At 46.4% G+C, this 260,278-nt stretch overlaps 3 protein-coding genes across 5 annotated transcripts; all 3 read right to left on the minus strand.

Moving 5' to 3' along the window:
• Window positions 1-15,671: 15,671 nt before the first annotated feature.
• Window positions 15,672-71,420, minus strand: FBLN5 (fibulin 5). 2 transcript variants are annotated; one of them, XM_069736890.1, is made up of 11 exons: window positions 71,123-71,420; window positions 47,799-47,853; window positions 44,245-44,293; window positions 43,432-43,677; window positions 39,926-40,048; window positions 23,597-23,713; window positions 23,154-23,273; window positions 21,979-22,101; window positions 18,785-18,911; window positions 18,372-18,567; window positions 15,672-16,230 (listed from the first exon to the last, which is right to left on the minus strand). In XM_069736890.1, the coding sequence occupies exons 1-11, from the start codon at window positions 71,128-71,130 to the stop codon at window positions 16,069-16,071; spliced, it is 1,326 nt and encodes a 441-aa protein (XP_069592991.1). In that variant the 5' UTR covers window positions 71,131-71,420; the 3' UTR covers window positions 15,672-16,068. The 2 variants fall into 2 exon arrangements, with proteins under 2 accessions (XP_069592991.1, XP_069592984.1); XM_069736883.1 differs by having other exon boundaries at window positions 44,245-44,296; window positions 71,123-71,254.
• A 5,202-nt stretch (window positions 71,421-76,622) lies between these two features.
• TRIP11 (thyroid hormone receptor interactor 11) lies at window positions 76,623-169,768 on the minus strand. The gene is made up of 21 exons (XM_069736834.1): window positions 169,420-169,768; window positions 163,438-163,502; window positions 163,240-163,350; window positions 162,848-163,114; window positions 148,366-148,434; window positions 147,019-147,184; window positions 146,360-146,695; window positions 146,062-146,102; window positions 145,885-145,983; window positions 141,697-141,876; window positions 137,647-140,616; window positions 137,147-137,287; window positions 136,149-136,342; window positions 135,886-136,049; window positions 135,407-135,510; window positions 134,922-135,021; window positions 91,426-91,507; window positions 90,505-90,619; window positions 90,306-90,431; window positions 90,090-90,228; window positions 76,623-78,275 (listed from the first exon to the last, which is right to left on the minus strand). The coding sequence occupies exons 1-21, from the start codon at window positions 169,562-169,564 to the stop codon at window positions 78,064-78,066; spliced, it is 5,826 nt and encodes a 1,941-aa protein (XP_069592935.1). The 5' UTR covers window positions 169,565-169,768; the 3' UTR covers window positions 76,623-78,063.
• Window positions 169,769-179,303: 9,535 nt separating this feature from the next.
• ATXN3 (ataxin 3) lies at window positions 179,304-224,294 on the minus strand. 2 transcript variants are annotated; one of them, XM_069736913.1, is made up of 11 exons: window positions 224,235-224,294; window positions 218,587-218,751; window positions 218,154-218,195; window positions 214,418-214,503; window positions 214,266-214,332; window positions 195,451-195,538; window positions 190,256-190,385; window positions 189,610-189,779; window positions 182,108-182,228; window positions 181,931-182,007; window positions 179,304-180,300 (listed from the first exon to the last, which is right to left on the minus strand). In XM_069736913.1, the coding sequence occupies exons 1-11, from the start codon at window positions 224,256-224,258 to the stop codon at window positions 180,209-180,211; spliced, it is 1,062 nt and encodes a 353-aa protein (XP_069593014.1). In that variant the 5' UTR covers window positions 224,259-224,294; the 3' UTR covers window positions 179,304-180,208. The 2 variants fall into 2 exon arrangements, with proteins under 2 accessions (XP_069593014.1, XP_069593004.1); XM_069736903.1 differs by having other exon boundaries at window positions 218,154-218,198.
• Window positions 224,295-260,278: the final 35,984 nt, after the last annotated feature.

Consider the following 260,278-nt stretch of genomic DNA (forward strand, 5'->3'; position numbering starts at 1 on the left):
ATTTACAGGTCTATAATGTTTACTGGTGTTTTTTCTTCCAGTTTATAGGCCCCAGGACAGGCACAACTTATCGTGTTATTCTAGATAAATATGAGCAATGAAAGTGGATGCCATAATGTGGTTAGGGTCATTGTCTGGCTCCATAGGAGTTCTACTTAGTGTCACATTCACACACAGACCCATCTCCAGTTACACGACTGTTCGGTAATAATTGGGCTTCTCGTCAATGGCAGATACACACATTGAAAGGACACAAAAAGGAAATAATTTGTTCTATTCCTGTGAAATGCAGATTGTGTGGACCCATTGTGAGCAAAAGCATGCACTGTAAGGCCATGTTCACACTATGCGGTTTTTACTGCAGAAACGCGGCGATTTTGCCGCTGCGGGTCCGCAGCTGTTTTCCATGCAGGGTACAGTACAATGTTACCCTATGGAAAACAGAAACCGCAGTGCACATGATGCGGAAAAACCCGAAAAAAAACGCGCAGAATTGCTGCGGAAAAAAAGAAGGACCATGTCACTTCTTTGTGCAGAATCGCAGCGATTCTGCACCCATAGAAGTGCATTGATCCGCTTACTTCCCGCATGGGGCTGTGCCCACCATGCGGGAAGTAATGCGGATAATGTGCGGGTTATACCCGGGGTGGAGGAGAGGAGACTCTCCTCCAGGCCCCGGGAACCATATTTGTATTAAAAAAAAAGAATAAAAATAAAAAATCATGTATATTCACCCTCGGAAGTCTCAGCGCTGCACGCGGCCGTCCGGTCTCAGGTTTGCTATGCGACCAGGACCTTCGGTGACGTCGCGGTCACATGACCGTGACGTCACCGAAGGTCCTGGTCGCACAGCATCTTTAGAACTGGACCGCCGCCTGCAGCGCCCAGGAGATCGGGACGTCAGAGGGTGAGTATATCATCATGATTTTATTATTTTTAACATTACTATTGATGCTGCATATTGCTGCATATGCAGCATCAATAGTAGGGGTAAATCCCGCAGCGGAACCCGCAGGACAAACCGCGATAAATCTGCAGGGATAACCGCAGCGGGTTTGCCCTGCAGATTTATCAAATCCGCTGCGGGAGAACCCGCAGAATAAAAAGCAACGTGTGAATGTGGCCTAATAAGTGGAAACTAAACCCTTTGTTGAGTCGTTGCCTATGACGCAGGCACTGAGATCATAACTAGTTATGTAGCAGTTACTCCATTTTGTTTTTAATAACGCAGGGCAGCTATCTGATATTACTTGAATCATTCTTTTGACCTCAATTTCTACCAGTGCGGATCATCTACCTCTATGGTTTCCGGACTGGGGAAAGAACTGCATAACTTTGTATTTTATGGACTGTCACCTAGGGTTCTATATGCCCAGTACGAATTGTGGAATTATATTGGATTCACCAATTGTATTTACGGTATATTTAATCAGGTGGGCTTCTCCAGCAGTCATCCTATACTGATCATTCCATTACTTCTCTGGTGTTAATTATTACCATCTTTCACTACAATGGCTATAATCAGCGCAATTTTTTTTATATAAGTGCTTAAATATATATACCGTATATATGCTAGATAATTCTTTTTGGTCTCTACAATTTTTTGTGGTAATTGTTTAAATTCGCAGCAGCACTATTAGCTGTTTAAGCACCTTGCGCCACTCTTACACTCGTTTTTATAAGTTTAGGACCACTTTCCCCTTTCCATCAGTATCTGTGGAGACACATGAGCCGTACAAGTATTGGGTCGACTGGATAATCCTGGGGCAACTCCAATGACCTCAGCTTCAGTCTGGTGGTCTTATTGTGAAATCCCCATAGCTTGTGCTTCTTTCATGTGGTCACATCTTGTCCATTGTGCTGATGTGTTCTCTCTGTCATTCCTCTGGATACATAGTAACGGCCTGGTGATCCTGGATACAATGGAGCTGCATGTGAATGGAGGCTGAGCCCCCAGGAGCCGGCCCGCCGTTTGCAGATTACTATTATTAACTTTATTTGAACTGAAAACAGATTTTCTTTGGCTTTAAAAGGTTTCATTTTTTCTAATATTTGCCTTTAAAGGGGTCATAGATGTTTCCCAGGAAAAATATTGAGATTAGTGGGGGCAGATGTGATAACAGGACCCCGGGGGTTACCAGGAGATGACATCTATTGAGGGTGACTGGTATCTGATGATCAGGGTGGTCCACTGGCACTGGTTTAATAATACAGTATAATCCCAATTATTTTTCATCTTTTGGACTAGGAAACTCTTTATATTGGACAGTATGGGGGCAATCTATGTACATATATGCTGGACTATCAGCAGATTGGAATTGGATCTCTGACTAGATGAGCAGTTTCTGGACTATCAAGAGCTGAATTAATAGATTTTACCATATAGATTATTAATGGCTCCCAGATGTGTGTCATATAGAAGAGGGGGTATAATTGGGTTCACAGCAGCAACCACTGAATTACCGTGTAATACTGTATATGGACAAATTATAGTACAGGAGGAGGAGGTGAGCTGTGACATCATCTATTATGAATAGTGGATCCTGTGTTATCTACTGTATATAGAGGTGTTATCAGTCATTGTACAGGAGGGGGAGGAGGTGAGCTGTGACATCACCTATTGTGAATGGTGGATCCTGTGTTATCTACTGTATATAGAGTTGTTATCAGTCATTGTACAGGAGGAGGAGGTGAGCTGTGACATCTCCTATTGTGAACTGTGGATTATGTGTTCTCTCCTGTATATAGAGGTGTGTTATGAATAGGTAATTCAGAACCACAATGGACCTTGAAGTTCAGAGCACACAAGTGACCTGACAAAAACCACAAAACATAGGACGAGCTCTGAGACGTGGAAACTCTGCTGACCGCAATCCCTAAACCTATCAAACCACACTAGAGGTAGCCATGGATTGCGCCTAACGCTCCCTATGCAACTCGGCACAGCCTGAGAAACTAGCTAGTCCTGAAGATAGAAAAATAAGCCTACCTTGCCTCAGAGAAATTCCCCAAAGGAAAAGGCAGCCCCCCACATATAATGACTGTGAGTTAAGATGAAAATACAAACACAGAGATGAAATAGATTTAGCAAAGTGAGGCCCGACTTACTGAATAGACCGAGGATAGGAAAGATAGCTTTGCGGCCAACACAAAAACCTACAAACAACCACGCAGAGGGGCAAAAAGACCCTCCGCACCGACTAACGGTACGGAGGTGCTCCCTCTGCGTCTCAGAGCTTCCAGCAAGCAAGCAGAACCAAAAAAGCAAGCTGGACAGAAAATATAGCAACAAAAGGACAAAAGCAGAACTTAGCTTATGCTGAGCAGACAGGCCACAGGAACGATCCAGGAGGAAGCAAGACCAATACTAGAACATTGACTGGAGGCCAGGATCAAAGCACTAGGTGGAGTTAAATAGAGCAGCACCTAACGACTTAACCTCATCACCTGAGGAAGGAAACTCAGAAGCCGCAGTACCACTCGAGGGAGCCTGATCACAGAATTCACAACAGTACCCCCCCTTGAGGAGGGGTCACCGAACCCTCACCAGAGCCCCCAGGCCGACCAGGATGAGCCATATGAAAGGCACGAACAAGATCGGCAGCATGGACATCAGAGGCAAAGACCCAGGAATTATCTTCCTGACCATAACCCTTCCACTTGACCAGGTACTGGAGTTTCCATCTCGAAACACGAGAATCCAAAATCTTCTCCACTATATACTCCAACTCCCCCTCCACCAAAACCGGGGCAGGAGGATCAACAGATGGAACCACAGGCGCCACGTATCTCCGCAACAATGACCTATGGAATACGTTATGGATGGAAAAAGAATCTGGAAGGGTCAAACGAAAAGACACAGGATTAAGAACCTCAGAAATCCTATACGGGCCAATGAAACGAGGCTTAAACTTAGGAGAGGAAACCTTCATAGGAATATAACGAGATGACAACCAAACCAAATCCCCAACACGAAGTCGGGGACCCACACAGCGTCTGCGATTAGCGAAACGTTGAGCCTTCTCCTGGGACAAGGTCAAATTGTCCACTACATGAGTCCAAATCCGCTGCAACCTGTCCACCGCAGTATCCACACCAGGACAGTCCACAGACTCAACCTGCCCTGAAGAGAAACGAGGATGGAACCCAGAATTGCAGAAAAACGGTGAAACCAAGGTAGCCGAGCTGGCCCGATTATTAAAAGCGAACTCAGCCAACGGCAAAAAGGACACCCAATCATCCTGATCAGCAGAAACAAAACATCTCAGATATGTTTCCAAGGTCTGATTGGTTCGTTCAGTCTGGCCATTTGTCTGAGGATGGAAAGCCGAGGAAAAAGACAAATCAATGCCCATCCTAGCACAAAAGGCTCGCCAAAACCTCGAAACAAACTGGGAACCTCTGTCAGAAACGATGTTCTCTGGAATGCCATGTAAACGAACCAGATGCTGGAAGAACAATGGCACCAAATCAGAGGAGGAAGGTAATTTAGACAAGGGTACCAAATGGATCATCTTAGAGAAGCGATCACAAACTACCCAAATGACCGACATTTTTTGAGAGACGGGGAGATCCGAAATAAAATCCATAGAGATATGTGTCCAAGGCCTCTTCGGGATCGGCAAGGGCAAAAGCAACCCACTGGCACGAGAACAGCAGGGCTTAGCCCGAGCACAAATCCCACAGGACTGCACAAAAGGACGCACATCCTGCGACAGAGACGGCCACCAAAAGGATCTAGCCACCAAATGTCTGGTACCAAAGATTCCAGGATGACCAGCCAACACCGAACAATGAACCTCAGAGATAACTTTATTCGTCCACCTATCAGGGACAAACAGTTTCTCTGCTGGGCAACGATCAGGTTTATTAGCCTGAAATTTTTGCAGCACCCGCCGCAAATCAGGGGAGATGGCAGACACAATTACTCCCTCTTTGAGAATACCCGCCGGCTCAGGCAAACCCGGAGAGTCGGGCACAAAACTCCTAGACAGGGCATCCGCCTTAACATTTTTAGAGCCCGGAAGGTACGAAACCACAAAGTCAAAACGGGAGAAAAACAGCGACCAACGAGCCTGTCTAGGATTCAACCCTTTGGCAGACTCGAGATAAGTCAAGTTCTTGTGATCAGTCAAGACCACCACGCGATGCTTAGCTCCTTCAATCCAATGACGCCACTCCTCGAATGCCCACTTCATGGCCAGCAACTCTTGATTGCCAACATCATAATTTCGCTCAGCAGGCGAAAACTTCCTGGAAAAGAAGGCGCATGGCTTCATCACCGAGCAATCAGCACCTCTTTGCGACGAAACAGCCCCCGCTCCAATTTCAGAAGCATCAACCTCAACCTGGAACGGAAGCGAAACATCTGGTTGACACAACTGTTATGTTTGCTAATGACAGGTGTTATGAAGGCAATCCAGAAACACAGTGTGCTTAGCGATCAGAGCGCACACAGTGATCTGACAAATACCCAAAAATACAAGAACGAGCTCTGAGACGTGGAAACTCTGTAGACTGCACACCTGATCCTATCCTAAACACAACTAAAAGCGGCTGTGGATTGCGCCTAACAACTACCTAGGCAACTCGGCACAGCCTAAGAAACTAGCTAGCCTGAAGATAGAAAAATAGGCCTGACTTGCCCCAGAGAAATTCCCCAAAGGAAAAGGCAGCCCCCCACATATAATGACTGTGAGTAAGATGAAAAGACAAAACGTAGGGATGAAATAGATTCAGCAAAGTGGGGCCCGATATTCTAGGACAGAGCGAGGACAGTAAAGCGAACTTTGCAGTCTACAAAAAACCCTAAAGCAAAACCACGCAAAGGGGGCAAAAAAAACCCACAGTGCCGAACTAACGGCACGGCGGTACACCCTTTGCGTCTCAGAGCTTCCAGCAAAACAAAAGACAAGCTGGACAGAAAAAAAGCAACAAAAAAGCAAAAAGCACTTAGCTATACAGAGCAGCAGGTCACAGGAACAATCAGGAGAAGCTCAGATCCAACACTGAAACATTGACAAGGAGCAAGGATAGCAGCATCAGGCGGAGTTAAGTAATGAAGCAGTTAACGAGCTCACCAGAACACCTGAGGGAGGAAGCTCAGAAGCTGCAGTACCACTTGTGACCACAGGAGTGAATTCAGCCACAGAATTCACAACAGTACCCCCCCCCTTGAGGAGGGGTCACCGAACCCTCACCAGAGCCCCCAGGCCGACCAGGATGAGCCGCATGAAAGGCACGAACAAGATCGGAAGCATGAACATCAGAGGCAAAAACCCAGGAATTATCTTATTGAGCATAACCCTTCCATTTAACCAGATACTGGAGTTTCCGTCTAGAAACACGAGAATCCAAAATCTTCTCCACAATATACTCCAATTCCCCCTCCACCAAAACCGGGGCAGGAGGCTCAACAGATGGAACCATAGGTGCCACGTATCTCCGCAACAACGACCTATGGAATACATTATGTATGGAAAAGGAGTCTGGGAGGGTCAAACGAAAAGACACAGGATTGAGAACCTCAGAAATCCTATACGGACCAATAAAACGAGGTTTAAATTTAGGAGAGGAAACCTTCATAGGAATATGACGAGAAGATAACCAAACCAGATCCCCAACACGAAGTCGGGGACCCACACGGCGTCTGCGATTAGCGAAAAGTTGAGCTTTCTCCTGGGACAAGATCAAATTGTCCACTACCTGAGTCTAGATCTGCTGCAACCTATCCACCACAGAATCCACACCAGGACAGTCCGAAGACTCAACCTGTCCTGAAGAGAAACGAGGATGGAACCCAGAATTGCAAAAAAATGGAGAAACCAAGGTAGCCGAGCTGGCCCGATTATTAAGGGCGAACTCAGCCAACGGCAAAAAGGACACCCAATCATCCTGGTCTGCAGAAACAAAACATCTCAGATATGTTTCCAAGGTCTGATTGGTTCGTTCGGTCTGGCCATTAGTCTGAGGATGGAAAGCCGAGGAAAAGGATAGGTCAATGCCCATCCTACCACAAAAGGCTCGCCAAAACCTTGAAACAAACTGGGAACCTCTGTCAGAAACAATATTCTCAGGAATGCCATGCAACCGAACCACATGCTGAAAGAACAAAGGTACCAAATCAGAGGAGGAAGGCAATTTAGCCAAGGGCACCAGATGGACCATTTTAGAAAAGCGATCACAGACCACCCAAATGACTGACATCTTTTGAGAAACGGGAAGGTCAGAAATGAAATCCATCGAAATATGTGTCCAAGGCCTCTTTGGGACCGGCAAGGGCAAAAGCAACCCACTGGCACGAGAACAGCAGGGCTTAGCCCTAGCACAAATCCCACAGGACTGCACAAAAGTACGTACATCCCGTGACAGAGATGGCCACCAGAAGGATCTAGCCACTAACTCTCTGGTACCAAAGATTCCAGGATGACAAGCCAACACCGGACAATGAAGTTCAGAGATAAGTTTATTAGTCCACCTATCAGGGACGAACAGTTTCTCTGCTGGACAACGATCAGGTTTATTCGCCTGAAATTTTTGCAGCACCCGCCGCAAATCAGGGGAGATGGCAGACACAATGACTCCTTCCTTGAGGATACCCGCTGGCTCAGATAAACCCGGAGAGTCGGGCACAAAACTCCTAGACAGAGCATCCGCCTTCACATTTTTAGAGCCCGGAAGGTACGAAATCACAAGGTCGAAGCGGGCAAAAAATAACGACCAACGGGCCTGTCTAGGATTCAAGCGCTTGGCAGACTCGAGATAAGTCAAGTTCTTATGATCAGTCAATACCACCACGCGATGCTTAGCTCTTTCAAGCCAATGACGCCACTCCTCGAATGCCCACTTCATAGCCAGCAACTCTCGATTGCCCACATCATAATTACGCTCAGCGGGCGAAAACTTCCTGGAAAAGAAAGCACATGGTTTCATCACTGAGCAATCAGAACCTCTCTGTGACAAAACCGCCCCTGCTCCAATCTCAGAAGCATCAACCTCGACCTGGAACGGAAGAGAAACATCTGGCTGACACAACACAGGGGCAGAACAAAAACGACGCTTCAACTCCTGAAAAGCTTCCACAGCAGCAGAAGACCAATTAACCAAATCAGCACCCTTCTTGGTCAAATCGGTCAATGGTTTGGCAATGCTAGAAAAATTACAGATGAAGCGACAATAAAAATTAGCAAAGCCCAGGAACTTTTGCAGACTTTTCAGAGATGTCGGCTGAATCCAATCCTGGATGGCTTGGACCTTAACTGGATCCATCTCGATAGTAGAAGGGGTAAAGATGAACCCCAAAAATGAAACTTTCTGCACACCAAAGAGACACTTTGATCCCTTCACAAACAAAGAGTTAGCACGCAGGACCTGAAAAACCATTCTGACCTGCTTCACATGAGACTCCCAATCATCTGAGAAGATCAAAATGTCATCCAAGTAAACAATCAGGAATTTATCCAGATACTCACGGAAGATGTCATGCATAAAAGACTGAAACACAGATGGAGCATTGGCAAGTCCGAACGGCATCACTAGATACTCAAAATGACCCTCGGGCGTATTGAATGCAGTTTTCCATTCATCTCCTTGCCTGATTCTCACCAGATTATACGCACCACGAAGATCTATCTTAGTGAACCAACTAGCCCCCTTAATCCGAGCAAACAAGTCAGATAACAATGGCAAGGGATACTGAAATTTAACAGTGATCTTATTAAGAAGGCGGTAATCAATACACGGTCTCAGCGAACCATCCTTCTTGGCTACAAAGAACAACCCTGCTCCCAGTGGTGATGACGATGGGCGAATATGTCCCTTCTCCAGGGATTCCTTCACATAACTGCGCATAGCGGCGTGTTCGGGCACGGATAAATTAAATAATCGACCTTTAGGGAATTTACTACCAGGAATCAAATTGATAGCACAATCACAATCCCTATGCGGAGGTAGAGCATCGGACTTGGGCTCTTCAAATACATCCTGATAATCAGACAAGAACTCTGGGACCTCAGAAGGGGTGGATGACGAAATCGACAAAAATGGAACATCACCATGTACCCCCTGACAACCCCAGCTGGATACCGACATGGAATTCCAATCCAATACTGGATTATGGGTTTGTAGCCATGGCAACCCCAACACCACCACATCATGCAGATTATGCAACACCAGAAAGCGAATAACTTCCTGATGTGCAGGAGCCATGCACATGGTCAGCTGGGCCCAGTATTGAGGTTTATTCTTGGCCAAAGGTGTAGCATCAATTCCTCTCAATGGAATAGGACACCGCAAAGGCTCCAAGAAAAACCCACAACGTTTAGCATAATCCAAATCCATCAGATTCAGGGCAGCGCCCGAATCCACAAACGCCATGACAGAAAACGACGACAAAGAGCATATCAAGGTAATGGACAGAAAGAATTTGGACTGTACAGTACCAATGACGGCAGACCTAGCGGACCGCTTAGTGCGTTTAGGACAATCAGAAATAGCATGAGTGGAATCACCACAGTAGAAACACAGACCATTCAGACGTCTGTATTCCTGCCGTTCAACTCTAGTCATAGTCCTATCGCACTGCATAGGCTCAGGTTTAACCTCAGGCAGTACCGCCAAATGGTGCACAGATTTACGCTCGCGCAAGGGTCGACCGATCTGAATGGCCAAAGACAAAGACTCATTCAAACCAGCAGGCATAGGAAATCCCACCATGACATCCTTAAGAGCCTCAGAGAGACCCTTTCTGAACAAAGCTGCCAGCGCAGATTCATTCCACTGAGTGAGTACTGACCATTTCCTAAATTTCTGACAATATACTTCTATATCATCCTGACCCTGGCACAAAGCCAGCAAATTTTTCTCAGCCTGATCCACTGAATTAGGCTCATCGTACAGCAATCCGAGCGCCAGGAAAAACGCATCGACACTACTCAATGCAGGGTCTCCTGGCGCAAGAGAAAATGCCCAGTGTTGAGGGTCGCCGCGCAAAAAAGAAATAATAATCAAAACCTGTTGAATAGGATTACCAGAAGAATGAGGTTTCAAGGCCAGAAATAGCTTACAATTATTTTTGAAACTTAGAAACTTAGTTCTATCTCCAAAAAACAAATCAGGAATAGGAATTCTTGGTTCTAACATAGATTTCTGATCAATAGTATCTTGAATTTTTTGTACATTTATAACGAGATTATCCATTGAAGAGCACAGACCCTGAATATCCATGTCCACACCTGTGTCCAGAATCACCCAAATGTCTAGGGGAAAAAAAAAAAAGTGAACACAGAGCGGGAAAAAAAAAAAAAAAAAATGATGTCAGAACTTTTTCTTTCCCTCTATTGAGAATCATTAGTTTTGGCTCCTTGTACTGTTATGTTTGCTAATGACAGGTGTTATGAAGGCAATCCAGAAACACAGTGTGCTTAGCGATCAGGGCGCACACAGTGATCTGACAAATACCCAAAAATACAAGAACGAGCTCTGAGACGTGGAAACTCTGTAGACTGCACACCTGATCTTATCCTAAACACAACTAAAAGCGGCTGTGGATTGCGCCTAACAACTACCTAGGCAACTTGGCACAGCCTAAGAAACTAGCTAGCCTGAAGATAGAAAAATAGGCCTGACTTGCCCCAGAGAAATTCCCCAAAGGAAAAGGCAGCCCCCCACATATAATGACTGTGAGTAAGATGAAAAGACAAAACGTAGGGATGAAATAGATTCAGCAAAGTGGGGCCCGATATTCTAGGACAGAGCGAGGACAGTATAGCGAACTTTGCAGTCTACAAAAAACCCTAAAGCAAAACCACGCAAAGGGGGCAAAAAAAACCCACCGTGCCGAACTAACGGCACGGCGGTACACCCTTTGCGTCTCAGAGCTTCCAGCAAAACAAAAGACAAGCTGGACAGAAAAAAAGCAACAAAAAAGCAAAAAGCACTTAGCTATACAGAGCAGCAGGTCACAGGAACAATCAGGAGAAGCTCAGATCCAACACTGAAACATTGACAAGGAGCAAGGATAGCAGCATCAGGCGGAGTTAAGTAATGAAGCAGTTAACGAGCTCACCAGAACACCTGAGGGAGGAAGCTCAGAAGCTGCAGTACCACTCGTGACCACAGGAGTGAATTCAGCCACAGAATTCACAACACACAACACAGGGGCAGAAGAAAAACGACGCTTTAACTCTTGAAAAGCTTCCACAGCAGCAGAAGACCAATTGACCACATCAGCACCCTTCTTGGTCAAATCGGTCAATGGTTTAGCAATACTAGAAAAATTACAGATGAAGCGACGATAAAAATTAGCAAAGCCAAGGAACTTTTGCAGACTCTTCAGAGATGTCGGCTGAGTCCAATCATAAATGGCCTGGACCTTAACAGGGTCCATCTCGATGGTAGAAGGGGAAAAAATGAACCCCAAAAATGAAACCTTCTGAACACCAAAGAGACACTTTGATCCCTTCACAAACAAAGAATTAGCACGCAGGACCTGGAACACCATTCTGACCTGCTTCACATGAGACTCCCAATCATCCGAGAAGACCAAAATATCATCCAAGTATACAATCAGGAATTTATCCAGGTACTCTCGGAAGATGTCATGCATAAAGGACTGAAATACTGATGGAGCATTGGCAAGTCCGAATGGCATAACTAGGTACTCAAAATGGCCCTCGGGCGTATTAAATGCAGTTTTGCATTCATCGCCCCGTTTAATACGCACAAGATTATATGCACCACGAAGATCTATCTTGGTGAACCAACTAGCCCCCTTAATCCGAGCAAACAAATCATATAGCAGCGGCAAGGGGTACTGAAATTTGACCGTGATTTTATTTAGAAGGTGGTAATCAATACAAGGTCTCAGCGAACCATCCTTCTTGGCCGCAAAAAAGAACCCTGCTCCCAATGGCGACGACGACGGCCGAATATGACCCTTCTCCAAGGATTCTTTTACGTAACTCCGCATAGCGGCGTGCTCAGGTACAGATAAATTAAACAGTCGACCCTTAGGAAAGTTACTACCAGGAATCAACTCGATAGCACAATCACAATCCCTATGCGGAGGTAGGGCATTGGACTTGGGCTCATCGAATACATCCCGGTAATCAGACAAGAACTCTGGGACCTCAGAAGGGGTGGATGATGAGATAGACAGAAATGGAACATCACCATGTACCCCCTGACAACCCCAGCTGGACACAGACATTGATTTCCAATATAATACTGGGTTATGGACTTGTAGCCATGGCAACCCCAACACGACCACATCATGCAGATTTTGCAACACCAGAAAGCGAATATCCTCCTGGTGCGCAGGAGCCATGCACATGGTCAGCTGGGTCCAATACTGAGGCTTATTCTTGGCCAAAGGCATAGAATCAATTCCTCTCAATGGAATAAGACACTGCAAGGGCTCCAAGACAAACCCACAGCGCCTAGCAAACTCCAAGTCCATCAAATTCAGGGCAGCGCCTGAATCCACAAATGCCATGACAGAATAGGAAGACAAAGAGCAGATCAAAGTAACGGACAAAAGAAATTTCGACTGTACCGTACCAATGGTGGCAGACTTAGCGAACCGCTTAGTGCGCTTAGGACAATCGGAGATAGCATGAGTGGAATCACCACAGTAGAAACACAGCCCATTCTGACGTCTGTGTTCCTGCCTTTCAGCTCTGGTCAAAGTCCTATCGCACTGCATAGGCTCAGGTTTATGCTCAGATAATACCGCCAAATGGTGCACAGATTTACGCTCACGCAAGCGTCGACCGATCTGAATGGCCAAAGACATAGACTCATTCAGACCAGCAGGCATAGGAAATCCCACCATGACATCCTTAAGGGCTTCAGAGAGACCCTTTCTGAAGATTGCTGCCAAAGCACATTCATTCCATTGAGTGAGCACAGACCACTTTCTAAAATCTGACAATAAATCTCTATCTCATCCTGACCCAGAGCCAGCAAACTCTTCTCTGCCTGATCCACTGAATCAGGTTCATCGTACAGTAATCCGAGCGCCAGAAAAAACGCATCAATATTACATAATGCAGGATCTCCTGGCGCAAGGGAAAATGCCCAGTCTTGAGGGTCGCCACGTAATAAAGAAATAATAATCTTAACTTGTTGAACTGGGTCACCAGAGGAGCGAGGTTTCAACGCCAGAAACAGTTTGCAATTATTTTTGAAACTCAGAAATTTAGCTCTATCTCCAGAAAACAAATCAGGAATAGGAATTCTTGGTTCTAACATAGAATTCTGAGCCACAAAGTCTTGAATATTTTGTACTCTTGCAGTGAGAAGATCCACACATGAAGACAGACCTTTAATGTCCATCACCACACCTGTGTCCTGAACCACCCAAATGTCTAGGGGAAAAAAAAGGCAAAACACAGTGCAAAGAAAAAAAAATGGTCTCAGAACTTCTTTTTTCCCTCTATTGAGAAGCATAGTACTTTGGGCCTCCAGTACTGTTATGAATAGGTAATTCAGAACCACAATGGACCTTGAAGTTCAGAGCACACAAGTGACCTGACAAAAACCACAAAACATAGGACGAGCTCTGAGACGTGGAAACTCTGCTGACCGCAATCCCTAAACCTATCAAACCACACTAGAGGTAGCCGTGGATTGCGCCTAACGCTCCCTATGCAACTCGGCAAAGCCTGAGAAACTAGCTAGTCCTGAAGATAGAAAAATAAGCCTACCTTGCCTCAGAGAAATTCCCCAAAGGAAAAGGCAGCCCCCCACATATAATGACTGTGAGTTAAGATGAAAATACAAACACAGAGATGAAATAGATTTAGCAAAGTGAGGCCCGACTTACTGAATAGACCGAGGATAGGAAAGATAGCTTTGCGGTCAACACAAAAACCTACAAACAACCACGCAGAGGGGCAAAAAGACCCTCCGCACCGACTAACGGTACGAAGGTGCTCCCTCTGCGTCTCAGAGCTTCCAGCAAGCAAGCAGAACCAAAAAAGCAAGCTGGACAGAAAATATAGCAACAAAAGGACAAAAGCAGAACTTAGCTTATGCTGAGCAGACAGGCCACAGGAACGATCCAGGAGGAAGCAAGACCAATACTAGAACATTGACTGGAGGCCAGGATCAAAGCACTAGGTGGAGTTAAATAGAGCAGCACCTAACGACTTAACCTCATCACCTGAGGAAGGAAACTCAGAAGCCGCAGTACCACTCGTGACCACAGGAGGGAGCCTGATCACAGAATTCACAACAGAGGTGTTATCAGTCATTGTACAGGAGAAGGTGAGCTGTGACATCACCTATTGTGAATGGTGGACCCTGTGTTATCTACTGTATATGGAGGTGTTATCTACTGTATATAGAGGTGTTATGAGTCATTGTACAGGAGGAGGAGGGGAGCTGGGACATCACCTATTGTGAATGATGGATCCTGTGTTATCTACTGTATATAGAGGTGTTATCAGTCATTGTACAATAGGAGAAGGGGAGCTATGACATCACCTATTGTGGATGGTGGACCCTGTGTTATCTACTGTATATAGAGGAGTTATCAGTCATTGTACAGGAGGGGGAGGAGGTGAGCTGTGACATCACCTATTATGAATGGTGGATCCTGTGTTATCTACTGTATATAGAGGTGTTATCAGTCATTGTACAGGAGGAGAAGGTGAGCTGTGACATCACATATTGTGAATGGTGGATCCTGTGTTATCTACTGTATATAGAGGTGTTATCAGTCATTGTACAGGAGGAGAAGGTGAGCTGTGACATCACATATTGTGAATGGTGGATCCTGTGTTATCTACTGTATATAGAGGTGTTATCAGCCATTGTACAGGAGGAGGAGGTGAGCTGTGACATCACCTATTGTGAATGGTGGATCCTGTGTTATCTACTCTATATAGAGGTGTTATCAACCATTGTACAGGAGGACGTGAGCTGTGACATCACCTATTGTGAATGGTGGATCCTGTGTTATCTACTGTATGTAGAGGTGTTATCAGTCATTGTGCAGGAGGGGGAGGAGGTGAGCTGTGACATCGCCTATTGTGGATGGTGGATCCTCTGTTATCTACTGTATATAGAGGTGTTATCAGTCATTGTACAGGAGGAGGTGAGCTGTGACATCACCTATTGTGAATGGTGGATCCTGTGTTATCTACTGTATGTAGAGGTGTTATCAGTCATTGTACAGGAGGAGGAGGTGAGCTGTGACATCACCTATTGTGAAGGGTGAATCCTGTGTTATCTACTGTATCTAGAGGTGTTATTATTAAAGAAGTTTGTTGGGAAAAAAAATCAACCACATTATCAGAGCATGCTCTACTTTAATAAAACGAAATGCACTTGTCCCTAAAATTGCACAAAAAATTGTGCGGTCAAAACTTTACCGTGAAATTTATCGTTTGCAATGCACAATCTATAGTGAAATCCATGACAGCGATGGTTTCCTGCACCCCTCCCCCACTCCCTGTGTATATAAGTTTACGTCCATACCTGACACAGAGGTATCATTTGGGTTTGGTCATGTGCCAGGTTCGCCGGGACGGTGATTGAGTCTGTTAAATGCATACACCTCCCCCAACCTATTAAGGTGCCCAGTTACTTTTACAGCCCAGCGACATTCCTGCACTGGTCTACACAGTTTCCAGATCCCAGGCATCATGAATCGCTACTTACACGTCTGTATTTCCAAAACATTTATTTTAATTGAAATTCTCACAAAAAAAAGAGCAAAACACATTAAAACTCCATTTTTTTAATCCCAGTAAACAAAAACATTCAAAATGTATATTGCTTAAATAAATCCCCTATACTGATGCCGCAGGGCCTCCTAAATCATCACAGAACAGAGGTGGCGCTGTGGTAATGCAGCAAATAACCACAGTGGATCAGGAAGAACGATCGCTCCAGCTCTGCCATGATTTGATGACAAACTTGAGATTGTAAAAACAAAAGAAATCTGGACTATTTGGAAGCTTCCCTCCGGCATGAGCCAATCTATCGGTGTATGATTATCTTCTGATATAGGCCTGTGCATCAGGAAAGGGGGGAGATAATGTTACACAATGAAGTGCGGGCTCAGAAGGAGTGCGGAGACACAAATATCCTCAACCGGATGATAGAGCTGCCTCTGAAGTTAACCACAGTGTTCACAGATACCATCTCCAGGTCCAACGTCAGGTCTCGGGGCCCTTTAATTGGTCGCGTCATCACCAGAGTGGCGCTAATGGGTCCAGTTTGCTGATAAAATGAGAAATAAAAAGTAATTTTGAGTTGTGATGGTCTTAAATAAATAGAGAATGGTGGTGTCCAACCTGACACTCCTTAATATCATGCTGGGTGTTGTAGTTAAAGAGCATGGATGAATACTGCAAGGACCCGACGGCCACTGATTTTCTAGGTTGTTATAAGCTAATATGAGGCCTTTCATGTACATAGTAAAGTTCTCAGAAAGTGGAAAAATCCAATAATAAATGATGTGGACAAACGTGCCTATAAATATGAACCCAGCGCACGTCACAACCGTGTGTACACACAGTGCAGCAGTGGAAAACTCATCAAGAACACAAACAGCGCAAAATACACAGCGCACCGGGCCGGGTTACACTGCATGACAGATCTACTGTACGGAATGTGCAATGATGGGGGTTGTAGTATAGTAAAGAGTAAATTTGATTTGAATTATGGTTTTTATCCCCAGTGGCCTGGTTATGTTAGGGGTTATACTTCTCTAGGTATAATAGAAGTATAGGATTTTCATGCTAGGGGTGTATGGTGTATAATAAAACCTATACAATTTTATTTTACTCTACAGTTGTCGCCAGAAGTTTTGAGACTGAAAGGTTTTGGTTTTCACATTTTGCCTCTTCAGTGTTTTTGCACTTTTAGTCAGATGTTTCTATGGTTATAAATATATATAAAGTTTTTACACTTCTTGACAAATCCATGAACTTTCTGTGATTGCTCAGTATTCCCAGCAGCGCTGCCCCTTATTCCCCAGACTCCTTCCCCTTCGCCCAGCAGCTGGATAGATGCTTCTGGGCAGATCCTGACTGATGGCTGCCTGTTCTTGTGAAGGCAAAAGGGCCAACAAGTGCTAAGCATCTCTGGGAACTCCTTCAAGATTGTTGGAAGACCATTCCCGGTGACTACCTCTTGAAGCTCATCAAGAGAATGCCAAGAGTGTGCAACGCAGTCATCAAAGCAAAAGGTGGCTACTTTGAAGAGCCTAGAATATAAGACATATTTTCAGTTGTTTCACACTTTTTTTGTTAAGTATATAATTCCACATGTGTTAATTCATAGTTTTGATGCCTTCAGTGTGAATGTACAATTTTCATAGTCATGAAAATACAGAAAAATCTTTAAATGAGAAGGTGTGTCCAAACTTTTGGTCTGTACCGTAGATGCAGCTTTACGGGACCTTCCCAGTGGTCCAATCAGAGCTGCTACAGGACCAGAGCATGTGGCCTACGGCCTCCAATGAGAGGTCGTCCCACGGGCATGCTCAGTAGACAAAAAGCAGGACTTGCCGCTGACCAGCATCAAAGCTCGGAGTAATCACAATTTCAGGGTTTTTGCTTGTGGCTTTTTGAGGATGGGATTGAGATCTGGGGAATTTCTGGCTGTGGACACAAAATTTCTATGTTTTGTTCACGAGACACTTCGTTCTCAATTTTGCCTTGTGACCTGGTCTTCATCATGGGGTAGAAATCATCATACTAACATTTCCTGGATGATGGGAGATGTTGTTCTTGGAAGAGGTTTATATCCCATCCCTTATTCATGGCCATAATTTTGGCAAAATTGTGAATAGTCCCCTCTATGATGAGAAGCCCTTCATACATGAACGGTCTCAGGAGGCTTTACTGCTGACAGACACAGGACTCGTGGCAGCTTCACCTTTTCTTCTCCGGACAATCATTTTCTCTGATGAAGATCCTCAGACTGTTTGGGATGTCTGGAAGAATTTGTCTAGAGGACAAAAGGCGAGCGCTGCCATGGGTTCTGTGTCTGCCAGCACTAAAGCCTCCTCCTCCAATCTCACTGAGAACCTGTGGTCAATCAAAACCCCAGCACCTGTGATAACTCCGAGCCTTCGTGAGACAAGAGCGGACGGCCATCAGTCAGGATCTGCCCAGAAGCCAATATCGACTTGCCAGGTGAAGGGCAGAAGTCTGAAGAATAAGGGGCAACGCTGTGAATAATAAGACATCACAGAAACTTCATATATTTGTCAATAAAATGTAACAACTGATGGAATGATGATAATTGTCCTTCATTAACCATAGAAATATCCAACTAAAAGAGCAAAAAACTCTAAAGTAGCAAAATGAGAAATGTTGTTTTTTAGTGTTTCAATACTTGTATGTTCTTCTTACCCTCATGTAGAATTCTCTGCCCTCATTACCAGACTTTATCTGGAAGATGTAGTAGACCCCGGGATAACGGCTGGTCGCTTGCATCTGGAAGATGTCTGCAGGGACCCTGCTGTTGGACACAATGTCCATGTGCCTGTGGACGATGGTGAAGGGCTGGTCCCGGCAGGTTGGGTTCTCCACAGGACACATACACCGACTATAGGAGATACAAGATGTACAGTGATCACCCCAGTCCTGACATCAGTGCTATAGGGGTCTAAACTGCTGCAATCACTGGAATTGCATCCAGACCATAGATGGGCACTTTGAAATAAAAGGTCAAGTGTATCTAATATGCTTGTTATCAATATAGTAAGATGAGGGATTTTCAGCTTGGACCCAATTCCCCTCTCCCGTGTACCCTATATACGTACTTGTCATTGAGCTGGATATACGGCTCGTCACAGCGCACAGGATCCAAGCACTGAACACTTCCTGGGATATTGAAGCAGGTCTGCTGCGCGGTGCAGCTGTTATTCCTCGTGTCACACTCGTCTATGTCTGGAAGATGGGAATTATATGTAAATCACAGAGTAATGGTGCAGCGGTCTGAAAGCACAAGACCCCTACTCAACTGGGAGGAAGAGCTGGACCCCTCTTCTCAGGATACATCTTAACGGGACACATCATGAAAGTTTAGCTGCAGAAACGCAGTGTGTTGCAAAAGGGTGAAATTCACAAAAACATAATGCTGGTTGATTACCATTCTCCTCCATAACGCTGGTAATGTATTCTGCAAAATCTGCTGCATATTTAACTGGTATTGTTCCCCAATGGCCTAGAGGCCTTTCATTTTTGGCTTCAAATCATGGGATAAAGGAAGTGTTAAGTTTTAAAACTTAATTTTTTTGCTGCTCTTTTACATATAAAATTACTTGACTTAGTAAATAAATCTCGTACTTACTGTTCAAGATATTCAGCTCTATGCTCAACTGTGGGTCTCCATGGTTACAGACTACAGCGTGGACCAGAACTGTGCTGCTTACTACAGACCGGTCAATCTTCCCTTCATCTGAACACCTGGAACGCTCGGTCCACCCCCGTCTAATCTCTCAGATCACTCTCTTGTTGACCCCTTAAGACCCCTTCACATTAAGCGACGCTGCAGCTATACCGACAACGATCCGGATCGCTGCAGCGTCACTGTTTGGTCGCTGGAGAGCTGTCACACAGACCGCTCTCCAGCGACCAACGATGCCGGTAACCAGGGTAAACATCGGGTAACTAAGCGCAGGGCCGCGCTTAGTAACCCGATGTTTACCCTGGTTACCATCCTAAAAGTAAAAAAAACAAACAGTACATATTTACCTAACGCTGTCTGTCCCCGGCGCTCAGCTTCTCTGCACTCCTCCTGTACTGGCTGTGAGCACAGCAGCTGGAAAGCAGAGCGCTGACGTCACCGCTCTGCTTTCCGGCTGACCGACGCTCACAGCCAGTACAGGAGGAGTGCAGAGTACAGCGCCGGGGACAGACAGCGGTAGGTAAGTATGTACTGTTTGTTTTTTTTACTTTTAGGATGGTAACCAGGGTAAACATCGGGTTACTAAGCGCGGCCCTGCGCTTAGTTACCCGATGTTTACCCTGGTTACCAGTGAAGACATCGCTGGATCGGTGTCACACACGCCGATCCAGTGATGTCCACGGGAGATCCAGCGACCAAATAAAGTTCTGGACTTTGTTCAGCGACCAACGATGGCACAGCAGGGGCCTGATCGTTGGTCGCTGTCACACATAGCGATTTCCTTAACGATATTGTTGCAACGTCACCAAAAGCAACGATATCGTTAACGATATCGTTAAATCTGGTTTCCGCTCTTCACACTCTACTAAAACTGCCCTCACTTAAGTCTTTAATGATCTATTAACAGCAAAATCCAATGTTCACTGATCCCTGCTGATTCTCCTGGATCTCTGCCATATCTGAAATTGTGGATCACCAGCTCCTCCTCACTATGCTCTGCTCTATCGGCCTCAAGGACACAGCCCTCTCCTGGTTCTCCTCCTATCTCTGACACCTTCACAGTATCTTTTGCCAGCTCTTCTTCCTCTAATCTTCCCATTATTAATCTGGGTCCTCTCCTCCTCTTCTTATATACTTCCCCTATTAGACAAACCATCAGCAGATTTGATTTCCAGCATCATCTCTATACTGATGGCACCGAACTATACACCTCTTCACCTGACATCACCCTTACTTTAATACAAAATAACAGGGATTGTCTGTCCACTGTCTCTAAATCATGTCCTCCCTCTATCTGAAAATGAATCTCTCAAAAACTGAACTACTTGTGTTTCCTCCCTCTTACTAACCTACCTATGCCCGACTTTGCAATATCCTTGGGTGGTGTAACCATAACTCCTAAGCAGCACGCTCGCTATCTTGGGGTCATATTTTGACACAAAACGTTCCTTTATTCCCACATATCCAATCACTACTCACTCGTGTCACCTTCACCTTAAAAACATCTCCAGAATTCGATTTTTTCTCAAACTGTAAAAACTCTTACTGTTGCTCTTATCCATTCTCGTCTGAACTACTGCAACTCTCTTCTGATCGTTCTCCTCTTTACCAAACTCTCTCCTCTCCATTCCGTCGTGAATGCAGCAGCCAGGGTCGCATTTCTATCAGGCGGCTTCATCGACTCCTCTACAATGTGCCAGTCATTACACTGGTTACCCATTTGCTACCGAATACAATACAAACTCATCTTTTTCACCCACAAAGCTCTACACCGTTCTGCACCATCCTGTAGTTCCTCCCTCATCTCTGTCTATTGCGCTACACGTGGCCTCTGTTCTGCAACTGATCCAAGACTAACATCCTTCATAATCCGAACCTCGCACCTCCTTCTCTTGTGCTGCACCAGTTTTCTGGAATGCACTACCCCAAACGATCTCACTAATATCTAGCTCCCATGTTTTTAAGCGTGCTTCAAAAACACATCTGTTTATAGACAAGTCTATCACCTCATCTCACCAACCTAACTTAATATGAAACCCCTTATTTATTATAATAATGGCTGGACTGTACATAACAAGCACGTTCTACCTATTGTGTCCCCTTATTTCCTCATAGATTGTATCTTGCGAGCAGCAGGACCCTCACTCCTCCTGTACCTGTGGAAATGTGTTCCATTGTATTGTTTCTATTGTCTGTACATGTCCCCGATTAATTGTAAAGTGCTGTGGAATATGTTGGCGCTATATAAATACAAATCGTCTCTATGTTACGCATACAGACATACGCTCTTCTGAACGAGCTCTTACTTGGATTACAGACTTCTCAGGAATTGTTTGTAGTCTGTAACCGTGAGGACACATAACCGTGCTCTGAGACTTCTATGGGCTGCATTAACTTCACTGAAACCCCCTAAAAGCTTATGAGAACCCAGCACAGGAAAAGGGGACCGAGCAGTTAGCGTACATCCTCAATAATCCCCAATAGCTTAACAAGCAGCGCATTATTTGTAAGTGACATCAGCAACATAGTAGAATTATTTTTCACTCCCTTTCATGGTTCTCCTTAGAAGAGGTTTTATGCCAAGTGCCCCTGCACCCAGAAACCCACCCTGACACGTCCTGCTGTCATCCAGCAAGGTGTAACCAGACGGACAGCTGCAGTAGTACGAGCCAGGCTGGTTCACACATTCGTGCTGACACAGAAATTCTGACACGCTGCACTCGTCCATATCTGAAAGAGAAGAGAATAAACTTCCTTTATCTCTGGATACTCAACATGATTTATTAGTCCCAGGTACTGAAAAAAAAAGGGGTCACCCAGTGACTGGTCAGAAAAAGACGTTACATTAAAGGGGCTTTCCAGATAAGGCAAGAAACAATTCCTGTAGTCTGTCAGTAAACCAAAAAGTGATCCCCAAATGCTTTTATAGCTATAAAATAAAGCAGCATTCACCCTCCCCAGGTCCAGCACTGGCTCTCCGTCACTGCTTTAGTCTGTGTGTTCTGCCTCTGCAGACAAAAATCACAGACCAGAGCAGTGGCAGAGCTGTGGAGGGCGAGTGCCTGCTCTGTTCTTAATTTTACAGCCATAAAAGTATTTGGGGACCACTTTTGTTAAAGTTTAAAAAGCCCCTAAGGATACGGCTACAGAGCAACAAGTCTCGCATGACAATAATTCTGTGTAAAGTTGCTCTACTATTTTAAAGATGTAACTTTGCAGTAAAAAAATGGCCAAATCATAGAGAGGTTGTGTGGAAGTCATTGTCCCACGTGGCTTATATTGAAGTCTAGGGGGAGTGAGTTGCTTAGGGCCAGAGACAGAAAATCGAACATATTGGAAACATCAACACATGTGTCCCAGTAGATTGCAATGTCACATATAGATGGAATGTCACCTTGTAGCCCTGGACTTATGGGGTACAGACATCAGGTCGGGCAGGACGACAGCTAGTTTTGTATAAGGTCTGTAAATTTCAGCAGAACTTAATGGTAGACAAAGAGATTAAGGGGTAACACGTTATAGAAGCATCACAAGAAATATACCTCTCCTATGACTGCATGGGATTTGCAACAGCTGCAACTGACCCTATATGAAAAAGACGTTTTCTGCTGGAAGTGATGAAAAATAAAAACGCTTGCATCTTTTTCTCAATGAAACATGATTGCAAGTTTAGCATTGTGTTGCAAAAAGTTGTTTTCCTGTGGATTCTGCAGCTAGTTGTTGCCTGTACTGTGTGTGTGACATGACCTCCACCCTTGTAGAGGACTGAGTGCAGTATTTACCGCTGCAGTTTACGCCGTCATCTTCCAGCTCATAACCCGGCTCACAGCGACACAGGTAGGATCCATAGGTGTTCACACAGCTCTGAACACACGGGTTCTCTGTGGTGCATTCATCCACATCTGGAATCAGATATAAGGAGGTGAAATATACAGGGTGACACAGAAAGGGACAGAGGAGGGGGGAGCGGGACCCTCAGTCTGTAAGAAAGTTCATTCAGCCTCCACCACAATAGCAGCGACTCTACTCGGCCGATCAGAGCCCATATTGGGCTGAGAGACCACAGCTGTTCTGTGGAGTGCGGACCCTGCAAACAGCTCTCCATATCTCAGCTTCCCTGACACACATCACATGTAGTCCTCATCAAGACCCCAATCCTCCAGAGTAATCTCTGATATCATATGGGTCAGGGACGATGGTTGGCAGACCGCTACGCCACACATACCTTGGCAAGATCTGCTGTCAGAGTTCAGCACAAATCCAGGGTTACAGGTGCAAGAATATGATCCTGGCACATTGGCACAAAGCTGCTGGCAGTAGCCATAACGGCATTCATCTATGTCTATAAAAGAAGACAAGAAATATCCGGACTCAGCATTTCCAACGGATTGTAAGCTCTTGGGCTCAGTTTTCTGTATCAGTATTATACAACTAGTATTATATCTGACAGGGACGGACAGAGTTTCTTCATAGATTTATTAATTATTTTCTTGGAAAAAAAGTGAAATTCGAAAGTTGCACCATTTCTTTGCTTGCAGTTGGTGAAACTTTATACTTCTTAGCTGAAGGTTTGCTACACATTGTCTCCAGTGCAGACCATCATCAGTGAGCTGGACACATCAGCAGCACAAATGTTCTCCTGTCCTGTCTGTTACATTGTATCTGCACTGAAACAATGTATCAGTCTGGAGGAGCGGATATGTAGCTCACAGAAGGTTGTCTATACTGGATACGCTTTTACAAACATCAAATACAGGCAGGATTAGACCAGGAAAGGAATGTTCCCACTTACTAAAAAGCAAGCAGAGATCTTATAAATGAGGAGGAAATAAGACAAAAAAGGATCCAATTCATCATTTGCATTTTTTTTTGTCAATTTTGGCTTGTGATATTTGTTCCTATTTTTTTGTGACAAATTCTTTTAAGCGGTGCATGCAGGACAATTATTTATCTGCAAACAATTGGATTATATATAACAAAAATGCCGTCAATCGTAAACAGAGGTAAAAATTACAGATGAATTTGTTGAAAAAAAAAGTAACAATAGGGCAAATTAAAAGAAGAAATTTGCAACAACAACAAAAAAAAGCCTTAAAAATAGATAAAGGCACAAATTCAATAATGAATCTGGCCCAAAGTCTAATAGTAAAGGTACATTAAACACTGACCAACATACCAATATACAGATACCAATAGTCATCATGTGACCGTGAACCACTCCATTTTAGTATTTAAACCTTAAATTTGTAAATGGACACTAAGATTAGGTATTAGGACAGGCTCATTATGTTTTGGTTGTTTTGACATGTTATGTGCAGAGCCTCAGGTTATCTGGGCAGCCATGGGGGGCGGTTTGAGTTGGCGCAGTTGGTGGGTTACCATGTATTCCTTTTTGTTTTCTTTTTTTTTTTACTAGTTTGTAGATAATTTTGTCCCATAATGTTGCATAAATAGTTACAGATATCTGGGGAATACGCTTTATTTTGCAATTTTCCATTGTAACTGGGGCACCCATAGGAGTCACCAAGGGGGAAACAGCCCTCATTGGTGAGATCAGTCACTGGCTGCGCTATATAGAATACACAGAAGAGGTTAAAACGAATTTTATTTTCTTTCAGGACTGCAGGAACATTAAAACTGCAATGACAAAATGAAGCCGCAGGGTCTGCGCTGCCTGCAGTCATGGCAAGTGGTTGTTAGGGGAATAACTTATAGGGTCCGGGCTACTGTTAAAATGTAGAAGAAAAAAATGAAATAGTACACATGTATATATTTTTTTCTACCCAGTAGCATCATAATTTGTTAGCCAAAATCAGGAGTAGAAAGTATACAGATAGAATAGTGTGAATGAGATTTGACTGTAATAATAAATGGTGTAGTGCTCCATCTACTGGGGAAAGTAAGGAACAGCATAAAGAAATCCAAAGTATCTGGCAGCTCAGATAAGAGACAGATCTGCAGACTATAGAAATGTAAATGCAATAATACAGGATAAGTAATGTAATGTATGTACACAGTGACTGCACCAGCAGAATAGTGAGTGCAGCTCTGGAGTATAATACAGGAGGTAACTCAGGATCAGTAATGTAATTATGTACACAGGGACTGCACCAGCAGAATAGTGAATGCAGCTCTTGAGTATAATACAGGATGTAACTCAGGATCAGTAATGTAATGTATGTACACAGTGACTGCACCAGCAGAATAGTGAGTGCAGCTCTGGAGTATAATACAGGATGTAACTCAGGATCAGTAATGTAATGTATGTACACAGTGACTGCACCAGAAGAATAGCGAGTGCAGCTCTGGAGTATAATATAGGATATAACTCAGGATCAGTAATGTAATGTATGTACACAGTGACTGCACCAGCAGAATAGTGAGTGCAGCTCTGGGGTATAATACAGGATGTAACTCAGGATCAGTAATGTAATGTATGTACACAGTGACTGCACCAGCAGAATAGTGAGTTTTTTATGCGTTTTTGATGCGTTTTTTATGCGTTTTTTGAGCACAAATCTGCACAAAAAACGCATCAAAAACGCATCAAAAACGCATCAAAAACGCATCAAAAACGCACCTGCAGATTTCTATTATGGAGGGGTGCAGAAACGCTGCAGAACTGCACAAAAGAAGTGACAGGCACTTCTTTGAAATCTGCAGCGTTTCTGCGCAGATTTTTCTGCACCATGTGCACAGCTTTTTTTTTTTTCACATTGATTTACATTGTACTGTGATCACAGTGCAGTTCTGCAGCGTTTCTGCTGCAGAAAAATCTGCTGCAGTTCTGCACTAAATCTGCATCGTGTGCACATACCCTTAGTGTGAGAGAAGGTGCCTTACCCCTCCACCCCCCTCCTACTATACACACTGACCTATGCAAATTTTAATTCTTTTTCATTTATAAAAATAATTAAAAGTTATATTTTAATGGTCTTTAGTTAGCGATCAGTTGCCAATCGGCAAATTGTAATGGCTGATCTTTTTCACTCACAGAGCATTGTCTACACTGGATGGAATTGTATCCGCTTCTCAGCAAAAAGCATGACGGGCTTTCTACAGGATTACTGCCTCTGAATGGATAAAATAATTATCTTATTCATTTACAGCAAGCAGAGGTCATGGAGCTAGTGAAGGGTTGAAACAGTAAGCAGTCAAAATCACAGAACACTAACAATACGGAGATAAATCCACATATAAATAAAACTTGACTGGAAACCCCTTTAATGTTTTAGACTGCAGTTTATGGGATGTGACCGCTCCATTCTTTGTACCACGCTCTGCCATATGTTACAACTAGGTAAATAGGAGAACAATGATGATCTGTGCAGGAGTTTAGGACCAAAGTGCAGGTTCAGAGATGAATCTCGAACATTATATGAGGAAGTAATCTCTGGAGATGGAGATCCTGTATTATTACAGCTGTTCCTCTTATAATTGGCAGCGACATCTTCCCACAGTCTAAATGCAGAAGACACTATAAGGAGCGAGTGTTCAGTGCTTGCTTCACTCTGCAAGGGGCGACAGAGCAAAGAAAAAGTTCCACCCCCTGGAAAGAGCATATAAAATAATGGGGACAGGCAAAACACGTGCCGCCATATGACTCCAGGGCGCTCACTGTACTGTCCGGGGTAATATTGGTTAGTGCCACAAAGTAGCAGTTCTTTACACAGAAAATTTTGTGCCCCAAAATATTGTAGTTACTCACCGATAACGGTATTTCTCTGATCTCCTGACGGCACCACGGAGAGAGGGATCCGCCCTCAGGGACAGGAAACCCACAGGTTAAAAAGAAATCATCATATACATATATATGTATTTTATATGAAAGGGAGGGAATATACAGGTGCCGTCATGGGATCAGAGAAATACCGTTATCGGTGAGTAACTACGATATTCTCTTACCCCCATGACGGCACCACGGAGAGAATTTCATAGAATATATTTAGGGTGGGTGTTCTGTCTCCGCCATCTAATATTGTTACCCTGATTATTTGCTTGCATAATTGCAGTTTCCTCAGTATACAGTATTGATATATTCATGCCTTTATTCATCTGTGATGCTTTGGCTCCCTCTAGCGGCCAGAGTTATGTTGGCAGTTCAATCTTGTTTTTGTATTATCCATGTCTGATTCTCCTCCTCCTTTGCAATGCATTATGGTAGCTCAGCCTCCATTTCCCTCCATTTTTCCTTTCACTTTCTTCAGTTTGCCTTCAAGGAAAGACGCTTCACTTCATCCCCCTTGCGATTGCATTGCCGGTATGTCTTTATGCTTCCTATAGATATTCCTGCTCTATATTAGCTTAGTTTAACCAGTTGTACTCCCAGTTTAGTCACTAGCTTTCTAAATGTTATGCATAATGTATATCATGTGTATTATGTATCTGTTCTATGCCATGCACTGATTCTATGTATATCATTGTTCACAGTTTCACCGCATCAATATACCACTACGTTTAATAAAGCACAGACTCAAACACAGTCTCCTTATTGGACCCCGGTATAGCGGTTTAGCTGACTGTATAGCTACGTATGAGCCTGCCTCAGCTAGTGAGGACAGAACAGTGAAACGGCAGCCATCCAACTAGTGGGATTCAAGTCACCGGCTACTCAGAGACTAAATACAGCTACAGCAATCTCTGCACAGCCAAGCACTTTCCCAAGACACCATGTCTCACAAATCGCATAGGACAAGATCTGTTACTTCCGTCTCCTCAAAGACAACATCCATCAGCAGCGCTGTCGCCATTGCCCGCGCAAATGCTGAAGCTGCCAAAATACGAGCGAGCTTTGCTGACCAAGAGATGCAACTTAAATTAGAAAAAGCACGCATAGATGAAGAGAGAGCCGATCAAGAGAGAAGGTCACGCTTAGAGAGAGCCGATCGAAAGAGAAGGTCGCAGTTAGAGAAGGCACGTGTGGATGCCGCCTTAGAAAGCCTAGCAGCAAAAAGGGAAGCTGCCGCAGCCCTCGCCGAAGCAGAATCGCTAGAAGCCGCGCAAAATCCCAAGCTGCATAGCCAAAGCAGTACGTCGAGTCTGGAGTTTCCACTGCAAGACTCACCACAACGCACATCTCAGTATGTTAATGACCTTCCTGATCCAAACTATAACCCTGAACCAGTACCAAAACCAGAATACGACACCTCCAGCGAAGTGAGCGAGAGTCGTCACGAGGCTCAGGACAGAAACAAACTCGAAAATGTGAGGCAAAACAACTCTGCTAATGACTACCTTGCCCCTCATCAGGTAACCAACGTGGATCACCCTGCTGACGCACCGTACATCAGGCCGAAGCAATACGACACCGGCTGGCGCCACCATGAGGACACTAACAGGTACGAACGCACCTCACATCACTATCAGGGCGACCCATCACCAGTATACTCTGCTGACAACCGGTTCACGACAGAATTTGCCAAGTTCTTCACACGACGTGAACTGGTTGCCAAGGGACTCATGAAATTCACTGACCGAGCTGAAGGTTACAGAGCTTGGAAAGCTTCCTTCCAAAATGTCATTAGAGACTTGGGGCTACAACACAGGGAAGAGATAGACCTGTTAGTCAAATACCTGGGAGAAGAGTCAGTCAAACACGCAGTAAGGATCAGAGACATTAATATAAACCGCCCTGAGACTGGCCTCAAAGAGATCTGGAAAAGGCTGGATGAGTGTTACGGCTCAGCAGAGGTAATAGAAAGAGCCTTGTTCAAAAGAATCGATGACTTTCCTAAAATATCTAACAAAGGTCTCCAGAAACTTAGAGAGCTAAGCGACCTGCTGAAGGAAGTCCAAGTTGCCAAACACGAGGACGACCTACAGGGACTTGCATTTCTCGACACAGCCAGAGGTGTTAACCCTATAGTCCAGAAGTTGCCCTACAATCTACAGGAGAGGTGGCTCACACATGGTTCCACGTACAAATACAAACACAGCGTTCCATTCCCTCCCTTCTCCGTTTTTGTTGACTTCATACACCAACAAGCAAGAATTAGAAATGATCCCAGCTTTGACTTTGCAATACCATATGCCACACCGTCACCACCTGCAAATCCACGCAGAACATCTGTGGAAGTACACAAGACTTATGTTTCTTCTCCAGGTTCTAATTACAGGTCTGCTGGCTGCTCCCAATCAGAGACAAAGGTGCAGGACCCTGACAAGCAGTGCCCACTTCATCAGAAGCCTCATCCTCTCCTGAAATGCAGAGCCTTCAGAGGAAAATCTATGCCAGATCGCAGAAGCTTCCTGAAAGAAAACGGTATCTGCTACAAGTGCTGCTCGTCCACAGCTCATCTCGCCAAGGATTGCAAGGTCCGTGTAAAATGCACAGAATGTGGCACCACAGATCATAACACCGCTCTACACCCTGGCCCAGCTCCATGGAGTACACAAAACACGCCAGCTGACAGTGAGCATGGCGGGGAGGAAAGGAACACTGATACAGCTACGCCAGAGATCACTTCACAATGCACCGAGGTCTGCAAAGGGACAATAGACAGTAGGTCCTGTTCAAAAATATGCCTCGTCAAAGTATACCCGAAGGGCCATAGAGACCAAGCTGTAAGACTGTATGCTATCTTAGATGACCAAAGTAATCGATCCTTGGCTAGATCAACGTTCTTTGACCTATTCAACATCAAAGGGCCAAGCACTCCCTACTCCTTAAAGACGTGTGCAGGTACTGTGACAACAGCAGGCAGGAAAGCTACTGACTACCAGATCGAGTCTTTAGACGGACAATTCTGCCTACCACTACCTACGATCATCGAATGTAACCAGATCCCAGACAACAGATCTGAAATCCCTACGCCAGATGTAGCAATCCATCACGCTCACTTAAAACAAATAGCACACCTCATACCGGAACTCGACCATCAGGCCCACATAATTCTGCTGTTGGGGAGAGATATCCTACAGGTTCATAAAGTGAGACGTCATATCAACGGACTCCACAATGCTCCCTATGCCCAAAGGCTAGACCTAGGATGGGTCATAATTGGCAACGTATGCTTGGGACGCATGCACGCCCCATCTTCTGTGACAAGCATGCTGACAAATACATTGGAGAAAAGACGTCCATCTCTGTTTCAACCTTGTAACAATGAGTTCCATGTCAGGGAACTGCCACACAGCATCCAACTACCTGATCATTTAATAGACTTTACTCACGACAGCAGTATAGTGTCGGGAAGCTATGAGGATCAGTTAGGGGGCACAGTCTTCCAGAGAACTAAGCAGGACAACCAAGTGGCAATGTCGGTAGAGGACAAGTTGTTCTTAGAGGTAATGGACAAGGGACTCGTTAAAGATGAGACCAACAGCTGGGTCGCACCTCTTCCCTTCAAAACCCACAGACCACGTCTACCGAACAACAGAAATCAGGCATTACAACGTTTCTCCTCTCTCATTCGTAATCTGCAAAAGAAACCAGAGATGAAAGATCACTTTTTCTCCTTCATGTCAAAGATTTTTGAAAACCGTAACGCAGAACTAGCTCCCACTCTCAAAGACTCTGAAGAATGCTGGTTCCTACCCATGTTCGGAGTATACCACCCTAAGAAACCAGGCCAGATCAGAGTCGTGTTTGATTCCAGTGCTAAATTTAATGATGTCTCCCTGAATGACGTTCTGCTGACAGGACCAGACCTCAATAACAAACTACTGGGTGTACTTATGCGCTTCCGTAAGGATTCCATTGCCTTCATCGCTGACATCCAGCAAATGTTCCATTGTTTCCTTGTGAGAGAGAGAGACAGGAACTTCCTAAGATTCTTCTGGTACAGAGACAATGATCCTACTAAAGAAGTCACAGAGTATCGCATGAGAGTGCACATCTTTGGCAACAGTCCTTCATCTGCAGTCGCCATTTACGGACTCAAAAGGTCAGCTCAGGAAGGAGAAGCAGAATACGGAGCAGATGTCAGACAATTCATAGAAAAGGACTTTTATGTCGACGATTGTCTAAAAGCCATGCCTTCAAATGAGACTGCCATCAGTCTTCTCAGGAGAGCTCAGGACATGCTTGCCTGCTCGAACCTTAGGCTTCATAAAATAGCCTCAAACAGCCAAGAACTCATGGAAGCGTTCCCTTCTCAGGACCTATGTAATGGTCTCAGAGACCTGGACCTGGGGTCAGACCCCGCACCAATGCAACGCAGCCTCGGGCTTCTCTGGAATCTACAATCAGACACTTTCACCTTTCAGGTCAGCCAGGAAGAAAGGCCTTTCACACATAGAGGCGTCCTGTCTACCATCAACAGTCTGTACGACCCCTTGGGTTTCGCAGCTCCTGTTACTATACAAGGCAAGGCCCTACTAAGAGACTTAACTAGGGAAACATCTGACTGGGATGCACCTCTGCCACCTGATAAGAGGATCCAGTGGGAAGAGTGGAAGAACTCGTTAGCGGCACTCTCCAACTTGCATATGCCAAGACCATACACCCCTGTGCCATCTACTGAGATACAGAGCCAAAGACTGTACGTATTTGCAGATGCTTCTGTCAAAGCAATTGCCGCTGTTGCCTACCTCAAAACTGTAGACTCCAAATGTCAGTGCCACATTGGTTTCGTCATGGGAAAGGCCAAACTCGCACCACAGCCAGAGCACACTATACCCAGGTTAGAGCTTTGTGCCGCAGTCTTAGCCGTTGAGTTAGCGGAGTTCATCGCATCCGAAATGGATATTGACCTGACACAGGCCAAGTTCTACTCAGACAGCAAAGTAGTCCTGGGATATATCCACAACGAAACCAGGCGATTCTACGTTTATGTCAATAACAGAGTGCTATGAATCAGGAGATCAGTTCACCCACAGCAGTGGCATTACATACCCACAGACCAGAATCCCACAGATCATGCAACTAGAGCAGTTGACGCAAGTCGACTAGGAAGCACAACGTGGCTCTCTGGACCAAAACTATTGTACATTGAGGAATGTTTTCCAGACACCTTCGAACTTGTAGGAGAGGACTCAGATGCTGAAATCCGCCCTCAGGTGTCTACACTACATACAATGACCTCTGTTATCCAGCTTGGATCTTGCAGGTTCGACAGATTCTCAAGTTGGAAGTCACTTACTCGAGCCATTACCTGCCTGACTCATATAACTCGCTCATTCATGGCTACCAGAACTTGTGGCACAGAAAAATGTAAAGGTTGGCATCTTTGTAAAAATACCTACGTTACCTCCGACTTAGAGTTCTCTAGAAATCACATCATCCTCACTGTTCAAAGAGAAACCTACTTTGCAGAAATCCAATGTCTTACTAACAAAGCTCCAATACCAGCGAGCAGCGTATTGAGAAAACTCGACCCATTCATCGACAACAGCGGCCTGCTGAGGGTAGGAGGCCGACTCAAAGAAGCTGAGATGGAGTTTGTGGAGAAATTCCCTCTTATACTTACCCAGAAAACAGGACTGTCCAGTACCCCTCCAGGAGGATTCGACGCTAAGGACCTCTACAATGGAGACAGGTACAAAGTCTTGCAAATACTTTCTGGGACAGGTGGCGCAAGCAATATTTGTCTACCCTGCAGCCACGTACGAAGTGGCAATCTGCTAAACCTAATCTGAACATAGGTGACCTTGTTCTGGTGAAAGACTGTCAGATTCACCGGAACCAGTGGCCACTTGGTCTAGTTACCGCAACGTTCCCGAGCAAGGACGGCAACGTCCGCAAAGTTGAGCTAAGGATGACCAAAGGGAATGAACCTAAGACATTTTCCAGACCGGTATCTGAACTGGTCCTATTGTTGCCTTCGGAAGAAAGGAGTAGTGACATCCGTTGATGCCAGACGGGGAGTGTTCTGTCTCCGCCATCTAATATTGTTACCCTGATTATTTGCTTGCATAATTGCAGTTTCCTCAGTATACAGTATTGATATATTCATGCCTTTATTCATCTGTGATGCTTTGGCTCCCTCTAGCGGCCAGAGTTATGTTGGCAGTTCAATCTTGTTTTTGTATTATCCATGTCTGATTCTCCTCCTCCTTTGCAATGCATTATGGTAGCTCAGCCTCCATTTCCCTCCATTTTTCCTTTCACTTTCTTCAGTTTGCCTTCAAGGAAAGACGCTTCACTTCATCCCCCTTGCGATTGCATTGCCGGTATGTCTTTATGCTTCCTATAGATATTCCTGCTCTATATTAGCTTAGTTTAACCAGTTGTACTCCCAGTTTAGTCACTAGCTTTCTAAATGTTATGCATAATGTATATCATGTGTATTATGTATCTGTTCTATGCCATGCACTGATTCTATGTATATCATTGTTCACAGTTTCACCGCATCAATATACCACTACGTTTAATAAAGCACAGACTCAAACACAGTCTCCTTATTGGACCCCGGTATAGCGGTTTAGCTGACTGTATAGCTACGTATGAGCCTGCCTCAGCTAGTGAGGACAGAACAGTGGGATTACTGCCTCCAGAACCCTTCTACCGAAGGTTAAGTCTGAAGAGGAAGATAGGTCAAGTTGGTAGTGCTTGAAAAATGTAGAAGGTGAAGACCAAGTGGCTGCTCTACATATCTGGTCAATAGATGCTGCAGCTCGCTCTGCCCAAGAAGTTGCCACCGATCTGGTCGAGTGAGCCTTAATTGTGTCTGGAACCGCTTCCTCAGATGAGGTGTACGACAGGGTGATGGCATCCCTTACCCATCTTGCCAACGTGGCTTTTGATGCTTTCTGCCCCTTGTTTGGCTCCTGAAAACAGACAAACAGAGCCCTCCCTTTCCTACACTCCCTCGTGGCTGATATATAATGGGTCAAACACATTTTCACATCTAGAGTGTGCAGTGTCCTTTCTTTTTCATTTTTGGGATTTGGGCAAAAGGATGGTAAGGATATTTCTTGGTTTCTATTAAATTTTGACGCCACTTTAGGACGGTAGGCTGGATCGGTTCGGAGGACTACTCTGTCTTCTAATATCTGGGTTAAAGGTGGGAAGGCTGATAAAGCCTGTAAGTCACTGATCCTGCGGGCTGAGGTCAGTGCTACCAGCAGACAAGTTTTCAGGGAGATTATCTTTAGGGGTTACTTGCGATAAGGGTTCAAAAGGCGCCTTAGTTAGTGCTGAAAGCACCAGATTCAGATCCCAACGAGGAGAGGTGTGGTGTATGACGGGTCTAGATCTGGATGAAGCCTTAATGAACCTTTTTACCCAGTGATTCCCTGCCAGGTCGTGGTTTTAAAGGGCCCTTAATGCTGCAATTTGAACTTTTAGGGTACTAGTTGCCAAGCCTTTTTCTAGCCCTTTTTGGAGGAATTCCAGAATTTCCTGAATTGGGATCTCCTCTGATAAGCTGACACCTGAACTAGAGAGGAATTTTTTCCAGACTTTGCCATATGCTCTCGTAGTTACCGGCTTTCCACTGGCCAATAGTGTTGAAACTAGATTTGGAGAGAACCCCCTCTGTTAAAAGTTCCCTCTCAAATTCCATGCTGTCATGTGCAAATTTTTTATTTGTAGATGTTTATTGGTCCCTGGTACAGGAGATTTGGGATATCTGGGAGGACCCAAGGCTCTGATATGGACATTAGACGCAGCCAAGGGAACCATGTTCTTTTTGGCCAAAACGGGGTTATCATTATCACTCTTGCTCTGTCCTCCCTGATCCTTTTCAGAACTAGTGGAACTAGAGCTAATGGAGGAAAGGTGTAAGCCAGTTGGAAATTCCAGGGAATTAGAAAGGCGTTTAGGGTGACTGGATTCCCCCGTGGATTTATTGAGCAGAATGCCTGAGTTTTCCGGTTTTGACTTTTCGCGAACAGATCTATATCCGGGGTTCCCCAACGATCTACTATGAGATTGAATATCTCCTGGTTTAACTCCCATTCTCCCTGCTTTAGTTGTGTTCTGCTAAAAAAATCTGCCTTGTGATTTTCTGTCCCTTTTATGTGAAGGGCTGTCAGGGATAGCAGGTTGGCTTCTACTTGTGACAGAATAGATTTCATCACTTTCATCAGAGGTTGTGACCTTGTTCCCCCCTGATGATTCAAATACGCCACTACTACCCTGTTGTCCGTCAGGACTCTCACGTGATGGGAATGGAGGGAGGTTAGAAAGTGGTTGAGGGCATACTTTACAGCTAACAGCTCTTTCATATTTGAAGTGAGGAGTTTTTCTTCCCCTAATCATGGACCTTGAGCCACTTGACCTTTTAGGTGAGCCCCCCAACCCCATGGGCTTGCATCCGAGGTCAGGGTGATTGAAACTGGCCATACCCATGGTACTCCTTTTGTGAGATTGGCCGGGTCTGTCCACCAAACTAAAGAAGCTATTGTTTGTGAAGATATTTTTAATCGCTTCTCTAAATCTCCCCTTGAGCGGCATTCTGCTTCCAATATTTCCCACTGGAGATCTCTGGAATGACCCTGAGCCCATTGGACCGCCGGAATGCAGACTGTCATTGACCCTAGTATGGACAGTGCTTTCCTCAAAGTAACAACTGGGGAATGTCTTAAATTGTCCACTAGTTTTATCATGTTGGACACTTTCACTTCTGGAAGACGACATTCTTGTTTTATTGAATCTATTATTATCCCCAAGTATTGTTGTATTTGAGTTGGGATAATTCTGGATTTTTCCAGATTCAATAACCACCCCAGATTTGATAGGGCTGCCATCACTTTGTCTAGCTGCTGACTGCAATGGAGAGAAGATCTGCCCATCACTAGGAGGTCGTCCAGATAAGGGACAATCAATACATCTTGCTCCCTTATGTGGGCCATTAGTTTTGTAAATACCCTCGTGGCTACGGCAAGGCCCGAACGGAAGCGCTCTGTATTGATAATGTTTCAGCTCTCCATGCATCATTACTGCCACCCTGAGATATTTTTGAAAATCTGGATGGATCGGCACATGGTAGTATGCGTCTTTCAAGTCTATGACAGTCATGAAACAAGATGGATGAAGGGTTCTGACACATGACTTTATTGTTTCCATCTTGAAACTTTCGGTCACTAGGTATTTGTTCAACCTCTTCAGGTTTATTATTACTCTGAAAGTCCCGTCCGGCTTCGTCCGAAGAAAAAGGGGAGAGTAGAAAAGTAGAAACCTGTTGCTTCCTCTTGTTGGGGGACTTCCTGAAGGACATTCTTTGTTAGGAAGTTGTGGACTTCTTTCTGGATGCTCAGCTGTTTGGTCTCGGATTTCCTTTGTGGTGTTATAACGAATTGATGGTGTGGCCTTGTATGAAATTTCAGCTTCAGGCCCATCGCTATTATGGTCAAAGTCCAGTTGCTCCCTGATATTTTTTCCCAGGCTTGGAGAAAGTATGTCAGTGTCCCTCCTACCTGGGGCGCACCTTCATTGTGGCTGTTTTTTATTATCTGGCTTGTTGAACATGAAGCCTCCCCTTCTAAATTTTTTATCTTCCCATCCATCTTTTAGATTTTTTGAGGGGCGTCTTCGCATAAACTTCTTCCCTCGAAAGGGCCGCCTATAGGATTGGTTGGGAAATCCTGGAAAAGCTTTTTTCTTATCTGCGGCTTTCTCGAGAATATTATCCAGGGTAGGCCCAAACAAAAATTCCCCTTCACATGGTAAATGGAACAAAGTTTTGCCTTTGTTTGCAAGTCACCTGGCCAACTCTTTAGCCATAGTGCTCTCCTGGCCGCATTTGAGAATGAAGCTGATCTCGCTGTCAGCCTTACTAAGTCTATGGAAGCGTCAGCTAAATATCCCGCAGCTCCCCTCATGACTGATACGGAGTCCAATATAGACTCTCTTGCTGTTTTGTTTTTTAATTGTGTTTCCAAATGATCCAGCCAGACCATTAAAGCTCTGGCTGTGCATGTAGCGGCTATCCCGGGTTTTAACCTATCCGCCCTTTTATCCATAGGATCCTTGAGGGTTCCCATATCCTCAAAGGGTAAAGCAAATTTTTTGGAAGCCTTTGCAATAGCGACATCCAATTTTGGTGCTTTCCCCCATGAAGCACAAGCTGGGTCATCAAACGGATATTTCCAATTAGGGGTCAACAGGACTTTTTTATCTGGCCTCTTCCATTCCTTTTTTATTAGGGCCTGAATTTTTTCATTTAACGGAAACACCCTATGTTTCTTTTGTACTAGGCCACTAAACATAAGGTCTTCTGCGTTTTTTTTAGCGCGAGTGTCTGCCAGACCCATGGTTGTTCTAACCATTTTAACAAACACATCTGTTTCTTCAATTGGAAAACAGTTGCGGCCGCCTTCTGAGGATGCGGAGGATGATGACGATGAAGATACCGAGCTCTCTGAGCTATAATGTACACTATCTTCCTCGCTGGAGCTGTAACCTGGGGATTTATTTCTTCGTTTCCTCTTATGGCTTTTTACACCCTTTAGTGCTTCTTCAACTTGGGATTTAATTAGACCTTTTAGCTCAGACGCGAATCTTGGGGTCTCTTCATTTATGGTGTTCTCTATGCATAAGGCACAGAGCTTTTTTGCCCATGCAGTTGGTAGATCTGCCGAGCAGAGCAGGCACACTATGTTTTGATTTCGTCTGGCATTTCCTCCCCTAAGAAAACAATAAACCCCTATTTAGAAGATACCGGTTCTGGTCTTGGGGGTGCCTCCTCCATTTGAACCGTTGTTTTCCTCCTGGATCCACTAGAGCCTCTGCTGTGCTGGGATCCTGAGCTGCGGCGCTGTATAAGTTTGGTCCTGCTTTTGTTTTTTCTGCGGGTGACGGCGCTCCTGCGGGTCTTCTCCCAGCTGGGATTGCGGAGTATCCTCCACCGACTGCTCTTTTCCACTCATAGTGGCACGATTTGAGCAGCGGTGTTCAGTCCCTCCGCTGTTTTTATCTCCGGTGTGCGGCGCAAGGCAACATCCGGTCTACCCAGAGATACCCTGTGCCGCCCCGGAAGTGACCCCCTGCGCCTGCGCAGTAAGATGCGGACCTCGCGCGCGCATTACTGTTACCGGCTTCTAGGAGGGACGGAGGGGATCGCAGCAGCCTCTGCTTCACCATGCCAGTATTTCCCATCGGTGACCGCCGCCACCTTCCTCCTGAGCTCCAGACCGGCGGTGTAACCCCAGGTAGCTGCCGCTACCCATTACCGGTCTCGTAGAAGAACAGAGGAAGAGGCCGACTTGATCCTCTTCACTGCCTCCTCCCCGCACATGCCACACAGGACCCACCGGCCCCGGAATGTGCCTTCGGGGAGAATATACATCTATGACCGCGGCAGGGTCCCCCGCTGCCTGAATTCGGCCCGATGGTCCCCGGTATCCTGCGTTGAGGCAAGCAGTGGGTTCCCCGTCAGGGACAGGAGACCGAACTGAGGTGGAGGAGAGGTCCCGCCTTTTTAACCTGTGGGTTTCCTGTCCCTGAGGGCGGATCCCTCTCTCCGTGGTGCCGTCATGGGGGTAAGAGAAATACTGTACTTCAGTAATAAATCTGACACATCTTACCTCTCCTTTCATTTTCAAAGCTGTTATTAAAAAAAGGGTAAAAACTTTCAAAAACATAATTAATGATTATTAGGATTCTGCATTATGCTGCTGTCCCTCCATAGTGACCCATCACTTCTGCAGGGCATAGGCGTAGCACAGACCCTTGTTCCATCCTACCGCCCCCTACCTGGAGGGTCCAGATGTGACCCCCACAGCCCAGAATTCATCCCATTATCTTCAAAGAGACTAAAACAAAATTCTTTTTCATCTGAAGCCGAGAATAAACAAGCAGTAAATCGCATTTATGTGGTCTGTGAAGACTCTGAATCCAGATGAAAGTCGCGGTTACTGCTTAAAATCCAATTGGCCCTAAGTATCTTGAAGTAGAAGCAGCCGAGGAGGAGACACCTGCAAATCTTTACACACTCCATGAACCAGAAGTATCCATGGACGTTACACAGATTGTTAAATTTGTGTCCGCTGCCAGGTTTCCGCATATGGTCTGCTTAACATAACATTAGTTATACCCATTTCTCCCCTTAAAGGGGATTGAATTGGGAAAAAACAGCGCCACACCTGTCCTCAGGTTAAGTGTGGTATTGCAAACTCAGTTATTGCAATTTCATGAAACAGAATTTGAACAAAGATGTCACTGTCCACTCTCTATAGCTCCTCTGGAAAGGTTAAAAACAAGCTGATCGCCTATATACAGAGCTGATTGGAGCACATTGTTTGCAACAATCAGCAGACGGACAACAAGGCCGGCTAAAAAATGCCATCAAATAATGAAAATCACAAACACCGAATATACAGGGTTTTATTATTGAATGCACATACATTTTTACCAAAGTCATATTTGAGAAAACTGTTGCAACTTTTTAGTTTGTCGGTATATCACTGTTCTTAAAAGTAGATGGAGCTTTGTCAACACCCAGAGTTAATATAATTTGTGCTGAAATCCGGTGTTCTTCATAGCAGAAACCTACACCAACTAATAACTGGTGAAGATGTCTCATGCAGGCCAAAAAATGCTTCAAATTAATTGTCACATGTGCGTCGCGCCTTTTAACAAATCTGCTGTGTCTTACTCGAGTGGGATTAATTGGTTACGACTGTAATAAAATACTTTATTTCTAGGATTAAAGGAAAAAAATGAACTCACCCAGACATTGCCCCTCCAGTAGCCAGTATCCCTCCGTGCAGGAGCAGGTGTAGCCGCCCTCTGTGTTGATACACACCTGGGTGGGGTTACAGTGATGGGAGTCGCTCACACATTCATCAATATCTGCAAAGAGAAAATATCCACATGACACAGGATGAGGGGGTCTTTCTGCTCCACTAGGCGAGACTATGCTTCTCCCATATATTAGATTGGGCCGCTGCTATAGCAGTGCCTTCAGCTACTATCAGGAGTGGTGCTGCTCTGGGTACAAATCAGCCATGTCATGGACAATCCCTTTAATTAATCACAGATAAATTGATTACTTTCATTAGATTTCTAGCATCATTCACAGCCAGAGTTGCAGTTTATCCAGCCGCCACCGACAGGCATGTGATCTGCGGCCTGTCGCCACAGTCTTCTGAGCTCCCACAATGCCTTTGTGGAGGGCAGGCAAGTATGACCTGACAGCAGGACAGTTTAGCTGGACCCACGGTGCTCAGTCGTCTTGTTCTGATCTGTTACCCAGATGTTAAAACAGAATCAGTCAAAACAACTCATTACATGGCGTTTCCGGTAATTCGCCGCTTTCCTGCCAATCGATGTCGCAACAGCAAATTGCGATTCTTGTGCAACAAGCGAAAATCAGATCTCAAACTCCGGCGTTCAACACATTCTGAAAATATTCTGGCTGTCTGCAGTCCCATGCGAATCCCACAGAAAGGGAAGGGGCAGTTTCCAGGGAATAGATGTTTTCAAGGTGAAGTCATTTGCTTTCTTAATGACGCTAAAAGCGTCTTTCATAGTCTTAAGTGACTGGCGGCGACCGCCATAATACAATCCTATGTGTGAAAATATACAGACATCTGGGAATGGGCCAATGGCTGCATTACTCTTTCCCTTCTTTTTTCTAGCTTTCTTTTCTCACCTCATGGCCAGAAGAGGGCAGCAGGCAGAGTCACGTTCCTTTACAATGGCCCTGCGGCTTTATTATGGCAGCATAGTCCCTATAATAACATTTACTCACTGCAAACAAGTGTAGAAATAGAAGATCTCCCAATCTGACCACAAATAAACCAATGCCTCAGAGGGCTGCAGCATCCTCACTAGGGGAAATCAGCCAATAGATCAAATGCAGTGCACAACCCTCCCAGAAAAGCTCACAGGTAGCAGTTATACTATTCTAGCATTGCTCATCGCCTACTTTGTGCACCAACATTAAGATTTCATATAATAGAGGGTGTTCTAGATCTTGGCTGGTCATTTATAGCACATACAATACCGTCCATCACCTCTGCATCAATGCAGTAGCACTCCCTACTCAGCATCTAGGCAACTACTATCTTTCCACTGCAGGTATGTGAGGGGTGAAAGCTTTGGTGATTTGCAGATTGCACTGCCTATACACATACTAAAAATATATAAAGTTTGCTTTTGGTTCAGTCATAACTGCAGATATTTTTTTTTCTACACTGAAAGCACTGCTGCAGCCAAAACAAGCAGCCGTGTGTCAGTCTAAAGAGCGCTAAACTCTCCAAGAGCCGAGAGTAATTTGGGAAACTCTAGAGACACCTGGAGAGCGCCCAGCCCCAGAAAGTCATCGTCTGCCTTTTCTCCACTGGCCTGAGCCAGATCTGATAATACAGCGAATGAGGATTTGGGGATCTGTGGAAGAATCTGACAAAACCCTAAAACAGGGTCCAAGCCTAAAAATGTCAGGGAGATAAGACTACAAGGAAAACGTGTCACAGCATAGGAGGGGCTCACAAAGCCGGGGTAGCGATTGTCAGGCCCGAAGAAGTTTAACATAGCAGGGGTGAGGCTTACCAGGCAAGAAAAATGTTAATACAGCAGGGATGGGGTTACCAGGCAGGAAGAGGTTTAACACGGCAGGAATGGGGCTTATCAGGGGTTAAAACAGCAGGTGTGGGGCTTATAAGACAAAAAGAAGGTTTAACAGTAGGGGAAGGGCTTATCAGACAGGTTTAACACTGCTGGGTTAGGGTAATCAGACCAGAAGAGGTTTAACACAGTATTGGTGGGGCTATCAGACAGATCTAACACAGCAGTGATGGGGCTTATCAGACAGGTCTAACACCGCAGTGGTGGGGCTTATCAGACATGTCTAACACATCAGGGGTGGGGCTTATCAGACAGGTATAACAGCATGGGTGGGCTTATCAGACAGGTATAACAGCAGGGGTGGAGTTATCAGACTGAAAGAGGTTTAACACAGTAGTGGTGGGGCTTATCAGACAGGTTTAACACAGCAGTGGGGGGCTTATCAGACAGGTTTAACACAGCAGTGGTGGGGCTTATCAGACAGGTCTAACACATCAGGGGTGGGGCTTCTCAGACAGGTATAACAGCAGGGGGGCTTATCAGACAGGCATAACAGCAGGGGTGGGGTTATCAGACTGAAAGAGGTTTAACAGTAGTGGTGGGGCTTATCAGACAGGTTTAACACAGCAGTGGGGGGCTTATCAGACAGGTTTAACACAGCAGTGGTGGGGCTTATCAGACAGGTATAACAGCAGGGGGGAGCTTATCAGACAGGTATAACAGCAGGGGTGGGGTTATCAGACTGAAAGAGGTTTAACACAGTAGCGGTGGGGCTTATCAGACAGGTTTAACACAGCAGTGGTGGGGCTTATCAGACAGGTCTAACACATCAGGGGTGGGGCTTATCAGACAGGTATAACAGCAGGGGGGCTTATCAGACAGGCATAACAGCAGGGGTGTGGTTATCAGACTGAAAGAGGTTTAACACAGCAGTGGTGGGGCTTATCAGACAGGTTTAACCCAGCAGAGGGGGGGGGGCTTATCAGACAGGTTTAACACAGCAGTGGGGGGCTTATCAGGCAGATTTAACACAGTATCAGACAGGTTTAGCATAGTAGGGGTGTGGCTTATCAGACAGATTTAACACAGCAGAGGTGGGGCTATCAGACAGACTTAGCAGAGCAGGGGTGGGGCTTATCAGACAGGTTTAAAACAGTAGTGGTGGGGCTTATCAGACAGGTTTAACATAGTAGGGGTGTGGCTTATCAGACAGGTTTAACACAGGAGGGGTGGGGCTTATAAGACAGATTTAACACAGCAGAGGTGGGGCTATCAGACAGACTTAGCAGAGCAGGGGTGGGGCTTATCAGACAGGTTTAACACAGTAGGGGTGGGGTTATCATCAGACCGGAAGAGGTTTAACAGCAATGGCGGGTCTCATCACAGATAGAAAGAGTCTAACACACAACAGAGGTGGGACAAACAGGAAACAGTTTAGCACAGCAGGACGAAACATGTCCAGAAAAAAAAGGAATTTACCACAGCGAAGGCATGGCTTAGGATATAAAAGAGATAAGATATTTAATACATCAGGGGTGGGACTTAACACAGATGGGAAAAGAATAAAAGCAGGGGTTGGGGTTGTCACAGATACGCAGAGATTAAATTTTCCATCAGATGCTTCAGTATCACAAACACTGAACAGTCCCTTGTTATTGGTCACTTACCTACACACTGACTGTTCTCATCCATCTGGTACCCAAAGCGACAGATGATTGGTCTCAGTGGCGAGGGGAAGTTGGGCGCTGTAAGAGGAGGAGCCAGAGGAGAGGCCGCAGCAGGAAGATAGGGGTTTCGGAAGGGTGATCTGTATAAAGTGTTGGTCCTGGGGATACAGAGGTAGCCTCCATTTTGATTCACGCACACCATATCACCGCGGCAGGCGTCCGGGATGGTCCGACATTCATCTATGTCTAGAGACAGAACTGTAGTCATTGCAAAGACAGGATAAAAAGGCAGCTTCTTCGTATAGGGAGGTACACAGAGATGTGGCCCCTGCAAGGACCAGCAATTATTACTCTCCTCCAGCAGCTATTGGGAGGAGATCGAGAACAAAGCGGACAGACAGTAACTGCAGGATCTGATCGATCCGTAACTATGGAGACACATAGGTCTGCATAAGAGCTGTATACATAAAATGCTAGGATTATAATCAAGGCCTTTTTGGAAAGTGCTTTACTTTCTAGTTTATGTGCATTGGCACAGTGTAGCAATGTAGAGCTCTAGAAAAATGAAAAACATGTTCAGTGAGATACAATGAACGGTGAAGACATACGGTGTGTAAATGTTTTTGCATTCGATTCATGAAGCAGGAGGCATCGGATGAACTTCTTAGGTCAGAGAAATTGTTAAGAGTATAGAGGGATATCCAAAAAGTCTGCAAGCAAAATGATTTCTGGAGAAGAAAGGTCAGTATGTGGGTTGCTCATGTGATGCTGACTTCCTGGCTTGCAGCGGTTACCTGTCCCAGCACCACTTACCTAAGCACTCGCCGCTCACTCTGTCCACCTCAAATCCATTGGTGCACTGCTGCTGAGAGTAAAAAACAGAGACAGAGCAACATGAAAATTGACTAATTCCTCACTACCTCCCCCTGCTGGTGCAGAAGTATATGCACCACATCTCTCACAATGAAAATATATCTGACTAATGTTGACAAACAGGATATCCTGCATTCGCTCCACCAAAATGACAGTCTGCAGACACAGCTTTGGATGCAACTAGAGCATACAACACCATGTAACTGCAGACAGTACACTGTTATATACAGTGAGGGAAATAAGTATTTGATCCCTTGCTGATTTCGTAAGTTTGCCCACTGACAAAGACATGAACAATCTATAATTTTAAGGGTAGGTTAATTTTAACATTGAGAGATAGAATATCAACAATAAAATCCAGAAAATCACATTGTATAAATTATATAAATTTATTTGCATTTTGCAGTGAGAAATTAGTATTGAGTCCTGTGGCGAACAAGACTTCATACTTGGTGGCAAGCACAGCAGTCAGACGTTTTTTGTAGTTGATGATGAGGTTTGCGCACGTCAGGAGGAATTTTAGTTCACTCCTCTTTGCAGATCATCTCTAAATAATTAATATTTTGAGGCTGTTGCTTGGCAACCCAGAGCTTCAACTCCCTCCATAAGTTTTACATGGGATTAAGGCCTGGAGACTGGCTAGGCCACTCCATGACCTTAATGTGATTCTTTTTGGGCCACTCCTTTTATAGCCATGACCTATTTTTAATGTCCTGGTGGAAGTAAGGAGGTTGTCTCCCGTTGATGCAGTGAAGCAGTCTTGCGCCATTAGCAGAGAAACACCACCAAAACAATGTTTCCACCTCAATGCTTGACAGTGGGGACGGTGTTATTTGGGTCATAGGCAGCATTTCTCTTCCTCCAAACACGGCGAGTTGAGTTAATGCCAAAGAGCTCAATTTTTGTCTCATCTGACCACAGCACCTTCTCCCAATCACTCACAGAATCATCCAGGTGTTCATTGGTAAACTTCAGATAGGCCTGCACATGTGCCTTCTTGAGCAGGGGGATCATGCGGGCACTGTTGGATTTTAAATCTTTACGGCCTAATGTGTACCAACGGTTTTTTGGTGACTGTGGTACCAGCTGCCTTGACATCATTAACAAGATCCCCCGTGTAGTTTTAGGCTGATCTCTCACCTTCCTCATGATCAAGGATACCCCACAAGGAGAGATTTTGCATGGAGCCCCAGATCGATGTCAATTGACAGTCTTTTTGTATTTCTTCCATTTTCTTACTATTGCACCAACAGTTGTCTTCTACTCACCCAGTGTCTTACTTCTAGTATTGTAGCCCATTCCAGCTTTGTGCAGGTCTATGATCCTGTCCCTGACATCCTTAGAAAGCTCTTTGTTCTTGCCCATGATGTACAGGTTAGAGTCTGACTGATTACACCAAAAATCGTATATGAGCTAAGGCCACCGGTATCAGGGGCTTATCTACAGCATTTTGTAATGCTGTAGATAAGCCCCCGATGTAAACTGAAAGGTAAGAAAAACAGATTATATTATACTCACCCAGGGGCGGTCCCGCTGCGGTCCGGGTCCGATGGGCGTCGCAGTCCGGGTCCAGCGCCTCCTATCTTCATACGATGATGTCCTCTTCTTGTCTTCCTCTCTGACCTTTCCCGGTGCCTGTGCACTGCAGTACTTTGCTCTGCCCTCAACAGGGCAGATAAAGTACGCCTGCGCCGGAGCCACGGCAGGAAGACAAGAGGACGTCATCGTAAGAAGATAGGAGGCGCTGGACCCGGACCGTAGCGGGACCGCCCCTGGGTGAGTATAATATAATCTGTTTTTCTTACCTTTCAGGTTACATTGGGGGCTTATCTACAGCATTACAGAATGCTGTAGATAATAAGCCCCTGATGCCGGTAGCCTTAGCTCATATATGATTTTTGAGGTGACAGATTCCGTTTAATTGAGTGTGTGGACAGGAGTCTTTTATAAAGGTAACTATGTAAGACAGCCGTCTTTAATGCAATTGATTAGGAGCGTCTAGCTGGTCTGTAGGAGCCAGAACTCTAAATGGTTGGCAGGGGATCAAATACTTATTTCTCCCTGCAAAATGCAAATAAATTTATATAATTTATACAATGTGATTTTCTGGATTTTATGTTTGAAATTCTGTCTCTCAATGTTAAAATTAACCTACCCTTAAAATTATAGACTGTTCATGGCTTTGTCAGTGGGCAAACTTACAAAATCAGCAAGGGATCAAATACTTATTTCCCCCACTGTATGCGGATTCAGCCCAGACATTTTATCCTTCAGGTCACATTCGTCTCTCATCACCTAGCCGCACAATGTAACATTTTGTATTTTGATATAAACATTTTAGATTCTTCTAATTAGAAACCGTAGGAAACTATGTTTTGGTGACAAATTGTGCAGCGTTACGGTGTCAGATTGCCTTTAAGGGAACCTGGCGAGCAGCCGGCCAATGAGGTCCCACGCTGAGCCAGCTGCGCTCGTTGGCCGCAGAACACAGCGGTTTTGGGAATTGACATTGGATACACGTTTCTGGGATTATCTCAATACCAAAACCTGCATTTTCCAACTCTTAAAAAAAAAAAAGAAAAGAAAGAAGAGAGGAGTGGAGCTGGGCTGAAAACTACAGAGAAGCGCTGATCTGGAGCCCCAAGAGGCTGGAGAGGGAAAAGACATGCCACCATTACTACTGAATAGGAAAGGACAATGAACAGTGGCATGGAAAAAGACCTTTATACTGTATACCAAGTATGGGGAAGCTGAACCGTAGAGACCAGAGTCCGAGGACTGCTGTTAAGGCAAGAGGTCACATTGTATTCACTCCTGTAAAATACAGACTGTGGTGCTCTCTACTGTAAGAGTGGTCAGACTGTGGAGGTCTCCATTGTAAGAGCGGTCAGACTGTGGAGGTCTGTACTGTAAGAGCGGTCAGACTGTGGAGGTCTGTACTGTAAGAGCGGTCAGACTGTGGAGGTCTCTACTGTAAGAGCGGTCAGACTTTGGAGGTCTCTACCGTAAGAGCGGCTAGACTGTTGAGGTCTCCATTGTAAAAGCGGTCAGACTGTGGAGGTTTCTACTGTAAGAGCGGTCAGACTGTGGAGGTCTCCATTGTAAGAGCGGTCAGACTGTGGAGGTTTCTACTGTAAGAGCGGTCAGACTGTGGAGGTCTCTACTGTAAGAGCGGTCAGACTGTGGAGGTCTCTACTGTAAGAGCGGTCAGACTGTGGAGGTCTCTACTGTAAGAGCGGTAAGACTGTGGAGGTCTCTACTGTAAAAGAAAACAAATTGCGGACATCTACGCCGTAAAGTTAGTAACAATATAGAATATCTACCTTAACAGCAGTCACACACTAGAACTCTCTACCATAAGAGCGGTTACACAATGGATTCTCAACTGTAAGAGTGGTCACACTGAAGGAGATTCCTCAGCCAATAGGTACAGTTCTTTTTTTTATTTTCCACAGGAAGGGAAGTATTTACCATATGCTTTGAGTGTTGCTCACCTGTCCATACATTGTTTCTGGGAGGCAGAGGCCGAGTGTGATTAGGGCCAAAATCCTGAAACAGAAGCAAAGTGAGTTTATCTACAAAGTCCTCAGACAAGAGTGCAGCTCTGAAAATACAACTCCGCTTCCAGCAAAAGTATGTGCGCACGTTGCAGATTTGCTTGTGTAAAATTCTGTGCAGTTTCTGCCTCTCTTGGCAGAAAACGCAGTTGAAAATCCGCATGGTTTTTATGCGGATTTGATGTGTTTTTGTAAATCCATAGAGCTAAATAAAGATGTAATTTCCTTGTTCAACCTCTTCAGCCAGATGCCTTCATTAATATTAAATAGACACACACAGACACACCAGCCTATATAGGAGCAATAACATAATTAACCTACATATGTTGTAACAAAAAAGCAACTGTCAGAAATCTGCATGAAATGCAATCTGTTTATTTTTCAAAATTTTTTTTTTTTAAATTGCGTGGGCTCAAGCATAATTTTAATAACCAGTAGAGGGAAAGCCAATGGCTTAGGGCAGATATTAATATTCTGGGAAGGAGCAAATAGCCGTAAAGGTTCCCAGGCTATTAATATCAGCTCATAGCTGTTTGTGTAGCCTTTACTGGCTAGTTTACAGGGGAACCCCCCGAAAAAAATTGACATGGGGTTTCCCTAAAAATCGAACCAGCAGAGGCTAGGCAGACAGCTGCGGGCTGAAATTAATATCCTGGGAAGGGGCCATGGATATTGGCACCCCCAGGCTAGAAACATCAGCTCTCAGCTGTTCCAGAAATGGCGCATCTTATAGATGCCCCAATTTTGGCACTTAACCTCGCTCTTCCCAATTGCCCTGTAGCGATGGCAAGTGGGGTTCATATTTGTGGGGTTGATGTTTTCTTTGTATTGCCAGGTGATATCAAGCTCACAGGTTAGTAATATATAAGACATCTATCCATTACTAACCCCATAGTTACACAGTAATTAAAGACACGGCCAGAATAAAATCCTTTATTTGAAATAATCACATAGACTCCTTTATTGAATCTTAATTTACCATACTTACTGAATGCCTAACCCCCGATGCCCTCGTCTCCTGCAACAAAAATAAAATAATTCTTTTCCATACTTACTGAACGCCTAATCCCCGACGCCCTAGTCTCATGCAACAACAATAAAATAATAAACCAACATATAATACTCCCTGTCCCAGGGGCTGGCTGGCACTTTTCAGCCTTGGGGGCAATCACAAGGCAGTGGCCCTCGAGTTGCAGTCGCCCACCTTTGTCCTACTTATCGCTGGCTGCTGCATTAAAGCAACAGAGATAACAGGCTTTAAAAACAAGCCTGTACATAGATATATAAATAGAATGGAGCTTGCTGCATAGATATGGGAGCAGAACCAAGCTTACTGCCTACATAGATTCTGTAACAGAAGCAAGCTGACTACAGAGACAAAAGAAGGATGGATTGCTTACTAAATCGATAAGGAAGCAAAACTGACCTTACTAGAGAGATATAGGGGCGGAGGCGTGCGCCAAGAGTATCTCCCTTTATTGCGGTGGGTAAATTATCGTTATGTGCTCTCTTCATTGTACCATCCCTGTGGCGCTGTGCCTTTGTGTAATTGTGCAACGGCTACCATGAGTGATTTATGGCCGCAGCGCTCAGCATTCTTAATGAGCATGAAGTAATATCAGTGTGAGCCCTATATTGGGAGTGATTAATGTTTGGGTATACCGCCTTATCATCCCACTACCTTGTATATAACAATATGTTTGGTTGGTAATATCTGGGTTGGGATCAGATTGTTTGACCTCCTGTCACATGCCTCCTGCCATTGTCTTTGCAGCACTATTTGAGACTTTTTTCTGTGTATTGCTTCTTCATGCCTGATGTCATTTTAAATAATAAAGTTTTTGATGTTTTTCACTATTAGACCGAATATCATCTTTTTTCGGCTATATACATGTTATATGATGATAGGTCATGTTATGGTCCTATTTTTGCTATTTTTGGGTACTAATTATTTATCAGGATTTATGTACCATGCAGCTTAACACCATAAGTGGTTATTTATAGAGAGATATAGGAGCAGAACCGAGCTTACTACAGAGATATGGGAGCAGAACCGAACTTAATACAGAGACATGGGAGCAGAACAGAGCTTACTGCAGTGATATTGGAGAGGAACTGAGCTTACTACTACAGAGATAAGGGAGCCGAACCAAGCTGACTACAGAGATAAGGGAGCAGAACTTAAGGCCCCGTCACACATAGCGACGCTGTAGCGATACCGACAACGATCCGGATCGCTGCAGCGTCGCTGTTTGGTCGCTGGAGAGCTGTCACACAGACCGCTCTCCAGCGACCAACGATCCCGAGGTCCCCGGTAACCAGGGTAAACATCGGGTAACTAAGCGCAGGGCCGCGCTTAGTAACCCGATGTTTACCCTGGTTACCATCGTTAAAGTAAAAAAAAACAAACAGTACATACTTACCTACCGCTGTCTGTCCTCGGTGCTCTGCTTCTCTGGTCTGGCTGTGAGCACAGCGGCCGGAAAGCAGAGCGGTGACGTCACCGCTCTGCTTTCCGGCTGACCGGCGCTCACAGCCAGACCAGAGAAGCAAAGCGCCGAGGACAGACAGCGATAGGTAAGTATGTAGCGTTTGTTTTTTTTACTTTTAGGATGGTAACCAGGGTAAACATCGGGTTACTAACCGCGGCCCTGCGCTTAGTTACCCGATGTTTACCCTGGTTACCAGCGAAGACATCGCTGAATCAGCGTCACACACGCCGATTCAGCGATGTCCACGGGACCTCAACGATCAAAAAATGGCCCAGGCCATTCCGACACGACCAGCGATCTCACAGCAGGGGCCTGATCGCTGGTACGTGTCACACATAGCGAGATCGCTACTGAGATCGCTGTTGCGTCACAAAACTTGTGACTCAGCAGCGATCTCGCTAGCGATCTCGCTATGTGTGACGGGGCCTTTAAGCTTACTACAGAGATAAGGGAGCAGAACTGAGCTTACTACAGAGATAAGGGAGCCGAACCAAGCTTACTACAGAGATATGGGAGCAGAACAGAGCTAACTACAGAGAAATTGGAGCAGAACCAAGCTTACTACAGAGACATGGGAGCAGAACAGAGCTTACTACAGTGATATTGGAGAGGAACTGAGCTTACTACTACAGAGATAAGGGAGCAGAACCAAGCTTACTACAGAGATAATGGAGCAGAATGGAGTTTACTACAGAGATAAGGGAGCAGAACCAAGCTTACTACAGAGATAATGGAGCAGAATGGAGTTTACTACAGAGCTGTGGGAGAAAAACCGAGCTTACTACAGAGAGATGGGAGCAGAACCGAGCTAATACAGTGATATTGGAGAGGAACTGAGCTTACTACTACAGAGATAAGGGAGCAGAACCAAGCTTACTACAGAGATAATGGAGCAGAATGGAGTTTACTACAGAGCTGTGGGAGAAAAACCGAGCTTACTACAGAGACATGGGAGCAGAACAGAGCTTACTACAGTGATATTGGAGAGGAACTGAGCTTACTACTACAGAGATAAGGGAGCAGAACCAAGCTTACTACAGAGATAATGGAGCAGAATGGAGTTTACTACAGAGATAAGGGAGCAGAACCAAGCTTACTACAGAGATAATGGAGCAGAATGGAGTTTACTACAGAGCTGTGGGAGAAAAACCGAGCTTACTACAGAGAGATGGGAGCAGAACCGAGCTTATACAGAGATATGGAAGCAAAACCGAGCTTATTACAGGGATAAGGGAGCAGAGCCAAGCTTACTAAGTCTACAACATAGATACGGAACAGAACCAAGCTTACGGCATGCATATGGTACCAGAATTTAGATTACTACATCGATACAGTACCAGAACCAAGCTTACTGCTTAGATATTGTACCATAACTGAGCTTACTTACAAACATACATGTATCTCTAGAAACACTGACAAGTAAACACAGTACGGCAGGGACATTTCTAAGGTTCTAAAAGATCAGGGGTCCAAGCACCAAAGTGCATGTTTCCCCATCTAACGCCCTATAGCCATTTAAAAGAGCATCTATCTATATATATATCTACTATATAATTGTCTAAGGGTCACTTCCGTCTGTCCTTCTGTCACGGTTATTCATTCGCTGATTGGTCTCGCCAGCTGCCTGTCAAGGCTGCCGCGACCAATCAGCGACGGGCACAGTGCGGAAGAAAATGGCCGCTCCTTACTCCCCGCAGTCAGTGCCTGTCGCCCGCATACTCCCCTCCGGTCACCGCTAACACAGGGTTAATGCCGGCGGTAACGGACCGCGTTATGCCGCGGGTAACGCACTCCGTTACCGCCGCTATTAACCCTGTGTGTCCCCAACTTTTTACTATTGACGCTGCCTATGCGGCATCAATAGTAAAATATGTCATGTTAAAAAAAAATAAAAAAAAAATAAACCTGCAATACTCACCCTCCGTAGTCCGCTGAGCCGCTCCCACCTGCCACCATCTTCCGCTGCAGTTTCCGGTGGCAAAGATGGTATGGCAGAAGGACCTGCCATGACGTCACGGTCATGTGACCGCGATGTCATCACAGGCCCTGCGCGCCTATTTTTTCACCTGTGACAAACCTGGCTGGGCAATATACTACGTAGCTGGGCAATATACTACGTGGCTTTGTGCTGTATACTACTTCGCTGTGCAATATACTACGTCACTGGGCAATATACTACGTAACTGGGCAATATACTACGTGGCTGCGGAATATACTACGTGGCTGCGGAATATACTACGTGGCTGTGGAATATACTACGTGGCTGCGGAATATACTACGTGGCTGGGCAATATACTACGTTACTGGACAATATACTACATGGCTATGTGCTGTATACTACGTCGCTGTGCGATATACTACGTCACTGGGCAATATACTACGTAACTGGGCAATATACTACGTAACTGGGCAATATACTATAATGGCTGCGGAATATACTACGTGGCTGGGCAATATACTACGTGGCTCTGTGCTGTATACTACGTGACTGGGCAATATACTACGTGGCTGTGCAATATACTACATCACTGGGCAATATACTACGTGGCTGGGCAATAGACGACGTAGCTGGGCAATATACTACGTGGCTGTGCAATATACTATGTGGCTGGGCAATATACTACGTGGCTGGGCAATATACTACGTGGACATGAAAATTCTAGAATACCTGATGCGTTAGAATCGGGCCACCATCTAGTCTACTATATAATTGTCTAAGGGTCACTTCCGTCTGTCCTTCTTTCTTTCTGTCACGGTTATTCATTTGCTGATTGGTCTCGCCAGCTGCCTGTCATGGCTGTCGGGACCAATCAGCGACGGGCAAAGTCCGGAAAAAAATGGCCGCCCCCTACTCCCTGCAGTCAGTGCCTGTCGCCCGCATACTCCCCTCCGGTCACCGCTAACACAGGGTTAATGCCGGCGGTAACGGACCGCGTTATGCCGCGGGTAACACACCCCGTTACCACCGCTATTAACCCTGTGTGTCCCCATCATTTTACTATTGACGCTGCCTATGCGGCATCAATAGTAAAAAATGTAATGCTAAAAATAATTTAAAAAAAAAACCTGCTATACTCACCCTCTGTAGTCCGCTGAGCCGCTCCCGCCGGCCGCCATCTTCCGCTGCAGTTTCCGGTGGCGAAGATGGTATGGCAGAAGGACCTGCCATGACGTCACGGTCATGTGACCGCGAGGTCATCACAGGCCCTGCACGACAAGGACCTGCCATGACGTCACGGTCTTGTGACCGCGACGTCATCACAGACCCTGCGCGCCTGCGCTAGAAAGACCTGCCATGACGTCACGGTCATGTGAACGCGACGTCATCACAGGTCCTGCGCCCATACCAACGCTGGGACGGGAAGCTGCCGTGGACTACAAGGGGCCTTCGGAAAGGTGAGTATCTGTTTATTTTTTCACCTGTGACAAACCTGGCTGGGCAATATACTACGTAGCTGGGCAATATACTACGTGACTGGCCAATATACTACGTGGCTCTGTGCTGTATTCTACGTCACTCGGCAATATACTACGTCACTGGCCAATATACTACGTGGCTGGGCAATATACTACGTGGCTGGACAATATACTACGTGGCTGGGCAATATACTACGTGGCTGGGCAATATACTACGTGGCTGGGCAATATACTACGTGGCTGGGCAATATACTACGTGGCTGGGCAATATACTACGTGGCTGGGCCGTATACTACGTGACTGGGCAATATACTACGTGGCTGGGCAATATACTACGTGGGCTGTGCAATACACTACGTGGACATGCATATTCTAGAATACCAATGCGTTAGAATCGGGCCACCATCTAGTATATATATAATTGTCTAAGGGGTACTTCCGTCTGTCTGTCGGCAACTTCCGTCATGGAAATCCCGCGTCGATGATTGGTCTCGCCGGCTGCCTGTCATGGCTGCCGTGACCAATCAGCGACGGGCACAGTCCGATTAGTCCCTCCCTACTCCCCTGCAGTCAGTGCCTGGCGCCCGCATACTCCCCTCCACCAACTGCTCACACAGGGTTAATGCCAGCGGTAACGGGCCGCGGGTACCGCACTCCGTAACCGCTGCTATTAACCCTGTGTGACCAAGTATTTACTATTGATGCTGCCTATGCAGCATCAATAGTAAAAAGATCTAATGTTAAAAAAAAAAACGTTATTCACACCCTCCGACGTGGTGCTGTCAACGGCAGTGCAAGCGGCAGGTTCCGTTGCTAAGGATGCTATGCGAGAAGGACCTGCCATGACATCACGGTCATGTGACCGTGACGTCATCACAGGTCCTGCGCTCATACCAACCCTGGGACCGGAAGCTGCCATGTGCACCGCACACAGGCGCCAGGACTACAAGAGCCCTTCAGAAGGCGAGTATGTTTATTTTTTATTTTAAGTCTATTTTAACCTGTTACATACGTGGCTGGGCAATATACTACGTGGCTGGGCAATATACTACGTGGTTGGGCAATATACTACATGGGCTGTGCGATATACTACGTGGACATACATATTCTAGAATACCCGATGCGTTAGAATCGGGCCACCATCTAGTACATATATAATTACAGTAAACCACTGTTGCTAACCAAAAACATATAATGCAAAGACTAATATTATCAAAATTACTACTATAAAAGACCAAAACAATAAAACTACTCAATGTCCACCACCTTCAACACTACACAGAGAATACATAATATAATATGACCAGAGACCAATGACACCACCATACATCTACTACATAGTGACAAACAAATTTAGCTGTTACTAAAGAAAAAAAATAAAAATAAAATACTACTAAAATATTACCTTACTGTAACCGTATATTGGTAGATACCAGTCCCGCAGAGCATACACGATCACTTTTTCCCGTCACTTCCATCTCGCCCATACCTCCATTACCACTTCTCCAGCCACAACTCGTCTGCACAGATTACATCAAAAACACATTTGACTTCTCACATTTCTAGTGATGTCTCCATCTATACCCAACCTACAAAAACTCCCCACTCTGCATGCGACATAGAATACTGACCCCAATATTTTACCCTGCTGTGGAACCATGGGCTCATGTAGACCCCAGCGCTGAATAACTTGAAATATTTCTAAAACTGGTCAATCTCAGACATTGACCTTCTACCGTATATACTCGAGTATAAGCCGACCCCGCTAATTTTGCCTAGGGTGGAAATGCAGCATTTACCGGTGAATTTCAAAAATAATAATAGATCATTATTTCCCCATAGCTGTGCCATATAGTGCTCTGCACCGTTCATATTTCCCCATAGCTGTGCCCCATATAGTGCTCTGCACCGTTCATTTTGTCCCATAGCTGTGCCCCATATAGTGCTCTGCACCGTTCATACTGTCCCATAGCTGTGCCCCATACTGTGCTCGGCACCGTTCAGTATTGCCCCATATCTGTGCCCCATATACAATGCTGTGCCCCATATAGTGCTCTGCACCGTTCATTTTGTCCCATAGCTGTGCCCCATACTGTGCTCGGCACCGTTCAGTATTGCCCCATATCTGTGCCCCATATACAATGCTCTGCACCGTTCATTTTGTCCCATAGCTGTGCCCCATACTGTGCTCGGCACCGTTCATTATTGTCCCATATCTGTGCCCCATATATGCTCTGCACCGTTCATTTTGTCCCATAGCTGTGCCCCATACTGTGCTCGGCACCGTTCATTTTGTCCCATAGCTGTGCCCCATACTGTGCTTGGCACCGTTCATTTTGTCCCATAGCTGTGCCCCATACTGTGCTCTGCACCGTTCATTTTTGTCCCATAGCTGTGCCCCATATAGTGCTCTGCACCGTTCATTTTTGTCCCATAGCTGTGCCCCATATAGTGCTCTGCACCGTTCATTTTGTCCCATAGCTGTGCCCCATATAGTGCTCTGCACCGTTCATACTGTCCCATAGCTGTGCCCCATACTGTGCTCGGCACCGTTCAGTATTGCCCCATATACAATGCTGTGCCCCATATAGTGCTCTGCACCGTTCATTTTGTCCCATAGCTGTGCCCCATACTGTGCTCGGCACCGTTCAGTATTGCCCCATATCTGTGCCCCATATACAATGCTCTGCACCGTTCATTTTGTCCCATAGCTGTGCCCCATACTGTGCTCGGCACCGTTCATTTTGTCCCATAGCTCTGCCCCATATAGTGCTCTGCACCGTTCATTTTGTCCCATAGCTGTGCCCCATAGTGTGCTCGGCACTGTTCATTTTGTCCCATAGCTGTGCCCCATACTGTGCTCTGCACCGTTCATTTTTGTCCCATAGCTCTGCCCCATACAGTGCTCTGCACCGTTCATTTTGTCCCATAGATGCTCCACATAAATCTGTGCCGCCGCTGCTGCTGCAATAAAAAAAAAAAAAAAACACATACTCACCTCTCTTGCTTGCAGCTCCCAGCGTCCGGTCCCGGCGTCTCTGCACTGACTGATCAGGCAGAGGGCACCGCGCACACTATACGCGTCATCGCACCCTCTGACCTGCACAGTCAGTGCAGATAGACGCCGGGAAGATGGAGGCGCCGGGAAGATGGAGCGGCGCCCGGCAGCTGGAACGCGGACAGGTGAATATTACATACTTACCTAGTCCCAGCGATCCTGACGCTCACTCTGCCTGTCACAGCTGGTCTTCGGTGCCGCAGCCTCTTTATCAGCGGTCACCGTTACCGCTGATTAGAGAAATAAATACGCGGCTCCACCCCTATGGGAGGTGGAGCCGCCTATTCATTTTTCTAATGAGCGGTCCCACATGACCGCTGAAGAGGGGAAGAACTGCAGCACCGAAGACCGTGGGACGGCAGGGACAGCGCCAGGATCGCTGGGACTAGGTAAGTATGCCTCAGCGCCCTTACCCCCTCACCCGCCGACCCTGCCACCCACCTTGACTTGAGTATAAGCCGAGAGGGGCACTTTCAGCCCAAAAATTTGGGCTGAAAATCTCGGCTTATACTCGAGTATATACGGTATGTATTTTCAAGAAACATATTTTTGCTTATGTTGATGATATTTTGAATATGTTTTCAATTTTCTGTGTTTGGGACTCTCCTGACCCATTGGAACCTTTATTGTCTGAAATGTTTTTAATATTTTCTGTTTATTCACAGGTTTTGTAATATAATTGTAAATAAACAATGGCTAGTCACTTCCAAGTGACACCAGCAGTGTTACAGGACAGTGCAAACGGTGTTTGTCCTCGATCAAAGGACAAAAAGATGAGATTTGTTTGCAATGACTGCAAGAAGTTCATTTGTGAAGAACATGGCACTATGACATGCAGTGAATGCAAGGGCTAAATTTATTGCCGGAACGTTCGTTGTCATTATGTTTTTACTAAAATCCACACAGTTGCAGTTATTGTGCATTTTTTTAATTGAATTTGAATACTTTTAGTTATTAAGTAAAGCATTTTGGTATAAATGTCAGAATTTCAGTTTGTTTGATAACAAATCACTTCAAAGTTACGTTTGATTTCATAACTGTGTTCTGAAATGATGACAGAATAAAACTTGATTATTCTGAACAGCCAGCATGTTCATTTTAATGAAATATGATTATTTTGAGCCTGGGGTCATATAGACCCCATGGTACCAAAGCAGTGATTTTTTTTTTCATGGTTCCACAGCAGGGTTAAAAAACTGTCATTACGATGATTACCCCCTCCCCCCAAAAATAAAAGTGGCCCATAGAAAGTATTAACCCCTTTCTGACATTGGACGTACTATTCTGTCCATGTGGGGTGGGCCCTAATTCCCAAGGACGGAATAGTATGTCCAGCGCGATTGGCCGCGCTCCCTGGGGGGGGGGGGGAGCGCGGCCGAGTGTCAGCTGACTATCGCAGCTGACATCCGGCACTATGTGCCAGGAGCGGTCACGGCCCGCTCCCGGCACATTAACCCCCGGAACACCGCGATCAAACATGATCGCAGTGTGCCGGCGGTATAGGGAAGCATCGCGCAGGGAGGGGGCTCCCTGCAGTCTTCTCTGAGACGATCGGTACAGGGCGATGTGCTCACCTTGTACCGAGCGTCTCCTCCCTGCAGGCCACGGATCCAAAATGGCCGCGGGGCTACTTCGGGGTCCTGGCTGGAGTACTTCCGGGTCCAGAGCAGGCTCTGGTAACTAAGCAGCAAAGTGTCAGATCAGCAATCTGTCACTATACAATGATGTCCCCCCTGGGACAAAGTAAAAAAAAAAAATTTTTAGATGTGTAAAAAAAAATAAATTCCTAAATAAAGAAAAAAAAAAATATATTGTTCCCATAAATACATTTCTTTATCTAAATAAAAAAACAATAAAAGTACACATATTTAGTATCGCCGCGTCCGTAACGACCCGACCTATAAAACTGTCCCACTAGTTAACCCAGTCAGTGAACACCGTAAAAAAAAAAAAAGGCAAAAAAGCAAAGCTTTATTATCATACCGCCGAACAAAAAGTGGAATAACACGCGATCAAAAAGACGGATATAAATAACCATGGTACCGCTGAAAACGTCATCTTGTCCCGCAAAAAACGAGCCGCCATACAGCATCATCAGCAAAAAATGAAAAGTTACAGTCCTCAAAATAATGCGATGCAAAAATAATTATTTTTTCTATAAAATAGTTTTTATCGTATAAAAGCGCCAAAACATAAAAAAAATGACATAAATGAGGTATCGCTGTAATCGTACTGACCCAAAGAATAAAACTGCTTTATCCATTTTACCAAACGCGGAACGGTATAAACGCCCTCCCCCCCCCCCCCCCAAAAAAAAGAAAAAAGAAATTAATGAATAGCAGGTTTTTGGTCATTCTGCCTCACAAAAATCGGAATAAAAAGCGATCAAAAAATGTCACATGCCCGAAAATGTTACCAATAAAAACGTCAACTCGTCCTGTAAAAAACAAGACCTCACATGACTCTGTGGACCAAAATATGGAAAAATTATAGGTCTCAAAATGTGGTAACGCAAAAAATATTTTTTGCAATAAAAAGCATCTTTTAGTGTGTGACGGCTGCCAATCATAAAAATCCGCTAGAAAAGTAAATCAAACCCCCCTTCATCACCCCCTTAGTTAGGGAAACATAAAAAAAAAATAAAAAATGTATTTATTTCCATTTTTCCCATTAGGGTTAGGGTTGGAATTAGGGTTGGAGCTAGGGTTAGAGTTGAGGCTAAAGTTAGGGTTGGGGCTAAAGTTAGGGTTGGAGCTAAAGTTAGGGTTAGGGTTGGGGCTAAATTTAGGGTTGGGGCTAAAGTTAGGGTTACATTTACAGTTGGGATTAAGGTTAGGGGTGTGTCAGGGTTAGGGGTGTGGTTAGGGTTATTGTTGGGATTAGGGGTGTGTTGGGGTTAGGGTTTTAGTTAGAATTGTGGGTTTCCACTGTTTAGGCACATCAGGGCTCTCCAAACGCGACATGGCATCTGATCTCAATTCCAGCCAATTCTGCATTGAATAAGTAAAACAGTAGTCCTTCCCTTCCGAGCTCTCCTGTGCGCCCAAACAGGGGTTTACCCCAACATATGGGGTATCAGCGTACTCAGGACAAATTGGACAACAATTATTGGGGTCCAATTTCTCTTGTTACCCTTGGGAAAATAAAAATTTGGGGGTCTAAAAAAACATTTTTGTGGGAAAAACAATAATTTTTATTTTCACGACTCGGTTATAAACTGTAGTGAAACACTTAGGGGTTCAAAGATGTCAAAGCACAGCTAGATAAGTTCCTTAGGGGGTCTACTTTCCAAAATGGTGTCACTTCTGGGGGGTTTCTACTGTTTAGGTGCATCAGGGGCTTTGCAAATGCAACGTGACGCCTGCAGACCAATCCATCTAAGTCTGCATTCCAAATGGCACTCCTTCCCTTCCGAGCTCTGCCATGCGCACAAAGGGTGGTTCCCCCCCACATATGGGGTATCAGCGTACTCAGGACAAATTGGATAACTTTTGGGGTCGAATTTGTCCTGTTACCCTTGGGAAAATACAAAACTGGGGGCTAAAAAATAATTTTTGTGAAAATTCTTTTATTTTTTTTATTTTCACGGCTCTGCATTATAAACTGTAGTGAAACACTTGGGGGTTCAAAGCTGTCAAAACACAGCTACATAAGTTCCTTAGGGGGTCTACTTTCCAAAATGGTGTCACTTGTGAGGGGGTTTTAATGTTTAGGCACATCAGGGGCTCTCGAAACACAACATGGCGTCCCATCTCAATTCCAGTCAATTTTGCAATGAAAAGTCAAACGGCGCTCCTTCCCTTCCGAGCTCTGCCATGCGCCCAAACAGTGGCTTACCGCCACATGTGGGGTATCGGCGTACTCAGAGCAAATGGCAAAACAACTTTTGGGGTCCAATTTCTTCTCTTACCCTTGGGAAAATAAAACAAATTGGAGCTGAAGAAAATTTTTTGTGAAAAAAGTTAAATGTTAATTTTTTTTAAAACATTCCAAAAATTCCTGTAAAACACCTGAAGGGTTAATAAACTTCTTGAATGTGGTTTTGAGCATCTTGAGAGGTGCAGTTTTTAGAATGGTGTCACACTTGGTTATTTTCTATCATATAGACCCCTCAAAATGACTTCAAAATGTGATGTGGTCCCTAAAAATATTGGTGTTGTAAAAATGAGAAATTGCTGGTTAACTTTTAACCCTTATAACTCCCTAACAAAAAAAGGTTTTAGTTCCAAAATTGTGCTGATGTAAAGTAGACATGTGGGAAATGTTACTTATTAATTATTTTACATGACATATCTCTATGATTTAAGGGCATAAAAATTCAAAGTTGGAAAATTGCAACATTTTCAAAATTTTCGCCAAATGTATGTTTTTTTTATCACAAATAAACGCAAGTTATATCGAAGAAATTTTACCACTATCATGAAGTACAATATGTCACGAGAAAACAGTGTCAGAATCACCAGTATCCATGGCAGCACTTCAGAGTTATTACCTCATAAAGGGACAGTGGTCAGAATTGTAAAAATTGGCCCGGTCAAACGTGCAAACCACCCTTGGGGGTAAAGGGGTTATTATTATTATTATTTATTTATATAGCACCATTGATTCCATGGTGCTGTACATGAGAAGGGGTTACATACAAGTTACAAATATCACATACAGTAAACAAACTAACAATGACGGACTGATACAGAGGGGCGAGGACCCTGCCCTTGCGGGCTTACATTCTACAGGATTATGGGGAAGGAGACAGTAGGTTGAGGGTTGCAGGAGCTCCGGTGTTGGTGAGGCGGTAGCTCCGGTGTTGGTGAGGCGGTAGCTCCGGTGTTGGTGAGGCGGTAGCTTCGTTGGTGATGAGGCGGCAGCGGTGTCAGTGCAGGCTGTAGGCTTTCCTGAAGAGATGAGTTTTCAGGTTCCGTCTGAAGGATCCGACTGTGGTTGATAGTCAGACGTGTTGGGGCAGAGAGTTCCAGAGGATGGGGGATATTCGGGAGAAGTCTATAATACCTTATATATTATAATATTATTATAATTATTATAAGGGCCTGTATGCTCCTTTGAAGGATATAATATCCCATGTGCCCCCTTCCAGCAACAAATACCCTTGAGTGTTCATTTCAAGTTAATGTCCCCACCCAAAAAAAAAAAAATACTGGAACCTGAGTGCCCCTATCAAAACGATTAATGTCCCCATTTATAACAAATAATGTCCTGTGTGCCCACACAGCTCTGCCTATATAAAATGATGGTGTTATAGCCCCCAATACACAATATGGTGGTCCCCAAAGCCCTTTATTATACATTGAGGACATCATAGCTCCCCATATAGTAAAATGGCTACATAGACCCTATATACAATATGATGCCCCCACTGCCCCCTGTATATAGTATCATTGTCCCCACTGCCCCTATATATGGCCCCAGTTTTCACCACATATATGGTGTGATGGCCCTAGTTCTTAGATAGAGATATATATATATATATATATATATATATATATATATATATACACATACATACACATATACACACACACAGTACAGACCGAAAGTTTGGACACACCTCATTTAAAGATTTTTCTGTATTTTCATGACTATGAAAATTGTAAATTCACACTGAAGGCATCAAAACTATGAATTAACACATATGGAATTATATACTTAAAAAAGTGTGAAACAACTGAAAATATGTCTTATATTCTAGGTTCTTCAAAGTAGCCACCTTTTGCTTTGATGACTGCTTTGCACACTCTTGGCATTCTCTTGATGAGCTTCAAGAGGTAGTCACCGGAAATGTTTTTCACTTCACAGGTGTGCCCTGTCAGATTTAATAAGTGGGATTTCTTGCCTTATAAATGGGGTTGGGACCATCAGTTGTGTTGAGCAGAAGTCTGGTGGATACACAGCTGATAGTCCTACTGAATAGATTGTTAGAATTTGTATTATGGCAAGAGAAAAGCAGCTAAGTGAAGAAAAACGAGTGGCCATCATTACTTTAAGAAATGAAGGTCAGTCAGTGCGAAAAATTGGGAAAACTTTGAAAGTGTCCCCAAGTGCAGTTGCAAAAACCATCAAGCTCTACAAAGAAACTGGCTAACATGAGGATGGCTCCAGGAGAGGAAGACCAAGAGTCACCTCTACTTCTGAGGATAAGTTTATCCGAGTCACCAGCCTCAGAAATCGCAGGTTAACAGCAGCTCAGATTAGAGACCAGGTCAATGCCACACAGAGTTCTAGCAGCAGACACATCTCTACAAGTGTTAAGAGGAGACTTTGTGCAGCAGGCCTTCATGGTAAAATAGCTGCTAGGAAACCACTGCTAAGGACAGGCAACAAGCAGAAGAGACTTGTTTGTGCTAAAGAACACAAGGAATGAACAATAGAACAGTGGAAATCTGTGCTTAGGTCTGATGAGTCCAAATCTGAGATCTTTGGTTCCAACCACCGTGTCTTTGTGTGACGCAGAAAAGGTGAACGGATGGAATCTACATGCCTGGTTCCCACCGTGAAGCATGGAGGAGGAGGTGTGATGGTGTGGGGGTGCTTTGCTGGTGAAACTGTTGGGGATTTATTCAAAATTGAAGGCATACTAAACCAGCATGGTTACCACAGCATCTTGCAGCGGCATGCTATTCCATCCAGTTTGCGTTTAGTTGGACCATCATTTATTTTTCAACAGGACAATGACTCCAAACACGCCCCCAGGCTGTGTAAGGGCTACTTGACCAAGAAGGAGAGTGATGGGGTGCTACGCCAGATGTCCTGGCTTCCACAGTCACCAGACCTGAACCCAATTGAGATGGTTTGGGGTGAGCTCGACCGCAGAGTGAAGTCAAAAGGGCCAACAAGTGCTAAGTATCTCTGGGAACTCCTTCAAGATTGTTGGAAGACCATTTCCGGTGACTACCTCTTGAAGCTCATCAAGAGAATGCCAAGAGTGTGCAAAGCAGTCATCAAAGCAAAAGGTGGCTACTTTGAAGAACCTAGAATATAAGACATAACAAAAAAGTGTGAAACAACTGAAATTAAGTATATAATTCCACATGTGTTAATTCATAGTTTTGATGCCTTCAGTGTGAATGTACAATTTTCATAATCATGAAAATACAGAAAAATCTTTAAATGAGAAGGTGTGTCCAAACCTTTGGTCTGTACTGTGTATATATACCGTATACACTGTGTTCCAAACTATTATGCAAATTATATTTTTCTCGGATTTTCCTAAATGGTCAGTGCAAATGACAGTCAGTCTAATAAAAGTCATCACCCGTTAGATTATACATCGAATTTTATTGAAGAAACCTCCCAATGATAACAGTATAATCTCCAAAAAAAATAAAAACTCAAAATGCACTGTTCCAAATTATTAGGCACAGTAGAATTTCTATACATTTGATATGTTTTAAAGAACTGAAAATGCTCATTTGTGGAATTTGCAGCATTAGGAGGTCACATTCACTGAACAAAACAACTGTTTAACTCCAAAAACTCCTAACAGGCCAAGTTACATGTTAACATAGGACCCCTTCTTTGATATCACCTTTACAATTCTTGCATCCATTGAACTTGTGAGTTTTTGGAGCGTTTCTGCTTGTAGTTCTTCCCTCCCAGAGCTGCTGTTTTGATGTGAACTGCCTCCCACCCTCATAGATCTTTTGCTTGATGATACTCCAAAGGTTCTCTGTACGGTTGAGGTCAGGTGAAGATGGTGGCCACACCATGAGTTTATCTCATTTTATGCCCATAGCAGCCAAAGACTCAGAGGTTTCTTTGCAGCATGAGATGGGGCATTGTCAGCATGAAGATGATTTTGCACCTGAAGGCACGTTTCTGCTTTTTAGACCATGGAAGAAAGTTGTCAGTCAGAAACTCTAAATACTTTGCAGAGGTCATTTTCACACCTTCAGGAACCTTAAAGCGTCCTACCAGCTGTTTCCCCATGATTCTGGCCCAAAATGTGACACCTCCATCTCCTTGCTGGCGTCGCAGCCTTGTTGGGACATGGTGGCCATCCACCAACCATCCACTACTCCATCCATCTGGACCATCCAGGGTTGCTTGACACTCATCAGTAAACAAGACTATTTGGAAATTAGTGTTCATGTATGTCTGGGCCCACTTTAACCATTTCTGCTTGTGAACACTGTTTAAAGGGAACCTGTCACCTGAATTTGGCGGGAAAGGTTTGTGGTCATGTGGGCAGGGTTTTCGGGTGTTTGATTCACCCTTTCCTTACCCGCTGGCTGCATGCTGGCCGCAATATTGGGTTGAAGTTCATAATGTGTCCTCCGTAGTACACACGCAATTCCACGCAGAAGAAAAGCTGTGGATCCGCAACAAATCCGCAATGTGTGCACATAGTATGAGTAAAGTATGAACAAACAAATGCTGTTTCCATTTACTATAAGTACAATATAATATAGGATGTAACTCGGGATCACAAAAGTAATGTATGTAAACAGTGACTCCACCAGCAGAATAGTGAGCGCAGCTCTGGAGTATAATACAGGATGTAACTCAGGATCAGTACAGGGTTAGTAATGCTGCAAGAATATAACCACTATATAACCAATAATGTCCCCTATATACAAGAATATAACTAGTGTAATATGGTCCCATGTACAATATAGCTACTATAATACTGCCCTTATGTACAAGAATAGAACTACTATAATACTGCCCCATATGTACAACAATATAACTACCGTACTATAATACTGCTCCTATATACAAGAATATAACTACTATAATACTGCTCCCTACATACAAGAATATAACTACTATAATACTGCTCCAATATATACAAAAAAATGACTATTGTACTGCTCCGTTATACAAGAATATAACTACTATAATACTGCCTCCTATGTACAATATAAGAACTACTATAATACTCCCCCTATGTACAAGAATATAACTACTATAATACTCCCCCTATGTACAAGAATATAACTACTATAATACTGCTCCTATGTACAAGAATATAACTACTATAATACTGCCCCTATGTACAAGAATATAACTACTACAATACTGCTCCTATACAAAAAATTACTATTGTACTGCTCCGCTATACAAGAATATAACTACTATAATACTGCCTCTACGTACAAGAATATAACTACTATAATACTGCTCCCTTATATAAGAATATTACTACTATAATACTGCTCTTATGTACAAGAATATAGCTACTACAATACTGCTCCTATACAAAAAATGACTATTGTACTGCTCCGCTATACAAGAATATAATTACTATAATACTGTCACTACGTACAAGAATATAACTACTATAATACTGCTCCCTACGTACAAGAATATAACTACTATACTACTGCTCCTATATATACAAGAATATAACTACTATAATACTGCTCCCTTATACAAGAATATAACTACTATAATACTGCCCCCTATGTGCAAGAATATAACTACTATAATACTGCCCCTATGTACAATAAAGCTACTATAATACTGCCCCTATACACAAGAATATAACTACTATAATTCTGCTCTAATGTACAAAAATATAACTACTATAATACTGCCCCTATGTACAAGAATATAACTACTATAATACTGCCCCTATGTACAAGAATATAACTACTATAATACTGCCCCTATGTACAAGAATATAACTACTATAATACTGCCCCTATGTACAAGAATATAACTACTATAATACTGCTCCTATGTACAAGAATATAACTACTATAATACTGCTCCCCAAGTACAAGAATATAACTACTATAATACTGCCCCTATGTACAAGAATATAACTACTATAATACTGCTCCCCAAGTACAAGAATATAACTACTATAATACTGCCCCTATGTACAAGAATATAACTACTATAATACTGCCCCTATGTTCAAGAATATAACTACTACAATACTGCCCCTATGTACCAGAATAAAACTACTATAATACTGCCCCTATACACAAGAATATAACTACTATAATACTGCTCCTATATGCAAGAATATAACTACTATTTGGATTCAATGTTTTATTTATTAAGAATCGCAAAATGAATGACAACTTTACAATACAATTAGGATGAGAAAATAGTAAATCTAGGCATTATAATATTCTATGTGTCTTAGCAGGCTCCAAAGGTAATAGACACCAAATAAGTCACCCATAATATGGAGGAACATAATAGTCATTGGATCATTAATACAGTAGATGAGAGATTCTAAGTTATTCTTCTGATGAAACAAATAAGAACTAAGTAACTAAGTACCACTATAACTACTATAATACTGCTTCCTATTTACAAGAATTTAACTACTATAAGGATATGTTCCCAAGGTCAGGAACTGGCAGCGCTTTGGAAGCAGCACGTCTGCTCCGTCCAAAGCACTGGCGACTTTTGAACACAGGTGATTCTGCATGTGTTCATTGAACCGTGCGGAATCACCGCGTCCTATACATTGGACGCTCACTCTCCGCAAGATAAATTGACATGCTGCGGTCTGGAAAGATGCGCCGCATGTCCGTCTCCGTAGGGAAGCCGTAGGTGTCTGTGAATGCATAGTGGAGATGGGATTTCTTGAAATCCCATCCACTATGCTGTCATATCTGGCCGCTGCAGTTTTAAAGCTGTGGATGTACGCAGTGTCTAATCCACACCATTTACGGACCGTGGAAACATACCCTAATACTGCCCGTGATCCCCGTAAGGTACCTTCACACTGAACGATATCGCTAGCGATCCGTGACGTTGCAGCGTCCTGGCTAGCGATATTGTTCAGTTTGACAGGCAGCAGCGATCAGGATCCTGTTGTGATGTCGTCGGTCGCTGCAGAAAGTCCAGCACTTTATTTCGTCGCTGGACTCCCTGCAGACATCGCTGAATTGGCGTGTGTGACGCCGATTCAGCGATGTCTTCACTGGTAACCAGGGTAAATATCGGGTTACTAAGCGCAGGGCCGCGCTTAGTAACCCAATGTTTACCCTGGTTACCAGCGTAAAAGTAAAAAAAAAACCAAACACTTCATACTTACCTTCCGCTGTCTGTCCCCGGCGCTCTGCTTCTCTGCACTGGCTGTGAGTGCCGGCCAGACGGAAAGCACAGCGGTGCGGTGACGTCACCGCTCTGCTTTCCGGCCGCTGTGCTCACAGTCAGTGCAGGAAAGCACAGCGCCGGGGACAGACAGCGGAAGGTAAGTATGTAGTGTTTGTTTTTTTTACTTTTACGCTGGTAACCAGGGTAAACATCGGGTTACTAAGCGCGGCCCTGCGCTTAGTAACCCGATGTTTACCCTGGTTACCGGCATCGTTGGTCGCTGGAGAGCTGTCTGTGTGACAGCTCTCCACCGACCAAACAGCGACGCTGCAGCGATCGACATCGTTGTCGGTATCGCTGCAGCGTCGCTGAGTGTGAAGGTACCTTTAGCTCTTATACAAGTACAACAGGCAATGAATTGTAGTGACAATACAACTCAGAAGCCAAAACTCTTGTGAAATAGTTGTGTAAATGAATTCAATCAATTGTTATCTGTTATCAGCCATTTGAGGCTGGAGAGACAGGTGAATGCACCCTTTCTTCCTATCAGCTATTTCAGGCCAAGGGAGGTGCAGGTGTAGTCTATCTCTAGATGGCTTTGATTATTAGAGAGTTCAAGGACTTCATTGTACAATAGAGATTGTATTTTAAATAGTCTCCACTGTGAAAACTTCTTCTTTCAGTCAATGAATGTGGAAATCCTGGTTTATATCCAGAGATGGAAAACTCATGTCCATGTGATATGGGCTTATTACTGGAAGAGCTGAGAAACACTGACTTGCCAAGCAGCTTTGTCAGTTGGATGTATTATTCACTGACAGCAAGAAAACAACTGAAATAAAGTGTCTATTTATAAGATGAAGGACTTTTTCCATATTGCATTACACTGGATGGTCATTGATCCCTGCCGTACTGTTTGTGAAGGGCTCACCGTGGGAGTGGCATAAGGGTTGTGGGATGATGGAGATCATCTGCAGAATGTATAAAGTGCGACTTTCTGTGAGTGATGGAGACGTACAATGTGCTTTACAGATGTGAAAGGAGGCGGCACAGCGTGGTTGTCTGTGGTACTACAAGGCTCAGCATTTCCTTTCAGTTTGCCAGCGAAAGATGTTAAACAGTTTATGGTCATGCGGTGGCTTTTCAGAACAGCATTAATATAATTGGCCAGGTGCATTCTCTTAAAGGGAATGCTGTGAAATAATTTTCTCCTCAAATTAAAACCAAGTACCGTAAATTAATCACAGACAGACCTCAGAAATCAGAAGGACAAGTATAACATAATAATTAAAAGGTTACAGCCAACTATTACTTCATTATTTTGCACGGATTCTGAGTTAACTCCTGCATAATACTCCTGAGCTGCACTCACTATTCTGCTGGTGCAGTCACTGTGTACATACATTACATTACTGATCCTGAGTTACATCCTGTATTATACTCCAGAGCTCCACTCACTATTCTGCTGATGCAGTCGCTGTGTACATACATTACTGATCCTGAGTTACAATCTGTATTATACTCCAGAGCTGCACTCACAATTCTGCTGGTGCAGTCACTGTGTACATACATTACATTACTGATCCCGACTTACATCCTGTATTATACCCCAGAGCTGCAGTCACTATTCTGCTGATGCAGTCGCTGTGTACATATATTACTGATCCCGTACTGATCCTGAGTTACAATCTGTATTATACTCCAGAGCTGCACTCACTATTCTGCTGGTGCACTCACTGTGTGCATACATTACTGATCCTGAGTCACATCCCATATTATACCCCAGAGCTGCACTCACTATTCTGCTGGTGCAGTCGCTGTGTACATACATTACATTACTGATCCTGAGTTACATCTTGTATTATACTCCAGAGCTGCACTCACTATTCTGCTGATGCAGTCGCTGTGTACGTACATTACTGATCCTGAGTTACAATCTGTATTATACTCCAGAGCTGCACTCACAATTCTGCTGGTGCAGTCACTGTGCACATACATTACATTACTGATCCCGACTTACATCCTGTATTATACCCCAGAGCTGCAGTCACTATTCTGCTGATACAGTCGCTGTGTACATACGTTACATTACTGATCCTGAGTTACATCCCGTATTATACCCCAGAGCTGCACTCACTATTCTGCTGGTGCACTCACTGTGTGCATACATTACTGATCCTGTACTGATCCTGAGCTACATCCTGTATTATACCCCAGAGCAGCGCACACTATTCTGCTGGTGCAGACATTGTGTACATACAGTACATTATATTACTGATCCTGAGTTACATCCTGTATTATACTCCAGAGCTGCACTCACTATTCTGCTGGTGCAGTCACTGTGTACATACATTACATTACTGATCATTGGTTACATCCGGTATTATACTCCAGAGCTGCACTCACTATTCTGCTGGTGCAGTCACTGTATACATACATTACTGATCCTGAGTTACCTCCTGTATTATACGCCAGAGCTGCACTCACTATTCTGCTGGTGCAGTCACTGTGTACATACATTACATTACTGATCATGGGTTACATCCGGTATTATACTACAGAGCTGCACTCACTATTCTGCTGGTGCAGTCACTGTATACATATATTACATTACTGATCCTGAGTTACATCCTGTATTATACTCCTTAGCTGCACTCACTATTTTGCTGGTACAGTCATTGTGAATATACATTATTTAACTTGTATTATACTCCAGTCACATCCCAAGCTGCAATCACAATTTTGCAGGCTACCTGTGATTAGACAGCAGTGCATTGTGGGAGCTCTGTCTGACACGGTCAGCTTTGAATGTGAATGAAAATAAAGTAACTCCAAACATAGAAAAACTGTAAGTTACAGCATAATGTAATATACACACATTAGGTGACATATAGTAACATTGATTCCACAATGAAACGTTTACCATCAGCCAAATCAAATTAACTATGGGAAAAGTAAAAAAAAAAAAAAATAAGAAAATGTAAAAGTCCATAAAATCTAATTTTTGCTTATCTGCAGCATACATGGTGGTCATAGGTAAATTTTTTTTCAATGACCTCCAAATGATCGGGGTGCATGTTATTTTATTGGATGTGCAGCAGCAAAAGCAAAAATAAGAATTAAAAAAGCAATGACAACCTCATCAGTTTTGTCTTAGGGGATGATCTCTTAACCCTTCCATGCCTGGTCCAGATGACAGTCCCCAACACAGATCTACGCAGAGCTGTAATACCCCCCTCACCGCCTGCAGAGAAGAGAAGGGGAATCATGAGCTTTACCTGACCATGGCGAGGGATGGTGGGCTCTCGAGATCCCTGCAGGAATCAGTAGCTGTGGAGGTCTCGCTCTGGGTCTCAGTGTGGGAGCAGAGGGTGATGTCAGGAGGAGGGCGAGCTCCGCAGTGAGTGCTGGGGGTGCACCTGGTTCAGTTTAGCCCCGCACTGTAATTCTGTATTAGAGGAGGAATGTGAGAAATGAGCTCTTCATTTTCGGAGTATGCTAAACAATGCAAATAGGGGCCCCGTCTGAGCCAGATGGTTCCGATTAGTCCGTTCACCAACTGGCCAGACTCCTCACAACAATCTTGGGGTGACTGCCAAAGAAAAAAAAGGAAAGGAGGGGGGTAAGGTTATACCCATTAACCCTTTGTCCGCTGCCTTTCAGCGCTCTTGTTTTCCATTTTCCATGAAAAAAAGGAAGAAAAATAAATACTAAATCATATACATATTTTTAATATTACCTCCTGGCGTCCCCCCCCCCATCCCTGCTGCATCCAAAATCTTCCCCTTTCAATAATCGTCCTCCTTCTATGGATTTATTGCAATATATGGGAATTCTGTGGCTCGATAAGGAGCATTCAAAGGTTCAGCTCCTAATAATGGGGAGAACTATAGTGGGTGTTTTTAACACTGGGAGCCTCATTAAGAAGAAAGCAATGCTATTAAACACCTGCTACAGTTGTGGGGGCCCTGATGGACATTTTGTATTGGGTCCAAAAACAAAGTTACGCCAATTCCACCAATATCATAAGGGCCAATAGGGCGATGGCTTGATCCATATAAACTGGTTAGTCGCCCTTAGTTAGGATGGGCACAATTTATAGATTTAGTAATCATGGAAGATTAACATGTAATATATAGCCCCATAGAGGGGCATCATAGAGGGTCGTACAGCTCAGGCCCACCATGTAAGAGGCGGTAATGACAAGCAGCAGATCGTGGATCAGAGCGCTGGTCCTCTGGATCTTTTACCCTTCATGTCCGCTCTCGCCGCTCCTCTGCACGGCCATGAACCCGACCCTTGTGCTTCTTTCCTTTGAACAGCTTTAGTAGAAAATTGCAAAGACACTAATCTGCAAAAGGTCAAAAAACCAAGGACCACTGAATTCCGACAGGACAGTCATCTTCATAGGAATTGTCCTCATTACCAATGCTATAAGATTAGATACAAAAAAAAGGAAAAACTCATCTCCCAGCAGCACATCATCACTTCCAAAAATAACATTTTTTTTTCAATGTTACAATATTTTTTGTGATTTCGTGCAGTCATTGAATGGAAACATTCTGATACCATCCCTGAAAGCTCAAGCTGACCCAATACTGATTGTTTGGTACAGTCCAGACAATCCGCTGTGAGCTAAACCCATCAGCAGCACAATGCGCTCTCTCTTGTCCTGATCGTTTGTTACAATGTATCAGCGCAGGTAAAATCAGACTTAGATTTTTACGGATTTTAGATCACCCATAGCAAAACTTGTACAATCAACAGACAGCCCTGGCTGACCAGCCTGACAAAAGAACTGAGACGGGCTTCCAGGGTCGCTGAGCGGAGATGGAAGAGATCCCGCTCTGCCAAGCACTTCATTGCATACAAGCAGTCCCTTACCAGCTTCAAGTCCACGCTGACTGCCGCAAAACAAAACTTACTTCTCATCTCCGAATGCCCCTCTTAGCTGCCCAACCCTGTTCCTTCAAAACCAGCTTCTCCACCATCATGTCAGCTCTCCACCCTCCTTTCAAGATCACATCTCACCACTTGCACGCTTGACCTGCTCCTGTCCCACCTCATCCCTATCCTCGCTACAGTCTTCATCCCAACTCTAACACACACCTTCAACCTCTCAATTACAAATGATGCCTTCCCCTCATCCTTCAAGCATGCCTCGATCACACCCATCCTCAAAAAGCCATCCCTCGACCAATCATCTGTGTCTAGCTATCGCCCGATATCTCTTCTCGCTTATGCCTCAAAACTACTGGAACAGCACGTCCATCTTTAACTGTCCTCCCACCTCTCCTGCTCCCTCTTTGACCGGTTACAATCTGGCTTCCGAGCATCACTCAACTGAAACTGCCCTAACTAAAGTCAGCAATGACCTACTAACCGCCAAGAGCAAGCGACACTACTCTGTCCTCCTTCTCCTGGACCTGTCTTCTGCCTTCGTCACTGTCGACCATTCCTTCCTGTTACAGATTCTCTCATATCTTGACATCACAGACTTGGCCCTATCCTGGATCTCCTCATTGACAGACAGAACATTCAGTGTCTCCCTCTTCCACACCACCTCCTCACCTCGCCCCGTCTGTCAGTGTTCCCCAAGACTCAGTTCTAGGACCCAGACTCTTCTCCATCTACACCTTCGGCCTGGGACAGCTCATAGAATCCCACGGTTTGCAGTATCATCTCTACGCCGATGACACACAGATCTACCTATCCAGATCGAACCTAACCTCCTTACGGACCAAAAATCCCACAATGTCTGTCTGCTATTTCAGCCTTCTTTTCTGCTTGCTTTCTAAAACTGAACATGGACTAAACAGAATTCATCCACTTCCCCTGACGAAGCTGCTGGTTGCAGCGATACGCGTGGGCTCCCCACATCGCCTCGGTCCCTTGGCTATTGACCCCTGGACTTCATGCCCTGACGCCCATTTCACTGATTCATCTGGTAAATCAGGTGGCTCTATCATCCTGGTGGTCCTCTTTTTTTCTCTTTTCCCCTCTCTTTTTGCAATTGTTTTCAGCGTTCCTCCATTTCTTACACAACCAGGGAACTGCTCACTTTTCTACTTGCTAAGAGGGGTTTATACAATAGTTCTATATCAGGATTTATTGTGATCTTGCATTAAGTTCCTTTTTCTTCAGTCTCCCTGGGGACGCCCGGTGTGAGACTTCATATATATGCTGCACTTTGCCTTGACATTGTATTGATATGTCATAGTTATATGGGACTTCTGGCTATGTGTTTTGTCTTTTAAAGGGAACCTGTCACCCCGTTTTTTGAGATTGAGCTATAAATACTGTTAAATAGGGCCTGCACTGTGTGTTACTATAGTGTATGTAGTGTACCCTGATTCCCCATGTATGCTGAGAAATACATTACCAAAGTCGCCGTTTTCGCCTGTCAATCAGGCTGGTCTGGTCAGGTGGGCGTGTTCACAGCGCTCTTTTCTTCCCCAGCTTTCCGTTGGTGGCGTAGTGGTGTGCGCATGTCCAGAGTTCCGACTTCCCTGCGCCCACGTGAAGACACAGCGCGCGATCTGCGCTGTAATCCCTTGCATCGGTGGGGGCGGCCATCTTCCTGGGGCCGCGCGTGCGCAGATGGAGTGCTCTGCTGCACGGGGCTTCAGGAAAATGGCCGCGGGATGCCGCGCGTGCGCATTAGAGATCGCGGCGGCCATTTTCCCAAAGCCGAGATGCAAACTCGGCTTTGGGAAAATGGCCGCCGCGATCTCTTCTGCGCACGCGCGGCATCCCGCGGCCATTTTCCTGAAGCCCCGTGCAGCAGAGCACTCCATCTGCGCACGCGCGGCCCCAGGAAGATGGCCGCCCCCACCGATGCAAGGGATTACAGCGCAGATCGCGCGCTGTGTCTTCACGTGGGCGCAGGGAAGTCGGAACTCTGGACATGCGCACACCACTACGCCACCAACGGAAAGCTGGGGAAGAAAAGAGCGCTGTGAACACGCCCACCTGACCAGACCAGCCTGATTGACAGGCGAAAACGGCGACTTTGGTAATGTATTTCTCAGCATACATGGGGAATCAGGGTACACTACATACACTATAGTAACACACAGTGCAGGCCCTATTTAACAGTATTTATAGCTCAATCTCAAAAAACGGGGTGACAGGTTCCCTTTAATGGTTTTATTATGTCTACTAATAAATATTGCACATAATTTCAACATTGTCTTGTGATATTGGGTGTGCGCCTTGTATGCACGTATCTTTTTCTCCTCCTCAAAACAGAATTCATCATCTTTCCTCCATCTCACTATAACCCTCCACCAGACCTATCCATCAATGTCAATGGCTGCTCACTTTCCCCAGTCCCACACGTTTGTTGCCTCGGGGTGATCCTCGACCCTGCCCTCTCTTTCAAGCCACTTATCCAAGCCCTTGCCTCCTCCTGCCGGCTCAAACTCAAAAATATTTCCTGGATCAGTGCATTCCTTGACCATGAAAGCACAAAAACGCTAGTGCACGCCCTTATCTCCCGCCTCGACTACTGCAACCTCCTACTCTCTGGCCTCCACTCCAGCACTCTGGCACCACTCCAATTCATCCTACACTCTGCTGCCCGACTAATCTACCTGTCTCCCCGCTACTCCCCAGCCTCTCCTCTCTGCCAGGCCCTTCACTGGCTTCTTATTGTCGAGAGGCTCCAGTTCAAAACCCTAACTATGACATACAAAGCCATTCACAACCTGACTCCTCCATACATCTGAGACATGGTCTTCTGGTACTTACCCACAAGCAACCTTCGATCCTCTCTAGATCTCCTTCTCTACGCCCCACTTATCTCTTCTGCCCGCAACCGCATCCAAGACTTCTCCTGTGCTTCCCCCATACTCTGGAACTCTCTACTCCAACACATCAGGCTCTCGCCTACCAAGGAATCCTTCAAAAGGAACCTGAAGACCCACCTCTTCCGACAAAACTACAACCTGCAGTGATCCTCAGTCTAATAAACCACCTCACAACCAGATCTACCCTCTTCTAGTATGTCCTCACCCATTCCCTGTAGACTGTGAGCCCTCGCGGGCAGGGTCCTCTCTCCTTCTGTACTTGTGTGTGCCTTGTTTTGCCCATGTTTATTGTACTTGTCTATATTTGCCCATTTCACATGTAAAGCGCCATGAAATAAATGGCGCTAAAAAATTGAGTAATAAAAAAAAAATGTACATCTTAAAAATATATTAACTGGCTCAATTTTCATTTTGTGCTTAATTGTCCTCTTCTTCCAAGAGCCATAACTTGAGTTGTAACTTTGAATCAAACCATTAATTTTACCACATAATGTACTGAAAAATTTCAGGTTTGGTGAACAAAAACAAATTCAGTCAATTTTTTTGTTTTTACTGGGAATATTGTATGATTAGATTTTTTTTAGTGTTTACAGCTTTAGTTTTACTGGTACCACCTCAGGGTGTTTTCACTATTTCGATCCATTTTATTGCCTCTTTTTTGGGGTTGAGCAGTTACCCAAAAAAAAGCTATAAGTGTAGTGTTTTTTTTCCCCCCCAACACATGAGCTAATTGATTTTCTTTTAAACGATAGTACTTTTGTGGGTGAGGATTTACTGAACTTTTTATTTGGGAATAAGGGACGATTTGGCTATAACTCATTGCGGTTTTACATAGGGCTACACCTGTACCGACCATGGCAGAAGCTTGAAGATTTTCCTATGTGTATCCCCTCCCTCTGAACGCACCTCTATGTGATGTTTCTCCACTGCCTCGGGTTCAGGATCTTGTATAAAATACACAGGACACGAATGAAATCATTAATTTATTCTCCATACATAGTATTCACACGACTGCAGCAATTATACAATATATCTAGAACCATGTAACATTCTTAATATACAGGCGTAACAAAACGCAGCATGAAACCTTCTGATGTCTCAGTGAGGAGGGGACGGGGCGCAGGAATACGATGTAATCCCGGTGTACAATTATCACTGACGTAGAGGGGCTTATCTACCAAAATCATCCTTACAGGAATCTCATCACCCGCAACAGCAGATTGTGGGTGCCATGATGTAAAGTAGCTTTACCGTCCACTGAAGAGTATATAATGAAGCAAAAAAAAAACCCCAAAATTTCAATTCCTAATGTTTTTCCAAGTCCCTCCTCTGCTTGCTGTCAGTGAGTGGCAACATCAAAGTTTTACATACAGTGGCTGAAAACACAAGATAAAAGTTGCGCAAACCTAATCAAATCAAGTGAAAAAGATCTGATCTCAAACTCTGTACTATTAAAGAGCAATGAAGCAGAGACATAATAGGAGAATAGGAGGGAAAAGATAGCGTCCAGCAGGAGACTACGTTGCTGAAAATCATCATCGGCCGCGGATGTAGATGAACGCTTTATAGATGACGGACACGGCATGATGTCTACTGCAGCGCACAAGGGGTGGAACAAGACTTTTTGGCGTTCCCTGCGTGTCATACTCCGCCCCTTCACCTCTTGCCATAGATATACATGGAGGCAATGGAGGGCCCCTATAACCACCCAGAAGGTAAACATTCATAGGGCAACTTCTTGCATAGAGTTCCCCTTTAATACCATTTTATGCATTAAACCTGAATATTTAGTCATATCCATGAACTATTAAGTCTTACACTTTTTATTTCTTCTTCCTTTTGCAATTAAGTTTAAGCTTTCTCCACAAAAAAAAAAAAAAAGGGGGGGCATAAAAACTATATCGCCAAGAGAGCGTTTACTGCTGGCGAGCGGGGTAACAACACTGCAGGTACTTTGGCAGAATTTGGCGCTGAAAGTAAAATACAACCCATGTGACATGATGAGCCCACGGGTGCCATGTTTCAGCTGAGTGGAATCATCTCAGTGGAAGCATATTTTTTTTCTTTGCAATTGTATAACCACATTCCCTTACAGAAATCGTGACATATCGGGTCATTTTCTCACATGGACGCCTGTGCCCTGTCTCATTATGTTGTGGCTGGTTACTTACAACCAATTAACCATACTGAATTTACCATTACCCTGGAGTCAAGTGTGCAATAGTAAATCACATGACACCACCGGGCACTGAGCGCCAGACATGTCCAGGCTGCTGCGGGCCAAGTCTTCCTTAAATATAAAGTCTTGGTATTGTACAGTGAAGGCCTCTTTGGCTTTTCTTATATACAATAATGTTTTTTTTATATATAAAGTGCTACATGCTCTGGAGTCCCCGCTACAGACCAGTTTATTGCTTTAAGAGGTCCTTCAACACAGCCCCGGCACTGGCATCGGAGGAGATGGGCAGGGGCGTGAATGTCGGTAGCGCTTCTGATATCGGCTTCATGAGGAGGTGCCCCGACGAGCCGGATCCTAGCGAAGAGGTGGCGATAAGGGGAACTGCAGCAGAGCGGGGGGCCAAGAAAGGATTGGACTCCTGACTTCGATTCGTCCCAGATCCTACAGAAAAAAGTGAATAGAGGAAAGGGGTAAAAAATTAACATAAGCCCCAACTCCTGGAAAAAACTACATTGTTTAATCACAAGATGCCCAGACCTTTGTATCTCATGGCAGGTGCAGTCCTATGTACAGTAGTGTTCAAAAACATGAGTTAATCACAAAATCTTTATACTAGTTTTTACTTCCAGCATTGGGAACATTGCACACTGTTTTCTAAATCAAAACATGGAGAAATGTACCGTATATACTCGAGTATAAGCCGAGATTTTCAGCCCATTTTTTTTTGGCTGAAAGTCCCCCTCTCGGCTTATACTCGAGTCATATATCGGGAGGTCAGCGGGGGAGGGGGGGGGGCTGTGTAATTATACTTACCTGCTCCCGGCGCGGTCCCTGCTTCCCCGGCGCGGCAGATACTTCCTGTACTGAGTGGTCACATGGCACCGCTCATTACAGAAATGAATATGCGGCTCCACCTCCCATAGGGGTGGAGCCGCATATTCATTGCTGTAAAAGAGTGGTAACTGTGACCGCACAATTACAGGAAGAAGCCGCAGCGCCGGGGAAGCAGAGACAGCAGGGACCACGCCAGGAGCAGGTAAGGGCAGCGCAGCGCTGCGCGATATTTACCTGCTCCTCGCTCCGGTGCGGCTCCGTCTCTAGCGTCCTCTAGCAGTGACGCTCAGGTTAGAGGGCGTGGTGACGTAGTCAGTAAGCGCCCTCTGCTGAGTGTCAGTGCTGGAGACGGAGCCGCACGAGGAGCAGGTAAATATTGAAAGCATCGGCGTCCTGAACGAAGAGAGGGGAGTATGTGATTTTTTTTTATTGCAGCAGCATTATATATGGCAAAGCTTTATAAGGAGCATCCATGGGGCAATAATGAACGGTGCAGAGCATTATATATGGGGCACAGCTTTCTATGGAGCAATAATGAACGGTGCAGAGCATTCTATATAGCACAGCTTTCTATGGAGCATCTATGGGGCCATAATGAACGGTGCAGAGCATTATATATGGCACAGCTTTCTATGGAGCATCTATGGGGCCATAATGAACGGTGCAGAGCATTATATATGGGGCACAGCTTTCTATGGAGCAATAATGAACGGTGCAGAGCATTCTATATAGCACAGCTTTCTATGGAGCATCTATGGGGCCATAATGAACGGTGCAGAGCATTATATATGGCACAGCTTTCTATGGAGCATCTATGGGGCCATAATGAACGGTGCAGAGCATTATATATGGCACAGCTTTCTATAGAGCATCTATGGGGCCATAATGAACGGTGCAGAGCATTCTATATGGGGCACAGCTTTCTATGGAGCAATAATGAACGGTGCAGAGCATTATATATGGCACAGCTTTCTATGGAGCATCTATGGGGCCATAATGAACGGTGCAGAGCATTATATATGGCACAGCTTTCTATAGAGCATCTATGGGGCCATAATGAACGGTGCAGAGCATTCTATATGGGGCACAGCTTTCTATGGAGCAATAATGAACGGTGCAGAGCATTATATATGGCATAGCTTTCTATGGAGCATCTATGGGGCCATAATGAACGGTGCAGAGCATTATATATGGCACAGCTTTCTATGGAGCATCTATGGGTCCATAATGAACGGTGCAGAGCATTATATATGGCACAGCTTTCTATGGAGCATCTATGGGGCCATAATGAACGGTGCAGAGCATTATATATGGCACAGCTTTCTATGGAGCATCTATGGGGCCATAATGAACGGTGCAGAGCATTATATATGGCACAGCTTTCTATGGAGCATCTATGGGGCCATAATGAAAGGTGCAGAGCATTATATATGGCACAGCTTTCTATGGAGCATCTATGGGGCCATAATGAACGGTGCAGAGCATTATATATGGCACAGCTTTCTATGGAACATCTATGGGGCCATAATGAATGGTGCAGAGCATTATATATGGCACAGCTTTCTATAGAGCATCTATGGGGCCATAATGAACGGTGCAGAGCATTATATATGGCACAGCTTTCTATGGAACATCTATGGGGCCATAATGAACGGTGCAGAGCATTATATATGGCACAGCTTTCTATGGAACATCTATGGGGCCATAATGAACGGTGCAGAGCATTATATATGGCACAGCTTTCTATAGAGCATCTATGGGGCCATAATGAACGGTGCAGAGCATTCTATATGGGGCACAGCTTTCTATGGAGCAATAATGAACGGTGCAGAACATTCTATATAGCACAGCTTTCTATGGAGCATCTATGGGGCCATAATCAACGGTGCAGAGCATTATATATGGCATAGCTTTCTATGGAGCATCTATGGGGCCATAATGAACGGTGCAGAGCATTATATATGGCACAGCTTTCTATGGAGCATCTATGGGGCCATAATGAACGGTGCAGAGCATTATATATGGCACAGCTTTCTATGGAGCATCTATGGGGCCATAATGAACGGTGCAGAGCATTATATATGGCACAGCTTTCTATGGAGCATCTATGGGGCCATAATGAACGGTGCAGAGCATTATATATGGCACAGCTTTCTATGGAGCATCTATGGGGCCATAATGAACGGTGCAGAGCATTATATATGGCACAGCTTTCTATGGAGCATCTATGGGGCCATAATGAATGGTGCAGAGCATTATATATGGCACAGCTTTCTATGGAGCATCTATGGGGCCATAATGAACGGTGCAGAGCATTATATATGGCACAGCTTTCTATGGAGCATCTATGGGGCCATAATGAACGGTGCAGAGCATTATATATGGCACAGCTTTCTATGGAACATCTATGGGGCCATAATGAATGGTGCAGAGCATTATATATGGCACAGCTTTCTATAGAGCATCTATGGGGCCATAATGAACGGTGCAGAGCATTATATATGGCACAGCTTTCTATGGAACATCTATGGGGCCATAATGAACGGTGCAGAGCATTATATATGGCACAGCTTTCTATAGAGCATCTATGGGGCCATAATGAACGGTGCAGAGCATTCTATATGGGGCACAGCTTTCTATGGAGCAATAATGAACGGTGCAGAACATTCTATATAGCACAGCTTTCTATGGAGCATCTATGCGGCCATAATGAACGGTGCAGAGCATTATATATGGCACAGCTTTCTATGGAGCATCTATGGGGCCATAATGAATGGTGCAGAGCATTATATATGGCACAGCTTTCTATGGAGCATCTATGGGGCAATAATGAACGGTGCAGAGCATTATATATGGGGCACAGCTTTCTATGGAGCATCTATGGGGCCATAATGAACGGTGCAGGGCATTATATATGGCACAGCTTTCTATGGAGCATCTATGGGGCCATAATGAACGGTGCAGAGCATTATATAAGGGGCACAGCTTTCTATGGAGCATCTATGGGGCCATAATGAACGGTGCAGAGCATTAAATGTGGAACAGCTTTATATGGAGCATCTATGGGGCATCAATGAATGATATGGAGAATTATATGTGGCACAGCTTTATATGGAGCATCTTATGGGGCAATAATGAACGGTATGGAGCATCTATTTTTATTTTTGAAATTCACCGGTATCTGCTGCATTTCCTACCCTAGGCTTATACTCGAGTCAATAAGTTATCCCAGTTTTTTTGTGGCAAAATTAGGGGGGTCGGCTTATACTCGGATCGGCTTACACTCGAGTATATACGGTAGTTAAAAATTATCTACTTTACAGAAAACTAAAAATGAACATCGTGCTGTTCAAAAAAAAAAAATAGAAGTGTCTGCATTTGTCTTTACAAACTCACAATATATACTTTCTTTTGAGCGTATTTCTCATTCCTGTGAATCACTGACCTAATATTTAGTTGTTACCCAGTTTTTTTAGATCTGCTTCACATCTATGTTGCACAGAGTCACCAACTTCTGTTTCGTCACCTGTTATTCCAGCCCAGGACGCTTGGATGACATCCCACAATTTTTTGGCATTTGTTGGCTTTGCCTCAGAAACTGCATTTTTTCTGTCACCCCACAAGTGTCCTATCGGATTAAGGTCAGGGGATTGGGCTGGCCGCTTCATAACCCCAATTTTGTTGGACTGAAACCCAGATTTTGCTCATTTACTGCTGTGTTTAGGGTCATTGTCTTGATGAAAAACCCATTGCAAGGGCATATACTCCTCAGCATAAGGCAACATGACCTCTTCCAGTATTGTAATATAGGCAAACTGGTCCCTGGTGTGCGGTAAATAGGTCCGGCACCACAGTAAAAGAAACATGCCCATCTCACGATGCTGGCACCTCCATGCTTCAGTGTACAGTGGCTGAATGCAGAGTCTGGGGGTCATCTGATGAACTGTCTGCGGCTTTTGGACCCAAAAAGAACTATTTTACTTCCATCAGTCCATAAAATATTTCTCCATTTCTCTTTAGGCCAGTTGATGTGTTCTTTGGCAGATTGTATCCTCTACAGTACACGTCTTTTTTATAACAGTGGGACTTTGTGGGGACTTCTTACTAAGATTAGCGTCACACAGACGTCTAACTGTCCCAGTCCTCACAGGTAACATGAGACGGTCTGTGATCACCCTGGAGCCGATCATTGGCTGAGCCTTTGCCATTCTGGCTATTCTTCCATCCATTAGAATGGTCGTCTTCCATTTTCTTCCACGTCTCTCTGGTTTGGCTTTCCATTTTAAAGCATTGGAGATGACTTTAGCTGAACAACTGATCATTGTCTGCACTTCTTTACCCTCTCCAATCAACTTTTTACCCAAAGTGCGCTGCTCTTCTGTACAATGTCTGGAGTGACCCATATTTCTCAGGCTTTCAAGGAGAAATGCATGTACAACATGTCCAGGCTTCACCCTATGATAAGGGCCACCTGATTCACACCTGTATCTTCACAGAATGATTGACCGCACTAATTGATCTCACTGCTATTATTGTGAACACTTTCCCCTTCAATTCATTATTCGAATACACAGACTTAAGGTACCTTCACACTAAACGACGCTGCAGCGATCCAGACAACGATCCGGATTGCTGCAGTGTCGCTGTTTGGTCGCTGGAGAGCGGTCACACAGACAGCTCTCCAGTGACCAACGATGCCGGTAACCAGGGTAAACATCGGGTTACTAAGCGCAGGGCCGTGCTTAGTAACCCGATGTTTACCCTGGTTACCATCCTTAGGGTATGTGCACACGTCCGGATTTTTCGCGTTTTTTTTTGCGGATTTTCCCGATAACAACGCTATGAATCCGCATAAAAAACGCTCAAATTATGCATCCTATCATTTAGAATGCATTCCGCATTTTTTGTGCAGATGTATGCGTTTTTTTCCGCAAAAAAAACGCAATCCGCAAAAAGAATGGCCATGCTCATTCTTTTTGCGGATTTTCTGCGGATTTCATGCATTCAGGAAAAAAAAAAAACGCAAAAAATCCGCGCGAAAAACGCGCGGAAAAAAACGCGATTTTCTGGCATATTTCTCCGGATTTTGTCAGGAAAAAAACCTGACGTGTGCACATACCCTAAAAGTAAAAAAAACAAAAACGCTTCATACTTACCTTCCGCTGTCTGTCCCCGGCGCTGTGCTTCTCTGTACTGGCTGTGAGCACAGCGGCCGGAAAGCAGAGCGGTGACGTCACCGCTCTGCTTTCCGGCCGCTGTGCTCACAGTGAGTGCAGGAAAGCACAGCGCCGGGGACAGACAGCGGAAGGTATGTATGAAGCGTTTGTTTTTTTTACTTTTAGGATGGTAACCAGGGTAAACATCGGGTTACTAAGCGCGGCCCTGCGCTTAGTAACCCGATGTTTACCCTGGTTACCAGCGAACACATCGCTGGATCGGTGTCACACACGCCGATTCAGCGATGTCAGCGGGAGAGCCAGCGACCAAATAAAGTTCTGGCCTTCTAGCCCCGACCAACGACATCACAGCAGGATTCTGATCGCTGCTGCGTGTCAAACTGAACGATATCGCTAGCGATGACGCTGCAACGTCACGGATCGCTAGTGATATCGTTTAGTGTGAAGGTACCTTTAGAAACCTGCAGATCATAAATGTGGAGTCTGGTGGTTTTCTTAGAATCTACTGCACCAACTGGTAAATTGTGTAATATGTGGTAATCAAATTTATACCAAAAACTGATTAATCTGGTTAGTCATATTGGACAGCTAGTATTTTGAACAATAATGTAAATTAAATGGAATCACTGTATAATGGAAAGCTCCGAACAACATTTCAGCCTCTGTACATGAACAAAAACGTGGTAGAGCTCCTGCTCCTAGACCTAATGCAGACTGGATGCCCTCCACTCCCATAAATGACGGCTCTAAACTCCCTTACATGTATCCGAATTTAAAGCGCTATCCCCTAAAGATTCTCCCCAACATCACATATCTAGTATTTTCTCTCCAGAGAAGATCATATCCTACAACTCTGCAAGTAATTACCGGGGTGAAGGGCGCCTGCTTCATATCAAAAGTGTTCCCTTGACATTGGTTGGATCCATCAATAAAATCATATACGACAGCTGTAGATAATACCATGTCTACCTGTGATGATGAAAGATCAGGGCAACATCATGTCTGCACGGCTGCACCGTGCTGGGAGCGCTCTGGTATATGGCAGGATCATTATATACACTGTAGTGCAGTGGTGTTCACACCGTGCAGTAATGAGGCAGTGACTCAGGAAAGTTTAAAGCAAACGTATTTAATGTCCAAAAACTCACAAAATGAACCTCACATGGCATCCTCTGGATAGCAGCTAGGGCGTCAAAACAACCGTACACCAGACCGATTGCCGAGGGCAACTGCACCACAGTGCAGTGCATGCCGAGGGATGCCAGGCATTTGATGCTGTTGGCTCTGTGTTACCTCACACAAGCCGGCTGTTGCAGAGCCATCTGCTCTGCCGCTTGCAAAGAAACACTCACACACCCAAACCCCTTACTGCAAAGTTTTTAACTGGAATCTGTGGCCATGGGCAACTTGTAAGACCAGACTGGAGGGAGCGTAGTGCCCCACTACCATCCCGTAGTTTGCACCAAAAATGCTGGGTTTTCTAAAATCTTAGTATAATATACTACATAGTTTGCGCAAAAATACCTTGTAGAAGAAAATAAATTTATTATAAAATCCATGAACCACTACATTCAGCCAATCGGCTGGTCATATTAAAAGCCACATAAAATAAATGCGAAAAAAAGTCCCAAAAGTCATGTTGATTAGCTCCAAAAACATATGGAGTTAGAAAGGTTGATGCAGAGAGTCCCCCACACTGAATAGATTTGGAGCAGCTGTATATAATGCGTGATAACAGGATTTTTGGTTGCTTACCGTAAAATCTGTTTCTCGGAGCCTTCATTGGGGGACACAGGAACCACGGGTGTATGCTGCTGCCACTAGGAGGCTGACACTATGCAAATAAAAAAGTTAGCTCCTCCTCTGCAGTATATACCCTACCGACAGGAAGTAGGATATTCAGTTAGTGAGAATGCAGTAGGAGAAGCAACATGTAAAGATAGGAAACTCAAACTAACAATATAACACAACAAAACAGAGCTGTTCAACTTGGGAGGGTGCGGTGTCCCCCAATAAAGGCTCCGAGAAACAGATTTTACGGTAAGCAACCAAAAATCCTATTTTCTCTATCGCCTCATTGGGGGACAAAGGAACCATGGGACGTCCCAAAGCAGTCCCTGGGGTGGGAACAGCAGAAAAACTTCATTCAGGTCGGAGGACTCACCACTGCCGCTTGCAAGATCCTTCCGCCTAGGCTGGCAACTGCCGAAGCGTAGGTATGGAGCTTATAACATTTGGCAAATGAGTGAACGGAACACCAGGTTGCCGCCTAGCAAAGTTGTAGGGCGGATGCCCCATGATGTACCGCCCCGGAGGCACCCACTGCCCGGGGCAGAGTGAGTCTTAATCCCAGGAGGAGTCACTCTGTTCTTGACCCAGTAAGCCTCCAGAATGGCAGGTCTGATCCAGAGAACAATCGTAACCTTGGAGGTCGGTAGGCCTCTTCGCGTACCGTCTGGAATGACAAAAGGACGGACCGTCTTCCTAAAGAAGGTGGTCCTAGACAAATAGATCCTCACTGCCCTGACCAGGTCTAGCCTGTTCAGCGAACGCCCCAGAGAATAGGTCGGAGCAGGACAAAAGGTGGGAAGGACGATCTTATTCAAGTAAAAAGAGGACCCCACCCTGGGAAGAAAAGGCGACGAAGGCCGTAGAACTACCTTATCCTGGTGAAGAACCAAGAAATGGGGCGACAGAAGAGAGCCACCAACTCCGAGGCGCGCCTAATGGAGGTGATGGCCACCAGAAACTCCACCTTGCAGGACAGAACAAACAGTGAGGCCTCATGGGGAGGTTCAAGGGGAGAACCCCACTGAGCCTCCAGAACAAGATTGAGGTCCTAGGGATCCACGGGAGTCTGGTATGGGAGAGCCGCATGCGCCACTCCTTGAAGAAAAGTTCTGATCTACGACCGGGACGGATATAAATCTTTGTACCGTGATAGCCGTCCTATCCTCAACCCCCAATCTACTAAAATGCTTGTGCACGCCCTCATCATTTCCCGCCTTGACTACTGCAACATCCTTTTCTGTGGCCTCCCTGCTAACACCCTTGCACCTCTCCAGTCCATCCTTAACTCTGCTGCCCGACTAATCCATCTCTCTCCTCGCTACTCCTCCGCTTCCCCCCTCTGCAAATCTCTTCACTGGCTCCCATTCCCTCTGCGTATCCAGTTCAAATTGCTAATACTGACCTACAAAGCCATCCACAACCTGTCTCCTCCATATATCTCTGAACTAATCTCTCGATATCTTCCCTCACGTGACCTCCGGTCCTCCCAAGACCTCCTTCTCTCCTCCACACTTATTCGCGCCTCATCCAATCGCCTCCAAGACTTCTCCCGAATATCCCCCATCCTCTGGAACTCTCTGCCCCAACACGTCCGACTATCAACCACAGTCGGATCCTTCAGACGGAACCTGAAAACTCATCTCTTCAGGAAAGCCTACAGCCTGCACTGACACCGCTGCTGCCTCATCACCAACGAAGCTACCGCCTCACCAATACCGGAGCTACCGCCTCACCAACACCGGAGCTACTGCCTCACCAACACCGGAGCTACCGCCTCACCAACACCGGAGCTACCGCCTCACCAACACCGGAGCTCCTGCAACCCTCAACCTACTGTCTCCTTCCCCATAATCCTGTAGAATGTAAGCCCGCAAGGGCAGGGTCCTCGCCCCTCTGTATCAGACCGTCATTGTTAGTTTGTTTACTGTATGTGATATTTGTAACTTGTATGTAACCCCTTCTCATGTACAGCACCATGGAATCAATGGTGCTATATAAATAAATAATAATAATAATAATAATAATAGCCAGTAGCTAAGGACTTCTGAAAGGGACTTCAGAAAAACAATGGAAAGGGTTGCTATCTGACCCTTTAGAGAACTAAGGGCAAGGCCAGCATCAAGTCCCGCCTTGAGAAAACGGCCAAAATGGAAGGTTTCAACTGCAAAGCTGTAAAATTGAGCCACCAAGAACTCTGTGGCAGATCGGTCCTTGGTACAGAAGATCTGGCCTGTCTGGGGGCCTCCAGTGGGAGCCCGCGAGGAGATTGGTGATCTCAGTGAACCAGAACCTTCTGGGCCAATCTCCCTCCGCATTGATCTTCAACAGCCTGGGAAGAAAGGGAAGGGAGGAACAGATGGGGAAGTACAAATTGCGACCCAGGAATGGCCAAAGCATCGGTATCCACAACAAGAGGATCGCGGACCTGGAAACAAATGGTGGAACCTTCTTAAGCAGTCGGGACGCCAGGAGATCTGCGTCCGGAGTTCCCCATCAAAGGCAAATTTGAAGAAAGACCTCCTGAAGCAGGGACCAATCTCCTGCCGCAAGGCCCTCGTGGCAGAGAAAAACACTGCGGCCTAGTTGTCCACGCCGGGCATATGCACTGCGGATAGTGCCGAAACCGTCGCCTCTGCCCTGAGGAAGATCTTGGATACCTCCGCCATTGCCAAGAGACTGATTCCCTCCCTGGTGATTGACATATGCCACAGCCGAGGCATTGGACGTCTGGATTCTGACTGGCAGACCTCTGAGAAGCCTTTCCCAGTTACTCAGGGACAGAAGAATGGCTTCTATCTTAAGGGTGTCGATCAGCAGAGAGGACTCCTGCTCCGACCAACGCCCCCTTCACTGACGGATGGCGAGAAACCGTGCCCCAGCCAGGAAGGCTGGTGACCATGGTCACCACCTGCCATGGGAGGACCGGACCTGGGGAATGAGAGGGGATGACAGCCACCAGTTGAGAGGCTATTAGAAATCGGACAGAAAGCCGGATCGGAGGATCCAGAGACAGCGCAGACGTGTCCCACTGAGAAAGGATGGCCTGCTGAAGTGGTCTAAAGTGGAACTGCGCAAAAGGGAATGCTTCCGATGCTGTCACCATGCGTCACAGGACCTTCCTTGCTGAACGGAAGGAAGGCAGCCGAGGGCCATGCAGAGAGCGAACTCTGTAAGGAGAATTGCCCGCTTCTCCTCGAGAAGAAAAACCCCCGACTGACGGGTGTCGAACAGCATGCCTAAGAGGGCGAGACGCTGACTCGGTGTCACCGGCCGGGACCGCGCTCCTGAAAAGCATTTTTCTTTTCTCTGGCTGCCACTATGTTCAGAGAAGAATTCTACACCACGGACTCCAGCATCTTGATCTTAGAGGTAACACTAATATCAGGCATTATATACAGCTGCTCCAAATCTATTCAGCGTGGGGGACTCTATGCATCAATCGTTCTAACTCCATATGTTTTTGGAGCTAATCAACTTGACTGTTGGGACTTTTTGCGCATTTATTTTATGTGGCTTTTAATGTGACCAGCCAATTGGCTGAATTTAGTGGTTCATGGATTTATAATAAATTTGTCATTTTCTTCTACAAGGTATTTTTGCGCAAACTATGTGGTATACCAAGTTGTTTTTATTGACAATTTTGTGACGTTGTCTGTTTTGCAGCAAATACCTCTGGATAGTATTACCTTGCGCCAACCCATTCTATTTTTTTCTTAAATCTGCCTTGGGCAACTGGCTTGTCCAAGACCACACATAGGCTACTTTCACACTACTATTTTTTGACGTACGTCGCAATGCGTCGTTTTGGAATAAAAACGCATCCTGCAAAGTTCCCGCAGGATGCGTTTTTTCTCCATAGACTTTCATTAGCGACGCATTGCGATGTATCGCCACACGTCGCATGCGTCGTGTTTTGGCGCACCGTCGGCACAAAAAAACATTACATGTAACGGTTTTTTTGTGCATCGAGTCCACCACTTCCGACCGCACATGCGCGGCCGGAACTCCGGCCCCTCCTCCCCGGACCTTACAATGGGGCAGCAGATGCGTTGTAAAACTGCATCCGCTACCCCGTTGATCATTTTTTTCACAGTTTGCATCGGTACGTCGGGCCGACGAATGGCGACGGCCCCGTACCGACGCTAGTGTGAAAGTAGCCTTACTTTTATTCTGCATTGCAACCACAGCTATACCTGTGACAGAAATGCACTCCAGCGGCCTTAATACGCTTCTATGTGCATCCTGGGGGATACGTAATGTCCCTCGCATATAATACCAGTCACTGCCTCAGAACACACAGTACCTGGAGTGGACGTAGTGACTGCACTGTGCTGGGGGCGCTCTGGTATATGGCAGGATCACCATATATACACAGTACCTGGAGTGGACGTAGTGACTGCACTGTGCTGGGGGCGCTCTGGAAAATGGCAGGATCATTATATACACACAGTACCTGGAGCAGATGTAGTGGTGCTCTGACTCCTGCTAGCGGTTGCACCCAGTGGCACCATGTCTTGCATCGTCAGCTTTAGAGGGGGCAGCTTCGGTAGTGATTCTGTCTCCAGAAACTTGACAAACAGCTCAGAGAAGGACTGAAAAGACAAAAAGACAATATAAACATCAAAATTCCGGATAAAGAATTACAAAATGGATAAAGACCTGCACTTACACTATTAAATAGGGACTGATGGCTGGGTCTTTGTGGGGTGCTGGGGACACTTTTGGCGTGAGTGGTGCCTCCTCCAAGCCATCCTGTCACCCATCGGGTCACACCGCGACTCTCCTCCACCAAAAGCTGTGGGAAAATTGGACGGTTAGTGGTAGAAAAAGACATCTACAGAAGTTATCCTAAATCCACAGCCACTTACTTCATCCATCTCAGTCTTCTTCAGTCCGAGGATGCTCCCCATCAACCGCAAAACCTCTTGACGCTTATTTTTTGGGGTGTGGAAATGGCCAACAAATAGATTCCTCATTAGCACCCTGCGGGAAGAGACGACATCTGTACATATAGGATCTGCTGCAGGCGAGGGCGTCTGCCTATGTCATATTACAGCACATGCTCTGCTGGATCAGATCCCAGGGGTGGGGGGTTAACGAGACGGTTCATCATAGAAACCCGCACCCCATCTGGAGAACTGCGGTGGCCCTATTACAGGACAATTTACTATACGGATGACAAACCCAGCCACCAGAATTAGATACACTGGACCTGACCCTCCTGCATTAGATGCACTGTACCTGACTCCCTGGATTAGAATCAGAGCCTGACCCCCCAGAATTAGATAACATGAATGAGACCTCCGGAATAGATAAACGGGACCAAACTCTCACATTACATAAGCGGCCCTGTGTCTCTCCCACTTTTTCCTGCAGTTTACAATATCCCTGCGTTCCACATGTGGAAGTAATAGTGCAATTCTTGAGATCTGTCTATTATCTCTCTGACCTCAAAAATAAAGGCATGAAATCTACAGAAGAGAACGACAGGGACAAGAACCCAGCGGACGTGTGAATATGTGTTACCAGTACATTCACATAACTATCTGTTATTACATCATGTCTTATTCTCCAGTCACATACAAAGCCGCAGCAACATTTTGAATTGACGAAACAAGACTCCAACATCTCCAAGGATGGTGCAACTGAATGCACTGCAGGGTCAGACAAATTTGAAGGATGGCAGGACTGGCCATCATGACAATCGCAGGAGCCAAGTGTCCCCAGCACCCACTGCAGTCAAAAGTCCACAGCCGCCATGACAGGCGCTGTAGCCAGAACGCACTCACTTGTCCACTTTCCCCTCTGTGCTGTTCAGCAGGTTCATCAGTTTATTCTGTGCATCTTCCAGCATCTCCTGCTTCAGGTCACCTGGTGAAACACAAGTATTATACAGTTATAATGGCACAGTGCATGGGCGACTCCCCTCCCCCATCCCAGAGCAGCTTTTTATATTTGTTTTCACAAGATATTATGGCACAGATCCGAGAATATTTGTCTTTTCACAGGGAGAGGGGGCTACAGTGTTTTTCCTGATTTCTCTCAAGACTGGAAATGTTATTCCTCCGATTAGTAAACGACCTTAATTATTCCCCCGTGGATTCTCCACCCGAAGCGTCGGCAGCTCCATATACGGTATGTAGATATCGGCATCTGAACCTTTCAGCCCTAGCGGTATGACAGGGGAGCCAAAGCACACTATGCCCCTAGCACAAGGGATCATCAGCTGTCAGGTCTTGTTGGGAGTTGTAGTTTCAAAATACCTTGGAAGTTGCTGACCACTGAGGTTAACATACAAAATGAGGTGGTCACAGTGGGTGGCGCAGCATAAAGAGCCCCTATCCACCCCCCTGAAATTCTGTATTAGAGACTGGGTACAGCGTTTAAGAATCACCCTGCTCGATCATAGCAAATACTGTGCGGCTGTACTTCCTTGTCTGAACTAATCGCTGCAGTGAGGAAACTGAACAGTGTTACAACCTGGTCACGAATGTCGCACCCCAGGGATTTACCCCTCTCTGTCCTAGACCACCAGGGCTGCAAACATTCAAGGTGACGTCTTGTAAGACCAAGTGTTTTGCAAAACAATCAAAATGGGTAAAAAAGAATAAACAAAAAATGTACAGTACAGACCAAAAGTTTGGACACACCTTCTCATTTAAAGATTTTTCTGTATTTTCATGACTGTGAAAATTGTACATTCACACTGAAGGCATCAAAACTATGAATTAACACATGTGGAATTATATACTTAATAAAAAAGTGTGAAACAACTGAAATTATATCTTATATTCTAGGTTCTTCAAAGTAGCCACCTTTTGCTTTGATGACTGTTTTGCACACTATTGGCATTCTCTTGATGAGCTTCAAGAGGTAGTCACCGGGAATGGTTTTCACTTCACAGGTATGCCCTGTCAGGTTTAATAAGTGGGATTTCTTGCCTTACAAATGGTGTTGGAACCATCAGTTGTGTTGTGCATAAGTCTGGTGGATACACAGCTCATAGTCCTACTGAATAGACTTTTAGAATTTGTATTAGGGCAAGAAAAAAGCAGCTAAGTAAAGAAAAACGAGTGGCCATCATTACTTTAAGAAATGAGGGTCAGTCAGTCCGAAAAATTGGGAAAACTTTGAGAGTGTCCCCAAGTGCAGTGGCAAAAACCATCAAGCGTTACAAAGAAACTGGCTCACATGAGGACCGCCCCAGGAAAGGAAAACCAAGAGTCACCTTTGCTTCTGAGGATAAGTTTATTCAAGTCACCAGCCTCAGAAATTGCAGGTTAACAGCAGCTCAGATTAGAGACGAGGTCAATGCCACACAGAGTTCTAGCAGCAGACACATTTCTACAACAACGGTTAAGAGGAGACTTTATGCAGCAGGCCTTCGTGGTAAAATAGCTGCTAGGAAACCACTGCTAAGGACAGGCAACAAGCAGAAGACTTGTTTGGGCTAAAAAACACAAGGAATGGACATTAGACCTGTGGAAATTTGTGCTTTGATCTGCTGAGCCCAAATTGGAAATCTTTGGTTCCAACCACCGTGTCTTTGTGCGATGCAGAAAAGGTGAACGGATGGACTCTACATGCCTGGTTCCCACCGTGAAGCATGGAGGAGGAGGTGTGATGGTGTGGAGGTGCTTTGCTGGTAACACTGTTGGGAATTTATTCAAAATTGAAGGCATACTGAACCAGCATGGCTACCACAGCATCTTGCAGCAGCATACTATTCCATCCGGTTTGCGGTTAGTTGGACCATCATTTATTTTTCAACAGGACAATGACCCCAAACACACCTCCAGGCTGTGTAAGGGCTATCTGACCAAGGAGGAGAGTGATGGGGTGCTACATCAGATGACCTGGCCTCCACAGATGGTTTGGTGTGAGCTGGACCGCAGAGTGAAGGCAAAAGGGCCAACAAGTGCTAAGCATCTCTGGGAACTCCTTCAAGATTGTTGGAAGACCATTCACGGTGACTACCTCTTGAAGCTCATCAAGAGAATGCCAAGAGTGTGCAAAGCAGTCATCAAAGCAAAAGGTGGCTACTTTGAAGAATCTAGAATATAAGACATAATGTCAGTTGTTTCACACTTTTTTGTTAAGTATATAATTCCACATGTGTTAATTCATAGTTTTGATGCCTTCAGTGTGAATGTACAATTTTCATAGTAATGAAAATACAGAAAAATCTTTAAATGAGGTGTGTCCAAACTTTTGGTCTGTACTGTATATACTCCCCTCAGCATTTCCTAGCGACTGACCTGTACCAGGTAGCAGTACAAGCCCCGATTGGCGAGTATTGCTAATTTTACGTTAACAGATTTTGAGCATTTTGTAGATACAGCACCTTGCGAAAGTATTTGGCTCCCTGGATTTTTCAACCTTTTCCCACATATCATGCTTCAAACATAAAGATACCAAATGTAAGGTTTTGGTGAAGAATCAACAACAAGTGGAGCACAATAGTGAAGTTGAACGAAATTTATTGGCCATTTCAAATTTTTGGGGAAATTCAAAAACTGAAAAGTGGGGCGTGCATATTCTAGAATACCCGATGCGTTCGAATCGGGCCACCATCTAGTATATTTAAAATTGCCAAACAAACCCTGTGACAACATGTCTTACCATGGATGCTGACAGTAACTTCTTAACTTTCCTTGATCATCAAGGATGACCTTACTGGACCCTTATTCTGTCCCAAATCACCAGGGATACAGATAACTTTCTTCTGTGTCCTAAACCCCAAAGTTGTCACTAAGATCCCACACTAACCACCCTAGACCACCAGCAATAACCCCTTCGTTGTCCTAGAACCCAACAATGTTACTTAGAAATCCATTAAGTACCCTAAACCACCAGGAACCATGTCACTATGTCCTTCTGTGTCCTAGTCCCCAAGGATGTTATTACAATCCCACACCAGCTAACCTAGGCCACCAATGACCCTGGGAATAACCCCTTCCATGTCCTAGACTCAAGCAATGTTACTATAAACCAATTAAGTACCCTAGAACGCCAGGGACCCAGTCTAACGCCTTCTTTGTCCTAGACCACAATGATGTTACTGAGAACCCACTAATGGGCCCTAGATCACCAGGGACCTTGGCATGTGAACAGAAACACAGAAGGATCACGGATGATTGAGCAATTCAGGGATGGACTGAGATTGTCAACTCATATGGGGAAAAAAGGCATTCCTGTACTGCTGCGCCAGTCACTGGTCATCCATGCCCCCCTTTCAGTCTGTTCTTTATCCACTGGGATCAAGGTTGGGTGCCGGCATCAGATATAAGAGCGTTTGAGTTTTACACTCAAGAAATAATGATAAAATAAAAAAAAAAAAAAATATGTCTTGGCTAGGGCCGAGGTTCTGGGCTTGGGAATCTAGGCTTGGAAACAGCCAGCTAGGGAACGGTGAGGATCAATTTGTTAACCATTTAAGGCAATTTAGGAAAATGTGACTGGCAAAGCCGGGTCTCGGTGTGAACCCATCTGTCTGCCAGCACCTCGATAAAGAAATCCTTCATGAGATTTGGCTGCGGCTAAGAATGCAATTGGGAACAATTTCAATAAAAAAAAAATTATTTTTTTGCAGCGTCTATAGCAGGAAGTAACTCTTTCTCTGCCAAATCAGAATGAGAAGTCTGCAGGTTAGAAAAAGAATCCTCACGTGAGGTCTTGTAATGAATGGAACGATTCCAATAATCTGGCATGTCGGGACCGCCCGCCAGACTGAGCGTCATTCCACAACTTGTGAAGTTCGGGCAGATCTGTAAAGCAGCCCCATATACTTCATACCCACCATTGTCTGGTGCTGATCTGATGCCAGATAGTGCCCACGATAAGTGGAGACAAAGGTGAACCTGAACTTTATTCAGCAGGTTTTACCTTCGAGGGTTGTCCCAATGAATAATCTGCACTATCTGACAAGACCATGGGTGAAGGTGGCGCTGTATATACAATTTCTACAAGACGGGTGACATGGTGTCCTGATTTCTTTAGCTTATGGCACTATGCCGAGAAAAAAAGCCCCCCCACAGGTTGCCGGAATGGTGGAGGAGTTCATGGGGCTCAGTCACCTATTAGGAATGATCGAGGGGGCAGCAGAATAACAGTTAATATATAGGATTTTTTGTCCTGTGTGAACAGACACTCATTAATCTGCAGAATAAACATTATTTATATTATGGAACTTCCCGTCTAGCCAGGAATATGGGAAACGTCAACACTTAGAGGCGAAACCTCACAGAGAAAACAATTAGAGCCCGATCTAATCTAATCTCTCCAAAAAATGCCAGGAAAGGGGGAGTTAATATAATATGGAGAGCTGCCAGAGGGTGCAAGACACAAGACACCACCCAGAAGATGGGTGAGCCCCCAGAGCAAGTGCCGTCCGAAAGATGGCAGCGGCGGATACAGCAAAGTACAGAATAAAAGATCATCAGCCTGATAAGGTAATGACATGGATGCGGGAAAATATTCTCAGATTACGTGTTGAGAAAATGCTTATGTTATAACAGCAAGATATATCAATTATATGTAAAAGATATCCAGATTATACCAACTCTACACAGTGCCATGAAAAATAATTCATACTCCAATAAGTTTTCCACATTTTTAAACGTTCCACCCACAAATTTAATTGTACTTTATTGAGATTTTATGTGACACCGATACAGAGTAACAAGTATTTGTGAAGTGTAAATGAAATTATACGAGCTTTTCTAATTATTTTAAAACTATAAATCTGACAATTGTGAGGTGCATTTGTATTCAGCCCCTTGTAGTTTGATCCAACTAAATAAAATCCTGAGTGACTAATCACCCGCACAAGTGATTATAATTAGTACATTCTGTCCAACTGGATGTGATTTCTTCTCAGTATAACTACAGCTATTCTATGAAGGCCTCAGAGGTTTGTGTGAGAACATTAGGAGTCAAAAAGCATCATAAAAACCAAGGCACTCACAAGACAGGTCAAAGATAAAGTTGTGGAGAAAAGTAAAGCAGGGTTAGGTTCTAAAAAATAGCCCAAGCTCTGAACATCTCACGGAGCATTGTTTAATCCATCATCCAAAAATGGAAGGAGTATGGCATGACTGCAAACCTACAAAGACATGGCCGTCCACCTAACCTGAAATTCCAAGCAATGAGAGCACTATTAAGAGAAGCAGCTGAGAGGCCCATGGTCACTGGAGGAGCTGCAGAGATCCACAGCTTCGGAAGGAGAATCTGACCACAGCTCAACCATTAGTCATAGACTCTAAAAATCTGGTCTTTATGCAAGAGTGGCAAGAAGAAAGACATGTTTGAAATCCATAAGATGTCCTGTTTGAAAAAAAAGCTGTGTAGGGAACACCGCAAGCATGTGGGAAAAGGTCCTCTGGGTCAGATGAGACCAAAGTAGAACTTTTTGTGATAAATCGTTATCTGTGGTGGAAAATTAACACAGCCCATCACCCTGAAACACCATCCCCACTGTCATATATGGTGGTGGCAGCATCCTGCTGTGGGGAGGCTTTTCTTCAGCAGAGGCAGGGAAGCTGGTCAGTTGTAATGGGAAGATGGATGGAGCTAAATACAGGGCAATCCTAAAGGAAAACCTGTGAGAGGCTGGAAAAGACTTGAGACTGGGGCGAAGGTTCATCAGAACAACAACCTTAAACATCCTGCCAGAGGCACAATGGAGGGTTTACATCAGAGAATATTCATGTGTGTTAACAGCCGAGTCACAGTCCAGACCCAAATCCCAGAGAATCTGTGACAATATGTGAAAATTTCTGATCACAGACATCTCCATCCAATCTCACTGAGCGAGAGAGATAGTGCAAAGAGGAAGGGGCAAAATGTCACCTCTGAATGTGCAAAGCTGGGAGAGACAAACCCCAAAAGACTGCAGCAAAGAAAGCTGGGAAAGACAGACCACAAAAGACTACAGCAGAGAAGGGTGGGAGAGACTGACCCCAAAATACTGCCACAGAGAAAGCTGGGACAGACCCAAAAATACTGCCACAGAGAAAGCTGGGAGAGACTGACCCCAAAATACTGCAGCAAAAAAAGGTGGTCCTACAAAGTACTGCCTCAGGCGTCTGAATACACATGCACAGCACAATTGTCTTATTTATAAAATTTGGTATCCACGTCCGCACGTTGAGTATTTAGTTTTGTAAAAGTTGTTTGCATGTGTTTTTGTAAAGCAATGAAGGCTTTTTGAGCTAAATAAAGATATTAAAAACAGTTTAGTGATGTAATTTCTTGGTTCAATACCACCTTTTTCATTCCGATGCGGTAGTATCAGAGTAATGGGATTAGGTCTTGGCGTCAGCAGCTGTCATTGATACCAAGCCCTAGGCTTAGTAATGAAAAAATGTCAGCATAACACCCTCATTACAAAGTGGGTAAATAAATGCAAACACACAAACATTGTTTGAAGTTCGGTCGTTACTTTGGCTGCATGGGGTCCTAGGATCAAAATCCCACCATAGTTTATCAGACCTGCAGCACCCTTGGGCAACAGTCTTGGGTAAGTGCTCTGACCCTGAGGCCCCATTGGTTTTCCCTGCAAAGGATGTATGGGATTAATGTGTCATGGGGTATTCTGTAGTACAGCCTCATTTTCCTGGGGCTGGGATCTAGATTGCACTATAAGAGTGGGTTTCGTCACGGGCGCTGCCCATGGCGTCACTGGTCACAGAGATACAGTCTCTTCATGATCTTTCCTCTATCAGTCAGGGTCTTCGCCAGCCTGACTCGGATGATTCCTCCATCTCTAACGCAGCATGTTGGTTCAGTGGTTAGCACTACAGCCTTGCAGCGCTGGAATCAGATCACACCAAGGATCATGCAAACTCGTCGATAAAAGAGGGGCATTTCTAGCATCCATCGACAACAGGATGCTTTCCTCCATATTCCGATTTTCCCCTTTCTAGACATTCCTGTCCTTCGCCATTCCCGATTAGTAATTTCAGTTCACACTTCACTTTTGAAGGTCATGACGGCCATCACGTCCATCTCGCACCCTCGGGGCATCATCGTTCTGCCCTACTCAGACGACCTTCTCATCAGGGGTCCCTCCTTCCAGGACTGCGCGAAGTGCCTTCACATCACTGGCGATACTCTTCCTCACCCGAGCTCGCTGATAAACGTATACAGGTCTTCCCTCGTTCCAGCCCTGTGGATATCCTCCAAGGGTTAGTGATGCTCCCTCAAGACAAGGTCCGAGCCCTTCAACAAGGAGCCCGCACACTTAGCCACTCATCCTGTCATTCTATCCGGTTTGCCATGAGGGCACTGGGGAAAAATGATGGCAGCAATAGAAGCGGTCTCTTTTCGTTCAGAAGCATCTCCGCCCCCTGCAGCATGAACCCGTTCTCCCTCTATCGCCAGTGCCGTTTGCCACAGCGGGTCAGGCAACCTCTCAGGTGGTGGACATTGAGGTCTTCTCTCTTCCAGGGGAAATCCTTTCTCCCGGTTTAATGGCTAGTGATGACTACCGATGCCAGTCTCCTTGGCTGGAGAGTAGTCGTCACATCACGGCTCAGGGGCGCTGGTCAACTTGGAAGTCGAGCCTTCCGATTAATGTCTGGGAAATCCGAGCAATCAGGATAGCCCTGCAGCAGTTCCATTATCTCTTGGCGAGTCACCCCATCCGAATTCAATCGGATAAAGCCACGGTTGTCGCATGTAAAGGGGGTACCCGCAGCAGAGTGGCCATGCATGAGGTAGCCCATATTCCCTGATAGGCAGAGAGGAACCACTTGGTATTTTCAGCAGTCCGTATCCCAGGAGTAAAAAAACTGGGCGGCAGTATTTCCTAGGCGTCAAAGTCTCGCCTTGGGACAGTGGAAGGTCTTTCGACAGATATGTATTCGTTTAAGAACTCCGGACGTTTATCTGATGGCTTCAAGATTGAACGCCAAGGTACTCCACTTCTGAGCTCGGTCTCAGGATCCCTAGACCATCAAGGTGCATGCACGGGTCTCTCGGTGGTTTCAGTTTCGTCTTCCGTATGTTTTTTCCCCGCTATCTTTACTTCCGAGGTTCATCAGGAAGATCTAAGCGGAGGGGACTCCAGTAATCCTTGTCGCCCAGGTTTGGCCACGATGGGCGTGATATGCAGCTTTAGTGCAGATAGTCGCAGATGTGCCTTGGCGACTGCCGGATCATCCAGATTTGCTCTGCCAACGTCTGTTTTGTCATGAGAACTCGGGGGCCCCGTGTTTAACAGCTTGGCCATTGTAGCCTAGGAGCGATCTCAAGCTGGGTTCTCTCATCGGGGGTTTCCCACACCATGATTAGAATTGGAAGCCTGCATCAGCTAGCATCTATCAGCACACCTGATAACCTTTTTCACATGGTGCAGGCACCGCGGACGTCCTCATGTCTTCTCTGTTCCCTCCATTTTGGGAATTTCTCCAGACTGGTCTGGAATCAGGTTTCGCGCTCAGCTCTTTCTCTCTCTCTCAAAGGCCAGATCTCGGCCTTATCTGTTTTATTCCAGTGCAGGATTACTTCCATTCTGTAAGTGAGCATTTTCTTTCAGGGAGTCTCCCATGTGGTATTCCCTTATAGTATGCCGTTAGAGGCCTGGGACCTTATATTGGTCCCGGGTGCTCTTTAGCAGACGCCTTTCGAACCGTTGCTGGATTGCAGGATGTCTCTGAAAGTCGTTTTTTCTTGTCGCAGTGATGTCTATCAGACAAGTCTCGAAGCTAGCAACTCTGTCCGGTCGAGTTCCTTTCCCGATTTCCCCCAGGATAAGGTGGTCATCGAATCGTCTACGTTTTCTGTTTTCCAAGGTTGTCTTGTCTTTCCACCTTAACGAGGACTTTGTCCTTCTCTCTTTTTGTCCCTGGATGTAGTAAGGGCTCTCATAAGGTGCATCTCGAAGACGGCGCCCTTCAGTAAGTCGGACTCCTATTTGTGCTTCCTGAGGGTCTCAGGCAGGGTTTAGCCGCTTCAGGGCCACAATACCAATTGGATTCATTTGGCTTTTCAGAAGTCCTACTGCGTCACAGACAAGCCTTTCCCAGTGGGGATTAAAGGTACCGTCACACTAAGTGATGCTGCAGCGATACCGACAACGATCCGGATCGCTGCAGCGTCGCTGTTTGGTCGCTGGAGAGCTGTCACAGACAGCTCTCCAGCGACCAACTATGCCGGTAACCAGGGTAAACATAGGGTTACTAAGCGCAGGGCCGCGCTTAGTAACCCGATGTTTACCCTGGTTACCAGAGTAAAAGTAAAAAAAAACAAAAAAACACTACATACTTACCTTCCGCTGTCTGTCCCTCGGCGCTCTGCTTCTCTGCTCTGTGTAAGCACAGCGGCCGGAAAGCAGAGCCGTTCTGAAAATACTCACCCAGCTCCGTCGTTGGCTGTCGCTGCTTCCTGTTCTGGCCGCATCTTCTCCTGTATGCGGTCACGTGGGGCCGCTCATTTACAGTAATGAATATGCGGATCCACCTCCCATAGGATCAAAAGCGCCAAAACATAAAAAAATGATATAAATGAGGTGTCGCTGTAATCGTACTGACCAGAAGAATAAAACTGCTTTATCAATTTTACCAAACGCGGAACGGTATAAACGCCTCCCCCAAAAGAAATTCATGAATTACTGGTTTTTGGTAATTCTGCCTCACAAAAATCGGAATAAAAAGCGATCAAAAAACGTCACGTGACCGAAAACGTTACCAATAAAAACGTCAACTCGTCCCGCAAAAAACAAGACCTCACATGACTCTGTGGACTCAAATATGGAAAAATTATAGCTCTCAAAATGTGGTAACGCAAAAAATATTTTTTGCAATAAAAAGCGTCTTTCAGTGTGTGACGGCTGCCAATCATAAAAATCCGCTAAGAAAACCCGCTATAAAAGTAAATCAAACCCCCCTTCATCACCCCCTTAGGGAAAAATAAAAAAATTAAAAAAATGTATTTATTTCCATTTTCCCGCTAGGGCTAGGGTTAAGGCTACGGCTAGGGTTAAGGCTACGGCTAGGGTTAAGGCTACGGCTAGGGTTAAGGCTACGGCTAGGGTTAAGGCTACGGCTAGGGTTAAGGCTACGGCTAGGGTTAAGGCTACGGCTAGGGTTAAGGCTACGGCTAGGGTTAAGGCTACGGCTAGGGTTAAGGCTACGGCTAGGGTTAAGGCTACGGCTAGGGTTAAGGCTACGGCTAGGGTTAAGGCTACGGCTAGGGTTAAGGCTACGGCTAGGGTTAAGGCTACGGCTAGGGTTAAGGCTACGGCTAGGGTTAAGGCTACGGCTAGGGTTAAGGCTACGGCTAGGGTTAAGGCTACGGCTAGGGTTAAGGCTACGGCTAGGGTTAAGGCTACGGCTAGGGTTAAGGCTACGGCTAGGGTTAAGGCTACGGCTAGGGTTAAGGCTACGGCTAGGGTTAAGGCTACGGCTAGGGTTAAGGCTACGGCTAGGGTTAAGGCTACGGCTAGGGTTAAGGCTACGGCTAGGGTTAAGGCTACGGCTAGGGTTAAGGCTACAGTTAGGGTTAAGGCTACAGTTAGGGTTAAGGCTACAGTTAGGGTTAAGGCTACAGTTAGGGTTAAGGCTACAGTTAGGGTTAAGGCTACAGTTAGGGTTGGGGTTTGGATTACATTTGAGGTTGGGAATAGGGTTGGGATTAGGGTTAGGGGTGTGTCTGGGTTAGAGGTGTGGTTAGGGTTACCGTTGGAAGTAAGGTTAGGGGTGTGTTTGGATTAGGGTTTCAGTTATAATTGGGGGGTTTCCATTGTTTAGACACATCAGGGGCTCTCCAAACGCAACATGGCGTCCCATCTCAATTCCTGTGAATTTTGCATTGAAAAGTCAAACGGCGCTCCTTCCCTTAAGAGCTCTCCCATGCGCCCAAACAGTGGTTTACCCCCACATATGGGGTATCAGAGTACTCAGGACAAATTGTACAACAACGTTTTGGTTCCAATTTCTTCTCTTTGGGAAAATAAAAAATTGGGGGCAAAAAGATAATTTTTGTGAAAAAAAAATGATTTTTTATTTTTACGGTTCTGCATTATAAACTTCTGTGAAGCACTTGGTGGGTCAAAGTGCTCACCACACCTCTAGATAAGTTCCTTAGGGGGTCTACTTTCCAAAATGGTGTCACTTGTGGGGGGGGTTTCAATGTTTAGGCACATCAGTGGCTCTCCAAACGCAACATGGCGTCCCATCTCAATTCCAGTCAATTTTGCATTGAAAAGTCAAATGGCGCTCCTTCGCTTCCGAGCTCTGTCATGCGCCCAAACAGTGGTTTACCTCCACTTATGGGGTATCGGCGTACTCAGGACAAATTGTACAACAAGGTTTGGGGTCCATTTTCTCCTGTAACCCTTGGTAAAATAAAATAAATTGGAGCTGAAGTAAATTTTTTGTGAAAAAAAGTTAAATGTTCATTTTTATTTATATGCAAATTGCCTCTTCTGAGAAAAAGAGGACTTAAACTCTATAGCGCCACCTGTTGGAAGTAGCGATCCTACAAGTCACAATCAACTCTTTAACGAGTCATGCAATATGACTTAAGGTACCTTCACACATAACGATATTGTTAACGATATCGTTGCTATTTGTGACGTAGCAACGATATCGTTAATGAAATCGTTATGTGTGACAGCGACCAACGATCAGGCCCCTGCTGGGAGATCGTTGGTCGCTGAATAAAGTCCAGAACTTTATTTCGTCGCTGGACTCCTGCTGACATCGCTGGATCGGCGTGTGAGACACCGATCCAGCGATGTCTTCACTGGTAACCAGGGTAAACATCGGGTAACTAAGCGCAGGGCTGCGCTTAGTAACCCGATGTTTACCCTGGTTACCATGCTAAAAGTAAAAAAAAAAAAAAACACTAGATACTTACCTACAGCCGTCCGTCCTCAAGCGCTGTGCTCTGCACTCCTCCTGTACTGGCTGTGAGCCGGAAAGCAGAGCTTTCCGGCTCACAGCCAGTACAGGAGGAGTGCAGAGAAGCAGAGCACAGCGCTGGAGGACAGACGGCTGTAGGTAAGTATCTAGTGTTTTTTTTTTTTTTTACTTTTAGCATGGTAACCAGGGTAAACATCGGGTTACTAAGCGCGGCCCTGCGCTTAGTTACCCGATGTTTACCCTGGTTACCGGCATCGTTGGTCGCTGGAGAGCGGTCTGTGTGACAGCTCTCCAGCGACCAAACAGCGACGCTGCAGCGATCCGGATCGTTGTCGGTATCGCTGCAGCGTCGCTTAATGTGAAGGGGCCTTTAGGATAAAAGCCAAATTAGTATCTCAATTCGCAGACACGGTGTTTCGGGCTGTTGGCCCTCGTCAGTGCGAAGCATGAGAACTAATTTGGCTAGGTGAGAGGCTCTGGACTGGGGTCTAAATTTTTATTTAAACATTCCAAAAATTCCTGTGAAACACCTGAAGGGTTAATAAACTTCTTGAATGTGGTTTTGAGAACCTTGAGGGGTGCAGTTTTTAGAATGGTGTCACACTTGGGTATTTTCTATCATATAGACCCCTCAAAATGACTTCAAATGAGATGTGGTCCCTAAAATAAAATGGTGTTGTAAAAATGATAAATTGCTGGTCAACTTTTAACCCTTATAACTCCCTAACAAAAAAAAATTTGGGTTCCAAAATTGTGCTGATGTAAAGTAGACATGTGGGAAATGTTACTTATTAAGTATTTTGTGTGACATATCTCTGTGATTTAATTGCATAAAAATTCAAAGTTTTTCACAAATAAACGCAGGTAATATCAAAGAAATTTTACCACTATCATGAAGTACAATATGTCACGAGAAAACAATGTCAGAATCACCGGGATCCGTTGAAGCGTTCCAGAGTTATAACCTCATAAAGGGACAGTGGTCAGAATTGTAAAAATTGGCCCAGTCCATAACGTGCAAACCACCCTTGGGGGTAAAGGGGTTAAAATAAAGATCTATGTGCCCCCCGCCATCCCACATCGCGTTGCTGCGGGGGTCTCAGGGAAGCCCGCAGGGAGACCCCCTCCCTGCGCGATGCTTCCCTGCACCGCCGGCACATCGCAATCATGTTTGATCGTGGTGTGCCGGGGGTTAATGTGCTGGGGGCGGTCCGTGACCGCTCCTGGCACATAGTGCCGGATGTCAGCTGCGATAAGCAGCTGACACCCGGCCGCGATCGGCCGCTCTCCCCCCGTGAGCGCGGCCGATCGCCTATGACGTACTATTCCGTCCTTGGGAAGTAGGGCCCACCCCACATGGACGGAATAGTACGTCTAATAGCAGAAAGGGGTTAAACACTATTATTCATATCTTCTCTGCAGCAAACGCTGCTGCAGGAAAGATATGAATCGCGGCTTCAGCACCAGATGCTGGTACGTGTGGTACCCAGCACGGTGCGTGTGGTACCCAGTGGGCACACGGGCGGCACACGAGTGCCACACTGATGTGCCACAGAAACGTAGGGGCACACGGACACGGATAATTCCGGTACCGATTTTTTCCGGTACTGGAATTATCTGGACGTGTGAAACCGGCCTAAGAGAGTGTGAGTCCTGGAATGGTCAGAGTGTTGGATTGTCCTGGGATGGACTGGAGTACTGTAAGCACTTGGCAAGATCATGGACTGATAGCCTGTGTGTTGGAAGTGCCTGTGATTGGACTTCCTGGAAGCGCATGGAAAGGCTGCATCTACAGAGCCTGAGACGGTTTCTGTGTTGGGGAAGCTACAGTTCCTACTGTGGGTCTGGACTATCCGAGGTGCCCTGGTCACTAGGACGGTGATCCCAGTGAGGCAGTTTCCCTGTAAACCAGCACTGGCAGGAGTCAGTGTGTGGAGCCAGAGCTCCTGTAAGGTAACTCCAGGTAACAAGGGGTTACGGGCAGACACGGATCTGCCATTGGAATAGACTATCGGTGGTTAATGTGTTCCGTTGATATAAATGATGAACTGTTTGTGTTATGGCTTATGACGTTTAATAAACCGGACTAGACTGTTTTTGTGGAAAAATCGTGCCTGTATGCGTTATTCCTGTGCAAAGCGAGTGTCCCCCAAGACCCGAAGGAAGGGAAATGCTACAGTTTCCAAAGCATTTTTGGCCCATCTTCGAGCTGCAAAAACGCACCGAGTGCACATTGCCTTACACTTCACAAATACTTGTTACTTTGTGCCGATATTGCTTAAAAACACAATAAAATGCATTTAACCCTGCTGTTCTGTTGGTCAAAAATGACCAACTTTGAACTTCAATATTCTTTAAAATATTCAAGATGCGGCTCTGAAACCCGTGGCCGACCGACCCATCCTCATTTAAGTCAATCAACCACAAGTTTCAGAACCGCATCTTGAACACCCCAAAAAATACCAAAGTTCAAAATAGGTCTCCCCAGACCGAACAGAACAGCAGGGTTAAAGGGAACCTGTCACCCCCAAAATCGAAGGTGAGCTAAGCCCACCAGCATCATGGGCTTATTTACAGCATTCGGTAATGCTGTAGATAAGCCCCGGATGTATCCTGAATGATGACAAAAAGAGGTTAGATTATACTCACCCAGGGGCGGTCCGGGTACGATGGGCGTCGCGGTCCGGTCCTTCCCATCTTCTTACCATGACGTCCTCTTCTTGTCAATACGCTGCAGCTCTGGCGCCGGCGTACTTTGTCTGCCCTGTTGAGAACAGAGCAAAGTACTGCAGTGCGCAGGTGCCGGGAAAGGTCAGAGAGGCCCAGCGCCTGCGCACTGCAGTACTTTGCTCTACCCTCAACAGGGCAGACAAAGTACGCCTGCGCCGGAGCGTGAAGACAAGAAGAGGACGTCATCGAAAGAAGATGGGAGGCCCCGGACCGGACCGAAGCGGGACTGCCCCTGGGTGAGTATAATATAACCTCTTTTTCTCATCTTTCAGGATACATCGGGGGCTTATCTACAGCATTACAGAATGCTGTAGATAAGCCCCTGATGCCGGTGGGCTTAGTTCACCTTCGATTTTGGGGGTGACAGGTTCCCTTTAAGACTGAGGGAGTAACATGAAAAAAACGTGGGAAAGTTCACGGGTTATGGATAATTTTTCAAGGCACTGTATGCTAATTGTATACAGAATACACCCAGGCTATACCAGCAAGCACCATACCACTATATATGACACAAGTTGTGAATAATCTTTAGTCATAAATACTAATCTACTATATAATTGTCTAAGGGTCACTTCCGTCTTTCTGTCTGTCCTTCTGTCTGTCACGGATATTCATTGTTCGCGGCCTCTGGCTGTCATGGAATCCAAGTCGCTGATTGGTCTCGCCAGCTGCCTGTCATGGCTGCCGCGACCAATCAGCGACGGCCACAGTCCGATTAGTCCCTTCCTACTACCCTGCAGTCAGCGCCCGGCGCCCGCTCCATACTCCCCGCAGTCACCGCTCACACAGGGTTAATGCCAGCGGTAATAGACCGCGTTATGCCGCGGGTAACTCACTCCGTTACCGCCGCTATTAACCCTGTGTGACCAAGTTTTTACTATTGATGCGGCCTATGCAGCGTCAATAGTAAAATATCTGTTAAAAATAATTTAAAAAAAATAAAAAATCATTATATACTCACCTTCCGCCATCTTTCCCGCTCCTCACTACATTCCGGTAACTGCTCCATGCAAGCGGCAAGTTCCGGTGGCAACGATGGTATGGGAGATGGACCTGCCATGACGTCACGGTCATGTGACCGCGACGTCATCACAGGCCCTGCGCGCCTGCACAACAAGGAACTGCCATGACGTCACGGTCATGTGACCGCGGCGTCATCACAGGTCCTGCGCGAGAAGGACCTGCCATGACGTCACGGTCATGTGACCGCAATGTCATCACACCCTGGGACCGGAAGCTGCCGACAGAACTACAAGGGGCCCTCGGATCGGAAGGGGAGTATGTTTATTTTTTAACCTGTCACATACGTGGCTGGGCAATATACTACTTGGCTCTGTGCTGTATACTACGTCGCTGTGCAATATACTACGTGGCTCTGTGCTGTATACTACGTCACTGGGCAATATACTACGTGGCTGGGCAATATGCTCTGTGCTGTATACTACGTCGCTGGGCAATATACTACGTGGGCTGTGCTGTATACTACGTGGCTGGGCAATATACTACGTGGCTGGGCAATATACTATGTGGACATGAATATTCCAGAATACCCGATGCGTTAGAATCGGGCCACCATCTAATCTATAATATAACGCTGGGAGCGTCACTCTGTCCGAAGCCTCTATAGACTGCGCAAGCGCCGGCGCAGTCTGGGCCTCACAGAGCGACGCTCCCGGGAGATCGCGGTGTGCGTTCACACTGAACGCACACCGCGATCTCCACCGCAGAAGCAGGGACCGCCAGGAGGGTGAGTATCGGCCTATATTCACCTGTCCCCGTTCCATCGCTGAGCGGCGCCATCTTCCCGGTCTTCAGCCTGTGACCTTCAGTTCAGAGGGCGCGGTGACGCGCTTAATGCGCGCCGGCGCCGCCCTCTGACTGAACAGTCACAGCCAGGAGACCGGGAAGATGGCGGCGCTCAGCGATGGAACGCCGGACAGGTGAGTATAGTAAGTGCTGGGGGGCCTGAGCTGGCGGCGATACCGGCACCTGACCCCCACAGCGCGCCGGTGTCCCCGCCTGCTCAGGCCCCCCAGCACTCGGCGCCGAGCGGGTCAGAGGCAGTATGGGGACGCAGGATGCAGCAGCACATAAGGATGGGGACGCAGGATGGAGCAGCACATAAGGATGGGGACGCAGGATGGAGCAGCACATAAGGATGGGGACGCAGGATGGAGCAGCACATAAGGATGGGGACGCAGGATGGAGCAGCACATAAGGATGGGGACGCAGGATGGAGCAGCACATAAGGATGGGGACACAGGATGGAGCAGCACATAAGGATGGGGACGCAGGATGCAGCAGCACATAAGGATGGGGACGCAGGATGGAGCAGCACATAAGGATGGGGACGCAGGATGGAGCAGCACATAAGGATGGGGACGCAGGATGGAGCAGCACATAAGGATGGGGACGCAGGATGGAACAGCACATAAGGATGGGGACGCAGGATGCAGCAGCACATAAGGATGGGGACGCAGGATGGAGCAGCACATAAGGATGGGGACGCAGGATGGAGCAGCACATAAGGATGGGGACGCAGGATGCAGCAGCACATAAGGATGGGGACGCAGGATGCAGCAGCACATAAGGATGGGGACGCAGGATGGAGCAGCACATTAGGATGGGGACGCAGGATGGAGCAGCACATAAGGATGGGGACGCAGGATGCAGCAGCACATAAGGATGGGGACGCAGGATGGAGCAGCACATAAGGATGGGGACGCAGGATGGAGCAGCACATAAGGATGGGGACGCAGGATGGAGCAGCACATAAGGATGGGGACGCAGGATGGAGCAGCACATAAGGATGGGGACGCAGGATGGAGCAGCACATAAGGATGGGGACGCAGGATGGAGCAGCACATAAGGATGGGGACGCAGGATGCAGCAGCACATAAGGATGGGGACGCAGGATGGAGCAGCACATAAAAATGGGGACACAGGATGGAGCAGCACATAAGGATGGGGACGCAGGATGCAGCAGCACATAAGGATGGGGACGCAGGTTGGAGCAGCACATAAAAATGGGGACACAGGATGGAGCAGCACATAAGGATGGGGACACAGGATGGAGCAGCACATAAGGATGGGGACGCAGGATGCAGCAGCACATAAGGATGGGGACGCAGGATGGAGCAGCACATAAGGATGGGGACGCAGGATGCAGCAGCACATAAGGATGGGGACGCAGGATGGAGCAGCACATAAAAATGGGGACACAGGATGGAGCAGCACATAAGGATGGGGACGCAGGATGCAGCAGCACATAAGGATGGGGACGCAGGATGCAGCAGCACATAAGGATGGGGACGCAGGATGCAGCAGCACATAAGGATGGGGACGCAGGATGCAGCAGCACATAAGGATGGGGACGCAGGATGGAGCAGCACATAAGGATGGGGACGCAGGATGCAGCAGCACATAAGGATGGGGACGCAGGATGGAGCAGCACATAACAGTATGGGGACGCAGGATGGAGCAGGACATAAGGATGGGGACGCAGGATGGAGCAGCACATAAGGATGGGGACGCAGGATGGAGCAGCACATAAGGATGGGGACGCAGGATGGAGCAGCACATAACAGTATGGGGACGCAGGATGGAGCAGCACATAAGGATGGGGACGCAGGATGGAGCAGCACATAAGGATGGGGACGCAGGATGGAGCAGCACATTAAGGATGGGGACGCAGGATGCAGCAGCACATAAGGATGGGGACGCAGGATGGAGCAGCACATAAGGATGGGGACGCAGGATGCAGCAGCACATAAGGATGGGGACGCAGGATGCAGCAGCGCATGACAGGATGGGGACGCATGATGGAGCAGCGCATGACAGGATGGGGACGCAGGATGGAGCAGCACATGACAGGATGGGGACGCAGGATGGGAGCAGCGCATCACAGGATGGGAGCAGCGCATCACAGGATGGGGACGCAGGATGGGAGTAGCGCATGACAGGATGGGGACGCAGGATGGGAGCAGCGCATGACAGGAAAGGGAACGCAGGATGGAGCAGCGCATGACAGGATGGGGACGCAGGATGGAGCAGCACATGACAGGATGGGGACGCAGGATGGAGCAGCGCATGACAGGATGGGGACGCAGGATGGAGCAGCACATACCATGATGGAGACAATATACCAATATAAATGCTCGCCACCCGGGCGTAGAACGGGTTCAATAGCTAGTATATATATATATATGTGTATGTATGTATGTATGTATGTATGTATGTATGTATGTATGTATGTATGTATGTATATATATATATATATATATATATATATATATATTTTTTTTTTTTACACGCACAGTGTTTCATTGCAGCCATTTGGTTAATTCAAAAAATAATTATTTTTGGTACTCACTGTAAAATCTCTTTCTTGGAGTCTTCATTGAGGGGCACAGGTAACCATGGGTGTATGCTGCTATTGCTAGGAGGCTGACACTACGCAAAAAAATGAAAATAGCTCCTCCTCAGCAGTATACACCCACCAAGTACCTCAGATAGTGTAAAAGCAGTAGGAGAAGCTCAAAAAAACTAAACATATGTACCAACCCATCAACAAAAGGCCGTAGGCTCAAAGGCAGTACAACCAGATAGGAAGGGTGCTGTGTCCCCCAATGAAGGCTCCAAGAAAGATTTTACGGTTAGTACCAAAAATCCTTCTTTTTCACTTCATTGGGAGACACAGGTAACCATGGGACGTCCCAAAGCAGACCCTAGGGTCGGAAACAGAAAAAACGCAAAGAAAAGACTTAGGTCTGCCGGTGCATAACCGCCGCTGCAGCACCGTCCTTCCCAGGCCTGCATCAGACGAGGCATGAGTATGAACCCTGTAAAACCTCACAAAATAGAGTAATTATGACCAGGTCACAGCTGTACAAATCTGTAAAGCCGATGCCTGGTGACGAACTGCCCAGGAAGCTCCTCCCGCCCGGGTGGAGTAAGCCTTTAGCGTCGGAGGGGGCTGTTTGTCCTGAACATGTTTTGCCTCCAAAATTACTGAACGAAGTGGACTTGGAAGCTGGGAGCCCCTTACGACGACCTTCAGGAATGACAAATAGGGCATCCGAGCAGCGAAAGGAAGCAGTCCTTCAAAGCTGGATCTGACCAGATCCAGCTTGAGGGACTACTCTAGGGAATGAACCAAAGAGGGGCACAGAGAGGGAAGGACAATTTCTTCATTAATGTGAAAAGAAGAAACCACCTTAGGCCAGAAGGAAGGAGCGGGCAGGCACGGAGAATGGCAGGCCAGTGGCGCTAATTCATAAACTCTCCTGATGGACATCATGGCAACTAAAAATATAGGGATTTTTGGGTACTCACCATAAAATCCTTTTCTCCGAGCCAATCACTGGGGGACACAGACCATAATGCAAAGAAAGTTAGCTCCTCCTTTGCAGTATATAACCTCCTGCTGGCTCCCAGAGAACCAGTTCAGTGCAAAAGCAAGAGCTCAATAACAACATATAAGAGTATAACATGTCAATTTACAGAACAAGCACAAAGCTATTAACAGGGTGGGTGCTGTGTCCCCCAATGATTGGCTCGGAGAAAAGGATTTTACGGTGAGTACACAAAAATCCTTATTTTTCCTTCCCAAAGCAGTCCCTGGGTGGGGAAAACACAACAGATCAGGCCTTGCATAACCGCTACATAAAAGTGCTCTACCGCTGACTGCAGAGTCCACCTGCCCAGACTCACATCTGCGGAAGTCTGCATGTGAAAATTATAGTGCTTCAAAAACGCGTGCAGACTCGACGAAACCGCAACCTTGCAGGCGTGCTCTGCCGACGCCTGGTGCCCAATGGCCCAAGAAACCCCAATCGACCGAGTGGAGTGTGCCCTGATCCCCGCTGGGATAGCCTGACCTCTGACGCGGAAGAACTCCTGGATGGTGGAAAAAATCCACCTGGCAATCATAGCCAATAAAATCAACATATGTCCAATAATACCTAGGGCACTTCACCAGACTATGACCACATATCCCCCATCAATCAAAAGACAAAGAAGAGATCACATATAAGAAAATTCAATTTGCCGTCTAGGGGACACCAGAGTATTCCCCACACTCAAAGGAATAAATACAACAATTCCTCATATCCACCAATTAGTAGTATATCATGTTATTTCAGACTTAATACCTAATTATACATATAGTAGACCTTTAAAAATTGTAATTCTTCAAAATGAATCAGCAATAAATACAGGCAATTCCTAATAATAAATAGATATAAATAAATAATAAATAATAAATAGAATAAATGTAATAGATAAACCATTATTTCTTATTTTTAGGGACTCTATAGCGACAGGGTCTGTTCCGCAGGATTGGCGCATAGCAAATGTGGTGCCAATATTCAAAAAGGGCTCTAAAAGTGAACCTGGAAATTATAGGCCAGTAAGTCTAACCTCTATTGTTGGTAAAATATTTGAAGGGTTTCTGAGGGATGTTATTCTGGATTATCTCAATGAGAATAACTGTTTAACTCCATATCAGCATGGGTTTATGAGAAATCGCTCCTGTCAAACCAATCTAATCAGTTTTTATGAAGAGGTAAGCTATAGGCTGGACCACGGTGAGTCATTGGACGTGGTATATCTCGATTTTTCCAAAGCGTTTGATACCGTGCCGCACAAGAGGTTGGTACACAAAATGAGAATGCTTGGTCTGGGGGAAATTGTGTGTAAATGGGTTAGTAACTGGCTTAGTGATAGAAAGCAGAGGGTGGTTATAAATGGTATAGTCTCTAACTGGGTCGCTGTGACCAGTGGGGTACCGCAGGGGTCAGTATTGGAACCTGTTCTCTTCAACATATTCATTAATGATCTGGTAGAAGGTTTACACAGTAAAATATCGATATTTGCAGAAGATACAAAACTATGTAAAGCAGTTAATACAAGAGAAGATATTATTCTGCTACAGATGGATCTGGATAAGTTGGAAACTTGGGCTGAAAGGTGGCAGATGAGGTTTAACAATGATAAATGTAAGGTTATACACATGGGAAGAAGGAATCAATGTCACCATTACACACTGAATGGGAAACCACTGGGTAAATCTGACAGGGAGAAGGACTTGGGGATCCTAGTTAATGATAAACTTACCTGGAGCAGCCAGTGCCAGGCAGCAGCTGCCAAGGCAAACAGGATCATGGGGTGCATTAAAAGAGGTCTGGATACACATGATGAGAGCATTATACTGCCTCTGTACAAATCCCTAGTTAGACCGCACATGGAGTACTGTGTTCAGTTTTGGGCACCGGTGCTCAGGAAGGATATAATGGAACTAGAGAGAGTACAAAGGAGGGCAACAAAATTAATAAAGGGGATGGGAGAACTACAATACCCAGATAGATTAGCGAAATTAGGATTATTTAGTCTAGAAAAAAGACGACTGAGGGGCGATCTAATAACCATGTATAAGTATATAAGGGGACAATACAAATATCTCGCTGAGGATCTGTTTATACCAAGGAAGGTGACGGGCACAAGGGGGCATTCTTTGCGTCTGGAGGAGAGAAGGTTTTTCCACCAACATAGAAGAGGATTCTTTACTGTTAGGGCAGTGAGAATCTGGAATTGCTTGCCTGAGGAGGTGGTGATGGCGAACTCAGTCGAGGGGTTCAAGAGAGGCCTGGATGTCTTCCTGGAGCAGAACAATATTGTATCATACAATTAGGTTCTGTAGAAGGACGTAGATCTGGGGATTTATTATGATGGAATATAGGCTGAACTGGATGGACAAATGTCTTTTTTCGGCCTTACTAACTATGTTACTATGTTACTAATATCACAAAAGGATGGCATACGGGATTTTCTAAAGTTTAACACCCAATTAAACAAATATTTATAAAATTATTAACAAAAAAATATATATATTTTGCCTACTCCTAATGTGAAATCAGGCTCAATGTACCGCAAGAAGTTCCATTAATAACCCGTATGTCCAGGTATTGATTAGACAAACAAACAAAGACGTGGGAGACCTGTCTCCATGGATAATTACATAGTCCCCATCAAATGCATACGCCAATTGCTTTACCTCGCCTGAATGACGTGAACGCTGCGAAAAAGGCGACCTTCCATGACAGTAACATCATGAAGCGGATCAAAAGGAGTCTCCTGTAAGAACCCCAAGGACCGTTAAGGTCCCAAAGCTCTAGCGGTATGAGATAGGGAAGTATCACATGTGAAACTCCCTGTGTGAAAGTCCTTAGGTGCCGTTTTGTTACAGTAACACTGTTAAGGCCAAAATATGGACTTTCAGCGAGCAGAGCGCCCGGTCTGAATCCAGACTGTTTTGAAGAAAAACTAAAATGGGGAAGGCGTCAGAGATCCCTGCCCCAAGCAAAATGAGTACTGAGGTGGGCTTACAAGCACTAGTCGCTGATGTTGAGAGAGTCCCTAAGGCTAAGGAAGGGTAGAGCGCTTACCCAGAGAAACTGCCGGGTGGTAGAATGTGCAGCTGTATCCAGCAGGTCAGGATAAACCATCTCTTCCTGTTGCTGCTGTCTTTGGACGGTGTAGGGTTAGAGTGATGAACCCTCGATCCACCATCCCCTTAACAGGGAAGTGGAGAGGGACCGTCCGCCTCCTTGCATCATTCGCTAAACAGTGGTGATGCAGTGGGGCCTGCTCAGACGCCAGAAGGGGTGTCTGCACATCCCAGAGTTTTGGCTCTGGGGTGGACAGGACTGGTAGTCTGGCATTAGTCCTGGCTGTAGGAAAGGATACATGGAGGCGACACTCCGTGTGCTTGTCTGTTGATGGTGTGGGGAGATCGGTGCCCTTTAAGGGACCCGTCACCTCTAACAATCAGCCCAGGGATGGCATCCTATGTAGTGCATCGCTTATCCGGACACTCCCTATTCGGGTGACTGGCAAACGTTTTATGAAGAAAATTAGTCCTTTTGAAGGACAGTGCATAACTCGGAGCAGAATCGGAGTCCTCATCAACCTACAGAGTGTGGATGACGGCCTCAATAAGTGAATCTACCATTTCCAGAAAAAAACTGGCAAATGCAGATCTGGGAAATCCAGAGGCTTCTGTCCTGTGGAGGGTTTGTCTAGCCACTTTCTGTACCGTTGAATAATGTCCTGAAATTCAGGATGGTTGGTGAACATCTTATGCGGATGTTTAATCTTCTAGAACACTGCGTGATCCGGAACAGAGATTTGTCCACCTTCAGGGTTTGGTTGGCGGCTTTAATGAGATTATCTACCGTCACCTGATTCTCAGACGAGTCCTGATCAAGACAATCGTCAGACTCCCACTCCGAGGCCTAGTCGCTGCGAACCCCTGGTGAGTGGGACCGAGAAGCGGAGCTTACGGGTGCCGAGGTGCTGAAGGGCCCGGGAGACGTACTATGCGTATGTTTTCTAGCAGTCCTAGTATTTTGTGCTTGAGATCGGCCCCTGCAGGCCAATGGTGCCCATGTAGATAAGGAACCTTCCGAGACAGGCAGGCGGATGCCCCGACTTGTGGAAGGGTCCCAGAAGGGCTTAATCGCTTTAGTTAGTGAGGCCCAGGACTGCGGCAGTGACGAAGCTCACTCAGGGGGTCTAGGTGTGCTAGGTTCGGTAATGGCAGAGGGCTCCTGATCCTACGCAGAGTAGAATACTCTGTCCTCGGTATAGCGAGGACTGTGCATGTTACAAAAAATACTGTATGGGTTTTATTAGACAGAGTACCCCCGTATGTTCTGGCTCTGCTGAATGCACCCAATGAGAAGGGTAATGCTCAGAATATACTGCGGGGCCAATGGGAAAAACAATGCCCAGGATCGCAGCGCAGCTCTTACACCTGTCCTGTGCCCGGAGATAGAATTCTCCTGCTGCTGGAACCCAATCTGCAGAGAACGGCCAGAAGCTTGAGAATTGACATCGGGAACAGAGAAACGCGCTGAGGGAGTGGGCGGAGCTTGCGGCCTAGCACAGGCCGAAGCGGGGGAGAAAACTTTTGGACACCGGGAGCAGGAAGAGAGGGGGCAGAGCCGGCTGAGCGGGCGCGAGCAAGTGGACGGGACGTCCAGCTTACGGCCTAGTACAGGCCGAAGCCGGGGAGTAAATTTCCAGCGCCGGCTGGCGCATGTCCGCTGGTTAGCCACGGTGCACCAGGAGCCCTCCTGCCGAAGCCGACCCCTGCCACTCACCGATCGGATGTTCGGGGGGGCCTGCTGTGAGGAGCAGCAGAGCTCGACCGCTCTGTTGCAGGTCAGGTGCCATCGATTTGGACTGTAGAAAAACCCTACATCCACCATCCTCTTCGTAGGGAGGTAGAGAGGGACCGTCCGCCTCCTTGTACCATCTGCTTTAACAGTGGTAGTGCAGTGGGGGCTGATTGGACGCCACGAGGTGAGCCTCTGTACATCCAAGGTGTTAATCCCCTAGGATGGGACAGGCAGTGTCGGACTGGGGTGCCTAGGGCCCACCAGTGGAACTGACTCAAGGGGCCCACTCTACATTTCAATGCTCAGGCTAGGTACACCTTTGTTGTAGTATTGGTTAGGAGGCTCAGCAGTAAGTTTCATTTATATTCAATACAAAAACAGGTCCAACAAGCACATTTTGTCCTCTAAAAAGATGGACATTGTAACAGAAACAAAGACCTGAGTACTGTATTTAATTGGTTCTGTCCGTCGCCATTTTTGTCTGTTATGTGACAGATCCATTTCTTTAAGGCCACGTTCACACGTTCAGTGTTTTGTCAGTATTTTCATCAGCATTTGGCAGCCGAAACCAGCAGTGAGTGAAACACAGAAGTGGTGCCATGTTTCTATTAATACTTCTCCTCTGATTGATCCTTTCCCGATTTTGGCTTACAAATGCTGAGGTAAAATACTGAACGTGTGAACGTGGCCTTTGCTTAATTTTTTTACTACTATAAAAAAAAAAAACCTGCATACTGATGTGATCCTAGCTACACCTGTTCACTTTTAGGCCGTCAAGGTTCAGTATTTTTTTTTTTTAGTTTCCCAGAGACCAATCTTTTTTATTTTTAAGTTTACATAAGGGCTTGATTTTGACAATGCCGTCAACAGAGGATGCATATAATTTAAATGGGTTGTCCTATATAAGGCCGGTTTCACACGTCAGTGGCTCCGGTATGTGAGGTGACAGTTTCCTCACGTACCGGAGACACTGACTCACGTAGACACATTAAAATAAATGTGTCTCTGCACATGTCAGCGTGTTTTCACGGACCGTGTGTCCGTTTGAAAAACACGGAGACATGTCAGTGTTCGTGGGAGCGCACGTATCACACGGACCCATTAAAGTCAATGGGTCCGTGTAAACACGTACCGCACACGGATGCTGTCCGTGTGCCGACTGGGTACCACACGGACCGTGCAGGAGACAGCGCTAGAGTTAAGCGCTGTCCCCTGCTTTGGGTGCTGAATCCAGAATTCATTCCTTCTTCCCAGCAGCGTTCGCTGGAAAGAAGGAATGAAAAATCAGGGGGGATTTTTGTGTGTGTTTAAAATAAATATCCCGGTCAGCTCCCGCCTCCCTCCCCCTGTTCGCCCGCCTGCTGGCATTAAAATACTTACCCAGCTCCCTCGATGCTTCCTCTCAGCGTCGCAGCTTGTCCTGTATGAGCGGTCACATGGTGCCGCACATTACAGTGATGAATATGCGGCTCCACCAGCAAACGCTGCTGGGAAGAAGGAATGAATTCTGGATTCAGCACCCAAAGCAGGGGACAGCGCTTAACTCTAGCGCTGTCTCCTGCACGGTCCGTGTGGTACCCAGTCGGCACACGGCTGCCGCATGTGTGCCACACTGATGTGCCACGTGAGCACACGGACATGGATAACTCCGGTACCGATTTTTCCGGTACCGGAATTATCTGGACGTGTGAGACAGGCCTAAAAGATTACTACTCTGTAGGTTCAGGGGCACAAAACAAAAACTGAGCTCCTAGGGTGTGCGCAGTCTTTCAGAAGCCAGCCTGCCCACATTGTTTTTGGTATAGGAAGAGTTTTCAGGAACACAACAGAGATGTTTTTCCTGAAGCGTCTTTTAAGATTTTCTTTGTTTTTCTACAGATATATATATATATATATATATATATATATATATACATACATATACACACATACTGCGGGGGTTAATAGTGAGCTTGTTGCTGACTTCTTTCAACCATTTTACATCTTTGAAAACCTAAAGCGGTTAGGAGAAGCTGAAAATGAGTGAACTTATGTAAAAGTCACTTTTAGGCTGCCGTCACGCTAGCAGTATTTGGTCAGTATTTTACATCAGTATTTGTAGGCCAAAACCAGGAGTGGGTTATAAATACAGAAGTGCTGACGTGTTTCTATTATACTTTTCCTCTAATTGTTCCTCTCCTGGTTTTGGCTTACAAATACTGATGTAAAATACTGACCAAATACTGCTAGTGTGACGGCAGCCTCACATTGCAGATCACTTAGTTTTTTGTTGGTTTTTTTCAGCCGTTTTCCAAGCAAACTACTCCTGAAAAAGACAGAGACAAAATGTCTACCGTGCTGTAATCTATCACCGAACTCAGTGGATTGTGACGGCTACATCAGACACTGGGTTCAATGATTGTCTGCAGCGCTGCAGACAATTTCACTGGTGCAGCCAATCAACGAAGCTAAAGAAAGTAAGGGTATGTGCACACGCTGCGGATTTTGCTGCGGATCTGCAGCAGTTTTCCATGCATTGTACAGTACCATGTAAACCTATGGAAAACAAAATCCGCAGTGTCTATGCTGTGGAAAAAAACACGCAGAAATGCAACGGTTTATATTCAGCAGCATGTCAATTTTTTGTGCGGATTTCGCAGCGGTTTACACCTGCTCCTCAATAGGAATCCGCAGGTGTAAAATTGCAGGTGGAATCCATACAAAAAGCACAGAAAATCCGCTGTAATTCCGTGGTAAATCCGCAGTGCGGATAACCTGCGGATTTACCAAAATCAGTGTGGAAAAATCCGCACACCTTTCCACAGCGTGTACACATAGCCTAAATCTCAGGGTATGTGTACACGCTGCGGAATGGTGTGCGGATTTTTCCACATTGATTTTTAGTAAATCCGCAGGTAAACCGCACTGCGGATTTACCGCAGATTTTCTGCGTTTTTTGTGCAGATTTCACCTGCGGTTTTACACCTGCTGATTCCTATTGAGGAGCAGGTGTAAAACGCTGCGGAATCCGCACAAAGAATTGACATGCTGCGGAATATAAATTGCTGAGTTTCCGTGCAGTTTTTTCCACAGCATGTGCACTGCGGATTTTGTTTTCCATAGGTTTACATGGTACTGTAAACTTATGGAAAACTGCTGCGGATCCGCAGCAAAATCCGCAGCATATGCACATAGCCTCAGTTGTCTGTGGGTTGTTTTTTTTTTTATGCCTCGGAGCTTATGGAGGAGTAATTTTTGAAATGGGACAACCCTTTTTAATTATCTACTTTTATTAACTTCTTGGGGCATGAGAGGTGGCAATTTTTTTTCTGATTATATTTTTGCTATACATAACATTATAGATATATTATTCATTCTGCATATAAAAATGGCAGGTATTTTTTTTTTTTAAAAAGGTACATTTTTTTGTGGCGCTTTTAACTAAACCATGTATGCTTTTTAATGTCTGACTATCACTAGAAATGTCACAAGTATTCACATTCACTTATGCAAATAAATGCATTGCAGACATACACTGTTTTATAGTGTATATTTGAGATTTGTACACCTTAGGGTATGTTTCCATGGTCAGGAAATGCTGCGGGTTGGAGGCTGCGTACATCCAAATCATAGTTACAGCATAGTGGAGGGGATTTTATGAAATCTCATCTCTACTATGCATGCAGAGACGTCTCCGGCTTCCCTGCGTAAATGGACATGTGGCACGCCTTTCCAGACTGCAGCATGTCTATTTATCTTGCGGAGATGCGGTGATTCCACACGGTTCAATGAACACATGCGGAATCACCGTGCGTACAAAAGTGCTGCCAATACTGAGCGTGGAAACATACCCTTCTACACACAGAAGATGGATCTCTGGCAGCAAGCGCCATGAAGAAGATGGGACCCCCAGTCACTATCACAGAATAGCAGTGGAGGAAGGTATTGTGATATCATCAACTACAAGGCAGGGTAGATGGGGCAGGGAGAGCAAAGCTGTGTGGGGCAAACAGGAAAAAGCAGCTTTTGTTGGGATGGAGGACAGGATAAAGTCAGAATAGAGACATAAACAGGAAGCTCCAGTACTCACTTCAGGCCAGTGTTCCTCCTGAGCCTCCCCTCCCCCTCCTGACAGTGCCGACGACAGAGCTTGGCTGACAGCAGTGCCGCAGACAGAGGCTATCATTCACTTCCAGCAGCACTTTCTTCAGGAACAGTGATTGCATGCATGCTCCATCAGCCTGACCCAGTCCGTGCTGGTGGGCGGGGCTTAATGCTGTGAAGCTCCAGGAACAGCGTAGTGAGTGCAGATGGGGGAATGGCTGTGCTGAACCTCCCCCCTACATCCTAGCCAAAGACTCCAGAGAGGGAAGAGATCCTGCCCGCACACTCTTATACTGTAGCTGAGCCTCTGATTCCCACCCTACGTTATACATGGCAATACAGGGGCTCAGCTTTTCTCTCCTCTTCTGTTGAGCAGGGATGGGCGTGGCTTAAATTGTGCATTCAGCGATGCTGAGAAGCCAGACATTGTCAAGAGTCAGGGGCCCACTGGGGGATCCACCGATTTCCCGGTGGGCCAGTCCGAGCTTGGGGACAGGGCTAAATGTCCGGCAATAGGCCTGGCTGCGGAAGAGGATACGTGGAGGCGACACTCCATGTGCTCGTCCGTTGAAGGTGTGGAGAGATCGGTGCCCTTGAAGGGACCCGTCGCCCCTAAAAACAAGCTCAGGCGTGGCATCCCACATTGCAGGAGAGGATACGGAGAGGCGACACTCTCCGTGCTCGCCTGTTGATGGAGGAGACCATTCCCCTGATGCAAGACCCTGACAACTCAGAAAATCGGCTGGACAATTTTCCACTCCAGGAATGTGATGTGTACAGCTGATATGGCGGAAAAGTGACACACTGTCCATCGCAGAATCCATGCTAACTCTGACATCACCAGTTTGCTGCGAGTCCCTTCTTGTTGGTTAATGAAATCCACCGCAGTGGCGTTATCCGATTGAATAAAGACAGGGAGGCCTGCTAGGAGGGACTGCCAGCGGCAAAGGGCAAGAAAAAAATTGCCCTAATCTCCAGAAGATTGATGGGGAAAAGGGGCTTCTCCGACCTGCCGTGCGACTCTGCAACCGAAGAGACTGGCGTCGATGGTGATGACCTGCCACCGAAGAGGGAGGAAGGACTTCCTGCGCAGGACTGAGGCGGATAGCGCCCACCAGGTCAGGGATTGCCTCACCTTGAGAGCAGCAAAGTGGGCCGGACCAGGGAGACTGTCCTCTTGACTCATGTAGATGATTGGACCAGCTGAAGAAGAGGAGTAGGAAACCGGGCAAAGGACACAGCTTCTATGCAGCAATCATCTTCCCGGGGACTCTCATGCAAGACAGCAGGGAAACAGGAATTGGCCGCTTTAGAAGGCAGACTCCCTAGTAGAGAAAAAAAAAACTTTTCCTTTGGAAGGAAGACACGGGTTTGGGCCGTGTTGAACCGCATTCCCAGAAACACCAGGCATTGAGCTGGAGTCAGGGAGGACTTCTCTCTGTTGACAACCCAGCTGAGATAGGCCAGAGTGTCCAAGGAGATCTGAAGACACAGGTCGCAGTCTCAGCAGGATGGCCCCTAGATCAAAAGATCGTCCAAGTAAGGGATTATAAGAAAACCCCTTGGAGCGAAGGATGGACTTGACCGCTGCCATCACCCTCGTAAACACCCTGGGGACCGAGGCCAGGCTGAATGGAAGGGCCGTGAACTGGTAGTGACCCTCCTGGATCGCAAGCCGCCGGAATCTCTAATGTTGAACACAAACAAGAATGTGAAAATAAGCATCCTGAATGCCTACAGAACAAAGAAATGCTCCCGGTTCCATGGAGGCGAACACCGAATGTAGGGATTCCATCCTGAAATGGTGGATCCGAACGTGACGGTTCAATTTCCTGAGATCCAAGATCTGATAGAGCAAACCGTCCTTCGGGACTACCGAAAAAAAAAATTGGGAGTTTTGGCAGACGAGACAGAGGAAAAGTCTTCCTGAGGGAAGAAAAGACAATTTTGAAACTGGGCGTGACCATCTCTCTGACCCAGGCATCATCGACCACTGACAACCATGCGTCCCGGAAGAGAAGAAGCCGGCCTATCCATCCTGGAGAACATGTTGATGCGGGACCCAGAAGACTTGGAAGAACGACCGCTTGATCGCCACTGAGGTGTGGATCTGAGGAAGGGCTCTTCCTTTCCCTTTGGACAGAAGAACGGCCCTGCTGTGAGGAAAATGAAGCAACCTCTTCCAATTGAAAAGATGCTTAGGCCTGGACTAGGAAAGAAGTGCTTTTCCCGCCGATAGCATCCGAAATTATCTGATCCAGTTTGGACCCGAAAAACCTTGAGTGTTGAAAGGCAAGGTTAGAGACTTTTTTTGAGGGTGGATCAGTTTTACACGCTTCAGCCAGAGGATGCGGCGTATAGCAATGATGTTGTTGTTTACCCTGGAGAAACAACTGGCCACATCAAAGGGTGCAGTTGTCAAGGTGAAAATATATTTTCTTTATATACTTCTGTACTTTTATATACTTATGCTGCGAAACAATAAGTTTTTCTTCCCTTTGCTTGCTAATGCAAATGTAACTTTATTTAACATGGCTGCCAGTATTCACCTTTGCCCTAATTCTGATTCTGATAAAGAAGAAAGTTTCACATTCCAGAAGCCAAGTATCATTTCTCTTGAAATCGAAACTTAAAGCGACGTGGAGACAGGCGGATCCATCAGATGACGTCAGACCAACCAGAGGGACTGAATACTAGACATATTGCTTAAACCCCGCCTAACCCCGCCCTCTGCACACCTTCCCCCAATGGACCATATAATGTTGTGTATATGAAATAAACAGTTAGTTGCTGTGACGTTGCTACACCTTGTAGACACACGAGCATGCAATGAGATTGAACCAGCCTTTGTCTGAATCATTCTTATCCGGTACCAATGCTCACATAATTTGATTTGGAATGACTGGTGAAGGAAGGGTATTGTTGTGACGACCCCGACACAGTCAGAAGATATTTGCCGGCAAGGGCAATCTGGTATGCCAAATCTGCCATCTCATCAGGAGGAGATGCTGCTAGGATACACAGGTGAAGCATTTTTGCCCAGGCAGAAATGGACTTAGCTGCCCAGGTGTGGGCAAAAATGGGACAGAGAGGAGGGCTGGCCGCTTCAAAGGCTGACTTAATAAGGAGTAAACCTGCCTATCCATGGCGTCCTTAAGAGACACACCGTCCGGTATAGACAAGACTGTCTTGGAAGAATGGCGTGAGACCAGCAGATGCACATTAGGGGATTCTGTCCATTAACTAACAAGGTCCTGGCTGATAGGATAAAGAAGGTTTAGCTGCTTCCTTCCCGGGAAGCGCTTTTCAGGATGTTCCCAGTGTTTAGCAATAATTGCTTCAAATTCCCCGTGATTGGGGAAGGTTCGTGAAGGACGTTTTACCCGTTTGAAGGACACGGAGTGCTCCTGAGCAGGAGCCTCATCCTCTTGGTTAAGAGCTTGGGTAATTGCTGCGATAAGGCTATTGACCATATTTTGCATTTTGAGACCTGGTCTGTATCGGACTCAGACTGAGAATCCACATCCAACCAAAAAACCGCCTCCAATGAGGGGGCATGGGGAGAGGAGAGCAACCTAGATGTGCAGAGGGACCAGGGGAACTGGAAAGAGCCAGCTTCCATTTCTTTGTACCCGATTCGTCCCTGCGACGGTCGTGGTCAGGTGCATGCAAATAACCATGAGAGGCGTTCGGAGCACTGGTGGCGGTAGACAAATGTTGAAGATGCTCCAGGACATGGACCACGGACTGTGATACTTTAGTCAGGTCAGAGACCGACTATAACATCGCAATAGCCCACTCCGAGGAGAGGGGTGTGCTCTTATCACGGGCGTAAGGGGGCTCCTGTGGGGCAGATGTGGAGGAGGGCCTGCAGCATGGACAGAAGGGGGAAAGGCTGACATGAGGACCACATTATTTTACAAAGGGCACAGGAGTAAAGAACCACAGTAGTTTTAGAGGGGCAATGAAAAACCTCTGCAGGGTTGGGCATAAGTTGAGCCTGGCAATACTGCTAAGAAAAATTGAGAGTAGAGCCTACCCAATGCCAGCGACGCTCAGCAGATGACTGCGAGGTTAGCTGTGTCCCACTGCAGCCGTGCTATAGGCAAAATGCGGGTCCGACACCGAGGGCGCAGAAGATATCCAGGAGAAAAAAAAACAGTGTTTCAGACAGATTTTACATCTGCTGAGGCACAAGAATGCTGAAATATCGGCTCAGCAGCGCCCCTCTGATTGATGAATCGCCGGGGGGCCGTGGCCTTGCAGGAAGATGGAGCTCCATGATAGGAGCGAAAAAAGGCGCCGAGAAGACGCGGGCAAATTGGGAGGCAACGCCAGGTCAGAGCAGGAAATTCTCTGACCCAGCGAGATGTCCTATTGGGACAAAAAAAAATCCAAATGCACGGTGGTGAGTGGCAGGGGGAGGCGCAGCCAGATAGAGAGGGATGTGCCCACGGTCTGGGACCGGACTGTGGAAAATGGCCACGGCCATGCAGGGAATAATGTACTAAAGCCGCCCTGTCCCTGTTAAGGGACGGAAATGCTGAGTAGTCTCTGCCATGCGCAGCTGCGGGAACAGGGGGGTTAGATACATACCTGCGAAGTGGCTCCCCAGTTCCTCTTCACTGATGAGGATCGCATCAGGAGCCCACAGGTGGATGAGGGTCTCTGGAAACAGGGATCCTCCTTCCCGCACCGTCTCCAGACGTTGCAGAAGACGGCATCAACCCCTTACGAGAAGGGGGGAGGCCACTGCTGGTGACAACCGTCTTCCTCTCAGCCCTCTCCGAGGAGAGGGTGAGGAGGGAAATGGCAAGCAGTGGCCACCAGGAATCACCCTGAAACAACCCTAAGGCTATGTGCGCACGTTCAGGATTTCTTGCAGAAATTTCCTGAGCAAAACCGGACATTTTCTGCATGCGTTTTTTGAGTGTTTTTCTTGCGTTTTTACCGCTTTTTTTGGCGGATTTTTCCGGAGGTTCCCATTGCAACAATATTGTGGGAAATCCACAAAAGATCCGCAAAATTAATAAACATGCTGCGTTTTTTTTACCACGATGCGTTTTTTCCCCAGAAAAAAAACGCATTATTTGCACAAAAATTGCGGAATGCATTCTAAATGATGGGATGTATAATGCATGCGTTTTTTTCGCATTTTTATAGCGAAAAAACGAGAAAAATCTGCAACGCGTGCACACAGCCTAAAGGTGACAGGGGATAAAGTCCTGCCTCCAGGTCTGAGAGTGGGCAATGTGGGTGACACCACACTGCTCTCTCAGTCGTATAAGTACGGGGAAACAGGGTGAGAAACTACACCCCGTTTCCCTGAAGATAAAGAAACGGAAAAACAAAGGAAAAAGATCAATAAAAAACACAACAGGTGAACTGAAAAGGAAAACTGCAGATCTGGGGTCAGATCCAGGTCTACCTCCTACAGACACTAAGGCTACTTTCACACTAGCGTTTGACGTACGTCGCAATGCGTCATTTTGGAGTAAAAACGCATCCTGCAAAGTTGCCCACAGAATGCGTTTTTTCTCCATAGACTTTCATTAGCGACGCATTGCGACGTATCACCATACGTCGCATCCGTCGTGCGACGGATGCGTCGTGTTTTGGTGCACCGTCGGAACAAAAAAAGTTACATGTAACGTTTTTTTGTGCGTCGAGTCCGCCACTTATGACCGTGCATGGGTGGCCGGAACTCTGCCCCCTCCTCCCTGGACCTTTCAATGGGGCAGCGGATGCGTTGTAAAACTGCATCCGCTGCCCCTGTTGTTCATTTTTTTCGCAGTTTGCGTCGGGCTGACGCATGGCGACGGCCCCGTACTGACGCTAGTGTGAAAGTAGCCTAAGCTAAAACTGAGGTACTTGGTGCCTGTCAGTGGGTGTATACTGCAGAGGAGGAGCCATTTTCCTTTTTTTGCATAGTGTCAGCCTCCTAGTGACAGCAGCATACACCCCATGGTTACCTGTGTTCCCCAATGAAGCGATAAAGAAAGTTCTTTATTTTCTCATTAATGTACACTCTGCACCCCATTTTGACTAAAAAACACAAATGTAGAAATTTTTGCTAATTTATTAAAAAAAGAAAAACTGGAATATCAGATGGTCGTAAGTATTCAGACCCCTTGCTCAGTATTGAGTAGAAGCACCCTTTTGAGCTAGTACAGCCATGAGTCTTCTTGGGAATGATGCAACAAGTTTTTCATACCTGGACTTGGGGATCCTCGGCCATTCTTCCTTGCAGATCCTCTCCAGTTCTGTCTGGTTGGATGGTGGACAGCCATTTTCAGGTCTCTCCAGAGATGCTCAATTAGGTTTAGGTCAGGGCTCTGGGTGGGCCAGTCAAGAATGGTCGTAGAGTTGTTCCGAAGCCACTCCTTTGTTATTTTAGCTATGTGCTTAGGGTCATTGTCTTGTTGGAAGTTGAACCTTCGGCCAAGTCTGAGGTCCAGAGCAGTCTGGAAGAGGTTTTCATCCAGGATATCTCTGTACTTGGCCGCATTCATGTTTCCTTCAATGACAACCAGTCGTCCTGTCCTTGCAGCTGAAAACACCCCCATAGCATGATGCTGCCACCACGTTTCACTGTTGGGGTTGTATCGGGCAGGTGATGAGCAGTGCCTGGTTTTCTCCACACATACCACTTAGAATTATCACCAAAAAAGTCTATCGTCTTCTCATCAGACCAGAGAATCTTATCTCTCATAGTCTGGGAGTCCTTAATATGTTTTTTTCTTTTTAAAGCAAACTCTACGCGGGCTTTCATATGTCTTGCATTGAGGAGAGGCTTCAGTTTGGCTACTCTGCCATAATGGCCCGACTGTTGAAAGGCTGAAGTGATAGTTGACTTTGAGGAAATTTCTCCCATCTCCCTACTGCATCTCTAGAGCTCAGCCACAGTGATCTTGGGGTTCTTCTTTACCTCTCTCACCAAGGCTCTTCTCCCACGATTGCTCAGTTTGGCTGGACGGCCAGGTCTAGGAAGACTTCTGGTGGTTCTCAAACTTGTTCAATTTAAGGATTATGGAGGCCACTGTGCTCATAGGAACATTGAGTACTACAGAAATTCAGTTGTAACCTTGGCCAGATTCTGTGTCTGAGCTCCTTGGCCGGTTCCTTTGACCTCATGATTCTCATTTGGTCTGACATGCACTGTGAGCTGTGAGGTCTTATATAGACAGGTGTGTGCCTTTCCAAATCAAGTCCTATCAGTTTAATTAAACAAAGCTGGACTCCAATGAAAGAGTAGAACCATCTCACAACGAAATGGACAGCATGTGAATTAAATATGAGTGTCTGAGCAAATGGTCTGAATACTTATGTACGTTAATGAGAAAAAAAAATGAACTTTTTTGAATTTACCAAATGGCTGCAATGAAACAAAGAGAGAGAGAGTGTGAGAAAGAGTGTATAATCGGGGGGCGTGGCCTGAACGTCCATGTAAGCGGACGCGTGACAGAGCGCTCCCGCTGCTAACGCTGAGTTTATCCTGATAAGCCGCAGTTGAGCGGCGATTCAAAGCGCTTACCGGCTGCAGGAGAGTCCCGGGAGTGCGGCGGTGAATAGCGGCGGCCCCGAGATCGGCAAACATGACCAGGAGGAGACAAAGAGACGCCGGAGCCGGCGAGGCAGGGACCGGCCAAGATGGCGCCGACGCCAGGGAGAAGGCGGAGAAGGACAACGCGGCATGCCAGAAAAGAATGGCGGTGGCGGCAAAGCTCCAGCAGTTTGCTAGAGTGGAAGCCGCAGGGAACACAGGAAAAGCAGAGGAGGACGCCGGAGGGGACACAGACACAGAAGGAGAGGAGGAAAGCCCAGCAGAGGAGCAGGAGGTACAACAGGAGAGTGGGGATGGTGACATGGCGGTGGTAGCGGGGGGACCTGAAGATAAGGAGTCAGGAGCAGAGCCCACCCTTAGAGATGTCTTTGCACTGGTATCATCCTGCAAACAATCCCTGACCCAGCAGATACAGGAGGTTAAAGGGGATACAGCCCAGATAAATGCAGCCCTGCAGAAGATTGACAAACGTGTGGGGGCTGTGGAGGAAAGAGTGAGCACTGCAGAAGACCATATAGTGCAGCTGCAGAAAGCGGAGAGGAAGTTTGCTCAAACAATATCGGAGCTAGCTGCAAAAAATGAGGATCTGGAGAATAGGTCCAGAAGAAATAACATTCGTATAGTGGGTGTCCCTGAAAAAACTGAGGGGAGGAATCCCACGGAGTATATTGAAAGCTGGCTCCTTGAGACCTTTGGTGATGCAGCACTGACAAAAGTATTTGCGGTAGAGAGAGCCCACAGGGTCCCACCGAAACCACCTGTCCCTGGAGCAAGTCCCCGTACCGTGCTTGCCAAAATCCTAAACTACAGAGACAGAGACATTATCCTGAGGAAGGCTAGAGACATGACGGATCTGACAATTGGAGGTCAAAGAATTGCTATTTACCCTGACTATTCCGCCCTGGTACAGAAACAACGGATGATGTTCACGGGTATCAAGAGACGGCTGAGAGAACTGGGAGTGCAATACATAGTAACATAGTAACATAGTAACATAGTTAGTAAGGCCGAAAAAAGACATTTGTCCATCCAGTTCAGCCTATATTCCATCATAATAAATACCCAGATCTACGTCCTTCTACAGAACCTAATAATTGTATGATACAATATTGTTCTGCTCCAGGAAGACATCCAGGCCTCTCTTGAACCCCTCGACTGAGTTCGCCATCACCACCTCCTCAGGCAAGCAATTCCAGATTCTCACTGCCCTAACAGTAAAGAATCCTCTTCTATGTTGGTGGAAAAACCTTCTCTCCTCCAGACGCAAAGAATGCCCCCTTGTGCCCGTCACCTTCCTTGGTATAAACAGATCCTCAGCGAGATATTTGTATTGTCCCCTTATATACTTATACATGGTTATTAGATCGCCCCTCAGTCGTCTTTTTTCTAGACTAAATAATCCTAATTTCGCTAATCTATCTGGGTATTGTAGTTCTCCCATCCCCTTTATTAATTTTGTTGCCCTCCTTTGTACTCTCTCTAGTTCCATTATATCCTTCCTGAGCACCGGTGCCCAAAACTGGACACAGTACTCCATGTGCGGTCTAACTAGGGATTTGTACAGAGGCAGTATAATGCTCTCATCATGTGTATCCAGACCTCTTTTAATGCACCCCATGATCCTGTTTGCCTTGGCAGCTGCTGCCTGGCACTGGCTGCTCCAGGTAAGTTTATCATTAACTAGGATCCCCAAGTCCTTCTCCCTGTCAGATTTACCCAGTGGTTTCCCGTTCAGTGTGTAATGGTGATATTGATTCCCTCTTCCCATGTGTATAACCTTACATTTATCATTGTTAAACCTCATCTGCCACCTTTCAGCCCAAGTTTCCAACTTATCCAGATCCATCTGTAGCAGAATACTATCTTCTCTTGTATTAACTGCTTTACATAGTTTTGTATCATCTGCAAATATCGATATTTTACTGTGTAAACCTTCTACCAGATCATTAATGAATATGTTGAAGAGAACAGGTCCCAATACTGACCCCTGCGGTACCCCACTGGTCACAGCGACCCAGTTAGAGACTATACCATTTATAACCACCCTCTGCTTTCTATCACTAAGCCAGTTACTAACCCATTTACACACATTTTCCCCCAGACCCCAATACTCCATGATGTTTCCGGCACGACTGAGAGTGGTAGCGTTGGATAAGATTCATTTTTTCCAGACGCCGGAGGACGCTACCCAGTGGATAGATCTTAACGCTAAAAAACTTAAAGGGAAAGGAGATTGAAAATGTGAGGCGGGTTGGTCGGGAGATATCTTAAATCTTTCAAAAAGGGGGGAAAAAAAGAGATTGATTGACAGTACACTGGTAATTGAAATGTGAAGGTTGGAGGGTGGAGTTGGATATTACTCAGGGAAAGCACTGGGAGTGCTGATGCGGCGGAGAAGTACGAGGGAGGAAGGGTGTGCAGCGTACTAAAAGTTTATTTAGTTTCTTGCAGTTGTAATACAATACAGGTTCAATTATATTGTTCTTCTAAGAATTGCGCCGAATTCTGTTATAAACGGTAGCGGGAGGCGGAAGGAGAAGGTAACGTTAACAAGAGTGTTCGCAATGGGTGATGGTGCCCCACTCTTGATAAGAGGCAGAATGTATAGTATTGGGGGGTGTGGGGGAGGGGGGAGTGGGGTGAGGGTGGGAAGGGAAGTTAGACAGCTCAGAACCGGGAGTAACGACACAACTAAAGATGATGAGTCACATAATAGGGGACCGCTTTAAGATATTGAGCTGGAATGTGAGAGGCCTGGCGGATAAGTCTAGGAGAGCTGCGAGCTTGCAGTATGCGAAGGATCAACGGGCTTCTATGATATGCTTGCTAGAGACGCACTTGATACAGGAGAAAGTGGACGTACTGAATAGACGTTGGATACAGAAGGGGTATCATTCTACCTTTTCGACGTACTCAAGAGGTGTGTCAGTGTTGGTGCCGGTGGGAGTGCAATATGAAGAGGTGAAAGTATGCGTGGATGCTGAGGGTCAGTATGTGGTGATACAATGTATATTGTATGGAGTGAGATTGTGCGTTGCGGCAATGTATATTCCACCTCCATATTCAAGTAAGAAGATCAGGGAGGTATTGGAGAGGGTGGGACGATGGGAACCACTGCCAATCTTAATTATTGGGGATTTGAACAATATATGCGATGACTTTTGGGATAAAAATAAGAACACCCAGAATAGGTCGGAGGGGCACACTACAACATTTGGAACCTATGTGCGTGAATTAGGCATGATTGATCTATGGAGAGTCAGACATGTTGGGGAGAGAGGATACTCGTGCTATTCACCGGCTCATGCTACGCTATCCAGAATTGATATGGCACTGGGTAATCGCCTGTTGGACACAATGGTGGGGGAGGTGCGTTATCTGCCGAGGGCCCTTTCGGATCATAGTCCAATTGAGGTAGAGGTTAGGTTGTTGGGGACACGGACCGCAAGCGGGAGAGAATGGAAGATCCATCCTAACTGGTTACAGAGCATTGACTTGGACGGTATAGGGAAGGAGGTGACGGAATTCTTTGCGTTAAATGATGGGAGTACAGATGCTCTAACCGTTTGGGATGCAATGAAAGCGTACCTGAGAGGGTTACTATTTAGAGACATTAGTAGGTGTAAGAGGAAGACGAGGGAAGCGGAGAGAGTGGCGTTGGAGGAGCTGAAAGCCGCGGAGGACGAGATGGTTGTGCTGGGGACTTCCGAGGCAGAGAAAAGATTGAGAACAGCGCAAAATTGTATGGAAAAGATTCTGCTGGGGAAAGCTGAAAGGAAGCGGGAGTTTCAGAGGGTGGCTTATTTTCAGGAGGGAGAGACAGTTGGACACATGCTATCGGTGGTAGCCGCGGCTCAGCGTAGTACCTCGTATGTACACTCGTTGGTTTCGGATGGGGGGAGCAGGGTATCTGAAACACCGGATATTATAAAGGTCTTTGCGGACTTTTACGCGGACTTATATTCCTCCAAGGTCAATGAGTCAGCCGGAGAAACGGAGACTTTCCTTGAGAGTCTGGGTCTTCCGAAATTGAGTGAGGAGGATAGGGTGAGCCTCGATGCCCCTATCACCGAGGAGGAACTGAGTCGGGCGCTGAAGTCTATGGCCAATGGGAAGGCACCTGGGGTTGATGGGTTACCAGCCGAAATCTATAAAAGTTTGGAGGAAGTGCTGATTCCCAGATTAAAGTTAGTACTGGAGGAGGCTGGATGCCAAGGGTTTCTCCCAGCATCTATGAGGGAGGCTAATATAGTGGTTATTCCGAAGGAGGATAAGGATCTGGGGAAGCCTGAGTCATATCGGCCAATCTCTCTGTTAACCATCGATGTCAAGCTCTTGGCCAAGGTGTTAGCTACCCGTTTGTCCAGCGTCATTGCTAACCTTGTACATCCGGATCAATCTGGTTTTATGCCTGACAGATCTACAGCGGTTAATCTGCGGAGGCTGCATATGAACCTGCAGCTGAAGTCTGACAATTGTGGCCGAAGGGTTATTGCATCCTTGGATGCCCATAAGGCGTTTGACAGTGTGGAGTGGGGATATCTCTGGCGGGTGTTGAAATGTATGGGTATTGGCCCGCAATTTGTGGCGTGGACTCAACTGTTATACTCACTACCAACAGCTAGAATTAGAGTGAATGGGGAGCTTTCTCAGCCTATAAAGCTGGCCAGAGGTACGAGGCAGGGTTGCCCACTGTCGCCCCTTCTGTTTGCCTTAGCTGTGGAGCCACTGGCCGCCAAGATCCGGCAATCGGATGAGGTCCCTGGGTTCAGATATGGGAGTGTGGAGGAGAAGATTGCATTATATGCAGATGACATCTTACTGTTCCTGGCGGACCCGGATGAAGCCTTGAAGAGGGCTATCGAGATCGTTGGGAAATTTGGAGACTTATCGGGATTGAGGATAAACTGGGATAAATCGGTCCTCTTTGAGGTGGATGAGGTGGAGGAGAGTAGAAGTGAGCCATTGGGAGAGGGGCGGCTTAAGGTAGTATCCCTTTTCAAATACCTGGGAATATGGATCTCGATGCCAGTTACAGAGTTTTTATATAGGAATTTGACACCTCTCATGGGCGCTCTTAAAGCAAAAGTGGATGCGTGGAATAAATTACACTTATCGGTGGTAGGTAGGGTTAATCTCATTAAAATGGTTGTGATGCCCAAATTACTCTACGTCCTACATAATGCGCCAGTTTGGATTCCACGTGGGAAATTCCGGCAGATTAATGCTCTATTTAGAAGTCTGATATGGGGGAGGCGGTGCCCACGTATTCGCCTGGAGACGCTTCAGCGACCCAAGGAAGATGGAGGATTGGCTTTACCTAATCCTGAGTTATATTTTCTTGCAGCCCAGAGCCAACATTTGAAGGGCTGGGCGCGGGAGGCGTCTTCCAGTGCGGTACAGCACTTGATGGAGGGGATGACGGACCGACGACCGGTAGCGCAGTGTCTGGAGGATGGTTCCTTGGATGCATTGGGGAAATTATACCCAACTATGTTTTTGATATATAAATTATGGACCAGACTGCGACAGATTCGGGGGGTCACGGGGCTGACTAAATTTACACCGATATGGTTTAATAATAATTTGGTTGAGTTTGCGGCCCTTGGAGTGCTGGCGGAGTGGCAGGCCAAAGGAATCCACTTGGTGGCTCAGATAATTCAACAACAAGGATTAAAGTCCTTTTCGCAGCTGCAAGGGGAGTTTGGACTGAGACCGACTGGGGAATATCAATATGCTCAGATGAAACATGCTTTTAAAGCTCAGAACAAGGGTGGTGGTATTGAGATCCAGGAGGACATAGTTCTGGAATACGTGTGTGGGGAAGGGTCCACAAGGGGAATCATTACCACCCTTTATAAGGACCTTCTACATGCACATCTGCTAGACTTCCCTTTAAAAGCGAGAGCGAAATGGGAAAGAGATTTAGGCCCAATGGAGGATGAAACCTGGGAGTCGGTGTTGGAGTGGGTTCCACGAGTGTCACTGAGTGAGCCGTACAGACTATCGCAGCTGTACATCTTGCACAGAGTCTATAAATCACCGGAAGTGTTGCACAGAGCGGGGTTGCGTGCTGACTCCGAATGCCCGAGATGTGGGACTGAGAATGCAGGAATATACCACATGATGTGGACATGTCCAAGACTGGTTGCTTTCTGGTTGGTGGTAATGAGCCGTGTGGAAGGGGCGTATAAATGCAGAGTGCCGAGGGATCCGATAGTGTGTATACTGGGACATGTAGAGGAAATCAGAGTGGATAACACCTGGAAGATAGCAATAGCTAGGCTATTATATATGGCAAGGAAGGTAATAGCAAGGAACTGGATCAAAGAGGAACCGCCTACAAGGGGTGAATTCCTGAATTATGTTAAATATGGTCTCAATTTGGAAAAGGGGGTCTATAAAAGACGTGGGAAAATAGAAACATTTGACAAAATGTGGTCTCCGTGGCTCGAGCTGGGATGAGTAGTTATGGGAAATGGGAGGATGAGGGCCTCTGAAAGGAAGAGAGTGCTAGAGGAACAAGCGGACATAAGTGAGTCAAATGGCTCAAAGAACCATCAATACTGGTAACAAAAGTATAACTGGGTATGAGCTGTCAGGGGAGGGGGGGGTTGGGTTTTGTTGGGATTGTTGGGGGCTTGGAAAATGTTAAAATTTTGCAAAATACTGGAAAATGCATAAATTGTATTGTTCACATTTGCTTTCAATAAAAAACTATTTAAACAAAAAAAAAAAAAAAAAAAAAGAGTGTATAATCAGCGCAGTACCATTTTGTATTTCCATTGGCAGCGCCCCTTCCCTGCTTATCAGAAACAAAGCAAAGCAGTATTCAGAAATGGGTAACCTAATGCCCTCACCGTGCCTCCTCAGCTCCTCGATTTGCTCCTCTTTCAGGTCCAGTTGCTCTGTAAGTCGTGAGGCCGCCTCCAGGGCACAGTTTGCTTCATCTAAACTTTCCTAGAGCAAAGATTTTATTGATTCAATAAAGATGAAAATGACTGCAGTGTGGAGCAGCAATTGAACCATTGTACATCAGCTATTGTAGACATATGGATTTTTAACATGATCAAGATTATAAACCCTGTAGAATTTACATAATTTTTTGGGGTCCATAATATTAATGAGTTACTGTATTATACCCCAGAGCTGCACTCACTATTCTGCTGGTGCAGTGACTGTGTACATACATTACTGATCCTGAGTTATATCCTGTATTATACTCCAGAGCTGCACTCACTATTCTGCTGGTGCAGTCACTGTGTACATACATTACTGATCCTGAGTTACATCCTGTATTATAATCCAGAGCTGCACTCAATATTCTGCTGGTGCATCTTCTTACCTGAAGTGACAGCACTTTATCCTCCAGTTTCTCCACCTTCTGCCTGAACTCGGCACTCTGCTTCTTGTGCCTCTCTAACTCCGCTGTATACATTGCCTTCTCCTCTGAGAGATGCAAACAAAACTGCAGTTACAGGACACACCCCATGTATTACTTTATACTCTAGCTTCACATAAAAAGGGGTCTCTGCAATAAAAGCATGAACAAAGACTACAAATATTCTTAAAATTCCTGATTTCTCAAAACGTTCAAGATCACAGCTTGCTGTCAGGAAAGGGAGATGTTCACTGATCAGATTTAGAGGCTGAATATCTGTCTTGATGCAGACCTCATTCACTGACAGAAAGCAGAAATCTGGAAAATATTTAAGAAATTATTCCTCACATACAACACAAATCAAATTACAGAACTCTAAGCTTTGTTTGCTCATTAGTGGTAAGGCAGAAGGGAGATGGTTGGGTTTGTACAGATGGGCTTACCTTGCTGGAACTGCTCTAGCACCATCTGCAGGTTGCTGAGGGACACTGCGTATTGCTTGACCTGCTCCTGAGACATATTAAACTGCATTACAGCTTCATCTCTCTGCCTGGAGATGATGTTCAGCTGCTCCTGTAATGAGTCCACCTGCATAGAGGCTTGATGACTGCGGAATCAATATACATATATACGCAATCAGTAAAAGGTGGGACAGTACCAGGACACATACACAGGGGTAGGGGGTTATACAGAGGCTGGGTGTCACCTGGCAATCTCCACCGCGGAGGAGGATGACAGTAGTCTCTCCTCCAGAACAGCCAGCTTCTTCTTCAGCTCGGTTTCTCGGTCCTCTGCTGCCAGTGCCTCGCGGGTGTAAGAGTCCTCCAACTCCAACAGGTGACTGCGCAGACGCTCAAGTTCCTGGTTCAGACGCTGCTCCTTTTCCCGTAAATGTTGGACCTGGAAACAGAGTAGAAAATGATTTAAAAAAAAAAAAATTGGAGGATGTGAAAACGCAGTGCTGGTAGAAATTAAAGACACTTGTACTGCTGTGACTGATACAAGTGATATGGAAAGTTCTGCACATATAAATAACATTGCAATTTAATCCTAAACTATTTCCAAAATCTCTGTTTGCTGTATATTATTGTCTATATCCAATGAGAAAAAATCTTTTTTGACCCAATACTAAGCTCACAGCTGAGAGTTTGCTACAAATGGATTCAAGTCTGGAACATTTCTGCGAGTAAAATACATCACTGTGGAAACCTGACTGCTGTCCTGATAGTTTGTTACAATGTATCAGTGCAGTAACATGTATCACCCTGCAGTACAATTTGCTTATAATGGATTGTCTCCTCTTTTTGACCACTGCATAATCTACTGTCCACCTCCTTCTCTGGAGCCCTCTAGACAACTTTCCTATTTTCCAGATGTCTTTGTCCCCTCTTTCCTACCTCTCTAAACACCAGTCCCCTTAACTAGACCCTTTTAGACACCTGTCCTTTTCCAGACCCATTTAGACACCTATCCCATGCTCCAGACCCTTGTAGACCCCTCTGTACCCTCTTCCAGACTGATCTATACACACGTCATCTCTTCCAAACCCATCTTGTCACTTGTCTCCTCCAGACCGTTATAGATATCAATGTCGTTCCTTCAGACTCCTCCGCCCTTCCTTCTTCTCCCGACGACTGTATATAATGTGACTTTGGACAATTGCAGGGTTTGCAAGGTTTTCCACATCTTTCAGGGGTCACTAACCTCATTTTGCAGGGCGACACTCTCCATCTGCTTCTGCTTGAGTGCCAGCATCACCTGGTCCCTTTCGTGCTGGAACACAATGGCTTTCTCCTGCATGGATTTCACCTCGTTCAACAAATGGTTCAACTCTCCGGCCTTGCCCTGAAAAATAAGGAAAGAGTCATCAATGCAGCTCCAATGTTTTAACACGATACCTTGATGACAGCTTGTTCAAGTTTTTATGGAGCCATTTTCTTCAATGGCTAAAACGCAATCTATAAATGTTTTGGTCTTGGATCTCAGGGTCCAGCATGGTTTGGCTACAGACGAACACTGCCTAAAGGTTGCAGGCATATGCATCAGTCATGTTATTACAGGAGCACGTTTCAGGCATTTCTCAGAAGTGTTAATTCCTCTAGTCACATCCACTTCCTAACATCTCTCTACTTACAGAGACGAGGGCAAATCTGAATTTAGCTTTAGAAGTGAATAGAGAAGAAATGAAACTTTCTGCAACCAACCTGCTCCTTCTCCTTTAGAAGATTCTCGAGGGCTGAGGACTTTTCCCTCATGGCGTTGGTCTCGAATTCCTTCTCACGCAGCAGCATTGAGAATTGCATGTTGGTTTCATGCAGAGCTCGGAATTCACTTTCCTTCTCCTTCCCTTTGGCCATCACCTTCTCATTCTCCTCCTTTAACTTGCTGATGTCCAGTTCCAGGATCAGGGTCCTCTCTTTAAGGTTGGTGACCGCTTGTCTCAGGAGCTCGTTCTCATTCTCTTTGTTCCTCAGGTTTTCGGTGACTGAGTTTAACTTGTCTCCTTTGGTCTTTATCAATATGTCCTTTTCTTTCAGCGACTTCTGCAGGAGTTCACTCCTCTCCTTCACCTGCCTGAGCTCCAGAACAGTCTCTTCCTGGCTCCTGCGGCCTTCCTCGGAAGTTAGGGCCATGGAGTTGGACAAGCGCTGGTTATTTTCCTGCAGCGTCCTGATGGTCGAGTCTTTCTGTTGTATCTGGAATTTTAGCTGCTCATAATCCTGGAGAACCTTGGTCACTTGATCATCTTTCAAATCAGAAGAAGCGACCGACTGATGATCGATTTCGGGCATGGCAGCACATTGACTCGCCTGCAGTTGTCCAAGAATTAGCTCTTTCGTGTCATTCAGTTCTCCAATACTGTTTTGTACATTACTTATCTCTACGCCTAGACCCTTCAGCTTCTTCTCATTGTGCTCGTAGCTCTGGATCAGGCTGATGTAATCCACTTGTAGCCTTGAGTTGGAATCGCTATCTAGACGTATCTGACCCTGAAGTTTGTGCAGCTCCTCCTGCAGGTGAGCCGACTCGTGCTGCATGTTCTGCACGGTGGTCATCACCTGCTGCTTCCATTCGTCCATCTTCTTCACCTGTTGCTTCAGTTTGTCTCTTTCCTGCAGCAGCTCCTCGAACTGATTACTGTTGACACTTCCCATTTCATTGCCGCTCTCTGAGCTGGACGCCTGAAGGACGGTCAGCAAGGTCTGACATTTCTGGCTCAAGGCGTCGATCTCAATGTCTTTTTCTCGAATGATCCTTGACAGGTTTTGAATGGTCTCTCTGAACATGTCTTGTGTACTACCTTCTTGGCTGCGAGAGAGTCTCTGGTTTTCTTCTTGGAGTTTCAAGAGGGCTGACTCTTTGGCTGCCACAACATCCATCATTTTGTGGTATTCTGTCCGTAGTTGACTGTTCTCCCTCGTTTTCTCGCTCAGGACGGCCAAGACCTGCTCCCTCTCCATAGCATACGCTTGTAACTGCTGCTGTAGATACACTACATCTTGCATGTAATTGACAGCGGATACTCGGGCATGAAGGTTTTGTATCTCCAGGTCTTTCTGCTGGATAATCTGAGTGAGCTTCCCGACTTCGTCTTTGGACAGCTGGTCAATCTGCTTAGTCAAGGTGACGTTCTTTTCGTTCAAAATTTTAATTTCCATCTCTTTCTCTTTCATGCCTTTCACCAGCTGTTCGATCTCCACTTTGGACAGGTCATGTTTCTCCGTCCCGTTATCACTGTTATTAAGGTTCTGTGTCTTGGTATCGTGGAGGATGATCGAGGAATCTGTTTGGATAAGATGCTCATTCTGTAGCTGGGAGCTGATCAGTTCGTTCGTCTGCTGCAGACTGGAGATATCGCTGTCTTTCTCTGACAGGAGCTTCTCATAAGTGTCCACCATCTCCTTATGGTGCATCTTAATTTCATCCATTTCCTTAACCTTTTCCTGCAAAGATTTCTGGAACTGAACAGAGCTCCGATTCTGCTTCTCCACTGCTTTCCTCTGTAGAATCAGCTCTTCCTCGTAATTATTTTGCACTTTAGTTAGTTGCGTTATCTCGGCCTCTAGTTCAGTGATGATATCTAATGTCTTCGGTTCCACCACTGGCTGCAGGCGGCTCTGCTGATCCTTCAATCTCTCAATCTCCTCTTTAAGGTGGCTGTTGTCTTCTTTCATGGAGGCCAGCATCTTCTCCTTGTCCTCAATGATTTGTTTCAACACATCGCACTCTTTTGATGCTTTCCCACGCAGGTCCAGCTCATTCTGCATCTCCAAGTTCTTTTCTTTAAGCTCGTGTATGAAGGTCTCCTTCTCTTGGATCAGTTCGGTCAGCTGCTTCTGTCCTTCTAACGTACTCATCAGCATCTCCTTGGTTTCTTCACTGTCGGTTTCCATTCGCTCTAAGGACCTCTTGCTTTCTGCTATCTGGAAATCCTTCTCCTGATTGAGCTTAACCAGGCGCTCATGCTCACGGTGCAGGGCGGAGGTGTCCAATTTTTGTGCGTTGGATAGTTCACTGATGGTGCGTTCGTACTTTTGAGCCTGTTCAAGCAGTAGGTTCTCCAGCTTATTTGATTCCATCTCCAGTCGCCCTTTTTCCATCCGTAAAGCCTCGATCACCGTCTGTTTCTCCAAAGAATCTTTTCCACTTTGAGCACTGACATCCTGCAGCCGTTGTGTGGCCTGTTCTTGAGTTGACAGCAGCATCTCATTTTCCATCTTGAGGTCACAGATTTCTTTCTCTAGGTCGTCCTTCATCTGCTTCACTTCTGAAAGTTGGTTAAAAAGTTTTACAATCTCTGATTCTCTTTCTCCGTTATTCTGATTTTCACGTCTCGCTTCCGAGTTCTCTTTGGTCGTGGCCAATTCTTCTTTGACTTGGTTCAGAGTTGCTTCACGTTCCTTATTCTCCATGAGGAGGCCGTTATTGGTGGCTTCCAAAAGCGTCAGTCTCTCCATCATCTTAATAACCTGGGCCTCCAGCTGCTGTTTGCTCATCTGCAGGTCACTGTGGGTTTCTTTTTCAGACTCCAGCTCCTGTAATAAGTTGCTGTTCTCTGAGAGAGTTTTTAACATTTTCTCCTTTTCCCTTTTCAGCTTCTCTGTAAAATCATCAATTTGGGTCTCTGCCTCATTTTTCTGTTTCAATAACTGTTCCTTCATAAGCATCAGGTGCTGAAAGACAAGTTACGGAAAATGTTAAGAGACTAGGAAGCACAGAATTCAGTAAGCAATAAAGGGGAACTCCTCAAAACATTAACCCCTTGTGTTAGAAAATTACCAAAAACCCATTGGCCAAACCCATTTATAGCTGTCCATTGCAAACTACCCCTGACATGCTGCAGTATTTGCATGGTTTTCGTTCCATACAGAAAAAAAGTAGGTACAGAAATATCTTCAACATAACTGCAGAGTAAAAATATATCATACATACTTTTGTATAAGCATAGTTTTTCAGAACTTTTTTTAGTGCTGAAAATGCCCCCCTCGGCTTATACACGAGTCATTGTCCCAATTCACGGCGGAGGAGGGGAGCAGCGGTGCAGAGGGTCGCAGGAGGCATTAGCTGGTGGCTACAGCAAAAGCCTCTGCCCGCTGCTAAAGGTAAATGAATATTCACTGCTCTGGCAATGAATATTCCTTTCTCTTATAGTGCGCGCTCAGTTAGAGATGCAGCCCCCGACTGGCTCTCACGGGTGCCCGCTTATTAACAATGAATATTCACCTCTCTCCACTCCCATAGGTGTGGAGAGAGGTGAATATTCACTACCTTAATGAGCAGGGACATATGATTGCTCTGGTGCAGGTGCTGCTCGCACCAGAACGAGATGCTGGGAGGGTGCGCAGGGAAGGTAAGTAGGATGTTTTTGGGTTTCTTTTTTTGCTTTTCTCATGGGGGCCATAATGGATTGGAATAAGGAGCCACTCATACAAGGATGGGGATAAGGAACCATGCATAACAAGGAAGGGAATGACGAACCATGCATACGAGAATAGGGATTAGGGAACAATGCATACCCGGCTTATACTCGAGTCAGTAAGATTTCCCAGTTTTTTGAGGCAAAATTAGGTGCCTCGGCTTATACTCTGGTTGACTTATACACGAGTATACAGTATTCTTAGTTTATTTTTTCAAACTCTTCAGTGCAGCTCCTCTTTCCATACTTTGTGGGGAAATTGGTTGACTTTTAGGATGAAAAAATCTGAATTAAATCAGCTGCACTTTCACATGAAGCGCACAGAACAGCGGACTACCTGCATGGCTTCCTGATTCTGTGTGTCCAGCTCTTCAAGTTCTGCACTAAGTGTCTCTTTCTCTGAAATACTTTCCTGCAGCATTCGCTCCTTTTCTTCCAGATCTCTTTGCAGTTGCTCCAAGTCGGATTTGTTCGCCGTTGAGGCCAACACAAAATCCAATTCTGCCCTAAGTGTATCCTGAAAGGAAGAAAACCGGTATTAAAAGTAAATAAATGCAGAAGTTCTTCATCACATGTCTGAGATACTAAACGAAGTAAGAGAACGGAAAGCACAGATCAAAGCACAGCTCCCCACCTCAAGTGCATTAGTACAAGGGATCAGCGACATTCTCGGTGAGGTCACCGCTGATCTCTAGTGATGGATAGGAGGCATTCTCAGTGATGTCACCGCTGATCTCTAGTGATGGATAGGAGGATAGGAGGCATTCTCAGTGACGTCATCGCTGATCTCTAGTGATGGATAGGAGGCATTCTCAGTGATGTCACCGCTGATCTCTATTGATGGATAGGCAGCATTCTCAGTGATGTCACCGCTGATCTCTAGTGATGGATAGGCAGCATTCTCAGGGATGTCACCGCTGATCTCTAGTGATGGATAGGCGGCATTCTCAGTGATGTCACCGCTGATCTCTAGTGATGGATAGGCGGCATTCTCAGTGATGTCACCGCTGATCTCTAGTGATGGATAGGAGGCATTCTCAGTGATGTCACTGCTGATCTCTAGTGATGGATAGGAGGCTGTGGTGAAATGCGTATACCGTCATGGCCAAAAGTATTGACACCCCTGCAATTCTGTCAGATAATACTCATTTTCTTCCTAAAAATGATTGCAAACACATTATTTGGTATTATTATCTTCATTCAATTTGTCTTAAATGAAAAAACACAAAAGAGAGTGAAGCAAAAAGCAAAACATTGATAATTTCACACAAAACTCCAAAAATGGGCCAGACAAAAGTATTGGCACCCTCAGCCTAATACTTGGTTGCACAACCTTTAGCCAAAATAACTGCGACCAACCGCTTCCGGTAACCATCAATTAGTTTCTTGCAATGCTCTGCTGGAATTTTAGACCATTCTTCTTTGGCAAACTGCTCCAGGTCCCTGATATTTGAAGGGTGCCTTCTCCAAACTGCCATTTTTAGATCTCTCCACAGGTGTTCTATGGGATTCAGGTCTGGACTCATTGCTGGCCACCTTAGAAGTCTCCAGTGCTTTCTCTCAAACCATTTTCTAGTGCTTTTTGAAGTGTGTTTTGGGTCATTGTCCTGCTGGAAGACCCATGACCTCTGAGGAAGACCCAGCTTTCTCACACTGGGCCCTACATTATGCTGCAAAATTTGTTGGTAGTCTTCAGACTTCATAAAGCCATGCACACGGTCAAGCAGTCCAGTGCCAGAGGCAGCAAAGCAACCCCAAAACATCAGGGAACCTCCGCCATGTTGGACTGTAGGGACAGTGTTCTTTTCTTTAAATGCCTCTTTTTTTCTCCTGTAAACTATGTTAATGCCTTTGCCCAAAAAGCTCTACTTTTGTCCCATCTGACCAGAGGACATTCTTCCAAAACGTTTTAGGCTTTTTCAGGTAAGTTTTGGCAAACTCCAGCCTGGCTTTTTTATGTCTCGGGGTAAGAAGTGGGGTATTCCTGGGTCTCCTACAATACAGTCCTTTTTCATTCAGATGCCGACGGATAGTACGGGTTGACACTGTTGTACCCTCGGACTGCAGGGCAGCTTGAACTTGTTTGGATGTTAGTCGAGGTTCTTTATCCAACATCCGCACAATCTTGCGTTGAAATCTCTTGTCAATTTTTCTTTTCCGTCCACATCTAGGGAGGTTAGCCACAGTGCCATGGGATTTAAACTTCTTGATGACACTGCGCACGGTAGACACAGGAACATTCAGGTCTTTGGAGATGGGCTTGAGATTGCTCATGCTTCCTCACAATTTGGTTTCTCAAGTCCTCAGACAGTTCTTTGGTCTTCTTTCTTTTCTCCATGCTCAATGTGGTACACACAAGGCCACAGGACAGAGGTTGAGTCAACTTTAATCCATGTCAACTGGCTGCAAGTGTGATTTAGTTATTGCCAACACCTGTTAGGTGCCACAGGTAAGTTACAGGTGCTGATAATTACACAAATTAGAGAAGCAGCGCATGATTTTTTCGAACAGTGCCAATACTTTTGTCACCCCCATTTTTATGTTTTGTGTGGAATTATATCCAATTTGGCTTTAGGACAATTCTTTTGGGGTTTTTTTCATTTAAGACAAATTAAATGAAGATAATAATACCAAATAATTTGTGTTTGCAATCATTTTCAGGAAGAAAATGAGTATTATCTGACAGAATTTCAGGGGTGTAAATACTTTTGGCCATGACTGTATATATTATATCTATATGTGTGTAGTGACATCTGTCTAGGGTTACATGTGTGACTAGTGATAATGTAGCATCTGTCCTGAAGGCCAGTGGCACCCAGGTGTTAATATGTACTTCCTTGGGAAGAGTAAAGGTACCTTCACACTAAACGACGCTGCAGCGATCCAGACAACGATCCGGATCGCTGCAGCGTCGCTGTTTGGTCGCTGGAGAGCTGTCACACAGACAGCTCTCCAGCGACCAACGATGCCGGTAACCAGGGTAAACATCGGGTTACTAAGCGCAGGGCCGCGCTTAGTAACCCGATGTTTACCCTGGTTACCATCCTAAAAGTAAAAAAAAACCAACGCTTCATTCTTACCTTCCGCTGTCTGTCCTCGGCGCTCTGCTTCTCTGTACTGGCTGTGAGCACAGCGGCCGGAAAGCAGAGCGGTGACGTCACCGCTCTGCTTTCCGGCCGCTGTGCTCACAGTGAGTGCAGGAAAGCACAGCGCCGGAGGACAGACAGCGGAAGGTATGTATGAAGCGTTTGTTTTTTTTACTTTTAGGATGGTAACCAGGGTAAACATCGGGTTACTAAGCGCGGCCCTGCGCTTAGTAACCCGATGTTTACCCTGGTTACCAGTGAAGACATCGCTGAATCGGTGTCACACACGCCGATTCAGCGATGTCAGCGGGAGAGCCAGCGACCAAATAAAGTTCTGGCCTTCTAGCCCCGACCAACGACATCACAGCAGGATTCTGATCGCTGCTGCGTGTCAAACTGAACGATATCGCTAGCAAGGACGCTGCAACGTCACGGATCGCTAGCGATATCGTTTAGCGTGAAGGTACCTTAAGAATTCTGTCTCGAGATCTCACCAGGGGGTCTGGCTAAGGCCAAAGAACAAAAGGAACACTTGACACCTTTGAGGTCTTGGAGGGGAGATGCTAAATTGTGGCCTGAGGGAAGGTATCCCTGGGAACCATTTCACACGTGTCCCAGAGGAAAAGAATATATATTCATTGGTAGAGCGGCCGTGCCCAATCAAACAGACCGCAATTATGATATTAACCTGGGAGGCTGGTCTAGAAACCTGACCTCAGACCAAAGTTATAAATTTAGGCTGCAGAGAATTGTGTTCACATGATGAGGGCAGCCTGAAAAGCTGATGTGTTCCACAACTACATTCACCCCCCCTCAGGGAGCAGAAAGCAGACTACAAGTTAGATGATTTCTGTAAGTTTTCTCCTGTTTATTTGATACTGTTTTGCATAAGTTGTATGTCTTTTTATTATCATATTTTATACCTTTTTCTTATTGTAAGCATTGAACCTTTTTCTATTAAAGTATAAACCTTTAATAAGTTGAACCTTGAATGTTCTAAAGAATCCATAGCCTAGAGGTGTGTGAGCCTTATGAATGATAAACATATTTTTATTAGTTATTTCTGGGACTCATCGCCCGTGTATTCGATGAGTGGTGGCAGCGCGTATGAGCGGGTGTGTGGCCTGGGTCGGTGTGTGATTTATGCTCCCCTTACACCATAGGACAGAGGTTGAATGCTGGAGGGAGAGTGGGGAGATAGATTAACCCTTGCAGGCACAACCCAAAGTCACGTGTGAGAGCAGGCACGTGACGAATAAGTGACACCATGGATCAGCGATCCGTGACAAAGGCATTCTCAGAAAGGTCACCGCTGATCTCTAGCAATGTCACCTCTGACAACTAGTGATGGATAGGAGGCATTTCTGATGACAATGTTATTGCAGGCCCTTTTACCACATAATATCACAGCACTGACACACACAGCTATTTATAATCACCTTTTGTTTCACCAGCCGTTTCACCTCCTGCTCCAATACGAGTCTCTTATTTTCTAGCTCCATCACGTCTTTACTCTCTGGCACCAAGTCACCATCCATCTGTATAATTAAATCAGATTCTCAATATTGAAGCAGACTTCCCTCATAAAACATGCGGTGATCTGCACTTGCGATTACCTGATCAGACGGAGACATTCTGTTAATTTCTTTTTCAGCATCTGAAAACGGAAAAAAAATGATAAAATAAGTCACACTGTGGCAAAGTGCCTCTGCTATGCTTTACACTGCAACTCTGCATGTTCATGCTGAAATTAATATAAACAAGCAGAGGTGCGTTGTAAAGCACGGCAGAGGGACGCAACAGCAGAATAATCATCTAATAGATGCCCTAAACATGATGCAGAGTTACAGATTACTTTAACCCACACCTGGACAACCACTGTACAAGTTTTGTGCATATCTGGTGAGTACTTACCAAATAATGCCTCCTGTAAGCGCAGGACCTCCTGCTTCAAGTTAGTGACATCTCCTGAGCCGCCCACACCCCCAGATTTCTGCAGCTCTGTGTAGTCAGACATCAGCTTCTCATAGTCCATTGACAAGATGCTCCTCTCATTTACCACCAGCTCCTTCTCCATTTGCAGGACACTTCTCTCCTCCTCGGAGGATGATATCAGAGAATGTAGAGCACTCACTTCCTGCTCCAACTCCTGAATCTTCCGGGAGCATTCAGCGTTTGCAGCTTCTAGGGAGAGAATGGTTTTCTGCAGTTCGAATACTTTGGAGTTGTCAGAGGTTCCTTCTGCCGCCCCTAAAATATAAACATGATACAGAAAGGGGTGAACAGACACCAACAAATGTCTTTACATGGCTGCATCCATAGAGTGAGCAGGAGAGTCATAAATACAACGCATTTTGTAATATAAATCTTAACTGCATTTAGTCCAGCTTTCAGTGGAAAGAATGGAGGTTGTTGTTATAGCTTCTATGAAAAAATCTCAGGTATACAGACATAATATATACTCCAGTGATGGATGGGTAGGATAATATTGTATATTTGAATACCAAACAATCACAATTTAATTTTTGCTATTCGTCTGGTATTTAAGCCTTTATACGTGCGAGGCCACTGACCAGTGTTCAGCTGTTCCTCCAGCTCCTCGATCCGCTCCTCATATTCTCCCAACTCCTCTCGGTGCCGTCTTGTGATCTCCGCAAGTTTCTGACGATGAGCATCTTGTAGCGCGGAGAGCTCGTGCTGATGATCGTCGATCTCTTGGCTCATCTTCTCCTTAAGATCCTAGAACCAAGGGAAATAAAGTCATCGGCCAGAAAACATCACTGTCTGATCCAGGGCTCTGCTACAAGAGGTAGGAAATCAGCAGTAGCACAATAAAGGGCTGTGTCTGCATCTGTGCGGCCCCACACATCGCCTGAGGTCCCGCCTCACACAGGGGACTGACCCTGCAACAACGCCTGAGGTCCCACCTCCCACAGTGGCCTGACCCCGCAACATTGCCTGAGGTCCCACCTCCCACAGGGGCCTGACCCAGCACATCGCCTGAGGTCCAGCCTCCCACAGTGGCCTGAGGTCCCGTCTCCCACGGGGGCCGAGCCCGCACATTGCCTGAGGTCCCGCCTCCCACAGGGGTCAACTCCGCACATCGCTTGAGGTCCCGCCTCACACGGGGGCCGAGCCCGCACATCGCTTCGGATCCCATTTCCCACATTGCCTGAGGTTTGCCTCCCACTGGGGCCGACCCTACACATCGCCTACTGTTCCGCCTCCCATGGGGATTGACACCGGACATCGACTAAGGTCCCACCCCCACGAGAGGCAGACCCTGCACATCGCCTGAGATCCCGCCTCCCACGGGGGGGGGCGACCCCACACATCACCTGAGGTTCCAACTTCCCCGGGTCCGACCACACGTACTGCCTGAAGTTACACCTCCCAAGGGGGCCGATCCTGCACATCGCCCGAGATTCCACCTCACCCGGGACACCCTAGAACGGCTTTGGCTCTTCCTCCAGAGCCGCCCCAAAACAGCGCCCCGGCTTACTCTTCCGGGGCTGCCCTAGAACAGTTCCACCTCACCTGGGTCCGTCACTGCCCTAAAAACAGCTCTGCCTCCTCTTACGGAGTCATCCCCCATTACAGCGCAGCCACTTCCTACTCTGGGGCCGCCCCCACAGAGTGCCGCCACCTCCTCCTCCGGGGCTGAACTAGCACAGCTTAAACCCCCACAAAACGCCACAGCTTTCTACTCTGAAGCCACCCCAGCACAGCTCCACCTCACCTGGAGCTGACCACACACAGCGCAGCCGCTTCCTCCTCCGGGGCCGCTCTAGCACAGCACCATCTCACCCCGGGGTCACCCCCGTACAGCATTAAACAACATTAACAGGCAGTTCCTCAATACTTTGGACTTGTGCAAATACGGAAAAAAAAAAAAACAACAAGTATCCACCAATTCTGACCTTCACGGTATGTTGCAGCGTGCAGATCTCGCTGGTCTCGGTGTTCGGGGACCCTTGAAGTTTTGAAGACTGAAAAGATAAATCAAATCACCATCAATAAGTGTAAAGAGGCGACCTCGTCTATGATAACTACTGTCCTTGTAGGAATACTGAGGGAGTCCATGAAGAGAAAGAAGGTTACATCGCTAAGGCCTCTTTCACACGTCTGTCTTTCTTTTTCCGTCGCAATGCGTCGTTTTGTGAAAAAAACAGATCCAGCAAATGTTTCTGCTGGATCCGTCTTTTTTCTTGTAGACTTGTATTAGTGACGGATTGTGACGGATGGCCTTCCGTTTCATCCGTCGTGCACTGGATCCGTCGTAAAATTGCTGTCAGTCGGTCAGAGATAATGCACAGAGGAACATTTTTTCTGTACGTCAGAAAATCGCTCAGTGACTGTCAAAAGCAGGAATCCAGCGACGGATGCAGTCTTTTGAAAGTGAGCTGACGGGAAATGCGCCCTCTCTCTTTTTACTATTGATGCTGCTTATGCAGCATCAATAGTAAAAAGATATAATGTTAAAAAAAAACCAAAACGTGATATTACATAGTAACATAGTAACATAGTTAGTAAGGCCGAAAAAAGACATTTGTCCATCCAGTTCAGCCTATATTCCATCATAATAAGTACCCAGATCTACGTCCTTCTACAGAACCTAATAATTGTATGATACAATATTGTTCTGCTCCAGGAAGACATCCAGGCCTCTCTTGAACCCCTCGACTGAGTTCGCCATCACCACCTCCTCAGGCAAGCAATTTCAGATTCTCACTGCCCTAACAGTAAAGAATCCTCTTCTATGTTGGTGGAAAAACCTTCTCTCCTCCAGACGCAAAGAATGCCCCCTTGTGCCCGTCACCTTCCTTGGTATAAACAGATCCTCAGCGAGATATTTGTATTGTCCCCTTATATACTTATACATGGTTATTAGATCGCCCCTCAGTCGTCTTTTTTCTAGACTAAATAATCCTAATTTCGCTAATCTATCTGGGTATTGTAGTTCTCCCATCCCCTTTATTAATTTTGTTGCCCTCCTTTGTACTCTCTCTAGTTCCATTATATCCTTCCTGAGCACCGGTGCCCAAAACTGGACACAGTACTCCATGTGCGGTCTAACTAGGGATTTGTACAGAGGCAGTATAATGCTCTCATCATGTGTATCCAGACCTCTTTTAATGCACCCCATGATCCTGTTTGCCTTGGCAGCTGCTGCCTGGCACTGGCTGCTCCAGGTAAGTTTATCATTAACTAGGATCCCCAAGTCCTTCTCCCTGTCAGATTTACCCAGTGGTTTCCCGTTCAGTGTGTAATGGTGATATTGATTCCCTCTTCCCATGTGTATAACCTTACATTTATCATTGTTAAACCTCATCTGCCACCTTTCAGCCCAAGTTTCCAACTTATCCAGATCCATCTGTAGCAGAATACTATCTTCTCTTGTATTAACTGCTTTACATAGTTTTGTATCATCTGCAAATATCGATATTTTACTGTGTAAACCTTCTACCAGATCATTAATGAATATGTTGAAGAGAACAGGTCCCAATACTGACCCCTGCGGTACCCCACTGGTCACAGCGACCCAGTTAGAGACTATACCATTTATAACCACCCTCTGCTTTCTATCACTAAGCCAGTTACTAACCCATTTACACACATTTTCCCCCAGACCAAGCATTCTCATTTTGTGTACCAACCTCTTGTGCGGCACGGTATCAAACGCTTTGGAAAAATCGAGATATACCACATCCAATGACTCACCGTGGTCCAGTCTATAGCTTACCTCTTCATAAAAACTGATTAGATTGGTTTGACAGGAGCGATTTCTCATAAACCCATGCTGATATGGAGTTAAACAGTTATTCTCATTGAGATAATCCAGAATAACATCCCTCAGAAACCCTTCAAATATTTTACCAACAATAGAGGTTAGACTTACTGGCCTATAATTTCCAGGTTCACTTTTAGAGCCCTTTTTGAATATTGGCACCACATTTGCTATGCGCCAGTCCTGCGGAACAGACCCTGTCGCTATAGAGTCACTAAAAATAAGAAATAATGGTTTATCTATTACATTACTTAGTTCTCTTAGTACTCGTGGGTGTATGCCATCCGGACCCGGAGATTTATCTATTTTAATCTTATTTAGCCGGTTTCGCACCTCTTCTTGGGTTAGATTGGTGACCCTTAATATAGGGTTTTCATTGTTTCTTGGGATTTCACCTAGCATTTCATTTTCCACCGTGAATACCGTGGAGAAGAAGGTGTTTAATATGTTAGCTTTTTCCTCGTCATCTACAACCATTCTTTCCTCACTATTTTTTAAGGGGCCTACATTTTCAGTTTTTATTCTTTTACTATTGATATAGTTGAAGAACAGTTTGGGATTAGTTTTACTCTCCTTAGCAATGTGCTTCTCTGTTTCCTTTTTGGCAGCTTTAATTAGTTTTTTAGATAAAGTATTTTTCTCCCTATAGTTTTTTAGAGCTTCAATGGTGCCATCCTGCTTTAGTAGTGCAAATGCTTTCTTTTTACTGTTAATTGCCTGTCTTACTTCTTTGTTTAGCCACATTGGGTTTTTCCTATTTCTAGTCCTTTTATTCCCACAAGGTATAAACCGCTTACACTGCCTATTTAGGATGTTCTTAAACATTTCCCATTTATTATCTGTATTCTCATTTCTGAGGATATTGTCCCAGTCTACCAGATTAAGGGCATCTCTAAGCTGTTCAAACTTTGCCTTCCTAAAGTTCAATGTTTTTGTGACTCCCTGACAAGTCCCCCTAGTGAAAGACAGGTGAAACTGCACAATATTGTGGTCGCTATTTCCTAAATGCCCAACCACCTGCAGATTTGTTATTCTGTCAGGTCTATTAGATAGTATTAGGTCTAAAAGTGCTGCTCCTCTGGTTGGATTCTGCACCAATTGTGAAAGATAATTTTTCTTGGTTATTAGCAGAAACCTGTTGCCTTTATGGGTTTCACAGGTTTCTGTTTCCCAGTTAATATCCGGGTAGTTAAAGTCCCCCATAACCAGGACCTCATTATGGGTTGCAGCTTCATCTATCTGCTTTAGAAGTAGACTTTCCATGCTTTCTGTTATATTTGGGGGTTTGTAACAGACCCCAATGAGAATTTTGTTACCATTTTTCCCTCCATGAATTTCAACCCATATGGACTCGACATCCTCATTCCCTTCGCTAATATCCTCCCTTAAAGTGGACTTTAGACAAGACTTTACATAGAGACAAACCCCTCCTCCTCTCCGATTTTTACGATCCTTTCTAAACAGACTGTAACCCTGTAAGTTAACTGCCCAGTCATAGCTTTCATCTAACCATGTCTCGGTTATTCCCACTATGTCAAAGTTACCTGTAGATATTTCTGCTTCTAGTTCTTCCATCTTGTTTGTCAGGCTTCTGGCGTTTGCGAGCATGCAGTTTAGAGGATTTTGTTTTGTTCCAATCTCCTCACTGTGGATTGTTTTAGAAATGTTCTTACCTCCCTTCTGAGTATGTTTTCCTGGGTCGTCTTTGTTCGAGTCTAATGTTTTTCTTCCCGTCCCCTCTTCTTCTAGTTTAACGCCCTCCTGATGAGTGTAGCGAGTCTTCTGGCGAATGTGTGTTTCCCAGGTTTGTTGAGGTGTAGTCCGTCTCTGGCGAGGAGTCCATCATACCAGTAATTCACACCGTGGTCCAGGAATCCAAATCCTTGTTGTCTGCACCATCGTCTTAGCCAGTTGTTTGCATCAAGGATCCTGTTCCATCTCCTGGTGCCATGCCCGTCTACTGGAAGGATAGAAGAAAAAACTACCTGTGCATCCAGTTCCTTTACTTTCTTCCCCAACTCTTCAAAGTCCTTGCAGATTGTCGGTAGGTCCTTCCTTGCCGTGTCATTGGTGCCAACATGTATCAGAAGAAATGGGTGGACGTCCTTGGAGCTGAAGAGCTTTGGTATCCTATCGGTCACATCCTTGATCATCGCACCTGGAAGGCAGCATACTTCTCTTGCAGTTATGTCCGGTCTGCAGATGGCTGCTTCGGTGCCTCTCAGTAGTGAGTCTCCCACCACCACCACTCTTCGTTGCTTCTTGGCTGTACTTTTTGCTGTCACTTGTTGCTGTGTGCCCTTTTCTTTTTTGCTTGCTGGTATTGCTTCATTCTTAGGTGTGCCATCTTCATCCTCTACAAAGATTTGATATCGGTTCTTCAGTTGTGTGGTTGGTGATTTCTCCATGGTCTTCTTGCTTCTTTTGGTCACATGCTTCCACTCATCTGCTTTTGGAGGTTCTCTGACACTTTTTGCACCTTCTGTGACCAGTAGAGATGCTTCTGTTCTGGCGTCCCCGTAGCCTTCTTGATGCTGCTGGCAGCTCCCATTCCCAGTAATGCCTTGCGAAATGACCCGATGACGCAGCGATCTCGTGAGACCGCTACGTCATCACAGGTCATTGATCACAAGGAATTACTGGGAACGGGAGCTGCCGGCAGCATAGCGAGCATCGGGAAGGCTGCGGAGGACGCTGGAATGTAAGAATATCATGATTTTTTTTTATTATTATTTTTAACCTGGACTGTGTTATGCATACGTTTTCTCAGCGGAAAAAAGCGGCGAAGACGCATACACAACATGTGCACATAGTCTCGACGGATCCATAAAAAAAAACGGACCCAGGGCACCCGTTTTTTACAATCTGCACAGGATCCGTGTCAACATTTTGATGGATTGTGACTGATTGTAAAATAGGGATTTTTGTGTACTCACCGTAAAATCCTTTTCTCCGAACCATTCATTGGGGGACACAGACCGTGGGACACAGACCGTGGGTGTATGCTGCTGCCAATAGGAGGCCGACACTAAGTGATACAAAAAAAAAAGTTAGCTCCTCCCCTGCAGTATATACCCTCCTGCTGGCTCTCAGCTAACCAGTTCGGTGCAAAAGCAGTAGGAGATCAATAACAATAAGACTCGTCAGAGTGAGAATATCGCAGAGGAGAAGGGGACGACTTTCCCTGATAGTCAAGTCTGCCCGGATGAAAAAGGAGCCTACTGTAAGGCTCCTAGGAATAATAAGGTCCCAATGATCTAACGGTATGCGATAGGGAAGAACTACGTGTGAAAACTCCCTGTGAGAAAGTCCCTACTTGCAGTTGTGCTGCGATAAGGCGAGAAGATACTAGCTCCGCAAACAAAAAACGGACGTGGTCAGTGCGGATCTCTGAGGATCACTGGGGCCCCTTTCTGCTTCCGAAAGGCTTTCGGAAGCAGTGGAAGGGGAGTTATGGAAACTGGTACCACGGCAGAACCAGAGCATGGAGAGCGATGGCTCTTGGATCTCGAGGCCGAACCACGAACTCGAGTACATTGGCCTTCAGTCTGGATGTCATCCCACCTACAACTGGAGAGCTCCAGTAAGGACAGATCTGTCGGGTGAAGTTCCCACTGACTTGAGGCGGAACCCTGACGGCTGAATTTGTTTGCCGTTCAGAGTTCTACTTCTGGGATATATACTGCCGAGATCACCGAATAATAGACTTTGGCCCATCAGAGAAAGTGAGGTACCTCGGTCATGGCGCCTGATCGTGGGTACCTGCTAGATGACTGACGTAAGGCCGTGACATTATCCAATTGAATTCGGATAGGGTGACCCGCCAGAAGGCAGTGGACCTGATGTAAGACTACCGTTCGGATCTCCAGAACAATGATGGGGAGAAGAAGACTGGCATTGGTAGTTACTAATAACCATTGAACCGGGAGAAAGGCCCTGGATAAAGAAGGAGCTCAGAGACTATTGTCTGAAAGTCTATTTGACTTGCTGAAAACGAGCGGAGCGAAGGAAACCGTTTCCATTGTCGTCACCATTTTTGCTCAGAACTCTCTTAGCAAATCGAATGAAATGAGGGGTGAGTAATCAAGTCCTCAGAACTCTCCTTGCGCGAGCTCCCTGTTGAAGGGCCATGACCTTGTCTCGAGGAAGAATTACCATCCTTCTAGAAGTGTGCAGGATCATCCTCAAAAAGGATATCTGCTGGGCTGGAAATGAGGAGAACTTGTCTAAGTGTAGCTGCCAGCCCAGGAGAGAAGGTATCGCAAGAGATATAGACGACTCAGCGTAGTCCTGGAAGGGCGGCTAGACAGACCAAACAGGGCAGGACGAGCACGCCTCTAGAGTGCAAGAGAAACATGACATCCGCCATAACCCGAGCGAACACTCTGGGTGCGGAAGCAAGGCCAAAGGACAAGGTTGTGACATGAAAATGCTGTTGACGAATGGAAAGGCGAAGGAGTTTTTGCAGAGGGCAAGCAACCCGAATGTTGATGGATGCCGGAAACTGCACCTTTTTCTGTTGAAGTAATGGCTGAGCGGAGGAACTCCATCCAAAGAAGGAGGACCATGTCAAAGGTTGTTAGAAGTTTGAGGTCCAGGGTCGATCTTACTTTTCGTTCCCCTGTTTGGAACCAAGATCCCTTAGATCTAGACTGTGCTGGACAATCCTTATACAATCCTTTGTCAGTCTCCCGGTCAAATGATTTGATTGGCCAGTTGTTGCTGGTGTGAATCAAGGTAGTTAAGGTCTCCAGCCAGGAGACCATTGCTCTAGCAATCCATGCGGCAGCTAGGGAGGATAGAGCGCTGGACTCGAAGCCGCAAGACGGAACGAACCAGATTTGCTATCTGACAGTCCGTGGTATTTTTAATTGATGACCCATCAGGTAGGGATACTGGTAGGAATACCACAGGAGATTCTACCCGGTTAATCTGCCCCATGGCAGAATGTGCGGCTGCATCCAGCAGGTCATAGTCTCTTGCCATCTCCTCTTTTCACGGTGCAGAGATAAAAATTAGGCACCATCGATCCATCAACCTCTTAACAGGGAAGTGGAGAGGAATTGTCCGCCCTCTTGCATCATCCATTAAATAGTGGTGATGCAGAGGGGGGAGCTCGTACGCCAAAAAGGGTGCCTCTATATGTCCACAGAGTACAGGTCTCCAGATGGACAGGACAGGTTGTCTGGCGTTAGGCCTGGATGCAGAAGAGGAAACATGGAGACGACACTCCGTGTGCTCGTCTGTTGATGGTGTGGGGAGATCGGTGCCCTTTAAAGGACCCGTCGCCCTTAAAAAACAGGCCAGGCATGGCATCCCACGTAGAGGCTTCTGTCCAGTGAATCGCTTATCCGAGTTGAATGGCAAATGCTCTCGAGGGAGTTTAGTCTCTGAAGCTCTGGCAAGCTCAGGCAATATCCAATCCATATTCAGAGCCTTTTGTCATCAAATCATTGGTGAGGGAGCAGGAAACGAAAAACTTCCGTTTTCTAGACGCCTGCACGTTTCTAGAATACTTGCGGCCCCTGCTAGCCGACGGCTCCCATGTAGGATAGGGACCATGTATATTGGTCCTGCGAGCACTCCAAACACAGAGGGTACACAGAGGGATTCAATCTCTTGGTCAGAGAACCATGGATTGGTCAGTGAAGAAGTCCACTGAGGGGAACTAGAGGATAAAGCTGGGGTCGGCGGCGGAGGGCTCCTCGGACTGATCAAGCGCCTTTAAGACCAGGGAATACTGGTCATGCACCTTTAAGACCAGGAAATATTGGTCATACGCCTTTAAGACCAGGGAATACTGGTCATGCGCCTGTAAGAACAGAGAACACTGGTCATGCGCCTTTAAGACCGGGAAATACCGGCCATGCGCCTTTAAGACCGGGAAATACCGGCAATGCGCCTTTAAGATCGGGGAATACTGGTCATGCACCTTTAAGACCAGAGAATACTGGTCATGCACCTTTAAGACCAGAGAATACTGGTCATGCACCTTTAAGACCAGAGAATACTGGTCATGCACCTTTAAGACCAGAGAATACTGGTCATGCACCTTTAAGACCAGGGAATACTGGTCATGCGCCTTTAAGACCAGGGAATACTGGTCATGCGCCTTTAAGACCAGGGAATACTGGTCATATGCCTTTAAGACAGGGAATACTGGCCATATGCCTTTAAGACCAGACCAGGTACTTCCTTACCCGGGTACTGATGTAGAGTCGATGTGCCCCTTTAATGCAAAAATACTGTCACCCCAGTGTGAGCTGGCCGGGTGGACCAAGATGGCCACCGGGAGCTGCAGAGTTGATAAAATCTCGCAGAGAGCGAGAAGAGCCAATTTGGGGGGCGGAGCCACAGGCACGATGTTGAATAGGCCTAAGCCGGGGCCTAAATTTCTGTAGCCGGCGGAAGTCACCAGTGGGTCGTTCCAGGCAAGACTTCCAGGATGCGGCCTACAAATCGGCCGAAGCCGGGGACTAAATTTTTGCAGCCATCCAGAGCGTTACCTCAGAGAGGTGGGCCACAGGGAAGTGGCTGAGGCTGCCTGTCAGCATGTGAATATCCCTCTAAAGATGGATCCACTCACCATTGATGCGCGTCCTGGCATGGAGCCGCCGCGGATGTGGGTTTCAGCGCTGTTCTGTGTAGCGTGGACGGTGCAGGGATAAGCCTCAATCCATCATCCCTTTGTTAGGGAGGTGGAGAGGAACCGTTCGCCTCCTTGTGCCATCCGCTTTCACAGTGGTGGGACAGTGGGGGCTGCTCGGACGCCATAGAGAGGGGCCTCTGTACAGCCACGGAGTTCAGTCCGGGTGGACAGGGCCAGTTGTCCGGCATTAGGCCTGGCTCCAGGAGAGGATACATGGAGGCGACACTCCATGTGGTCGCCTGTTGCTGGTGTGGGGAGATCGGGACCATGAAGGAACAGTCGCCCCTGAAGTGAGCTCAGGCATGGCTTCCCACGTCGCAGGAGAGGGAACGGGGAGGTATACTCGCCGTGCTCGCCTGTTGATGGTTCGGGGGAGATCGGAACCTTGAAAGGAACCGTCGCCCCCTTCACTCCGTTAATTAAAAAATAAAAATTTACAGAAAAGTAAACAATAAAATAAAAACATTGGGGTCTGAAACAGACCCATGTGCCTCCTACAGACACTAAGCAAGAACTGGTTAGCTGAGAGCCAGCAGGAGGGTGTATACTGCAGGGGAGGAGCCGAGAGCCAGCAGGAGGGTGTATACTGCAGGGGAGGAGCTGAGAGCCAGCAGGAGGGTGTATACTGCAGGAGAGGAGCCGAGAGCCAGCAGGAGGGTGTATACTGCAGGGGAGGAGCCGAGAGCCAGCAGGAGGGTGTATACTGCAGGGGAGGAGCTGAGAGCCAGCAGGAGGGTGTAAACTGCAGGGGAGGAGCTGAGAGCCAGCAGGAGGGTGTATACTGCAGGGGAGGAGCTGAGAGCCAGCAGGAGGGTGTATACTGCAGGGGAGGAGCCGAGAGCCAGCAGGAGGGTGTATACTGCAGGGGAGGAGCCGAGAGCCAGCAGGAGGGTGTATACTGCAGGGGAGGAGCCGAGAGCCAGCAGGAGGGTGTATACTGCAGGGGAGGAGCCGAGAGCCAGCAGGAGGGTGTATACTGCAGGGGAGGAGCCGAGAGCCAGCAGGAGGGTGTATACTGCAGGGGAGGAGCCGAGAGCCAGCAGGAGGATGTATACTGCAGGGAGGAGCCGAGAGCCAGCAGGAGGGTGTATACTGCAGGGGAGGAGCCGAGAGCCAGCAGGAGGGTGTATACTGCAGGGGAGGAGCCGAGAGCCAGCAGGAGGGTGTATACTGCAGGGGAGGAGCCGAGAGCCAGCAGGAGGGTGTATACTGCAGGGGAGGAGCCGAGAGCCAGCAGGAGGGTGTATACTGCAGGGGAGGAGCTGAGAGCCAGCAGGAGGGTGTATACTGCAGGGGAGGAGCTGAGAGCCAGCAGGAGGGTGTATACTGCAGGGGAGGAGCTGAGAGCCAGCAGGAGGATGTATACTGCAGGGGAGGAGCTGAGAGCCAGCAGGAGGATGTATACTGCAGGGAGGAGCTGAGAGCCAGCAGGAGGGTGTATACTGCAGGGGAGGAGCCGAGAGCCAGCAGGAGGGTGTATACTGCAGGGGAGGAGCCGAGAGCCAGCAGGAGGGTGTATACTGCAGGGGGGGAGCCGAGAGCCAGCAGGAGGGTGTATACTGCAGGGGAGGAGCCGAGAGCCAGCAGGAGGGTGTATACTGCAGGGGAGGAGCCGAGAGCCAGCAGGAGGGTGTATACTGCAGGGGAGGAGCTGAGAGCCAGCAGGAGGGTGTATACTGCAGGGGAGGAGCTGAGAGCCAGCAGGAGGATGTATACTGCAGGGGAGGAGCTGAGAGCCAGCAGGAGGATGTATACTGCAGGGAGGAGCTGAGAGCCAGCAGGAGGGTGTATACTGCAGGGGAGGAGCCGAGAGCCAGCAGGAGGGTGTATACTGCAGGGGAGGAGCTGAGAGCCAGCAGGAGGGTGTATACTGCAGGGGAGGAGCTGAGAGCCAGCAGGAGGATGTATACTGCAGGGGAGGAGCTGAGAGCCAGCAGGAGGATGTATACTGCAGGGAGGAGCTGAGAGCCAGCAGGAGGGTGTATACTGCAGGGGAGGAGCTGAGAGCCAGCAGGAGGGTGTATACTGCAGGGGAGGAGCCGAGAGCCAGCAGGAGGGTGTATACTGCAGGGGGGGAGCCGAGAGCCAGCAGGAGGGTGTATACTGCAGGGGAGGAGCTGAGAGCCAGCAGGAGGGTGTATACTGCAGGGGAGGAGCTGAGAGCCAGCAGGAGGATGTATACTGCAGGGAGGAGCTGAGAGCCAGCAGGAGGGTGTATACTGCAGGGGAGGAGCCGAGAGCCAGCAGGAGGGTGTATACTGTAGGGGAGGAGCTGAGAGCCAGCAGGAGGGTGTATACTGCAGGGAGGAGCTGAGAGCCAGCAGGAGGGTGTATACTGCAGGGGAGGAGCCGAGAGCCAGCAGGAGGGTGTATACTGCAGGGGAGGAGCTGAGAGCCAGCAGGAGGGTGTATACTGCAGGGGAGGAGATCACTTTCTTTGTATTACTTAGTGTCAGCCTCCTATTGGCAGCAGCATACACCCACGGTCTGTGTCCCACGGTCTGTGTCCCCCAATGAGGCGAAGGAGAAAAACGGAAGTGTGAAAGAGGCCTAAGCTCAAATCATTTTCATTAATGTTCCTAATGATGAGCAAATTATTGAGTATGTGTGCCCGTAGGGATCAGCTGTAAACCACCTGGCAACAAGTACAAAAATCATCCTATAGAAAGGGGCATTGCCAGCTGCAATGAAAGGGTTGCCCTGGACTTCGTCAGTACTAGTGATGAGCAAGTGTACTCGTTGCTCGAGTTTTCCAGAGCACACTCGGGGGTTCTCCGAGTATTTATGACTGATCGGAGATTTAGTTTTCATCGTGGCAGCTAAATGATTTACAGCTACTAGCCTGTTTGATAACATGTGGGGATTCCCTAGCAACCAGGCAACCCCCACATGTACTCAGCCTGGGTAGTAGCTGTAAATCATTCAGCTGCCACGATGAAAACTACATTTCCGAGCAGTCATAAATACTCGGAGGTCACCCGAGCGTGCTCGGGAAAACCAGAGCAACGAGTACACTCGCTCATCACTAGTCATTACCTATTCTTAAGATAGATCAATAATATCAGATTGGTGGAGGTCCAAAGCCTGGCGCCTAGCACAGCGCCATACACTGTAGTGGCTATTCTCGGTACTGCAGCTCAGCTCTAATGAGTAGTGATGAGCGAGTATACTCGTTGCTCGGGTGGTCTCCGAGTATTTGTGACTGCTCGGAGATTTCGTTTTTGTTGACGCAACTGCATGATTTACAGCTGCTAGCAAGCCTGAGTACACGCCGGGGTTGCTTGGTTGTTAGGGAATCCCCACATGTAATCAAGCTGTCGAGTGGTCGCAAATCATGAAGCTGCGGCAAGGAAAACTAAATCTCCAAGCAGTCACAAATACTCGGAGACCACCCGAGCATGCTCAGGAAAACCCGAGCCACGAGTATACTCGCTCATCACTACTAATGAGGTGATCAGAACTGCAGTACCAAGATTGTCCACTACAAAGTGTATGGAGCTGTGCTGTTCCCTCTGTACAGCTGATCAGTGGGGTGATGGGTGTCAGATTCACACCTGATATCAATAACTTATTCTAATGATAGGATATCAATAACCATCTCTGTAACCCCTTCACGACCTCCGCCATACTATTACTGCGGAGGTCAGATCCCCTGCTTTGATGTGGGCTCCAGCGGTGAGCCCGCATCAAAGCCGGGACATGTCAGCTGTTTTGAACAGCTGACATGTGCCCACAATGACGGCGGGTGAAATCGCGATTCACCCGCCGCTATTAACTACTTAAATGCCGCTGTCAAATGCTGACAGTGGCATTTAACTACTGCTTCCGGCCATCGGGCCGGAAATGAGCGCAACGCCGACCCCGTCACATGATCGGGGGTCAGCGATGCGCCGGCATGACAACCTGAGGTCTCCTTGAGACCTCTATGGTTGTTGATGTCAGATTGCTATGAGCGCCACACTGTGGTCAGCGCTCATAGCAATGCAGTAAATCTACTACTACATAGGGGCGATCTGACGATCGCTCCTACGTAGCAGAGCCAATCCAATTATGCAAGCTTCTAGTCTCCCATGGAGGCTATTGAAGCATGGCAAAGGTAAAAAAAAAAAAATAAAGAAAAAGGTTTTAAAAAATATGAAAAAAATAAAAAAAAAAATATAAAAGTTTAAATCACCCCCCTTTCGCCCCATTCAAAATAATACAATTAAAAAAAAAAAAAAAATCAAACCTACACATATTTGGTATCGCCACGTTCAGAATCACCCGATCAATTAAAGGATTAACCTGACCGCTAAAAGGTGTAGTGAGAAAAAAAAAATCGGAACGCCAGAATTACGTTTCTTTGGTCGCCATGACATATCATTAAAATGTAATAACGGGCGATCAAAAGAACGTATCTGCACCAAAATGGTATCATTAAAAACGTCAGCTCGGCACGCAAAAAAATAGCCCTCACCTGACCCCAGATCAAAAAAATGGAGACACTACAGTATCGGAGAATTGCGCATTTTTTTTTTTTTTTAGCAAAGTTTGGAATTTTTGTAGCCACTTAGATAAAACATAACCTAGACATGTTAGGTGTCTATGAACTCTTAATGACATGGAGAATAATAATGGCTGGTCAGTTTTAGCATTTAGTGAACCTAGCAGAAAAGCCAAACAAAAAACAAGTGTAGGATTGCACTATTTTTGCAATTTCATCGCACTAGGATTCTTTTCCCGGTTTCTACTACACGACATGCTAAAACCAATGATGTCGCTCAAAATTACAACTTGGCCTGCAAAAAATAAGCCCTCACATGGCCAAATTGAAGGAAAAATAAAAAAAGTTATGGCTCTGGGAAAAAGGGGAGTGAAAAACCGAAAAAGGGCAAGGTCTTGAAGGGGATAATTTTTATAGGACAGCTCATGTGCACTACCCTACAATTGCACAGCAGCAAAAGAAGAGCAGAGCAGCGACTTGCAGTACTGACAGCAACACAAGATTCACAAGTGCTGAATACAACCAATAAACGCCCTGGATCGTCACTTTGACAGCATCACTGTGCTACGGCAATGCAAAAAAATAACTGAGGCAATGTTCACATGTTGCGGTTTTTACAGTGGATCCGTAGCGTTTTTGACGATGCAGATCTGCAGCAGTTTCCCCATGCGGTGTACAGTACCATGTAAACCTATGGAAAACCAAATCCGTAGTGCCCATGCTGGGAAAAAAACGAGCGGAAACACAGTTTTTTCTGCGGCATGTCAATTCTTTGTGCGGATTCCGCAACGGTTTACACCTGCTCCATAATAGGAATCCGCAGGTGTAAAACCGTATGTGAAATTTGAGAAAAAAAAACGCGGTAAATCCGCAGTGCGGTTAACCTGCGGATTTACCAAAATCAGTCCGGACTTTCCTCAACGTGTGCACATAGCCTAAGTCAGTAGAAAAAAAATCACCCTTTACAGTGACTTTCACACCAGAGCAAACTTTCAGCAAAATAAAAAAAGCCTAAAACTAGCTGGGACGAATCCTAAGGCTATGTTCACACTTTGCGGATTTTGCTGCGGATCCGCAGCGGATTTTGCTGCGGATCCGCAGCGGATTTGACCGCAGCGGATCCGCAGCAGTTTCCCATGAGTTTACATTACAATGTAAACCTATGGGAAACAAAAAACGCTGTGCACATGCTACAGAAAAATCCGCGCGGAAACGCTGCGGATTACATTCCGCAGCATGTCACTTCTTTTCTGCGGATTTTCACCTGCTCCAATAGAAAACTGCAGATGAAAATCCGCAGAAGAAACCGCAGTAAAAAACGCGATGGGTTTTCACTGCGGATTTAGGAATTCTGCTGCGGAAAAATCCGCAGTGGAATCTGCAAAGTGTGAACATTGCCTAACAGTGTGCAAATTACTTAATTAGCATTTGGCAAGTTGCACTGCTTGCCAATCCAGAAGACCACTATATGTCGGGGCTCACCTGTGCCATGTGCCTCCAGTGAGACACCTCTGCCTTCAGTCTGGACACCTCACTGGATAGCGTGTTGATTTCTTGCTGAGACCAAATAACATCCCCAAAGTCCATATCGTCTCCTTGAAAGCTGGAGAGCGGTGGCTGGATACTGGACATGAAGGCAGAAGAGTCGGCAGCTTGTAAAGAGATGCTAGACAGTTGCGCAGAGACTTGATATTTCTGCATCTCATCTTGGACAGAGTTGAGCTTGGCCTTGAGATGGCTGATCTCCACCTAAGTGCAAGTAACACTACCGTCACTGGCCGATGCCCGGCAGAGATAGCAGCTGCTCACACGGCAAGGTCACCATGTGAGACAACATCCAGTATAACATGAGACGTTTAGCACAAGCCCCGCACCTCTTTCTGCTGCAGCCGGTTCCTGTAGTCCACAGATTGCTGCTTTACTTGTAGTTCAGCCGACTCAAGCTTGTCCTCCAGTTCTGAACACAATTTTTTCAGCCTCTCATTCTAAAAATGAAGTAAAAGCAGACGTGGTGATAGACAGCTTTATCAAAACTAGACAATCATGAGAGATGAGACGCTGACAGTTCTTACCTCGGACCTCTGCAGAGCCTGGACACTCTCTATGTCCCGGGACATGTGCAGCTCCGCAACTTCCTCTATAACAAAGCACAATGACATTATTATATTTTCTATCATATTCCAAAACTGCACACACTATTCTGCTGGAGCAGTCACTGTGTACATACATTACATTACTGATCCTGAGTTACATCCTGTATTATACTCCAGAGCTGCACTGACTATTCTGATGGTGCAGTCACTGTGTACATACATTACATTACTGATCCTGAGTTACATCCTGTATTATACTCCAGAGCTGCACTCACTATTCTGATGGTGCAGTCACTGTGTACATACATTACATTACTGATCCTGAGTTACATCCTGTATTATACTCCAGAGCTGCACTCACTATTCTGCTGGTGCAGTCACTGTGTACATACATTACATTACTGATCCTGAGTTACATCCTGTATTATACTCCGGAGCTGCACTCACTATTCTGCTGGTGGAGTCACTGTGTACATACATTACTGATCCGGAGTTACATCCTGTATTATACTGCAGAGCTGCACTCACTATTCTGCTGGTGCAGTCACTGTGTACATACATTACTTAGTTTAACCCCTTAATGACCGCCAATACGTCTTTTAACTGACCTGAGATATAAGAGAATAGCCTCCCCATACAGATGACAATCCAGCATCTGTCGGCTGTACACTATAGCTGACAACTTGCTGTATCATCCACGATCAGTGTTTGCACCATCCAAATCTGTTTAACCCCTTAGATGCTGCTGTCAATAGTGACTACATCATTGTAAATGGTTAACAGAGTGTGGGGGCTTCTTCTTTATCCCAATTGGTGCCCTCAGATCATGATTTTGTTGTCCTGATGTTTGCGATGGCAATTCATGACCAAATAGCGGCCTTAGAGTCTGACGGCTATAGTAATCTGTTTAGAAGTTAGCAACATTTAGGTGGTAAAAATACACATTTTCATTTCTGTCATGTCACTTTGCATTAATTCCTGTAAAGCACCTGAAGGGTTAATAAACTACCTGACAGCAGTTTTCAATATGTCAGGGGGTGCTGTTTTTAAAATGGTATCACGTTTGGGGGTTTCCCAATATATGAGACCCCTAAAGTCACTTCAAACATGGATAAGTCCCTAAAAAAATAAATGTGGTAAATTTCTTTGAAAAAATGAAAAATTGCTGCTACATTTTTAAACCTCCTAAAATGCTAACAAAATAAAATAACATGTTACAAATGGTGCTGATGTAAAGCAGACATGTGGGAAATGTTATTTATTAATGGTTTGCTGTTGTATGACTATCTGGATTAAAGGGATAATCATTCAAATTTAGAAAATTGCTAATTTTTTAACATTTTTCTCAAATTTTTTATATTTTTTATAAATAAACACAAAAAATGTTGAACTAAATTTACCATTATCATAAAGTATAATGTGTCACGAAAAAACAATCTCAAAATCACTGGGATTTGTTGAAGCGTTGCAGAGTTATTACCACATAAAATGACACTGGTCAGATTTCAAAAATTTGGCTCGGTCACTAAGGGGTTAAACAAAAGAAAAGTCAGGACCAGTAGAAGCGCAATCCAAAGCGAAACGTGCGTTGTCCGTCATGTCTCTCTTTTGAAATTTCTGCATCTGCTGCCACACAATCATTTTTGCAGTATTGTTACTTGTACAACAATGAAAACTTTAAAGGGCTTCAGAAAGGAGGGTGAGTGCCGACTTTTCTTTTCCTTTATTTAAACTACAGGGGGTCTCTTTTTACTCTGTCTGTGCACCACCCTTTACTCGGAATTTAGAGGTAGCAATACTTTTTGACAAGAAAATCCTTTATACTGGTGAAAGAGCTTTCAATTGTGGTGCTTCAACTCTTTTTATTACCATTACTTACCCTGTTCTGATCCTGAGATACATCCTGTATTATACTCCAGAGCTGCACTCACTATTCTGCTGGTGCAGTCACTGTGTACATACATTACTGATCCTGAGTTACATCCTGTATTATACTCCAGAGCTGCACTCACTATTCTGCTGGTGCAGTCAGTGTGTACATACATTACATTACTGATCCTGAGTTACATCCTGTATTATACTCCAGAGCTGCACTCACTATTCTGCTGGTGCAGTCAGTGTGTACATACATTACATTACTGATCCTGAGTCACGCAGCTCCAGGATTGGTTTGTCACGGCGTCTGATCACCTTTCACTATGATACAATCCTTGGTGATAAATTTGGTTCTTTTCTGTTATGTCCCATTGTAGAGAATCATCTTAAGATAAATGGCTCCTGACTGATACATTGTAACACTATCGGGAGGGGGGAGGTTTGTGCTGCTGATATCTCCCAGTAAATTGCGTGGACTAAATACAGTTTTGTCAGCATCACAAACTTATTTGGTTAGTTCTGTTTTTTAGAGTCTGGGGTTAAAAATACAAAAATAAAATTAATTCTTCAATGATTCCATTTTCCATTCACTGACAGGGCAGGAAGCAGAGGTTTTGAAAATAATAATTCAAGTCCTAACCCTAAGTTGCAGGAATTTTTATCATGTGAAGTATCAGCTTAATACATTGGAACTGGCCCTTTAAGACTGACTTGTGCAGATTTCTGCTGTCATTCCCTGTACCTTGATGAGGATTCAGCTTTCCATTTTATGTCATTATTAGAGCAGGCTTAGAGTTACAATGTGCTCATTGTACTGGTCACTTGGCTTCTATCCTGGGAGGTGCAGGATTTAAATTAAATCACCTCTTTATTAAAATTCTTCCTCATGCAGCTATCCTGTGAGAGTTTCTGTAACTTGATATCTTATTTACTGCTTGCTTTTATCGAATATAAACACTCTCTTGTATACTGCTGAGTGCAGCTCTGGAGTACAGTATAATACAGAATGTAACTCCGCATCAGTACTGATCAGTAATGTAATGTATGTACACAGTGACTGCACCAGCAGAATTGTGAGTGCAGCTCTGGAGTATAATACAGAATGTAACTCCGCATCAGTACTGATCAGTAATGTAATGTATGTACACAGTGAGTGCACCAGCAGAATAGTGAGTGCAGCTGTGGAGGATAATACAGGATGTAACTCAGGGTCAGTAATGTAATGTATGTACACAGTGACTGCACCAGCAGAATAGTGAGTGCAGCTCTGGAGTATAATACAGGATGTAACTCAGGATCAGTAATACAGGTCCTTCTCAAAAAATTAGCATATAGTGTTAAATTTCATTATTTACCATAATGTAATGATTACAATTAAACTTTCATATATTATAGATTCATTATCCACCAACTGAAATTTGTCAGGTCTTTTATTGTTTTAATACTGATGATTTTGCCATACAACTCCTGATAACCGAAAAAACCTGTCTCAATAAATTAGCATATTTCACCCATCCAATCAAATAAAAGTGTTTTTTAATAACAAACAAAAAAACCATCAAATAATAATGTTCAGTTATGCACTCAATACTTGGTCGGGAATCCTTTGGCAGAAATGACTGCTTCAATGCGGCGTGGCATGGAGGCAATCAGCCTGTGACACTGCTGAGATGTTATGGAGGCCCAGGATGCTTCAATAGCGGCCTTAAGCTCAACCAGAGTGTTGGGTCTTGCGTCTCTCAACTTTCTCTTCACAATATCCCACAGATTCTCTATGGGGTTCACGTCAGGAGAGTTGGCAGGCCAATTGAGCACAGTAATACCATGGTCATTAAACCATTTACCAGTGGTTTTGGCACTGTGAGCAGGTGCCAGGTCGTGCTGAAAAAATGAAATCTTCATCACCATAAAGCATTGACCCTGCCCTTGATGAAACACAGTGGACCAACACCAGCAGCTGACATGGCACCCCACATCATCACTGACTGTGGGTACTTGACACTGGACTTCAGGCATTTTGGCATTTCCTTCTCCCCAGTCTTCCTCCAGACTCTGGCAACTTGATTTCCGAATGACATGCAAAATTTGCTTTCATCAGAAAAAAGTACTTGGGACCACTTAGCAACAGTCCAGTGCTGCTTCTCTGTAGCCCAGGTCAGGCGCTTCTGCCGCTGTTTATGGTTCAAAAGTGGCTTTACCTGGGGAATGCGGCACCTGTAGCCCATTTCCTGCACACGCCTGTGCACGGTGGCTCTGGATGTTTCCACACCAGACTCAGTCCACTGCTTCCTCAGGTTCCCCAAGGTCTGGAATCGGTCCTTCTCCACAATCTTCCTCAGGGTCCGGTCTCCTCTTCTCGTTGTACAGCGTTTTCTGCCACATTGTTTCCTTCCAACAGACTTACCATTGAGGTGCCTTGATACAGCACTCTGGGAACAGCCTATTTGTTGAGAAATTTCTTTCTGGGTCTTACCCTCTTGCTTGAGGGTGTCAATGATGGCCTTCTTGACATCTGTCAGGTCGCTAGTCTTACCCATGATGGGGGTTTTGAGTAATGAACCCGGCAGGGAGTTTATATAAGCCTCAGGTATCTTTTGCATGTGTTTAGAGTTAATTAGTTGATTCAGAAGATTAGGGTAATAGGTCGTTTAGAGAACCTTTTCTTGATATGCTAATTTATTGAGACAGGTTTTTTGGGTTATCAGGAGTTGTATGCCAAAATCATCAGTATTAAAACAATAAAAGACCTGACAAATTTCAGTTGGTGGATAATGAATCTATAATATATGAAAGTTTAATTGTAATCATTACATTATGGTAAATAATGAAATTTAACACTATATGCTAATTTTTTGAGAAGGACCTGTATATGCACACAGTGACTGCACCAGCAGAATAGTGAGTGCAGCTCTGGAGTATAATACAGGATGTAACTCAGGATCAGTAATGTAATGTATGTACACAGTGACTGCACCAGCAGAATAGTGAGTGCAGCTGTGGAGGATAATACAGGATGTAACTCAGGGTCAGTAATGTAATGTATGTACACAGTGACTGCACCAGCAGAATAGTGAGTGCAGCTCTGGAGTAGAATACAGGATGTTACTCAGGATCAGTAATGTAATGTATGTACACAGTGACTGCACCAGCAGAATAGTGAGTGCAGCTCTGGAGTATAATACAGGATGTAACTCCGGATCAGTAATGTAATGTATGTACACAGTGACTGCACCAGCAGAATAATGAGTGCAGCTCTGGAGTAGAATACAGGATGTAACTCAGGATCAGTAATGTAACGTATGTACACAGTGACTGTACCAGCAGAATAATGAGTGCAGCTCTGGAGTAGAATACAGGATGTAACTCAGGATCAGTAATGTAATGTATGTACACAGTGACTGCACCAGCAGAATAGTGAGTGCAGCTCTGGAGTATAATACAGGATATAACTCAGGATCAGTAATGTAATGTATGTACACAGTGACTGCACCAGCAGAATAATGAGTGCAGCTCTGGAGTAGAATACAGGATGTAACTCAGGATCAGTAATGTAACGTATGTACACAGTGACTGTACCAGCAGAATAATGAGTGCAGCTCTGGAGTAGAATACAGGATGTAACTCAGGATCAGTAATGTAATGTATGTACACAGTGACTGCACCAGCAGAATAGTGAGTGCAGCTCTGGAGTATAATACAGGATGTAACTCAGGATCAGTAATGTAATGTATGTACACAGTGACTGCACCAGCAGAATAATGAGTGCAGCTCTGGAGTAGAATACAGGATGTAACTCAGGATCAGTAATGTAATGTATGTACACAGTGAGTGCATCAGCAGAATAGTGAGTGCAGCTCTGGAGTATAATACAGGATATAACTCAGGATCAGTAATGTAATGTATGTACACAGTGACTGTACCAGGAAAAAAAGGCAATACAGCTGGGGGCTCTGGACTCTCTGGGGGCGCAGTCTCCCAGGTGACTCTTGCTGCTCTCTTTATAGGGGCGCAGTCTCCCGTGGCCCTCTCTGAGGATACAGTATCCCCCGGCTCTGGCCGCTCTCTCTAGAGTCACCACTCTCTTACCGGACTGCTGCTGCTCCTCCGCCCCCTCCAGTAACATGTCCTTGGTGAAGCTGGAGATCTGTCCACTCAGGGAGGACAGGCTGCCGCCCACCTGTCCCAGGGACTGGCCCAGGCCAGAGCCCAGACCCCCGAACCAGGAAGCCATGGCGGTAGGAGGAGAGTGGAGACCCTCGAAAATTCCCGGCACAAGCGGAACCTCACACCGGGCACAAAGTGTGTGGAGACCAGGCCGGGAGCTTAGCGTCACCGTCGCATGTCCCCACTACAGCTCCGGCCCGAGCTCCGCCAACACGACAGCACCCATGACACCCAGCTCTATGGTAAGGCCAGAGCGACGTGTCCACAGTGCGGGGCATGCCGGGATAGCCGAGGTCCTCCAACCGAAGGGGCGGGGCCTGCGGGAAAACGACAGGTGATGGGATGAGATTCAGCACAGTGTCACATTTTTGAATAAAAATTAGATACACGGCTCAGCAGTTAGTATCACACAGGATAGGATTAGATACACAGCTCAGCAGACAGTATCACACAGGATAGGATTAGATACACAGCTCAGCAGACAGTATCACACAGGATAGGATTAGATACACAGCTCAGCAGACAGTATCACACAGGATGGGATTAGATACACAGCTCAGCAGACAGTATCACACAGGATAGGATTAGATACACGGCTCAGCAGACAGTATCACACAGGATAGGATTAGATACACAGCTCAGCAGACAGTATCACACAGGATAGGATTAGATACACGGCTCAGCACACAGTATCACACAGGATAAGATTAGATACACGGCTCAGCAGACAGTATCACACAGGATAGGATTAGATACACAGCTCAGCAGACAGTATCACACAGGATGGGATTAGATACACGGCTCAGCAGACAGTATCACACAGGATAGGATTAGATACACGGCTCAGCAGACAGTATCACACAGGATAGGATTAGATACACAGCTCAGCAGACAGTATCACACAGGATAGGATTAGATACACGGCTCAGCACACAGTATCACACAGGATAAGATTAGATACACGGCTCAGCAGACAGTATCACACAGGATAGGATTAGATACACAGCTCAGCAGACAGTATCACACAGGATAGGATTAGTTACACGGCTCAGCAGAAAGTATCACACAGGATAGGATTAGATACACGGCTCAGCAGAAAGTATCACACAGGATAGGATTAGATACACGGCTCAGCAGACAGTATCACACAGGATAGGATTAGATACACGGCTCAGCAGACAGTATCACACAGGATAGGATTAGATACACAGCTCAGCAGACAGTATCACACAGGATAGGATTAGATACACGGCTCAGCAGACAGTATCACACAGGATAGGATTAGATACACGGCTCAGCAGACAGTATCACACAGGATAGGATTAGATACACGGCTCAGCAGACAGTATCACACAGGATAAGATTAGATACACGGCTCAGCAGACAGTATCACACAGGATAGGTTTAGATACACGGCTCAGCAGACAGTATCACACAGAATAGGATTAGATACACGGCTCAGCAGACAGTATCACACAGGATAGGATTAGATACACGGCTCAGCAGACAGTATCACACAGGATAGGATTAGATACACGGCTCAGCAGACAGTATCACAGGATAGGATTAGATACACGGCTCAGCAGACAGTATCACACAGGATAGGATTAGATACACGGCTCAGCAGACAGTATCACACAGGATAGGATTAGATACACGGCTCAGCAGACAGTATCACACAGGATAGGATTAGATACACGGCTCAGCAGACAGTATCACACAGGATAGGATTAGATACACGGCTCAGCAGACAGTATCACACAGGATAGGATTAGATACACGGCTCAGCAGACAGTGTCACACAGGATAGGATTAGATACACGGCTCAGCACACAGTATCACACAGGATAGGATTAGATACACGGCTCAGCAGAAAGTATCACACAGGATAGGATTAGATACACGGCTCAGCAGAAAGTATCACACAGGATAGGATTAGATACACGGCTCAGCAGAAAGTATCACACAGGATAGGATTAGATACAAGGCTCAGCAGATAGTATCACACAGGATAGGATTAGATACACGGCTCAGCAGACAGTGTCACACAGGATAGGATTAGATACACGGCTCAGCAGACAGTGTCACACAGGATAGGATTAGATACACGGCTCAGCACACAGTATCACACAGGATAGGATTAGATACACGGCTCAGCACACAGTATCACACAGGATAGGATTAGATACACGGCTCAGCAGACAGTATCACACAGGATAGGATTAGATACACGGCTCAGCAGACAATATCACACAGGATAGGATTAGATACACGGCTCAGCAGACAGTGTCACACAGGATAGGATTAGATACACGGCTCAGCACACAGTATCACACAGGATAGGATTAGATACACGGCTCAGCAGAAAGTATCACACAGGATAGGATTAGATACACGGCTCAGCAGAAAGTATCACACAGGATAGGATTAGATACACGGCTCAGCAGAAAGTATCACACAGGATAGGATTAGATACAAGGCTCAGCAGATAGTATCACACAGGATAGGATTAGATACACGGCTCAGCAGACAGTGTCACACAGGATAGGATTAGATACACGGCTCAGCAGACAGTGTCACACAGGATAGGATTAGATACACGGCTCAGCACACAGTATCACACAGGATAGGATTAGATACACGGCTCAGCACACAGTATCACACAGGATAGGATTAGATACACGGCTCAGCAGACAGTGTCACACAGGATAGGATTAGATACACAGCTCAGCACACAGTATCACACAGGATAGGATTAGATACACGGCTCAGCAGACAGTATCACACAGGATAGGATTAGATACACGGCTCAGCACACAGTATCACACAGGATAGGATTAGATACACGGCTCAGCAGACAGTATCACACAGGATAGGATTAGATACACGGCTCAGCACACAGTATCACACAGGATAGGATTAGATACACGGCTCAGCAGACAGTATCACACAGGATAGGATTAGATACACGGCTCAGCAGACAGTATCACACAGGATAGGATTAGATACACGGCTCAGCACACAGTATCACACAGGATAGGATTAGATACACGGCTCAGCACACAGTATCACACAGGATAGGATTAGATACACGGCTCAGCAGACAGTATCACACAGGATAGGATTAGATACACGGCTCAGCAGACAGTATCACACAGGATAGGATTAGATACACGGCTCAGCAGACAGTATCACACAGGATAGGATTAGATACACGGCTCAGCAGACAGTATCACACAGGATAGGATTAGATACACGGCTCAGCACACAGTATCACACAGGATAGGATTAGATACACGGCTCAGCAGACAGTATCACACAGGATAGGATTAGATACACAGCTCAGCAGACAGTATCACACAGGATAGGGTTAGATACACAGCTCAGCAGTCAGTATCACACAGGATAGGATTAGATACACGGCTCAGCAGACAGTATCACACAGGATAGGATTAGATACACGGCTCAGCAGACAGTATCACACAGGATAGGATTAGATACACGGCTCAGCAGACAGTATCACACAGGATAGGATTAGATACACGGCTCAGCAGACAGTATCACACAGGATAGGATTAGATACACAGCTCAGCAGACAGTATCACACAGGATAGGATTAGATACACGGCTCAGCAGACAGGATCACACAGGATAGGATTAGATACACGGCTCAGCAGACAGGATCACACAGGATAGGATTAGATACACGGCTCAGCAGACGGTATCAAACAGTACAGGATTAGATACACGGCTCAGCAAACAGTATCACACAGTGTAGGATTAGATACACGGCTCAGCAAACAGTATCACACAGTGTAGGATTAGATACACGGCTCAGCAGACAGGATCACACAGTGTAGGATTAGATACACGGCTCAGCAGACAGTATCACACAGGATAGGATTAGATACACGGCTCAGCAGACAGTATCACACAGGATAGGATTAGATACACGGCTCAGCAGACAGGATCACACAGGATAGGATTAGATACACGGCTCAGCAGACAGGATCACACAGGATAGGATTAGATACACGGCTCAGCAGACGGTATCAAACAGTACAGGATTAGATACACGGCTCAGCAAACAGTATCACACAGTGTAGGATTAGATACACGGCTCAGCAAACAGTATCACACAGTGTAGGATTAGATACACGGCTCAGCAGACAGGATCACACAGTGTAGGATTAGATACACGGCTCAGCAGACAGTATCACACAGGATAGGATTAGATACACGGCTCAGCAGACAGTATCACACAGGATAGGATTAGATACACAGCTCAGCAGACAGGATCACACAGGATAGGATTAGATACACGGCTCAGCACAGTATCACACAGGATAGGATTAGATACACGGCTCAGCAGACAGTATCATTCAGTGTAGGATTAGATACACGGCTCAGCAGACGGTATCAAACAGTACAGGATTAGATACACGGCTCAGCAGACAGTATCACGCAGTGTAGGATTAGATACACAGCTCAGCAGACAGTATCACACAGGATAGGATTAGATACACGGCTCAGCAGACAGTATCATTCAGTGTAGGATTAGATACACGGCTCAGCAGACGGTATCAAACAGTACAGGATTAGATACACGGCTCAGCAAACAGTATCACACAGTGTAGGATTAGATACACGGCTCAGCAGACAGTATCATTCAGTGTAGGATTAGATACACGGCTCAGCAGACGATATCAAACAGTACAGGATTAGATACACGGCTCAGCAGACAGTATCACGCAGTGTAGGATTAGATACACAGCTCAGCAGACAGTATCACACAGGACAGGATTAGATACACAGCTCAGCACACAGTATCACACAGGATAGGATTAGATACACGGCTCAGCAGACAGTATCACACAGGATAGGATTAGATACACAGCTCAGCACACAGTATCACACAGGATAGGATTAGATACACGGATCAGCAGACAGTATCACACAGGATAGGATTAGATACACAGCTCAGCAGACAGTATCATACAGGATAGGGTTAGATACACAGCTCAGCAGTCAGTATCACACAGGATAGGATTAGATACACAGCTCAGCAGACAATATCACACAGGATAGGATTAGATACACAGCTCAGTAGACAGTATCATACAGGATAGGGTTAGATACACAGCTCAGCAGTCAGTATCACACAGGAGAGGATTAGATACACAGCTCAGCAGACAGTGTCACACAGGATAGGATTAGATACATGGCTCAGCACAGTATCACACAGGATAGGATTAGATACACGGCTCAGCAGACAGTATCATTCAGTGTAGGATTAGATACACGGCTCAGCAGACGGTATCAAACAGGATAGGATTAGATACACAGCTCAGCACACAGTATCACACAGGATAGGATTAGATACACAGCTCAGCAGACAGTATCACACAGGAGAGGATTAGATACACGGCTCAGCAGACAGTATCACGCAGTGTAGGATTAGATACACAGCTCAGCAGACAGTATCACACAGGACAGGATTAGATACACAGCTCAGCACACAGTATCACACAGGATAGGATTAGATACACGGCTCAGCAGACAGTATCACACAGGATAGGATTAGATACACAGCTCAGCACACAGTATCACACAGGATAGGATTAGATACACGGCTCAGCAGACAGTATCACACAGGATAGGATTAGATACACAGCTCAGCAGTCAGTATCACACAGGATAGGATTAGATACACAGCTCAGCAGACAATATCACACAGGATAGGATTAGATACACAGCTCAGTAGACAGTATCATACAGGATAGGGTTAGATACACAGCTCAGCAGTCAGTATCACACAGGAGAGGATTAGATACACAGCTCAGCAGACAGTGTCACACAGGATAGGATTAGATACACGGCTCAGCACAGTATCACACAGGATAGGATTAGATACACGGCTCAGCAGACAGTATCATTCAGTGTAGGATTAGATACACGGCTCAGCAGACGGTATCAGCAGACGGTATCAAACAGTACAGGATTAGATACACGGCTCAGCAGACAGTATCACGCAGTGTAGGATTAGATACACGTCTCAGGAGACAGTATCACAGTGTAGGATTAGATACACAGCTCAGCAGACAGTATCACACAGGATAGGATTAGATACACGGCTCAGCAGACAGTATCACACAGTGTAGGATTAGATACACGGCTCAGCAGAAAGTATCCCACAGGAGAGGATTAGATACACAGCTCAGCAGACAGTATGACACAAGATAGGAATAGATACATGGCTCAGCAGACAGTATCACACAGTGTAGGATTAGATACACAGCTCAGCAGACAGTATCACACAGTGTAGGATTAGATACACAGCTCAGCAGACAGTATCATACAGGATAGGATTAGATACATGGCTCAGCAGACAGTATCACACAGTGTAGGATTAGATACATGGCTCAGCAGACAGTATCATACAGGATAGGATTAGATACACGGCTCAACAGGCAGTATCACAGTGTAGGATTAGATACACAGCTCAGCAGACTATCACACAGGAGAGGATTAGATACACAGCTCAGCAGACAGTATCACACAGGATAGGATTAGATACACGGCTCAGCAGACAGTATCACACAGGATAGGATTAGATACACGGCTCAGCAGACAGTATCACACAGGATAGGATTAGATACACGGCTCAGCAGACAGTATCACACAGGATAGGATTAGATACACGGCTCAGCAGACAGTATCACGCAGGATAGGAATAGATACACGGCTCAGCAGACAGTATCAGACAAGATAGGATTAGATACACGGCTCAGCAGACAGTATCATTCAGTGTAGGATTAGATACACAGCTCAGCAGACAGGATCACATAGGAGAGGATTAGATACACTGTTCAGAAGACAGTATCCCACAGGATAAGATTAGATACACAGGTCCATAGACAGTACGACACAAGATAGGATTAGATACACGGCTCAGGAGACAGTATCACAGGATAGGATTAGATACATGGCTCAGCAGAAAGTATCACAGGATAGGATTAGATACACGGCTCAGCAGAAAGTATCACAGGATAGGATTAGATACACAGCTCAGCAGAAAGTATCAAAGGATTAGATACATGGCTCAGCAGACAGTATCACACAGTACAGGATTAGATACACGGCTCAGCAGACAGTATCATGCAGTGTAGGATTAGATACATGGCTCAGCAGACAGTATCACACAGTGTAGGATTAGATACATGGCTCAGCAGACAGTATGACAGGATAGGATTAGATACACAGCTCAGCAGTCAGTATCACACAGGATAGTATTAGATACACTGTTCAGAAGACAGTATCCCACAGGATAAGATTAGATACACAGGTCCATAGACAGTACGACACAAGATAGGATTAGATACACGGCTCAGGAGACAGTATCACAGGATAGGATTAGATACATGGCTCAGCAGAAAGTATCACAGGATAGGATTAGATACACGGCTCAGCAGAAAGTATCACAGGATAGGATTAGATACACAGCTCAGCAGAAAGTATCACAGGATTAGATACATGGCTCAGCAGACAGTATCACACAGTACAGGATTAGATACACGGCTCAGCAGACAGTATCATGCAGTGTAGGATTAGATACATGGCTCAGCAGACAGCATCACACAGTGTAGGATTAGATACACGGCTCAGCAGACAGTATCACACAGTGTAGGATTAGATACATGGCTCAGCAGACAGTATGACAGGATAGGATTAGATACACAGCTCAGCAGACAGTATCAGTCAAGATAGCATTAGATACACGGCTCAGCACAGTATCACACAGGATGGGATTAAATACACGGCTCAGCAGACAGTATCACACAGGAGAGGATTAGATACACAGCTCAGCAGACAGTATCACACAGGAGAGGATTAGATACACAGCTCAGCAGACAGTATCACACAGGATGGGATTAGATACACAGCTCAGCAGACAGCATCACACAGGAGAGGATTAGATACACAGCTCAGCAGACAGTATCACACAGGAGAGGATTAGATACACTGCTCAGCAGACAGTATCACACAGGAGAGGATTAGATACACAGCTCAGCAGACAGTATCACACAGGATAGGATTAAATACACGCCTCAGCAGACAGTATCACACAGGAGAGGATTAGATACACAGCTCAGCAGACAGTATCACACAGGATGGGATTAGATACACAGCTCAGCAGACAGTATCACACAGGATAGGATTAGATACACGCTCAGCAGACAGCATCACACAGGATAGGATTAGATACACTGGATACGTGCGCACTTGATATTTGTGGGGTCACCTGTCTTCTTTGTTGTGCTCCCCTGCTTTTCCTGCGCCGGTCTCAGCTCTGTACAATGTTGGATGGGAGTGGCTTGTGACCACGCAGACTCGGTCCTGTATTTCTGCAGGTGCGGTGTTGGTGCAGTGTGACAGGAGACAGGACTGTTCCCCTGTGACTCGGGTTTCTATACTTGGACATTTCCTGATCATTTCTAATTCCCTTTGATATAATATATTGCAGAGATTTCATTTTGGGTTAAAGTTGCAGTATGTCTGTGCCTCTGATAACACTTCCTGTGCCTGTTCTCAGACTAGGTGTTATCATACCAATAAGGCTACTTTCACACTTGCGTCGGTACGGGTCCATCGCTATGCTATGCGTCAGGCCGACATACCGACGCACGTTGTGAAATTTGTGCACGACGTGGGCAGCAGATGCAGTTTTTCAAAGCATCCGCTGCCCATTCTGCAGTCCGGGAAGGAGGGGGCGGAGTTTCGGCCGCGCATGCGCGGTAGAAAATGGCGGACGCGACGGACAAAAAAAATGTTACATTGAACTTTTTTTTGTGACGACGGTCCGCCAAAACACGATGGATCCGTCACATGACGGACGCGACGTGTGGCCATCCATCACGATCCGTCGCTAATACAAGTCTATGGGCAAAAAATGCATCCTGCGAGCACATTTGCAGGTTCCGTTTTTTGCCCAAAACGACGTATTTCGATGGAATGCAAAAAACGCAAGTGTGAAAGTAGCCTAAGTCTTCTCACAAATACAATTCTGGTTTTATTTCTTTTTGTGATGGAGAAATTGAACCTGCTGCACAGAGGTGGAGGCGGATATTTAGGAAAACAAACGACTCAAGTGGGGACCATGGCTGATCCAGGAACCATAGGCGATCACTTGATCGGCAACCGAACATGTGATGTAGCGTGTATGGGAGTCACCTTTTCACAGGATCGATGGCCAGTGATCGCCAGAACACAGCTCCCCCAAGTGCAGAGAGTGGTGGTCACTAGTGATGAGCGAATGTGCTCGGAGAAGGTGTTATCTGAGCATGCTCGGGTGCTAACAGAATCCCCGCGGCTGCATGTTTTGCAGCAGTTAAGCAATCCCTGCATGTGTTGGAGCTGTCTACCAGCTGCGAGACTTGCAACCGTGGGCACTCCAACATATTTTTCAAGTACGCCAAGTCACTCAGTTAGCACCCGAGCATGCTCAGACAGCACCTTATCGGAGCACATTCGCTCATCACTAGTGGTCAAACATGTGCTCTGCCCAGTCTCTAAAAGTCTGCTCTAACACAGACTGAGGACTCCATTCATTCTTGCATTTGTTCTGTGACTGACCCCCATAGGTGTATCCTAGCCTCTGTGCAGGTACCACATGTGTTGGTAGAGTACCCCTTTTGTATTTTATGGTGCTGCTTTATTTAAAGGGGTAGTTCCAGCCCGGCAGGATACCCTCTATCAATAAGACAATCTTTTAATGACATCAATCGTACTAAATAATCTCTCGCAGATTAGTGAAAAGATAAAATTAGCTCTTTATTTTGTGTAGAGTGCTCTGTAAGACAACACACAAAAAAGGAATATGTGGGGGATACAGCACCGTCACCAGGAGGGGGCCACCTCATGTGAGTACATGGTCCTGGCAGAGAGGGGTTATTAAAGGGATGCTCAGACGCCACTCACTCCTGCCAGAACAAATGCAGAGCAGGCGCCTGCCGACGGTACATTACCAGCACCGCACAAGTCCAAATGCTCAATGGAATGGCATCACAGCGTCACTTTAATCAGGAACGTATTGTTTATAGCGGCCATAATGGATAATTGGTCGGAGTGATACCCTGGAATCTCAAAATAATAATAATCGGCAAATGGAGCAATGTAAAAACATCAGATGGAGCACAGGAGATATCGCACTGAATCTATGGATGTTCTTAAAGTGGTACTTATTATTGACAATTATTTTAAAAGTGGCCCTCGCCTATACCTTTAGATATCCTAAAACCCCTTTAATAAAAAGCAATTGGACCACAGAGTAACTTCCTTAAACACTTGCGGCAAGGGCAGACGATGGCGGAGGAGACATCAGACATGTGCCCCCTGTCCTGATTACTGTCATATAAGGAAGCTTGTGAAGTGTGGGGAGAGACTTTACCTCTAATGGCCGACTTTGAGGGGGAAGGGTTTGTGCTTTGGTCATGTAACGTCAGAAAGGGGCAGGAGGATGCTGCAGAAGAAACGCTGCTCCGGTGAATAATGGACGCACACGGACACGTTTAAAAAGACATTCATAAAAGCATCAAATATCCAAAAGCTGCCGTCGGTCGACGATATGTTCAGTATGTACATCCGCGATATTTGCAAGACAAGCAGCAGCTCACACAGGACACGTTACAGTGGACGGGCCGAAGCCCAGTGGTCATTTATCCTTGTCCTCAGACTTGGTCCCACCAGTGTCCAGAGACATTTTCATGGCGGCTCTGAGCATGTCGTCTTCACTCATCATAGAGTCTGTAGAAGGAAAGGAAATCTACCTGTAACATCCAGACTATCCATCATTAGAGATCAGCGGTGACATCACTGAGAATGCCTCCTATCCATCACCAGAGATCAGCGGTGACATCACTGAGAATGCCTCCTATCCATCACTAGAGATCAGCTGTGACATCACTGAGAATGCCTCCTATCCATCACCAGAGATCAGCGGTGACATCACTGAGAATGCCTCCTATCCATCACTAGAGATCAGAGGTGACATCACTGAGAATGCCTCCTATCCATCACTAGAGATCAGAGGTGACATCACTGAGAATGCCTCCTATCCATCACTAGAGATCAGCGGTGACATCACTGAGAATGCCTCCTATCCATCACTAGAGATCAGCAGTAACATCACTAAGAATGCCTGCTATCCATTACTAGAGATCAGCGGTGACATCACTGAGAATGCCTCCTATCCATCACTAGAGATCAGCGGTGACATCACTGAGAATGCCTCCTATCCATCACTAGAGATCGGCGGTGACATCACTGAGAATGCCTCCTATCCATCACTAGAGATCAGCAGTGACATCACTGAGAATGCCTCCTATCCATCACTAGAGATCAGAGGTGACATCACTGAGAATGCCTCCTATCCACCACTAGAGATCAGAGGTGACATCACTGAGAATGCCTCCTATCCACCACTAGAGATCAGAGGTGACATCACTGAGAATGCCTCCTATCCATCACTAGAGATCAGCGGTGACATCACTGAGAATGCCTCCTATCCATCACTAGAGATCAGAGGTGACATCACTGAGAATGCCTCCTATCCATCACTAGAGATCAGAGGTGACATCACTGAGAATGCCTCCTATCCACCACTAGAGATCAGAGGTGACATCACTGAGAATGCCTCCTATCCATCACCAGAGATCAGCGATGACATCACTGACAATGCCTCCTATCCATCACTAGAGATCAGCGGTGACATCACTGAGAATGCCTCCTATCCATCACTAGAGATCAGCAGTAACATCACTAAGAATGCCTGCTATCCATTACTAGAGATCAGCGGTGACATCACTGAGAATGCCTCCTATCCATCACTAGAGATCAGCGGTGACATCACTGAGAATGCCTCCTATCCATCACTAGAGATCGGCGGTGACATCACTGAGAATGCCTCCTATCCATCACTAGAGATCAGCAGTGACATCACTGAGAATGCCTCCTATCCATCACTAGAGATCAGGGGTGACATCACTGAGAATGCCTCCTATCCATCACTAGAGATCAGCGGTGACATCACTGAGAATGCCTCCTATCCATCACTAGAGATCAGCAGTGACATCACTGAGAATGCCTCCTATCCATCACTAGAGACCAGCGGTGACATCACTGAGAATGCCTCCTATCCATCACTAGAGATCAGCGGTGACATCACTGAGAATGCCTCCTATCCATCACTAGAGATCAGCGGTGACATCACTGAGAATGCCTCCTATCCATCACTAGAGATCAGCGGTGACATCACTGAGAATGCCTCCTATCCATCACTAGAGATCAGCGGTGTCATCACTGAGAATGCCTCCTATCCATCACTAGAGATCAGCGGTGACATGACAAAGTACGCACAGCGGCTTACATTAGTTACCTGTGCCTGCAGTTACGGCAGCGTCTGTCATTGCGTTGTTTACCTCGGAGGACTGTTCGTGTTTTATCTGCTGTTGTCTATAAGAGATATTCGCGTGGTTAGTTTCCTTGATGAAGCTGCAGCCATTTCTCAGTTTTACGATACAATGTAATAAATTAAATGAATGCGATTCGTTACTTTTCAAAATACATCTGTCGTCTTTGGCGCAATTCCTCCTGTGTGAGAGATTCTGTGGAAGTCCCTGATGGCTGTTGCACGCAGGGGGCTGAGGTTCCCGTGTATTCGCTGCGATGTCCGCCTGCAATAAAACATACGGATAATATTATGGGGGGTGGTTTAGTGTCAGAGGTGCACATGAAAAAAAGCGGCACCTAAGAAATTGTAGGATCCCATACACATTAAAAGTAAGACTTGTATCCACTCTCGAGATAAATTGTAACAAACTATCGTCCTGCTTATCATTAATTTTATAAATTTATCACAATTTTCCCACTTGTTCCTTTTTTAATAAATTGGAAATTCTCCCGTCATCAGGTCAATTTTTCAACCTCCAGTAATTTGCATTCATTGCTAGGAAGCAGAGATATTAAATAAGGAGATTTGTGTACTCACCGTAAAATCTTTTTCTCCGAGCCAATCATTGGGGGACACAGGACCATGGGTGTTATGCTGTTTGCCACTAGGAGGACACTAAGTAGACACAAAGTTAACTCCTCCACTGCAGTATACACCCCTTGACTAGCCGGAAACGACTCAGTTCGGTAGTAAAGCAGTATGAGTATAAGAAAATACAAATAGAGAGAGAAATACAAGACAAGTAAACTATGTCAAAAACTGAGGAACAAACCACAACAACAAACAGCCATAGGCTAGCAGGGTGGGTGCCGTGTCCCCCAATGATTGGCTCGGAGAAAAAGATTTTGCGGTGAGTACACAAAAATCTCCTTTTCTCCTACGCCTCATTGGGGGACACAGGACCATGGAACGTCCTAAAGCAGTACCTGGGTGGGGAGCGATTGCACTGCTAAACCCCATATATCACTGGCTTACTGAGAGACCGCTGTCTGAAGAATGCGCCTGCCAAGGGCAGCATCTGCCGAAGCCTGAATATGAACATGGTAATGCTTCATAAAGGTATGCAGACTGGAACAAGTCGCAGCTTTACAAAGCTGTTGCGCGGAAGCCTGGTGCCGAATGGCCCAAGAAGCACCGACCGAGTCGAGTGCGCATTAATCCCTGCTGGGACAGGGGCGTTCCTGACGCGATAGGATTCCTGAATAGTGGAACGAATCCACTTGGCTAGAGTGGCCTTTGAGGCGGGCAAACCTTTCCTGTGGCCCTCCGGGAGCACGAACAGGACATCCGACTTACGGAAGGGAGCCGTGCAAGATATGTACCGCCGAAGAGCCCTAACCACATCCAGAGTGTGGAGAGCCTTCTCGATATGATGGGTTGGTGCCGGACAGAATGATGGCAAGATGATGTCCTCGTTTAGATGGAAGGAGGAGACAACCTTAGGTAGGAAGGAGGGAGATGTTCTCAAAACTACCTTGTCTGGGTGAAAAACCAGGAAAGGGGGATGGCAAGAGAGAGCCGCCAACTCCAAAACTCTCCTGATTGACGTAATCACCACAAGAAAGACCACCTTCCAAGAAAGGGTGAGGGAGATGTCCTGCAATGGTTCGAAGGAGGTCTCCTGAAGAACTCCGAGAACTAAGTAAAGATTCCATGAAGCCAATGGCATTCTATAGGGAGGGACCACCCGGGAGACTCCTTGGATGAAGGTTTTGACTGGCAGTCTGGAAGCGATCTTCTGTTGGAACAGAACAGACAATGCGGACACTTGACCCTTGAGCGAGCTTAGGGCAAGGTCTGACTACAGACCTGATTGGAGGAACTCCAGAATGGACGGAATGGAGAATACCAGGGGAGAACGTCCATGCGCCTTGCACCATGAGAAGAAGGTGCGCCAGATACGATGATAAATGCGCATGGATACAGGTTTCCTAGCACGAATCATGGTAGATGAAACCCCTGAAGAGAATCCGGCTTGAGCTAAAATCCAGGATTCAACGGCCACGCCATCAAAGACAGGGCCCTGGAGTTCTGGTGGTAAATCGGGCCCTGTGAAAGGAGATGCCTGCGATCTGGAAGCCACCAGGGAACATCGGTGACCATTTGGACGAGTTCCGCGTACCATGCTCGGTGCGGCCAGTCCGGCACGACGAGTATTACCGGTCTCCCCTCTGCCCTGATTTTCTTGATAACTCTCGGGAGCAGAGGAAGAGGAGGAAAGATGTACGGCAGCTGGAACCGCTGCCATGACAGAACTAGTGCATCTGCTCCGATGGCGCGAGGATCGAGCAATGAACTGGGGAACTTGGTTGTTGAGCCTCGAGGCCATTAGATCCACATCCGGCGTCCCCCAGCGAAGACAAACTTGCTGGAAGACTTCCGATTGGAGGGACCACTCGCCCGAGGCAAGACCTTGGCGACTGAGGAAGTCCGCTTCCCAATTCTCCACACCCGAAATGTGGATCGCAGAGATGAGGGAATGATTGGTCTCGGCCCAGCGAAGAATATGGGCGACTTCGCACATGGCTGCCCTGTTGCGGGTTTCCCCTTTCCGGTTGATGTACGCTATGGCCATGGCGTTGTCAGATTGGATCCTGATGGGATGTCCTGCGAGAAGGTGATGAAAATTGCGTAGGGCGAGCTTGATCGCTCGAATCTCCAAGACTTTGGTTGGGACCACCAACCAGTGTACCGGAAGAAAGGACCTCCCTTGGTGCAGGGAGGACTGTAGCGTCCACCACCTGAGGGATTTCTTGACCTGTGGAGATAGGCGAAAGCGACGGTCGAGGGAAAATGGACTAATGTCCCAGGCTAACAGCAGAGCCTGTTGCAAGGGACAGAGATGAAACTGCGCAAACGGAACTGCTTCCATTGCGGCCACCATCTTCCCGAGGATGCGCACCGCAAAGTGGATGGAGTGCGGCACTGGGCAGGGGAGCTTGCGCGCCCCCTGTTGTACGGACGAGACCTTCTCTGGAGGGAGAATGACTAACCCGCGGGAAGAATCCAAAACCATGCCCAGGAAGCAGATTTGCTGGGCTGGCACCGGAGATGATTTCTCGAAGTTGATTTTCCAACCCAGGCGAGAAAGAATCCACGGTTATCCTGACAGACTCTGCGCATGCAGAGTGGGAAGGCCCTTTGATCAATAGGTCGTCCAGGTACGGGAGAACCACCACTCCCCAAGTGTGAAGAATGGCCATGACAGCTGCCATGACTTTTGTAAACACTCTGGGGGCAGTGGCGAGTCAGAAAGGTAAGGCCTCAAACTGGAAGTGTTTGTCCTGGACTGCGAAGCGCAGGAACTGCTGATGAGAGGAACAGATCGGGATGTGGAGATAGGCGTCCATGATGTCTATGAATGCAAGGAACTCTCCTCTTTCCAGAGACGCGACCGAGTCCATTCTGAAGTGTCGAACCTGTACGAACTTGTTTAGCAGCTTGAGATCAAGGATGGGCCGTAGAGTCCCATCCTTTTTTGGGACCACGAATAGGTTCGAGTAGAATCCCCTGAACCTCTGGTCTCGAGGAACCGGAACGATGACACCGTCCCTTCGAAGCACCTGTATGGCCAGAAGAAGATGTGACGCCCTTGCTTTGGGGGGGGGGGGGGGGAGAAGACTGGAAGAAGCGCAGAGGGGGGGGATGAAAGAAAATTCGATCTTGTATCCGGAGGACACGAGCTCTCTGACCCACTCGCAGTGGACGACCAAGAGCCAATTTTGGCGAAACAAGAGAAGACGTCCGCCTACTCTGTCGGTGTCTGCCGGGCACGACGACGAGTCATTGAGTAGAAGGTTTAGTGGGTGCGGATGCCTTGGAACCAGAGGGTGTCGGTCTGGGCTTCCAGGAATGGTTAGGTCTGTATGAGAGCTGGGGATTTCTGTCTCCCCGCCGTCTCGAACCAGGGGAAGAGGAGGACCAATCGGAGTTGTAACGGAAGGATCGGAATCGAAACTGCTATTGATTCCGAAAGGGTCGTGTAGGTTTCTACTGAGGAAGGAATTTACGCTTCTCTCCGGTAGCATCAGAAATGATTTGGTCTAGCTTTTCTCCAAATAAACGGCCAGCGTGGTAAGGTAAAGGGGAGGCAGAATCTGCACGCCAATCCCTGAGCCACAAGGCCCTCCAGATGGAAATTGTGTTTGCGGCCGCTTGAGCTGCGCAATTAGCCGCATCTATAGAAGCGTTGACAACAAAGTCTCCAGCCTGAGCTATCTGGTTAGCGAGTCTGGCCGCCTCTGGGGGAAGATTACGGCCGTGGACGGTAGAGGTTAACACCTCTGCCTAGGCAACCATTGCCTTAGCCACCCAGGTAGCCGCAAAAGATGGAAGGAGTGCTGCTCCTGAGGCTTCAAAGACTGAGCGAGCCAGGTAGTCAATTTGACGGCCAGAAGGGTTTTTGACCGAGGAACCGTCGGACAAGGATAGGATTGTTTTGGATGCGAGGCGTGATACGGCAGGATCTACAGAAGGGGAGAGAAGCCATTCCTTCATCAGGTCCTTGGAGAAGGGATATTTGGCTTCTGTGACCTTTTGGGCCATAAAACGCTTATTCGGATGTTCCCTGTGCTTTTGGACGATGTCCTGAAACACAGGGTGATTAGCAAATATTTTCTGGACATTTTTTTTTTTTTTTTTAAATCAGATAGATTTTTATTATCCGCAAAGAATAAACAATCAGAATATTTCTCATGATAATGTTACATTAAACATTTACAGATAACTTTTTACCCCCGACCCAGAGCCCCCCCACCCCCCAGAGACCTCAGCCAGAGCCACCCCAATTCCCATCATCATACAAACATTTGAATAAACATCCGTTATATTTCCATTGAATACTAGGCTCCCTATATTCTCATTTATCATCCTAATTCAAGTCCATCCACGGTTGCCACAGCTTGTGGAAGATGTCCACCTTATTCCTTTTAGTGTAGATACTTTTTTCCAAAGTAAGTATATGCTCCATTTGCTTAAGAAAGTCTCTTCTTGTTGGAGGTTCCTCTCTAATCCAAAATTTGGCGATCAATTTCCTAGCAATGAATAACAATCGTGCAATAGCTATTTTAAACATGTTGTCCGTAACAATTTCCTCCACATATCCCAATATGCAAGTCAGTGGAACCCTAGGGACAGAACATCCATACACCAGTTCAATACGATTTAAAGCAACTATCCAGAAGGAGGACAGTCTAGGGCACTGCCACATCATATGCAATATCCCCGCCTGGGATTGTGAGCACCGAGGGCATTCCGAGTTTTGCCTAAGCCCAGCCATGAACAACCTGTCAGGCCCTATGGATTACGAATAACTGTGATAGCCTGCCAGGTTCACTCATTGATATCTTGGGCACATATTCTAGGACCGACTCCCATCTATCATTGTCAATTATTCCCAATTCAGCTTCCCATTTCCCTTTGACACGGATGGGATATTTTTCCAGGAAAGAAAAAAGTAGAAACCCATATATTTCTGAAATCACCCCCTTCGTGCAGCTATTCTTAAGGATATAGTCGAGCATGAGATCAATCTGTACCACTATGGCTACCCTTTTATTCTGTGCCTGATAAGCATGAGAGATACGATTATACTGGAACAATTCAGACCGTGGCAAATGAAATTCTTCCTGCAACTCCTCAAATGTTTTAAGTCTGCCCTGACTTATCAGCTGCCCCAGCCGTTTAATACCTGCTGCAGACCAAAAGTGAAAACCCTCCCTCTGCCTAAATTCCGGTAGATAAATGTTGTCCCAAATAGGCGAGAATCTTGTGAACCCACTCACTTCCCTAATTTTGAATTGTCCTCCCTCCAAACTGTCACTCAAAACGTCCGCCTGTAGTTAGAACCTCAAGCTATTAGGTAATTTCTGGACATGTTTAATCTTTTTAAAAGACACTATGTGTTCCTGAGTGGAGACAGATTCCTCGTCTACCATCAGTGATTTATTGACTGCCTCAATAAGGGAGTCAAGTGTATCCTGACCTATCGAGGAGTCCCGAGTTAAAAGACTCCTCTGACTTGAATCATGTACGCTGCGACCATCGGGAGAAGGGGAGCGAGAGGTGGAGCTCCCCGGTGCTGAAGCTCGAGCATTACGGGGGGCAAGACATGGGCCCTTTTCCTAGAACCCCGAGATTCTCGAAGAAAAGTACGGCCCCTGTGGTCGGACTGCCCTGCACCGGCGGCGGATTCCGTCGCGGTCGACGGAGGGTAGTTCTGGTCTATAGAGGATCCCCGGAAGGATTCCAGTGCCTTGGCCAATGAATCCATGGAACGCAACAAGGAAGCGGCCCACTCAGGAGGGTTAGGACCGATGGGGTCGGTGGAGACATTGGAGGGAGAGGCAGAAGGCGGCTGCGCACCGACCGGGTCACAGTTCTGGCACAAAGGGGTATAGTGAGCAAGTGGCAGAGAAAAATTGCAAGTGGCACATGCGGTAAAAAAAAGTGTGTGCATTTTGTTGCCCCTTTTTGCCTCCTTAGATTGAGACATAGTATATGTCTGTGCCTCCAAAATACTGCAATAGCAGGGATGTGGATGCAGAGAAGGGGTTAAGCGTTTTCTTATAGGGAGGAGCAGCTTACCCACGGTCCTGTATCGGTGTCCCCAGGGAGGAAGGAGGAAGCGTTTGCTGCTGAATTCCACGCAGGAGAGGAGTCCCAAGATGGCGCCCGAGATTTGCAGGGCTGTTCTCGTTCAGAACAACAAGCGCCTAAGCAGTGGGCGGGGCTCCAGCGGTGGGCGGGAATTATAAACGCGGACTAGTCCGGCTGAAAAGCCGGGGACTAAATTTGTGCAGGCTGCCGGCGGGCGCGGTGTAGCGCCGAACGGTCGCCGCTGTCACCAATCAGCGGCGCCTCTCCCCAGGGACCCGGACCGCATCCTCCCACGCTGCAGCGTGAGGAGGGGACTAGTCACCGAGCCCCGGTGCGGCCTCCAGCTCAATCAGTCCTCCCTGCGCCGGAGGATGGAGAGCGTCATATGTTTGCCTGCCGCAGGGAACTTATGGCTGTGCCACTGTGCTGATGTGCATGCCGCAGAGGACTTACGGCTACCGTGGGGACTACGATACGCCGAGGTGAGGGCTTGAGTGCGGTGGAGCCCGAGAGTTGCACATGAGAGGTATACTCTATGTGCTCGCCCACCTATATGGGGGAGATCGGGACCGAGTAAGAACAGTCGCCCTGGGTTTAGGTTAGGCGTGCCCCACTCATCGCAGGAGAGGTACGGGGAGGTATACTCGCCGTGCTCGCCTGTTGATAGTTCGGGGGAGAGCGTACCCTAAAAAGGAGTCCGTCGCCCCCTTCACTCCGTTAGATAAAAAAATAAAAATTTACAGAAAATAAAAAATAAAATAATAAATGGTGGGGTTTGAACAGACCCAAGTGCCTCCTACAGACACTAAGCAAGAACCGAGTCATTTCCGGCAAGTCAAGGGGTGTATACTGCAGAGGAGGAGTTAACTCTTTGTGTCTACTTAGTGTCCTCCTAGTGGCAAGTAGCATAACACCCATGGTCCTGTGTCCCCCAATGAGGCGTAGGAGAAATGACAAGGTTTGATACACTACGTTGCTCATCTCTGGACCCCATGGAGGTGCAGTACCTTGCATGCTGAGCCGTATTGCTCTGCGGAGATCTGCCTCCTCATCTTCCATGTCTATCTGTTGCCTACTGAGGGCCAGCGCCCTCTGCAGGTTCTCTTCATCCTCATCCATCATGGGCGATCCATCGTACACCTGAGGATCCTCCATGCCGGGCACGGTCCTCTGTAAACTAAACGAGAATTGCAGATCAAATCAGAAAATCCCTTGTGACTGACACCTCCCTGGATCCTCCTACAGGTCTCCTCCACGTATGGGTATGGTATGGGGCCTGTGGTGCGCCCTAGTAGCGGGCTAATATCGCCCTCAACTCAGGCCCCATTCATGACTACTTCCTGCCTACAGCACCTTCATCTGATCCAGTAATACTCTTATAGCTGCCGTGAGGATACAGATAAGAGTATTGGTTCGCAGGTACAGGGGCCAAATCAATAGTCCATGGCCACCGGATGGGTCTGAGCTTCCAGAATCGCTTGCTTCTATTCTGATTTGTAGGCCCAGCATTGTGGCATATTCACACATGACATCTGGGCCTACTAATCAGAAGGTTGGCGATCAGGGCTCCCGTTTGACAGTCAAAGACCATTGACGTGGCGGCCGGACCAGGGTTCTTCGAAACGATCATCTGCAAGATCCTGCCTGCTCTACCTTTGGTCTCTTAGTGATGCATCCTCTCCTATGAGCCGCGGCCGCTGCGTCTGGTGCACACGGACCATTTGTAGGATCTGGTCGGCTTCACAGTCGGGTAGATCTCCCTTTACTACAAATATAGAGTAACCTAAAAAAAAAAAAAAGATTTACAATGTCAGAGATTTATCGCACATGACATATCCTCCTTCCCCACTGGAATAAAGCTCAGAGGGCCGCATGGTAACATATACTGAATGACCACTTCAATAGAGAAATAGGCCCCATCAGGGTTGGATCTTCCTTGTATGGACCCAGGTGTAGACCAGAGACCCAGGTACTCAGGACAAAATCCAGTGACTGGTACAGTATGAATCCACATTATGATGGGAAAATTCTGCCTTCGGGGCTATTTGAAACGAGGCCTGGTCATAGCTGCTAGAGTAGCCATGGCTAGGACTTCACTGCCAATATTTTGGCGTTTTCTAGTGTTGCTGTGTATACAAACAATGGTGTGATCATGAAAAATAAATCTTGAGAAAGAGGACTCTGGTGAATGTACAAACTCGATGAATGATCAAACAAAAAGGTGAAGAATCATTCTGAATGATAAATCAGAGAAGAATGCTATGAACTACTCAAATTGAAAAGGTCTGAGAATGCAAATACTTGTTAGGATGAAAGATCAGAGGAGGACATGAAGAATAATTCTAATGAAAGAATTCAGAGTAGCATGTGAAGAATCGTTCTGTTGAAATGATCAAATGAGGATGTGATGAATCATTTAGACGAAGGGTCAGAGGAGGATTTGAATAAGTGGCAAGGATGAAACTCCTTCCATTTCAATATGATCGCTTGCACAGTGCTGCTTGGAATGTTTAAAGTTTTGGAAATCATTTTGTATCCAAATCCGGCTTTAACCCCTTAGCGACCGCCGATACGCCTTTTAACGGCGGCCGCTAAGGGTACTTAAACCACAGCGCCGTTAATTAACGGCGCTGTGGAAAAAGTGAATAGCGCCCCCCAGAGGCCGATTTTCTCCGGGGTCTCAGTTGCCGGGGGTAGCCGAGACCCCAGAGAACATGATTCGGGGGGTTTTTAACCCACCCCGCATTTGCGATCGCCGGTAATTAACCGTTTACCGGCGATCGCAAAAAAAAAAAAAGCGATCTCTTTTTAATTTCTCTGTCCTCCGATGTGATCGCACATCGGAGGACAGAGAAAAGGGGTCCCAGGTGGCCCCCCAATACTCACCTAGCTCCCCCGATGCTCCTCGTGTCTCCCGGTGGGCGCCGCCATCTTCAAAATGGCGGGCGCATGCGCAGTGCGCCCGGCACCGGGAGAATCTTTGGGGTCTCGGCTGCCGGGGGTAGCCGAGACCCCAAAGAGCATGATCGGGGTCGGTTTTACGATCGCCGGTAATTAACTGTTTACCGGCGACCGCAAAAAAAAAAAAGTAAAGTGTAATTCTCTGTCCTCTGATGTGATCGCACATCAGAGGACAGAGAAATAGGGGGATTCGGGGACCCTACAATACTCACCTGTGTCCCTGGATCCTCTTGCTGCTCCTCCTGGCCGCCGGCAGAAGAAAATGGCGGGCGCATGCCCAGTGCGCCCGCCATCTGTCTCCATCTGCCGGCCGGCAGGAGAACAGCAGTTGGGGCTAAAATTAGGGTTAGGGGTAGGGTTAGGGTTAGGGGTAGGGCTAGGGTTAGGGGTAGGGCTAGGGTTAGGGCTAGGGTTGGGGCTAAATTTAGGGTTAGGGTTGGGGCTAAATTTAGGGTTAGGGTTGGGGCTAAATTTAGGGTTATGCTTCTTTCACACTTACGTCGGTACGGGGCCGTCGCAATGCGTCGGCCTGACATACCGACGCACGTTGTGAAAATTGTGCACAACGTGGGCAGCAGCTGTAGTTTTTCAAAGCATCTGCTGCCCAATCTATGTCCTGGGGAGGAGGGGGCGGAGTTACGGCCACGCATGCGCGGTCAGAAATGGCGGATGCGACGTACAAAAAAAACGTTTCATTGAACTTTTTTTGTGCTGACGCTCCGCCAAAACACAACTGATCCAGTGCACGACGGACGCGACGTGTGGCCATCCGTCACGATCCGTCGGCAATACATTTGCAGGATCCGTTTCTTGTCCAAAATGACGGATTGCGACGGAATGCCAAACGATGCAAGTGTGAAAGTAGCCTTAGGGCTAGGGTTAGGGTTGGGGCTAAAGTTAGGGCTAGGGTTGGGGCTAAAGTTAGGGTTAGAGCTGGGATTAGGGTTATGGTTTGGATTAGGGTTGGTATTAGGGTTAGGGTTGGCATTAGGGCTACGCTTGGGATTAGGGTTAGGTTTGGGATTAGGGTTAAGGTTAGGGTTGTGATTAGGGGTGTATTGGGATTAGGGTTAGGTTTGAGGTTAGGGTTGAGATTAGGATTAGGGGTGTGTTGGATTTAGGGTTTTGATTAGGGTTATGGTTAGGGTTGACATTAGGGTTGTTTTGGGGTAAGGGTTGTGATTATGGTTAGGGTTAGTGATTAGGATTATGGATCAGGTTGGGATTAGGGTTAGGGGTGTGTTGGGGTTAGGGTTGGAGCTAGAATTGGGGGGGTTTCCACTGTTTAGGTACATCAGGGGGTCTCCAAACACGACAGCCAATTTTGCACTCAAAAAGTCAAATGGTGCTCCCTCCCTTCTGAGCTCTGCCGTGCGCCCAAACAGTGGTTTACCCCCACATATTGGGTATCGACGTACTCAGGAGAAATTGCACAACAACTTTAGTGGTCTAATTTCTCCTGTTACCCTTGTGAAAATAAAAATTTGTGGGCAAAAAGATCATTTTTGTAGAAAAAATGTGATTTTTTTTTTTCACGGCTCTACATTATAAACTTCTGTGAAGCACATGGGGGTTCAAAGTGCTCACCACACATCTAGATATATTCCTTAAGGGGTCTAGTTTCCAAAATGGGGTCACTTGTGGGGGGTTTCCACTGTTTAGGCACATCAGAGGCTCTCCAAACGTGACATTGCGTCCAATCTCAATTCCAGCCAATTCTACATTGAAAAAGTAAAACGGCGCTCCTTCCCTTCCAAGCTCTGCCATGCGCCCAAACAGTGGTTTACCCTCACATATGGGGTATCGACGTATTCAGGAGAAATCGCAAAACAACTTTTGTGATCTAATTTCTCCTGTTACCCTTGTGAAAATAAGAATTTGTGGGCGAAAAGATCATTTTTGTGTAAACAAAAGCGATTTTTTATTTTCACGGCTCTACGTTATAAACTTCTGTGAAGCACTTGGGGGTTCAAAGTGCTCACCACACATCTAGATAAGTTCCTTAAGGGGTCTAGTTTCCAAAATGGTGTCACTTGTGGGGAGTTTCCACTGTTTAGGCACATCAGGGGCTCTCTAAACGTGACATGGCGTCCGATCTCAATTCCAGCCAATTCTGCATTGAAAAAGTCAAACGGCGCTCCTTCACTTCTAAGTTCTGCGGTGCGCCCAAAAAGTGGTTTACCCCCACATATGGGGTATTGGCGTATTCAGGAGAAATTGCATAACAAAATTTATGGTTACATTTCTGTTTTTACACTTGTGAAAATAAAAAAAATGGTTCTGAATTAAGATGTTTGCAAAAAAAAAAGTTAAATGTTCATTTTTTCCTTCCACATTGTTTCAGTTCCTGTGAAGCACGTAAAGGGTTAATAAACTTCTTGAATGTGGTTTTGAGAACCATGAGGGGTGTAGTTTTTAGAATGGTGTCACACTTCATTATTTTCTATCATATAGACCCCTCAAAATGACTTCAAATGTGATGTGGTCCCTAAAAAAAAATGATGTTGTAAAAATGAGAAATTGCTGGTCAACTTTTAACCCTTATAACTCCCTAACAAAAAAAAAAATTTTGTTTCCAAAATTGTGCTGATGTAAAGTAGACATGTGGGAAATGTTATTTATTAACTATTTTTCGTGACATATCTCTCCGATTTAAGGGCATAAAAATACAAAGTTTGAAAATTGCAAAATGTTAAAAATTTTCGCCATATTTCCGTTTTTTTCATAAATAATCGCAAGTAATATCGAAGAAATGTTACCACTAACATGAAGTACAATATGTCACGAAAAAACAGTCTCAGAATCAGCGGGATCCGTTGAAGCGTTCCAGAGTTATAACCTCATAAAGTGACAGTGGTCAGAATTGCAAAAATTGGCCTGGTCATTAAGTACCAAATTGGCTCTGTCACTAAGGGGTTAAACTTCTCCACAACAGTATCACGGACCTGCCTGTTGTGTTCCTTGGTCTTCATGATGCGCTCGGTGCTTCAAACAGAACCCTGAGACTATCACAAAGCAGGTGCATTTATACAGAGACTTGATTACACACAGGTGGATTATATTTATCATCATTAGACATTTAGGACAACATTGGATCATTCAGAGATCCACAATGAACTTCTGGAGTGAGTTTGCTGCACTGAAAGTAAAGGGGCCGAATAATATTGCACGCCCCACTTTTCAGTTTTTTAATTTCCACAAAAATGTAAAATAACCAATAAATTTCTTTCAACTTCACAATTGTGTTCCACTTGTTGTTGATCCTTCACCAAAAATTTACATTTGGTATCTTTATGTTTGAAGCATGATATGTGGGAAAAGGTTGAAAAGTTCTAGGGAGCCGAATACTTTCGCAAGGCACTGTAGCAGAGTAGCAGGTGAAGAATTGTTCTGATACAAAACATCAGAGGAAGCTATAAGGGATTATTTTGGTGAACAGGCGGTGCAAACCAAGCACAACTCCTCCCTCCATAATACAGATGTGCTATCACATTAAATGTCCAGTTCTGTCGCCAATATTAAGGAAAACAGATCTTAAAGAAGAAACGAGTGTAAATTACATCACTTAGGAGAGGAAACCATTGCCCGTCAGATGGATCCCCCTTCCAATCAGGCTGGCAGAAGAGGTTTAATGTGTGGGGGACGTCCACGTGGGCCGATATTGCTGCCGAACTATCTCATCTCATAATGAAATCTAGGCCATGACAAGTGGTGCAGCGGCCGTTCTGACGGTCCTCAGCTCTTTCTGGAGGACAACAGCTTATGGTGTAAATTAGGATAAGCCTGGACTTGAAACTCAGCAAATAATGGGGGTTATACATATTGACAGGAGGGAATGCAATCATCCCTTCAGATGTAGGAGACATAGACACAATATGGAGCATTACCTTCCTGTTGCAGCTGAGCTAAGAAGAGTGCAAGATAGGTGTCTGATATGAGTTCGGGGCCAGTCAGCAGGGAATTCAAGTTGAACCACTGCAAAAAGTGTAAAAAAAAAAAATAGTAAAAAAAGAGAACACACTGACTAAATGAAAGTGCACATGACATGTACAGTACAGACCAAAAGTTTGGACACACCTTCTCATTTAAAGATTTTTTCTGTATTTTCATGACTATGAAAATTGTAAATTCACACTGAAGGCATCAAAACTATGAATTAACACATGTGGAATTATATGGTTAACAAAAAAGTGTGAAACAACTGAAATGATGTCTTATATTTTAGGTTCTTCAAAGTAGCCACCTTTTGCTTTGATGACTGCTTTGCACACTCTTGGCATTCTCTTGATGAGCTTCAAGAGGTAGTCACCTGGAATGGTCTTCTAACAATCTTGAAGGAGATCCCAGAGATGCTTAGCACTTGTTGGCCCTTTTGCCTTCACTCTGCGGTCCAGCTCACCCCAAACCATCTCGATTGGGTTCAGGTCTGGTGACTGTGAAGGCCAGGTCATCTGGCATAGCACCCCATCACTCTCCTTCTTGGTCAAATAGCCCTTACACAGCCTGGGAGGTGTGTTTGGGGTCATTGTCCTGTTGAAAAATAGGGATTTTTGTGTACTCCCTGTAAAATCCTTTTCTCCGAGCCAATCATTGGGGGACACAGGACCATGGGTGTTATGCTGCTGCCACTAGGAGGACACTAAGTTAACACAAAGAATAACTCCTCCCCTGCAGTATACATCCTCCTGCTGGCTCTAAGTAAACCAGTTCGGTAACAAAGCAGTAGGAGCTTAACATTTAACAAGAATAAACTATGTCAAAACCAAGTCAAAACAGAAAAATCAAAGCCAATAGGCTAACAGGGTGGGTGCTGTGTCCCCCAATGATTGGCTTGGAGAGAAGGATTTTACGGTGAGTACACAAAAATCCCTATTTCTCTTATGCCTCATTGGGGGACACAGGACCATGGGATGTCCTAAAGCAGTCCCTGGGTGGGAAACAATCCACTGCAATTGCTCCGTGTACCCACAAGTTACAGATGCGGCACTGCCGCCTGCAAAATTCGTCTGCCGAAGGACGCATCTGCCGAGGACTGAGAATGGACATGGTAATGTTTTGTAAACGTATGCAGGCTGGACCAAGTCGCAGCACTGCAGACTTGTGCTGCCGAAGCCTGGTGCCGGATGGCCCAAGACCCACCCACTGACCGAGTAGAATGAGCCTTAATCCCTGCTGGGACATAGTGCCCTCTAACTCGGTTCGGACTCCTGGATAGCTGAACGAATCCACTTGGCTATCGTAGCTTTGGAAGCGGCTAGACCTTTCCTTAGCCCTTCCGGGAGCACAAACAGGGCATCTGACCTGCGGAAAGACGCCGTCCTCAAGACATATCTCCTAAGAGCTCTCACCAAGTCCAGTGTGTGAAGAGCCTTCTCGGTGCGATGTACTGGTGCCGGGCACAGTGAAGGCAAGATAATTTCCTCATTGAGGTGGAAAGATGAGACAACCGTCGGTAGAAAAGACGGGGGATGTTCTCAAAACCACCTTATCTTGATGAAAAATGAGGAAAGGAACTTGACAAGACAAAGCCGGCCAGCTCTGAAACTCGTCGGATGGACGTGACCAAAACCAGGAAGGCAACCTTCCATGACAGAAAAGACAGGAAAACGTCCTGCAGAGGTTCAAAAGGGGCCTCCTGCAAGACTCCGAGGACCAAATTAAGGTCCCATGGTTCCAACGGCATCTTATAGGGCGGCACCACATGGGAGACTCCCTGAATGAACGTCTTCACCTGTAATCTGTTGGCAATTCTACGTTGGAACAGGACTGACAAGGCTGAAATCTGCCCTTTGAGAGAACTAAGGGCGAGACCTATGTCCAAATCCGACTGAAGGAATTCGAGAATGGAAGGAATGGAAAAGTTAAGAGGAGAGCGTCCTCGGTCTTTGCACCATGAGAAGGTCTTCCAAATGCGATTATAAATACGCATAGACGTAGGCTTTCTAGCGCTGATCATGGTAGAAATGACTTTCTGAAAGAAGCCTGCCTGTGTTAGCACCGAGGACTCAATGGCCATGCCTTCAAACACAGGGCATTGGAGTTCTGGTGGTAAATGGGGCCCTGGGACAACAGGTCAACGCGATTCGGTTATCTCCAGGGGACATCGGCGACTAGTTGAACTAGTTCGGCGTACCAGGTCCTGCGCGGCCAATTTGGCACAATCAGGATTACTGCTATCCCCTCCGCTCTGATCTTCTTGATGACTCTCAGCAGTAAAGGAAGTGGGGAAATATTTATGGAAGCTGGAACTGATGCCACGAGTGAACGAGTGCATCTGCCCCGTTGGCTGCCGGATCGTGGGATCGAGCTATGAAGTCGGGAACCTTCGAATTTAGCCATGAGGCCATCAGATCCACGTCCGGGGTTCCCCAACTACAGCAGATCTGGTGGAAGATCTCTGGATAGAGAGACCACTCTCCGGAGTCAAGACTTTGACGGCTGAGGAAATCTGACTCCCAATTTTCCACTCCCGGGACGTGAACCGCTGAGATCACTGGGCAGTTTTCCTAGGCCCAACGGAGAATGTGGCCTACCTCGGTCATGGCTGCCTTGCTGAGTGTTACCCCTGCCGGTTGATGTATGCCACTGCCGTGGCATTGTCGGACTGAATCCTGATGGGACGACCCGCCAGGAAAGGAGGAATTGAGAAGAGCCAACCTGATTGCCCGTATTTCCAGGATATTGATGGGCAGGCGTGCTTCCTGAAGAGACCAGCGGCCCTGAGCAGTGTGATGGTGGAACATCGCTCCCCAGCCCAGAAGACTGGCATCTGTTGTCACAACTAGCCAATGTTCTGGGAGAAAAGACTTCCCTTGATTCAGGGAGGACTTCAAAGTCCACCACCTGAGAGACTGTGACTCGCTGGGGAAGGAGGAAACGACGATCGAGAGAATGGGTTCCTATCCCACACAGTCAGGAGAGCATGTTGTAAGGGGCGGAGGTGTAGTTGAGCGAATGGGATGCCTCCATAGCTGCTACCATCCTGCCAAGGACTCTCATACTGAAACGCAGAGAGTGAGTATGAGGTTGGGAGAGCTTCTGAGCTTCCTGCTGTAAGACTGAGATCTTTTCCAAGGGAAGAAGTACCAACCCCTGGCACGAGTCCAGTATCATTCCTAGAAAGGAAATTTGCTGAGCCGGTACTGGGGAAGATTTTTTGAAGTTTATCTTCCAACCCAGGCGAGAAAGAGTATCTATTGTGATGGTCACGGCCTCCTTGCAGGTGCGGAAAGAGGGGCCTTTGATGAGGATATCGTCTAGATACGGTAACACCACACCTCGGGTATGAAGGATGGCCACGGCGGCCGCCATGACCTTGTCGAATACCCTGGGAGCGGTGGCGAGGCCGAAGGGCAGAGCAGCAAATTGAAAGTGATCTTCCTGAACTGCGAAGCGAAGAAAACTTTGGTGAGAAGGTAAAATAGGAATGTGGGGGTACGCGTCCTGGATGTCTAGATGCCAGGAACTCGCCCTACTCTATGGAGGCGATGACAGAACAAAGTGATTCCATCCAGAACCGTCACACCCTGACGAACTTGTTCAGCAGTTTTAGGTCCAGTATGGGCCGTACTGTACCGGCCTTCGTTGGAACAATGAACAGGTTTGAATAAAAACCTTGAAACCTTTCGCTTTGAGGGACCGGGATAATAACCCCCTCTTCTTTTAGAGAGCTTATGGCCTGGAGAAACTCTGATGCCTTTGCCCTGGGAGGAGAAGACAGGAAAAAAAAAAAGCCTATCTTGTATCCGGAGGACACTAGGTCGCGAACCCATTCGTCGTGAACGACCGAGAGCCACGCATCGCTGAAGGAAAGCAAGCGGCCGCCTACTTTGAGGGTGTCCTCTGGATACCGCAGGGAGTCATTGTGTGGGAGACCTTCCCAGTCTGGACCCCTTGGATCCTGACGGCCTAGGCCTGCTTCTCCAAGAAGGGGAAGGTTTGTAAGAGGTCTGAGGACCTCTAACCCTACGTTGTGCCCGGCCAGTTCCGGAAGATGAGGAAGTAGAGGACCAATTTGAGTTGAAGCGGGGAAAAAAAAAAAATAAAAAAAATCATCGGGACTGAGTCTGCTGCTTCCGAAAGGGTCTTTGTTGTGGAAGAAATGTATTCTTCCCTCTAGTGGCTTAGGAAATTAATTGGTCGAGCTTTTCGCCAAAAAGGCGACCGCTCTGATATGGAAGAGAAGTCAGTGACTTTTTGGAAGCAGAATCCGCACACCAGTCCCTGAGCCATAAGGACCTCCGGATGGTGATGGTGTTTGCTGCTGCTTGCGAAGCACAGTTAGCAGCGTCCAGGGACGCGGTAACTACAAAATCTCCAGCTCTGGCTATTTGAGGGGGAGGGAAGGGGTCTTAAAACAGACCCAAGTGCCTCCTACAGACACTTAGCAAGAACTGGTTCACTGAGAGCCAGCGGGAGGGTGTATACTGCAGGGGAGGAGTTATTCTTTATGTGTTAACTTAGTGTCCTCCTAGTGGCAGCATTATAACACCCATGGTCCTGTGTCCACCAATGAGGGGTAGGAGAAAAATGATGGTCCAACTAAACGCAAACCGGATGGAATAGCATACCGCTGCAAGATGCTGTGGTAGCCATGCTGGTTCAGTATGCCTTCAATTTTGAATAAATCCCCAACAGTGTCACCAGCAAAGCACCCCCACACCATCACACCTCCTCCTCCATGCTTCACGGTGGGAACCAGGCATGTAGAGTCCATCCGTTCACCTTTTCTGCGTCACACAAAGACACGGTGGTTGGAAACAAAGATCTCAAATTTGGACTCATCAGACCAAAGCACAGATTTCCACTGGTCTAATGTCCATTCCTTGTGTTCTTCAGCCCAAACAAGTCTCTCCAGCTTGTTGCCTGTCCTTAGCAGTGGTTTCCTAGCAGCTATTTTACCATGAATAATAATAATAATAATGTTTATTTTTACATAGCGCTAACATATTCCGCAGCGCTTCACAGTTTGCACACATTATCATCGCTGTCCCCGTTGGGGCTCACAATCTTAATTCCCTATCAGTATGTCTTTGGAATGTGGGAGGAAACCGGAGTACCCGGAGGAAACCCACGCAAACACGGAGAGAACATACAAACTCTTTGCAGATGTTGTCCTTGGTGGGGTTTGAACCCAGGACTCCAGCGCTGCAAGGCTGCAGTGCTAACCACTGCGCCACCGTGCTGCCCATGTGCCACCGTGCTGCTGCACAAAGTCTCCACTTAACAGTTGTTGTAGAGATGTGTCTGCTGCTAGAACTCTGTGTGGCATTGACCTGGTCTCTAATCTGAGCTGCTGTTAACCTGCGATCTCTGAGGCTGGTGACTCGGATAAACTTATCCTCAGAAGCAGAGGTGACTCTTGGGGCAGTCCCCATGTGGGTCAGTTTCTTTGTAGCGCTTGATGGTTTTTGCCACTGCACTTAAGGACACTTTCAAAGTTTTCCCAATTTTTCAGACTGACTGACCTTCATTTCTTAAAGTAATGATGGCCACTCGTTTTTCTTTACTTAGAATTTGTATTATGGCAAGAAAAAAGCAGCTAACAGTCTATTCACTAGGACTATGAGCTGTGTATCCACCAGACTTCTGCAAAACACAACTGATGGTCCCAACCCCATTTATAAGGCAAGAAATCCCACTTATTAAACCTGACAGGGCACACCTGTGAAGTGAAAACCATTCCCAGTGACTACCTCTTGAAGCTCATCAAGAGAATGCCAAGAGTGTGCAAAGCAGTCATCAAAGCAAAAGGTGGCAACTTTGAAGAACCTAGAATCTAATTTCAGTTGTTTCACACTTTTTTGTTAAGTATATAATTCCACACGTGTTCATTCATAGTTTTGATGCCTTCAGTGTGAATGTACAATTTTCATAGTCATGAAAATACAGAAAAATCTTTAAATGAGGTGTGTCCAAACTTTTGGTCTGTACTGTATATGACCGCCACCATCTGCTGTCACGCACGGACTATCAACAGTTTCCTATGTGTCCAAATCCCAGGGCAAAAAGCACATTAGAGATATATAGGGGCTGGATGAATATCATCAATTCAAAAAGTCACAGTATAACATGAATTCTCCAGGTCTATGAGCCTGGAGTAAAGAATGGAGGATTCATGCAGCTTGTCGAGGGACAAGGACAGACTGTTCTATAATTAAGGGATTTTTCTTACGTGACTAAATATAGTACAGGGGGAAATACTCTATGCAAAAATCATCAAGAAAATAGGGATTTTTGTGTACTCACCGTAAAAGCCTTTTTTCCGAGCCAATCATTGGGGGACACAGGACCATGGGTGTTATGCTGCTGTGACTAGGAGGACACTAAGTTAACACAGAAAGAATAACTCCTCCACTGCAGTATACACCCAAAAGGCTAACAGGGTGGGTGCTGTGTCCCCCAATGATTGGCTCGGAGAAAACAGGATTTTTGGTTGCTTACCGTAAAATCTGTTTCTTGAAGCCTCCATTGGGGGACACAGGAACCATGGGTGTATGCTGCTGCCACTAGGAGGCTGACACTATGCAAATAAAAAAGTTAGCTCCTCCTCTGCAGTGTACACCCCACCGACTAGCATTATACTCTTCAGTTAGTGAGAAAGCAGTAGGAGAAAAGAACAAGGTTGAAAAACCATAACCACAAACTTGAGAACTGTAAACGTGAGAACAGTCATAAAACAGATAACAGAAACATTGGGAGGGAGCTGTGTCCCCCAATGGAGGCTTCAAGAAACAGATTTTACGGTAAGCAACCAAAAATCCTGTTTTCTTTATCGCCTCTCATTGGGGGACACAGGAACCATGGGACGTCCCAAAGCAGTCCCCAGGGCGGTAAAAACAGACTTCCATCAGGTCAGAGGACTCACCACTGCCGCCTGCAAGATCCTTCTGCCTAGGCCGGCGTCCGCCGAAGCGTAGGTATGGACCTTGTAAAATTTGGCGAACGTGTGGATGGAAGACCAAGTTGCCGCTTTGCAAAGCTGTAAGGCGGAAGCCCTGTGGTGCACCGCCCAGGAGGCGCCGACTGCCCGGGTAGAGTGAGCCTTAATCCCAGGAGGGGGCACTCTGTTCTTGACCCGGTAAGCCTCCAAAATTGCCAATCTGATCCAGCGAGCAATAGTCGCTTTAGAAGCCGGTTGGCCTCTGCGCGTGCCATCAGGAATGACGAAAAAGGAATCCGTCCTCCGGAAAGTGGACGTTGTGTCCAGATAGATCCTCACTGCCCTGACGAGGTCCAGCTTGTTCAATGATCGCTCCAGAGGATGAGTCGGAACTGGACAAAAGGAAGGTAGAACGATGTCCTCGTTGAGGTGGAAGGTGGAAACCACCTTAGGAAGAAAGGAAGGTGGGAGCCGGAAGACCACCTTGTCCTGGTGAATGACCAAAAACGGAGGGCGGCAAGACAGGGCCGCCAACTCGGAAACGCAGCGAATAGACGTGATGGCCACAAGAAAGGTCACCTTCCAAGATAGAACTGATAGAGGAATCTCCCTAAGAGGTTCAAAGGGGGAAACCCTCAGAACGTCCAGTACCAGGTTTAAGTCCCATGCCTCCACAGGGGCCCTGTACGGCGGGACAGCATGGGCTACCCCTTGAAAGAAGGTCTTAACTTGTGGCCGAGAGGCCAAGGTCTTCTGAAAGAGGATGGAAAGCGCACAGACCTGACCCTTCAGGGAGCTAAGCGCCAGGCCCGAATCCAGTCCTGCCTGAAGGAAGGCCAAAAGAGAAGGCAGGGAAAAAAACCATAGGCGGAACGCGGTTGGACTCGCACCAACGGAAGTAAGCCTTCCAGGTGCGGTAGTAGATCCTGGAAGACGAAGGCTTCCGAGCCTGAATCATGGTGTGAATCACCCGGTCCGAGAGGCCGGACGCTCTTAAAACCGCGGTCTCAACAGCCACGCCGTTAAACTGAGCGACCGAGAATTCGGGTGGCAGATCGGACCCTGGGACAGCAGATCGGGCCTGTCTGGAAGGCGCCAGGGAGCGTCCGCGAGAAGGTTGACGAGCTCCGCGAACCAAGCTCTCCTGGGCCAATCCGGGGCGATCAGGATGACCGGCACCCCTTCCGCTTTGATTTTCTTCAACAGCTTGGGAAGTAATGGAAGGGGTGGGAACAGGTAGGGCAGCTCGAACTGTGACCAAGGAATGGCCAGAGCATCGACGCCCACTGCGAGAGGATCGCGGGACCTGGAGACGAACTGCGGAACCTTCCTGTTGATTCGAGACGCCGTGAGATCCACATCCGGAGTCCCCCATCGAAGGCAAATCTGATGGAAGACCTCCGGATGCAAGGACCATTCCCCTGCCGCGAGGCCCTCGCGGCTGAGGAAGTCGGCGGCCCAGTTGTCCACGCCGGGGATATGCACCGCGGATATCACCGGAACCGTTGCATCTGCCCAAAGGAGGATCTTGGATACCTCGGCAAGGGCCAAGGAGCTCCGGGTCCCCCCCTGATGGTTGACATACGCCACAGCCGTGGCGTTGTCCGTCTGGATCCGGACTGGAAGGCCCCTGAGGATCCTTTCCCAGTGGCGGAGGGACAGAAAGATGGCCCGAATCTCGAGGACATTGATTGGCAGAGTTGACTCCTGCAACGACCAACGGCCCTGAACCGTCAGGTGGCGAAAAACCGCCCCCCAGCCGATCAGGCTGGCGTCCGTTGTCACCACCTGCCAGTGAACTGGAAGGAAAGACCTGCCCTGGGAGATGAGAGGTGACGTCAGCCACCAGTTGAGGGACCGCTTGACCCGAGAAGAGAGCCTGATCGGCCGATCCAGGGAGAAGACAGACCTGTCCCACTGAGACAGAATGGCTTGCTGAAGGGGTCGCGAATGAAATTGGGCGAAGGGAATCGCTTCCAAGGTAGCCTCCATCCTCCCCAAAACCTTCATGGCCGATCGGAGGGAGGGAGGCCGAGGACCCTGGAGCAAGCGTATGTCCCGACAGAGTGGATCTCTTGTCCTTGGGAAGGAAGACTCTGCTCTGACGAGTGTCGAAAAGCATGCCCAGAAAGATGATGCGCTGAGAAGGAATAAGGCAGGACTTCTTCTGGTTGACCAGCCACCCGAAACGGGCTAAGGTGTCGAGAACAATGGACAGGCTTTCGTGGGCCTGAGCAAAGGACGGAGCCTTGATGAGAATGTCGTCGAGGTATGGAAATAGGACCAGGCCTCTGACTCTCAATATTGCCATCAGCGCCACCATGATCTTCGTGAACACCCTTGGAGCGGTTGCGAGACCGAACGGCAGGGCGACAAATTGAAAGTGTTCCCGTTGTACTGCGAAGCGCAGGAAACGGTGATGTCCGGGAAATATCGGGACATGGAGGTAGGCGTCCTGGATATCTATTGAGCATAGAAATTCCTGGGCCTCCATGGAAGCAATTACTGAACGAAGGGATTCCATCCTGAAGTGTCTCAGGCGAACTCTCCTGTTCAGCAATTTGAGGTCCAGAATGGGGCGAACCTTGCCGTCTTTTTTCGGTACCACAAAAAGGTTCGAGTAGAAACCCGTGAACCGTTCTGTCTCTGGGACGGGAACGATTACCCCGGATATGAGCAGAGAAGCGATGGCTGCGAAGAAGTCCGGAACTAGAGCGGGATCTCTTGGAGGACGGGATTGGAAGAAACGATCCCTGGGTCGGGAGGCGAACTCTATCTTGTATCCCGAGGATACAACTTCCCTGACCCATGCGTCCTCTACTGCGGAAATCCAGACGTCCCTGAAGAAGAGAAGACGGCCGCCCAACCTGGGAGGTGGGCTGGGGTCTTGCCGAGAGTCATGCCGAGGTGGATCTTCCAGTCCTGGGCCTGGAGGATCTACCCTGGGAATAGCGAGGACGCCAGGACGGAGTGGGCCTAAAGGACACCGCCTTCTTCTCCTGACGTGCCTGTGGCCTCTGTTGCTGCTGGGAAAAGGAGTTTGACGCAGCGAAGCGACGAAAGGGCCGAAAAGAGCGAAACTGCCGTCTAGGAGGAGGGCGACGAGGCTTAGCCTGGGGGAGAAGAGAACTTGTACCCCCGGTGGCGTCCTTAATGATTTGATCCAGCTGGGAACCAAAGAGACGAGAGCCCTGGAAGGGCAGACTAGTGAGGGACTTTTTAGAAGATAAATCCGCCTGCCAGGCCTTGAGCCAAACGGTGCGGCGGATGGCAACGGCATTGCTGGAAGCCTGAGCCGCACAAGACGCGACATCCAGGGAGGCAGAGACCAGGTATTCACCGGCGTGGGAAATCTGGTTGGCAAGCTCCGCTAGTTTCATGGGAGGCGCCCCGTCCAGGATACCTCGACGGAGTTCTTTGGCCCATTTGGAGATGGATTTAGAAACCCAAGTGGAAGCAAAAGCTGGGCATATGGCCGCTGCAGCCGCTTCAAAAGCTGACTTCGCAAAGGATTCTATAGCCCTATCGTTAGAGTCCTTCAGAGATGCTCCGCCGGACAGAGGAAGCACCGTGTTGGTGGACAGCCTGGACACAGGTGGATCCACCGAGGGAGAGACCGTCCAATTGGCGGTAACTTCTGGAGAAAAGGGATATAGCACACCCAGGCGTTTTCCCCTCTGAAAACGCCTAGTGGGGTTCTCTCTCTCTCTGGACATGATTTCCTCGAATTCAGGATGAGGAGCAAAAAATTTAGAAGGTGGTTTGGCCCGTCTAAACGAAACCGCCTGATCTGCGGGTTCCGTAGAGGGATCCTTTATGCCACAAGATTGGTTTACTGTCACAATGAGATTCTGGACCATCTCCCTCATGGTGGCGATTTGGTTAGAATCCAGCTCCGAAATATCCTCCGAGGGCGCATCAGAGGGTGCCTCGCCTGACTCAGGGGAGGAGGGTCGAGGAGATGCCGACCGCAGGGGAGGGCCGAGTGGCGAGATGGAGCGTGAAGAGGACTCAGACCGACGTTCCTGTCTGGACCTTTTGTGGCTTATCAAGGAGGGCTCGGGCGGCGGTTCCTGCGACCCGCTGGCCACGGCAGGGGTCTGCAGGGGTAACCGATCCAGCGCGGACACCAGGGTTTGAGATACCCGTGTTAAATCCGCCACCGATTGTGACAGAGAGGCGGCCCAGCCTGGGATGGGGGGGTCAGTCTCGGGCGGAACAGCCGGGGGATCCTGGGCGGTGGGAACAATCGGGTTGCTGCAGGACTGACACAGCGGGGAGGACTGACCTGAGGGAAGTTTGCTGTTACAGGACGAACATGCAAAGTAGGTGACTAGGGCAGAAGATGAAGAAGTCGGAGGACGAGAGCGGCCCCCTTTAGAGTTAGACATTTTGAAGAGGTCCCTGAAGAAAATGCCAGCAGGTTAGGGGACAGTGGGGCAGAGGAGGGTGTCAGTCTGCAGTGCAGAGCTACTCACGGCAGACGAAAAACCCGGATACCAGGAGCTGCAGGAAGATGCTGTGGATCCCCGGCGCAGATGGCGTGCTGTGTCCCCGGACCGAGCGCTCTGCGAAGTTTCCCGGCGCAGGAGCGTGGCAGAATGAAAGAGACTCGTGCCCTAAGCGTCCAGCAGCGGCGTGGAGGAAGGGGCGGAGCCAGACGAGATGGCGCCGGTGGGAGGAGAATGCGGAGTTTGTCGGGCGGGAGAAAGCCCGCCCGATGATACCGGAAGTGGGCGAGCGCGTCACCGGAAGTAGGCCCCGGGGAAAGCCGGGGCCTAAATTAGAAGCCGGTGACCGCCGAAAAGGTGGTAATCGGCGGTGCGGCGCAAAAAACAGTGCAAGCGCCGCCCGGCTGATAGGCGCGGCAGCCGCCGCAGGAAAGGGGGGAGCGCCGATGCCGGCGCCGGAAGTAGGCCCGGGAAGAGCCGGGGCCTGTATTAGAAGCCGGCGGCCGCTGGATAGGACCGCGGCCGCGCGTCACTTCCCAAGGTACGGCCGCCGGGGAAAACGGTGCGGCTGCCTGAAGGGGGCCGCGCCGCAAAGATTAAAAGGATGCGGCCGCAGGTAAGGCAGTGCGACTGCCTGTGAAAACGCGGCCGCGGTGGAAAATTGCGCAGTCGGTATCAAGGCCCCCAAAGATAGGGAAGGAATGGGGCCTAAGTGTCACCCAGATCGGTGGGTCTCGGAAAAAGGTGCGGCCGCAGGTGGAGAAGTGCGGCCGTAGAAATAGCAGTGCGGCTGCCAGTAAGGCACCGCGCTGCTCAAAAGGAAAACTGTGCAGGAAAACGTAGGGGATCCACAGGGCCCCCTAACTGATAGGGGCACAAATACTCACCTAACTTCCCACGCCGTCGGTACTAACCTTAAGAAGTGGAAGGTATTAGACGTCCGTGTAGGTGGTGACGGACGTCCTCGTCTCCTCCGACCGACAGGCTCTGGTGGGCGAGTGGGTGGGGGACGGAGCCAGGACCGGACTTCTGAGCACGCTTCTGTGCCAGGATCTTGGTCCTGCTGTGGGATCTATGAGGATACGGGGTGGCAGTACACGCCGTACTCATAGTCCATAATGTGGGAGTACAGGTGTGACTGTTCACCCTGTATCCCTCCGGAAACCTGAAAAGGAACGACGCACCTTGAGGTAGATAAGGGTCTAATGAAAGACCCGTGTCCACCTCCTACTGACACTAAGCTAAACTGAAGAGTATAATGCCAGTCGGTGGGGTGTACACTGCAGAGGAGGAGCTAACTTTTTTATTTGCATAGTGTCAGCCTCCTAGTGGCAGCAGCATACACCCATGGTTCCTGTGTCCCCCAATGAGAGGCGATAAAGAAAAGGATTTTACGGTGAGTACACAAAAATCCCTATTTCTCCTACGCCTCATTGGGGGACACAGGACCATGGGACGTCCTAAAGCAGTCCCTAGGTGGGGAACAACATAGCTGTTATTACCCCATGTACCATTGATTTATAGCTAAGGTACTACTGCCGACTGCAGAATGCGCCTGCCAAGGGCAGCGTCTGCAGAGGAAAAAGAATGAATGTGGTAAGGCTTTGTAAAAGTATGCAAATCAGTAAGAAAAAAATATGAATGGCACTGAGAAAAACCGCTCTTAGTACTCACTGTTAAAGGATGAATAAACTCTGAATCACGGACACATTCCAGAAACCTTCACCTTGCTGGAGGTGCTTGCTGTGAAAAAAGTGCATGAAAAGTCCAAAGAAACAAGAAAAACAGCAGCAGCACTCCAAATATTGGTGAAAAAACAAGCTTAGTCCTTTATTGCATAATAAAAATCATGGACAAGGTATTGAGGGTAAACAAGTGCAGATTATGCAGACAAATGAAACAGGACGACGTGGACCCGTGGAAGCGCTTATTGCGCGAAACGGCTGTCGTCCTGTTTCATTTGCCTGCATAATCTGCACTTGTTTACCCGCAATACCTTGTCCATGATTTTTATTATGCAATAAAGGACTAAGCTTGTTTTTTCACCAATATTTGGAGTGCTGCTGCTGTTTTTCTTGTTTCTTTGGACTTTGTAAAAGTATGCAAGCTGGACCAGGTCGCAGCTTTGCAGACCTGTTGTACTGACGCCTGGTGCCAAATGGCCCAAGAGGCGCCTACTGACCGAGTAGAGTGGGCCTTCATCCCTGCTGGGATAGGAGCACCCTTGACACGATAGGATTCCTGAATAGCCGATCAGATCCACTTGGCTAGAGTGGCCATGGAAGCGAGTAAGCCCTTCCGTTGTCCCCCTGGAAGCACGAACAGGACATCTGACTTGCAGAAGGGGGCCATCCGTGAGATGTACCGTCGAAGAGCCCTAACCACATCAAAAGTGTGCAGAGCTTTCTCAACGCGATGGACTGGTGCCGGACAGAATGAAAGCAGAATAATCTCTTCATTGAGGTGAAAGGAGGAAACGACCTTGGGTAGAAAAGCGGGAGAAGTCCTCAAGACTGCCTTATCTGGGTGAAATATCAGGAACGGGGATCGGCAGGAGAGAGAGACGCCAATTCCGAGACATGCCTGATCGACGTAATAGCCACTAGAAAAACTACCTGCCAGGAAAGGAAGGTTAGAGAGACATCCTGCAGTGGCCGAAAGGGGCCTCCTGAAGAGCTCCAAGGACCAAATTAAGATCCCATGGATCCAAAGGCATTTTATTGGGAGGCGCCACACGAGAAACTCCCTGAACGAACGTCTTAACCAGTAATGTGGTGGCAATTTTTCGTTGAAAAAAGGACTGACAGTGCTGACACCTGTCCCTTGAGGGAGCTAAGTGCGAGACCCGATTCTAGTCCTGATTGGAGAAATTCCAATATGGAAGTGATGGAAAATACCAGAGGGGATCATCCACGGGCGTTGCACCACGCGAAGAGGATTTGCCAGGTACGGTGATAAATGCGCATGGACACAGGCTTTCTAGCACTAATCCAGGATTCAACGGCCACGCCGTCAAAGACAGGGCACCGGAGTTCTGGTGGTAAATCGGGCCCTGTGAGATAAGATCCATGCGATCTGGAAGCTGCCAGGGGACGTCGGCGACCAGCTGAACCAGTTCCGTGTACCATGCCTGGCGCGGCCAGTCCAGCGCAATTAAGATTACTGGTACCCCCTCTGCCCTGATCTTCTTGATGACCCTCGGTAGCAGAGGGAGAGAAAGAAAAATGTACGGAAGGCGAAAATGATGCCACGGTAGAACCAAGGCATCTGCTCCGATGGCACGTGGTTCGAGTGATCGGGCAATGAACTGGGGGACCTTGTTGTTGAGCCTTGAGGCCCACATCCGGGGTCCTCCAGCGATGGCAAATCTGAGGAAGTCCGCCGCCCAATTCTCCACACCTGGTATGTGGATCGGCGAATGTTTGCGCTCGGCCCAGCGGAGGATGTGGGTGACTTCGAGCATGGCCATCTTGCTGCGGGTTCCCCCTTGGCGGTTAATGTACGCCACCGCTGTGGCGTTGTCGGACTGGATCCTGATGGGTCAACCTGCGAGGAGATGGTTAAAACTGAGCAAAGCTAGTCTGATCGCTCGTATTTCCAGGATATTGATGGGGAGGCGCGACTCTAGAGTGGACCACCGCCCCTGAGCTGTGTGGTGGCTGAAGACTGCACCCCAGCCCAAAAAGCCAGCGCACTGGGAGAAAAAAAAAAAAACTTACCCTGGTTCAGAGAGGATTTCAGCGTCCACCACCTGAGGGTCTGTCTGACCTGCCAAGACAGACGGAAGCGACGGTCGAGAGAAGATGGGTTCCCGTTCCAAGTCGACAGCAGCGCATGTTGTAAGGGACGGAGATGGAACTACGCGAACGGAACCGCTTCCATGACAGCTACCATTTTGCTGAGAATGCGCATGCTGAAACGAATGGAGTGAGAGACTGGTCTGGAGAGACTCCGTGCTCCCTGCAGCAAGGCCGAGGCCTTTCCTGGAGGGAGAATGACCAAGCTGCGGGAAGTGTCTAGGGTCATTCCCAAGAAGGAAATCCGCGGAGCTGGAACCGGGAAAGATTTTTTGAAGTTTTATCTTCCAACCCAGGCGAGAAAGAGTATACATCGTGATGTTGACGGACTCCTCACAGGCTGGATATGACGGGCCTTTTATCAGCAAGTCGTCCAGGTGCAAAAGTACCACCACTCCCAGAGCATGAAGGATAGCCATGACGGCTGCCATGACTTTGGTCAAAACTCTGGGAGCGGTGGTAAGGCCACAAACTGGAAGTGTTCCTCGCGAAAGGCGAAGCGAAGGAACTGTTGATGAGTGGGGAAAATTGGGATGTGGAGGTAAGCATCCTTGATGTTCATGGATGCGACGACAGAGCGGAGGGATTCCATTCTGAAGCGCCGAATTTTCACAAAGTGGTTCAGAAGCTTTAGATCCAGCATCGGTCCCCCCCTTGAACCATTGGTTAAGGGGAACCGGAATGATGACTCCGTCCCCTTGTAGAGCTCTTATGGCCTGGAGAAAAGCCGTTGTCTTTGTTTCGGGAGGACATGACTGAAAGAACCGTGTCAGGGGGGGGGGGGGGGGGTGAGAAGAAAACTATTTTGTATCCGGAGGACACCAGTTCTCTGACCCACTCGTCGTGGACGACCGAGAGCCAGGTTTGGCGGAACGAAAGTAAACGGCCGCCAACTTGGTCGATGTCCCACGGATGTTGCAAAGAGACATTGAGTGGAAGGTCTAAGGGATCTGGATCCCCTAGATCCAGATGACCTCGGTCTGTGTTTCCAGCTACGGTTAGGTCTGTATGAGACCTGAGAGCCTCTGTCTCCAAGCAAAGCTCGTCCTGATCCGGAGGATGCGAAAGGGCCGGAATCGAGGTTGTTGTTGATACTGAAACGGCCGGGTAGGCTTTTGTTGGGGAAGAAATTTACTCTTTCCTCCGGTGGCGTCAGGGATAATTTGGTCTAGCTGGTCACCGAATAAGCGACCCGCTTGGTATGGCAGAGATGTCAAAGACTTTTTAGAAGCCGAATCTGCACGCCAATCTCTGAGCCACAGGGCTCTTCTGATAGAGACTGTATTTGCGGTTGCTTGTGCAGCGCAATTAGCCGAGTCTATTGAGGCATTAACTACGAAGTTCCCGGCTTGAGCGATCTGGTTGGCCAGGTTGATCACCTCTGGGGGGGGATTACTGTCGTGGATGGTTGTGGTCAGAACCTCAGCCCAAGCGACCATAGCCTTAGCCACCCAAGTAGCGGCTAAAGATGGAAAGAGTGACGCCCCTGTCGCCTCAAAGACAGAACGAGCCAGGCAGTCAATTTGTCGGTCAGAGGGATTTTTGACTGAAGAACCGTCAGACAAGTAAAGGAGCGTCTTGGAAGCGAGATGCGCTACTGCAGGGTCCACTGAAGGAGACTGCAGCCAGTCCTTCATTAGGTCCTGAGCAAAGGGGTATTTGGACTCAATCAGCTTTTGACCCGTGAAGCGTTTATCGGGCTGGTTCCTGTGTTTCTGGACAATGTCCTTAAATTCAGAAGGAGTGACAAATACCCTTTGGGCACATTTTGACTTTTTGAAAGACACCACGTGTTTCTGAGTGGAAAAGGATTCCTCGTCCAACTTAAGGGTCTTGTTGACCGCCTCAATAAGAGAATCAAGCGTCTCTTGAGAAGTCGAGGAATCCTGAACTAAAGATGCGTCAAACTCATATTCAGAGTCATGTGCATTGTGGTTCTCAGAAGGGGAACGAGACATTGAAATTGCGGAGGCTGAAGGACAAGCGTGGCCGTGGACAGGGGATGCGACATGGGTCCGTTTTCTGGCACCCTGAGCCCTTAGTGACAGGGTGCGCCCCCTGCTTGTGAACGGATCCGTATCGTCGCCAGAGTCCTCTGCGGTAGACAACATGGCTTTCTGACTTAGAGAGGGACCCCGGAGGGAATCTATCGCCTTGACCAGTGAAGTCTTAGAACGCGACAGGGAAGCGGCCCACTCACGGGGACTAGGCTCCGCAGGATCAGAGGCGGTGTTGGTGGTGGCGGGAGGCGAATGCACATAGGCCGGATCACAATTCGCACATAACGGGGAATTGTGAGCTCGAGGCAAGGCAGTATGACAAGTAGCACATGAGAAAAAAGTGTGCTTTTTGTTAACCTTTTTGGCCTCTTTAGGGTGAGACATTGTGTGCCTTTAAAGACGAGGGCCAGATCTGCAGGGTATGCGCTGGCAGGGAAAGGGTTAAGCTCTGCTGTACAGCTTACCCCACGGTCCTGTGCCTGTGTCCCCAGGGAGGAATAGGAGAAGATCGGAGCAGTCAGGTCAGCGTTTTCGTCCGGTTTTCCCAAGTCCCAAGATGGCCCCTGAGATTTGCAGAGCGCTTCTCGTTCCAAATGAGAAGCGCCTGGATAGTGGGCAGGGAATTAACCTTGCAGCCTAGTCCGGCTGAAAAGTCGGGGACTAAATTTCCGGAGCCTGCTGGCGGTGCGCGCCGGCGGGCCGCGACGGAGCGCCGACTGACCGCCGCTGGCGTCCAGCCAGTGGCACCTCTCCCCAGGGTCCAGAACCGCACCTTCCCACGCAGGCAGCATGAGTAAGTGAGCTACTCACCGCCACCGAGTAGTAATGCAGCCTCTGTTACGAGGGTATGCACTCAATCCTTCCTCCCTTTAGCGGGGGGTGGAGAGGACCCTCTGTTCATCTTCATCTGTGCCTGCCACAGGGGACTTACGGCTATCATCGGGACTACGTGATGCCATCAGGTGAGGGCCTTGATATGTGGTGGAGCCCAGGAGAGGCACATAAGAGCCAGAACTCTATGTGCTCGCCATCTTAAAGGGGAGAGATCGGAACCGTATAGGAACCGTTGCCCCAAGCGTAGATTAGGCATGCCCCATTCGTCGCAGGAGAGGGTACGGGGAGGTATATTCGCCGTGCTCGCTTGTTGATGGTTCAGGGGAGAGCGGACCCTTGAAAGGAATCCGTCGCCCCCTTCACTCTGTTAATTAAAAAATAAAAATTTACAGAAAATCAAAAAGGAAAATAAAAACGGTGGGGTCTGAAACAGACCCAAGCGCCTCCTACAGACACTAAGCAAGAACTGGTTGAATATTGCCCAGCGGGAGGGTGTATACTGCAGGGGAGGAGCTATTCTTTCTGTGTTAACTTAGTGTCCTCCTAGTGGCAGCAGCATAACACCCATGGTCTGTGTCCCCCAATGAGGCGTGGGAGAAAACGTCATGCTTTACACTGCAGGCTGCAACTATGAAATCTTGCAGATAGCTAACTAACTTATGTTACAGGGATTCAATGTAATATTGATGTAGTATCCCGTAAATCCCTGTACTTTTCCACATCCGGGCTGTGACTTACCTGTTTGCCGAGCTTCCGTACAGTAAACCAATGCTCCTTGTAATTACAAATGAAGGCATGCTCATTTCTGGAGGAGAAGAAAGATCACACAATTGTTAAATAAAATGTAAAAATGTCAAATAAATGAAATATTCCCAAAATCCAGGTCTCACATGGGATCGATGCCGAGCGTCTGATACTCAGGACTGTTAAAGAGAATCAGTTCTAGTCCCCAAACTCTGAGCGCGTCACTGATCACCTGTAGAAAGGAAGAAAGCAAAAAAGCCCAGATCTGAGAGACGGTATTGTGCTGGATGGAGAATTCAGAACATATTTCTATATGATTAAAGGTTGCCCAAATCGTGAAGTCTGTAGTCACTCTTGTGTCACTGTAGACATGTGAGTCGCCCAAGGGCATGCACTGCGCACTGTGAGGACTCGCCAGTTTCTGAGCCGGGACTGGAAGGTATGTATTGTAGCGTTTCCCTTACTTCGGGTCTTGGGGGACACTCGCTTGGCACGGGAATAACGCATACAGGCTCGGTTTTCTTACAAAACACAGTCTCTTAGGTTTATTTCACATCCACATAAACAACATCTTCAGGAACTTGACAACAGCATGAACACCGTCTGCACATATTCAGCTTTATCACAGTTTTCAGACCGTTACCCGTTGGCAACCTACACGGGTTCCTGGACACCTCTTGGCCTCAGAGGTGCCCCAGACACAATGTCTCTCTCTTTCTTTCACTCTGACCCCGGTCAGTACAACACAGATCTCCATCCATTACCTGTTGGTGCCGCACAGGTTCTCGGTTCCCCGGAAGAAGCTGGTTGCGAAATGCGCGTTGGGGTGAGGTGAGACGCTGTGCTGCAGGTAGATATTACTCTTATCTGTTGGTTTCATATACATCTGTACTATATGCATGCTGGGGCAGCTAGAGATGTACCGGACAGGTATAAGGGAGGTATATTAACTACTCTGCACTATTGACTACGGAGTGTGATATATACTATTCAGCTACCCACCTCGTTAGGGTGCTTGGGCATTTCTGCATATGATAATAATTGTTTACAATAAAGCTTTAATATACTTTATTGCTACTCTGGATCGCTTCATTTCGGCTGTTTTGTTAGGTTAGACCGAATTTGGATTAGAACACAACTCACTTGTAGGACTACAGGTCCCAGAACATCCTTACTTCAGGCTGACAGTTCAGAGTGTCTTCCTCTGCGACACACATACCGGCCATTCCCAATAATGCGGGACTTTGACTCATCACCACACTTATATCTGTGATTGCCATGCATTCCTATGGCCTCCATACGCCTCCATGCGCACTCTGGGAAGCCCATACAGCGCCCCCTACCTATAACATAGGTCACTATACTACAATATATATACTCCCTGCCAGAGCCAATCCAGTGGGCACAGCCGCCCAGGGAGCATAGCTGACTACAGGGCATGGCCTCGCTCCATACAAGTGTATATAGGCGACGCGACAACCACTGGCCGGCAGTGTGTATAACGCATGTATGCCCTTCGGTCCCAGATCAAAAACCAGCATATTCCCGCAGCACACAGTGTGTGCTGGATAGATTCATAAGTCTGCAGTCACACAGGGTGACTGCAAACTTATCGATTTGGACCAAACAACCCCTTTAACACATAAGAAAAAGTATACATTACGTACCTTGTACTGATCCTGAGTTACATCCTGTATTATACTCCAGAGCTGCACTCACTGTTCTGCTGGTGCAGTCACTGTGTACATACATTACTGATCCTGTACTGATCCTGAATTACATCCTGTATTATACCCCAGAGCTGCACTCACTATTCTGCTGGTGTAGTCACTGTGTACATACATTACATTACTGATCCTGAGTTACATCCTGTATTATACCCCAGAGCTGCACTCACTATTCTGCTGGTGCAGTCACTGTGTACATACATTATATTACTGATCCTGAATTACATCCTGTATTATATCCCAGAGCTGCACTCACTATTCTGCTGGTACAGTCACTGTGTACATACATTACATTACTGATCCTGAATTACATCCTGTATTATACCCCAGAGCTGCACTCACTATTCTGCTGGTGCAGTCACTGTGTACATACATTACATTACTGATCCTGAGTTACATCCTGTATTATACCCCAGAGCTGCACTCACTATTCTGCTGGTGCAGTCACTGTGTACATACATTATATTACTGATCCTGAATTACATCCTGTATTATATCCCAGAGCTGCACTCACTATTCTGCTGGTGCAGTCACTGTGTACATACATTACATTACTGATCCTGAATTACATCCTGTATTATACCCCAGAGCTGCACTCACTATTCTGCTGGTGCAGTCACTGTGTACATACATTACATTACTGATCCTGAATTACATCCTGTATTATATCCCAGAGCTGCACTCACTATTCTGCTGGTGCAGTCACTGTGTACATACATTACATTACTGATCCTGAATTACATCCTGTATTATACCCCAGAGCTGCACTCACTATTCTGCTGGTGCAGTCACTGTGTACATACATTACATTACTGATCCTGAGTTACATCCTGTATTATACCCCAGAGCTGCACTCACTATTCTGCTGGTGCAGTCACTGTGTACATACATTATATTACTGATCCTGAATTACATCCTGTATTATATCCCAGAGCTGCACTCACTATTCTGCTGGTGCAGTCACTGTGTACATACATTACTGATCCTGAATTACATCCTGTATTATACCCCAGAGCTGCACTCACTATTCTGCTGGTGCAGTCACTGTGTACATACATTACATTACTGATCCTGAATTACATCCTGTATTATATCCCAGAGCTGCACTCACTATTCTGCTGGTGCAGTCACTGTGTACATACATTACATTACTGATCCTGAATTACATCCTGTATTATACCCCAGAGCTGCACTCACTATTCTGCTGGTGCAGTCACTGTGTACATACATTATATTACTGATCCTGAATTACATCCTGTATTATATCCCAGAGCTGCACTCACTATTCTGCTGGTGCAGTCACTGTGTACATACATTACATTACTGATCCTGAATTACATCCTGTATTATATCCCAGAGCTGCACTCACTATTCTGCTGGTGCAGTCACTGTGTACATACATTACATTACTGATCCTGAATTACATCCTGTATTATACTCCAGAGCTGCACTCACTATTCTGCTGGTGCAGTCACTGTGTACATACATTATATTACTGACCCTATATTGATCCATCAGTAGAATATAATGAGTGCAGCTCTGGAGTACATAAACTGTATATAACCACAGATCACACTTCGTTTATGCAGAATCTTCTGATACAATGACTCTTTCTTGCTGTACTGCACAGTGTGAATGTGATGGTAATTCTCCCTGTGACTCTGGGCGGCTCGAGCCTTACACCTGATTGTACACATCTCTTTTACCCCACTGTAACTATTTTTGGGGACACAACCACAAAGATAATGCAAGGATATTATGACTGGTAGCATGGTGGCTCAGTGATTATCAGTGTACTTTACATAGGGCAGCACGGTGGCTCAGTGATCAGCGCTGGGGTCCTGAGTTCAAATCCCACCAAGGATAACAACATCTGCACAGAGATAGAATGTTCTCCCCGTGATTTGTGGGTTTCCTCCAAGTTCTCTGGTTCCTTCCAGACTCCAAAGACAAAGTGATAGGTAGTTCAGATTGTGAGCTCCGATGGGGACAGTGATAACGGTGTCTAAAGTGATGTGGAATGTGACAGAGCTATGGAGACCTCTCTCTACGCCCATATTCAGTGAGTAGAGTAAGTAGTGTCTTCAGGTGGGGGTAATGGGTTAGGAAGTGACTGGCAGATGGGACCCCTATGATCTCTATGTTTAATTCTCACCTGGATGGAGAAGAACCCGCTGTCGTCCATGTTTCCTGACGGCTGCTGCAAAAAAGCAAACAGTGAAGTAATAACAGTGCAGACACAAGGGACCGGATCCTAATATTCTAATGGTGTAAGTTTTCAGTAGAAACCCCAGTCCTGCTCAAAGACTTGAAGATTTCTTACAGTGTATCAGCCCAGGACGGGGGAGGGGGGAATGATGTGAGGTCGCTAACACTGAGAAACTGTACCAAACACTCTGCAGAGAGAAGAATTGGGTCTATGCAGGTTATCAGTCTGCAGATGTAACAACATGTTTCCATGCACTGACAACAAGCAGAGATTGTTCAACCAGAATACAAGAAGGTCTCTGGGGTGTGGAGAGCAACATACAACCCCCTGGTCCAGCGCACCATCCCTTTAATAGGCGTTCAGGTGGGGCACTCCTTACCTCCACGAATGTGCGGTACTCAGCAGTGGCTAGGCCGCCCTCTGCCATCCTCATCCTCTCCTGCTCGTCCAGCTGCAAGGCGATGGTGGACAGCTCCACGGGACTGAAGTACTCGCCCTGCAGGAGGTTGTTGAGGCAGTGCTGTGCACAAAGCGAGCCCTCTTGCTGAAAAACACAGAAATATAAACAGCCGTGACGTCACATCCCCTGTATAATAACATTATATACCGTGCCGTGACGTCACATCCCCTGTATAATAACATTATATACCGTGCCGTGAGGTCACATCCCCTGTATAATAACATTATATACCGTGCCGTCACATCCCCTGTATAATAACATTATATACCGTGCCGTCACATCCCCTGTATAACAACATTATATACCGTGCCGTGAGGTCACATCCCCTGTATAATAACATTATATACCGTGCCGTGACGTCACATCCCCTGTATAATAACATTATATACCGTGCCGTGAGGTCACATCCCCTGTATAATAACATTATATACCGTGCCGTCACATCCCCTGTATAACAACATTATATACCGTGCCGTGAGGTCACATCCCCTGTATAATAACATTATATACCGTGCCGTCACATCCCCTGTATAACAACATTATATACCGTGCCGTGAGGTCACATCCCCTGTATAATAACATTATATACCGTGCCGTCACATCCCCTGTATAATAACATTATATACCGTGCCGTCACATCCCCTGTATAACAACATTATATACCGTGCCGTGACGTCACATCCCCTGTATAATAACATTATATACCGTGCCGTGACGTCACATCCCCTGTATAATAACATTATATACCGTGCCGTGAGGTCACATCCCCTGTATAATAACATTATATACCGTGCCGTCACATCCCCTGTATAACAACATTATATACCGTGCCGTGAGGTCACATCCCCTGTATAATAACATTATATACCGTGCCGTCACATCCCCTGTATAACAACATTATATACCGTGCCGTGAGGTCACATCCCCTGTATAATAACATTATATACCGTGCCGTCACATCCCCTGTATAATAACATTATATACCGTGCCGTCACATCCCCTGTATAATAACATTATATACTGGGCCGTGACATCACATCCCCTGTATAATAACATTATATACTGGGCCGTGAAGTCACATCCGCCGGATTAATAACATTATATACCGTGCCGTCACATCCCCTGTATAATAACATTATATACCGTGACGTCACATCCCCTGTATAATAACATTATATACCGTGCCGTGTCGTCACATCCCCTGTATAATAACATTATATACCGTGCCGTGCCGTCACATCCCCTGTATAATAACATTATATACCGTGCCGTCACATCCCCTGTATAATAACATTATATACCGTGCCGTCACATCCCCTGTATAATAACATTATATACCGTGCCGTGCCGTCACATCCCCTGTATAATAACATTATATACCGTGCCGTGACGTCACATCCCCTGTATAATAACATTATATACCGTGCCGTGACGTCACATCCCCTGTATAATAACATTATATACCGTGCCGTGACGTCACATCCCCTGTATAATAACATTATATACCGTGCCGTGACGTCACATCCCCTGTATAATAACATTATATACCGTGCCGTGACGTCACATCCCCTGTATAATAACATTATATACCGTGCCGTGACGTCACATCCCCTGTATAATAACATCATATACCGTGCCGTGATGTCACATCTCCTGTATAATAACATTATATACCGTGCCGTGACGTCACATCCCCTGTATAATAACATTATATACCGTGCCGTCACATCCCCTGTATAATAACATTATATACCGTGCCGTCACATCCCCTGTATAATAATATTATATACCGTGCCGTCACATCCCCTGTATAACAACATTATATACCGTGCCGTCACATCCCCTGTATAATAACATTATATACCGTGCCGTCACATCCCCTGTATAACAACATTATATACCGTGCCGTCACATCCCCTGTATAACAACATTATATACCGTGCCGTCACATCCCCTGTATAATAACATTATATACCGTGCCGTCACATCCCCTGTATAATAACATTATATACCGTGCCGTGACGTCACATCCCCTGTATAATAACATTATATACTGGGCCGTGAAGTCACATCCCCTGTATAATAACATTATATACCGTGCCGTCACATCTCCTGTATAATAACATTATATACCGTGCCGTCACATCTCCTGTATAATAACATTATATACCGTGCCGTGACGTCACATCCCCTGTATAATAACATTATATACCGTGCCGTGACGTCACATCCCCTGTATAATAACATTATATACCGTGCCGTGCCGTCACATCTCCTGTATAATAACATTATATACCGTGCCGTGACGTCACATCCCCTGTATAATAACATTATATACCGTGCCGTGACGTCACATCCCCTGTATAATAACATTATATACCGTGCAGTGACGTCACATCCCCTGTATAACAACATTATATACCGTGCCGTCACATCCCCTGTATAATAACATTATATACCGTGCCGTCACATCCCCTGTATAATAACATTATATACCGTGCCGTCACATCCCCTGTATAATAACATTATATACCGTGCCGTCACATCCCCTGTATAATAACATTATATACCATGCCGTGACGTCACATCCCCTGTATAATAACATTATATACCGTGCCGTGACGTCACATCCCCTGTATAATAACATTATATACCGTGCCGTGACGTCACATCCCCTGTATAATAACATTATATACCGTGCCGTGACGTCACATCCCCTGTATAATAACATCATATACCGTGCCGTGACGTCACATCTCCTGTATAATAACATTATATACCGTGCCGTGACGTCACATCCCCTGTATAATAACATTATATACCGTGCCGTCACATCCCCTGTATAATAACATTATATACCGTGCCGTCACATCCCCTGTATAATAACATTATATACCGTGCCGTGACGTCACATCCCCTGTATAATAACATTATATACCGTGCCGTGACGTCACATCCCCTGTATAATAACATTATATACCGTGCCGTGACGTCACATCCCCTGTATAATAACATTATATACCGTGCCGTGACGTCACATCCCCTGTATAATAACATCATATACCGTGCCGTGACGTCACATCTCCTGTATAATAACATTATATACCGTGCCGTGACGTCACATCCCCTGTATAATAACATTATATACCGTGCCGTCACATCCCCTGTATAATAACATCATATACCGTGCCGTGACGTCACATCCCCTGTATAATAACATCATATACCGTGCCGTGACGTCACATCTCCTGTATAATAACATTATATACCGTGCCGTGACGTCACATCCCCTGTATAATAACATTATATACCGTGACGTCACATCCCCTGTATAATAACATTATATACCGTGCCGTGACGTCACATCCCCTGTATAATAACATTATATACCGTGCAGTGACGTCACGTCCCCTGTATAACAACATTATATACCGTGCCGTCACATCCCCTGTATAATAACATTATATACCGTGCCGTCACATCCCCTGTATAATAACATTATATACCGTGCCGTCACATCCCCTGTATAATAACATTATATACCGTGCCGTCACATCCCCTGTATAATAACATTATATACCGTGCCGTGACGTCACATCCCCTGTATAATAACATTATATACCGTGCCGTGACGTCACATCCCCTGTATAATAACATTATATACCGTGCCGTGACGTCACATCCCCTGTATAATAACTTCATATACCGTGCCGTGACGTCACATCTCCTGTATAATAACATTATATACCGTGCCGTGACGTCACATCCCCTGTATAATAACATTATATACCGTGCCGTGACGTCACATCCCCTGTATAATAACATCATATACCGTGCCGTGACGTCACATCTCCTGTATAATAACATTATATACCGTGCCGTGACGTCACATCCCCTGTATAATAACATTATATACCGTGCCGTCACATCCCCTGTATAATAACATTATATACCGTGCCGTGACGTCACATCCCCTGTATAATAACATTATATACCGTGCCGTGACGTCACATCCCCTGTATAATAACATTATATACCGTGCCGTCACATCCCCTGTATAATAACATTATATACCGTGCCGTCACATCCCCTGTATAATAACATTATATACCGTGCCGTCACATCCCCTGTATAATAACATTATATACCGTGCCGTCACATCCCCTGTATAATAACATTATATACCGTGCCGTCACATCCCCTGTATAATAACATTATATACCGTGCCGTGACGTCACATCCCCTGTATAATAACATTATATACCGTGCCGTGACGTCACATCCCCTGTATAATAACATTATATACCGTGCCGTGACGTCACATCCCCTGTATAATAACTTCATATACCGTGCCGTGACGTCACATCTCCTGTATAATAACATTATATACCGTGCCGTGACGTCACATCCCCTGTATAATAACATTATATACCGTGCCGTGACGTCACATCCCCTGTATAATAACATCATATACCGTGCCGTGACGTCACATCTCCTGTATAATAACATTATATACCGTGCCGTGACGTCACATCCCCTGTATAATAACATTATATACCGTGCCGTCACATCCCCTGTATAATAACATTATATACCGTGCCGTGACGTCACATCCCCTGTATAATAACATTATATACCGTGCCGTGACGTCACATCCCCTGTATAATAACATTATATACCGTGCCGTCACATCCCCTGTATAATAACATTATATACCGTGCCGTCACATCTCCTGTATAATAACATTATATACCGTGCCGTCACATCTCCTGTATAATAACATTATATACCGTGCCGTCACATCTCCTGTATAACATTATATACCGTGCCGTCACATCTCCTGTATAATAACATTATATACCGTGCCGTCACATCTCCTGTATAATAACATTATATACCGTGCCGTCACATCTCCTGTATAATAACATTATATACCGTGCCGTGACGTCACATCCCCTGTATAATAACATTATATACCGTGCCGTGACGTCACATCCCCTGTATAATAACATTATATACCGTGCCGTCACATCCCCTGTATAATAACATTATATACCGTGCCGTCACATCTCCTGTATAATAACATTATATACCGTGCCGTCACATCTCCTGTATAACATTATATACCGTGCCGTCACATCTCCTGTATAATAACATTATATACCGTGCCGTCACATCTCCTGTATAATAACATTATATACCGTGCCGTCACATCTCCTGTATAATAACATTATATACCGTGCCGTCACATCTCCTGTATAATAACATTATATACCGTGCTGTGATGTCACATCCCCTGTATAACATTATATACTGTGCTGTGACGTCACATCTGTCCTATAATAACATTATATACCGTGCTGTGATGTCACATCCCCTGTATAACATTATATACTGTGCTGTGACGTCACATCTGTCCTATAATAACACCTTGTGCCTGTGGCTTCCTCTTCTTCAGGTGTTTGCTGTCTTTGGCTCCCGGTGACCACGTATGATCGTCATGCCAGCCCCCCTCCATCTTCGGTGACCCCTTCTCCCGCCTCCCCCGATCACTGATGACAACTTACTTTTTCGTGGAAGATCACCTCCATGTTTATTTGTCTCAGCTGCCGGCCACACCCCTCCCGCCTACGTCACGGAAGTGCCGGTAACTTACTGACCAATGGTCGACTCAAACTTAGATCACGTGTAATTTGATGATCAGGTGACCTTTTTCGGTCACATGACAACCTGTCGCATGCGCTTCATGATGCAATCTAAGAGCAGAAAGCTGCCATCTTAGTATCTGGAATCTGATGGAAGCACCTGTAGTCACGTGTCTTGCTCTAAGTTGTGAGAACTCTGGAGCCACGAGAGATGGAAATTCTAGAAGCGCCCAGCAGTCACTGATTGGTCAGGAGGAGGAGGAGGTTCTCTTCACAGTCTGTGTCCACGAACACTCTGCCCTCAGCTCAGCTGCAGCCACGTAACAGCCCACATGCATCATTCCTACTGCTAGAAGTCCTGTCTCACTCAGATTTCCATAGACTTCCATGGTGATGGATCTGCTGAGACCCTGGAGTTGCAGTCATGTATAAGGCTACGTTCATATTTGCGGCTTTGGACGCAGCGTCGACGCAACGCACGACGCACGAAAGACGCAAGTAGAACGCATGCATTTTTGACGCATGCGTTCAACCCTTTTTTAACATATAGGGTCTTTTCAGTGTCTCTATTTTTAAAGTAAAGAACGCATGCGTCCTACAACGCACAACAACGCAAGTACTTGCGTCTTCTGCGTTGCAAATACACTTCAATGGAGGTTTTGAAGTTTTGATGACGCAAATACAACGCAAGTGCGACGCAAGCGTTTTTTAAAAATTTTGGACGCAGAAAAAATGCAACATGTTGCGTTTGCAACGCACTGCCAGGTGCGTCGAAAGGACGCATGCGTCGCAAAACGCACCGAAACGCATGAAAACGAACGCACATGCGTCCCCAATGTTAAAGATAGGGAAGCATGACGCGTGCGTTGTTTTGCGGCGACGCCGCTGCGTCCAAAGCCGCAAATGTGAACGTAGCCTTAGAGAGCTCTGATGCTTGTGGTACATTCTATATAGTGCTGCAGTGTGGGCTTCAGGGCTGCACTTCCCTCTGCGGAGATTTATTTAACATCCACAGCCCTGTGTACAACCACATTGCTTCAATTCCTTCAGCAGATTTTACCCACTTCTATGAATAGAGGTTACCAATTTCCTGCAAATTGTAAAGGGAGTCTGTCACCTGCTTCTTCATATATGAGCTGTGGCCACCGGCTTCAGGGGCTTATCTCCAGCATTCTGTAATGCGTTCTGTAATGCTGTAGATAAGCCCCCGATGTATCCTGAAAGATGAGAAAAAGAGGTTATACTTACCCAGGGGCGGTCTGATACAGTGGGTGACGCGGTCCGGGCCTCCCATCTTCATCAGATGACGTCCTCTTCTTGCTTTCCTGCCGCAGCTCCTGCGCAGGTGCAATTCTCTGTCCTGTCGAGGGCAGAGCAAAGTACTCCAGTGCGCAGGCATCGGGAAAGGTCAGAGAGGCCTCAACAGGGCAGAGAATTACGCCCCCCCCCCCCCCCCAGGCGAGTTGTTGATCTCATCTTTCAGGTTACATCGGGGGGCTTATCTACAGCATTAGGCCGGCGTCACACTCAGCGTAAGACAAAACGGGCCGTATATTACGGCCGTAATACGCTGAAAAGTCCCCAAAATGGTGGTCCGTAGCTCCTCCGTAGACAGGGTGTGTCAGCGTATTTTGCGCATGGCATCCGTACTGCATGTTTTTCTCACAGGCTTGCAAAACCGACATACGGATATACAAGGGATCCATGTGTAAAAAAAAACATAAAAACATATATACTGTCTATATATGTATATATATATATATATATATGTCAGTAGACACATATGTATATATATTAATATTTCATACAGCGCTAGATAGCTTTAAAGCCGGTAATTCAATTACCGGCTTTTGCTATCTCCTTCCTAAAACCCGACATGATATGAAACATGGTTTACATACAGTAAACCATCTCATATAACCATTTTTTTTGCATATTCCACACTACTAATGTTAGTAGTGTGTATATGCAAAATTTGGCCGTTCTAGCTATTAAAGGGTTAAATGGCGGAAAAAATTGGTGTGGGCTCCCGCGCAATTTTCTCCGCCAGAGTAGTAAAGCCAGTGACTGAGGGCAGATATTAATAGCCTGGAGAGGGTCCACGGTTATTGCCCCCCCCCGGCTAAAAACATCTGCCCCCAGCCACCCCAGAAAAGGCACATCTGGAAGATGCGCCTAATCTGGCACTTGGCCACTCTCTTCCCATTCCCGTGTAGCGGTGGGATATGGGGTAATGAAGGGTTAATGCCACCTTGCTATTGTAAGGTGACATTAAGCCAAATTAATAATGGAGAGGCGTCAATTATGACACCTATCCATTATTAATCCAATAGTAGTAAAGGGTTAAAAAAAACACAAACACATTATTTAAAAGTATTTTACTGAAATAAAAACAAAGGTTGTTGTAATATTTTATTCTACGCCCAATCCATCTGAAGACCCTCGCTCTGTAACAAAGAAAAAATAATAAACCAACAATATACATACCTTCCGAAGATCTGTAACGTCCCACGATGTAAATCCATCTGAAGGGGTTAAAATATTTTACAGCCAGGAGCTCTGCTAATGCAGCGGTGCTCGTGGCTGCAAAACCCCGGAGAATGAAGGTAAAGTAGGTCAATGACCTATATTTACCTTCATTCGCGGTGAGGCGCCCTCTGCTGGTTGTCCTCATATGAACTCGAGCCAGGGAGCTTTCTAGGAAAGTTCCCACGCTCCTGGGACATCCAGCAGAGCCAATTTTTTCCGCCATTTAACCCTTTAATTTAATAGCTAGAACGGCCAAATTTTGCATATACACACTACTAACATTAGTAGTGTGGAATATGCAAAAAAAAAAGGTGATATGAGATGGTTTACTATATGTAAACCATGTCTCATATCATGTCGGGTTTAGGAAGGAGATAGCAAAAGCCGGCAATTGAATTACCGGCTTTAAAGCTATCTCGCGCTGTATGAAATATTAATATTTATACATATATGTGTCTCACTGACATATACATATATATATATATATATATATACCTATTCTATGTGTACACATTTATTCTACCTATTCTACTGTAAGCTGTCAGTGTTATTTTACTGTACACCGCACTGAATTGCCGGCTTTTCTCTCTAACACCGCTGCGTATTTCTCGCAAGTCACACTGCTGGTCCGTGTGTGATCCGTATTTTTCTGGCTTCCATAGACTTTCATTGGAGTTTTTTTTGCGCAATACGGTGTCAAACGCAGCATGCTGCGATTTTCTACGGCCGTAGAAAGCCGTACAATACTGATCAGTAAAATACGGCAGATAGGAGCAGGGGCATAGAGAATAATTGGGACGTTTGATAGGCGTGTTTTACGGACGTATTTTATGCGCTCTTACGTCTGTAAAACTCGCTAGTGTGACGCCGGCCTTACAGAATGCTACAGATAAGCCCCTGATGCCGGTGGCTGCACCTTATATACGAAAAAGTAGGTGACAGATTCCCTTTAAACAAAAGTGCCTCTGTGCAGAATGGCATTAAATGGATTGTACCAAGTATGAACGTTGTCTCCTAATAGGATAGGGGGAAAATCGCTAGGGTCTCACAGCTGAGACTGCAGCTTCAGCATGTTCCCCAGCGTTATTACTTCTCTAAGGCCGGTTTCACACGTCAGTGGCTCCGGTACGTGAGGTGACAGTTTCCTCATGTACCGGAGACACTGACTCACATAGACACATTGAAATCAATGTGTCTCTGCACATGTCAGCGTGTTTTCACGGACCGTGTGTCCATGTGCAAAACACGGAGACATGTCAGTGTTCGTGGGAGCGCACGGATTACACAGACCCATTAAAGTCAATGGGTCCGTGTAAAACACGTACCGCACACGGACTCTGTCCTTGTGCAGTCCGTGTGCCGTGCAGGAGACAGCGCTACAGTAAGCGCTGTCCCCCCAGCGTGGTGCTGAAGCCGCCATTCATATCTTCTCTCCAGCAGCGTTCGCTGGAGAGAAGATATGAAACTAAGAGTTAGTCATACCGGTAACGGTATTTCCAGAAGTCCATCATGACAGCACCACAAAGAGGTTGCTCTTCATATCCTTGATAGGGACAGGAACACAGAAGAGGTTAAATAGCCCCTCGCCACCTCTACCCTTCAGTGATTTTACAAAGTACCACACCAGGATAGATACAACGCAATTTTATTGAACTCCCTTTCTATACATGTTTATATCACACATCAGACAAGAGTTCAAGGGAGGGTAAATAATGGGTGCTGTCATGATGGACTTCTGGAAATACCGTTACCGGTATGACTAACTCTTAGTTTCCAGATCGTCCCTCATGACAGCACCACAAGGAGAAATACCAAATAACTCCTATTTAGGGCGGGATCACAGCTTGGAGGACTTTCCTCCCAAAGCCGGTCTGTTGATTTGACAGAACGTCCAGCTTGTAATGCTTACAAAAGGTATTTGAACTAGACCAAGTTGCCGCTCAGCAAATTTGGTCCATGGATGCACCCGCACTTTCTGCCGATGAGGCCGATATCGCTCTCAGAGAGTGAGCTTTCAGGTGTTCTGGAGGAGATTCACCGGCTGAAAAATACGCAGCGCAAATGGTAGATTTAATCCATCTGGCTAGAGTTGCTTTTGAGGCTTTTTTGCCTTTATTCTTCCCAGACATCTGGATAAAGAGGTTTGAATCAATTCTCCAGCTGTCTGTAAGTTTTAGATACTGCAATACTGTTCTCTTAATGTCCAGGGAATGGAGAGAACGTTCTTTGTCATTGTTGTAGTTCTGACAGAACGTAGGCAAAATAATTTCCTGGTTTCTGTGAAAGTCCGTCACAACTTTTGGAAGAAACGAAGGGTCCAACTTTAGGACGATGCAATCTTCTTGTATCTTCAAGTATGGATCTGTTATGGACAGGGCTTGGATTTCACCTATTCGCCTTGCTGACGTTATTGCGACTAGGAAGATAGTTTTGAATGTTACAGATTTCAGGTCTGCCTGATCAAGTGGCTCGTATGGAGCTTTCCGTAATTCATTTAGTACCAGGGTGAGGTTCCATGGAGGTACTGAACTTCGTACTAGTGGTCGGATACGTTGCGTAGCTTTGATGTATCTCGCTACCCAGTGATGATTTGCTAGTGGACAATCATAAAAGGCACTTAAAGCCGAGACCTGTACTTTCAGTGTACTAGGCCTCAAGCCCATATCAAAGCCTGTTTGGAGGAAATTTAATATCTGAGGAATATCTGGTTCTTGGAGAACAGATATTGAGGTATTGCTCTGTGCACAAAATTTCTTCCAAATTTTTAGGTATATAGCTGAAGTCACCGGCTTTCTGCTCTTTTTCATGGTTGAAATGACCGACTCCGACAGTCCTTTTGATCTCAAGGTCTCCTTTTCAAGATCCATGCTGAGAGCTGCAGCATCTTTAGATTTTGATGGACCAGAGGTCCCTGCGTCAGGAGATCCTGCCTCAGTGGTAGTAGAACTGGGTCTTCCATCGCCATCCACTTCAGCAGAGAAAACCAGCTCCTCTTGGGCCAATATGGCACTATGAGGATCACTACCGCTAGACTTTCCTGAATTTTCCTCAAAACTCTGTGAATTAAGGCTAATGGAGGGAACGCGTATGCAAGTTCCATGTCCCAATGTTAAGCCAAGGCATCTAGGCCAGCTGGACTGTCTCCTGGATTTAATGAAAATAACTTTTCCGTTTTTGTATTGTTCTTTGAGGCGAATAAATCTATTTGCGGTTTGCCCTGTTGTCGAGTTAGCTGAGTAAAGACTTCTTTGTATAGAGACCATTCTGACGGCTGCACTTTCTCTCTGCTGAGAAAGTCCGCTATTTGGTTCTGTGAACCTTTTAGATGTACCGCTGTGATGGATTTCACGGAATTCTCCGCCCAGGAGAATATTGTTTCTGCTAGTGCCTGAAGTGGACGGTGCTTCGGTCCTCCCTGATGTAGGAGAAAGGCTACCGTGGTCGAGTTGTCTGAGAAGACTCGGATGTGGTGTCCCTGAATCTCGTATTGGCACCTTTTTAGTGCTTCCCAGACCGCTCTGAGTTCCCTGTAGTTGGAGGAACTGTCGCGTACTGATGATTGCCATGTCCCCTGAAGGTATCGTCCTTCTATGTGGGCTCCCCAGCCTCTTGAGCTCGCATCGGTGGTTATGTTTACGCACGGAGATAATCTCCATGGTTTTCCTCTTTTGAGGTTTTCTATGTTGATCCACCATGAGAGGGACTGTTTTACCTCGTTGGGTAACCACATCCTGTTGTCTAATGACTTTTCCTTCCCGTCCCATACTGAAAGAACTTCTCTTTGAAGCGTTCTGGAGTGAAATTGGCTCCACTGTACGCTGGGGATGCAAGACGTCATGAGCCCTAGAATCCTCATAGCTTTCCTGATGGAAATGTATTTGCGTTTCTTTATTGTTTGAAGTTCTTTTCTGATTGACCGTTGTTTTTGGTCTGGTAGGAAGGAGTATTCCAGTTCGGAATTTAGAAGTACGCCCAGAAATATTTTCTGTGTCTCTGGTTCGAGACTCGACTTTTTCAAATTTATTATCCACCCCAGACGCTTCAGGATTGACAAGGTAATCCTTAACCCCTTAGCGACCGCTGATACGCCTTTTAACGGCGGCCGCTAAGGGTACTTAAACCACAGCGCCGTTAATTAACGGCGCTGTGGAAAAAGTAAATAGCGCCCCCCAGAGTTGGATTTTCTCCGGGGTCTCAGCTGCCGGGGGTAGCCGAGACCCCAGAGACCATGATTCTGAGGTTTTTTTACCGACCCCGCATTTGCCATCGCCGGTAATTAACAGTGTACCGGCGATCGCAAAAAAAAAAAACGCGATCTCTTTTTAATTTCTCTGTCCTCCAATGTGATCGCACATCAGAGGACAGAGAAAAGGGGTCCCAGATAGCCCCCCGATACTGACCTATCTCCCCGGCACCGGGAGAATCTTTGGGATCTCGGCTGCCGGGGGTAGCCGAGACCCCAAAGAACATGATCGGGGTCGGTTTTACCAACCCCAGTTTTGCGATCGCCGGTAATTAACTGTTTACCGGCGACCGCAAAAAAAAAAAAAATCAATGTGTAATTCTCTGTTCTCTGATGTGATCGCACATCAGAGGACAGAGAAATAGGGGGATTCAGGGACCCTATTATACTTACCGGTGTCCCTGGATCCTCCTGCTGCTCCTCCTGGCTGCCGGGGAAAAGAAAATGGCGGGCGCATGCGCAGTGCGCCCGCCATCTATCGCCATCTGCCGGCCGACAGGAGAAGAGCAGTTGGGGCTAAAATTAGGGTTAGGGCTAGGGTTAGGGCTAGGGTTAGAGCTAGGGTTAGGGCTAGGGTTGGGGCTAGGGTTAGGTGTAGGGTTAGGGCTAGGGTTAGGACTAGGGTTAGGGCTAGGGTTAGGGTTAAGGCTAGAGTTAGGGCTAGGGTTAGGGCTAGGGTTAGGGTTGGGGCTAAATTTAGGGGTGGGGCTAAATTCAGGGTTAGGGTTCTTTCATACTTATGTCGGTACGGGGCCGTCGCAATGCGTCGGCCCGACATACCAACGCACGTTGTGAAAATTGTGCATAACGTGGGCAGCGGATGTAGTTTTTCAACGCATCCGCTGCCCAATCTATGTCCTGGGGAGGAGGGGGCAGAGTTACGGCCACGCATGCACGGTCAGAAATGGCGGACGCAACGTACAAAAAAACGTTACATTGAACTTTTTTGTGCCGACGGTCCACCAAAACACAACTGATCCAGTGCACGACGGACGCGACGTGTGGCCATCCGTCACGATCCGTCGGCAATACAAGTCTATGGGCAAAAAAACGCATCCTGCGGGCACATTTGGAGGATCCGTTTTTTGTCCAAAACGACGGATTACGACGGATGCCAAACGACGCAAGTGTGAAAGTAGCCTTAGGGCTAGGGTTAGGGTTGGGGCTAAAGTTAGGGCTAGAGTTGGGGCTAAAGTTAGGGTTAGATTTGGGGTTAGGGTTTGGATTAGAGTTGGTATTAGGGTTAGGGTTGGCATTAGGTTTACTCTTGGGATTAGGGTTAGGTTTGGGATTAGAGTTAAGGTTAGGGTTGTGATTAGGGGTGTATTGGTATTAGGGTTAGGTTTGAGGTTAGGGTTGAGATTAGGATTAGGGGTGTGTTGGATTTAGGGTTTTGATTAGGGTTATGGTTATGGTTGACATTAGGGTTGTTTTGGGGTAAGGGTTGTGATTATCGTTAGGGTTAGTGATTAGAATTATGGATCGTGTTGGGATTAGGGTTAGGGGTGTGTTGGGGTTAGGGTTGGAGCTAGAATTGGGGGGTTTCCACTGTTTAGTTACATCAGGGGGTCTCCAAACACGACAGCCAATTTTGCGCTCAAAAAGTCAAATGGTGCTCCCTCCCTTCTGAGCTCTGCCGTGCGCCCAAACAGTAGGTTACCCCCACATATGGGGCATCAGCGTACTCAGGATAAATTGGACAACAACTTTTGGGGTCCAATTTCTCCTGTTACCCTTGTGAAAATAAAAACTTGGGGGCTACAAAATCTTTTTTGTGGAAAAAAATATATTTTTTTATTTTCACGACTCTGCATTCCAAACTTCTGTGAAGCACTTGGGCATTCAAAGTTCTCACCACACATCTAGATAAGTTTCTTGGGGGGTCTAGTTTCCAAAATTGGGTCACTTGTGGGGGGTTACTACTGTTTAGGTACATCAGGGGCTCTGCAATCGCAACATAACGCCCACAGACCATTCTATCAAAGTCTGCATTCCAAAACAGCGCTCCTTCCCTTCCGAGCTCTGCCGTGCGCCCAAACAGTGGTTTACCCCCATATATGGCACATCTGTGTACTCGGGATAAATTGGACAACAACTATTGCAGTCCAATTTCTCCTGTTACCCTTGTGAAAATAAAAACTTGGGGGCTACAATATCTTTTTTGTGGAAAAAAAAATATTTTTTATTTTCACGACTCTGCATTCTAAACTTCTGTGAAGCACTTGGGCATTCAAAGTTCTCACCACACATCTAGATAAGTTCCATGGGGGGTCTAGTTTCCAAAATGGGGTCACTTGTGGGGGGTTTCCACTGTTTAGGCACATCAGGGGCTCTCCAAACGCGACATGGCGTCCAATCTCAATTCCAGACAATTCTACATTGAAAAAGTAAAACGGCACTCCTTCTCTTCCAAGCTCTGCGGTGCACCCAAACAGTGGTTTACCCCCACATATTGGGTATCGACGTACTCAGCAGAAATTGCACTACAACTTTTGTGGTCTAATTTCTCCTGTTACCCTTGTGAAAATAAAAATTTTGGGGCAAAAAGATCATTTTTGTAGAAAAAATGCGATTTTTTTATTTTCATGGCTCAACGTTATAAACTTCTGTGAAGCACATGGGGGTTCAAAGTGCTCACCACACATCTAGATAAGTTCCTTAAGGGGTCTAGTTTCCAAAATGGTGTCACTTGTGGGGGGTTTCCACTGTTTAGGCACATCAGGGGCTTTCCAAACGCGACATGGCGTCCGATCTCAATTCCAGCCAATTCTACATTGAAAAAGTAAAACGGCACTCCTTCTCTTCCAAGCTCTGCGGTGCGCCCAAACAGTGGTTTACCCCCACATATTGGGTATCAACGTACTCAGGAGAAATTGCACTACAACTTTTGTGGTCTAATTTCTCCTGTTACCCTTGTGAAAATAAAAATTTGGGGGCAATCTGTCAGCTAACTTTCCTAGCATCAAGAAGAGACTTCAACCAGCTCTCTGACTAAAATATAGCTGGGCCACCACACAAGCCCTTCTTTGCCCATGAAGTGTGCGGCCGCCATTTTGGAGCTCCACTGATAGACTATCTAATACAGCTCCCCATCTCCGGGAGGGAACCCTCCTTACAGAAGGCAGACACAAGGGAAGGGGGAAGCGAATCCCCTCAACGCTCGGTTGTGGAGGCTGGGGTGAGAGCCTGATCCCCCTCACCACCTGGTGATACCTGGCTGGCTGGACGCTGGACCGCGGCGCCTGGGCGAGAGAGGGCGCCTACACCTCCGAGGTCACTGCCGGAGGCGACAAGGAGTCGAGGAGGACGCTGCGACCGCAGGAGGAATCCGCGGCGAGAGCCCTTACCGCCGCGCTGGTCGTGAGATCGCCTGGAACTGAGTCCCCTCCTTCTGCGCTGCGGCCGACACGGAGAGACGGCGGGCGCCCGCTCCGGAGCCTTGTGGAGGAGGGCGCTGCATCCAGGCATGCGGAGCGGCTGACGCCAGGAGACCGCGGAGGGAGGCAGGGGACCCGGAGGTGAGCCGCTCTACTGCAGAGCCTGGCGCGGCTTCCCGGCGCTCGACCACTGCACCAAGACACAGACCTACAGCGACCGCTCCGGACCTCTAAAGCAGGAACACCGCTTCTGACCCTGCGGCGAAGTGTGATCCCAGCCGGGGACGCTGCTTCTTACCGCCGGCGCTAAAGACTAGACTCAGATAGCCCCGGCGCTCTTCCTACACAGGAAGGCGCAAGGTATGCCCGGCAACGGGAACCCCTCTCAGGCACCAACGCTGCTCACATAGTCGCTGTATTAGCGCTATTCCCCGTTGAAAGGGGGGGGGGCTGGATCGGGTTGTGACCACATAGGTGGGATAAGAGACCCCTGAAGCACCCACTATTGTGTTCACTGCCCTGACTGATTTCCCGCCACTGGGAGGTGGTCGCCATCTTGGGGACAGTTCCCCTCATGAAGAAGCACCCACGTGACTTAGCACATCTGAAGCCTCCGGTGCATCTATATGTTGGTGTGTTCTTCCCCTTCTTTTTGCTGAAGAAGTGGTGCAGTTTGCCTGTCATCGTTCTACACATCAGACTATCATTGTGTCTTTATCATATTAAAACTGGAAAATAATTTACCAGCATATCACCTAATAGAACCAGGTCATACAAACTTAGATCTCTGGCGACATCTAGTGCTGGGTCCGATATTAACAGCAAAAGGTCCTTCCCCTCCTTGCCAGAGGCACTGTACATGCTCATCTCAACACTTAAAATATAAACCCACGCACCTCGGAGGGGGCTTGCTGATGGGGGGCCGCGGCTAATGTGGTGATTGCTGCACCCCCATGTTCCCCTAAATATTTATTTGGGCTATCAATAGTAGCAGCAGACATTTATGGGCAAAAATAAAAGGAACTCTGGAAACCCCACAAGCTTACATAAGGAACCTCTCTCGGAGGATATGAAACGGTTTCTAAATCAGCCGCTCCAAACAAGGAACACGAGATCAACAATGTCGCGAGCCTCGCATAAAAACAACTCTTCTCCAAAAGAGTCACAGGCTCCACATGTTTCTCCCATAAAATCAGCAGATAGAAGTAAAGGAGACAAAGACTTGCCTGAAGACATGAATATAGCTAAGCTAAGCAAATATATTAAAGCTCTCCCAACAAAAACAGATCTAGAAGGCTTTGCATGTAGGCTTGAGAACTCGTACAAAAAAGAGATACATAATCTACAGATGGAGTTTACATCACGCATAGAGGACGTAGAAAAGACGCAGGAAGATATCTCACAGGAACTCCAAGCGCACAGAGAAATCTTAATGGATCATACTATAAAACTAGAGGAAATGTCTTATGGTCTCGAGGACCTGGAAAACCGCAATAGGCGTAATAATATTTGCATACGAGGCCTACCAGAATCCGTCAGTCCTCAGGACTTAGATCGCACAGTTCAGAGAATATTTCTGGACATTCTGGGAGATTGCGAGGATAGTACCATCGAATTTGACAGGATCCATAGATCTCTTGGTCCCAAACCCACCTCTGATTTACGCCCTAGAGATGTCATTTGTAGGGTGCATTACTTCAGAACCAAGGAGGCCATCATGACTGTTGTGAATTCTGTGGCAGAGCTCCCTCCTGTGGTCACAAGTGGTACTTCGGCTGATTCTCTCTGTGAGCTTCTGTTGGTGGAGGGAAGTGGTACTGCGGCTTCTGAGTTTCCTCCCTCAGGTGATCTGCTGAGGTCGTTAGGTGCTTCTCTACTTAACTCCACCTAATGCTTTGATCCTGGCTTCCTGTCAATGTTCCAGTGTTGGACTTGCTTTTCCCTGGATCATTCCTGTGGCCTGCTGCTCTGCATAGCTAAGTTCTTCTTTGCTATTTGTTTGCTATTTTTTTGTCCAGCTTGTCTAATTTGTTGCTGGAAGCTCTGGGACGCAAAGGGTGTACCTCCGTGCCGTTAGTTCGGTACGGAAGGTCTTTTTGCCCCCTTTGCGTGGTTTTCTTTAGGGTTTTGTGTAGACCGCAAAGTTACCTTTTCTATCCTCGATCTGTTAAGAAAGTCGGATCTCACTTTGCTGAATCTATTTCATCTCTACGTTTGTCTTTTCATCTTAACTCACAGTCATTATATGTGGGGGGCTGCCTTTTCCTTTGGGGTATTTCTCTGAGGCAAGGTAGGCTTATTTTCTATCTTCAGGCTAGTTAGTTTCTCAGGATGTGCCGAGTTGCATAGGCAGAGTTAGGCGCAATCCACGGCTGCCTCTAGTGTTGTTTGGAGAGGATTAGGGATTGCGGTCTGCAGAGTTCCCACGTCTCAGAGCTCGTTCTATGATTTTGGGTTATTGTCAGATCACTGTATGTGCTCTGACCGCTCTGTCCATTGTAGTACTGAATTGCCTTTCATAACACATGACGGCCTCTAGGAAAAAGGGATCTCTCCAGTTTGAAGGCAAACCAATTCTACTCTTGTCAGACTTATCCAGGCGTACCTTATTTTTGCGCAAAGCCTTGAAAGCCCTGTCAGCGGTCCTTAAGGAGCGAGACATCCCCTATAGATGGGGGTTCCCATTTCAACTAACGGCATTCAAAGGTGGCAAAAGCGCATACTTCCGCCGAATTGGGGACCTGGCCAACTTCCTAGGAACATTTGAACTGCCGTTAATAGATCTTCCAGAATGGCCTTCAATCCCAACACTTCCGGATGCTCCTCCAAGGTGGCTCAAGGTTCCTCAATCCAAGAAAAGGCTCTCCAATGAGGTCCCTTCTGACCCTCCATGAAGTCCTTTTTTCCTTTTTGTTTTCTCCATTTTTCTTTTTCTTGTTTTAACTAGTTCCTGTTTATTATTGCAATACGTCTAGAAGCTCTGCTGCGGCTAAATAAGTCCTATGTTGGTGTATTGTTACGGGCCGGTTCTCCTGGTTGGACAGACGGACTTACTGTCGGCCTGCCATGGGGATTTGGTTTAAGTTCTGAATTTCTGAGCACATGGTGTCGCGAATGTTATTACTGTTATAGTTCCCTGTCAACATGCGAGACATCTCGACTCTATTAGGGTTACTGTTAATACCATTACTACTCTGGTTTGTTTGGATACTATGTGCTGGTAGACCCTTGTTCATAGGACACATCAGGTTCGCGGGGAGGTGGGGGGGTCGGTGCTCTCCTCGGCTTCCTTTTTCCACTTGAGGTGCACGGGTTGGGGGTGAGAGGGGAATTTTCTTTTCCCCTTCTAATTGCTCCAGCCATACTGGTGCAAATCCACACTTGGTGCGTCAATCTTAACGCACCTTTTTCTATGTTCTTCATGTATTTTTACCTTTTCTCTACCCTGTCTTTCTTCCCTCTTCCCTATTGTTTTCCCCCTACCACACTTGGCTGTCCTATGTCCCGGCGGGCGGGATGCGCGATGCCGCAAGAGGCTATAAAAACTTTAGATTATGGATAAAATAAAATTCTGCTCCTTTAACGTAAAGGGGCTAAATATTGCAGAGAAAAGGAGGCGGGTCTTGTTTGATAGTCATAAACATCGAGTCTCAGTGCTTCTGCTCCAGGAAACTCACTTCAAAACTGGAGTGGTACCACACTGTGTCACCAAAAATTACTCCAAATGGTATCACAGTCCTAACCCGTATTCCAAATCAAAAGGTGTCTCAATAGCTTTCCACAAATCCTTCATGCCTGAAATCCTAGATTTTTTAATCGACAAAAATGACAGATATATCTTCCTACGCATCTCATGGGCCACATATCAACTTGTAATAGCTAATGTTTATTTTCCAAACCAAGGGCAACAGACTTTTGGAGCTGACTGCAAAAGGCGTCTTGAGGAGTTTGCTGGCTCCTCTCCTGTGATACTTGGAGGCGACTTTAACATCCCAATGAGCCCTGCGGTGGATGTCTCTTCAGGTAGGTCCTCCTATTCCTCATCTTCTATTAACAAAATCAGAACCCAATTACGCAGCTTGAGACTGGTAGATGTCTGGAGGGTCCTGAACCCTACAGTCAGGGACTATAGCTTTTTCTCGAAAATCCACAACACATATAGTAGAATAGACTACTTTTTTGTCTCACATAAATTACTTGACTTACAGATAGAGGCAGACGTGGGGTCGATACTGTGGTCGGACCATGCACCTATTTACTTATCACTTTCATTTCATACCGCCTTGAGATCGGGATTTTCCTGGCGTTTGAATGAAAATCTACTCCTGGATCCAATGTGTAAGTCCGAGATTGATCAGACAATCGCGGGTTTCGTGGCCGACAATGAGGGGGACACCACGTCTCCCACTGTGAGATGGGAGGCTTTGAAATGCGTAGTAAGAGGTGTTCTCATTTCCCATGGTGCTCGGCTGAAAAAAGAGAGAGCGGCGGAAATAATTAATCTAACAGATCAAATTCATCAATTAGAAAATCAACATAAACGAGATCTTGAAGCCAGTACATTTGCCCGGCTTACTTCAGTCAGGCAGAAATTATTGACTATCATAGATCAAAAATCCAAGTGCCTTAGGGAGAGACTTAAAAGCCGCTTTTACCAACTCGGCAATAAAAGTGGTAAACTTTTAGCCAGAGCTCTCAACAAACGCAACCCTAATACCTACATCCCCTTTATCAAAAACAAAGAAGGGAAAAAAGTGTTTAACACTAGAGACATCCTTTCCAACTTTAGTAGATATTACGAATCTCTGTACAATATAGCAGGACACTATAAAGAGGCACCCCCACAATCTCTCCATAACAAAATTAAATCATACCTACAGGAACACAAATTGCCCATATTGCCTGAGGAGGACTTAACTGATCTCGAAAAGGAATTTTCTACGGAAGAGGTTTCCGAAACCATTAGCGCCCTAAAACAAGGGAAAAGTCCGGGCCCTGATGGGTTCTCAGCAGGCTTCTACAAATCATTTAATGTGTCACTTTGCCCATTGTTCTTGGAGGCCTGTAATTTTGTCTCTCTTGGGGGTTCCTTCCCTACTCAGTCACTCGCCGCCCACATCACGGTGCTTCCCAAACCTGGTAAAGACCTTTCTACGTGTAACAATTATCGGCCGATTTCCTTGATAAACGTAGATATCAAAATTTACGCTAAAATGTTAGCAAATAGATTATGCCCCCTTTTGCCTAAACTAATAAATCAGGACCAGGTGGGATTTGTCCCAGGACGAGAGGCAAGGGACAACACAATCAGAACTATCTCTCTGCTTGACAGAGCGGGTAGGGAGTGGGACCCCCTATGTATCATGTCAATTGACGCTGAAAAAGCTTTTGACCGGGTTCATTGGAATTTTATTTTTCAAACCCTAGAGGAAATTGGCTTAAAGGAAAATATGATGCGCAGAATTTCTGCTCTATATACCTCTCCTAGTGCCCAGGTCAAGGTCAATGGCGCACTTTCAAATGTGTTCCCGGTCAGAAATGGTACAAGGCAGGGGTGCCCACTCTCTCCCCTCTTATATATACTAACAATGGAACATCTGTGTTATGAAAGGCAATTCAGAATCACAATGGACATGGAGGTCAGAGCACATACAGTGAACTGACAATAACCCAAAATAATAGAACGAGCTCTGAGACGTGGGAACTCTGCAGACCGCAATCCCTAAGCCTATCAAACCACACTAAAGGTAGCCGTGGAGCGCTCCTGACCAGAACCTAGGCGCCTCGTCACAGCCTGAGAAACTAGCTAATCCTGAAGATAGAAAAATAAGCCTACCTTGCCTCAGAGAAATTCCCCAAAGGAAAAGGCAGCCCCCCACATATAATGACTGTGAGTAAGATGAAAACACAAACATAGAGATGAAACAGATTTAGCAAAGTGAGGCCCGACTAGCTGAACAGAACGAGGATAGGGAAGATAACTTTGCGGTCAGCACAAAAACCTATAAAAAACCACGCAGAGGGGACAAAAAGACCCTCCGCACCGACTAACGGTACGGAGGTGGTCCCTCTGCGTCTCAGAGCTTCCAGCAGGCGAGAAAAACCAATAAAGCAAGCTGGACAGAAAAATAGCAACAAAATAACATAAGCAAAACTTAGCTTTGCAGAGCAGCAGGCCACAGGAATGATCCAGGGAAAAAACAAGTCCCACACTGAAACATTGACAGGAAGCATAGATCAAAGCATCAGGTGGAGTTAAGTAGAGAAGAAGCTAACGAGCTCACCAGATCACCTGAGGGAGGAAACTCAGAAGCTGCAGTACCACTTTCCTCCACAAACGGAAGATCCAAGAGAGAATCAGCCGAAGTACCACTTGTGACCACAGGAGTGAACTCTGCCACAGAATTCACAACAGTACCCCCCCCTTGAGGAGGGGTCACCGAACCCTCACCAGAGCCCCCAGGCCGACCAGGATGAGCCACATGAAAGGCACAAACAAGATCGGGAGCATGGACATCAGAGGCAAAAACCCAGGAATTATCCTCCTGAGCATAACCCTTCCATTTAACCAGATACTGGAGTTTCCGTCTTGAAACATGAGAATCCAAAATCTTCTCCACAATATACTCCAATTCCCCCTCCACCAAAACCGGGGCAGGAGGCTCAACAGATGGAACCATAGGTGCCACGTATCTCCGCAACAATGACCTATGGAATACGTTATGTATGGAAAAAGAATCTGGAAGGGTCAGACGAAAAGACACAGGATTAAGAACCTCAGAAATCCTATACGGACCAATAAAACGAGGTTTAAACTTAGGAGAGGAAACCTTCATAGGAATATGACGAGAAGATAACCAAACCAGATCCCCAACACGAAGTCGGGGACCCACACGGCTTCTGCGATTAGCGAAAAGTTGAGCCTTCTCCTGGGACAAGGTCAAATTGTCCACTACCTGAGTCCAAATCTGCTGCAACCTGTCCACCACAGTATCCACACCAGGACAGTCCGAAGACTCAACCTGTCCAGAAGAGAAACGAGGATGGAACCCAGAATTGCAGAAAAACGGTGAAACCAAGGTAGCCGAGCTGGCCCGATTATTAAGGGCGAACTCAGCCAAAGGCAAAAAGGACACCTAGTCATCCTGATCAGCAGAAACAAAGCACCTCAGATATGTTTCCAAGGTCTGATTGGTTCGCTCGGTCTGGCCATTAGTCTGAGGATGGAAAGCCGAGGAAAAAGACAAGTCAATGCCCATCCTACCACAAAAGGCTCGCCAAAACCTCGAAACAAACTGGGAACCTCTGTCAGAAACAATATTCTCTGGAATGCCATGCAAACGAACCACATGCTGGAAGAACAAAGGCACCAAATCAGAGGAGGAAGGCAATTTAGACAAGGGTACCAGATGGACCATCTTAGAAAAGCGATCACAGACCACCCAAATGACTGACATCTTTTGAGAAACGGGAAGGTCAGAAATAAAATCCATAGAGATATGTGTCCAAAGCCTCTTCGGGACCGGCAAGGGCAAAAGCAACCCACTGGCACAGCAGGGCTTAGCCCGAGCACAAATCCCACAGGACTGCACAAAAGCACGCACATCCCGCGACAGAGAGGGCCACCAAAAGGTTCTAGCCACTAACTCTCTGGTACCAAAGATTCCAGGATGACCAGCCAACACCGAACAATGAAGTTCAGAGATAACTCTATTCGTCCACCTATCAGGGACAAACAGTTTCTCCGCTGGGCAACGATCAGGTTTATTAGCCTGAAATTTTTGCAGCACCCGCCGCAAATCAGGGGAGATGGCAGACACAATTACTCCTTCCTTGAGGATACCCGCCGGCTCAGATAAACCCGGAGAGTCGGGTACAAAACTCCTAGACAGAGCATCCGCCTTCACATTTTTAGAGCCCGGAAGGTACGAAATCACAAAGTCAAAACGGGCAAAAAACAACGACCAACGAGCTTGTCTAGGATTCAAGCGCTTGGCAGACTCGAGATAAGTCAAGTTCTTATGATCAGTCAATACCACCACGCGATGCTTAGCTCCTTCAAGCCAATGACGCCACTCCTCGAATGCCCACTTCATGGCCAGCAACTCTCGGTTGCCCACATCATAATTACGCTCAGCAGGCGAAAACTTCCTGGAAAAGAAAGCGCATGGTTTCATCACTGAGCAACCAGAACCTCTCTGCGACAAAACAGCCCCTGCTCCAATCTCAGAAGCATCAACCTCGACCTGGAACGGAAGAGAAACATCTGGTTGACACAACACAGGGGCAGAAGAAAAACGACGCTTCAACTCTTGAAAAGCTTCCACAGCAGCAGAAGACCAATTGACCACATCAGCACCCTTCTTGGTCAAATCGGTCAATGGTTTAGCAATACTAGAAAAATTGCAGATGAAGCGACGATAAAAATTAGCAAAGCCCAGGAACTTTTGCAGACTTTTCAGAGATGTCGGCTGAGTCCAATCATGGATGGCTTGGACCTTAACAGGATCCATCTCGATAGTAGAAGGGGAAAAGATGAACCCCAAAAATGAAACCTTCTGCACACCAAAGAGACACTTTGATCCCTTCACAAACAAAGAATTAGCACGCAGGACCTGAAAAACCGTTCTGACCTGCTTCACATGAGACTCCCAATCATCCGAGAAGATCAAAATGTCATCCAAGTACACAATCAGGAATTTATCCAGGTACTCTCGGAAGATGTCATGCATAAAGGACTGAAACACTGATGGAGCATTGGCAAGTCCGAACGGCATCATGAGATACTCAAAATGACCCTCGGGCGTATTAAATGCAGTTTTCCATTCATCACCTTGCTTAATTCGCACCAGATTATACGCACCACGAAGATCTATCTTTGTGAACCAACTAGCCCCCTTAATCCGAGCAAACAGATCAGATAACAATGGAAGGGGTACTGAAATTTAACCGTGATCTTATTAAGAAGGCGGTAATCTATACAAGGTCTCAGCGAACCATCCTTCTTGGCTACAAAAAAGAACCCGGCTCCTAATGGCGACGATGACGGGCGAATATGCCCCTTCTCCAGGGATTCCTTCACATAACTGCGCATAGCGGTGTGCTCAGGCACGGACAAATTAAACAATCGACCTTTTGGGAATTTACTACCAGGAATCAAATTGATAGCACAATCACAATCCCTATGCGGAGGTAGGGTATTGGACTTGGGCTCATCAAATACATCCCGGTAATCAGACAAGAACTCTGGGACCTCAGAAGGAGTGGATGACGAAATTGACAGAAATGGAACATCACCATGTACCCCCTGACAACCCCAGCTGAACACTGACATGGATTTCCAATCTAATACTGGATTATGGGCTTGTAGCCATGGCAACCCCAACACGACCACATCATGCAGATTATGCAACACCAGAAAGCGAATAACCTCCTGATGTGCAGGAGCCATGCACATGGTCAGCTGGGTCCAGTATTGAGGCTTATTCTTGGCCAAAGGCGTAGCATCAATTCCTCTCAATGGAATAGGACACTGCAAGGGCTCCAAGAAAAACCCACAACGCTTAGCATATTCCAAGTCCATCAAATTCAGGGCAGCGCCTGAATCCACAAATGCCATGACAGAATATGATGACAAAGAGCAGATCAAGGTAACGGACAGAAGAAATTTTGACTGTACAGTACCAATGGTGGCAGACCTAGCGAACCGCTTAGTGCGCTTAGGACAATCAGAGATAGCATGAGTGGAATCACCACAGTAGAAACACAGACCATTCAGACGTCTATGTTCTTGCCGTTCAACTCTGGTCAAGGTCCTATCACACTGCATAGGCTCAGGTTTAAGCTCAGGTAATACCGCCAAATGGTGCACAGGTTTACGCTCACGCAAGCGTCGACCGATCTGAATGGCCAAAGACATAGACTCATTCAAACCAGCAGGCATAGGAAATCCCACCATGACATCCTTAAGGGCTTCAGAGAGACCCTTTCTGAATATTGCTGCCAGCGCAGATTCATTCCATTGAGTGAGCACTGACCACTTTCTAAATTTCTGACAATATACCTCTATCTCATCCTGAGCCTGACAAAGAGCCAGCAAATTTTTTTCTGCCTGATCCACTGAATTAGGCTCATCGTACAGCAACCCAAGCGCCAGGAAAAACGCATCGATATTACTCAATGCAGGATCTCCTGACGCAAGAGAAAACGCCCAGTCCTGAGGGTCGCCGCGCAAAAAAGAAATGACGATCCTAACCTGTTGAATTGGGTCACCAGAAGAGCGAGGTTTCAAAGCCAGAAATAGTTTACAATTATTTTTGAAACTCAGAAATTTAGTTCTATCTCCAAAAAACAAATCTGGAATAGGAATTCTCGGTTCAAGCAAAGAATTCTGGACCACAAAATCTTGAATATTTTGAACTCTTGCCATGAGCTGATCCACACATGAAGACAGACCTTTAATGTCCATTGCTACACCTGTGTCCTGAACCACCCAAATGTCTAGGGGAAAAAAAAAGACAAAACACAGTGCAAAGAAAAAAAAATGGTCTCAGAACTTCTTTTTTCCCTCTATTGAGAATCATTAGCACTTTTGGCTTCCTGTACTGTTATGAAAGGCAATTCAGAATCACAATGGACATGGAGGTCAGAGCACATACAGTGAACTGACAATAACCCAAAATAATAGAACGAGCTCTGAGACGTGGGAACTCTGCAGACCGCAATCCCTAAGCCTATCAAACCACACTAAAGGTAGCCGTGGAGCGCTCCTGACCAGAACCTAGGCGCCTCGTCACAGCCTGAGAAACTAGCTAATCCTGAAGATAGAAAAATAAGCCTACTTTGCCTCAGAGAAATTCCCCAAAGGAAAAGGCAGCCCCCCACATATAATGACTGTGAGTAAGATGAAAACACAAACATAGAGATGAAACAAATTTAGCAAAGTGAGGCCCGACTAGCTGAACAGAACGAGGATAGGGAAGATAACTTTGCGGTCAGCACAAAAACCTATAAAAAAACACGCAGAGGGGACAAAAAGACCCTCCGCACCGACTAACGGTACGGAGGTGGTCCCTCTGCGTCTCAGAGCTTCCAGCAGGCGAGAAAAACCAATAAAGCAAGCTGGACAGAAAAATAGCAACAAAATAACATAAGCAAAACTTAGCTTTGCAGAGCAGCAGGCCACAGGAATGATCCAGGGAAAAAACAAGTCCCACACTGAAACATTGACAGGAAGCATAGATCAAAGCATCAGGTGGAGTTAAGTAGAGAAGAAGCTAACGAGCTCACCAGATCACCTGAGGGAGGAAACTCAGAAGCTGCAGTACCACTTTCCTCCACAAACGGAAGATCCCAGAGAGAATCAGCCGAAGTACCACTTGTGACCACAGGAGTGAACTCTGCCACAGAATTCACAACACATCTGGCAGTGGCATTAAGAAACAACCCCTCAATAAAAGGGATAAAATTGCGTTCCGAAGAACACAAGATAGCACTCTTTGCAGACGATATTCTGCTTTACATCACGTCTCCATCTACAAGCTTACCAAACATTACCTCGGAACTACACAAATTCGGCCTCCTAAGTAACTTTAAAATGAACGCCCACAAATCCGAAATCTTAAACATTTCATTACAACTCCCCTTGGTCGAACAACTAAAGACGACCTTCCCATTTAGATGGCGTTTTGACTTTCTCACCTACTTAGGCGTTAAAATTACCAGCCAGACATCCAAATTGTTCGAGAGCAATTTTACAACAGCCCTACAAAAGGTCAACTTAGATTTAGAAAAATGGCACAGGCTTCAGTTATCTTGGTTAGGTAGGATAAACGCAATTAAAATGGACCTCCTAACACGCCTCTTATACTTCTTCCAAACAATACCTCTATACCTGCCAGCATACTTTTTTTCCCGCCTTAAACAAATAATCACCCGATTTATATGGTCTCACAGTCGGGCGCGCATTTCCTATGCGTCATTAAGCAGATCAAAGCTGACGGGTGGTCTGGGTCTCCCAGATCTCGCGATCTATAGTTACGCATCAATTGGAACATGCATACTGGACCTCTACCATAACAAAAATAGTAAGAAATGGGTAAAGCTAGAGAATGATCTGAATGGTTGTGACTCTCAGGTTGTTCTCTGGTCCAGGGGTAGGAGGATGGGGTCTGGTGCCGATTTGCCCTTCCTTACACGAAACATATTGCTCCTCATTAAAAATAGAAACTCAGATCTTAAGATCACAACTCTCCCAGGCCCTTTGATCCCAATCTATGATAACCCTGCCTTCCCTGCGGGGATAAATAGAGAGATGTACTTAAACAAGAGAAAAGATTCCAAACCCATCCTTCATGATTATTTAAAAGAGACCGGGATGAAATCCCTTCAGGAACTATTTCCGGAGGAGGAAGCACCCTCTGCCGATTGGTTTTTCTACGAACAACTTAAAAGCTTTATTTACGCGATCTCTAAACAAACCAATATTGGCAGACCGCTAACCCCTTTTGAGACGCTTTGCATATTAACGAACCCTCCGGATCATACTGTCTCGCTGTTATACAAAATATTCCAGGGGGGAGGGGCTCCACTGCAGGGTTCACCATTATTCTTTTCGATCTGGGAAGGCAATTACTGCCTGAGGATAGGGAGAAAATTCTTCTCTTCACGTTTAGATCATCACTATGTGCGGTGTCGCAGGAGAGGAGCTACAAGATCTCGACAAGATGGTACAGATGTCCCTCTATGGTACATGCGGTGTTCCCCACGACTCCTGACACTTGTTGGAGATGCTTAAAGGAGATAGGCTCTTATATCCACATTTGGTGGGACTGCCCCCCCATAAAAGCCTTATGGTTGGCCGTCTTTGAGCTCCATAACAAGATGTCTATCACACAGATCCAACCCTCTTCAAGCCTGGCATTATTATCCTTATGTGATTTGTCGATTTCTCGATACAAGAAGGGCATCCTTAGACACTTTCTTACCGCGGTTAGGAATTTGATCCCACGCTTTTGGAAACAAGAAAAATTTCCCTCACGTGCGGAGTTCGTGGCAGAACTCAATGACATCTATAGAATGGAGCAATTAATAAATCAATCCCCAGGCAATGTAGATAAAACCTATACCACATGGGCCCCATGGATAGCTTTCAGGGAAACCCCTGACCTGGATCTATGGATTTCTGGAGCCTGATGCAATACATGGCTCGCTCTCATTTGTTACTAGATTGCTTCTCGGTCCGCGCCCTGACCGCTGGGATGGGACGATAGCCACACTTCTCCCCAACATACCATATTTCCCTACCCAATCCTCTCCTTTTCTTTCTACCCCCCTTTCTCTTCTTTATCTTAATCTTTTTGTTTGTCTTTCTCCCCTCCTTTAGTTTGAATAAACATTGTGATTATTGAAGAATCATATTGAGATTTATATTGGTTATTAATCACTCCAGTTATTCTATATGGTTAATATCTTATAATACCAATCAGTAGTATTATTCATCAGAATGTTAAAGTGCAAGATGCATGGTGTTGCTGTAATGCATTTCTTGATTAACGTGTAATTCTACCTGGTATTCTGTTGATCTACGTGATTGTACCGTTCACTTGTATTCTTTGCTTCACTTAATAAACATGATTTATACAAAAAAAATTTGGGGGCAAAAAATCATTTTTGTAGAAAAAATTCGATTTTTTATTTTCACGGCTCAACGTTATAAACTTCTGTGAAGCACATGGGGTTTCAAAGTGCTCACGACACATCTAGATAAGTTCCTTAAGGGGTCTAGTTTCCAAAATGGTGTCACTTGTGGGGGGTTTCCACTGTTTAGGCACATCAGGGGCTCTCCAAACACGACATGGCGTCCAATCTCAATTCCTGCCAATTCTACATTGAAAAAGTAAAACGGCGCTCCTTCACTTCCAAGCTCTGCGGTGCGCCCAAACAGTAGTTTACCCTCACATATGGGGTATCGACGTATTCAGGAGAAATCGCACAACAACTTTTTTGGTCTAATTTCTCCTGTTACCCTTGTGAAAATAAGAATTTGTGGGCGAAAAGATCATTTTTGTTTGTGTAAACAAATGCGATTTTTTATTTTCACAGCTCTACGTTATAAACTTCTGTGAAGCTCTTGGGGGTTCAAAGTGCTCACCACACATCTAGATAAGTTCCTTAAGGGGTCTAGTTTACAAAATGGTGTCACTTGTGGGGGGTTTCCACTGTTTAGGCACATCAGGGGCTCTCTAAACGTGACATGGCGTCCGATCTCAATTCCAGCCAATTCTGCATTGAAAAAGTCAAACGGCGCTCCTTCACTTCCAAGTTCTGCGGTGCGCCAAAACAGTGGTTTACCCCCACATATGGGGTATTGGCGTATTCAGGAGAAATTGCATAACAAAATTTATGGTTACATTTCTGTTTTTACACTTGCGAAAATAAAAAAAAATGGTTCTGAATTAAAATGTTTGCAAAAAAAAGTTAAATGTTCATTTTTTCCTTCCACATTGTTTCAGTTCCTGTGAAGCACGTAAAGGGTTAATAAACTTCTTGAATGTGGTTTTGAGAACCTTGAGGGGTGTAGTTTTTAGAATGGTGTCACACTTCGTTATTTGCTATCATATAGACCCCTCAAAATGACTTCAAATGTGATGTGGTCCCTAAAACAAAAGGTGTTGTAAAAATGAGAAATTGCTGGCCAACTTTTAACCCTTATAACTCCCTAACAAAAAAAAATTTTGTTTCCAAAATTGTGCTGATGTAAAGTAGACATGTGGGAAATGTTATTTATTAACTATTTTTTGTGACATATCTCTCTGATTTAAGGGCATAAAAATACAAAGTTTGAAAATTGTAAAATTTTAAAATTTTTTGCCATATTTCCGTTTTTTTCATAAATAATCGCAAGTAATATCGCGGAAATGTTACCACTAACATGAAGTACAATATGTCACGAAAAAACAATCTCAGAATCAGCGGGATCCGTTGAAGCGTTCCAGAGTTATAACCTCTTAAAGTGACAGTGGTCAGAATTGCAAAAATTGGCTCGGTCATTAAGTACCAAATTGGCTCTGTCACTAAGGGGTTAAAGATTCTTCCATCTGTTGGGATGAATCTGCTATTAATAACAGATCGTCCAGGTATAGTGCGATGAGAACTTCTTTTTCTCTTAAATAGGCCATGACCTCCGTCATGAGTTTTGTGAATATCCTTGGGGCAGAGGAGAGGCCGAATGGTAGACACTGGAACTGGAAATGAAGTATTTTCCTGCTGTTTCTTATTGCGAATCTGAGGAATTTTTGATCTGAGGGATGGATGGGAACATGATAGTATGCATGTTTGAGATCTAGCGTGCACATTACCGAGTTCTTTTTTATTAACGGTATAATTGATTTGAGAGATCTTGAAGCGTTTGTACGCCACCCATTTGTTTAATGGTTTTACGTTGATTATTGTACGGTATTCTCCGCTTGTTTTTTTTTATGGAGAACAGACTGGAGTAATGTCCCTGAAAATGCTGATGATGGGGTACCGGTATTATGACCTGTAACTCTAAGAGTTCCTGTATGTCTGTTAGAAGCCTTTGATGTACTGCTGACGACTCTGTGTTAAACAGAATCTCTTGGGGGGTAGATGAGTATACTCTATCTTGTACCCCTGTGCAACTGTCTGTAGAATCCACTGATTCTGAGTAATGTTCTGCCATCCCTCTAGGAAGTATTGTAGTCTTCCTCCTATATTGTTGGCGTCATTGTTTGCTGGGTCCTGATGATTGGTCTCGAAAGGAACCTCTTCCTCTGCCCCCTTTAGGGTAGCTCCATCTGCCGGACTTTCCTTTCCCTCTGTAGTCCTGTCTTGGGTGAGAGCGAGTTTTCCGAAAGAATTGTGATTTCTTTGGTCCCTCTTCAGGAAAGCCTTTCTTCTTGTCGGACGCTTTCTCGAGTAGCTCGTCCAGGACTGGACCAAAGACGTGAGATCCTGAGAATGGAATTGAACACGGCTTGTTCTTTGATTGGGTATCTCCCGTCCATGATCTTAGCCAGAATGCCCTTCTTGCTGCATTTGACAGTGGATTATTTCTGGCAGCAAAACGCACTGATTCTGCTGAGGCATCTGCCATGAAATCAGTCGCCATTCTCGGAACTGAAAATGATTTTAGGATTTCTTCCCTTGGAGTTCTGTCTTTAATGTGACTCTCTAGCTCGTCCACCCAAAGACTCATGGATCTTGCTACAGAGGTAGCCGCTATGTTCGTTTTCATAATGGCGGCTGACGATTCTCCTGTATGAGTGGTCACGTGGTGCCGCCTATTACAGTGATGAATATGCGGCTCCACCTCCCATAGGGGTGGAGCCGCATATTCATCACTGTAATGGGCGGCACCACGTGACCGCTCATACAGGAGGAGCTGCGGCGCGGAGAGGACGCTGCGAGGGAGCCGGGTGAGTATTTTATTAACAGCGGGGGGGACAGGGATCTTTATTTTAACCCCTTCATGACCGGGGGATTTTTCGTTTTTCCGTGTTCGTTTTTCGCTCCCCTCCTTCCCAGAGCCATAACTTTTTTATTTTTCCGTCAATTTGGCCATGTGAGGGCTTATTTTTTGTGGGACGAGTTGTACTTTTGAACGACATCATTGGTTTTAGCATGTCGTGTACTAGAAAACGGGAAAAAAATTCCAAGTGCGGTGAAATTGCAAAAAAAGTGCAATCCCACATTGGTTTTTTGCTTGGCTTTTTTGCTAGGTTCACTAAATGCTAAAAATGACCTGCCATTATGATTCTCCAGGTCAGTACGAGTTCATAGACACCTAACATGACTAGGTTATTTTTTATCCAAGTGGTGAAAAAAAATTCCAAACTTTGCTAAAAAAAAAAAAAAAAAAAATTGCGCCATTTTCCGATACTCGTAGCGTCTCCATTTTTCATGATCTGGGGTCGGTTGAGGGTTTATTTTTTGCGTGCCGAGATGACGTTTTTAATGATAGCATTTTGGTGTCGATACGTTCTTTTGATCGCCCGTTATTACATTTTAATGCAATGTCGCGGCAACCAAAAAAACGTAATTCTGGCGTTTCTAATTTTTTTCCCGCTACGCTGTTTAGCGATCAGGTTAATACTTTTTTTTAATTGATAGATCGGGCGATTCTGAGCGCGGCGATACCAAATATGCGTAGATTTGATATTTTTTTTATTGATTTATTTTGATTGGGGCGAAAGGGGGGTGATTTAAACTTTTATGTTTTTTTTATTTTTTTCAAATTTTTTTTTTTTACTTTTGCCATGCTTCAATAGCCTCCATGGGAGGCTAGAAGCAGGCACAACTCGATCGCCTCTGCTACATAGCAGCGATCTGCTGATCGCTGCTATGTAGCAGAAATGGAGGTGTGCTGTGAGCGCCGACCACAGGGTGGCGCTCACAGCTACCGGCGATCAGTAACCATAGAGGTCTCTGGGACCTCTATGGTTACAATATACAAGCATCGCCGACCCCCGATCATGTGACGGGGGTCGGCGATAACGTCATTTCCGGCCGCCCGGCCGGAAGCGGTAGTTAAATGCCGCTGTCTGCGTTTGACAGCGGCATTTAACTAGTTAATAGGTGCGGGCAGATCGCGATTCTGCCCGCGCCTATTACAGGCACATGTCAGCTGTTCAAAACAGCTGACATGTCCCGGCTTTGATGCGGGCTCACCGCGGAGCCCTGCATCAAAGCAGGGGAGCCGGCGTCGGACGGTATAGTACGTCCGATGCCGGTAAGGGGTAAACACGAAAAAAAAAAAAGGATTTTTCATATCTTCTCTCCAGCTGCTGGAGAGAAGATATGAATGGCGGCTTCAGCACCAGATGCAGGGGACAGCGCTTATCTCTAGCGCTGTCTCCTGCACGCTCCGTGTGGTACCCAGTCGGCACAAGTGTGCCACACGGATGGCCTACGTGAGCTCACGGACACGGATAACTCCGGTACCGATTTTTCCGGTACCGGAATTATCTGGACGTGCGAGACTGGCCTAATGGAGAACGAATAGAGTAGTAGCACTAATCATCGCCATCTATTCAGACTGGGAGCTGTAGAGCCCCGTTCACATAGTTGGTTTGGATGCCAGTGATTTGATCTCCGGCAGACATTAAGGATGTATTCTGGGCTTTCATCAAAAACCTGTAGTGGCTGTGTGTGATGAGCATGTTGTCACAATTCCCTGGTATTGTAGATGCATGACCAGCTCTATCCTCACCTACTGTATCCTCACCCATCCCCTGTAGACTGAGCCCTCGCGGGCAGGGTCCTCTCTCCTGTTCTTGTGTGTGCCTTGTATTGCTCATATTTATTGTGCTTGTCTGTATTTGCCCCTTTCACGTGTAAAGCGCCATGGAATAAAAGGCACTATATAAATGTATAATAATGCAAATGGACAGTCATGTAAATCCACACTTAGAGGCACCTGCCATCGAGACCCGAAATCAGAGTATTTAGTGATCACAGAACCACAAGTATGGAAATCGCATGCATGCAGTCATCCCATCAGCTCGCACCGACATCACTGGTTAATCCTGACTGTACGTATTTCCTGCCATCGCAATTTCACAATCTGCAGTCACAGACTGCAGAATTTTTTCCTTTGCCCAAACAACCCCTTTAAATTATGCCCAGTCTTATCATTAAAGAGTTAACATATATTGTACTGTCCCTTTTAATTACAAATATTTCCACACTTTTAATTTGCTTAAAACATTATTAGGATAGCATTTTACTATGGTTTGCAGTTTTCCATTCACCACTGTATTTCCATTTTGTCACTCGTCCGCTAGTGCTTGGCTATTCTTACCTACAACTACCATCATACTATGGGAAACGTCGCCCAGCACCACCCCTACTTGTCCTCGGAGTCTTGCACTGGCACCACTTGCTTTGTTTTCTCAGTGCTGCTCAGTAGAATGGTGAATGCATCTGAGAAGTTCCTGCTCTCTCAGGTCATGTACACACGGTCAGTAATGACATCCCAGGGCTGAGACTTTTTACCCAAAAAGTCATAGGAGGCCTTAGAAATGTAAGAAGAGGGGTCACATGACAGATACGCGGTAAGACGATCTGCGGGTCATAGTTTGCAATTTTTGGCATCATAAAATGCAACATAATTTTACATTTCTGTTAACCCCTTCATGACCTTGGGATTTTTTGTTTTTCCGTGTTCGTTTTTCGCTCCCCTCCTTCCCAGAGCCATAACTTTTTTATTTTTCCGTCAATTTGGCCATGTGAGGGCTTATTCTTTGCGGGACGAGTTGTACTTTTGAACGACATCATTGGTTTTACCATGTCGTGTACTAGAAAACTGGAAAAAAAATTCCAAGTGCGGTGAAATTGCAAATAAAGTGCAATCCCACACTTGTTTTTTGTTTGGCTTTTTGCTGGGTTCACTAAATGCTAAAACTGACCTGACATTATGATTTTCCAGGTCAGTACGAGTTCATAGACACCTAACATGACTAGGTTATTTTTTACCTAAGTGGTGAAAAAAAATTCCAAACTTTGCTAAAAAAAAAAAAAAAAAATTGCGCCATTTTCTGATACTCGTAGCGTCTCCATTTTTCGTGATCTGGGGTCGGTTGAGGGCTTATTTTTTTGCGTGCCGAGATGACGTTTTTAATTATAGCATTTCGATGCAGATACGTTCTTTTGATCGCCTGTTATTGCATTTTAATGCAATGTCGCGGCGACCAAAAAAACGTAATTCTGGCATTTCAAATTTTTTTCCCGCTACGCTGTTTAGCGATCAGGTTAATGCTTTTTTTTTTAATTGATAGATCGGGCGATTCTGAGCGCGGCGATACCAAATATGTGTAGATTTGATATTTTTTTATGGATTTATTTTGAATGGGGCGAAAGGGGGGTGATTTAAACTTTTATATTTTTTTAACATTTTTTTCAACTTTTTTTTTTCACTTTTGCCATGCTTCAATAGCCTCCATGGGAGGCTAGAAGCAGGTACAGCACGATCGCCTCTGCTACATAGCAGCGATCTGCTGATCGCTATGTAGCAGAAATGCAGGTGTGCTGTGAGCGCCGACCACAGGGTGGCGCTCACAGCCACCGGCGATCAGTAACCATAGAGGTCTCAAGGACCTCTATGGTTACAATGGAGACGCATCGCCGACCCCCGATCATGTGACGGGGGTCGGCGATGACGTCATTTCCGGCCGCCCGGCCGGATGCGGTAGTTAAATGCCGCTGTCTGCGTTTGACAGCGGCATTTAACTAGTTAATAGGTGCACGTCAGCTGTTCAAAACAGCTGACATGTCCCGGCTTTGGTTCGGGCTCACCGCGGAGCCCTGCATCAAAGCCGGGGATCTGACCTCGGACGTACTATCCCGTCCGAGGTCAGATAGGGGTTAAAATACCCCTTTAATATGATTCATTTATTTTTTTTAAATCAAACATTTTTACTTTTACAAGAAATTTCAGACACTTAACTGGGGAATATAATTTAATCAAAATATTATTTATTTCACATAGAACATGTTCCACACTTGATAAAGGGGGGGAAAAAAAAAAAGTCTTCTCCAGCTGCCTTCTCTCTTTACTTCCATACCTCTTCATTGGGTTTTAGTTCCCTGCAGAAAGCAAAAAATAAATACATGAATCTTATGGCGCCAAAGAGGATTAACCCCTTAGTGTCAGACAAATTTTTTAAGTCTGACCAGTGTCACTTTATGTGGTAATAACTCTGGAACGCTTCAACAAATCCCAGTGATTTTGAGAATGTTTTTTCGTGATACATTATACTTTATGGTAATGGTAAATTTAGGTCAATATGTTTTGTGTTTATAAAAAAAAAAAATAAATCAGAAATTTGAGAAAAATGTTAAAAAATTAGCAGTTTTCAAGCTTTGAATGATTATCCCTTTAAAGGGAACCTGTCACCTGAATTTGGCGGGACTGGTTTTGGGTCATATGGGCGGAGTTTTCAGGTGTTTGATTCACCCTTTCCTGCATAGTACACGCCTGCACAAAGCAATCTTGCCTTGTGCAGGCGTGTACTATTGAGGACAGAGAATGAACTTCAATCCAATATTGCAGCCAGCATGCAGCCAGCGGGTAAGGAAAGGGTGAATCAAACACCCGAAAACTCCGCCCATATGACCCAAAACCAGTCCCGCCAAATTCAGGTGACAGAGTCCCTTTAAGGCCTGGATCACACACAGCGAGATACGGCCGAGTCTCGCAGGTTAAAACCAAGCTCTGGCACCGGCACTCCGGAGCGGATTGTGCGGCCGCATAGCAATCAATACATGGAGCTGCACGCTCCGCTTCGGAGTGCCGGTGCCAGAGCTTGGTTTTAACCTGCGAGACTCGGCCGTATCTCCCTGTAGTGTGACTCTGGCCTAATCCAGATAGTCATATGGCCAGTCTCACACATCCAGATAATTCCGGTACCGGAGAAAACGGTACCAGAGTTATCTGTGTCCGTGTGCTCACGTAGGCCATCCGTGTGGTATCTGTGTGATGTCCCTGAGTACGTTTTTAGGGTCAGTGTGCGGTACGTGTTTACACGGACCCATTGACTTTAATGGGTCCGTGTGTTCTGTGCGCTCCCACGAACACTGACATGTCTCTGTGTTTTGCAAACGGTCACACGGTCCGTGAAAACACGCTGACATGTGCAGAGACACATTTATTTTTATGTGTCTACGTGAGTCAGTGTCTCCGGTACGTGAGGAAACTGTCATCACACGTACCGGAGCCACTGACGTGTGAAACCAGCCTATCACAGCAAAACATTAATTATTAACATTTTCCACTTTTATTTTGTTAGCATTTTAGGAGGTTTAAAAATGTAGCAGTAATTTTTCATTTTTTCAAGGAAATTTACAAATTATTATTTTTTTTTTTTTAGGGACCTATCCAGGTTTGAAGTGCCTTTAGGGCTCCTATATATTGGGAAACCCCCCAAAGTGATACCTTTTTAAAAATAGCACTCCTCAACATATTGAAAACTGCAGTCAGGTAGTTTATTAACTCTTCAGGTGATTTCCAGGAATTAATGCAAAGTGACATGACAGAAATGGAAATGTGTATTTTTACCACCTAAATGCCGCTAACTTCTGAACAGGTCCCTATAGCCGGCAGACTCTATATGGCTATGTGCACACGTTGCAGATTTGACTGTGGAATTTTCTGTGCAGATTCTGCATCTCTTGGCAGAAAACGCAGGTCAGAATCTTTTCCTTTTTTTGGTCTGTGCACACATTGCAGACTTTTGTGCAGATTTCTTCCTTTTTTACCCCTGCAGATTTCTATTATGGAGTGGGTGCAGAAACGCAGATCTGCACAAAGAAGTGACATGGTCCTTTCTTGAATCTGCGGCGTTTTCTGTGCAGATTTTTCTGCACCATTAGCATCATTTTCTTTTTGCCATTGATTTACATTGTACTGTAAATCACTTGCAGATCTGCAGCGTTTCTGCAGGAAATCTGCAACGTGTGCACATAGCCTAAGGCTGCTACTTGGTCATGAATTGCCATGGCAAACATCAGGGCCTCACAGTCATGAGCTGAGGGCACTAATTGGGATAAAGGCTATGTGCCCACATTGTGGATTAGGCTCAGGAATTTTTTTGTGCAGATTCTGCATCTCTTGGGAGAAAACGCAGGTGCGGATTTGTCGCGTTTTTTGTGCGGATTTGCTGCGTTTTTTACCCCTGCGGTTTTCTATAATGGAATGGGTACCAAAACGCTGCAGATCCGCAAAAAAGAAGTGACATGCTACTTCTTTTAATCCGTAGTGTTTCCGCACTGAGTTTTCCGCACCATTAGCACAGCATTTTTTTTTCTCATTGATTTACATTGTACTGTAAATCACTTGTGGATCTGCAGCGTTTCTGCATGGTAAAAAAACGCTGCGGATCCGCAGGAAATCCGCAACGTGTGCACATACCCAAAGAGGAAGCTCCCCCACACTCTGTTAACCACTTATATGATATAGTAATTATTGACAACAGCATCAGAGGGGTTAAAAAGATATGGAAGTTGTCAGCTACAGTAAGTTGTCAGCTACAGTGTGCAGCCGACAGCTGCTGGATTGTCACCTGTATGGGGAGGCTATTCTCTTATATCTCCGGTCAGTTAAAAGGCGTATTGACTGTCATTAAGGGGTTAAGAATAACAAAATAAAAGCTGGAAGCAGGGGGAGAAAAAAAAATTAGCAACACTGATCGCTCTCCTATCCTGACCATTTGTTACAACGTATCAAAAAGTGTAACAGTGTTTCAGTCTAGATCATAGGTTGGGAATCCAAAGATGAAAGAGTTCTCAAGTAAATTAGACACAGGTTCCGTCCACTCAGAGCCCATTTTTTCCACCACCAATCAGTTATCTTGAGCTCTGTGTGGAAAACAGACCAGAGTAAATGGTGTATTATGCCGTCCATGGATGGACCACAATCCCTGAATTGGCCGCCGGTTCTCTTGACCCGAAGTAACAAGGCGCACAAGAAGCGGTCACTTCTGGTCAGGTAACCGGCGGCTTCTTCCTGCATCGTACGCTGACGGTATAATACACTTGTGTGAATGGAGACAAAGCTAACCCAATGGATAAATATGCAGCCAGCAGATGACTGTATGGAAGGTGTGGAGGGACTCGGGAGTCTCCTGTTGTCATGTGATCCAGCTGTTCCATACAGAAGCCATGATACCATTGTACCCACAGCCTAAATCAGGGTGACCCCAGAGAAGCCAGCAGGACGGGATCCTCACCTCTGGAAGAGGCGGCTTTTATTCTTGTAAAGAGTCATCTTGGATTCGTTCCACTTGTCCAGATAATATCCAATGGCGACTCCAATCGGCAGCAGTGAGTACGTCCACGTCTCCCGGATAAACGTTACAATATTCACCATGGCGGCTGTGACGGAAAGAAGGAGAGTTACTCCAAACTTATTGCAAGACTGTGCATCCTCCTCCCACCCCAGCACTGCTTGTGTGAGAAAGAAAACAGCGCCACCTAGAAACGCAACACTGAGAAATGTCCACACCATCAAGACAGTAATACAGAATTCATATAATCTACTGCCAAGGACCTGTATTCAACATCAGGAACCCCCGACTACTGCCTCACACCACCCCCATGGACCCCCAATTAGTGCCTCACACCACCCCCATGGACCCCTTACTAGTGCCTCACACCACCCCCATGGACACCCAACTAGTGCCTCACACCACCCCCGTGGACCCCCAACTAGTGCCTCACACCACCCCCGTGGACCCCCAACTAGTGCCTCACACCACCCCCGTGGACCCCCAACTAGTGCCTCACACCACCCCCGTGGACCCCCAACTAGTGCCTCACACCACCCCCGTGGACCCCCAACTAGTGCCTCACACCACCCCCGTGGACCCCCAACTAGTGCAACACACCACCCCCGTGGACCCCCAACTAGTGCAACACACCACCCCCGTGGACCCCCAACTAGTGCCTCACACCACCCCCGTGGACCCCCAACTAGTGCCACACACCACCCCCGTGGACCCCCAACTAGTGCCACACACCACCCCCGTGGACCCCCAACTAGTGCCACACACCACCCCCGTGGACCCCCAACTAGTGCCTCACACCACCCCCGTAGACCCCCAACTAGTGCCTCACACCACCCCCGTGGACCCCCAACTAGTGCAACACACCACCCCCGTGGACCCCCAACTAGTGCAACACACCACCCCCGTGGACCCCCAACTAGTGCAACACACCACCCCCGTGGACCCCCAACTAGTGCAACACACCACCCCGTGGACCCCCAACTAGTGCAACACACCACCCCGTGGACCCCCAACTAGTGCAACACACCACCCCCGTGGACCCCCAACTAGTGCCTCACACCACCCCCGTGGACCCCCAACTAGTGCCACACACCACCCCCGTGGACCCCCAACTAGTGCCTCACACCACCCCCGTGGACCCCCAACTAGTGCCACACACCACCCCCGTGGACCCCCAACTAGTGCCTCACACCACCCCCATGGACCCCCAACTAGTGCAACACACCACCCCCGTGGACCCCCAACTAGTGCAACACACCACCCCGTGGACCCACAACTAGTGCCTCACACCACCCCCGTGGACCCCCAACTAGTGCAACACACCACCCCCGTGGACCCCCAACTAGTGCCTCACACCACCCCCGTGGACCCCCAACTAGTGCAACACACCACCCCCGTGGACCCCCAACTAGTGCCTCACACCACCCCCGTGGACCCCCAACTAGTGCAACACACCACCCCCGTGGACCCCCAACTAGTGCAACACACCACCCCGTGGACCCCCAACTAGTGCAACACACCACCCCGTGGACCCCCAACTAGTGCAACACACCACCCCCGTGGACCCCCAACTAGTGCCTCACACCACCCCCGTGGACCCCCAACTAGTGCCACACACCACCCCCGTGGACCCCCAACTAGTGCCTCACACCACCCCCGTGGACCCCCAACTAGTGCCACACACCACCCCCGTGGACCCCCAACTAGTGCCTCACACCACCCCCATGGACCCCCAACTAGTGCCTCACACCACCCCCGTGGACCCCCAACTAGTGCCTCACACCACCCCCATGGACCCCCAACTAGTGCAACACACCACCCCCGTGGACCCCCAACTAGTGCAACACACCACCCCGTGGACCCACAACTAGTGCCTCACACCACCCCCGTGGACCCCCAACTAGTGCAACACACCACCCCCGTGGACCCCCAACTAGTGCCTCACACCACCCCCGTGGACCCCCAACTAGTGCAACACACCACCCCCGTGGACCCCCAACTAGTGCCTCACAC

This window comes from Ranitomeya imitator, chromosome 1, assembly GCF_032444005.1.
Source record: "Ranitomeya imitator isolate aRanImi1 chromosome 1, aRanImi1.pri, whole genome shotgun sequence".
In the NCBI taxonomy this organism is placed as follows: domain Eukaryota; kingdom Metazoa; phylum Chordata; class Amphibia; order Anura; family Dendrobatidae; genus Ranitomeya; species Ranitomeya imitator.

Excerpts from the sequence above, each read along its gene's own strand:
- FBLN5 (XM_069736883.1), bottom strand. Across the intron at positions 44,297-47,798 it reads CAGAAACAATGTATGGACAG|CAGCAGTGCACCAATGGATT; the intron begins GTGAGCAACACT and ends TTTTACTCTCAG. Across the intron at positions 23,714-39,925 it reads ACTGGAGGGGCAATGTCTGG|ACATAGATGAATGCCGTTAT; the intron begins GTGAGTTCATTT and ends CTTCTTTTATAG.
- ATXN3 (XM_069736903.1), bottom strand. The coding sequence starts at position 224,258 with ATGGAGGTGATCTTCCACGAAAAA. Across the intron at positions 218,199-218,586 it reads AGTACCGCACATTCGTGGAG|CAGCCGTCAGGAAACATGGA; the intron begins GTAAGGAGTGCC and ends GCTTTTTTGCAG. Across the intron at positions 182,229-189,609 it reads AATACGGCTCAGCATGCAAG|GCGGACATCGCAGCGAATAC; the intron begins GTACTGCACCTC and ends GTTTTATTGCAG.
- TRIP11 (XM_069736834.1), bottom strand. The coding sequence starts at position 169,564 with ATGGCTTCCTGGTTCGGGGGTCTGGGCTCTGGCCTGGGCCAGTCCCTG. Across the intron at positions 163,503-169,419 it reads GGAGGAGCAGCAGCAGTCCG|AGGAAGTTGCGGAGCTGCAC; the intron begins GTAAGAGAGTGG and ends GCTTTGTTATAG. Across the intron at positions 148,435-162,847 it reads ACTGGAGGCACATGGCACAG|TCTTCAAAACTTCAAGGGTC; the intron begins GTGAGCCCCGAC and ends TTATCTTTTCAG.